A 288,358-nucleotide genomic window follows, 5' to 3' on the forward strand; every position below is an offset into this window, starting at 1 on the left:
TTCCCGGGAACGCAACTACGCGTCCGAGATCGAAGGCCTGATGAGAGAGCGAACTGGTTGGGGACCAAAAATCCGAACAGTTCGCTCATCTGTGATCTCTCCCTGCACCTCATATCGGTGGCATTTGAGCAGGTTAGAGATTTGCTGTAAAAATAATTTTTTGTTAAATTTCTAATAAAATTTTTATTTAACTACATAGAACCTAGAAATAAATCTGCATAAATCAATCATCGCTCTGCAGATCGACACTTGTATACAGTATTGATCGGGCAGCTATCGTCCGTGTAATAGGACCCTTAGGTATGAGTGCAGCGCCCCCTCCTGTCCGTGTCTGGAGATGTTTTGGTGACCTCTGCCCTGTGTGATGTTCCATAGAGACAATGTACTGAAGGGAACTCCAGCAAAGTCCCCGGTGTCTGATGTGGGGAGTGGCGGCCTGTACCCATCCCTTGCTGGGGGTTATTGCTGATGGTATTAGATGGATCCTGCATGCCCAGAGTATAGGCCTATGAGCCAAGGAGAGGTCAGCGTATAATGTACCATGGTGGGATGGCTCACACTATTTGCAAATGGATTGCAGGTTAGGTTTGGTTCACACTACGTTTTTGCAGTCTTTTTTTTTTTTAGTGTGGCCCTAGCCTAAGCAGTGACCTATGTCTGACATGGTAATGTATCTCTGTATACTTGGTGCTCAGCAGACAGAACAGGTATATAAGGACTGACACATACACACTTCCCAGCATGTGGCCATAAGGGGTTAATCTATCTCCAATCACCATCCATGCTGCCTCCATCTATCCCATACAGGTAATAGGTCCCAACACGCTGCGCTCCAGCAATCCAGGGGTTACCACTATGAAAGGCGCAGAATTATTTCACACAAGGAGCAAAAGTTTTAAAGTAAAGTTTTATTTCAAATCTACGACTTCACTTCATACAGAAATTATATACAGAAAGACATGAGCTGCAGTTACATCTGTGGGCAAAATCCTGTCCTGAATAACGTGATGAAAAGCCGAGAGTTCTGCCTGCTGGGGGCAATAGGGGGCGCTGAGTGCACAGGGGACAGTCACACATGTAGGGAGCGCCCCCTAGTGGAGACGGCAAGCAAAAAGGCGACAAAACAACTGAAACATATAAAGTGTCCTGAGAGATGGCAGCGAGTACAAGAGATGATCTGTAACAGCAATGGTCGCCAACCAGCACGGATTAACCCTTTGATGACCGCCTACAGACTCACATGGTCCCTTATTTTTTGCAACACCAATTATATTTTACAATGACAGACAGACATGCAGCAAAACCGGGAGAAAATGTGGTGAAATTAACAAAAACAAAAAATTCTAATTTCAAGGGGTTTTGTGTTTACTCCGTTCGCCCTATAGTAAAACGGACATGTTATCTATGTCCCAATGATAGGCAACTTGTAGAACTTATTTTATTTGATGGCTTTTAACAAATTAAAACCTTTTTTTTTTTAAAAAAACTAAATGTTCTTAAAATTGCTGTATTCCCATCCTTATAACGCTTTTATCCTTTGGTTTATGGGACCATAAACGCCATGATCTGTACTTTCTGCACTACGGCATTTTTTTGTACTTACACTATCAGAAATGTGATACTTTAATAGTTCGAGTCATTACTAGAGATGAGCGGGCCGTAGGACTTTTGGTCCGAAAGCAGTTCGCTCTCTCATCATGCCTTTGATCCCGGCCCCATAGTTGCGATCCCGCGAATATGCGGCCAGGATATTCCAGGGAATTCAACAGCCATTCCCTGGAATATCCTGGCCGCATATTCGCGGGATCGCAACTATGGGGCCGGGATCAAAGGCATGATGAGAGAGCGAACTGCTTTCGGACCACAAGTCCGAGCAGTTCGTTCACCTCTAGTGATTACGCATGAGGCGATACCAAATATATATGTTTATAAAATGGGAAAAGGGGAGATTTAAACTTTTATTAGGTGAGGTCAATCACTCTGGGCTGCTGGAGCCTACAGCAATGGATTGCCAAGTCAGGATCAGCCGCAGATATTTCCTGAGGACGGTGCACTAGGGATATACTAGATGAAGAGCAAATGTTTCCTGAGGACGGTGTACTAGGTATATACTAGCTGAGCCGCAGATATTTCCTGAGGACGGTGTACTAGTGATATACTAGATGAGGAGCAGATATTTCCTGAGGACAGTGCACTAGTGATATACTAGATGAGGAGCAGATATTTCCTGAGGACGGTGTACTAGGTATATACTAGCTGAGCCGCAGATATTTCCTGAGGACGGTGTACTAGTGATATACTAGATGAGCCGCAGATATTTCCTGAGGACGGTGCACTAGGGATATACTAGATGAGCCGCAGATATTTCCTGAGGACGGTGTACTAGGTATATACTAGATGAGCCACAGATATTTCCTGAGGACGGTGCACTAGGGATATAGCAGATTGTAGGAAGATCTGCAGCTTATATAGCATATGTTAATGTGATCCATTAGTGCTGAACTGTGCAGTTATTGTGAGTTTTTGGTGCAGAATCTGTACTGAACATCCACAATGTAGATGACACTGATCATTCCACAGCTGTGCAGCTACAGGGAAGAACACTGGATTTCTATATGCAGCATATTACACATCTGAGTGCATGAGACCTTATCAGTGGCGGATTAAATGTACTCTGGGCCCCGGGGTGTCCACCCAACTTGGGTTCTTCTCCCCCCTCCCTTATAGATATGGCCCCCTCTCTCTTCTCCCCCTTCCCTTATAGATGGCCCCCTCTCTCTACTCCCCCCTCCCTTATAGATGGCCCCCTCTCTCTACTCCCCCCTCCCTTATAGATGGCCCCCTCTCTCTACTCCCCCTTCCCTTATAGATGGCCCCCTCTCTCTACTCCCCCTTCCCTTATAGATGGCCCCCTCTCTCTACTCCCCCCTCCCTTATAGATGGCCCCCTCTCTCTACTCCCCCCTCCCTTATAGATGGCCCCCTCTCTCTACTCCCCCCTCCCTTATAGATGGCCCCCTCTCTCTACTCCCCCCTCCCTTATAGATGGCCCCCTCTCTCTACTCCCCCTTCCCTTATAGATGGCCCCCTCTCTCTACTCCCCCCTCCCTTAGAGATGGCCCCCTCTCTCTTCTCCCCCCTTCCCTTATAGATGGCCCCCTCTCTTCTCCCCCCCCCCCCCCATGCAAAGCAGATGAAAAAAAAAAACAACTCACCCAACAACCCGCTCCCCCGCCGATCCTCCTCTTCTCTAGCCTCAGTCTGTCCCCGTCTGATGTGCGGCTGCCGGGGGTGTCCCGTCCTATCCCCAGCAGCGCACGCATCATAGAGATCCCTGTACGCTGGGGCTGGGACTTCCGGCACAGAGAGCGTTGCTAACGTGCGCTCTCTGTACCGGAAGTCTCTGCTACAGGGTGCTCTATGATGCGCGCGCTGCCGGGGATAGGATGCGACACCCCCGGCAGCCGCACATCAGATGGGTGACTGGAGCGTTGTGGGCAGGCCGATCCAGTCTTCCTCCTGGCCCAGTGACTCCTCTTCTCTACGGTAGGGGAAAGGAGTCGCCGGGTCAGGAAGAGCACGGGACCGGCACAGGTGCCGCTTGGGACAGACGGGGAGTTCCCACAGCCACCAGGCAGGGAAACGGAGAGAGAGGGCCCACTGGGCCCCGAAAGTGATGTGCTGCTGCTAGGTAACATCCTAATGTGGGCGGCGCGGCATGGGCCCCCCGGGGCCTCGGGCGGCCGCCCAAACCGCCCACATTATACTCCGCCACTGGACCTTATACACACTCTGCCGGATTATGGGAATGTCACTCTGTAGAAGTTGTCCCTTACCTCGTGTACAGTTATAAGTGAAGCGGACAGTGGTCTTTATCCAGCTGAGGAGCGTTTCCTTCACAGCACAATCCCTCATAGTCCTGGCCTTCCAGCTGATGCAGCCGGTGTCCCGATCCAGAGAAACGTTGCGGCCAAGGACATTGCCCTCCTGCACCAAGTCCACATACAGGTTTGTGCATTGGATGTTATAGCGATGATAATCCTTGTTGTAGTCGGTCAGACAGATCTCCTGCCGGCATGGCGGAGGGAAGGCAGCTGGAAGAAAAGAGAAGCACATCAGTTCTCTACTCACCCCAGCAGCCTGATACTCTCATCTGCTCTAAAGGGAATTTAAAGATGGCGCCTGTCATCAAAAATAATCCTGGTAGCTAGGATATAAGTGTCAGTGGTTTCTCCTACTCACCACATAAACCGTGTATGATATAGCGAAGAAACTGCAACAAAAATATAGATGGAAAAAGTGCAAATTTATTGCAAAACATCCAAATCATGTGCTACGTTTCAGTCTTTTTCAAGCGTAGAGGAAAGTGACAAATACATATTATGTATACCCCCCCCCCCCCATATCTAAATGTAATACTATTATGTCCTATCTCAGCTTTTAATACATAGCCCTGTTTTGATATGAAGTGCTATACTGACGATGATAGAAGGGGCACTAGTCCAATGACGGTGTATAACTGTGATAGTATTGACAACTGTCTACACCTTTTTTGGTTGAGAGTAGCCGAAAGTGCTATAACACAATAAGCCAGACTGGCTAGATTGTATCAGACGGTATACTGTATTGATTCTACTGTAGAGGCACACTGCCATCTAGTGGTCAGCAAGTAATCAGCATAGCTCCCTCATTTAGAGAGCTGACCATACCCCCTGCACTGTCATATACTGGTACTAGTTATAACAATATAGAAATAAAAAAAAAGTATACTAGTCTTCCCAATATTAATCACAAATCACTTTTACTGCATATCGCTCCTATACAAGAATATAACTACTATAATACTGTCTCCTATATACAAGAATATAACTACTATAATACTGCTCCTATATACAGGAATATAACTACTATAATACTGCCCCCTATATACAGGAATATAACTACTATAATACTGCTCCTATATACAAGAATATAACTACTATAATACTGCTCCTATATACAGGAATATAACTACTATAATACTGTCTCCTATATACAGGAATATAACTACTATAATACTGCTCCTATATACAGGGATATAACTACTATAATACTGCTCCTATATACAGGAATATAACTACTATAATACTGCTATATACAGGAATATAACTACTATAATACTGCGCCTATATACAGGGATATACTACTATAATACTGCTCCTATATACAGGAATATAACTACTATAATACTGCTCCTATATACAGGAATATAACTACTATAATACTGCTCCTCCTATATACAGGAATATAACTACTATAATACTGTCTCCTATATACAGGAATATAACTACTATAATACTGCCCCTATATACAGGAATATAACTACTATAATACTGCTCCTATATACAAGAATATAACTACTATAATACTGTCTCCTATATACAAGAATATAACTACTATAATACTGCCCCCTATATACAGGAATATAACTACTATAATACTGCTCCTATATACAGGAATATAACTACTATAATACTGCTCCTATATACAGGAATATAACTACTATAATACTGCCCCTATATACAGGAATATAACTACTATAATACTGCTCCTATATACAAGGAATATAACTACTATAATACTGCTCCTATATACAGGAATATAACTACTATAATACTGCTCCTATATACAGGAATATAACTACTCTAATAGTGCTCCCTATTATACAGGAATATAACTACTATAATTACTGCTCCTATATACAGGATAAACTACTATAATACTTGCTCCTATAATACAGGAATATAACTACTATAATACTGCCCCCTATATACAGGAATATACCTACTATAATACTGCTCCTATATACAATTTTTCCCCAATGACAGTGGCGTAGCCACCGTGGTCGCGGGGGTCGCCGCCGCGATCAGGGCCCGCCACAAGGGGGGCCCGCGGGGCCCCCCGATCAATCACTCTTGTGACCGCAAGCATTGTTTTGCTTGCGGTCACAAGAGACTGGCTCCGTCTTTCCCACGGCTGCTGCGCGGCTGCCGGGGGTGATCGCGTCTTACCCCCGGCAGCGCGCGCATCCCAGAACTCCCTGCGCGCCTTGGGCCCTGACTTCCGGTTTCCGGCGCGCAGGGAGTTCTGGGATGCGCGCCCTGCCGGGGATAAGACGTGACACCCCCGGCAGCCGCGCAGCAGCCGGGGACAGACCGAAGGCGAAGGAGTGAGGATCAACGTGGGAGCGCGATGTCAGGTGAGTTAAGTTTTGTTTTTTTATCAGCCTGTACGGGTGGGGGGAAAGGAGGGGGGCATCTATGAGGGTGGGGCGAAAGAGGGGGCCATCTATGAGGGTGGGGGGAAAGAGGGGGACATCTATGAGGGTGGGGGGAAAGGAGGGGGGCCATCTATGAGGGTGGGGGGAAAGGAGGGGGGCCATCTATGAGGGTGGGGGGAAAGGAGGGGGGCCATCTATGAGGGTGGGGGGAAAGGAGGGGGCCATCTATGAGGGTGGGGGGGAAAGGGGGACCATCTTTGAGGGTGAGGGGAAAGGAGGGGGCCATCTATGAGGGTGGGGGGAAAGGAGGGGGCCATCTATGAGGGTGGGGGGAAAGGAGGGGGCCATCTATGAGGGTGGGGGGAAAGGAGGGGGGCATCTATGAGGGTGGGGGGAAAGAGGGGGCCATCTATGAGGGTGGGGGGAAAGGAGGGGGGCATCTATGAGGGTGGGGGGAAAGGAGGGGGCCATCTATGAGGGTGGGGGGAAAGGAGGGGGCCATCTATGAGGGTGGGGGGAAAGGAGGGGGCCATCTATGAGGGTGGGGGGAAAGGAGGGGGCCATCTATGAGGGTGGGGGGGAAGGAGGGGGCCATCTATGAGGGTGGGGGGAAAGAGGGACCATCTATGAGGGTGAGGGGAAAGGAGGGGGGCCATCTATGAGGGTGGGGGGAAAGGAGGGGGCCATCTATGAGGGTGGGGGGGAAGGAGGGGGGCATTTATGAGGGTGGGGGGGAAGGAGGGGGCCATCTATGAGGGTGGGGGGAAAGGAGGGGGCCATCTATGAGGGTGGGGGGGGGAAAGAGGGGACCATCTATAAGGGAGGGAGGGAGGAAGGGGACCATCTATAAGGGAGGGGGGAGGAAGGGGACCATCTATAAAGGGAGGGAGGAAGGGGACCATCTATAAAGGGGGGGAAAGGGGACCATCTATAAGGGAGGGGGGGAAAGGGGACCATCTATAAGGGAGGGGGGGGGGGAAGGGGACCATCTATAAGGGAGGGGGGGGGGGAAGGGGACCATCTATAAGGGAGGGGGGGGGAAGGGGACCATCTATAAGGGAGGGTGGGGGGAGAGGGGGCCATTCATAAGGGAGGGTGGGGGGAGAGGGGACCATCCATAAGGGAGGATGAGGAGAGAGGGGGCCATCTATAAGGGAGGGGGTAGAGGGGGCCATCTATAAGGGAGGGGGTAGAGGGGGCCATCTATAAGGGAGGGGGTAGAGGGGGCCATCTATTTGGGGGGGCAACATAGGGGGAGAGGGAATACACAGAGGGGGGCATATATTAGGAGGTCACATAGAGTCAGGGCTACCCACTAAATGAGGGTGTAAAGGGGACAGTACAGATGTGCATTGTGTAGAGAGATGAGGATGGTGTCAGAGTGTGGAGCCTAATATATCTGTCTGGCAGATTCTGTGGATTCGTGGCTCGGAGAAGTTCTCATAACGGCCCAGGGCAGATGGAGAAGATAATGAAAAGGAAAGAACTCCGATCAGAGAAGACGTCCCCCTGTGAGTCACCTGATATAACTGCACAGTAATGTATATGGTGTATAGAGCCTGTGTAGAGCTGGGGCCACCTCTATATGACTGGATGAGGTGATTTAGTGTACTGGATTTGGTCAGTAACAATATGGTGGTGATGGTAGTGGTTGTGGTGTGGCGGTAATGTTTCCTCCCTATATACTGGTATTACTGGTAATATTGGTCTCAGTATACAGGATTTGGTCGGTAACAGTATGGCGGTAATAGGTAATATCTGTCTTGGTGTGTGTGTGTGTGTGTGTGTGTGTATGTATATATATATATATATATATATATATATATATATACAGTGGTACCTTGGTTTAAGAGTAACTTCGTTTAAGAGCGTTTTGGTTGAAGAGCTCACAGTTTTTCAAAATTGTGACTTGGTTTAAGAGCATTGCTTTGGTTTAAGAACTTCCTGTATTAGGTGGGAGCGCGAGTGGAGAAGGGGCATGGCCTGCATAGCGGGGTCTACAGCACTGTACTCTAAACACCTTCCAAATCATAGCAGATCCACTTCAGGCTGGGGCTTACCTCAGGGGACAGGACTGTGGAGGTAATCTCTCCATAGCTGTAACCCCTCTCTCCCCAGACAGAGAGTGCTGCATGTATGTGCCCACATCTGCCCTGCTCATTCCTTCATGCTCCCTGCAGTCTCTGTCAGCCCTTGTGTTTCCCATCCTCTCCATTACTGTACAGTACAGAATAATAAATATATTTGGGGTGTGGAACCAATTGTCTGCATTTACATGATTTCTTATGGGAAAATTTGCTTTGGTTTAAGAGTGGATTTGGATTACAAGCACGGTCCTGGAACGAATTATGCTCATAATCCAAGGCACCACTGTGTATATATATATATATATATATATATATATATATATATATATACACACACACACACAACAATAGCATCACTTGGTCGTGAAAGGAGGGGGGGGGGGACGGGGGGGTCGTGAAAGGGGGGGGGGGGGGGGCCCAAGTTGGCCTCTCGCACCAGGGCCCAGGAGACATTAGCTACGCCCCTGCCCAATGAGGACATTAATATGGTTTAGAGTCATCAGGACAGTAATCTATTCCGTGTTGTAATACTTAGTGAGATTTTTTCCTATACTATGAGGAGGATGATGATGATGTCACCCGTTATTCTTGCTGTCCTTGTTGTGTATTACAGGTCAGGTGACCACGCAGCAGACCGTTATCTTCTCAGTCCGCACGGCTTTGTGCTTCCTCCTCATCATCACTTTGGTGTATATAGTCCAGCGCTGACCGGGTGAGGCATCACATGGAATCTCTGGAGCTTGTTGTATTAGTTTATGGATTATTACATGAAGAAAGCTACACGTAGGATCTCTCCTCCTTATACAGCTGCTTTGGCATTGATTTGTATTACTACATCTTGTATGAAGATGCTGCCTCCTACTGGTGGCGATTAGAGATGAGTGGACCGTAGGACTTTTGGTCCGACGGCATCGGCACTCTCTCGGCATGCCTTTGATATGCGGCCAGGATATTCCAGGGAATTCAACATCGATTCCCTGGAATATCCTGGCCGCATATTCCCGGGAACGCAACTACGCGTCCGAGATCGAAGGCCTGATGAGAGAGCGAACTGGTTGGGGACCAAAAATCCGAACAGTTCGCTCATCTGTGATCTCTCCCTGCACCTCATATCGGTGGCATTTGAGCAGGTTAGAGATTTGCTGTAAAAAAAAATTTTTTGTTAAATTTCTAATAAAATGTTTATTTAACTACATAGAACCTAGAAATAAATCTGCATAAATCAATAATCGCTCTGCAGATCGTCACTTGTATACAGTATTGATCGGGCAGCTATCGTCCGTGTAATAGGACCCTTAGGTATGAGTGCAGCGCCCCCTCCTGTCCGTGTCTGGAGATGTTTTGGTGACCTCTGCCCTGTGTGATGTTCCATAGAGACAATGTACTGAAGGGAACTCCAGCAAAGTCCCCGGTGTCTGATGTGGGGAGTGGCGGCCTGTACCCATCCCTTGCTGGGGGTTATTGCTGATGGTATTAGATGGATCCTGCATGCCCAGAGTATAGGCCTATGAGCCAAGGAGAGGTCAGCGTATAATGTACCATGGTGGGATGGCTCACACTATTTGCAAATGGATTGCAGGTTAGGTTTGGTTCACACTACGTTTTTGCAGTCTTTTTTTTTTTTTAGTGTGGCCCTAGCCTAAGCAGTGACCTATGTCTGACATGGTAATGTATCTCTGTATACTTGGTGCTCAGCAGACAGAACAGGTATATAAGGACTGACACATACACACTTCCCAGCATGTGGCCATAAGGGGTTAATCTATCTCCAATCACCATCCACGCTGCCTCCATCTATCCCATACAGGTAATAGGTCCCAACACGCTGCGCTCCAGCAATCCAGGGGTTACCACTATGAAAGGCGCAGAATTATTTCACACAAGGAGCAAAAGTTTTAAAGTAAAGTTTTATTTCAAATCTACGACTTCACTTCATACAGAAATTATATACAGAAAGACATGAGCTGCAGTTACATCTGTGGGCAAAATCCTGTCCTGAATAACGTGATGAAAAGCCGAGAGTTCTGCCTGGGGGCAATAGGGGGCACTGAGTGCACAGGGGACAGTCACACATGTAGGGAGCGCCCCCTAGTGGAGACGGCAAGCAAAAAGGCGACAAAACAACTGAAACATATAAAGTGTCCTGAGAGATGGCAGCGAGTACAAGAGATGATCTGTAACAGCAATGGTCGCCAACCAGCACGGATTAACCCTTTGATGACCGCCTACAGACTCACATGGTCCCTTATTTTTTGCAACACCAATTATATTTTACAATGACAGACATGCAGCAAAACCGGGAGAAAATGTGGTGAAATTAACAAAAACAAAAAATTCTAATTTCAAGGGGTTTTGTGTTTACTCCGTTCGCCCTATAGTAAAACGGACATGTTATCTATGTCCCAATGATAGGCAACTTGTAGAACTTATTTTATTTGATGGCTTTTAACAAATTAAAACCTTTTTTTTTAAAAAAACTAAATGTTCTTAAAATTGCTGTATTCCCATCCTTATAACGCTTTTATCCTTTGGTTTATGGGACCATAAACGCCATGATCTGTACTTTCTGCACTACGGCATTTTTTTGTACTTACACTATTTACCATGCGAGATCAGAAATGTGATACTTTAATAGTTGGAGTCATTACTAGAGATGAGCGGGCCGTAGGACTTTTGGTCCGAAAGCAGTTCGCTCTCTCATCATGCCTTTGATCCCGGCCCCATAGTTGCGATCCCGCGAATATGCGGCCAGGATATTCCAGGGAATTCAACAGCCATTCCCTGGAATATCCTGGCCGCATATTCCCGTGAGCGCAACTATGCGTCCGGGATCAAAGGCATGATGAGAGAGCGAACTGCTTTCGGACCACAAGTCCGAGCAGTTCGTTCACCTCTAGTGATTACGCATGAGGCAATACCAAATATATATGTTTATAAAATGGGAAAAGGGGAGATTTAAACTTTTATTAGGTGAGGTCAATCACTCTGGGCTGCTGGAGCCTACAGCAATGGATTGCCAAGTCAGGATCAGCCGCAGATATTTCCTGAGGACGGTGCACTAGGGATATACTAGATGAAGAGCAAATGTTTCCTGAGGACGGTGCACTAGGTATATACTAGCTGAGCCGCAGATATTTCCTGAGGACGGTGTACTAGTGATATACTAGATGAGGAGCAGATATTTCCTGAGGACGGTGCACTAGTGATATACTAGATGAGGAGCAGATATTTCCTGAGGACTGTGTACTAGGTATATACTAGCTGAGCCGCAGATATTTCCTGAGGACGGTGTACTAGGTATATACTAGATGAGCCGCAGATATTTCCTGAGGACGGTGCACTAGGGATATACTAGATGAGCCGCAGATATTTCCTGAGGACGGTGCACTAGGGATATACTAGATGAGCCACAGATATTTCCTGAGGACGGTGTACTAGGGATATAGCAGATTGTAGGAAGATCTGCAGCTTATATAGCATATGTTAATGTGATCCATTAGTGCTGAACTGTGCAGTTATTGTAAGTTTTTGGTGCAGAATCTGTACTGAACATCCACAATGTAGATGACACTGATCATTGCACAGCTGTGCAGCTACAGGGAAGAACACTGGATTTCTATATGCAGCATATTACACATCTGGGTGCATGAGACCTTATCAGTGGCGGATTAAATGTACTCTGGGCCCCGGGGTGTCCACCCAACTTGGGTTCTTCTCCCCCCTCCCTTATAGATGGCCCCCTCTCTCTACTCCCCCCTCCCTTATAGATGGCCCCCTCTCTCTACTCCCCCTTCCCTTATAGATGGCCCCCTCTCTCTACTCCCCCTCCCTTATAGATGGCCCCCTCTCTCTTCTCCCCCCTCCCTTATAGATGGTCCCCTCTCTCTTCTCCCCCCTCCCTTATAGATGGCCCCCTCTCTCTACTCCCCCCTCCCTTATAGATGGCCCCCTCTCTCTACTCCCCCCTCCCTTATAGATGGCCCCCTCTCTCTACTCCCCCCTCCCTTATAGATGGTCCCCTCTCTCTTCTCCCCCCTCCCTTATAGATGGCCCCCTCTCTCTACTCCCCCCTCCCTTATAGATGGCCCCCTCTCTCTACTCCCCCCTCCCTTATAGATGGCCCCCCTCTCTTGTCCCCCCCCCACCCATGCAAAGTAGATTAAAAAAAAAAAAAAACTCACCCAACAACCCGCTCCCCCGCCGATCCTCCTCTTCTCTAGCCTCAGTCTGTCCCCGTCTGATGTGCGGCTGCCGGGGGTGTCCCGTCCTATCCCCAGCAGCGCACGCATCATAGAGATCCCTGTACGCTGGGGCTGGGAATTCCGGCACAGAGAGCGTTGCTAACGTGCGCTCTCTGTACCGGAAGTCTCTGCTACAGGGTGCTCTATGATGCGCGCGCTGCCGGGGATAGGATGCGACACCCCCGGCAGCCGCACATCAGATGGGTGACTGGAGCGTTGTGGGCCGGCTGATCCAGTCTTGCTCCTGGCCCAGTGACTCATCTTCTCTACGGTAGGGGAAAGGAGTCGCCGGGTCAGGAAGAGCACGGGACCGGCACAGGTGCCGTTTGGGACAGACGGGGAGTTCCCACAGCCACCAGGCAGGGAAACGGAGAGAGAGGGCCCACTGGGCCCCGAAAGTGATGTGCTGCTGCTAGGTAACATCCTAATGTGGGCGGCGCGGCATGGGCCCCCCCGGGGCCTCGGGCGGCCGCCCAAACCGCCCACATTATACTCCGCCACTGGACCTTATACACACTCTGCCGGATTATGGAATGTCACTCTGTAGAAGTTGTCCCTTACCTCGTGTACAGTTATAAGTGAAGCGGACAGTGGTCTTTATCCAGCTGAGGAGCGTTTCCTTCACAGCACAATCCCTCATAGTCCTGGCCTTCCAGCTGATGCAGCCGGTGTCCCGATCCAGAGAAACGTTGCGGCCAAGGACATTGCCCTCCTGCACCAAGTCCACATACAGGTTTGTGCATTGGATGTTATAGCGATGATAATCCTTGTTGTAGTCGGTCAGACAGATCTCCTGCCGGCATGGCGGAGGGAAGGCAGCTGGAAGAAAAGAGAAGCACATCAGTTCTCTACTCACCCCAGCAGCCTGATACTCTCATCTGCTCTAAAGGGAATTTAAAGATGGCGCCTGTCATCAAAAATAATCCTGGTAGCTAGGATATAAGTGTCAGTGGTTTCTCCTACTCACCACATAAACCGTGTATGATATAGCGAAGAAACTGCAACAAAAATATAGATGGAAAAAGTGCAAATTTATTGCAAAACATCCAAATCATGTGCTACGTTTCAGTCTTTTTCAAGCGTAGAGGAAAGTGACAAATACATATTATGTATACCCCCCCCCCCCATATCTAAATGTAATACTATTATGTCCTATCTCAGCTTTTAATACATAGCCCTGTTTTGATATGAAGTGCTATACTGACGATGATAGAAGGGGCACTAGTCCAATGACGGTGTATAACTGTGATAGTATTGACAACTGTCTACACCTTTTTTGGTTGAGAGTAGCCAAAAGTGCTATAACACAATAAGCCAGACTGGCTAGATTGTATCAGACGGTATACTGTATTGATTCTACTGTAGAGGCACACTGCCATCTAGTGGTCAGCAAGTAATCAGCATAGCTCCCTCATTTAGAGAGCTGACCATACCCCCTGCACTGTCATATACTGGTACTAGTTATAACAATATAGAAATAAAAAAAAAAGTATACTAGTCTTCCCAATAATAATCACAAATCACTTTTACTGCATATCATTAAAAGCTAAAGTTTTATTTAAAATTTTGGTCCCTCCCAATTATTGGAAAAGTGAGAGGAAAACAAATGCAGATCAGGACACATCCAGCAATATGCCCAAATTCACATGAGGCGGCTGCAACACCCCGAGCAAGAGAAATGCAAACCCCTATACAGCTCACCACATAAAACATTAGAATATATATATATATATATATATATATATATATATATATATATATTCAGTTTATTGTACGAGTGACCATAGCTTCAAGTTCCCAATGTAATTTTTTTCCAGATATATAAAGATTAAAAAGGTATTGGAATTATCCAATTATCAAAGGGGAGAAGAGAACTCTCCGTTTATACTCCCCCTGGTGGTCAGCAGCAGTATAGCATGTTCTGCCTGTATTCACCTCCCCATACCATGAGCCCTCTCTGCTTCCTCTTAACAGCTGCAGGATGAGTATACTTGTCCTACATCATTAATGGCTTAATAAGGATAAAGAAGTTGGATTTTACCTCGCAATCGCTGGCTCTTCTTCTCTACAACCCTTGGTGAAAGCTGCCTTGCACCAGGAAGGTGAATGGATGCAGGATGCGAGTTGCCGCCCCTTTCTCTGCCTCCCGCCGGGGAATAAATCTTATTTTTCTGCTTCCTGAAGCTACTGCGGCAGACATGGCTGGTGTGCCCCTGCACAGGAGCTCTAGGAGGTGCTGGAGGGAACATATCAGCAGAATCGTGATTCCCTTTAGGGTGTATTCACACATACAGGCCCCTGGACGTCCCGCTCAGCCAATCAGTGCCCTGCATCGGGGAAGCACACTGATCGGCTGAGCGGAACGTCTAGCCAGGAACCTCCGAAGAAAGCTGGATCCTGGAGCAGATACAGTATATACTCCGTCTAGCGGCGGTTAACAGGGCGGTCTCCTTACATACTCGCAGCAGCATGTCCATCCCGCTGCAAGTATGGCTTCCCGTACAAACTACAGGCTAGGGATCCGCCCTGTGTGTTTGTAACCTTAGGGTGCCTTTACACAGATTTATCTGACAGATTATTGAAGCCAAAGCCAGGAATGGATCTGAAAAAAGGAGAAATTTCAGTCTTTCCTTGTCTGTGTAAATGCACCATTAAAGGAGAAGTCCAGTAAAAAATTTTATTAAAGTATTGTATTGCCCCCAAAAAGTTATACAAATCACCAATATACACTTATTACAGGAAATGCTTATAAAGTGTTTTCCCCCTGCACTTACTACTGCATCAAGGCCTCACTTCCTGGATAACATGGTGATGTCACTTCCTGGATAACATGGTGATGTCACTTCCTGGATAACATGGTGATGTCACTTCCTGGATAACATGGTGATGTCACTTCCTGGATAACATGGTGATGTCACTTCCTGGACACCATGGTGATGTCACTTCCTGAATAACATGGTGATGTCACTTCCTGAAAAACATGGTGATGTCACTTCCTGAAAAACATGGTGATGTCACTTCCTGAAAAACATGGTGATGTCCCTTCCTGGATAACATGGTGATGTCACTTCCTGAATAACATGGTGATGTCACTTCCTGGATAACATGGTGATGTCACTTCCTGGATAACATGGTGATGTCACTTCCTGAATAACATGGTGATGTCACTTCCTGAATAACATGGTGATGTCACGACCCGACTCCCAGAGCTGTGCAGGCTGTGGCTGCTGGAGGATGATGGCAGAGGGATGCTCAGTGTCCCTCCAGTGCCCTGTGTCCCTCAGTGTCCCCCTGCCATCATCCTCTCCTCAGCCACAGCCTGCACAGCTCTGGGAGTCGGGTCGTGACATCAGCATTTTATCCAGGAAGTGACACCACCATGTTATCTAGGAAGTGACATCACCACGTTATTCAGGAAGTGACATCACCATGTTATCCAGGAAGTGAAGCCTTGATGCAGTAGTAAGTGCAGGGAAAAAAAACACTTTATAAGCATTTCCCGTAATAAGTATATATTGGTGATTTGTATAACTTTTGGGGGGCAATACAACACTTTAATAAAAATTTTCACCGGACTTCTCCTTTAAAGGGGTTATCCAGCGCTGCAAAAACATGGCCACTTTCCCCCTACTGTTGTCTCCAGATTGGGTGGGGTTTTGAAACTCCGTTCCATTGAAGTAAATGGAGCTTAATCGCAAACTGCACCTGAACTGTAGACAACAATACGGGGAAAAGTGACCATGTTTTTGTAGCGCTGGATAACCCCTTTAGGGTCTGTTCACACGGAGTAAAACTGGTGGAATGCTGCCAGCCTGTGTGTCATAATGGCAGTCTATGGGAGGCTCGTGTGCTGAAGAATGGACATGTTCATTCTTCAGTGCGGAGAGAGGAGGCGCACAAGCCTCCCATAGACTGCCAGTATGACACGGAGGCTTGCGGCATTCCACCAGTTTTACTCCGTGTGAACGGAGCCTTCAGGGAAATGATCAACAGGTCCAGAAGAGTCATAATAAGAGATCCTAATGATGTTACAGATTATTCTTGCTGTCCTTGTTGTGTATTACAGGTCAGGTGACCACGCAGCAGACCGTTCTCTTCTCAGTCCGGACGGCTTTGTGCCTCCTCATCACTTTGGTGTATACAGTTCAGCGCTGACATCGCCGCTGTCCGGTTTCCCGGATACCCTGTGAGGCAGGTGACATTCATCACATGGACTCTCTGGAGCTGGTTACATTAGTTTATGGATTACCAGAGATGAGTGAACTGGGCTGAGGTTTGGGTTTGTACAACCTTTAAGGGTCTGTTCACACGTACAGACTCGCTGTGAGTCTGGCAGGTCCTGGCGGTTCCCGTCACTACATACTCGCTGCTGTCTGAACGACCACTGCGAGTATATAAACCACTGCGAGTCTGAACGACCACTGCGAGTAAAGGGGTTAAGGGGGCAGCAGAATTACATACTCGCAGTGGTCGTTCAGACAGCAGCAAGTGTGTAGTGACAGGGAACTGCCAGGACCTGCCAGACTCACAGCAAGATTTACGCTGCGAGTCTATACGTGTGATCCAGCGCTACAAAAACATGGCCACTTTTCCCCCTTTTTTGTCTCCAGTTGAGGTGCTGTTTGCAATTAAGCTCCATTTACTTCAATGGAACTGAGTTTGAAACCCCACCCAATCTGGAGACAACAGTAGGGGGAAAGTGGCCATGTTTTTGTAGCGCTGGATAACCCCTTTAACTATCGGCATTTGAATTCCTCAGTCTTCTTGTTCTGTGAGGAAGGTGGAGATAGCACGAGTCCCACCTGGCGGAATTCAAATCCCGATGGTTCAAGTTCATACGAACAAAACCTCGGCCCGATTCACTCATCTCTAATTATTATACATTTATGGGCAGGGACAAAGGGGTGATCCAAGATTACAAGAAGCAGAGACAACCCCAACCACAGCCTGAGCCGCCACATCACCTGATCAGGGAAGACAGAGACCAGGGTGATATATAAGGGACACTTACCTGGAAGGGATCAGCTCAGACAATGCAGTCTTGTTACAGTGTATCGGTGCAGTGGAAGTTCTGCTCCCAGAGTGCAGCGCCCCCTCCTGTCCATGTCTGGAGATGTTCTGGTGACATCAGCCCTGTGTGAGCAGATTGTGTGATGTTCCATAGAGACAATGTACCGAACGGAACTCCAGCAAAGTCACCGGTGTCTGACATGGTGAGTATCTCCAATATACTTGGTGCTCAGTGTGAGACAGAACAGGTATATAATGAAGATAGTAATAAGGACTGACACCTACACACATCCCAGCATGTGACCACAAGGGGTTAATCCATCTCTACTCAACCAATCCAGCACCATCCATGCACCCCAGATACACGCTGCCTCCATCTATCCCATATCAGAGATGGCTCTATGGCCTAGAACTGTATCCATGTTTTCCATGCAGCCCTGGGAGTCAAATTCTGAGCGTTCATCGATTCATTCTCATCTCTATGGGTAATCCAGTCCCATCACACACTATGCTAATACTATGGGAGGCCGGGAATTATTTAACACATATTTATTTAAATAAAGCGTCACATATATATAAAGTTACAAAAGACATAAGAAACAATTACATCTGTGTGCGAAGTCCTGGAGAGAACCAAATGTATAAAGACACAAGTGTGAGATATATATATATATATCTGAGTCAGGAGATACGGCAGTGTGTACAGGAGATGATCCGCCAGCCAGCATTAACCCTTTAGTGACCGCCCATATACCATCGCATGGCAGCTGGGTGATCACAGCATATGGAGCGCTCAATAGTGCCTGCCAGGAATGGACTGGAAGTTTAACCCCTTAAATGGCTATCTATTTAAAAAAATAAAATTAAGCCCTTAAGGACCAAGTGTGTACATATACCCCCTTGCCTCCTGGGACTTATAGCATCAGGGCATACATGTACGCCCTGCTATAAATCGGGCTCAGGAGCTGAGCTGGGTGAGAACCAGCTGCTATCAGCAGCCAGGCCAACACCCTCAATGACAGGCTGCTGGGACCACACAGCCACCCGCCATTAATCCCTTAAACGCAGCGATAACGGCGTTTAAGTGTAAGTGACAGGAGCAGCTCCTGTCACTTACCGATCGGAACTCCCGCAGTGTGTGCAGGTATGCAGTCTGATCTTCTGATAGTCTGCCACAGACCAGAAGATCGCAGAGAACACTGATCCCTGCGAGGCTACGGCATGGCGGTCATCAGTGTATACAATCTATTATATGTATGTAATAGTCCCCTGGGGGGAGGGGGGGGGGGACTAAAAAAGTGTGAAAAAATAAATGTTTTCGAAAATGCCCCAAAGCCCCTCCCCCAATAAAAGTCTAAATTATCCTCCCTTCCCATTTTATAAGTAAAACACATAAAAATAATGAAAGAAACATATAATATACCGTAACGTGCGTAATCGTCCGATCTTTATAAATAAAACATTACCGAACGGTGAACGGCGTGAACAAAAGGTGGTTAAAAACACCAAGACTGCTGATTTTTTCATTACATTTTATATAGAAATTTTTTTTTACAGTGATCAATACGAATGTGATACTAATAAAAACTAGAGATTATGGCGCAAAAAAATGACGCTCCATACAGCCCCGTAGGTAAAAAATAAATAAAAGCGCTATAAGAGTCACAATGCGGCCGTTTAAATACACCTACTTGCAAAAAAAGTTTTACTGATGATAAAAATAGTAAAACATCAGAAAAGCTTTAACCTTCATATCGCCGTGTTCAGACCGACCTATAGAAGAAAAATTGCCAGTTTTACCGTAACGTGCATAATGTAAACGCTGAACCCCCAAACTTGCGGAATTGCATTTCTTGTCCCAAATTCACCCCATAAATTATATTTTGGGGGTTATGGTGGCTTGAAGGGCGCCATTACAAAGCGCACCTGTTCCTGAAAAAACAAGCGCTCACACGGCCCTGTAGATGGAAAAATGGCTCTTAGAAGGCGAGGAGGAAAAAAAAGCAAAACTGAAAATTGTCCAGGTCCTTAAGGCCATTTTGGGCTCTGTCCTTAAGGGGTTAAAAAAGTTTAAGACAATTGTTTTTTTTTGGCACTAATGGGTTAAAATTCCCAGTCTGAGACTGAAGGCGGCTGGAGGTGAGGGTGATCGGCTGGAGAACACTGCGTCACAACAAATACAGAGGGTAAAGGTCAAAGCAAAGCCGCCATTGTAATATAAGCAGCATTACTGAAAGTGCATTGAGAGACTGAGACGCGGCTGATCAGGGACTACAACTCCCAGCATGTCCCCGCAGCTGGAGAATGCTGTGCTAACATAATACATCAGATCTGATGGTACAGATCACTGAAATCGCCTCATTGAGGTCACTAAGGCCTTGTTCACATGTGGATTATCATTGCAGTAATCATTTCATTGCCGTCCTTCATTGTGTTATTGCAATGAAACTCCAACGTGTGTGAACAGACGCCTATACCCCCGATGGCTTTTATAGGTCACCCAGGCAAAACTAATTGTAACGAGAAGGAAAAAGCCAAGCGTGCTGGAAGTGTTACTGCGACATGTGAGCGACATGTGAGCGACAATCTGCCATGTAGCTGGAAGACAAGATTAAGGCACATAAGGCTGAAAGGGCAACTAGAAAACTATATATAAAAGCTCTCCCTTCTAGAATATATATGTATATATCTGCATATTGCTGTGACTGTAGAGATGTTGTTCCTGAGCAGCGTCTGATTGTTCCTCTTCATAGATCCGGGGGGAATAAGCCTCATCCTCTGCTCTCATCCTTGTCTGCCTGATTGGTGATAGCGTCCGTCCTACGTGTCCACCAGAATCTCTGAAATACAAAAGTTATTATATATATCACTCAGTGCTCTCTGCTGCCACCTCTGTCCATGTCAGGAACTGTCCAGAGCAGGAGAGGTTTTCTATGGGGATTTGCTGCTGCTCTGGACAGTTCCTAACATGGACAGAGGTGGCAGCAGAGAGCACTGTGTCAGACTGGAGATAATACACCACTTCCTGCAGGACATACAGCAGCTGATAAATACTGGAAGACTGGAGATTTTTAAATATAAGTAAATTACAAATCTGTGTAACTTTCTGACACCAGTTGATTTACGAGAAAAAAAAAATTCACCAGAGAACCCCTTTAAGATTTTAATTTTTTCCAGTTTGCAAATTCAGGCTTCGATACTGAATAACCCCCCCCCCCCTCCCCCTCCCAGGACTGTATTATCGGGACTAAACACATAAGGAGCCAAAGCATCAGTAGTGGAAAGAGCCAATGTTGCATGTAGCATGAAGATGCCGCAATACAATTACCTGGGGACTCCTCAGGCAGAAGATCAAGGCGATCGGGGACAAAAAAAGGACAACAGCAAAAGCAGCACCAGTGTATGTACGATGTCCTAAACAAAAACAAAAATACAAACTTATCACATACAGGAGATAATAAATCCATATTGTATTAACAAGACCAGTAATCCCTACAGCTTGTAAAAGTGCTGGAGCGTTATAGCACTCCAGTACTGATATAAGAGGAGCAGCTGATATCAGTCACATGATGTAATAGGAGGTTATATCAGTACTGGAGCGTTATAAGAGGAGCGGCTGATATCAGTCACATATGATGTAATAGGAGGTTATATCAGTACTGGAGCGTTATAAGAGGAGCGGCTGATATCAGTCACATATGATGTAATAGGAGGTTATATCAGTACTGGAGCGTTATAAGAGGAGCGGCTGATATCAGTCACATATGATGTAATAGGAGGTTATATCAGTACTGGAGTCTCTGGAGACCCCCATACCCCCCCCCCACCACAGTAAATATACTTACTTGTCCTATCAGCCTCGGGTACAGAGATGGACGGCGTGGCCGGTGTTGGGCTGCTGGGGATCGGGGTTGGAGCGGTCAATGTGGTGACGTCTGGAAAACAAGTTATATAATGTTATACATCTATGTAATGTAGGACGGTGTACTAGGGATATAGTAGATGAGCTGCAGTTATTGTAAGTTTTTGGTGCAGAATCTGTACTGAACATCCACATTGTAAGTGACACTGATCATTGCACAGCTGTGCAGCTACAGGGAAGAACACTGGAATTCTATATGCAGCATATTACACATCTGGGTGCATGAGACCTTATACACACTCTGCCGGATTATGGGAATGTCACTCTGTAGAAGTTGTCCCTTACCTCGTGTACAGTTATAAGTGAAGGGCACAGTGGTCTTTATCCCGCTGAGGAGCGTTTCCCTCACAGCACAATCCCTCATAGTCCTGGCCTTCCAGCTGATGCAGCCGGTGTCCCGATCCAGAGAAACGTTGCAGCCAAGGACATCGCCCTCCTGCACCAAGTCCACATACAGGTTTGTGCATTGGATGTTATAGCGATGATAATCCTTGTTGTAGTCGGTCAGACAGATCTCCTGCCGGCATGGCGGAGGGAAGGCAGCTGGAAGAAAGGAGAAGCACATCAGTTCTCTACTCACCCCAGCAGCCTGATACTCAGGGGCTCTTTAAAGAGACTCTGCAACCACAATCTGCCCCCCCAAACCACTTGTACCTTCAGATAGCTGCTTTTAATCCAAGATCTGTCCTGGGGTCCGTTCGGCAGGTGATGCAGTTATTGTCCTAAAAAAACAACTTTTAAACTTGCAGCCCTGTGTCTAACGGGAATATCTGTGCCCTAACTTTGCACCACCCTTCCGTGCCTCCTCCTCCTCATTAAGAATGCCACTGGAACATTTTCTCCATGATGAACATTGCACAGGTGCCTTACCGATCCAGCCCATGTGCCGTGCTGACACAGGTGAGGAATTGGAGACAATCTGCTTGGAGCATTCCTAATGATGAGGAGGGCGGGGAGGAGGGACAGAGAGGTTGTGCCAGCCTAATGCATAGACACTCTAGGCCACGGCCGTTGGGCACGGGGCTGCCAGCTTAAAAGTTGTTTTTTAGGACAATAACTGCATCACCTGCCGAACGGACCCCAGGACAGATCTTGGATTAAAAGCAACTATCTGAAGGTACAAGCTGTTTGGGGGGGGGGGGGCAGATTGTGGGTACAGAGTCGCTTAAAATTTACTTTAGAGCAGATCAGGCATCAAAAATGACTCTTGACTTATCAGACATAAAATAGGGCGTTCATCAGCACATAATCCTACCAGCTGGGATGCAAGTGTCAGGGGATTCTCCTACTCACCACATAGTCCTCCATGATATAGCAAAGAAACAATAACCAAAAGTGTAGTGAAAAAAGTGAACATTTACTGTAGCACAACAACATGCTATATTTCAGCCTTTTTCAAGCCTAGAGAAAAGTGTCAAATACATATTATTACCTATACCCCTCCCCCATCTACATCTGATCTCTGATCCAAACATCATAGTGATCAGAGCAGGGATGAAGCAGCGGTTGTGGCATCATATAATCACATTGTATGGCAGCTCCGGGGCTGATACATCATGTCCATGTCAGCACCATATGCACTGCAAGTCTGGAGATGTCTATACTAGAGGCGTATCAGTCCTGTCCTCCAGCCAATCATGTGACTAGGTCATGTAGATGTACGTATATGTCATGTGTATGGGGACGTGCATAATATGCAATAATACTCCAGGCTCATGAGAAACACTGCAAAAGTACCCAGAGATCCCTTCTATATACAGAGGGGAATCCCCAGTTCACATGCAGTTTGGCTCACTGTAGAGAACCCCCATCTGGAGTACACACACACACACACACACCTATGCCTGCATTTACTTCTGTTTACTACTGGCTTTGGTCTCATCTAGGACATAAGTCCAGTTTTAATAGTTGAACTAGGTGCTAGTCATATAGTATCCACTAGAGGTCAGTATGGAACCACCCAAGTTTATTAGTCTGTTATCATTGTGTGCAATGAGCACAATACCCACTAGATGTCAGTATGAGGCTGCAGGTGCATTACGGTCGTTTTATCAGCCCATGTAGAAGGGGCAGCGATCAGCTGCAGGCCGGGCAAACACTCGATTATCGGCTGATCGCATCTTTTGTGCTGGTAAAAACTTCATCTCTATGGAAGGCCCATTAAGATAAAGAGAAACTGGCAGCACAGATGTGTATATAGGATATACTGTGTATATAGGATATGTATATATCTGTGTACCGTATATACTTACCATCCGTTCTCCGGACTCCTGGCCGCTGCTGTAACTTCAGGACCCAGAAGAACCAGATGCCGGATCACAAGCGTCACAGCACAGATATATACACATCCTATATACACGGTATATCCTATATACCTATCTGTGCTGCCAGTTTCCAGGCCTGTACAAACGATACAAGAACGGCTCTCGCAGCCCATCTGCTCAATTTCTTGGGCCGTGTAGTCATCACACTGATCAGAACTCATTTGTGGCCAAGAAATCTGTGTGTGTAAAAGGACCCTTAGGGCCCTACAACACTGAGCAATAATCGTCTAAATCAGGCCGATATCACCGTGCAGTAACCGCAGACAGAAAAGCCTTTACTCCAACCAGGGTAAGTAAGTAGTTACAAAGACATAAGACCAAAATGGGTACAACGTTTCAGTCCTAACCAGGACCCTTCTCAGGCATAGGGGTCTCTGTGTAAAAAAATGGACATGTCAGCTGCTCATGGCACATAAGGATAAGTAACATCACCCAATGAAAGAGGCTACGAAATACAGAATGGTAGATGAGCGGGTCACCATCTCCCGAGGAAGCCGGAAGGTGAAACGTACACTGGGGTCTGAGGTGGGGTCCCGGCCATTGACTACTCTGCACTGCTGTATCATGGGTCAGTATGAGGATTGCTGTGGTGAGCTATAGAACCATACAATGTGGGTGTAAGAACTTTTACCCTTGTACCGACCACTGATACATCTATGGCACCATTCTACATTGTGCATCCTTACAGTCTGACACCGTGCTCTCTGCTGCTACTTCTGTCCATGTCAGGAACTGTCCAGAGCAGGAGAGGTTTTCTATGGGGATTTGCTGCTGCTCTGGACAGTTCCTGACATGGACAGAGGTGGCAGCAGAGAGCACTGTGTCACACTGGAGAGAATACACCACTTCCTGCAGGACATACAGCAGCTGATGTAAAACCTATAGTTTTTCCAGAGTACTCCTTTAATAATGTTATACACCTGTATTCTCTATTACAGAATTTTTATTTATTCATAATTTTTTTAGTGGTGACGCCTCTCTGCTGCCCCCAGTGGCTGTGTCAGGTACTGTAGGCTCCAGGCAGTCCCAACACTGTCACATGTCAGACAGTTAGTAGTGACTAATCCTCACTGGCTCTGCTACACTGTGCTATACATGTAACAGTTCCCAGCACTGCCAGCAGGGGCAGCAGAGACTGTTAACCCTTTTCTGTAAATGGACGTCACTTTGTAGACCGGTGCACATGGTGTATATAGCACCGTGTATATGATGTATATGTGGCGGATGACCGGGGACACTGAACCTTTCATGTTACTTGATAGAAGATTCTGTAAGACGAAATAAAAGCCTTTCCCGTCATCCTGTCAGGAAGAAACTTCTGCGATCAGGACCTTGGGTGACAGGGGGCGGGGCCTTTTATTTTGGAGTGAAAGTACCATCAGACCCCGCCTGAGGCGCAGGAGGCAGGACGACCCACCCCGGCATCCCCGCCCCATCTCAGGCCCCGGCATCCCCGCCCCATCTTCAGCCCCGGCATCCCCGCCCCATCTTCAGCCCCGGCATCCCCGCCCCATCTCAGGCCCCGGCATCCCCGCCCCATCTCAGGCCCCGGCATCCCCGCCCCATCTCAGCCCCGGCATCCCCGCCCCATCTCAGGCCCCGGCATCCCCGCCCCATCAGCCCCGGCATCCCCGCCCCATCAGCCCCGGCATCCCCGCCCCATCAGCCCCGGCATCTCCGCCCCATCTCAGGCCCCGGCATCTCCGCCCCATCTCAGGCCCCGGCATCCCCGCCCCATCAGCCCCGGCATCTCCGCCCCTGTCACCGGGGACGCGGGCACAGAGCCCGCCCGACCCCCCGGTGCAGCTCCCGGATACTTACCCTTTGCGATGAGTCCCGTTCCTGGAGCCGGTCCCGGGACGAAGATATGAGCACCTGAAGCCGACGCCCATAGTGATGACAACTCCGTCATTCTCTATGGGCGTGACTTATCTCAGCGGCAGCCAATGCGGTGACACAGAACGTGCTGCAACCCCGGCGCCGTTACCGTCCGTGCTGCTCACTTACACTTACCCGAACCGGCGGCTCTGAATACAACGAGGAAGGCGGCGAGTAGGAGCGGAGCGGCACCGATCATCACTGCAGCCGCAGACTCAGAGACACAGAGTACGGTAGACGCTGTTTCCAATGCAACAAGCGGACCACGACTCCGGATTCACCACAGCCAGCCCATACACACAGACCACGTGCGTCAACACAGCCAGCCCATACACACAGACCACGCCCCCTTTCCAGGATAGTGTCTAAATCCCATACCGCAAAGGGACCTCACTGGGTGCGCGCACACAGCTCCCAGGCAAGCCCCGCCCCGGCCAGATTTCATTGGCTGCTCCACTCCGGGCTTCCTATCAGTCAAAATCAGCCCCTGCCGGACCCCCGACCCTAATCCGAGCGTTTAGTGTTAGGGTTGGGGGTCGGATTCGGGTTACTCCAAGCATCTAACTATCCCCTTCCCACACAACAACCCTCACCCTAACCCTCAGAGATGGTGCTAATCGGGAGGGTTATATGGGAGGGGGAGCACACAGGGGTCTGTTTAACTGGGGGAGAGCACAGCGGGGGAATATATAAATAGGGGGAGCACACAGGGGGGCTATATAACAGGGGGAGCACACAGGGGGGCTATATATAACTGGGGGAGCACACAGGGGGGCTATAGACTACTGGGGCTTCACAGAGGGGTCTATATACTACTGGGGGCAGCACACAGGGGGTCTATATACTACTTGGGGCAGCAGAATGGGGTCTATATACAACTGGGGGAGCACACAGGAGGTCTATATTCAAGTGGGGAGCACAAAGGGGGTCTATATACTACTGGGGGAGCACACAGGGGGTCTATATACTACTGGGGGAGCACAGAGGGGTCTATATACTACTGGTGGGGCACACAGGGGGTCTATATACAGGGGGTCTATATACTACTGGTGAGGCACACAGGGGGTCTATATACTGCTGGGGGCAGCACACAGGGGGTATATATAACTGGGGGAGCACACAGGGGTCTGTATACTACTGGGGCAGCACACAAGGGGTCTATATACTGCTGGAGGAGTACACAGGAGTCTATATACTACTGGGAGAGCACACAGGAGTCTATATAATACTGGTGGGGCACACAGGGGGTCTATATACTACTGGGGGAACCACACAGGGGGTTTATATACTACTGGAGGAGCACACAGGGGTCTATATCCAAGTGGGGGAGCACACAGGAGGTCTATATACAAGTGGGGGAGCACACAGGGGGGCTAAATACCACTGAGGGAGCACACAGGGGGGCTATGTACTAGTGGGGGAGCACACAGGGGGTATATACAACTGGGGGCAGCACACAGTGGGTATATATACAACTGGGGCAGCACACAGGAGGTCTATATACTTCTGGGGGAGCACATGGGGGGCTATATATAACTGGGGGAACACACAGGGATCTATATACTACACAAGGGGTATCTACTATTGGGGGCCGCACACAAGGGGTATATACTACTGGCGGTAGCGCACAAGGGGTATATACTACTGGGGCAGCACACATCGGTCTATTGTTGTGGAGCACATGTTGAGGGGGGGGGGGGGCCCAGACAAAACTTCGCTTGGGGCCCCAGAAATGCCAAGACCGCCCCTGACTAAACTATCGGATTAGGGTCGGGGGTCCGGCAGGGGCTGATTTTGACTGATAGGAAGCCCGGAGTGAAGCAGCCAATGAAATCTGGCCGGGGCGGGGCTTGCCTGGGAGATGTGTGCGCGCACCCAGTGAGGTCCCTTTGCGGTATGGGTTTTAGTCACTACCCCTTTACAAAGAAACACAATCAGGCAGGCTGCTGACGTTGGATTCTTATTCTGCAGTTTCTATTTATAAGATTTTACTTTTTTATTTCTTAAGTAATTTATAATAATAATAATGTACCCATAAGAGAAGTGCCTGGAGGGGGATGCATTAAAAAAAAGACAAAAGTGCCCAATGGTTGGCATCAAAGTGAGATCCATCCATCAGGGATCCCCCATCTATAAGGGAGGGGGGGGAAGGGGACCATCTATAAGGGAGGGTGGGGGGAGAGGGGGCCATTCATAAGGGAGGGTGGGGGGGAGAGGGGACCATCCATAAGGGAGGATGAGGAGAGAGGGGGCCATCTATAAGGGAGGGGGTAGAGGGGGCCATCTATAAGGGAGGGGGTAGAGGGGGCCATCTATAAGGGAGGGGGTAGAGGGGGCCATCTATTTGGGGGGGCAACATAGGGGGAGAGGGAATACACAGAGGGGGGCATATATTAGGAGGTCACATAGAGTCAGGGCTACCCACTAAATGAGGGTGTAAAGGGGACAGTACAGATGTGCATTGTGTAGAGAGATGAGGATGGTGTCAGAGTGTGGAGCCTAATATATCTGTCTGGCAGATTCTGTGGATTCGTGGCTCGGAGAAGTTCTCATAACGGCCCAGGGCAGATGGAGAAGATAATGAAAAGGAAAGAACTCCGATCAGAGAAGACGTCCCCCTGTGAGTCACCTGATATAACTGCACAGTAATGTATATGGTGTATAGAGCCTGTGTAGAGCTGGGGCCACCTCTATATGACTGGATGAGGTGATTTAGTGTACTGGATTTGGTCAGTAACAATATGGTGGTGATGGTAGTGGTTGTGGTGTGGCGGTAATGTTTCCTCCCTATATACTGGTATTACTGGTAATATTGGTCTCAGTATACAGGATTTGGTCGGTAACAGTATGGCGGTAATAGGTAATATCTGTCTTGGTGTGTGTGTGTGTGTGTGTGTGTGTATGTATATATATATATATATATATATATATATATATATACAGTGGTACCTTGGTTTAAGAGTAACTTCGTTTAAGAGCGTTTTGGTTGAAGAGCTCACAGTTTTTCAAAAATTGTGACTTGGTTTAAGAGCATTGCTTTGGTTTAAGAACTTCCTGTATTAGGTGGGAGCGCGAGTGGAGAAGGGGCATGGCCTGCATAGCGGGGTCTACAGCACTGTACTCTAAACACCTTCCAAATCATAGCAGATCCCCTTCAGGCTGGGCTTACCTCAGAGGACAGGACTGTGGAGGTAATCTCTCCATAGCTGTAACCCCTCTCTCCCCAGACAGAGAGTGCTGCATGTATGTGCCCACATCTGCCCTGCTCATTCCTTCATGCTCCCTGCAGTCTCTGTCAGCCCTTGTGTTTCCCATCCTCTCCATTACTGTACAGTACAGAATAATAAATATATTTGGGGTGTGGAACCAATTGTCTGCATTTACATGATTTCATATGGGAAAATTTGCTTTGGTTTAAGAGTGGATTTGGATTACAAGCACGGTCCTGGAACGAATTATGCTCATAATCCAAGGCACCACTGTGTATATATATATATATATATATATATATATATATATATATATATATATATACACACACACACACAACAATAGCATCACTTGGTCGTGAAAGGAGGGGGTGGGGGAGACGGGGGGTCGTGAAAGGAGGGGGGGGGGGGGCCCAAGTTGGCCTCTCGCACCAGGGCCCAGGAGACATTAGCTACGCCCCTGCCCAATGAGGACATTAATATGGTTTAGAGTCATCAGGACAGTAATCTATTCCGTGTTGTAATACTTAGTGAGATTTTTTCCTATACTATGAGGAGGATGATGATGATGTCACCCGTTATTCTTGCTGTCCTTGTTGTGTATTACAGGTCAGGTGACCACGCAGCAGACCGTTATCTTCTCAGTCCGCACGGCTTTGTGCTTCCTCCTCATCATCACTTTGGTGTATATAGTCCAGCGCTGACCGGGTGAGGCATCACATGGAATCTCTGGAGCTTGTTGTATTAGTTTATGGATTATTACATGAAGAAAGCTACACGTAGGATCTCTCCTCCTTATACAGCTGCTTTGGCATTGATTTGTATTACTACATCTTGTATGAAGATGCTGCCTCCTACTGGTGGCGATTAGAGATGAGTGGACCGTAGGACTTTTGGTCCGACGGCATCGGCACTCTCTCGGCATGCCTTTGATATGCGGCCAGGATATTCCAGGGAATTCAACATCGATTCCCTGGAATATCCTGGCCGCATATTCCCGGGAACGCAACTACGCGTCCGAGATCGAAGGCCTGATGAGAGAGCGAACTGGTTGGGGACCAAAAATCCGAACAGTTCGCTCATCTGTGATCTCTCCCTGCACCTCATATCGGTGGCATTTGAGCAGGTTAGAGATTTGCTGTAAAAAAAATTTTTTGTTAAATTTCTAATAAAATTTTTATTTAACTACATAGAACCTAGAAATAAATCTGCATAAATCAATAATCGCTCTGCAGATCGTCACTTGTATACAGTATTGATCGGGCAGCTATCGTCCGTGTAATAGGACCCTTAGGTATGAGTGCAGCGCCCCCTCCTGTCCGTGTCTGGAGATGTTTTGGTGACCTCTGCCCTGTGTGATGTTCCATAGAGACAATGTACTGAAGGGAACTCCAGCAAAGTCCCCGGTGTCTGATGTGGGGAGTGGCGGCCTGTACCCATCCCTTGCTGGGGGTTATTGCTGCCAGTATTAGATGGATCCTGTATGCCCAGAGTATAGGCCCATGAGCCAAGGAGAGGTCAGAGTATAATGTACCATGGTGGGATGGCTCACACTATTTGCAAATGGATTGCAGGTTAGGTTTGGTTCACACTACGTTTTTGCAGTCTTTTTTTTTTTTTAGTGTGGCCCTAGCCTAAGCAGTGACCTATGTCTGACATGGTAATGTATCTCTGTATACTTGGTGCTCAGCAGACAGAACAGGTATATAAGGACTGACACATACACACTTCCCAGCATGTGGCCATAAGGGGTTAATCTATCTCCAATCACCATCCACGCTGCCTCCATCTATCCCATACAGGTAATAGGTCCCAACACGCTGCGCTCCAGCAATCCAGGGGTTACCACTATGAAAGGAGCAGAATTATTTCACACAAGGAGCAAAAGTTTTAAAGTAAAGTTTTATTTCAAATCTACGACTTCACTTCATACAGAAATTATATACAGAAAGACATGAGCTGCAGTTACATCTGTGGGCAAAATCCTGTCCTGAATAACGTGATGAAAAGCCGAGAGTTCTGCCTGCTGGGGGCAATAGGGGGCGCTGAGTGCACAGGGGACAGTCACACATGTAGGGAGCGCCCTCTAGTGGAGACGGCAAGCAAAAAGGCGACAAAACAACTGAAACATATAAAGTGTCCTGAGAGATGGCAGCGAGTATAAGAGATGATCTGTAACAGCAATGGTCGCCAACCAGCACGGATTAACCCTTTGATGACCGGGCCAATTTTCATTTTTGCACTTTTGTTTTTTCCTCCACGTGTTTATTAGGCCATAGCGCTTGCATTTTTTCGCCTACAGACTCACATGGTCCCTTATTTTTTGCGACACCAATTATATTTTACAATGACAGACAGACATGCAGCAAAACCGGGAGAAAATGTGGTGAAATTAACAAAAACAAAAAATTCTAATTTCAAGGGGTTTTGTGTTTACTCCGTTCGCCCTATAGTAAAACGGACATGTTATCTATGTCCCAATGATAGGCAACTTGTAGAACTTATTTTATTTGATGGCTTTTAACAAATTAAAACCTTTTTTTTAAAAAAAAAACTAAATGTTCTTAAAATTGCTGTATTCCCATCCTTATAACGCTTTTATCCTTTGGTTTATGGGACCATAAACGCCATGATCTGTACTTTCTGCACTACGGCATTTTTTTGTACTTACACTATCAGAAATGTGATACTTTAATAGTTCGAGTCATTACTAGAGATGAGCGGGCCGTAGGACTTTTGGTCCGAAAGCAGTTCGCTCTCTCATCATGCCTTTGATCCCGGCCCCATAGTTGCGATCCCGCGAATATGCGGCCAGGATATTCCAGGGAATTCAACAGCCATTCCCTGGAATATCCTGGCCGCATATTCCCGTGAGCCCAACTATGCGTCCGGGATCAAAGGCATGATGAGAGAGCGAACTGCTTTCGGACCACAAGTCCGAGCAGTTCGTTCACCTCTAGTGATTACGCATGAGGCGATACCAAATATATATGTTTATAAAATGGGAAAAGGGGAGATTTAAACTTTTATTAGGTGAGGTCAATCACTCTGGGCTGCTGGAGCCTACAGCAATGGATTGCCAAGTCAGGATCAGCCGCAGATATTTCCTGAGGACGGTGCACTAGGGATATACTAGATGAGGAGCAGATATTTCCTGAGGACGGTGTACTAGGGATATACTAGATGAGCCGCAGATATTTCCTGAGGACGGTGTACTAGGTATATACTAGATGAGCCGCAGATATTTCCTGAGGACGGTGTACTAGTGATATACTAGCTGAGCCACAGATATTTCCTGAGGACGGTGTACTAGGTATATACTAGATGAGCCGCCGATATTTCCTGAGGACAGTGCACTAGGTATATACTAGATGAGCCGCAGATATTTCCTGAGGACGGTGCACTAGGTATATACTAGATGAGGAGCAGATATTTCCTGAGGACGGTGTACTAGGGATATACTAGATGAGCCGCAGATATTTCCTGAGGACGGTGCACTAGGGATATACTAGATGAGCCGCAGATATTTCCTGAGGACGGTGTACTAGGGATATACTAGATGAGCCGCAGATATTTCCTGAGGACGGTGTACTAGTGATATACTAGCTGAGCCACAGATATTTCCTGAGGACGGTGTACTAGGTATATACTAGATGAGCCGCCGATATTTCCTGAGGACGGTGCACTAGGTATATACTAGATGAGCCGCAGATATTTCCTGAGGACGGTGTACTAGGGATATACTAGATGAGCCGCAGATATTTCCTGAGGACGGTGTACTAGGTATATACTAGCTGAGCCGCAGATATTTCCTGAGGACGGTGTACTAGGGATATACTAGATGAGCCGCAGATATTTCCTGAGGACGGTATACTAGGTATATACTAGATGAGCCGCAGATATTTCCTGAGGACGGTGTACTAGGTATATACTAGATGAGCCGCAGATATTTCCTGAGGACGGTATACTAGTGATATACTAGATGAGCCGCAGATATTTCCTGAGGACGGTGTACTAGGTATATACTAGATGAGCCGCAGATATTTCCTGAGGACGGTGCACTAGTGATATACTAGATGAGCCGCAGATATTTCCTGAGGACGGTGCACTAGGGATATACTAGCTGAGCCGCAGATATTTCCTGAGGACGGTGTACTAGGTATATACTAGATGAGCCACAGATATTTCCTGAGGACGGTGTACTAGGTATATACTAGATGAGGAGCAGATATTTCCTGAGGACGGTGTACTAGGTATATACTAGATGAGGAGCAGATATTTCCTGAGGATGGTGTACTAGGGATATACTAGATGAGCCGCAGATATTTCCTGAGGACGGTGCACTAGTGATATACTAGATGAGGAGCAGATATTTCCTGAGGACGGTGTACTAGGTATATACTAGATGAGCCGCAGATATTTCCTGAGGACGGTGCACTAGGGATATACTAGATGAGGAGCAGATATTTCCTGAGGACGGTGTACTAGGTATATACTAGATGAGCCGCAGATATTTCCTGAGGACGGTGTACTAGGTATATACTAGATGAGGAGCAGATATTTCCTGAGGACGGTGCACTAGGGATATAGCAGATTGTAGGAAGATCTGCAGCTTATATAGCATATGTTAATGTGATCCATTAGTGCTGAACTGTGCAGTTATTGTGAGTTTTTGGTGCAGAATCTGTACTGAACATCCACATTGTAAGTGACACTGATCATTGCACAGCTGTGCAGCTACAGGGAAGAACACTGGATTTCTATATGCAGCATATTACACATCTGAGTGCATGAGACCTTATCAGTGGCGGATTAAATGTACTCTGGGCCCCGGGGTGTCCACCCAACTTGGGTTCTTCTCCCCCCTCCCTTATAGATGGCCCCCTCTCTCTACTCCCCCCTCCCTTATAGATGGCCCCCTCTCTCTACTCCCCCCTCCCTTATAGATGGCCCCCTCTCTCTACTCCCCCCTCCCTTATAGATGGTCCCCTCTCTCTTCTCCCCCCTCCCTTATAGATGGCCCCCTCTCTCTACTCCCCCCTCCCTTATAGATGGCCCCCTCTCTTGTCCCCCCCCCCCCACCCATGCAAAGTAGATAAAAAAAAAAAAAAACTCACCCAACAACCCGCTCCCCCGCCGATCCTCCTCTTCTCTAGCCTCAGTCTGTCCCCGTCTGATGTGCGGCTGCCGGGGGTGTCCCGTCCTATCCCCAGCAGCGCACGCATCATAGAGATCCCTGTACGCTGGGGCTGGGAATTCCGGCACAGAGAGCGTTGCTAACGTGCGCTCTCTGTACCGGAAGTCTCTGCTACAGGGTGCTCTATGATGCACGCGCTGCCGGGGATAGGATGCGACACCCCCGGCAGCCGCACATCAGATGGGTGACTGGAGCGTTGTGGGCCGGCTGATCCAGTCTTGCTCCTGGCCCAGTGACTCCTCTTCTCTACGGTAGGGGAAAGGAGTCGCCGGGTCAGGAAGAGCACGGGACCGGCACAGGTGCTGTTTGGGACAGACGGGGAGTTCCCACAGCCACCAGGCAGGGAAACGGAGAGAGAGGGCCCACTGGGCCCCGAAAGTGATGTGCTGCTGCTAGGTAACATCCTAATGTGGGCGGCACGGCATGGGCCCCCCGGGGCCTCGGGCGGCCGCCCAAACCGCCCACATTATACTCCGCCACTGGACCTTATACACACTCTGCCGGATTATGGGAATGTCACTCTGTAGAGGTTGTCCCTTACCTCGTGTACAGTTATAAGTGAAGGGCACAGTGGTCTTTATCCCGCTGAGGAGCGTTTCCCTCACAGCACAATCCCTCATAGTCCTGGCCTTCCAGCTGATGCAGCCGGTGTCCCGATCCAGAGAAACGTTGCGGCCAAGGACATCGCCCTCCTGCACCAAGTCCACATACAGGTTTGTGCATTGGATGTTATAGCGATGATAATCCTTGTTGTAGTCGGTCAGACAGATCTCCTGCCGGCATGGCGGAGGGAAGGCAGCTGGAAGAAAAGAGAAGCACATCAGTTCTCTACTCACCCCAGCAGCCTGATACTCTCATCTGCTCTAAAGGGAATTTAAAGATGGCGCCTGTCATCAAAAATAATCCTGGTAGCTAGTATGTAAGTGTCAGTGGTTTCTCCTACTCACCACATAAACCGTGTATGATATAGCGAAGAAACTGCAACAAAAATATAGATGGAAAAAGTGCAAATTTATTGCAAAACATCCAAATCATGTGCTACGTTTCAGTCTTTTTCAAGCGTAGAGGAAAGTGACAAATACATATTATGTATACCCCCCCCCCCCCCATATATCTAAATGTAATACTATTATGTCCTATCTCAGCTTTTAATACATAGCCCTGTTTTGATATGAAGTGCTATACTGACGATTATAGAAGGGGCACTAGTCCAATGACGGTGTATAACTGTGATAGTATTGACAACTGTCTACACCTTTTTTGGTTGAGAGTAGCCGAAAGTGCTATAACACAATAAGCCAGACTGGCTAGATTGTATCAGACGGTATACTGTATTGATTCTACTGTAGATTCCACTGCCATCTAGTGGTCAGCAAGTAATCAGCATAGCTCCCTCATTTAGAGAGCTGACCATACCCCCTGCACTGTCATATACTGGTACTAGTTATAACAATATAGAAATAAAAAAAAAAGTATACTAGTCTTCCCAATAATAATCACAAATCACTTTTACTGCATATCATTAAAAGCTAAGTTTTATTTAAAATTTTGGTCCCTCCCAATTATTGGAAAAGTGAGAGGAAAACAAATGCAGATCAGGACACATCCAGCAATATGCCCAAATTCACATGAGACGGCTGCAACACCCCGAGCAAGAGAAATGCAAACCCCTATACAGCTCACCACATAAAACATTAGAATATATATATATATATATATATATATATATTCAGTTTATTGTACGAGTGACCATAGCTTCAAGTTCCCAATGTAATTTTTTTTCCAGATATATAAAGATTAAAAAGGTATTGGAATTATCCAATTATCAAAGGGGAGAAGAGAACTCTCCGTTTATACTCCCCCTGGTGGTCAGCAGCAGTATAGCATGTTCTGCCTGTATTCACCTCCCCATACCATGAGCCCTCTCTGCTTCCTCTTAACAGCTGCAGGATGAGTATACTCGTCCTACATCATTAATGGCTTAATAAGGAAAAAGAAGTTGGATTTTACCTCGCAATCGCTGGCTCTTCTTCTCTACAACCCTTGGTGAAAGCTGCCTTGCACCAGGAAGGTGAATGGATGCAGGATGCGAGTTGCCGCCCCTCTCTCTGCCTCCCGCCGGGGAATAAATCTTATTTTTCTGCTTCCTGAAGCTACTGCGGCAGACATGGCTGGTGTGCCCCTGCACAGGAGCTCTAGGAGGTGCTGGAGGGAACATATCAGCAGAATCGTGATTCCCTTTAGGGTGTATTCACACATACAGGCCCCTGGACGTCCCGCTCAGCCAATCAGTGCCCTGCATCGGGGAAGCACACTGATCGGCTGAGCGGAACGTCTAGCCGGGAACCTCCGAAGAAAGCTGGATCCTGGAGCAGATACAGTATATACTCAGTCTAGCGGCGGTTAACAGGGCGGTCTCCTTACATACTCGCAGCAGCATGTCCATCCCGCTGCAAGTATGGCTTCCCGTACAAACTACAGGCTAGGGATCCGCCCTGTGTGTTTGTAACCTTAGGGTGCCTTTACACAGATTTATCTGACAGATTATTGAAGCCAAAGCCAGGAATGGATCTGAAAAAAAGGAGAAATTTCAGTCTTTCCTTGTCTGTGTAAATGCACCATTAAAGGAGAAGTCCAGTGAAAATTTTTATTAAAGTATTGTATTGCCCCCAAAAAGTTATACAAATCACCAATATACACTTATTACGGGAGATGCTTATAAAGTGTTTTTTTCCCTGCACTTACTACTGCATCAAGGCCTCACTTCCTGGATAACATGGTGATGTCACTTCCTGGATAGCATGATGAGTTCACTTCCTGGATAACATGGTGAGGTCACTTCCTGGATAACATGGTGATGTCACTTCCTGAATAACATGGTGATGTCCCTTCCTGGATAACATGGTGATGTCACTTCCTGGATAACATGGTGATGTCACTTCCTGAATAACATGGTGATGACACTTCCTGGATAAAATGGTGATGTCACGACCAGACTCCCAGAGCTGTGCGGGCTGTGGCTGCTGGAGAGGATGATGGCAGAGGGATGCTCAGTGTCCCTCCAGTGCCCTGTGTCCCTCAGTGTCCCCCTGCCATCATCCTCTCCTCAGCCACAGCCCGCACAGCTCTGGGAGTCGGGTCGTGACATCAGCATTTTATCCAGGAAGGGACATCACCATGTTATCCAGGAAGTGACATCGCCATGTTATCCAGGAAGTGACATCACCCTGTTATCCAGGAAGTGACCTCACCATGTTATCCAGGAAGTGACCTCACCATGTTATCCAGGAAGTGACATCACCACGTTATCCAGGAAGTGACATCACCACGTTATCCAGGAAGTGAAGCCTTGATGCAGTAGTAAGTGCAGGGAAAAAAACACTTTATAAGCATCTCCCGTAATAAGTGTATATTGGTGATTTGTATAACTTTTGGGGGGCAATACAACACTTTAATAAAAATTTTTACCGGACTTCTTTAAAGGGGTTCTCCAGCGCTACAAAAACATGGCCACTTTCCCCCTACTGTTGTCTCCAGTTTGGGTGGGGTTTTGAAACTCCGTTCCATTGAAGTAAATGGAGCTTAATCGCAAACTGCACCTGAACTGTAGACAACAATACGGGGAAAAGTGACCATGTTTTTGTAGCGCTGGATAACCCCTTTAGGGTCTGTTCACACGGAGTAAAACTGGTGGAATGCCGCCAGCCTCCGTGTCATAATGGCAGTCTATGGGAGGCTCGTGTGCTGAAGAATGGACATGTTCATTCTTCAGTGCGGAGAGAGGAGGCGCACAAGCCTCCCATAGACTGCCAGTATGACATGGAGGCTTGCGGCATTCCACCAGTTTTACTCCGTGTGAACAGAGCCTTCAGGGAAATCATCAACAGGTCCAGAAGAGTCATAATAAGAGATCCTAATGATGTTACACATTATTCTTGCTGTCCTTGTTGTGTAATACAGGTCAGGTGACCACGCAGCAGACCGTTCTCTTCTCAGTCCGGACGGCTTTGTGCCTCCTCATCACTTTGGTGTATACAGTTCAGCGCTGACATCGCCGCTGTTCGGTTTCCCGGATACCCTGTGAGGCAGGTGACATTCATCACATGGACTCTCTGGAGCTGGTTACATTAGTTTATGGATTACCAGAGATGAGTGAACTGGGCTGAGGTTTGGGTTTGTACAACCTTTAAGGGTCTGTTCACACGTACAGACTCGCTGTGAGTCTGGCAGGTCCTGGCGGTTCCCTGTCACTACATACTCGCTGCTGTCTGAACGACCACTGCGAGTATATAATTCTGCCGCCCCCCTTAATGTATACAGACACAGCGGAGCAGGAGCCAAAGGGGTTAAGGGGGCAGAATTACATACTCGCAGTGGTCGTTCAGACAGCAGCGAGTATGTAGTGACAGGGAACTGCTAGGACCTGCCAGACTCACAGCAAGATTTACGCTGCGAGTCTGTACGTGTGATCCAGCGCTACAAAAACATGGCCACTTTTCCCCCTTTTTTGTCTCCAGTTGAGGTGCTGTTTGCAATTAAGCTCCATTTACTTCAATGGAACTGAGTTTGAAACCCCACCCAATCTGGAGACAACAGTAGGGGGAAAGTGGCCATGTTTTTGTAGCGCTGGATAACCCCTTTAACTATCGGCATTTGAATTCCTCAGTCTTCTTGTTCTGTGAGGAAGGTGGAGATAGCACGAGTCCCACCTGGCGGAATTCAAATCCTGATGGTTCAAGTTCATACGAACAAAACCTCGGCCCGGTTCACTCCTCTCTAATTATTATACATTTATGGGCAGGGACAAAGGGGTGATCCAAGATTACAAGAAGCACAGACAACCCCAACCACAGCCTGAGCCGCCACATCACCTGATCAGGGAAGACAGAGACCAGGGTGATATATAAGGGACACTTACCTGGAAGGGATCAGCTCAGACAATGCAGTCTTGTTACAGTGTATCGGTGCAGTGGAAGTTCTGCTCCCAATTGTGAGTGCAGCGCCCCCTCCTGTCCATGTCTGGAGATGTTCTGGTGACCTCAGCCCTGTGTGAGCAGATTGTGTGATGTTCCATAGAGACAATGTACCGAACGGAACTCCAGCAAAGTCACCGGTGTCTGACATGGTGAGTATCTCCAATATACTTGGTGCTCAGTGTGAGACAGAACAGGTATATAATGAAGATAGTAATAAGGACTGACACCTACACACATCCCAGCATGTGACCACAAGGGGTTAATCCATCTCTACTCAACCAATCCAGCACCATCCATGCACCCCAGATACACGCTACCTCCATCTATCCCATATCAGAGATGGCTCTATGGCCTAGGACTGTATCCATGAGTCAAATTCTGAGCGTTCATCGATTCATTCTCATCTCTATGGGTAATCCAGTCCCATCACACACTATGCTAATACTATGGGAGGCCGGGAATTATTTAACACATTTATTTAAATAAAGCGTCACATATATATAAAGTTACAAAAGACATAAGAAACAATTACATCTGTGTGCGAAGACCTGGAGAGAACCAAATGTATAAAGACACAAGTGTGATACATAATTATATATATATATATATATATATATATATAGCGTCAGGAGATACGGCAGTGTGTACAGGAGATGATCCGCCAGCCAGCATTAACCCTTTAGTGACCGCCCATATACCATTGCATGGCAGCTGGGTGATCACAGCATATGGAGCGCTCAATGGCGACTGCCAGGAATGGACTGGAAGTTTAACCCCTTAAATGGGTATCTATTTAAAAAAAAAAAAATCAAGCCCTTAAGGACCAAGTGTGTACATATACCCCCTTGCCTCCTGGGGGGGTATGAGGTCACAGGACACATGGTGGGTGGGGGGGTATGAGGTCACAGGATACTCATATACACAATCACAAAGTGTATGGAAAATATAAGGGGTTTCTCACCATTAAGTAGACACCATCGGTCCAGCAGGAACCTTCACGCTCCAAGGATCCAGAGCAGAAAATACTCACATTGGGGGAGATTTATCAAAGGGTGTAAAATTTAGACTGGTGCAAACTTCCCCCAGCAACCAATCACAGCTCAGCTTTCCTTTCACCAGAGCTTGAAGCTGAGCTGTGATTGGTTGCTGTGGGTAGTCTGCACCAGTCTAAATTTTACACCCTTTGATAAATGTCCCCAATTGTCTTCATGACTGTGGTCAGCAGGCGGCCATCAGAGCCATAATACAGGAGATAAAGGACAGAACTGCAAAGCTGCAACCTTTATTATAGAACAATGCAAACATAACATAACTGTATATAACATTCTATGTAAGATATAGAAGAATAACTGTATATAACATTCTATGTAACATACAGAAGGAATAACTGTATATAACATCATATGTAACATATAGAGGGAATAACTGTATATAACATCATATGTAACATATAGAAGGAATACACGTATATAACATCATATGTAACATATAGAAGGAATATCTGTATATAACATCATATGTAACATATAGAAGAATAACTGTATATAACATCCTATGTAACATATAGAAGGAATAACTATATATAACATCATATGTAACATATAGAAGGAATACCTGTTGTGGACATGTCACTGGTAAAGTGCTCGAGGGGATGTACATCTCACCCAGGTTAATACGGAGTGTGAGATGGTGAGTCCAGGAGGCATCTGTGCTCAGCAGTGTTATGCTGCTGAGCTATTATTTATTATTGCCGGGCCTGGACTTACATGGAATGGCAGGTAGGTTTTGGTAGTGGGACTTGCCATTCCCTTCCCCCCGATCCAGGTCAGGTTTTGGGGTCAGGTGTTTCTGACCCTAATCAGCCTGAGAAGGTAAAAGCCCTGCAGAGGATCCAGTGTTTGCTCTCAGCCAGGAGTGATCAGCCTGGGCGTCTGTTTGGGAGAAACCTGTGAACATAGCCTCTGCTGGAGCTAATACACACCTTGCGGTATCCAGGTGAAAGACGTCCTGTTTGCAAGTGTTAGATAGGTGAAGAAACCTGTCAGTAAGGGTGGTATTACACGGAACGATAATCGGCCGAATCGGCCCGATTCGGCCGATTATCGCTCCGTGTAATAAATGCAACGATCAGCCGATGACAACGATCATCGGCTGATCGTTGATATAGTTTAGAACCTATTTTCGTCGGGCGCCGACCGCGCACCGCTGCGTGTAATAGCGGTGCGTGGCCGGCGACTAACGATATACATTACCCATCCACGTTCCAGGGCTGCTCCTGCCGTCCGCTTCTCCCTGCGTCCCGCGCGCGCTCTAGCGTCACAGAGGCCTGTCAGCTGATAGGCCGCTCAGCCAATCACAGGCCGCGGCGGTCCCGGCCTGTGATTGGCTGACAGGCTGCTGTGACGCTAGAGAGCGCGCGGGACCCCCGGGAGAAGCGGACGCAGGAGCAGCCCTGGAACGTGGATGGGTAATGTATGCCAGTTTAGCAAGGGCTGCAAGGACATCGGTAACGATGTCCTTGCAGCTCTTGTCAAACGATTATCGGGCCGTGTAATAGGTCCAGTAAACGAGCAACGATCTAGCAGATCGCTGCTCGTTTACAGGTATTATCGGGCCCTGCTCGGCCCGTGTAATACCACCCTAAGTGCCTAGACGGGCAAGACCTTTTTGTTTATTTTGTTCTTAAAAGCGCGGTGCTGCTGTATTTATGTTTGCTGGACGGTTTATGCTGCAAATAAACGCCAAGCTCCTGTTTTATAAAGCCAAGTCTGTTGTGAACTGTGTCCAATCACACCATCCCCCCGGGAAGATCCCTACAATGTATATAACATCATATGTAACATATAGAGGGAATACCTGCATATAACATCATATGTAACATATAGAGGGAATAACTATATATAACATCATATGTAACATATAGAGGGAATACCTGTATATAACATTACATTAAGGTTGTATAATATATATAGTATTTCACAGATTATTTTTGTATAATATATTATACTGGTGTACAGGATGGTATAAGGGTCTATTCACTTGATAGACGACTTCCAGCAGATGATGATGCTTTGGCCTTCCATCCATACTATGTGTTGGGAGGATGTATACTCTAACAAAAGGCTGCAGCATATCCTACTTACAGGGGAACACATTGCCCAGAGGGAACCCCTAGGGAAGCTCCAATGATGTAATTGTCCATATATGGACGGCCACGTCATGGAGCTTCCCCTCCTCCTCAGCTCTCTCCACAGCCATGGAGGGGGCTCAGGGGAGAAGAGGAAGAGTGGACCCTTAATGTATGTATATGGATGGGCATCACTGTATAGGGATAAGGCAAGTGACGGCCTCACCGAGAATACATCATGGTTGGGGCAACAGCACTAACATCCCCCTGACTATAGGCTTTTGATGGCCCTTGTGGCCCCTGAAACCCAGTCTGGTCCCCATGAGTCTCTTGTTCTGGTATATCCATGTATTCATAAGCCTCCAGTTAATTTCCATGCAGAGTAAATCAGAGGGGTCCCAGCAGCAGTGCCCCCCTAATCCTGTAAATATTGTGGGGTACCAAGGCAGAATAACCCCTGTAAGTACAGCCGGTCAGTCTTGTATAAGAAGCGTCCAGCGATGAATGGCCTGGGAGCCGTCATCCCCACACATATAGGACGATGAGGGCAGCGAGCGGCAGGAAGCACAGAACTGTCCGGAAAGTGGCCATCCAGGGTTTCCATGTGCTGGCTGCAGCCGAACCTAGAGGAGAAACAAGACGTCCCTTTAGTGTCTGTCTCTCCATAAAGAAGTACAAAAACCACTGGAGCCTAAAGTCCAATGTCACATTTACAGGGTCCCTGGAAGCTGAGATACAGGCTGCTGTATGCAGTATGCACTGTACATAGACCCCCCCCCCCCCTCCATATAGTGCCCCTATAGGGGTGATCCCAGCTCTACCCAGGTTCTGCAGACAGTATAAGAGATTACAGTGCAGTTACATCCAGTGACTCACAAGGGGCATCTTCTTGTTCTCTTTCCTTTTCTTCACTTTCAGGCTCAGACCACCATGACGTATCTTCACAGAATCTACCAGACAAACATTTAAGGTTCTGGCCTTTTCCAGCTCATTTTTACCATACCCAGACCCACGGTGCCCTAAATAATGCCTCCCTTAGTGCCCTGCATAGAATGTGTGAGTTGTGGGGGAGGTGCAAGGGGATTGAGTAGGAGTGGTTAGGCAATTATTCCCCATTAGGTAGAAGCCCCCAGGTGGCAGGTAATATCCCCATTAGGTAGATGCCCCCTGTAGGTAGATAATCCCCCTCCACAATTAGGTAGATACCCCCTGTAAGTAGGTAATCCCCTACCCAATTAGGTAGATGCCCCAGTAGGTAGATAATCCCCCTCCTCCACAATTAGGTAGATGCCCCAGTAGGTAGATAATCCCCCTCCCCAATTAGGTAGATGCTCCCGTTAGGCAGGTAATATCCCCAATTAGGTAGATGCCCCCGGTAGGTAATCCCCTTATTAGGTAGGTAACCCCCCTCCATTAAATAATTTCCCCAGTAGGTTGCTTCTGTCCCCTCCCCAGGATGCCCCTAGTTGGTACCCACCAAATGAGAAAATAACATAAACCCTCTCACCTTCCCTCCGCTCCAGCGCAGAGGCCGGGCCTTCTTTATACTCCGCTCAAAAGCAGCACTGTTTACCGCCAGACTCCCTGCTCCTGACCAATAGTGAGTGGTGATACCATCAACCCTAATTTTTTCGGGGGGCAAAATTTTGCACCCCTAGGAATTGTGAGCCCCGTAAAGAAAAGTATCATCCAGAAATGTAGCGGACAAGTAAAATATAAAGTTATTTATCCTGCTCGGCAACTGCCATAAAACAGCATAAATGCCCAATGTCAGAACTGATGGTTTTGTTTTTTTTTTTACCACTGGACACTAAAAGTTTTTAAAAAGTAGGAAAATATTTTTAAAATAACTTACAAATGTGATATCACTACAACTGTACAGACCCGCAGAAAGAAAAGCACAGGACGTTTTTTTTTTAGCTCCAGGTAGATCCGGATAATGTACTATTATCCAGCTTAAAGACACTAGAACCCAATGGGCTTAAAGGGGTTATCCAGCGCTACATGGCCACTTTCCCCCCTCTCTCGTCTCCAGATTGGGTGGTTTTGAAACTCAGTTCCATTGAAGTAAATGGAGCTTAATTGCAAACTGCACCTGAACTGGAGACAACAGTAGGGGGAAAAGTGGCCATGTTTTTGTAGCGCTGGATAACCCCTTTAATGACCAACTCCTCTTCACCAGCTTTATATAACCAACTTTTGTCACTAATGCAGTGCTAAACAGACTATTCCTCATTTTCACCACTAGATGCCGCCATAATACCAGCCTCTCAGAGCTAATATAATGTTTTTATTAATAATGTTTTTATTTGTATAGCGCACACAGATTCCGCAGCGCTTCACCTATCTGTATGTTTTTGAATGTGGGAGGAAACCGGACTACCCGGAGGAATTTCTGTAATTTCTCTACCCTTGTATGAAATATTCAGTGATTCTTTGCTTACTGGTATTGTGCCGAGGGACTGGCGTAAGGCAAATGTAGTGCCGATCTTCAAAAAGGGCTCTCGAACTTCCCCAGGTAACTATAGACCCGTAAGCTTAACGTCCATTGTGGGGAAACTATTTGAGGGGCTTATAAGGGACTACATCCAGGAATATGTAGTGGCTAATAGTATTATAAGTGATAACCAGCATGGTTTTACTAAGGACAGAAGCTGTCAAACCAACCTAATATGTTTCTATGAAGAGGTAAGTAGAAGCCTGGATGGCGGCGCGGCTGTGGATATCGTGTACCTGGATTTTGCTAAAGCGTTTGACATATAGACGTCTGATGGGTAAGTTAAAGTCTATCGGTTTGGAAAGTTTATTGTCTAACTGGATTGAAAACTGGCTTAATAATCGTACCCAGAGAGTGGTGGTCAATGATTCCTACTCCGAATGGTCCCCGGTAATAAGTGGTGTACCCCAAGGGTCAGTACTGGGCCCTCTTCTGTTTAACTTGTTTATTAATGATATTGAGAATGGAAATAACAGCAATGTTTCTATCTTTGCAGATGTTACAGGCTTTGTAGTACAGTACAGTCTATGGAGGATGTGCAGATGTTACAGGCTTTGTAGTACAGTACAGTCTATGGGGGATGTGCAGATGTTACAGGCTTTGTAGTACAGTACAGTCTATGGGGGATGTGCAGATGTTACAGGCTTTGTAGTACAGTACAGTCTATGGGGGATGTGCAGATGTTACAGGCTTTGTAGTACAGTGCAGTCTATGGGGGATGTGCAGATGTTACAGGATGACTTAGACACACTGAGTGTTTGGGCGTCCACTTGGCAAATGAGGTTCAATGTGGATAAATGTAAAGTTATGCACCTGGGTACTAATAACCCGCATGCATCATATGTCCTGGGGGGAGTTACTCTGTGAGAGTCACTGATAGAGAAGGATCTGGGTGTACTTGTAGATAATAGACTACAGAACAGTACACAATGTCAGTCAGTGGCTTCTAAGGCCAGCAGGATATTGTCATGCACTAAAACAGGCATGGACTCTCGGGACAGGGATATAATATTACCGCTTTATAAAGCTTTGGTGCGGCCCCATCTGGAGTATGCCGTCCAGTTCTGGAACCCGATTCATAGAAAGGATGTTCTAGAGCTGGAGAGGGTACAAAGACGGGCAACTAAACTAATAAGGGGAATGAAGCATCTTAGTTATGAGGAGAGATTAAAAGAATTACATTTGTTTAGTCTGGAGAAGAGACGTTTAAGGGGAGATATGATTAATTTATTTAAATATATAAATGGCCCCTACAAGAGATATGGGGAAAAGATGTTCCAGGTAAAACCCCCTCAAAGGACAAGAGGGCGCTGCCTCCGCCTGGAGAGACAAGAGGGCGCTGCCTCCGCCTGGAGAGACAATAGGGCACTGCCTCCGCCTGGAGAAACAAGAGGGCGCTGCCTCCGACTGGAGAGACAATAGGGCACTGCCTCCGACTGGAGAAACAAAAGGGCGCTGCCTCCGTCTGGAGAGACAAGAGGGCACTGCCTCCGCCTGGAGAAACAAGGGGGCGCTGCCTCCGCCTGGAGAAACAAGAGGGCGCTGCCTCCGCCTGGAGGAACAAGGGGGCACTGCCTCCGCCTGGAGAGACAAGGGGGCGCTGCCTCCGCCTGGAGAGACAAGGGGGCGCTGCCTCCGCCTGGAGAGACAATAGGGCACTGCCTCCGACTGGAGAAACAAGAGGGCGCCGCCTCCGCCTGGAGAAACAAGAGGGCGCTGCCTCTGTCTGGAGAAACAAGAGGGCACTGCCTCCGACTGGAGAAACAAGAGGGCGCTGCCTCCACCTGGAGAGACAAGGGGGCACTGCCTCCGCCTGGAGAAAAAAAGGTTCAATATCCGGAGGCGACAAGAGAACTGTGAATCTGTGGAACAGTCACCACAGGATCTGGTCACAGCAAAAACAGTAGAGGCTTCACAACAGGCCTAGACAAGTTCTTAGACCAAATAATATAAATGCATATGTATAGAACCTATCACCCCTCCTCCTTCCCTGTATCCATCCCCTCCTTGGTTGAACTTGATGGACATGTGTCTTTTTTCAACCGTATTAACTATGTAAACCCACGCCAACACGAAGAGAACATACAAACTCTTTGCAGATGTTGCCCTTGGTGGGATTTGAATCCAGGACTCCAGCGCTGCAAGGCTACAGTGCTAACCACTAGACTTAAAGGAGAAGTTCGGTGAAAATTTTTATCAAAGCGACTCTGTACCCACAATCTGACAGCCCCCCCCCCTTCCCAAACCACATGTACCATCAGATAGCTGCTTTTAATCCAAGATCTGTCCTGAGGTCCGTTCGGCAGGTGATGCAGTTGTTGTCCTAAAAAACAACTTTTAAACTTGCAGCCCCGTGCCCTACAGCCGGGTGTAGAATATCTGTGCCCTAACTTTGCACCCCCTCCGTTCCTCCTCCCCACCCTCTTTAGTGACTTTTTGCTAGGCAAGAACAAGATTCCCTTTACCTTTAAAGAAAACTGAAAATTTTGCTTTCCTCTGCTTTCGGACTTCTTACTGTGACTTGATGGCTCTGAAGTGGAAGTGTAGTGTCCCAGGTGTGCCACTAAGTTTTATTGCACCTGGGCAAAGTAACTCACTCTGGTTCTCACAGTGGGTTAACTGCTATTTGTCACATGTTTGTTTTCTCTCCTATTACAGGTGCAGGTGTTTTCCCTTCTTTTTCTATCTTATCATCTCTTTTCTGCACACACAGCCCCACCAATCACTAGGAGGTTTAGTTTGCCCCTGTAAAAGAGAGGTCTTTAGGTCAGTCAGTAGAAGGAGCCACACTAAAGATACAGTTCCTGATGCAGTAAAGTCAGGGCCTGGCTCCGGCCAAGACCCTTGGGGTAACATTTCTTAAAGAGTCACTGTCGTTAAATATATATATTTTTTTTTTTGCAGAAATCAATAGTCCAGGCGATTTTAAGACCCTTTGTAATTGGGTTTATTAGGCAAATCTGCTATTATCTGCATTCAAAAAGACTTTTCCCATGCCCCCCCCCCCTCCTCTCTCTCATCCACTGCTCATTGTCAGGAAATCTCGACTTTTTCATCAGTCAGGCCCTGTCTGTGCTATGGAGAGGGGAGGAGGAAGGAGCGAGATTAGTCAGCAGCAGAGAGCAGAGAACAAAGTATTACACAGCGGGGGATCTATTCAGAGTGCTATTCAGAGGTCAGAGAGGTCAGTGGTGACTTCAGAGGAGATAGCCCAGTGATGTAGCTGTAAATTAACTCTTTGTTGTCCTGTTTTGGTGCTTCATCTCCTTCTCTCTATAGGAAAACCATAAAGACAGGGGGGAGAGCTTCAAACTGCTTTTTAATTATAAAAATTCATTTTTCCGCTAATAAATAGAGATAAGCGAACCGGGTTCGGGTTCGAGTCGATCCAAACCCCAACGTTCGGCATGTGATTAGCTGGGGCTGCTGAACTTGGATAAAGCCCTAAGGCTATGTGGAAAACATGGATACAGCCAATGACTATATCCATGATTTCCACATAGCCTTAGGGCTTTATCCAAGTTCAGCAGCCACCGCTAATCGAATGCCGAAAGTTCAGGTTCGGATCGACTCGAGCATGCTCCAGGTTTGCTCATCTCTACTAATAAACCCAATTACAAATGTACTATTGATTTCTGCAAAAAAAAAAAAAAACATTTATGACACTGACACTTTAATGGACAACTCCGGCCAAAAGTATTATTTAATATGTTATTACTTATGAAAAGTTAGGCAAATTTCAAATGTACATTAATTATGGGAAATGCACATGTAGGGCTATTTCCCTTAATTTAGTAGATCAGGGAGACTTCAGATTCTCTAAAAAAAAGTGACGTCACGAATCGGGGGTGTAATTACAATGGAGTGTCCAGCAGGGGCGCACTATATATAGAAGTTAATGAGTACCATTGACTTCTATATATAGTGCGCCCCTGCTGGACACTCCATTGTAATTACAATGGATGTGTATGTAAATGTTATACAGTATACAGTGTTTTTGATTAAATGCATTTATGAAATACTTTGGGGAGCAAGTGTCCTTGCTCCCCAAAGTATTCCATAAATGTAATCAATCAGTACACCGTTCCGCCGCCGACCGCCGAACCGCCGCCGCTCTGGACTACACTGAACTACTACTCCCATCACTTGCTCATAGAATGAGCAGGTGATGGGAGGTGTAGTAGCTGGGTTATCGCTATGCGATCGCCGCCGCTGATGCTGCCGGGTGCCGCTCATCACTGCAGCCATCGCCCCCCTCTGCTTCCCCCTCCTGCTTCTTCCGGGATTACAGTATCTGATGGCTGACTCCCCACCCGGCCGCCGATCACACATACCGGCTCCCGGTGCTTCCTGGTGTCCCCGGCCGGCTCGTATGATCGGAGAGCGGCGGCCGGGCGGGGAGTCAGCCATCAGATCCCGGATCCCATCAGGCGCCGGATCCCGGAAGAAGCAGGAGGGGGGAGTGGAGGGGGAGGATGGCTGCAGTGATGAGCGGCGCCCGGCAGCATCAGCGGTGGCGGCAATCACATAGCGATAACCCAGCTACTACACCTCCCATCACCTGCTCATGCTATGAGCAGGTGATGGGAGTAGTAGTTCAGTGTAGTACAGAGCGGTGGCAGTTTAGCGGGCTTACTGTGATGGATAGACAAATGTACTGATTGATTACATTTATGGAATACTTACTTGATTACATTTAAGGACACTTGCTCCCCAAAGTATTTCATAAATGTATTTAATCAAAAACACTGTATATTACATTTACATTCACATCCATTGTAATTCCAATGGAGTGTCCAGCAGGGGCACACTATATATAGAAGTCAATGGTACTCATTATATATATATATATAGTGCGCCCCTGCTGGACACTCCATTGTAATTACACCCCCGATTCGTGACATCACTTTTTTTTTAGAGAATCTGAAGTCTCCCTGATCTACTAAATTAAGGGAAATAGCCCTATATGTGCATTTCCCATAATTAATGTACATTTGAAATTTGCCTAACTTTCCATAAGTAATAACATATTAAAAAATAGTTTTGGCCGGACTTCTCCTTTAAGAAGACACAGCTGTTAAAGGGGTGCTCCAGCGTGGGGGCACTTTTTTTGGGGGGACGCTACGTCTCAGGGCCGCTCAGCCACTCAGTGAAGGAGGCGGGATCCGAGCGGACTTCAAACTGATCCCGCCTCCTTCACTGAGTGGCTAAGCGGACCTGAGACGTCACATCTCGGGCCCGCGTCAGACACCTGAAAGCGGCCTGGAACCGGGCACCGGAGCGCCGTGATGCGGGACCCGCCGCTGGAACCGGGGAGGTAAGTGGACGTCTTTTATTTCAGCCCCCTCCTCCCCCCCCCCCCAAAAAAATGCCCCCCCCCGCCGGAGCACCCCTTTAACCACTGCTAGCATGCAGTGCTAGACCCCCCAGTAGGAGAGGACGTCCACTGAGGATTACCTTGTCCACGCCAGGGACACAGGGCAGCATACCTGAGGTAGATATTGACCCCAGTAGGATAAAGCTACAGTTCGCCTACGTATCTTACTGTAACACATGGCTATTCTGGGAAATCCTGGGAAGTCTGCCCAACCCAGTGCAGAGACCTGGGACCTCGTACTACCCTAGCAGGACAGGTATCTCGACACTGTAAGGCAGTCAGATCAAGTAAGGGATCTATACGTGAGTATCCTCTTCTTCTTCTTTCATTATTCACCAAGCTATCCCGGCAGAGTACACAGCTACCTCAAGACGCTCCGCTACTCAGTTACTACTACTTCTACCTCTTACCTGCACCTGCAGTTAGTAAAGCTTTATTTTTTTGTATTGCACTGAAGATTTTAAGTAAATGGATGTTATTCGGGTAAGCTACTGGACTCTATCATTCTGCACCTACACACCAGGTTACACTTGGGTTATCCAAACCTGTGGAAGCAGTGCCTGTCTGACCGGGGGTGGGTGCCAACACCACTCCAGGCTACTGTGACAAGTGCCCAAGTGACCCTACACCCACCGGCTACCACAACATTGCCAAAGCTACCCCGACATACATCCCGCAGGACTCCTGGCTTTACAACAGAAGGGACATCTTGCCTAGTATAGGAGACACCCGACCCAGCCCTCCTTTTAGTCAGGTAGGGCATAATAGGGTTACAACCCCGGACTATGTAGAACCCTCCGGACTACAAACTATCTTCATTTCAAATGGAAAGATGAGAATGTTGTAAATAATAACTTCTTTCACCAATAAATTCTCTTTGTATTCTGCACCTCACCTGATTGTGTCGGCCACGTTTGTTGTGTTCTTTAGTTTTCCTTGCTCATGGTACAAATAAAAAACACATTTTACTCCCCAATTTTTTGCTAGTAAAAACTGACGGCTGCTGATGGTTGATTTAGATTTAGAACGTTATAACGACACCGTAACAAAAAAAAGTAGAGAATATGTATGTACATCCCTCCTCACCATTGGGATGTAGCAGAGCTGACTTTGTTATACGCCCTATAACACATACCGGGTAGGAGGACCCATAGGGTGATGTTCTGGGTTGTTGAATAGCTGGCGGTGGAGAAGCTGATTCTGTAGATGCCGCTGTCATTCACCTGGACGTTATACAGACGCAGTGAGGAGTTTACTCTGTAGAATTCCACATGTTCTTTGAATGGGGAGTATACAACAAAGGTTTCATCCTTATACCAGGTGGGGGACCCCCGAGAGTCCACAGTACAGTTCAGGGCGGTGTAATACAGGACGGACTTGTTCCCCATCTCCCATTCCACCGTGTACCTGGTGAACTGACTGGTCAAGGTGAAGACGGTGGGCAGGAGGACAGTGCGGCCAATGGTGGTGTTAATGGCGTTTTTGTACACCGTCAGCTGGTCCCCGGCTGTGACACCTGTCCAGGAAAAAATATCTGCAGGTAAAAGAGAGAAACAGAGCCGATACGTCTCACAGCTGAGGGGTTGTTACAGTTGTATCAAATCCAGACCGTCCTCTGTGAGCTACACCCAGCAGCGATACTCACCAAGCATCAGCACCTGAGCACAGAGCATCAGCCAAACAGCCCCCCCGGCTTCACTCATTATAGGGGTGTGGGGGGGGGGATACTCTCATTAGTCCCTGGTCCTTTGCCCGGTGTGGATGGTTTTGTGCTTCTGCTATAGTAAGTGATACGTGAGCTCAGAAACCTGGACAGGAAGCAAGACCTGAGGCAGCGCCCACATCTGAAAGTGCAAGAAGATTTTCTTACTTTTAAAGGTGCAAATGACTTATCTGCTATGTGGGTCATAAATGTTTTTGGCCTTAATACCACTTTAAGATTTGTAACTTGCCCTTGTGTGTGTGTGTGTGTGTGGGGGGGGGGTATTGGCAGGGCGCCATTCATTGTTCCATTCTCTATATATTGGACTGTTCGCATGTGTTGGGTGGTGGATTCTGCAGGTTGTTGGAGACAGGAGCAGATGACATCATTACCCAAGGAGACGCATTGGTGACATCACTGTCCTACAGGATTGGTGTCATTGCTGGTGCCCAGGTGAATGGGATTGATGACATCACTGCTCAGTAGTAGACTGACCCCACTTTCTTACAAGAGGTAGGGATTGGTGACATCATTGCGCCATAGTAGACTGGTATTACTGAGGTCACTTCCTTACAGGAGGTTGGGATTAGTGATATTGCTGCTTTACATGTCTTGAACTGGTGATATCCATGTCCTACAACAGGGATGGGGACCTGAGGCTGGTACTGGTGACATCACTGCTCCACAGGAGGCTGGTACTGGTGACATCACTGCCCCACAGGAGCCTGGTACTGGTGACATCACTGCTCCACAGGAGCCTGGTACTGGTGACATCACTGCTCCACAGGAGGCTGGTACTGGTGACATCACTGCTCCACAGGAGGCTGGTACTGGTGACATCACTGCCCCACAGGAGGCTGGTACTGGTGACATCACTGCTCCACAGGAGCCTGGTACTGGTGACATCACTGCTCCACAGGAGCCTGGTACTGGTGACATCACTGCTCCACAGGAGCCTGGTACTGGTGACATCACTGCTCCTCAGGAGACTGGTACTGGTGACATCACTGCTCCACAGGAGGCTGGTACTGATGACATCACTGCTCCACAGGAGGCTGGTACTGATGACATCACTGCTCCACAGGAAGCTGGCACTGATGACTTCACTGCTCCCTAGGAGGCTGGTACTGATGACATCACTGCTCCCTAGAAGGCTGGTACTGGTGACATCACTGCTCCACAGGAGGCTGGTACTGATGACATCACTGCTCCACAGGAAGCTGGTACTGATGACATCACTGCTCCACAGGAGGCTGGTACTGATGACATCACTGCTCCACAGGAGGCTGGTACTGATGACATCACTGCTCCACAGGAGGCTGGTACTGATGACATCACTGCTCCACAGGAGGCTGGTACTGAGGCTGGTACTGAGGCTGGTACTGACATCACTGCTCCACAAGAGGCTGGTACTGATGACATCACTGCTCCATGTGACTGGCTCTGTGTTGTTGTGGCTCTCTGGTCTATATTTCATTAGTAACATGTGGTCAGTCATGTGATTTATTATTTGTATGATATCTGCAGTAATTCGGGAGCCGTCCGCCTGGACTTACTGACATCATTTCCACATCACCTTCAGCCGCAGCTCAGCACAGTGGTCAGCGACCAGCCATTCAGCACAGAACCACATCCTGCACATACAGGGCCGAGCCCTTCGCTTTACCATAAGTAAGTTTCCCTTTTAGAGTTATTATAAGACTGTGGGCTGTCATGTGGAGAGCAGAAGAATCACCATCAAAGCGAGCGTGCAGCCACAGCTTAGTAGGTGGAGAGCTACAAGAATGTCAATTGTTTCACAGTCAGAAGTTCTCGAATGGGTAAAATCCCTTTAACCTGGCATTAACCTGGGTATACTGGGAATTCACATGGTCTTGTATGGTGACACTGGTTCAGGGTGACGCTGTGGGATCACTAGTGTTGTCTCTACACTATACAGCTGCCATGCTTCTTCTCATAGGTGTAAGAGTCCTAGAGAAAACTTCTGCAAATCTCTAATATACTCTGTTTCATTTTCAGAATCACTGCTTATTAACAGGAACCTCCTCCTGTGCATCCCGGAGGCTGAAACACCCGTGTGGTTACTGGCTTAGTTATTCCTACACAGCTGAGGCTTTGGTACAGTGTACGGGCCCATATTAGGGCTGTGTATAACTGCAGACTTGTACAGATGTGTAACACACCACCCATAGATGTCTATGTAGTGGCCTGGCTTCTCTTCTACTTGAGGAGAGCCTAGCCACTCTGCTGTCTGAGGATAACCTAGCCTCTCTGCTGTCTGAGGAGAACCTAGCCTCTCTGCTGTCTGAGATGAGCCTAGCCTCTCTGCTGTCTGAGATGAGCCTAGCCGCTCTGCTGTCTGAGGAGAACCTAGCCTCTCTGCTGTCTGAGATGAGCCTAGCCTCTCTGCTGTCTGAGGAGAACCTAGCCTCTCTGCTGCCTGAGATGAGCCTAGATGAGCCTAGCCTCTCTGCTGCCTGAGATGAGCCTAGCCTCTCTGCTGCCTGAGATGAGCCTAGCCTCTCTGCTGCCTGAGATGAGCCTAGCCTCTCTGCTGCCTGAGATGAGCCTAGCCTCTCTGCTGCCTGAGATGAGCCTAGCCTCTCTGCTGCCTGAGATGAGCCTAGCCTCTCTGCTGCCTGAGATGAGCCTAGCCTCTCTGCTGCCTGAGATGAGCCTAGCCTCTCTGCTGCCTGAGATGAGCCTAGCCTCTCTGCTGTCTGAGGTGAGGCTAGCCTCTCTGCTGTCTGAGGTGAGCCTAGCCTCTCTGCTGTCTGAGGTGAGCCTAGCCTCCCTGCTACTTGAGGTGAGCCTAGCCTCCCTGCTGACTGAGGTGAGCCTAGCCATTCTGCTGTCTGAGATGAGCCTAGCTTCTCTGCTGCCTGAGATGAGTTTAGTTTCCTGCTGTCTGAGGTGAGCCTAACCTCTCTGCCGCCTGAAGAGAACTTATGCTCTTTGCTGTCTGGGGCAAGCCTAGCTTCGCAGCAGCCTGAGTGCCTCCACGTGCCTGTATGGCCTCCCTACAACACCCGGGCATGCTCCTGATGAGGTGTCTGTATGACCTCCCTACAACACCCGGGCATGCTCCTGATGAGGTGGCTGTATGACCTCCTTACAACACCCGGGCATGATCCTGATGAGGTGGCTGTATGACCTCCTTACAACACCCGGGCATGCTCCTGATGAGGTGGCTGTATGACCTCCCTACAAGGCCCGGGCATGCTCCTGATGAGGTGTCTGTATGACCTCCCTACAACACCCGGGCATGCTCCTGATGAGGTGGCTGTGTGACCTCCCCACAAGGCCCGGGCATGCTCCTGATGAGGTGTCTGTATGACCCCCCTTACAAGGCCCGGGCATGCTCCTGATGAGGTGCCTGTATGACCCCCCTACAAGGCCCGGGCATGCTCCTGATGAGGTGTCTGTATGACCCTCCTACAAGGCCCAGGCATGCTCCTGATGAGGTGGCTGTATAACCTCCCTACAAGGCCCGGGCATGCTCCTGATGAGGTGTCTGTATGACCTCCCTACAAGGCTCAGGCATGCTCCTGATGAGGTGTCTGTATGACCTCCCTACAAGGCTCAGGCATGCTCCTGATGAGGTGTCTGTATGACCTCCCTACAACACCCGGGCATGCTCCTGATGAGGTGGCTGTGTGACCTCCCCACAAGGCCCGGGCATGCTCCTGATGAGGTGTCTGTATGACCCCCCTTACAAGGCCCGGGCATGCTCCTGATGAGGTGCCTGTATGACCCCCCTACAAGGCCCGGGCATGCTCCTGATGAGGTGCCTGTATGACCCCCCTACAAGGCCCGGGAATGCTCCTGATGAGGTGCCTGTATGACCCTCCTACAAGGCCCAGGCATGCTCCTGATGAGGTGGCTGTATGACCTACCTAGAAGGCTCAGGCATGCTCCTGATGAGGTGTCTGTATGACCTACCTAGAAGGCTCAGGCATGCTCCTGATGAGGTGTCTGTATGACCTACCTAGAAGGCTCAGGCATGCTCCTGATGAGGTGGCTGTATGACCTCCCTACAAGGCTCAGGCATGCTCCTGATGAGGTGGCTGTATGACCTCCCTACAAGGCTCGGGCATGCTCCTGATGAGGTGTCTGTATGACCTCCTTACAACAAGGCCCGGGCATGCTCCTGATAAGGTGTCTGTATGACCTCCCTACAAGGCCCGGGCATGCTCCTGATGAGGTGGCTGTATAACCTCCCTACAAGGCCAGGGCATGCTCCTGATGAGGTGGCTGTATAACCTCCCTACAACACCCGGGCATGCTCCTGATGAGGTGTCTGTATGACCTACCTACAAGGCTCAGGCATGCTCCTGATGAGGTGGCTGTATGACCTCCCTACAAGGCTCAGGCATGCTCCTGATGAGGTGTATGACCTCCCTACAACACCCGGGCATGCTCCTGATGAGGTGTCTGTATGATCTACCTACAAGGCTCAGGCATGCTCCTGATGAGGTGTCTGTATGATCTCCCTACAAGGCTCAGGCATGCTCCTGATGAGGTGGCTGTATGACCTCCTTACAACAAGGCCCGGGCATGCTCCTGATAAGGTGTCTGTATGACCTCCCTACAAGGCCCGGGCATGCTCCTGATGAGGTGGCTGTATAACCTCCCTACAACACCCGGGCATGCTCCTGATGAGGTGTCTGTATGACCTCCCTACAAGGCCCGGGCATGCTCCTGATGAGGAGTATGACCTCCCTACAAGGCCCGAGCATGCTCCTGATGAGGTGTCTGTATGACCTCCCTACAAGGCCCGGGCATGCTCCTGATGAGGTGTCTGTATGACCTCCCTACAAGGCCCGAGCATGCTCCTGATGAGGTGGCTGTATGACCTCCATACAACATCCGGGCATGCTCCTGATGAGGTGGCCGATGGTCTCCTGAGGGATCTCCTCCCAGACCTGGACTAAAGCAGCTGCCAACTCCTGGACAGTCTGTGCTGCAACGTGACGTTGGTGGATGGAGGAGACATGATGTCCCAGATGTGCTCAATAGGATTCAAGTCTGGGGAACGGGAGGCCAGTCCACAGCTTCACTGCATCCATCTTGCAGGAACTGCTGACACTCCAGACACATGAGGTCTAGCATTGTCCAGCATTAGGAGGAACCCAACTGGATCAGCATATGGTCTCACACGGGCTCTGAGGATCTATTCTCGGTACCCAATGGCAGTCAGGCTACCTCTGGCAGCACATGGAGGGCTGTGCGGCCCCCCGAAAGACATGCCACCCCACACCATTAGTGACCCACTGCCAGACCGCTCATGCTGAAGGACGTTGCAGGCAGCAGATCTCTCTCCACAGCGTCTCCAGGCTCTGTCCCGTCTGTCACATGTGCTCAGTGTGAACCTGCTCTCATCTGTAAGGAGCACAGGGGGCGCCAGTGGTGAATCTGCTAATCCTGGTGTTCTCCGGTAAATGCCAAGCGTCCTGCACAGTGTTGGGCTGTGAGCACAACCCCCATCTGTGGACGTCGGGCCCTCATACCATCCTCATGGAGTCTGTTTATAACCGTTTCTGCAGACACCTGCACATTAGTGGCTGCTGGAGGTCATTGTGCAGGGCTCTGGCTGTGCTCCTCCTGGTCCTCCTTGCACAAAGGTGGCGGCAGTGGTCCTGCTGCTGGGTTGTTGCCCTCCTACGGCCTCCTCCACATCTCCTGGTGTACTGGCCTGTCTCCTGGTAGCACCTCCAGCCTCTGGACACTACGGCCTCCTCCACATCTCCTGGTGTACTGGCCTGTCTCCTGGTAGCACCTCCAGCCTCTGGACACTACGGCCTCCTCCACGTCTCCTAGTGTACTGGCCTGTCTCCTGGTAGCACCTCCAGCCTCTGGACACTACGGCCTCATCTCCTGGTGTACTGGCCTGTCTCCTGGTAGCACCTCCAGCCTCTGGACACTACGGCCTCCTCCACGTCTCCTAGTGTACTGGCCTGTCTCCTGGTAGCACCTCCAGCCTCTGGACACTACGGCCTCCTCCACGTCTCCTAGTGTACTGGCCTGTCTCCTGGTAGCACCTCCAGCCTCTGGACACTACGGCCTCATCTCCTGGTGTACTGGCCTGTCTCCTGGTAGCACCTCCAGCCTCTGGACACTACGGCCTCCTCCACGTCTCCTAGTGTACTGGCCTGTCTCCTGGTAGCACCTCCAGCCTCTGGACACTACGGCCTCCTCCACGTCTCCTAGTGTACTGGCCTGTCTCCTGGTAGAACCTCCAGCCTCTGGACACGACGCTGACAGACACAGAAGACCTTGTTGCCACAGCTCTCGTACCATCCTGGATGAGCTGCACTACCTGAGCCACTTGTGTGGGTTGTAGAGTCCATCTCATGCTAGCACGAGTGTGAAAGCACCACCAACATTCAAGAGTGACCAAAACATCAGCCAGAAGGCATAAGCACTGAGAAGTGGTCTGTGGTCCCCACCAGCAGGACCCTCCTTTATTGAGTGTCTCTTGCTAATTGCCAATAATTTCCAGCTGCTGTCTATTCCATTTGCACAACAGCATGTGACAGTGATTGTCAGGATTTGAAAAGAGGAGAAATCTCAGTCTTTCCTTTATGACCTGTTCTCTGTTTATAGTCTGTTCCTGGCTTTGGCTTCAAAAACCTGTCAGATAAATTTCTCAGTGTTAAGTCAATTAGAACATCGAGTTAAACGCATCATTGTGATCAAGTGTCAGGGGCAGGTGTGTGTGGTGATGTCTCAGAGAGTGCCGGGGCAGGTGTGTGTGGTGATGTCTCAGGAAGTGCCGGGGGCAGGTGTGTGTGGTGATCTCTCAGAGAGTGCCGGGGGCAGGTGTGTGTGGTAATGTCTCAGAGAGTGCCGGGGCAAGTGTGTGTGGTGATGTCTTAGGGAGTGCCGGGGGCAGCTGTGTGTGTGGTAATGTCTCAAAGAGTGCCGTGTGCAGGCGTGTGCGGTGATGTCTCAGAGAGTGCCGGGGGCAGGTGTGTGTGTGGGAATGTCTCAGAGAGTTCAGGGGGGCAGATGTGTGTGGTAATGTCTCAGAGAGTGCCGTGTGCAGGTGTGTGTGGTGATGTCTCAGAGAGTGCCGGGGCCTGGGCAGATGTGTATGTAGTAATGCCTCAGAGAGTGCCGGGGGCAGGTGTGCGTGGTGATGTCTCAGAGAGTGCTGGGGAAGGTGTGTGTGGTAATGTCTCAGAGAGTGCCGGGGGCAGGTGTGAGTGGTGATGTCTCAGAGAGTGGCGGGGGCAGGTGTGTGGTAATGTCTCAGAGTGGCGGGGGCAGGTGTGTGGTAATGTCTCAGAGTGGCGGGGGCAGGTGTGTGTGGTAATGTCTCAGAGAGTGCAGGGGGCAGGTGTGTGTGGTGATGTCTCAGAGAGTGCCGTGTGAAGGTGTGTGTGGTGATGTCTCAGAGAGTGTCGGGGGGCTGGGCAGATGTGTGTGTGGTAATGTCTCAGAGAGTGCCGGGGGCAGGTGTGCGTGGTAATGTCTCAGAGATTGCCGGGGGCAGATGTGTGTGGTGATGTCTCAGAGTTCAGGGGGGCAGATGTGTGTGGTAATGTCTCAGAGAGTGCAGGGGGCAGGTGTGTGTGGTGATGTCTCAGAGAGTGGCAGGGGCAGGTGTGTGTGGTGATGTCTCAGAGAGTGCCGGGGCAGCTGTGTGTGGTAATGTCTCAGAGAGTGCCGGGGGCAGGTGTGCGTGGTGATGTCTCAGAGAGTGCCGGGTGCTGGTGTGTGTGGTAATGTCTCAGAGAGTGCCGTGTGCAGGTGTGTGTGGTGATGTCTCAGAGAGTGCCGGGGCCTGGGCAGATGTGTATGTAGTAATGCCTCAGAGAGTGCCGGGGGCAGGTGTGCGTGGTGATGTCTCAGAGAGTGCTGGGGAAGGTGTGTGTGGTAATGTCTCAGAGAGTGCCGGGGGCAGGTGTGAGTGGTGATGTCTCAGAGAGTGGCGGGGGCAGGTGTGTGGTAATGTCTCAGAGTGGCGGGGGCAGGTGTGTGGTAATGTCTCAGAGTGGCGGGGGCAGGTGTGTGTGGTAATGTCTCAGAGAGTGCAGGGGGCAGGTGTGTGTGGTGATGTCTCAGAGAGTGGCGGAGGCAGGTGTGTGTGGTAATGTCTCAGAGAGTGCCGGGTCAGGTGTGCGTGGTGATGTGTCAGAGAGATGTCTCAGAGAGTGGCGGAGGCAGGTGTGTGTGGTAATGTCTCAGAGAGTGCCGGGGGCAGGTGTGCGTGGTGATGTGTCAGAGAGTGCCGGGTGCTGGTGTGTGTGGTAATGTCTCAGAGAGTGCCGTGTGCAGGTGTGTGTGGTGATGTCTCAGAGAGTGCCGGGGGCCTGGGCAGATGTGTGTGTAGTAATGCCTCAGAGAGTGCCGGGGGCAGGTGTGCGTGGTAATGTCTCAGAGAGTGCCGGGGAAGGTGTGTGTGGTAATTTCTCAGAGAGTGCCGGGGGCAGGTGTGTGTTGTAATGTCTCAGAGAGTGCCGGGAGCAGGTGTGTGTTGTAATGTCTCAGAGAGTGCCGGGGACAGGTGAGTGTGGTAATGTCTCAGAGAGTGCCGTGTGCAGGTGTGTGGTAATGTCTCATAGAGTGCCGGGGGCTGGTGTGTGTGGTGATGTCTCAGAGAGTGCCGGGGGCAGGTGTATGTGGTGATGTCTCAGAGAGTGCTGGGGAAGGTGTGAATGGTAATGTCTCAGAGAGTGCTGGGGGCAGATGTGTGTGGTAATGTCTAAGAGAGTGCTGGGGCAAGTGTGAGTGGTGATGTCTAAGAGAGTGCCGGGGGCAGGTGTGTGGTAATGTCTCATAGAGTGGCGGGGGCAGGTGTGTGTGGTGATCTCTCAGAGAGTGGCAGGGGTAGGTGTGTGTGGTGATGTCTCAGAGAGTGCCGGGGGCAGATGTGTGTGGTGATGTCTCAGAGATTGCCAGGGGCAGGTGTGTGTGTGGTAATGTCTCAGAGAGTGCCGGGGGCAGGTGAGTGTGGTAATGTCTCAGAGAGTGCAGTGTGCAGGTGTGTGGTAATGTCTCATAGAGTGCCAGGGGCTGGTATGTGTGGTAATGTCTCAGAGAGTGCTGGGGCAGGTGTGTGTGGTAATGGCTCAGAGATTGCCGGGGGCAGGTGTGTGAGTGGTAATGTCTCAGAGAGTGCAAGGGGCAGGTGTGTGTGGTAATGGCTCAGAGATTGCCGGGGGCAGGTGTGTGAGTGGTAATGTCTCAGAGAGTGCAAGGGGCAGATGTGTGTGGTAATGTCTCAGAGAGTGCAAGGGGCAGATGTGTGTGGTAATGTCTCAGAGAGTGCCGGGGGCCGGTGTGTGTGGTAATGTCTCAGGGAGTGCCGGGGGCAGCTGTGTGTGGTGATGTCTCAGGGAGTGCCGGGGCCAGCTGTGTGTGGTGATGTCTCAGAGAGTGCCGGGGTCAGGTGTGTGTGGTGATGTCTCAGAGAGTGCCGGAGGCAGCTGTGTGTGGTGATGTCTCAGAGAGTGCCGGGGGCAGGTGTGTGTGGTGATGTCTCAGGGAGTGCCGGGGGCAGCTGTGTGTGGTGATGTCTCAGAGAGTGGCGGAGGCAGGTGTAAGTGGTGATGTCTCAGAGAGTGCTGGGGAAGGTGTGTGTGGTAATGTCTCAGAGAGTGCCGGGGGCAGGTAAGTGTGGTAATGTCTCAGAGAGTGCAGTGTGCAGGTGTGTGGTAATGTCTCATAGAGTGCCAGGGGCTGGTATGTGTGGTAATGTCTCAGAGAGTGCTGGGGGCAGATGTGTGTGGTAATGTCTCAGAGAGTGCTGGGGCAGGTTTGTGTGGTAATGTCTCAGAGTGGCGGGGGCAGGTGTGTGTGGTGATGTCAGAGAGTGGCGGGGGCAGGTGTGTGTGGTGATCTCTCAGAGAGTGGCGGGGGCAGGTGTGTGTTGTAATGTCTCAGAGAGTGGCGGGGGCAGGTGTGTGTGGTGATGTCTCAGAGAGTGGCGGGGGCAGCTGTGTGTGTGGTGATGTCTCAGAGAGTGGTGTGAACAGGTGTGTGTGGTGATCTCTCAGAGAGTGGCGGGGGCAGGTGTGTGTGGTGATCTCTCAGAGAGTGCCGGGGGCAGCTGTGTGTGTGGTGATGTCTCAGAGAGTGCCAGGGGCAGCTGTGTGTGGTGATGTCTCAGAGAGTGGCGTGAACAGGTGTGTGTGGTGATGTCTCAGAGAGTGCAGGGGGCAGGTGTGTGTGGTGATGTCTCAGAGAGTGGCGGGGGCAGCTGTGTGTGTGGTGATGTCTCAGAGAGTGCGGGGGCAGCTGTGTGTGTGGTGATCTCTCAGAGAGTGGTGGGGGCAGGTGTGTGTGGTGATGTCTCAGAGAGTGCAGGGGGCAGGTGTGTGTGGTGATCTCTCAGAGAGTGGTGGGGGCAGGTGTGTGTGGTAATGTCTCAGAGAGTGCCGGGGGCAGGTGTGTGTGGTGATCTCTCAGAGAGTGGCGGGGGCAGGTGTGTGTGTGGTGATCTCTCAGAGAGTGCAGGGGGCAGGTGTGTGTGGTGATCTCTCAGAGAGTGGCGGGGGCAGGTGTGTGTGTGGTGATCTCTCAGAGAGTGGCGGGGGCAGGTGTGTGTGGTGATCTCTCAGAGAGTGCAGGGGGCAGGTGTGTGTGGTGATCTCTCAGAGAGTGGCGGGGGCAGGTGTGTGTGGTGATCTCTCAGAGAGTGGCAGGGGCAGGTGTGTGTGGTGATCTCTCAGAGAGTGGCGGGGGCAGGTGTGTGTGGTGATCTCTCAGAGAGTGGCAGGGGCAGGTGTGTGTGCTGATCTCTCAGAGAGTGGCAGGGGCAGGTGTGTGTGGTGATCTCTCAGAGAGTGGCAGGGGCAGGTGTGTGTGGTGATCTCTCAGAGAGTGCCGGAGCAGGTGTGTGTGGTGATGTCTCAGAGAGTGCCGGAGGCAGGTGTGTGTGGTGATCTCTCAGAGAGTGGCGGGGGCAGGTGTGTGTGTGGTGATCTCTCAGAGAGTGGCAGGGGCAGGTGTGTGTGCTGATCTCTCAGAGAGTGGCAGGGGCAGGTGTGTGTGGTGATCTCTCAGAGAGTGGCAGGGGCAGGTGTGTGTGGTGATCTCTCAGAGAGTGGCGGGGGCAGGTGTGTGTGGTGATCTCTCAGAGAGTGGCAGGTGTGTGTGGTGATCTCTCAGAGAGTGCCGGAGCAGGTGTGTGTGGTGATGTCTCAGAGTGCCGTGTGTGGTAATGTCTCATAGAGTGCCGGAGCAGGTGTGTGTGGTGATGTCTCAGAGAGTGCCGCGCGCAGCTGTGTGTGTGGTAATGTCTTGTTTTCTGTTCCACTTTAAACTCAGAAGGTCGAAACAGGCGGCGACCCCGTGATCAGACTCAGGCAATCAGGAGAGGGGAGCAGCGATTGGCTGAGGCTCCTGTCAATCCTCCCTCTGTGGAGGCGGAGCTCCTGCAGCTGAAGGCCCGGAAGTAGTAACCGAGGTTGTGAGTCTCTACATGCTGGTGAGTGTGACCTCATCCCTGTACATTATATACAGTATATCTGCTGCATGCTGGTGAGTGTGACCTCATCCCTGTACATTATATACAGTATTATAGCTGCTGCATGCTGGTGAGTGTGACCTCATCCCTGTACATTATATACAGTATTATAGCTGCTGCATGCTGGTGACCTCATCCCTGTACATTATATACAGTATTATAGCTGGTGCATGCTGGTGAGTGTGACCTCATCCCTGTACATTATATGCAGTATTATAGCTGCTGCATGCTGGTGACCTCATCCCTGTACATTATATACAGTATTATAGCTGCTGCATGCTGGTGACCTCATCTCTGTACATTGTATACAGTATTATAGCTGCTGCATGCTGGTGACCTCATCCCTGTACATTGTATACAGTATTATAGCTGCTGCATGCTGGTGACCTCATCCCTGTACATTATATAGTGTATTATAGCTGCTGCATGCTGGTGAGTGTGACCTCATCCCTGTACATTATATAGTGTATTATAGCTGCTGCATGCTGGTGAGTGTGACCTCATCCCCGTACATTATATGCAGTATTATAGCTGCTGCATGCTGGTGAGTGTGACCTCATCCCTGTACATTATATAGTGTATTATAGCTGCTGCATGCTGGTGAGTGTGACCTCATCCCTGTACATTATATACAGTATTATAGATGCTGCATGCTGGTGAGTGTGACCTCATCCCCGTACATTATATACAGTATTATAGCTGCTGCATGCTGGTGACCTCATCCCTGTACATTATATACAGTATTATAGCTGCTGCATGCTGGTGAGTGTGACCTTATCCCTGTACATTATATGCAGTATTATAGCTGCTGCATGCTGGTGAGTGTGACCTCATCCCCATACATTATATGCAGTATTATAGCTGCTGCATGCTGGTGAGTGTGACCTCATCCCAGTACATTATATATACAGTATTATAGCTGCTGCATGCTGGTGAGTGTGACCTCATCCCTGTACATTATATACAGTATTATAGCTGCTGCATGCTGGTGAGTGTGACCTCATCCCTGTACATTATATACAGTATTATAGTTGCTGCATGCTGGTGAGTGTGACCTCATCCCTGTACATTATATGCAGTATTATAGCTGCTGCATGCTGGTGAATGTGACCTCATCCCTGTACATTATATACAGTATTATAGCTGCTGCATGCTGGTGAGTGTGACCTCATCCCTGTACATTATATACAGTATTATAGCTGCTGCATGCTGGTGAGTGTGACCTCATCCCTGTACATTATATGCAGTATTATAGCTGCTGCATGCTGGTGACCTAATCCCTGTACATTGTATACAGTATTATAGCTGCTGCATGCTGGTGAGTGTGACCTCATCCCTGTACATTTTATGCAGTATTATAGATGCTGCATGCTGGTGACCTCATCCCTGTACATTATATACAGTATTATAGCTGCTGCATGCTGGTGACCTAATCCCTGTACATTGTATACAGTATTATAGCTGCTGCATGCTGGTGAGTGTGACCTCATCCCTGTACATTTTATGCAGTATTATAGATGCTGCATGCTGGTGACCTCATCCCTGTACATTATATACAGTATTATAACTGCTGCCTGCTGGTGACCTCATCCCTGTACATTATATACAGTATTATAGCTGCTGCATGCTGGTGACCTCATCCCTGTACATTATATACAGTATTATAGCTGCTGCATGCTGGTGAGTGTGACCTCATCCCTGTACATTATATGCAGTATTATAGCTGCTGCATGCTGGTGAGTGTGACCTCATCCCTGTACATTATATAGTGTATTATAGCTGCTGCATGCTGGTGAGTGTGACCTCATCCCTGTACATTGTATACAGTATTATAGCTGCTGCATGCTGGTGAGTGTGACCTCATCCCCGTACATTATATACAGTATTATATCTGCTGCATGCTGGTGAGTGTGACCTCATCCCCGTACATTATATACAGTATTATAGCTGCTGCATGCTGGTGACTTCATCCCTGTACATTGTATTTACAGTATTATAGCTGCTGCATGCTGGTGAGTGTGACCTCATCCCTGTACATTATATACAGTATTATAGCTGCTGCATGCTGGTGAGTGTGACCTCATCCCTGTACATTATATACAGTATTATATCTGCTGCATGCTGGTGAGTGTGACCTCATCCCCGTACATTATATACAGTATTATAGCTGCTGCATGCTGGTGACCTCATCCCTGTACATTGTATTTACAGTATTATAGCTGCTGCATGCTGGTGAGTGTGACCTCATCCCTGTACATTATATATACAGTATTATAGCTGCTGCATGCTGGTGAGTGTGACCTCATCCCTGTACATTATATATACAGTATTATAGCTGCTGCATGCTGGTGAGTGTGACCTCATCCCTGTACATTATATACAGTATTATAGCTGCTGCATGCTGGTGAGTGTGACCTCATCCCTGTACATTATATACCGTATTATAGCTGCTGCATGCTGGTGAGTGTGACCTCATCCCTCTACATTATATACAGTATTAAAGCTGCTGCATGCTGGTGATTATGACCTCATCCCTGTACATTATATACAGTATTATATACATTATATTTAGCACTGAAGCAGCTGACTGTTGCCATCTTTTCTGGATGATTGGATGCCGGATTAGAGGACTGTTACTGTAGTGTATACCGTCCTCTGTTGTTGATAGGTGATGCAGAGACCCGGAGATGTCTGTACGCTGCAAGACCCAGACCCTTCAGGTGATCGATACGGAGTACAGCGCGGACTCTGCGGAGTGGTGCCCGCTGGATGACTGGGGGACGGTGCTGGCCTGTGGGACGTATCAGCTGAAGAGACCCGAGAGTGAGGTGAGTGCGGTGTATGGTGTGAGATGAAGGTGGTGTATGCTCTGAGGTGAGTATGCTGTGAGGGTGTACAGTGTGAGGTGAGGGTGGTGTATGCTGTGAGGGTGTATAGTGTGAGATAAGTGCGGAGTATGCTGTGAGGGTGTATAGTGTGAGATAAGTGCGGAGTATGCTGTGAGGGTGTACAGTGTGAGGGCAAGGTGAGGGTGGTGTTGGGGTTCAGTACGGTGTATGGTGTGTGGGGATTCAGTATGGTGTGAGGTTCAGTACGGTGTATGGTGTGGGGTTCAGTATGGTGTAGGGTTCAGTACAGTGTATGGTGTGGGGTTCAGTATGCTGTGAGGGTGTAGGGTTTTAGTATGGTGTATGGTGTGAGGGTTTGGGGTTCAGTACTGTGTATGGTGTGGGGGTTCAGTACGGTGTGAGGGTGCAGGGTTTCAGTATGGTGTATGGTGTGAGGGTTCAGTATGGTGTGAGGGTTCAGTATGGTGTGGGGGTTCAGTATGGTGTGAGGGTTTGGGGTTCAGTACGGTGTGAGGGTGCAGGGTTTCAGTATGGTGTATGGTGTGAGGGTTCAGTATGGTGTGAGGGTTCAGTATGGTGTGGGGGTTCAGTATGGTGTGAGGGTTTGGGGTTCAGTATGGTGTGAGGGTTTGGGGTTCAGTACAGTGTATGGTGTGAGGGTGCAGGGTTTCAGTATGGTGTATGGTGTGAGGGTGCAAGGTTTCAGTATGGTGTATGGTGTGAGGGTTTGGGTTTTAGTACAGTGTATGGTGTGGGGATTCAGTATGGTGTATGGTGTGAGGGTTTGGGGTTCAGTACAGTGTATGGTGTGAGGGTGCAGGGTTTTAGTACAGTGTATGGTGTGGGGATTCAGTATGGTGTGAGGGTGTAAGGTTAGTATGGCCATTCTCCACACCCCAAATTTCCTCACCAGCCCGGCAGAGAGGACAGTGATGATCCACACTTGCGGCTCGGTCGGCTCTACCTCTATCACTACGACCCCCACCAGATATTTTCCCCAGTGTCAGAGGTCCAGAGGATTGAGACGGCCGCCATACTGGACATGAAATGGTGAGCGGCACATTGCTTTTTGAATATCGCGTCACACTAGGGATACTATGTGTTGTTCTCTGGCGCACTATGGCGTATCACAGGTCACATGGCCCCAGCTTATCACCTTAAAACACGTAACTTTTGTTATTATTAGTCACCCTGGAGCAGTGTTCCTGGTTTCCCACCAGAGTCCGGAGCGCTGCTCTCACCCTATAGTATATATGACCAGTCTGTATTCTGTGTTGTAGGTGTCATGTCCCCCTCTCGGGGAGCCCCATACTGGGTGTAGCCGATGCTAAGGGCTCCCTGGAGCTGTATAGACTACAAGGCCACAGGGTAAGTGTCAGACATCAGAGATTTTTCAGCCCTGGACAATCCCTTTAAGCCCGGCTGTGCAGTGACTCTGTGTTCCTCCAGTAGGAAGGCTCCCGCGTGCAGCCGGCGTGCAGCCTGGATCTGGGGGATGAGTGTCTGGCTCTGTCTCTGGACTGGTCCACTGGGAAGAGAGAGAGGTGAGCCCTGAGGCCTAAACACCCTGCAGGTATCTCTGGTGACTGGTGTTGGTCTCAATGTGTCTGGTTTTCGCCCCCCACAGCTCTTCTCTGGTCAGGACCATCTGCAGCGACTCTCTGGGCCGGCTCAGTCTGGTGCAGGTGGAGGAGGCGGCTACGGGCCTGGATATGGTGTGTCAGTGGAAGGCCCACGACTTCGAGGCCTGGATCGCCGCCTTCAACTACTGGAACTGTGACGTCATCTACTCTGGTAGGATTCTAACCCTAATATTAGACTGAAGGGTAATGTGTCTTCCTGGTGAGACCACCAAGATGGCGTCCTGAGTCCTATAGACAATATGCAGTGCTTCAAGGGGAAACAAAGTATTTAGAAGAAACCAACCTCAATGTCCGTGTGTTACAGGGGGAGACGACTGCCTGCTGAAAGGATGGGACACACGATCCACCCCCGACAGCCCAGTGTTCACCAGCAAACGGTACGAGTCCCCATAGTGGCTGTATAAGAGCTGTATGTCCATGTAACAACAACTCCCAGCATGCCCTGACAGCTACATGCCAGGAGTTGTAGTATGGATAAGAGGAGCTGATAGGGTGTAATGAAGAGTGGGCGGCCATCTTTCCAGTGAAAACATTCAATGCAGTCTAAATGTTTTTGGGATCCATAGTGATCTCTTAAAGGGTTTTCCATACTTAGTAAAACATGGCTGCTTTCTTACAGAAATAGCACCACTCCTGTCCTCCGTTTGGGTATGGTATTGCAGCTCAGTTCCATTGAAGTGAATGGAGGTGAATTGTAATACCACACACAACCTGAGGACAGGGGTGGCGCTGTTTTTGCATGTTTTTTTCTAATCCTGGATGTAAGATCCTGAGTTACTGAGTTGTAATTTTCTCCCTCACAGACATTCAATGGGAGTGTGCAGCATCCAGAGTCACCCTCTCCGGGAGCACGTCCTGGCCACAGGAAGGTGAGCTCTAGTTGTGTAGTATGGTGGCACACCTCCATGGCTGACACTAAAGGTTGTGTCCTACATTACATCATAGCTGATTTTCTCCATAAACAGCGCCACCCCCGGCCTCAGGCTGTGTACAGTATTGCAGCTTAGTTCTATTGTAATGAATGGGGCTCAGCTGTAATACCACATGCAGCCAGTAGACAGGTGTGGCGCTGCTATAGACAAACCAGCGGCTATAGACAAACCAGTTTACACCCCCGTCCCACTTTTCTCCCCCCAGTTACGACGAGCACGTTCTTGTGTGGGATTTACGGCAGATGAAGCAGCCGACATCGGATACACATGTACAGGGAGGAGTGTGGAGGCTGAAGTGGCACCCCACAGACAGCGCTCTCCTGCTGGCCGCCTGTATGCACAGCGGCTTCCACATCCTGGACTCTGCCTCAGGTAAGGCTGATGACTAGAGGCTGGACTCCTGTATCCCGCTATCAGTATACTGTATGGTCACACTTTGTCTCCCGTAGATGGTTGCCCCATCGTGTCCTCCTACGTCCTCCATAACTCTTTGGCGTACGGAGCTGATTGGTCCAGGGTATCTCCGCCTAATAACTCCACCGCCGGTCCAGAAGCTTCATCAATGGTGGAGGAGGAAGAACCCGTTCCTGTTGGTACTGACACTGACACCCAGAAGCCGGAACAATCGGCCCAGAACCTGAAGATCTTCTACGAGTCGCCCACCGCCAGCTTCGACATTGTCCTGGAGGATGACTCCGGGGGGTACATCCCTGAGCCCAGCAGAGGGACTGATGAGCGGCCCGTCTCTGGGGTCTCCAGCCCCCCTGACTCTGGACACCCGCACACTCACCTGCTGGCCACCTGCTCCTTTTACGACCACGTCTTACATGTCTGGCGGTGGCGGTCCCAGAGACTCGGCCCTGCGGAGTGACCGCCCCCTCGTTTACTCACTGGTTATTACAATAGTCTACCTCCAGGGGGGGTTCTTCTAGGTTTAGGCCATGTTCAGACAGCTCTCCACTATTCTTGTATACTTGGATTATTATGGCGTCCTGTAGTGATCTAAAGAACTTTATGTAACTTTATTACAGAAAATGTTTTGTTTTTTTCCCATTGAGTGACAGCAGTAAAGGGTGACATGGCCTCTCTGCTGCCACCAGTCGCTGTGTTGGGAACTGCAGGGCTGCACAAGCTCTGGCCCTTGCAGTAACAGCATGATATGTAACTGTCGGAGCCAGTACAGCAGCCTTGTAGTTCCCAACACACCCACTGGTGGCAGCAGAGAGGCTCTGTCACTCTTTAAAGGGGTAGTTCACTCCATTATTTATTTATTTTTTAACCAACTGGTGCCATAGATTTGTAATTTACTTCTATTAGAAAATCTCCAGCCTTCTAGTACTTATCAGCTGCCGTATGTCCTGCAGGAAGTGGTGTATTCTTTCCAGTCTGGAGAGCAGGAGAGGTTTTCTATGGGGATTTGCTGCTGCTCTGGACAGTTCCTGACATGGACAGAGGTAGCAGCAGAGAGCACTGCAGGACATACAGCAGCTGATAAGCACTGGAGGTTCGGAAATTTTTAATAGACGTAATTAGCAAATTTCTGGCACCATTTGAAAAATATAGTTTTTGCTTTTTGCTGGAATGTCCCTTTAACAGTGGGTTGGGGAAAGGGGATCTGGGTCAAGTGGTCATAATACATACACTAAAATAAGATGGCATCATAAGGCCTAAGTTTAGGGGGCTCCGTTTACAGTCAGGGTGTGTGTGAGCTGGGTCTATAGAAGGGACCATGGTTTTTATACTCATTTTACAGTGCAGGTTTTATGAAGCGAAGCATTCGTGTACATGTCCTCTTTAAAGGGAACCTGTCACCCCCCGTGCCGGGGTGACAGGCTCCTGACCCCCCGCTACAGCCCCCTATACTCACCTGATCCCGCCGGGTCCCGCTTCTGGATCCGGTCAGGTCACAGAGATATCAGCCGCTGCAGCCCGGCGCGCACGCTGAGAGATGAGTCCAACACCCATAGAAAATGACAGGAGAGTCCAGCGCTCCGTCATTCTCTATGAGCATTGGACAGCTCTCTCAGCGCGCGCCGGGCTGCAGCAGCTGATATCTCTGTGACCCGACTGGATCCAGAAGCGGGACCTGGCGGGATCAGGTGAGTATAGGGGGCTGTAGTGGGGGGTCGGGAGCCTGTCACCCGGGGGGTGACAGGTTCACTTTAAGGTGGTCACAGTGTTCTTGAAAGGGTTGTCCAGGCTTAAGGTCCTTTCACACGGGACAATATAAGACATGGGAGTGCCAATCAGTGATTGTTTGCAGTGCCTTTTGAATGCACAACTAATGGTTCGACTGGGCCGCACGAGCAATCACTGCATTGTTCATGTGGCCCTTTAACTTTATTGCTATCGGCGCCACATGCCAGTTACACTGCCGATAGCGATATCTTTTAGCGTGGTCCATAACCGGCCCCTGCTAAAGGACCCCTACAAAAACATGGCTGCTTTCTTCAAAAACAAGTGCCCCATCGGCCCGTAGGTCATGCATGGTATTGCAGCTCAGCCTTTTTCACTACATATCACCTATGGCCAGGTGTGTGACTCTAGAAGAAAGCAGCCAGTTTACTCTAATCTTGTAGGACTCCTTTAAAGGGGCAGTTCAGCAAAAAAATTCTTTTAAATCAACTGGTACCAGAGATTTGTAATTTACTTGTAATAAAAAATCTCCCGTCTTCCAGGACTTATGAGCTGCTGTATGTCCTGCAGGAAGTGGTATGTTCTCTCCAGTCTGACACAGTGCTCTCTGCTGCCACCTCTGTCCATGTCAGGAACTGTCCAGAGCAGCAGCAAATCCCCATAGAAAACCTCTCCTGCTCTGGACAGTTCCTGACATGGACAGAGGTGGTGGCAGAGAGCTGTGTCAGACTTGAAAGAATACTACTTCCTGCAGGACATACAGTGGCTGATAAGTACTGGAAGACTGGAGATTCTTTAATAGTTAATTACAAATCTCTGGAACTTGTTTTGAACTAAATGTTATTATTTTTTGGCTGAACTACCCCTTTAAGTTTGTGTAGTGATCTGATTCCTACAGAATAAATAGGAAACCTGCAGCTGTTGCAAAACTACAATCCCCATCATGACTGGACAGCTAAAGCTTGTTGGGAATTGTAGTTTTGCAACAGCTGGGGGGGCGGCAGGTTCCCCATCCCTGCCCTACAGGGTCTCGGTTCAGAAGGAAACATGTCTCAGTAGTGCAGCCTCAGGCTTTAGGGCATCTACATTTAAGCAACAAGATATGAAAAAAAAATAAGGTTTAACATTTTTCATTGGAAATTTATCAGAATTTTTTACTTGTAATATTGAAGTATTTAGTCATTGCACTAGTAGTCTGTCTTATCCGGACACTGCGGAGAAACCAGCAATAATGCCGCTAACACTGAACGAAGGGATCAGGGGCAGATTGTGCGATCAGGGTCTGAGCAGCCATTCCTGGCTATATGTGATTGTGAGCATCTTCACTATCTGCAGATAAAAATATGAAGACAATGTTTTTTCTCATCACATCAAAGAAATAAATGTTCACCTGATCAGAAAATACTAATGTGTGCCTGCTTCATGTGTGACACTGGGAGTAAGATGGTTTGTTAAAGGGGAACCATCAGCAGGTTAGATTCGACTAAGCTGATAGCCCACTATAGTGCACGGGATGCTGAGGAGAAAAAAAAAGTCTGTGTCTTACCCTCCTCCCTGGTGCCGTTAGCAGTGTAATCCTTGGTCTGGGAGCACCGTTAGGAGCACTGCCCCCAGAGCGCCGATCTGGCCCGCCCTCTCCATTGATTATCGTTAGAAAAAGCAGGCTGTCCGGAGGCAGATAAATGCTCTGGGGGTGGCAGTGCTCCTAACTGTCTCATCGACCATGGAGTAAATGACTAAATGCATGGGAACTGCGGGAGGAGGGAGGTAAGACACATACTATAAGAAACATACCATCATCCTCAGCATCTCGTGTCCCTTTAAAGAAGCACCGGATGTGTTCACATGTGCAGTGATTCTGCACCCAAACTAACCAGTGTATATATAATCAGCTGTAGAAGATCTGCATGTGTGAACATACTGTTAACGGCCGTTCTTGTCTTAAAAAATACACTGTGTGAACATGGCCTAAAGGTGAGATGCAGATTTTCTACTGGTGAATGATGATATCCCTCCCATATTAAGTACTCTAAGGGCCCTATTCCACGGGACGATTATCGTTCAGATTATCATTAAATTTAAACGATAATCGCTTGTTTGAATCACAGTTAACGATTAACAACCGAACGAGAAATCGTTGATCGTTTATTAAGACCTGGACCTATTTTTATTATTGGTCGTTCGCATTGAATAAGAGGTCATTCGGTCGCTCGCAGTAGTGATGAACGCAATAGCGAAGACAAGACAACCGCAAGAACGCTCATAAGTAACGATTATCGTTTCATGTAAATGGGTGAACGATTTCAGGTCTTTCGCAATATCGGTCGTTTGGATTGTTTATCGTTAACGATTATGCGAGCGATAATCGTCCCGTGGAATAGGACCCTAAGGGTGCCTTCATGTGTACCGGACTCGCAGCCAATTTGACGCTGCGGGTTTGCAGAATTTTCATTCCACTGTGGATATGTAACCCGGCCCCTTTGACCCCCACAGCCCTGGAGCATACATCACCTGCTCCAGGCTCCTGCTTGCTTCGGAACCCCCTGGCATCTCCAGGCGGTCAGCCAATCAGTGCGCTGCCCCACCGCTGCTGTTATGTGACCCCATAGGCCTTCATTATACCAGGACCTGAAGCGGATTTCAATGCGGATTTAACAGCAACCGATTTGAAAATGCTCCACAGCATCGGATTCTAGAGAACAGCGCCAACAGGATGGTATGCATATGTCTATATTACTGTTGTGATGGTAGATCCTCTTCAATGTTCAGCATAAAGTGACACCCGCAGGGCCCATATCTTCTACACAGGTCGGTTTCTGCACAGATATTATACAGAGTGTTTCCTGTAATGTGTAAATGACATTTTTAGACAATTCTCCATTTTGCTGTTACTGGAGCGATTTCTCACTAATCAGCTGATCATCGATTTTCAGCTAAACGGGCAATTCTAGGAGCGCTCGATAGCAATTATCATCCCTTGTAAAAGAATCAAAAGACTCATCCCCTTCAATGAATCATAATCCTGCTCTATACAGAACACTGTTGTGTGCATGAGCCCTAAATCAGGTATTCCCATGTGGACTATGCACCACATGATTTTGAGTCCCACCTCTATCGCGCACCGAAAGGCCGGCATGATAATCCGGGAGAAGCTAGCGTGACCTATCAGCTCTTGTGCCTGTACTATTACACACGCTAGAGCAGGGAGCAGAGGAAAGGGCAGCCCAAATGATCCATAGATCGTTTGTGCTGCCTAATGAAGTCAATGGCGGGCTGCTGCTGCCCCTCCTATTACACGTTGCTGACATGAACGTGATCTTTCAGCACGTGATCATTGTCCACGCTGATTGTGGCCTTTTATGGGTCCATTTACACAGACAGATTATCTGCCAAAGATTTGAAGTCAAAGCCTGGAATGGATTTGAAAAGAGGAGAAATCTCAGGCTTTCCTTTATGACCTGATCTCTGTCCATAGTCTGTTCCTGGCTTTGGCTTCAAATCTTTGGCAGATAATCTGTCAGATAGTCTTTCTTTGTAAATGGACCCTATCATGTTCTAATACACTAATAGTTCTGTGTAATAGGGCATTAAAAGGGTATGCCAGGGACTTGTTTACATCAGCCGTCTCAGAAGGAAGGGGGAAGACAGAAAAGCTCACACAGATTTTTGTGTCTTCAGCAGAAAGCAGCAGCTCAGAACTGGGGGTAGGAGACTGAATAGATAATAACAAGTATGGAAGGAATTGTTAGTCTCACCATGGGCAGCAAAAGTTATGTTTGAGCGGAATACCCCTTAACAACCAAGGGAGGCCTGTACTATAGCCAGGTGTGGGTGGCAGAGGCATATTCTGTGGAGATGGTAACTTAGATAGAGACCGGGAATAGATAAAGGAAGAAGCAGGAGCCATGTTTGTTATACTCCATATAATTACAGTTCTATATCCGGGATATATGACAGTCCATCACAGTCTCAGCTACTGGACGTAATTCCTCGGATACAGCTGGAATAATTTGCCTTCCTGGGTCGGCTCGAATCCGTACTTTTCCAGGTTATTGGGATCGAAGGTTCCGTTCTCAATGTCCTTCTCTATGGCCGGAGCGGCCGTCTCCATAAACAGTCTCTTGGCCGTCATCATTTCCTCCGTCCCCGCCGGAGCCTTGTAGGTGACGTACGGCTTGAGCTTGAAGCCGCTCAGATCGGGGACAATGAACTCTGGCACCATCTCCTTCACTTTGACAAACTTCCAGTTGGAGGTCACGAAGCCGGCTTTCTTGGCTCCTCGCCCCCTGTTAAAGGAATTGGGGCCCATTTTGCTGGTGATTTCCGCCATTCTGTCAGAGCCTCGAATGAAGCCGCGGGTCAGATGCTGGAGTAGCCCCATGGTGGATTCCTGCAAGAGGGAGAAGAGCCAGAGAGGGGCTGAGTTACTGGATGGTGGGAGACAGGTGTATACCACTGGGGTCAAACTCAGGCTCTCCAGCTGTTGCAAAACTACAAGTCCCATCTTTCCCAGCTTTAGCTGTGGCTGTCCAAGCATGATGGGAATTGTAGTTTTGCAACAGCTGGAGGACCCCAGATTGACACCCCAGCAATAAAAAACTACGACTCCCATCATGCACCGACACGTGCAAAACTACGACTCCCATCACTCATTGACGCAAGCAAAACTATAACTCCCGTCATGCATTGACGCAAGCAAAACTACAACTCCCATCATGCACTGGCACATACAGAACTACAACTCCCATCATGCACTGGCACACACAGAACTACAACTCCCATCAGGCACCGGCACATGCAAAACTACAACTCCCATCATGCACTGGCACATACAGAACTACAACTCCCATCATGCACCGACACGCGCAAAACAACGACTCCCTCACGCATTGAAGCAAGCAAAATTACAACTCCCATCATTCATTGATACAAGCAAAACTACAACCCCCATCATGCACTGGCACATACAGAACTACAACTCCCATCATGGACCGTCACATGCAAAACTGCAACTCCCATCATGCACTGGCACATACAGAACTACGACTCCCATCATGACAGTCCTTGCAAAAGAACACTTGGGATGCTACTATAATACTAATAACATCACTGGAGGGTCTGGGGAGTAAATTAAAGCACCCCAGCAATGGCTGCCTAGCATCGTGCCCCCCATATGATGATTTAAAGGGTGACCCTGCAACGAACGCTAAGGGTTAACATCTCACCTTCAGACAGCGCGGTCCTCGCCGCAGAAAAAGTCGGCGTCCTAAACGTGCCGTAAAGCAACCTCGTGCGGGTCAAGCCTCGTTCTCGGCGCAGCCTCCAGCCAATCACAGAGTTGAAATCAGGGGCGCGCTAGTGTTCAGTCGGTCGTGATGGTTGAGAAGCGCATGCGCGTGTTTGATTGACTGGCGCTTGAGGTAGGAGGCGGGAAAAGGCTGCAGGAATTGTCGACGGCAAAGGGTTTGTGAGGTAAAAAAAAAAATCACAGAAGGAGGTAGGGAAAGGGTTAATGACAGGAATAACGAGAGTATATTGTGAATACAACATATAAGAAAAGGTGTGAACATGGACATGAGGCAGGGCAGGAAAATCCTGGATTTTTTAATGAAAATTTTCAGGCCCATGTTGTCGCCTGTATGAGGGAGAGGTCACATGGTCAAAGCAACACATCATTTTACCACAAAAATCTACATGTAACACATAACATGGACCCCGTCTGCATCTGTATTACAGAGACACCAGCCGCGCCCTGACCGCCGGTCTAATGGCCTGGAATACATCCATCATGGGTGCCCTGACCGCCGGTCTAATGGCCTGGAATACATCCATCATGGGTGCTTGTGGTGCTCTGGACCCGCGGTCAGGCTGAGACGTGGGCTCGTAGTAAGAAGCCAAACACATGGATGTGGCTTTAGGTGCAGCACCATCTCCTGACGCCCCCAGTAGGACTTCTTACCATTATTCATCGGGGCTTTCCAGCTTGGCTGCACGTTTTGCTACTCAGTTCCATTGAAGTGAATGGAGCCTAATTGCAGATCGTACCTGACGTGGAGACAAGAGTCTGCTGTCTCTGGAAAAAAGTGGCCATGTTTTTCTAACGCTGGATAACCCCTTTAAATTGCCAATATTAAGTTGAGTGTTCAGATCAAAACTTTTGACATGTCAAAAGTTATTCAAACGACAGGTACACTTTAAGTTCCTACTTTTGGGTCTGGTTTGTGGCACTAAATCTAGATATGGAGACATGGACGTCGGACGGGGACAAGTCGGACGGGGACAAGTAAGTCTTAATCGGAACAAACTGTTAATACGGGTTTCCCTGCAGTACACAGCGGTGCTCGTAGTCCTGTGGACAGGGCCGCTTTAACCAGAGGGCACATGGTGCACGTGCATCGGGCCCACTGGTTAAAGGGGCCCCCCCGAGCAGGCCGGCCGTTGCTATGTGCGACCAGTGCGGTCGCACAGGGCTCCGGCCACCAGCCTGTCAGGGGGGAGCACCATGGATGGGTAATCTACTAACCCCTCCATGGCATCCCCTGCAGGCCCCCCCCCCATCCGCCGCTGCCCCCGCCGCCTGCTGCCGCTGCGGCGCTTCAGCGGCAGCGTTACTGACAGAGAGAGAGCCATTTGCTCCCTCCCTGTCAGTCACTCTTGTGGCCGCACTTCCTGCGGTCACAAGAGGCCGCACTCTCCCTCTAGTGCCCGACGTCACTGGAGCGTCGGCGCGAGGGTAAGGGGAGTGCAGCCTCTTGTGACTGCAGGAAGTGCGGCCACAAGAGGGAAGAGAAGAGGAACGCATGGACCTAGGTGAGTAAAAGTGTTTTTTTTTTTCAATGTTATATGGGAGGGGGAGCGCATATACTATTGGGGAGCACAGGGGAGCTATATACTATGGGGGTGCACAGGGGAGCTATATACTATGGGGAAGCACAGGGGGCTATATACTATGGGGGAGCACAGGGGGCTATATACTATGGGGGAGCACAGGGGGCTATATACTATGGGGGAGCACAGGGGAGCTATATACTATGGGGGAGCACAGGGGAGCTATATACTATGGGGGAGCACAGGGGGCTATATACTATGGGGGAGCACAGGGGGCTATATACTATGGGGGAGCACAGGGGAGCTATATACTATGGGGGAGCACAGGGGGCTATATACTATGGGGGAGCACAGGGGAGCTATATACTATGGGGGAGCACAGGGGAGCTATATACTACTGGGGAGCACAGGGGAGCTATATACTATGGGGGAGCACAGGGGGCTATATACTATGGGGGAGCTATATACTATTGGGGGAGCACAGGGGGCTATATACTATGGGGGAGCACAGGGGGCTATATACTATGGGGGAGCACAGGGGGCTATATACTATGGGGGAGCACAGGGGGCTATATACTATGGGGGAGTACAGGGGGCTATATACTATGGGGGAGCACAGGGGGCTATATACTATTGGGGGGAGAGCACAGGGGGGCTATATAATATTGGGGGGAGAGCACAGGGGGGCTATATAATATTGGGGGGAGAGCACAGGGGGGCTATATACTATTGGGGAGCACAGGGGGCTATATACTATGGGGGAGCACAGGGGGCTATATACTATTGTGGGAGATTACGGGGGGCTATATATTATTGGAGAGCACAGGAGGGCTATATACTAATGGGAGAGCGCACAGGGGGGCTATATATTATTGGGGAGCACAGGGGTCTATATACTATGGGTGAGAGCACAGGGGGGCTATATATTGGGGAGAGCACAGGGGGGCTATATACTATTGGGGAGAGCACAGGGGGGCTATATACTATTGGGGGGAGAGCACAGGCGGGCTATATACTATTGTGGGAGAGCACAGGGGGGCTATATACTATTGTGGGAGAGCACAGGGGGGCTATATACTATTGTGGGAGAGCACAGGGGGGCTATATACTACTGGGGAGAGTGCACAGGGGGGCTATATACTAATGGGGGAGCGCACAGGAGGGCTGTATATAACTGGAGGAGCACATGAGGGTCTATATACTACAGGGACACCTTAAAACTATGGAGGCACAGAGGGGTGTAACTATGTAGGGGTACAGAGGGGTGTAACTACTGTATAGGGGTACAAGGGACCTAACTACTGTATGTGTTGGAGCCTAAAATATTTGTCTGGCAGATTCTGGAGAGAAGATTCACAGCCAGGAGAAGACTTCAAGGTGGCCCAGGCTGGATGGAGAGAAAAAGAAAAGGTGACAGACTCTGATCGGAGAAGACGCCCCCGGTGAGTCACTGGATGTAACTGCACTCTGTTATAGGGTTGTAGTGTTAGGGCGGTATTATGTAATGGTATCATTGATGATAGCTTTCTGTTTTGTTTAGTGCAGTTTTTATGTAATATGTAATCACTGTATGGTGGAAATAGTGTTATAAGGTAACTACTGTATGTATTGGGGCTCTTGATACAGTGTGGGGGCAAATTCAGTACATTATACAATGTGCCAAAAGGGAAGGGGGGGCCCACTCTTGAGGGCTGTGCACTGGGCCCACCAATGTATTAAAACGGCCCTGCCTGTGGACCCTACACTCGCAGTATCCAGTTGTATGTGAAAATGCACATACACCTGAAACGAGCACTTGCTCACCAGGGGATCTAGGAAAGCTGTCCAGGATTCTCTGTTAGCAATCAGTCCCTGTGAGCTCACAGAGAGGGCACACATGCCATGGGTTTGCCACCATGGATTTATGCCCTAAAGCAGTGAGTGAGCATTTAGAGACGCTTGGACATGAAGGTCGGACTAATGTATTTAAATGGGTGGGACAGATCTTCCATATGTGTGCACAACCTAATACAGATTTGGTGGCATGTTTTTTTCCTAAAGTTCATCCTTGCCATGGTAGCTACTATTAGGAGATCACAGCATATTGTATGTATTTATAGTGCTCTAAATGACTTTAGTAGCAGTTGACATGCAGTGAGCTCCCCCTAGTGGTGGCTGCAGGCAGGCAGATATATAGGGTTGTCTGAAGGGAAGCACTGTACTGGAATTGTTTATTGGGGTACTCTGCTAGCCCTCTGGAGGGTGCACCATGCTAGTAGTGTTTAAGAGGGGAATCTTCTAATTTTGTTGATGACGAGATATTCTAAGGGTAAAATCTGCACTCTGGCCTGTTTCGGGAGTCCCGGCCGGACGTCCCGCTTAGTCAATCAGTGCGCTGCCCCGCCACAGCCACTAATTGGCTGAGCGGGACGTCCAGATGCCGGGAGCCCCCGTAGCAAGCCAGAGCGTGGAGCAGGTAATATATGCTCCGGCCAGCGGGTGGTTACTCACCACGAGATGCTCTGCGAGAATGTCTTCTCATTCAAAATGACCGGCAAGGCATCCGGTGTGTGTGTTTGTACCCTAATTGTATATGGGGGGCAGTCTTTGGCACTGTATATAGGGGTCATCCTTCTGGCACTGTATATGGGGGTCATCCTGCTGGCACTGTATATGGGGGTCAGTCTTCTGGCACTGTATATGGGGGTCAGTCTGCTGGCACTGTATATGGAGGTCAGTCTGCTGGCACTGTATATGGGGGGCAATCTGCTGGCACTGTATATGGGGGGCAGTCTATGGCACTGTATATGGGGGGCAGTCTCTGGCACTGTATATGGGGGGCAGTCTGCTGACACTGTATATGGGGGCAGTGTATTGGCTCTGTATATAGGGGTCAGTCTGCTGGCACTGTATATGGAGGGCAGTGAATTGGCACTATATATGGGGGCGGTCTCTAGCACTGTATATGGGGGGCAGTCTGCTGGCACTGTATATGGGGGTCAGTCTGCTGGCACTGTATATGGGGGGCAGTCTCTGGCACTGTATATGAGGGGCAGTCTCTGGCACTGTATATGGGGGGCAGTATCTGGCACTGTATATGGGGGGTCAGTCTGCTGGCACTGTATATGGGGGGCAGTTTCTGGCACTGTATATGGGGGGCAGTCTTCTGGCACTGTATATGGGGGGCAGTCTCTGGCACTGTATATGGGGGGCAGACTGCTGGCACTGTATATGGGGGCAGTGAATTGGCAATTGTATATGGGGGCAGTCTGCTGGCACTGAATATGGGGGGCAGTGAATTGGCACTGTATATAGGGGGTAGTCTGCTGGCACTGTATATGGGGGCATTCTGCTGGCACTGTATATGGGGGTCAGTTTGCTGGCACTGTATATGGGGGGCAGTTTCTAGCACTGTATATGGGGGCAGTCTCTGGCACTGTATATGGGGGGCAGACTGCTGGCACTGTATATCGGGGCCGGTCTCTGGCACTGAATATGGGGGGGCAGTGAATTGGCACTGTATATGGGGGGAAGTCTGCTGACACTGTGTATTTGGGGGGGGGGCAGTCTCTGGCACTGAATATGGGGTGCAGTCTGCTGGCACTGTATATGGGGGTCAGTCTGCTGGCACTGTATATGGGGGGCAGTCTGCTGGCACTGTATATGGGGGTCAGCCTTCTGGCACTGTATATGGGGGTCAGTCTGCTGGCACTGTATATGGGGGTCGGTCTCTGGCACTGTATATGGGGGGGGAATCTCTGGCACTGTATATGGGGGGGGGAAGTCTCTGGCACTGTATATGGGGGTCAGTCTGCTGGCACTGTATATGGGGGTCAGTCTGCTGGAACTGTATATGGGGGGCAATCTGCTGGCACTGTATATGGGGGGCAGTCTATGGCACTGTATATGGGGGGGGCAGTCTGCTGACACTGTATATGGGGGGCAGTCTGCTGACACTGTATATGGGGGGGCAGTGTATTGGCTCTGTATATAGGGGTCAGTCTGCTGGCACTGTATATGGGGGGCAGTGAATTGGCACTGTATATGGGGGCGGTCTCTAGCACTGTATATGGGGGGCAATCTGCTGGCACTGTATATGGGGGGCAGTCTATGGCACTGTATATGGGGGGGCAGTCTGCTGACACTGTATATGGGGGGCAGTCTGCTGACACTGTATATGGGGGGGCAGTGTATTGGCTCTGTATATAGGGGTCAGTCTGCTGGCACTGTATATGGGGGGCAGTGAATTGGCACTGTATATGGGGGCGGTCTCTAGCACTGTATATGGGGGGCAGTCTTCTGGCACTGTATATGGGGGGCAGTCTGCTGGCACTGTATATGGGGGGCAGTCTCTGGCATTGTATATGCGGGGCAGTTTCTGGCACTGTATATGGGGGGCAGTCTCTGGCACTGTATATCGGGGCAGTCTCCTGGCACTGTATATGGGGGGCAGTCTGCTGGCACTGTATATGGGGGGCAGTTTCTGGCACTGTATATGGGGGGCAGTCTGCTGGCACTGTATATGGGGGGCAGTCTCTGGCACTGTATATGGGGGGCAGACTGCTGGCACTGTATATGGGGGCAGTGAATTGGCAAATGTATATGGGGGGCAGTCTGCTGGCACTGAATATGGGGGGCAGTGAATTGGCACTGTATACGGGGGGCAGTCTGCTGGCACTGTATATGGGGGCAGTCTCTGGCACTGTATATGGGGGGCAGACTGCTGGCACTGTATATCAGGGGCGGTCTCTGGCACTGAATATGGGGGGCAGTGAATTGGCACTGTATATAGGGGGCAGTCTGCTGACTGTGTATTTGGGGGGCAGTCTCTGGCACTGAATATGGGGGGCAGTCTGCTGGCACTGTATATGGGGGTCAGTCTTCTGGCACTGTATATGGGGGGCAGTCTGCTGGCACTGTATATAGGGGGCAGTCTGCTGGCACTGTATATGGGGGTCGGTCTCTGGCACTGTATATGGGGGCAGTCTCTGGCACTGTATATGGGGGACAGTCTGCTGGCACTGTATATGGGGGGCAGACTGCTGACACTGTATATGGGGGGCATACTGCTGACACTGTATATGGGGGGCAGTGTATTGGCTCTGTATATGGGGGTCAGTCTGCTGGCACTGTATATGGGGGGCAGTGAATTGGCACTGTATATGGGAGCGGTCTCTAGCACTGTATATGGGGGGCAGTCTGCTGGCACTGTATATGGGGGTCAATCTGCTGGCACTGTAAATGGGGGGCAGTCTCTGGCATTGTATATAGGGGGGCAGTCTCTGGCACTGTGTATGGGGGCAGTCTGCTGGCACTGTATATGGGGGTCAGTCTGCTGGCTATGTATATGGGGGGGCAGTTTCTGAGACTGTATATGGGGGGGGCAGTCTGCTGGCACTGTATATGGGGGGCAGTCTCTGTCACTGTATATGGGGGACAGACTGCTGGCACTGTATATAGGGGCAGTGAATTGGCAATTGTATATGGGGGGCAGTCTCTGGCACTGTATATGGGGGGCAGTCTCTGGCACTGTATATGGGGGGCAGTCTCTGGCACTGTATATGGGGGGCAGTCTCTGGCACTGTATATGGGGGGGAGTCTCTGACACTGTATATGGGGGGCAGTGTCTGGCACTGTATATGGGGGGCAGTGTCTGGCACTGTATATGGGGGGGGAGTCTCTGACACTGTATATGGGGGGCAGTCTCTGGCACTGTATATGGGGGGCAGTGTCTGGCACTGTATATGGGGGGCAGTCTCTGGCACTGTATATGGGGGGGGAGTCTCTGACACTGTATATGGGGGGGCAGTCTCTGGCACTGTATATGGGGGGCAGTGTCTGGCACTGTATATGGGGGGCAGTCTCTGACACTGTATATGGGGGGCAGTCTCTGGCACTGTATATGGGGGGCAGTGTCTGACACTGTATATGGGGGGCAGTCTCTGGCACTGTATATGGGGGGGGAGTCTCTGACACTGTATATGGGGGGCAGTGTCTGGCACTGTATATGGGGGGGGAATCTCTGACACTGATCTCACAATACATGCACACAGATAGGCATGCCCCGCATCACATCCAAGAGAGTCCAGCCTGGCCCAAAGTGGTTCTGGGTATAAAAACTGGCATCAAAGTGGGCACATAGCAATTTTTCATGATTTGAATAAGTAACAGCTATTTTCAAAGGGTTAAATGAGTTTGGGCCACTGATCTCACACTGATAATACACAGAGAGGGATGCCCTGCATCATACCCAAGAGAGTCCAGCCTGGCCCAAAGTGGTTCTGGGTATAAAAACTGGCATCAAAGTGGGCACATAGCCATTTTTCATGATTTGAATAAGTAACAGCTATTTTCAAAGGGTTAAATGAGATTGGGCCACTGATCTCACACTGATAATACACAGAGAGGGATGCCCCGCATCACAACCAAGAGAGTCCAGCCTGGCCCAAAGTGGTTCTGGGTATAAAAACTGGCATCAAAGTGGGCACATAGCAATTTTTCATGATTTGAATAAGTAACAGCTATTTTCAAAGGGTTAAATGAGTTTGGGCCACTGATCTCACAATACATGCACACAGATAGGCATGCCCCGCATCACATCCAAGAGAGTCCAGCCTGGCCCAAAGTGGTTCTGGGTATAAAAACTGGCATCAAAGTGGGCACATAGCAATTTTTCATGATTTGAATAAGTAACAGCTATTTTCAAAGGGTTAAATGAGTTTGGGCCACTGATCTCACACTGATAATACACAGAGAGGGACGCCCCGCATCACACCCAAGAGAGTCCAGCCTGGCCCAAAGTGGTTCTGGGTATAAAAACTGGCATCAAAGTGGGCAGATTGGCATTTTTTCCTAATTTGAATAAGTAACAGCTGTTTTCAAAGGGTTAAATGAGTTTGGGCCACTGATCTCACACTACGTACACACAGATAGGCATGCCGCGCATCACATCCAAGAGAGTCCAGCCTGGCCCAAAGTGGTTCTGGGTATAAAAACTGGCATCAAAGTTGGCAGATTGGCATTTTTCCCAATTTGAATAAGTAACAGGTATTTTCAAAGGGTTAAATGAGTTTGGGCCACTGATCTCACACTGATAATACACAGAGAGGGATCCCCCGCATCACATCCAACAGAGTCCAGCCTGGCCCAAAGTGGTTCTGGGTGTAAAAACTGGCATCAAAGTGGGCACATAGCCATTTTTCATGATTTGAATAAGTAACAGCTATTTTCAAAGGGTTAAATGAGTTTGGGCCACTGATCTCACACTGATAATACACAGAGAGGGATGCCCCGCATCACAACCAAGAGAGTCCAGCCTGGCCCAAAGTGGTTCTGGGTATAAAAACTGGCATCAAAGTGGGCACATAGCCATTTTTCATGATTTGAATAAGTAACAGCTATTTTCAAAGGGTTAAATGACTTTGGGCCACTGATCTCACACTGATAATGCACAGAGAGGGATGCCCTGCATCATACCCAAGAGAGTCCAGCCTGGCCCAAAGTGGTTCTTGGTATAAAAACTGGCATCAAAGTGGGCAGATTGGCATTTTTTCCTAATTTGAATAAGTAACAGCTGTTTTCAAAGGGTTAAATGAGTTTGGGCCACTGATCTCACACTGATAATACACAGAGAGGGATGCCCCGCATCACATCCAAGAGAGTCCAGCCTGGCCCAAAGTGGTTCTGGGTATTTTGTGAATAAATGTTTAGCGCCGCACTACCCCTTTAAGCAAACAGGGCTAAAGTACTCAGGAGGCATTTGTCAGCATAACAGGATCCCAGAATTCGCTGTCCCATCTCTTCTTATTAAACATTTCTCGGCTAACCCTGAGTACATTTCTATAATAACAATACCTGCAGCAATGTTTTCTGCTGACAGCTCTGCTTTAGGCTATGTTAGGCCTCATTCACACATCCATAGTTCAGCCAGTGAATACGGACCTGTAATGGTGGACCGCACTATGAATGTGCAGTAACAGTGCTACGCAGTTTACGGAGCACTATGTAGAAGACAATGATTTGTGCCGCAAATGCAAGTCCGCACTATAATCTATCCTTTATTTTTTTGTAGCGCGGGACGTGGACCTGAACACTTGTACAGATGTGTGAACAGGGCCATTGAAATATATTTGTCCTATGTGTTGCCTGCAATGTCAGGGTCCCCTTGTAGCCAGCAGAACCTGATTACGGGAGCATTGATGTCCCTGTACCCAGTGGGATTAGCAGATGCATGCTGCAATACTAATGATCACACTGCACACGTGTAGGAAGGCCATTCTGGGTACGAGAGATGGCTTTGCCCCCAAGTGCTGACGTCACCATACCCAAGAAGATGAAAGGAAGTAGGACATCACTGTAAGGGTACTATTACAGCAACAGATCTGATGACAGATTATCTGCCAAAGATTTGAAGCCAAACCCAGGAGTGGATTTGAAAAGAGGAGAAATCCAGCCTTTCCTTTATGACCTGTTCTCTGTTTATAGTCTGCTCCTGGGTTTGGCTTCAAATCTTTGGCAGATAATCTGTCGTCAGATCTGTTGGTGTAATAGTACCCTAAGAAAGGTTGCATCATGTGACTGGACCAGCAATCTCCGAGTAAAGCCAACAAGGAATATATAAGTTCTTTAGTTAAGGGTTAATTTTGGTTCTTTTTTTTTCAATTTTTCCAGGATAACCCTTTAGGCTATGTTTAAACAAAGTAAAAATAAGGGCAAATAATGACCATTATTACAGGGGAACTGTCAGCCAGTTAGATTAATCTAAACTGCTGATAGCCCCCTATTGCACCAAAAACACCATGGATAAAGGCGTGTTTTACCTTAATCCTCATTACCGTTTCAGTAAAGTTTGGCATTTGCTCCAAAGTCTGGTAAGGACCCACAGGGCATCCCTCTCTGTGTATTATCAGTGTGAGATCAGTGGCCCAAACTCATTTAACCCTTTGAAAACAGCTGTTACTTATTCAAAATAGGACAAAAATGCCAATCTGCCCACTTTGATGCCAGTTTTTATACCCAAAACCACTTTGGGCCAGGCTGGACTCTGTTGGATGTAATGCGGGGCATGCCTATCTGTGTATTATCAGTGTGAGATCAGTGGCCCAAACTCATTTAACCCTTTGAAAACACCTGTTATTCAAAATAGGACAAAAATGCCCATCTGCCCACTTTGATGCCAGTTTTTATACCCAGAACCACTTTGGGCCAGGCTGGACTCTCTTGGATGTGATGCGGGGCATCCCTCTCTGTGTATTATCAGTGTGAGATCAGTGGCCCAAACTCATTTAACCCTTTGAAAACACCTGTTACTTATTCAAATCATGAAAAATTGCTATGTGCCCACTTTGATGGCAGTTTTTATACCCAGAACCACTTTGGGCCAGGCTGGACTCTCTTGGATGTGATGCGGGGCATCCCTCTCTGTGTATTATCAGTGTGAGATCAGTGGCCCAAACTCATTTAACCCTTTGAAAACACCTGTTACTTATTCAAATCATGAAAAATTGCTATGTGCCCACTTTGATGGCAGTTTTTATACCCAGAACCACTTTGGGCCAGGCTGGACTCTCTTGGATGTGATGCGGGGCATCCCTCTCTGTGTATTATCAGTGTGAGATCAGTGGCCCAAAGTCAATTTTATTTTTAAATAATAATTTTGTGGTTTTACTTTCATGCCCATTTTTATGCCAACCGTGGGGTCTTTTTTGCCATTTTTATCACCAGTCCTCTCAGGGCCCCTCACTTACGGTAGGGTATGAATATTATACATTTTCTGTAAAAATAATAGCTAAAACAGGAAAAAGAAAAATCCTCTGAATAAGAAACTGCCGAATAAGAAACCAACTTCAGCCTCGTTCATTTAAACGGGCCCGTACACGCGTTCTGTACGTGTACCGGAGCCGTGTGTGAATAGGTGTGTACATTGCGGATGTATATAGTAGTATATAGATGTCTGTGCTGCTGATCCCGCCCCCTGCTATCGCTGCTCCAGTGTGTACACAGGGGGGCGATACCGGAAGTGCCCGTTCTGGCAGCAGCGCTGTGATTGGTCAGAGCTTTATCTGCCCGCAGCCAATCCGTGGGAGAATACAGCAGTCATGTGACTAGTCTGTCAGGTGGGGGAGAGAGAGAGAGGAGGCCGGGACGGCCGGTGTGTACGGGATCGCCGGTAAGTGCTGGGGGAGCAGGGGCTGATGTCACCGTGTCCTCTGCGGGGCGCTGTGCTGTGTGCGGGTGATGTTACCGGGGCGGGCCGGTCTGTGACTGCACAGCAGCTATAATAGTGACACCGACCAAGGGGGCCACAATAACAACTTCCATAGATGTCCAGAAAGTTCCTAGTGACGGGGATATAGATGCCTGGCCTGTACAGCTGTGTGTGATATACTGTAATGTCTCTATATACCCTGCATGGTTGTATGTCTGTATACAGTGATTCCTGACTATACAGTATATAGATGCCTGGCCTGTACAGCTGTGTGTGATATACTGCATGTCTCTATATACCCTGCATGGTTGTATGTCTGTATACAGTGATTCCTGACTATACAGTATATAGATGCCTGGCCCGTACAGCTGTGTGTATGATATACTGTGATGTCTCTATATACCCTGCATGGTTATATGTCTGTATACAGTGATTCCTGACTATACAGTATATAGATGCCTGGCCTGTACAGCTGTGTGTATGATATACTGTAATGTCTCTATATACCCTGCATGGTTGTATGTCTGTATACAGTGATTCCTGACTATACAGTATATAGATGCCTGGCCTGTACAGCTGTGTGTGATATACTGTATGTCTCTATATACCCTGCATGGTTATATGTCTGTATACAGTGATTCCTGACTATACAGTATATAGATGCCTGGCCTGTACAGCTGTGTGTATGATATACTGTAATGTCTCTATATACCCTGCATGGTTGTATGTCTGTATACAGTGATTCCTGACTATACAGTATATAGATGCCTGGCCTGTACAGCTGTGTGTATGATATACTGTGATGTCTCTATATACACTGCATGGTGACGTATCTGTATACAGTGATTCCTGACTGTACAGTATATAGATGCCTGGCCTGTACAGCTGTGTGTATGATATACTGTGATGTCTCTATATACACTGCATGGTGACGTATCTGTATACAGTGATTCCTGACTGTACAGTATATAGATGCCTGCCCTGTACAGCTGTGTGTATGATATACTGCATGTCTCTATATACCCTGCATGGTTATATGTCTGTATACAGTGATTCCTGACTGTACAGTATATAGATGCCTGCCCTGTACAGCTGTGTGTATGATATACTGTGATGTCTCTATATACCCTGCATGGTTATATGTCTGTATACAGTGATTCCTGACTATACAGTATATAGATGCCTGGCCCGTAAAGCTGTGTGTATGATATACTGTAATGTCTCTATATACCCTGCATGGTGATGTATCTGTATACAGTGATTCCTGAATATACATTATATAGATGCATGGCCTGTACAGCTGTCTGTATTATATATAGTAATAATGTAACACATAAACATCCCGTATTAACCTTCTACTGTCTCGTTATTTTCATTGTTTTCCAAGAGACCTATCTAAAAAGAGAGTATAAAGTTAGCTAAAGACAAGAAGTTAAGGATAATCATGGTACAAAATACTACAACTACATTGTATATATAAATACATTAATATTATTAATTATTATTATAAATATTATATTATAAATGATTAATGTATTTATATATACAATGTAGTTGTAGTATTTTGTACCATGATTATCCTTAACTTCTTGTCTTTAGCTAACTTTATACTCTCTTTTTAGATAGGTCTCTTGGAAAACAATGAAAATAACGAGACAGTAGAAGGTTAATACGGGATGTTTATGTGTTACATTATTACTACTTAGTTTTCACTCATTATACGTTTGGGATAATTGCTAGCTGTTTTTAGCTTTGGGTTCACATGTTTCTATTTCACATGGTCACTATTTATATGTATGATTTATATGATGTATCGATATAGTCTCACGATTAACTTACATCTTCCGTGGTAACCGATCGCCGATCCACGCCTCTTATCCACGCCTCCTGTCCTGCTGACTTAGCAGTTACGCCTACAAGATGACGCAGCGATCAGCTGATTCCAGAGTTCCGTTGTTTACACTGTGAGGTCACGTGGATTATCAGCTGTTCATCGGCCCGGACCTACATTGATGACGTTCAAAGAATTTGATTGATTCCAGCTGCTTTGACGCCATATTGGAGCGCCCATCATATGTATAAAGTTGTGACATGTATAGTTCGGGATAGGCTTGTTGAGAAAGGCTCTACGCCGAAACGCGTCCTTATCCGCCTGTCTGTATATGCACGTGTAAATAAATCACTTTGCAGAAGTTGGCGAGTGCCGGGATTCTTCTTTTTGATATACAGTATATAGATGCCTGGCCTGTACAGCTGTGTGTATGATATACTGTGATGTCTCTATATACCCTGCATGGTTATATGTCGGTATACAGTGATTCCTGACTATACAGTATATAGATGCCTGGCCTGTACAGCTGTGTGTATGATATACTGTGATGTCTCTATATACCCTGCATGGTTATATGTCTGTATACAGTGATTCCTGACTATACAGTATATAGATGCCTGGCCTGTACAGCTGTCTGTATTATATACTGTAATGTCTCTATATACCTTGCATGGTGATGTATCTGTATATACTGCACGGTGATGTATCTGTATACAGTGATTCCTGCCTATACTGTATATAGATGTCACTGTATACTGTGCGTGGTGATATCTATATGCTCTGGATGGTTATATGTCTGTATACATTGCATGGTAATGTAGCTATATACAGTGATTCCTGGCAGCATTGTGTATTGATGGGGCTGTATACTCTACATGGTAATGTCTATATACCCTGGATACATTGTATGGTGATTTCTGCCTGTAGTGTATATTAATGTCACTGTATACAGTGTGTGATAATGTAACTATATGTAGTGAATCCTGCCTATGTTGGGGTTATTCTAGTCTATGCAGAATGCGGTTTTGTCCGATTAACTATACCCTGGATGGTAATATGTCTGTATACATTGCATAGTAATATATACAGTGATTTCTGACTATATTGTACACTGATGGATGTCCCTGTATACTGTGCATGGTATGGTCTCTATGCCCTGGATGGTAATATGTCTGTATACATTATGTAGTAATATATACAGTGAGTTTTGACTATATTGTATACTGATGTCCCTGTATACTGTGCATGGTATGGTCTCTATACCCTGGATGGTAATATGTCTGTATACACTGCATAGTAATGTAACTATATACAGTTATTTCGGACTATATTATACACTGTGGCGTGGTGTCATATTATACGATATACTGTAATGGCTTTGTATACCTTGCTGTATATGTCACTGTATAAATTACACTGTAAGGTGACATCACTATGCAAGGACAAGTCCATAATCATCCAGGACCAAAGGCTATATAGCAGGATTCCATCTGTAAGAGCATGCTGGGATTTGTAGTTCTGCAACAGCAGCCTGGTTGGGGATTAATCTTGTTGGGCATGATAGGAGTTGTAGTCTTGCTGCAGGTTGGGGCTCCTGTTGGCCTGGTGTAGGGTATTGTATGTAAGCGTAGCTCCATACATATCACAGTGTCAGTATAAGCTTACTTTGCGGGTTTAGTGCTCAGGAAATAAGAGTGGAGAATGGCTGACAATGTCAGGCATCAGTGTTAGGTTTCGGAGCATATAAGATACGTGACTGACTATTTTTATCCAGAATATCTGTTTATGATGTACAATGCGGCGTCATGGCTGTCATCTATACACGGCCTGTGTCATGTGACCAATATTTGGGGAGGGAAGTGGAATACATGGTGCAGGCCCTTGGTTAGAGGACAGACCATCTGCATGTCTAGTAATGTAATAGTATATATCCCATAATGGTGCCCAGGTAAGAGGCTGGTACTGACTAGCAATGCTCCAGAAGGAAGTGTTCTTACTGTTCTGTATTACTGCCATGATGGTTAATGGTGGGACTGGTTGAGCTCTGGTAGTTAATGGTGTGACTGGTTGAGCACTGCTGGTTAAGGGTGTGATTGGTTCAGCTGAGCTCTGCTGGTAGTTAATGGTGTGACAGGTTGAATTCTGGTGGTTAATGGTGTGACTGGTTGAATTCTGGGGGTTAATGGTGTGACTGGTTGAATTCTGGGGGTTAATGGTGTGACTGGTTGAGTGCTGGTGGTTAATGGTGTAACTAGTTACGCTGAGTGTTGGTGGTGGTGATGCAGTGAGCTATAAATTCCTTTGTGGCTTCATTACAGAGCAGGGATTGGCTGGTGGCAGATGCTACAGAGCCGGGTAATGGGATAATGGGTCTTGTCTACAGCTCCTGCTAAATACTGGATGTCATTTCCTCTCTTCTGCTTTCTGTAACAACCAGACGTGATGTCATTGAATGTGATGCAGTAGTTGTGTAATCTGGCCCAATAGTTTTGTTGTTCTTGCAGAAATTGTCAGTATCTGTACATGAAAGTTTTTGTATTCTCCAAGATCGAATCAGAGGGACGCAGTGTTACTGGAAAGTACAGTCCCCATGTACCTCTATGGCCGCCCTGTTGTGGGAGTCATAATAAGACCATGTGCCTAAGCCCTTAGAATAGATCCCTTGTCTATAGGCTGACCATGTGTGGCAGCATTGGTCCACTTTCTTTTCAGCGCCCCCCATAGATAAAATGAAGCATTACACGCTGCCCATTGATACCAATGAACCCTTGTACTTGTGACGGCTAATCATCTATCCTGTGCATAGGTGATATCTGTTTATATTGGTGACATAATTTAGAGGGTTTTTCCTACAAAAGCATTGTGGGACTTATCTGGTATGTGTTGTTGGTTGGAGTCACAACAAGAGGGGGGGGGGGGGGGGTCAGCGTCTACTGAGACGGCCATACACCTTAGGCTGTGTCCACACTATAGACAGTTTCATTTGATGGGAGGAAGAAGCAAAGCAAGCAGTGTTATTCTTCCTGTCACAATGATGGAGATCATGACTGAACCTATTATAAGTCAGCAGGGCACAGTAGTTATCCATCATTCGATGAGTCCAGCACGGCTGTCATTGCTTCTTGTGTAACCAAAGCCATGATGGCGGTGTAAGCAGAGCGTTAGATAAGTGTTAGCTAAACCTGCTGAATTCAGCAGGACCAGCCGACCATGTAATGTATCTGGGGGCCTTGTGACTCTTCATTGACCACACATGTTGGGAGAGATAAGGATTTGGTATGATGGGTTTCAGTAGCCTTATGGTTTTTTTTCTGGGGTAATAAGCCGTCACCAGAGAAGTCTGGAAGCGTCTTTCTCTCCTCTCGAGGGCATGCATGTATATGGGGAGGAGATCAGGAGACATAGCTATGTATGGTTAGTGACCGAGGTACATTCATCTTATGTATGAAACCGGATAGAGCACCTAATAGTATTATATCCTGCATGTACCCCTACTGTAATACACGTTAAAGCCATTGATATCGCTTGGACTTTGTCACTTTGATGCCGTCACTTCCTGATACAACCACCCGGGTCATCACGTAGTATTGCAGCCTTTGTGTGTGATGTATTCTAACACCACTCCACCGCAACCTAATAACAAGAAATACCTAGCACCCCGCCGCTGTGCAATTTGCACACAAATCCTGCTATAGCTTTATGTGAGGCCCAGGACTATGCGGTGAGGCCCTGTAGCAGGGATGGGGAACCTTAAACCCTCCAGCTGTTGCAGAACTACAATTCCCATCATGCCTGCGCAACCAAAGGTTGGATGGGAATTGTAGTTTTGCAGCAGCTGGTGTGCCATAGGTTCCTTATCCTTTCCTTACATCAATGTTTTGTACATTATCTCCAGAATGTATTCAGGAACTGTCCAGCGAGCATTGTGTGTAGAGGAGTGTGAAGGACTGTGCAATGAATAACCCAAAGAGAGAGAGAACAAACATTGTGGGACAGCGCCTTCTCTCAATACGAAGTAACTATGAGGCCTAACAAAAACACCAGGGAAGGGGAAGTATGATGGGACCCCGCTGTGCTGGCTGCAGCAGCCATAGACTTTTACAGAGGCAGCTGTCAGACTATATCCATATACTGAACTATACCACTATACCATCTCTAGAGCCCTATGATGTTTGTGGTCTGGACTTGTGCTTGTGATACTGACACTCTCTCTGAGTTGGTATTGCTGTTATCCACAGGACCGTCCCTTTTCTTGTGACCTTCTTCACTATGATCAATGTCATTGAAAAGAGCATCTACTGTTAGTACAGATCTAGTTATTACAGACATCTGCTTCCTTTTCCTGAATACTGAGATTGACTGTGATAGTAAATAAAAAAAGAGTAAAGATGTACATTGCCACTTATGGTCCTTCTAACCATTGCCAAAAAAGTAAATGTAACCTTTTATCCCCATAAGGGAACCATGATCTTTCATCTTGGTAACAATTCAATAGCAAAAGTCTGTAAACATTACCCATATTAAAGGGATACTCTGGCAAAAATTCTTTTAACTCAGCTGGTGTCAGATTTGTAATTTACTTCTATTAAAAAAATCTCCAGTCTTTCAGTATGTGTCAGCTGCTGTATGTCCTGCAGGAAGTGGTTTATTTCCTCCAGTCTGACACAGTGCTCTCTGCTGCCACCTCTGTCCATGTCAGGAACTGTCCAGGGCAGGAGAGGTTTTCTATGGGGATTTGCTGCTGCTCTGGACAGTTCCTGACATGGACAGAGGTGGCAGCAGAGAGCACTGTATCAGACTGGTGAGAATACACCACTTCCTGCAGGACATACAGCAGCTAATAAGTACTGGAAGATTTTTTAATAGAAGGAAATTACAAATCTATATAACTTTCTGACACTATTTGATTTATGTGACATTTCTTTTGCTGGAGTACCCCTTTAACTAAAATAAGCAATACATATGTTATTCGTGGCAGACAGTATTTCCCTATAGTCAAAGACAAAGTAAGAATTGTCTTCAGACATCTGATCTTATTTACAGAGAGCAGAGGGGCGAGTAACGTCGGCGCAGTAGGATGCTCTGAAGGTCACGCTTTCTTTTATGATCATCCAGAGATGCGTTGGGTTTAGTGATTAAAGTCCGGCATCTGTCACCAAAAAAGTCCCCGGCATCTAAGTCCTTGAGGCTTCCTCCTGTGTCACAGTTCTGCTAAGCCGCTTCTTGGGAAACTGGTTGCTAACCAGTATGGTGACCATCACGGCTTCTGTATGAGGTCATGCAGCTTCTCAGACCTGCCTAGACTTGGGAGTAGGGGCTGTGTGACTGTACAACCAGATGGGGCGGCCATTCTGGTCTCCACAAAAGCCAGGGGATTGACCTCCATATAAAGTATATTCTCTGTAGGAGGGCTTATAGAAGAAGCCATGGTTTCCAGTCATTTCTCCTGTAGTGACATTATGTTCCGTCCATTTACATGAATGGCCACCCGTGGTACATGTTATACATGGATCTGCCATGTCAGCTTTCAGGGTGGGTGCTAAGCCAACAGGTATATGGGTGAGGCAAGATGAGGTTGTATCTCTGTCATAGATTACATTTGTACTTAAGGTGACTAATATGCAGAGTAACTCGAGCCTCTATCTATTACACTGTAATAAGGTGATTCAGTTGTGACGCATTTTAACCCCGGGTCACCAGGTGCTCTACCTGCTAGTGAGAGTGACAGGCGCCGATGATTCTCTAATGGACCATTAACACTAATTGTAAGTCAGGTTACAAGGGAGGTGACTGTCCTCGGGTAAGTGTATCTGTACCTCCTTACTAACACGTGTGGCCGAGCCTTAACCACTGTCCCTGCTCTTGTTTCTGTCTCCTGTCTTCAATGCTGACCCTTTCCCTAGTCGTGGACTTTCCTTCCCATAATGCCTGCGCTACAGTCTGCACCCATGCAGCCCTTACGGGAGGTAGGTCCCATTTTCTCCACTCTGTCCGTAGGAATATCTGTTTTTTTTTACCTCTTCGGCTCACCATCAGATAGTACCCCAACCCCCACATTACCTCGTTGGTATGCTCTGGGAGGGTATGCTGGGGGTTGTAGTATGGCAACAGCAGGGAAACAATGCTGTAGAGCTCATAGTCCTCCAGCTGTTGCAAAACTACAACTCCCATCATGCCTGGACAGCCAAAGCTTAAGCTTTGGCTGTCCAGACATGGTGGGAAATGCTATGCCCCTTTGCTATAGAGCATAATGGTAACTTTGCTTTGCCGTTACTGGGTGGTCTTAGCGTCCAGATCTCACCAATACCGAGGACAGATGTGGAAAGTTTTCTATGTGTGGATGTAAACTTTCTTCCCTTTTTCCCTCTTGCTGTGTTTGTGTGATTGCCGTGTTGTTTTGTTGGTTACGTTGTGACATTGCGCAATGGTTTTCATTTTTTTTTTATTTTCATAGTTCAAAGTTCCTTATTTTTTATTTTGCCTGCAGCCTTTTGTTCTAGCATGGGCTCCCAGAGATTCTTTGTACTTTTCCATTTTGTCAGACGTTGTCGGAATCAATCTGAGACATGGGTCATAACAATTTACATTTCTGCTCTGTCTGCCTTGTGAGGTTTGCACATATTGTGGTGTTATGCTGTGTCGTCAATCACTATTTGTATCCCAGATGTCATTTTTCAGGTAAATGTTGTAAAATAAACCAAGTGTCTGATCATTTTCTATGTCTTCTCCTGTTCTGCATTTCTATTTAAAGTGGGTACTTCTGAGGAAAAAAAAAATCTTTTAAAATCAACCGTCGTCAGAAAGTTATATAGATTTGTAAAATACTTCTATGTAATAATCTCCAGTTTTCCAGTACTTATCAGCTGCTGTATGTCCTGCAGGAAGTGGTGTATTCTCTCCAGTCTGACACAGTGCTCTCTGCTGCCACCTCTGTCCATGTCAGAAACTGTCCAGAGCAGGAGAGGGTTTTCTATGGGGATTTGCTGCTGCTCTGGACAGTTCCTGACATGGACAGAGGAGGCAGCAGAGAGCACTGTGTCAGACTGGAGAGAATACACCACTTCCCACAGGACATACAGCAGCTGATAAATACTGGAAGACTGGAGATTTTTAACCCGTTAACCCATACGCATTATGATGTGCTGGTATGTCACCAGCTTCCCCGTGACGGCGCTGTTCTATCTGTGGGTCATATTGGAGAAGATGTACCTTATGGTACATCCTCTTTAAAGATCCCACTTTTTCAATTTTAGAAATAAAATAAAGTAAAAAAACAACAACCATGTTTGCTATCACCACGTGATAAATGATTACATTCTCGATCTCGCATGGTAAACAGTTGCTGCAAAGAATAAGAGCTCTAGGTGAAAATATGCATGCGCTATGGCCTTTTAAACACGAGGAGGAGAAAACGAAAGTGCAAAAACTTAAATTATGCTGGCCATTAAGGGGTTAAACAAATAATTAACAAACCTGCACACGTTTCTGACGCCTGTTGATTTGAATAAATAAATCCATTTTTTTGGAGTACCCCTTTAAGGCTACAAACCCAGTTGGCGGGTCTGCAGCGAGACTCGCTGCAGATCCCGGCCCTATACTTTTAATGGCAGACAAACACGCAGCAGGGATGTACATTCCTGCTGCGAGTTTGTCTGCAGTCCACCCCATTAACCCCGCCGGAGCTGATACTTCACCTGATCCCGGCTACAGCGGTTCCCGATGTCTTCAGCAAGCCGGAGCGGGGACCAGGTGAAGTATATGCTCCAGCCGATCGAACAGCCGGGGCTGGGGGGGGGGCGTGCAATCGATCGGTGCTGCGGGGGGGGGGGGGGGGGGGCGGGGGGGGGCGGGGCGTGCGATCAGTGCTGCAGGGGGGCGATTGGGCGGCCGGGGCTGCGGGCGGCTGCCTGGAGCATATACTTCACCTGGTCCCCGCTCCGGCTTGCTGAAGACATCGGGAACCGCCGGAGCCAGGATCAAGTGAAGTATCAGCTCCGGCGGCCGGGGGGTTAATGGGGTGGGCTGCAGACAAACTTGCAGCAGGGGTGTACATCCCTGCTGCGTGTTTGTCTGCCATTAAAAGTATAGGGCCGGGATCTGCAGCGAGTCTCGCTGCAAATACCCAGCAAGGGGACTCGCTGCAGACCCGCCAAGTGGGTTTGTAGCCTAAGGGTGTAGCTGAGGCTTTATTTACACTTTCAGGCATTTTGATGCATAAATGGCAGATCGGTACATTGAAAAGACTGAGACGTCTGTCACTGGTTATACATTATACATGACTATACAAGCTCTTTAGAGGGTATCTTTTTCTACATTATCTGTATTTCTGTAGTTTAATACTTTTGTATTTCTTTTCTTTGCAGATATGGCGGAGGACGACAACAACAGCTGCGTGGAGGTAGTGTATGCTGAGTATTATAATGTACATAATGTTCTCCATAATGCTGAATGCCTTCAGGTGATATCATAGGAAGGAGGCGACTCTGGACGGCAGGGATAAGGCAGCGAGCGTGGCACTGCTAGATCTCTACTTGTGATTTTCCCTTGCGCCACTGTTTGTCCTTTCTTCGGCCTCTGGGCCCGGGGGACGTTGTTTCTTGCTGCAGTAATTGTTCGTAGTGTCACTACTCTGAAAGCTGATCCACTGACCTTCCACCCAATAGCAGCGGCTCCTGGCAGCTGTCTGATGCATGACATGAGGCTTGGCAACTGGAAAACTGGACATTGTGCCAGCATCCTGAATAGAAGTAGCGTAGGTTTATTATTCTGTGCCGTTCCAGTTCTCCTACCTGATATCAGCCATTGATGACCCCTGAGAGGAGGTGATGGGGCTCCTGACACTAGTAGGAGACATAGTACTTATTGGGAACACCACCTGCCCAGCAGGAGGAAGACGACTTGGCAGGTTTTTCACCATGTTGACTGAGAAAAGTACAGATTCCCAGTCATTGATGTCTGAGGTCATTCCCTTCATGTGTTTGTTTTATTTTAACTCTTATTTTATTAAGTTTTTGGTTTTGCAGAAATAAGGGTTACAGACATATCAGCAGAAACATTATGAGAGCACTCAAAGCATACAATGAATTAAAGGGACCACCAGTCCAATGGAGAGCCCTGAGCTGTGGGAACCAGATAGCGTCCATAGGGCCCTGCTGCCGTGTATGCATAACTCAGGAGTTCCAAATGAAATGCTCAAACTACTGCAAAAACATATATACATATATTCTCAGCATAATACCAGAAAACCAGAAAATAATACATGGCAACCATATAGAAACTGAGGTAGAAAGAAAAGGGTGGACAAACTAGACTAACACAGACAACAAACACAGGGGGTAATACAAAAGGGAACAGACAGAGTCAAGTGATGTACACAGAAAAGGACAGGCACTTCAGGAATGAGAGGCCTCTATCGTCATTAAACATACAAGGTGTGACCACAGAGCCCTCATTGCAGGAGAGAAAGAAAGTCGGGTGAGCTCTCAAAGAGGATCCATGGGGTCCATAGCTTAGATGCGTGTTCCATGCGATCCTGCACCTCGGCTACCAATTCCTCCGCCCTCTGTATGGCCCGTAACTCTTTATGCCACTCAGACAGCGAAGGAACCACTACCGTTTTCCAGTGGCGTGGAATGACAGACTTAGCTGCAGCTAGTATGTGTCGGAGCATGCTCTTTTTCTGTGAGGCAAGGGTGCCAGGTAGTAGGGAGAGGAGAGCAATCTGTGGGGTGTGTGGAATCGTTTTGCCTGCGTACTTTTCATAGATGGTAAAGACTCCTTCCCAAAAGCGTTGAAGCAGGGGACACTCCCACCAAATATGGAGAAGGGAGCCCTCCCCACTATGACATCTCCAGCACCTATCGGACACCTCTGGATACATGCGATGCAACAAAGTCGGACACCGATACCAACGAGATAGAATTTTATAATTCTTTTCCTTGGAGTGTGAGTCGAGGGACAGCCCATGTGAGAAGGAGCATATTTTTAGTTCGTCCTCCGGAGTAAAGGTGACACATAGGTCCCTCTCCCAGGCGGAGAAAAAGGGCGGTCTATCAGTGTTGCTCAGGGCAAGAAGAAGAGCATACAATCTGGACAGTGTGCCCGACTCACCCCCCGAGGACAGAATCCAATCATCCAGTTCCGTGAGTTCCGGGCTCGTAGGAAGACCCACTGAGGAAGCATGGAGAAAGGAACAGAGCTGATTGTAAGCAAACCAGGACAAGGTTCTATCGGGACATTGTGCCTGCAAGTCAGGTAGAGTTGGAATCTTAGAGGCTATCAGGAGTTGATGTAACCTAGGAGAGTCGCCTACCCGCCAAACCAGAAATGCAGAATGTGTCATACCGGGCCCGAAAGCCGGATTAGCAAACAAGGGGGTCATCGGTCCTGGGCGATAAGAAATTGCATGCCGAGCCACCCACAGGTCCCACACACAAAATACATGCTTAGCCAGGTATGGCCAACCCTGAACACAGTCCCGATCCGTCTGTATGAGCCAGGGCGAAGTGGCCAAAGTCAGAGGTGCTAAGGTCTCCTCGAGAGTCACCCATCGTTTTGTGGTCGAGTTATGGGACCAGTCAATTATCCTGGACATAACGGCCGCAGCATGATACAGGCGGAGGTCCGGTAGTCCCGTCCCCCCCCGCGATTTATGCTTAGTAAGGAGCTTGGCACTCAACCGTGCCCTAGTATTGCCCCACACGTATCTGGCAAAAGCACGTTGAAGCTGCCTAAAGTAAGAAACCGGGACATGAATTGGTACTGTCTGAAAGACATAGAGAAAGCGCGGTAATACATCCATTTTAATGACGTTCATCCGACCAAACCAAGAAAGGAAGGTACGGTGGTATGATTGGAGCATGTGTAATGTCTTACTCTGCAGTGGGAGATAGTTCAGCGGAAACAGCAACTCCAAGCGTGAGGGGATCTGAATTCCCAAGTAGGTAATACTCTCCTTCTGCCACTTGAAGGAAAAATTCTCCTGCAGCAGCGAAAGCTCATGAGGGGTCAGTGAGATGTTGAGACCCTCGGTTTTGGAAAGGTTCACCCTAAAGTTGCTGAGTCCGCCAAACCGCTCAAACTCCTTGAGGACTGCCGGGAGAGTTATGTGTGGGCGAGTAACATACAAGAGCAGGTCATCGGCATAGAGCGCCAGTTTATGATGATCACCCCTTACCTCTATGCCTGTCACGTCGGGATTATTGCGTAGCGCTACAGCAAGGTGTTCCATCGTGATGATGTAGAGCAACGGTGATAAAGGGCACCCCTGTCTCGTGCCATTTTTAATTAGGAAGGCCTCCGACAGGGATCCATTAGTCCTGACCCTGGCCGAAGGGGAAGAGTACAGGGCCATAACTCTGGTGATGAAGTCGGACCCCAGACCCATCTGGGTCAGGGATGCAACCAAGAACTGCCAACGGACCCTGTCGAAGGCCTTCTCTGCATCAACCGAGAGAAGACAAGACCCGGTGGAGGTAGCGGCAGCATGAGCTATCAGCGTGATAGTGCGCAATGTGTTATCCCGCCCCTCCCTCCCCGGGACAAAACCGACTTGATCATAATTTATGGTCTGGGGGATAATCGTATTCAGTCTAGTAGCCAGGACCTTTGAGTACAACTTAATATCACAATTGATGAGCGAAATCGGTCTGTAGCTACTACACTGAGACGGATCCTTCCCTGCCTTAGGTAAAACCACAATGTGCGCCTCCAGGGCTTGCTTCGGGAACCCATTAACCGCCGAGATGGAGTTGAATACCCGTGTCATAAAGGGGAGCAGCCGCTCCTTAAACATTTTAAAAAACCCCGCCGTATACCCATCCGGGCCCGGGCTCTTTCCATTTTTCAGCGCCGTGATAGCTGCCCCTAATTCCCCCTCACCAAAGGGAGAATCCAAATCGTCCTTAGCCTCCTGATTCACCCTCGGCAAAGCCGTGGCCTCAACGTAGTCCCGTATCCTCCCTTCCAGAGTGCGCGCGGGGAGATCAGAATAACGCCCAACCAGGGCATAGAGGGAGCTGTAATAGTTTCTAAATTCAGCGGCAATCAGCCGGGGATCATGAACTTGTGCTCCCGCGCGGTCTCTAAGGAAAGGGACATACGTAGGACCCGTGCGAGGATGTAGATATCGGGCCAAGGCCCTACCACATTTGTTAGCGTTGGCATAAAGATAGCCCTGGTACCTACTCTTCTGATTATTATCAATAGTGGTGATGCAGGTTTTAAGTTGTGTCCTAACCTCTGCCAGCTGTTGCAACAATAGTGGATCTGATGTTCGCTTATGGTGTTTTGACAGGTTGTCTAGAGTACTAAGCAACGCCCTAATCTTAGCTGTGCGTTCCCTTTTCAGCCGGGAGCCCTGCTGAATACAGATTCCCCTTACCACACATTTTAGTGCCTCCCACTGCAGAGGGAGGGGGGTCAGATCATGCTCATGAACTCTTAGAAATTCCGCTATAGCTTTCTCTATCTCTGACTTACAAACCAGGTCCTTCAGCAGCGACTCATTGAGTCGCCATGTCCATTCAGTAGGAACGCCGCCCGGCACAGCCACAGAAAGAAACACAGGACAGTGATCCGACCAGAGTGCTGTGCCTATGGATGCGCTCGGAGAATGAACCAGAGCATTATGAGAGAGGAACAGCATGTCTATCCAACTGTGGGAAGCATGGGCGGGGGAATAGTAGGAATAGTCTCTGTCCGTCGGGTGCAGAATCCTCCATACATCCACTAATCTATAAGTACGGAGGGTATTTGCCACCGAGGTCACAACCGATTTAGGGACGACCGACCTCCCCGTCGAAGTGTCCAAGAGTGGGTCTAGGGTCAAGTTACAGTCGCCCCCCAGGATCAATATACCCTCTAGGAACGTGTCAACCTCTAAAAGTATGTCACTGAGAACCCTGCCCTGGCCCGAATTGGGGAGGTAAATAGAACCCACCGTGTATAAGGTGGAAGCTATACGTATTTTAGCAAAAGCGTACCGACCATTTTTGTCCACGAATGTATCCAGAAGGTCGTGCGGAAGTGATCTGTGGATGGCTATAGATACCCCCTTAGACTTTGCCTCCGGGTTGGTGCTATGTAGCCAGTAGGTGTAATGTCGATTCTGCAGCCGAGGTACATGGTCCGCACGGAAATGAGTCTCCTGTAGTAAAAGAATTTGAACATGTTGTTTATGCATAGAATATGTTATGTGAGACCGCTTCGCAGGCTCATTAAGGCCACGTACATTGAATGAGGCCACTTTGAGTGACACCGGAGCCATACTGGCATGAGGTCCAAAGACCAGGGGGGAGGACAGGAACACAGGGGAAAGGAGGGGGACACACAGACAGACAAGGACACCGAGAAACAAATACGAACAAAACACCATAGAAACAAGGGCTTCACAGAAGAAACCCTGTAACTGTAGAGATCTAGACTCTACAGAAAGAAAGAGGTAATTACCAACCAGCGCTCAACGCGCTAACCTATAAATGGAACCTGACTAGCACTGACAAGAGCGGCTCCCGCCGCGAGGTAAACATTAGTGAGTAAACTGATTACCATATCCATCCCCCCAATGAACAAGAAAATAAGTACAGATAGTGACCACAAAAGACAGAACAAACGGGTCATATAAAGACTATGTAACGGGCACCCAGCACTAAGATTCTACAGCCAGGGGCCGCAAAAGAGAGAGGAAAAAAAAAAAAAAAAATGTATATCACATATGCATCATATTGAGAACAAGAGAATACAACAAACTCAAGCTGTAATCGTATAACGTGACAGCGAGGTAAAGTAGTGGCCACACATCCTTCTCAACCTTCAGCCCCCAAATTATTGGTCGGTGGCAGGTTAGCATATCCTGCATCAGGCATGGCCGGGACCAGAGACCACTCTGGTAGTCGCACTTCAGGTAATCCCAGGGCCTGTAGGAAATGAGGAACATCTGCAGGATCTTTGAGGATGTGGCGCTTGCCACCTTGCCTGACCACCAGCTGGAACGGGAACCCCCACATGTAGGGTATCTCTCGGTCACGCAGCATCTCCAGCACAGGACGCAGTGCACGGCGCTGAGACAAAGTATGCCGGGAAAGATCCTGTAGCAGGGTTAAAGAGGCACCATCAAAGTCAATGGATCCTTCCCCCCTAGCTGCCCGCATGATCTCCTCTTTTATGGAATAATAGTGGAGTCGACATATGACATCACGTGGTCTGTTAGGATCAGAGCTGACCGGGCCCAAGGCTCTATGGGCTCTGTCGATTTCCAATTCCTTAGATACCGGGCGTTTGAGGATAGAGCTGAACACCCCTTGCAGGGTAGGGATTAAGTCCACTGTTTTAGTCGCCTCGGGCAGACCCCGTATCCTAATATTGTTGCGCCTGCTCCTATTTTCGTTGTCATCGTGCAGGCGATACAGCTGAGCAATGTGATAATCATGCGCATCCACACGGGTCACAGCCTCCTCTAATTGCACAGAAACAGCAGCATGGTCTGCAGCTAACTCCTCCACCTTAGCATCAGTGGTTTGGATGGCTGTTCTAATAGATGTGAGCTCTTGTTTATTGGAGTTTTCAAGCCGCTGCACAAAATGTTCCAGCTCCTGCCGTGTGGGCAGTGATTTCATGTACTCCTGCCAGTCCCATGGCGGGGATGTCTGTGAGGGAGACTGGGTGAGGGCTGGGGTAGACCCTGGTGCTGTGAGGCCACCATGAGCAGGGAGGGAAGGAGACGCCATGTGCTCTGGGGAAAATGGCGCCGCCGCCACAGACAGCGTGCTGCTGCTGACTGCCTCCACCACAGGGGAAGCTCTTGGAGGAGTCTCCCCGCCACTCACCCTCGCCGGATCAATCCCGGAGTTCGCCGCTGCCACCGCACTGCCCGTAGCTGACCTTGGGCCCTTTTGCTTGCCCCGGGGCGCTTCCTGCACGTCCGCCCGACCGCCCCTCACTTCCGGCGGGGGAGCCCACGGCCGCGCTCCGGCCTGAATAAAGGTGTCCAGGCTGCTCTGTCGGGGCGCCGAACGGAGACACCGGGTGCCTGCTTGTGTCTGCCGCCCGTTCCTGCTCATGTGGCCACCAGAAGAGCGAGTTGCAGGAGGGATGGAGCGGTGTAACGGAGCCTCGCGGCGGGAGCACTGCAGCTCTGCGTCCTCACTCCTCCATCGCTAGGCCACGCCCCATGTGTTTGTTTTATATCTGGTCTTGTAGTTTTCTTTCTATTATATGTGTTTTAAAACCTGCTCTTTTTTCCCTTCTCAGCCATTTTCTATGGGCATAGACCTTCCCAACAGAGTTCTCCAGTTTGTGGAAGATCGTCTCCAGACCACCATGGTAAGACTGCAGGATACTATTCCTCTTTGTATTCCATACTGTGAAGTGGCAGGTCTGTGACTTACTATACTTTACATTAATTATTATTAAAAGAAACCTCTACTCTTGACGGCCACTTTATGTGATTTCAATGGTAGGGTCCACATTAACTGTATAGTAACTTTTTGGATGTTTTAACTTTATTTTACACTGATTGAAGTTATGTGATGTCTTATTTGTTAATGTACCAGACATTTGAGTTATGTCAGTGTTAAAGGAGAACTCCTGGCTGGGTCTGAGTGGTGGACCTGGTCAGGCTCGCTCAGCCAGTCAGCAGCCATACTTATATGAAATTTAAGTATATTATAGAGGTTGTCAGGGCATAGTCTCCTTTCTTATCTGTCATTGCCTGTGTAGAGCTGTAACTGTACACGGTCAATATGATGCGTGTATTTTACCCATGTCAGTAGCTGTCCTACCCAGCATGCAATTGCATCTCAGTTTTCGATTGGTTGGGACAGTATTCTTGGATAACCTCTCTAACAAACATGTAAAAGTCAGCCGAACTTGCAGAATTCAGCAAGTCTGGTACAGATTTTGCCAATAGAAGATGTTAGAGCAATGACAAGTCTGTCATGTGTTTCTACAAAGGTGTCTGGCAGTGGCTAAAGCCCCTATTCCATGGGTCGTTAAGAGGAACAAACAAGCACTCTCAGCGCTCGTTTGCTGCTCGTTCCCCGCTCGCTGCCGCCGCTATTCGGGAGGAGCGGCAGGGAGCTGCGGGGGGGGGGGGGGGGTTGATCGTCCGGGCAGCCCATAGGATATAGCAGCGACGGCAGCAGATTGCTGCTATATCGGTCGCTTGATTTTCAACATGTTTAAAAACAAGCGACTGCAACGATCAGCCGACATGAATGATGTCGGCTGATCGTTGCACTCTATTCCATGGGACGATTATCGGCCGTAACGGCCGAATACGGACGATAATCGTTCCGTGGAATAGGGCCTTTACTCTCCACACACACACTCTGCCATATGGGGAATCATCAGTAACAGCAGTCAGTCATACAATTGTACAGCCAGCAGCTATTGTAAGAGTCTGAGAATCCTAATCCATGGAGAAGTCTTGTTTCTTACGTCTCTTTTTCCCCTCTCCTCCATCATACAGCTGACTGGAATCCTGATCGGAGCCGCTGTTGCTCTTTCCCTTATTGGGATTGTTGTATTTATTGTCTACAAGAAATTTCGACAGTCCAGTAAGTATTTAGTGCATGGTGCACGGTACTTGTATTATGTCTTGATAATGCTACACATATATAATGTGCTTTACTATTACTGTATTAGCATTGCAGAGGGGCACAGTTTGGAAAAGCACAGAAAACTGAAGGTGCCACAGTGACCGTATTCTGGGCACCCCTGGGACCTTGGTGCCCCCCAGTAATCAGACTATGGTGGCATCTCTGTTTGATAGGTAGTTATGCTTGGGAAAGGAAGTATTTTCAAGTGTCACTGTCAAAAAATCTTTTAACATGTTGTTAACACAAATTATGATTAGTCTGGGTGTGTGTGTTCAGTACCCCCACTGATTACTAGAACGAACAAGAGAAGTGCCTCTCTCCCTGTCTTACTGCTTACGTAAGATGCTCTCCATGGACTTACTATAGAGTCTGTCTTAAAGCCCTATTTCACGGGTCGTTTAGAGGAGCAAACGAGCGCTCTCAACACTCGTTTGCTCCTCGTTCCCCGCTCGCTGCCGCTGCTATTCAACGCAGCAGCAGCGAGCAGGTGAGTGCGGGAGGGGCGGCGGGGAGCTGCGGAGGGGCTGCCCGGGTGATCGCTGATCGTCCGGGCAGCCCATAGGATGTAGCAGCGTCTGTTGCCGATGCTCCTATTCAACGGAGCGCCGGCAGCAAATCGTTGCTATATCAGTGGCTTGTTTTTCAACATGTTGAAAAACAAGCCACTGCAACGATCAGCCGACATGAAGGATGACTGCTGATCGCTGCACTCTATTCCACCGGACGATTATCGTCCATAGCGGCCGATATCAGCCGAATACGGACGATAATTGTTCCGTGGAATAGGGCCTTTATACAGTGAGAGAGGAAACAAATGCTTAGCTTCAGCACTTCTCACACTCATTCTAGAGATTAGTGGTCTGCTGAACATCCAGACCGCGAAAGAGTAAAACTTTTGACATACCTGTATGATATGTCAAAAGTTTTTGTGGGTGTGACCCTTCAGTTTCTGTAACTTTATAGGAGTGTTTATCGTACAGGTAAATTTCCAACATATCAGGTCCTGTTTTCCATTGTCAGCCTTGTATGGTAAAACCTTTTGATGATCGATAATACACTAGTCACACAAACGTGTAAATCACTTTACTATCCCACTTTCCCTTTTCTTATAGAAAACTGGGAAATTTTCCAGGGGCCATACAGTATGTGATGACAAGAGATCTCAATGTCATTGAGTTACTTTATTTGCAACTTAATCAGCAAGTAAAGTGACAAAATAGCTGACCGAAAGTAGTATAAGCAGATATAAGTTGTCATGTGACCAGGGTGTTTGTGCAACTAGGAGCGTAAGATGTGTGATTATGTTGTCATGAAAATAACATATCTGTGACCCTTCCAAGCTGAAACGCTCTCTAATCTCATGGGAACAGGAATTACTTGGAAAATGCAAGTACATTTTGTGAGTGATACAGACGGCACAGATTCTGTCCTGTGACTCACCCTGTTATCACGCAGCGCTCTGTGTGCTGCTATGTGTGCTTCTGTATCTGCAGTTATTGCAATCATGCCATTGATTCTTTGTCAGCTGTTTGTAACAAGTGAACGACCTTTTTTTGGTCAGATATATAAACTTGCCCCATGGAAATTGTGTCATCTTGACATTTGACCGGTGACCATTGGTGTCAGGATGTCACCATCACAGCCATTGGCCGCATCGTTCACTTTTTGACATGTCACATAATTGATAAAGCCTGGAGAATAGACACAAGTAGGGAAGCATCAGCAGAAGTGAATATTACTCGTTTTGTTATGTTATACTATTGTAAACTATTTGCAGAAGATTTGCTTTGATCTTCTGCACTCCCAATGCCCGCATGTGCTACTTTAAAGGGGAACTCCGATTAAAAAAATTAAAATCAGCTAGTGTAAGAAAGTTTTATATGTGATTTATTTCTTTTTAAAAATCCTCAGTCTTCCAGTACTTATTAGCTCCTGTATGTCCTGCAGGAAGTGGTGTCTTCTCTCCAGTCTGACACAGTGCTCTCTGCTGCCACCTCTGTCCATGTCAGAAACTGTCCAGAGTAGCAGCAAATAGAAAACTTCTCCTGCTCTGGACAGTTCCTGACATGGACAGAGGTAGCAGCAGAGAGCACTGTGTCACACTGGAGAGAAGACACCACTTCCTGCAGGACATACAGCAGCTGATAAGTACTGGAAGACTGGAGATTATTAGAAGAAGTTAATTGCAAATTAATATAACTTTCTTGCACCAGTTGATTTTAAAGAAACATTTTCACCTGAGAACCCCTATAAAGAGCCTATGTATTAACTATTATGCTGCCTTATGAGATGAGCGAATTTACAGTAATAACGAAAAAAAGTGCTTTGTTATCTCTGCCATCCTCACATCACCCGGCTGCCGCTCTGTGCCTCTCCTCCCTGGGTTCTGCAAAAAGCTGGATCCAGTCCTGGGAAGCTTCTCCCAGTTTCTCAGGACTGGATCCAGCTTCTAGTCAGGACATTTAAAATTAATCTTGCACTTGCAGGGACCATGACCCCATTCTGTTGGCCACAAAAGAGAACCTCCACTCTGTAGGACATCCTTGCAATCCATGGACATCTTTTGGTTTTAATGGGATACAATCTATATGCTTTATCATATACTCCGGCTTCTATCGTTACCTTGTGAATATTTCAATTTAGTTCTGGAAATAAATGGAATCACATAAACAATAAACAGTAAATTCTTGAGGATGAGTTAACACATAGATGGTAAAAGCTACACCAACTTACGACTGTTCATGCTCATATTGATTGTTAGCGGCCTCCTGGTTTTATGAGAAAAACGTCAATGTTAAAAGTACAATTAAAACCATCAATTTTCCTTGCACGGATTTGCACGTATAGCCATGGGCAGTTCACAACCTTTCCTTTTGCTTCGTTCCTGTAGAACAGCAGCAGCCGGAGGTTCCACGTTATCGGTTCCGCAAGAGGGACAAAGTTATGTTTTATGGGCGGAAGATCATGCGTAAGGTATGGATTTAATATGTTTTTACGCCTTTGCGAAAATGGTAGGAGTCCACAGTTTTGTGTACAAGGAGTAAAGGCCCTAATACACGGAACGATTATCGGCCGATAATTGTCCCGTGTAATAGAAGGCAACGATCAGTCGACATGAATGATGTCGGCTGATCATTGCTGTCGTTTGTCTTTCAACATGTTGAAAGACAAGTGTTACAGCAGCGATCTGCTGCCTTTGCTCTGTGGAATAGGAGCGGTGGCAGCAGACCGCTGCTATCCTCTATGGGCTTCCCTGACAATTTAGCAATCACCCGGGAAGCCCTGCCTCAACACGGCTTCCTCTGCTCTCACCCGCTCGCTGCCAAGTGAGCTATACTGTCATTTTACCCCCTGTAGTGTAATGTTCCCTTCACACGTCCGTGGACGTTTTTACGGTCAGGAAACATTGATCAGGAAGCCTTTTAGGAGGCTTGAGAAAACTATCCGTGTTTCCTCACCATAAAAATAGAGGAGAAAAAAAACCCAGCTGGCTGCAGCTGTGTTGTCCTCTGGCTTCTCCTTTCTTCAGGCTGTGCGAGTGACATCACTTGTGCGCAGCAATGCTGTGGGGGAGAGAGAGCGGCCTCTTGTGGCCGAAGGGCCAATGCTGCCTCTGCCCACATGTATGTGGGCAGAGGCATGGACAGGGGGCCCTTACTGTGTATGCTCCTGAGTGGCCCGGGCTGTCAGTCAGGAATTACTGACATGTCCTATAATTTCTGGGCCCATTTTCTGGCATGGACATCCTGCAGGAAAAATCCTGAAGGGTATCCGTGCCCAAAAGAACCCTATGGGTCAGGAAATCTATTCGATTTCCTGATAAGAAACCCGGATAGATTGTCCTGACGTGTACAGGGGGCTTAAGTAGGTTGTTTTGAATATGATACAAGGGGTACACTCTTGGTGCTTGCTGTTCTTTTTGTGACTTCATCTACCTGATCGATGCCACTGTTTGTTGCTTTCTTTTATGATCATGTTCTAAAAGGAGAATTTTCAAGCGTTTGTTCAGACAACCAGCAGGTGTCAGACTGCAGCATTTTTTACTTTTAAAGAGTTGGTTATTTACTGAAGTTGTCACATTTAGAAAGCTCTTTTTTCACTAAGATGATGGCCAAGTATTGTACTCTATCCTCAGCAGTCCCATAAAGATTATATGCTGCGCAATTATGGAGCTGTCTTAAAGGCTCTGCAAGCAAGCACTGATCTAGCAGATTGGCGCTAGCTTACCCATGGGTTGGGCCATCTAATATGGCTTTAAGACAATGCCTGTGGATGCAGGTGCTCTTACTGAATAGCCCCACTGTTTATGGGTGGGCACTGTAAGCATAATTGGAAATGAAACATTAGAAAACATTTTCTATCTCTTAAAATCCACACGTGTCAGTTTCTGTTATCTGTGGTCACTAGATAGCGTACATAGCCACTTCTCAATTGTAGATGTGTGAGCGGCCAAACAACAATGTTCTTAAGTTGATTTTAATCTGTGAACTTTTCTATTTCTGTTTTTATATTAGAAGTTTACTGTATTATTTATGTTGGCTCAGGCCATTCTAATTTACTGTGTGCAGCACAATAGTGACAGCTCTTTGGCGTTTACAGGTCACCACTCTGCCGAACACCCTGGTGGGTGGTAACACTGTTTCCAGACCTCGAATGAGAAAAAGAGTGAGGGTCCTGACGCTGGCTAAAAGGTGAGCAAGAATAAAGTCCTAGCAGGACATGGAGGGACCAATATTTGTTTCTCAGCCTCCACCTTCACCTGCTCCAAAGAGGTTGTGTTTTCAGCATATAGGGATTAATCTGAGATTAAATGTTACCCTCTATCCATAAGATGGGGGAGGAGGGGGAACTAAACTGATTAATGGTGGTCTATCCACTGGGTCCATCTTTTTGAAAAGGTAGGCTCCACGCTGAGCAATGAACATGGCTTTCTTTGGGTGTTTTGATCTTTGGTAACCACTGATACACAAGTTCCTTGAATATATATAACTCCGTTATTTGCAAGTTATCAGAAATGTTAAAGCGACTCTGTACCTACAATCTGCCCCCTCCCCCCAACCACTTGTACCTTCAAGATCTGTCCTGTGGTCCGTTCAGCAGGTGATGCAGTTATTGTCCTAAAAAAAACACTTTTAAACTTGCAGCCCTGAGCCAAACGGCCGTGGCCTAGAGTATCCATGCCCTAACCTTGCACCACCCCTCCGTCCCTCCTCCCCACCCTCTTCATCATTAGGAATGCCACTGGCAATATTTTTCCTATTCCTCTGCAGTGAACACTGCACAGGTGCCTTAACGATCCAGCCCATGTGCCGTGTTCACACAGCTGATGAATAGGAGAATACCTGCCTGGGGCATTCCTAATGATGGAGAGGGCGGGGAGGAGGGACAGAGAGGTTGTGCCAGCCTAATGCACTGATACTCTAGGCCATGCCAGTTTGAAACAGGGCTGCAAGTTTAAAAGTTGTTTTTTAGGACAACAACTGCATCACCTGTCGAATGGACCCCAGGACAGATCTTTGGTTAAAGGGAACCAATCACACACAAATTGGCCATAAAGATAAGGAAACGTGCTGGTACATCAGCCAGCACGCTTCCTAACCATCCCCCTGTCCCCTCCGTCCCATGAACATTCAGCCCGCAAAGTTAGTTTAATAGTGTCCCGCGCTGTATGCAAATTACCATGTAAGTAGTCAAGGTGGGCGGGCGGCTGGTCAAGTAGTCCCGGTGGGCGGGGGCTTCGTCATGTAGTCACAGGCTCCTGGGCCGCCTCCGGTGCTGTAATCACGCCCCTCCGGGCGTGTTGTAAAGCGGCTCCTGGTGACGTCACTCGGGGGGGCCGGCATTGCACGTCGGCCACGCCGACGTCTTTACTAAGCTGCGCATGCGCAGTGCAGCCTGAGAAGACGCTGCTGTACTGCACTTGCGCGGCAAAGTACAGCAGCGGCTTCACCCACTGTACTGCGCACGCGCAGCTTAGTAAAGACGTCGGCGTGGCCGACGTGCAATGCCGGCCCCCCCCGAGTGACGTCACCAGGAGCCGCTTTACAACACGCCCGGAGGGGCGTGATTACAGCACCGGAGGCGGCCCAGGAGCCTGTGACTACATGACGAAGCCCCCGCCCACCGGGACTACTTGACCAGCCGCCCGCCCACCTTGACTACTTACATGGTAATTTGCATACAGCGCGGGACACTATTAAACTAACTTTGCGGGCTGAATGTTCATGGGACGGAGGGGACAGGGGTATGGTTAGGAAGCGTGCTGGCTGATGTACCAGCACGTTTCCTTATCTTTATGGCCAATTTGTGTGTGATTGGTTCCCTTTAAAAGCAGCTATCTAAAGGTACAAGTGGTTTGGAGGGGTCAGATTGTGGGTACAGAGTTACTTTAATGTGTATCCAATCTATTAGATATCTTAAAATCATGACTTGCTGGAAGGACCTGTACAATGGACATTAAGCCGCCAATCTGTTTATTTCCCGGCTAGTAATAATTCAATTAAGGGATATAATATATATATATATATATTTAATTTTTTTTTTTTGTGCAGAATACTTCGTTTTAAGAAGGAATATCCTACGTTACAGAAGAAAGAGCCTCCTCCTTCTCTTTTGGAAGCCGATCTTACAGAGTTTGATGTTAAAAATTCACACTTACCCTCAGAGGTTCTGTACATGCTGAAGAATGTGCGGTGAGTTTTGCTTGATGACCTCTCACTTATTTTGTGCTTATAAGGCTGCCCAGTACATTAAACTGTGGTCACATGGTTCCTACTCCTTTTAAGATCAGGAACATTACGTAATATTATTACACTTTTATTAGCAAGCTCCGACCCTATTAGTGACTAAATTAGCGCGTTTCACTTATACTCGTGTATCAGGAGACCGATAACTGCCCTTTTCTAAGAACATTGACCTTTTTAACATTTTAGTCTTTCTCTATTTTAAGGAAAATTGTTAATGTCAGATCTTCTGGCTCCTATTTTGCAGGGCCAATCTTACACACGTGGGTGTAGTCCTGTCCCTCTTCACAGGGTATGTGCACACTGAGTAATTTTGACGGAAATTCTGTCGCAGAATTCTCAGCTCGTGCCCGCTCGCGTCTCCGCCCGTGTCATAGACTCCATTCTATGCAGGGGCAGATTCTATCATCCATCCAAAGAATGATCAAGTTCATTCTTTGGGTGGAGGGCGGATTTCCGTGATGGAGTTTCCGTCAAAATTACTCAGTGTGCACATACCCTAAGGTCTCAAATACCGCCTCAACCTCCTCACAGAATGAACAGCTTTCTAGGTCCTTTGACCTTTGTGCTTGTGTGAAACTGGCCTTAAAGTGTTCTGATGCTTTCCCTGGCTCATTGGTAGTAAAGAAAGATATGTTTTAAATAAATATTTAGCAGTAAAACATAACTTTTATTCAGTCGTTTTTTGTGTCCTTAGGGTAGGCTGCAGCCTTAGGTAACGGTATGCTTTTTATATTATATATTTTAACACTTTGTCCTTCATTGCAGGGTCCTGGGTCATTTTGAGAAACCTTTGTTCCTTGAACTCTGTAAGCATATGGTGTTCGTACAGCTTCATGAAGGAGAATACATATTCCGCCCAGGCCAGTTAGATAACAGTATTTATGTGGTCCAGGACGGGATGCTGGAGGTCTGCATTCAGGAAAATGTGCGTACCGTTCTCATTGCTCATTGTTCAGTCTATGTTAATTACATAACTTTGAATTACATAATATTAATGTTATATTTTCTGGACCATAAAGAAATTGGAGCTTTATATAAATGTCACATAGTCTAATGAATGAAAGTGCCTGCAAATGTTATAAAATGGAAAGACAGCCATTAGATTCAGTGCCCCAGTGGTCCTGCTTGGACTTGCTGCAGTCAGTAGTAAGGATAGCATGTACAGCACATGACTGCAGAGAGGAATGGTTACATTTACCCTTCATTGTCATATCCAGCACTGGTGTGTAGCATGTATTATCTGTTTGTGGGACATTGAGGTTTAATGTTTTGCATTTTACATTGTTTTTCAGGATGGTAATGAGATGGTAGTAAAGGAAGTCCTGGCCGGAGACAGCGTACACAGTCTGCTCAGCATTCTGGATGTCATTACCGTGAGTTTACTTATCCTGTACTTTATATGGAAGATCAGATGCAATGACCTCCTAGTAGAGTTGAGCAAACTTAGAGCATGGTCTCATCCGAACCAGAATGTGCAGTATTTGATTAGCGGTGGGTGCAGAAGTTGGAGGCAGCCCTAGGGAGTCCTGGAAAACATGGATACAGCCTATGGTTGCATCCATGTTTTCCAGGACTCCCTAGGGCTGCTAATCAAATGCTGCACACTCTGGTTCATATAAACCCATGCTCTAAGTTTTGCTCAACTTGCTCCGCAAGTAGGCACATTTTCTGTGTGCCGCCATGTCTGCAGGAAGCAGTGGGCTTGGGCACTGCCAGGAGGGCAGGGGAGAGGCAGGTATGGGCCTTTTAATAAATGTTTCCTTTTCCATTAAAAAATCCCTTCAAAGTTCAATCAGCCAATCGTTATTTTGTGCCAATTACACCAAAACATTGGCTGAGCATTCATGTTTATGTGGAGAGGGGAATATTCTGCTGCCAGACATTTTTGGCAGCAGCTTATCTTCTCTGGCAACAAAAGTACTAGGCATGTTGAAATCTAATGCCTTATCCCTCTGTTAATGGATATTACTTCATACTAAGGCTAGGTTCACACTGTGTTTTTGCAATCCGTTTTTTGAAAAAAACGGATGCATTTGTGTGCATCCGTTTTGATGCGTTTTTCCATTGACTTTCATTATAAAAAAAACGCATCAAAACAGATCCGTTTTTTTTTACACTACTGGCACTACTTTTTGTCCGTTAAAAAAAACGGATCCGTTTTGATCCGTGTTTTTTTTTTTTTTTTTTTATACAATGGAAGTCAAGGGAAAAACGGATCAAAATGGATGCACACAAATGCATCCGTTTTTTATCCTTTTTTTGCAAAAAAAACTGATGAAAAAAATGGATAGCAAAAACGCAGTGTGAACCTAGCCTAATACTGTTGGGCAGTAACCAAAATTGGTCAGCTTTAAAAATGTTCCAATTAGAAATGCTCCCTCTAGCTGCAGACAAGAAGATTACGACTGTGCCCAGGTTAGTATTGTATGATATTCGGCGGAGCTCTAGTGACAGTGATATCATGTGCAACGTCTAAACTGGCTCCAAACAAAAGCTTTAATTTAGCAGCCAGTCTCTTCCACCATCATAACCTCGAGTAGGTACAGTATATCACATAATATCCACTCACTCACAGGAAACCTAATATTATGCAACTGCATACACTCATATACTTCTGATATTGCTTCATCTCCTTGCTGCTTCATTTGGTAGCAATTGCATTTTAATCTAGAATGAGTGATTGGCTGTCATACTGCAAGTTGCAATACCCGGCTGCACGTTCTGCAGAGTTTATAAGTGTATTTATTCTCTCTGTAATCTCTTTCATTATTCCTGCCCTAGGGATATTTGTCAGCAGTGTTTCTCTCCCAGAAATAATAAATTAAATTGGGGAGGGAGAGCCGGATGATTACTATTCCTTGCTGTATTAGAAGAGAATATTCCATAGGGATCGAAGCCCTCTGCTTATAAAGCGCCTTCTAAATTATCAATGTAATTGCCCAGAGAAAAATAATATTTTTCAATTTCCAAGTAGCCTGTCTTTTATTGTAGTTTTATATCACATGAAGATAGAGAGGGGACTGTTTAAGCTTCTATTTTGCCTTTTAATTTTAGAACTACAGTAGCTAATGACTGGTTTGTATTATCTTTATTATAACTTATACCATGGTTCCAGAGGATGGCTCTCCAAAACGTGTTAGAATTTACATCCTATATGACACCGTTCTAAGACTGTTTCTTTGAGATTTACACACAATAAGAATACATGTTATTTTAAGTTTTAGGTATAGTCAATGGCTCCCCTTTATATTGTCAAAAATAATATGTGGAATTTTATCCTCATTCCAAGCATTTACTTGTAGGTTAGCTAGTTGTTCCCATACAGGTAGATTGGTAGTATAGGTTATTTTAACTCTCCCCGGGTAGTGCCGTATTATGAAGAAGAAAGAAGGTTCTTGTAGGTTAAGCTACACGCAGAGTCCAGCAGCATGTCGACCCCTCATGCTCAGTCCCGCTGTTGAAGCCGCTCTACTAAGGGTTTAGTTGACATGATGTTATTTAAAGTTTTGATGATTTACTGGTAAATGGATGCTAAGAGCTATCGGCATTGCTGTCAGCATTTTTGAAGCAGTGACTTGTGTATTTTAGTTACCTAGTATTCCAGCTATTGCTTTGTTAGTTGACTTTTTTTTTTGCTCTTATTACAGGGTCATCCAGCTCCTTACAAGACCGTGTCTGCCAGGGCTGCCACAGCATCCACCATCCTGCGACTTCCCGCAAATGCCTTCCAAGACGTCTTTGCCAAATACCCGGAGACCCTTGTCAGAGTGGTGCAGGTAATTCTTATACTGTGGATTCTGTGCTGAATCCCGTCTGCTATCTTTTTCAATGGAAGGCCTCATGCACCTCCGCTCTCCGTATATCTCCACTCAAAGAATTGACATGTCTTTGAGCAGAGAAGTACGTAGAGTGGAGGCGCGCAAGGCCTGGGGGTTCCAAACGGAATTTCGGCACTGATTCTGTAGTGTAAATGGGCCCTAAGCATACATTACAAAGCATGATGTGAATAGAGCCTTACTGTTGTGAAGATTCTTACACAATTTATTCAGTGTCTCTTAATACTTAAGTATGTCGCAGTCTTGTAAAACAGTGACTATTTTCCTTTTTTTCTCTCTTCCCGTCTGCAGATCATCATGGTCAGGCTGCAAAGAGTGACTTTTCTGGCTCTTCATAATTACCTCGGTCTGACTACAGAGCTGTTCAACTCGGTACGTAGTCCTTTTGAGACATCAGGGCAGTGGCTTGGTCTGATCTTGTTCAGTTAAGGCAAGGAAGTAACACAGATACATGTGGGAATAGTAGACATTATTCTGTGTATAATTTATAAGCCATGTTTCTACAACTAGAACATGTAATACATTCTGACTGGCATCTGAAGTGTTGTTCTACAGCCCTATTGTGTGTTTCTTCTTTTTTTTTTTTTTCCTCACCCATTAATGTAGGAATATTGCAGTTGAGTTTTAATGGCAGCGTTTTGGCATTAAAAAGTTTGAACTTTTTTTTTTTTTCAGAATCCCCCAGTTCACACAAAAATTAGCAATTATTTGCCATTTACATTAGCCATGCCAGTTTTAAAAAGTGGGCATGGCGTTACCCCAGCACCCACCAGATTTATTACAACTTAGGGCCTTTTTACACAAGCGACTATCGGCAAAGAGCGTGGCTAGAAACACTCATGCGACTGATAAGTGTCAGTCATCAATATTTTGTAAACAGGCCTATGAATTATTGTTTACCAGCCGCGTATCTCCCTGTGTATTTAAAGTGACTCTGTACCCACAATCTGACCCCCCCAAGCTGCTTTTAATCCAAGATCTGTCCTGGGGTCCGTTCGGCAGGTGATGCAGTTATTGTCCTAAAAAAAACAACTTTTAAACTTGCAGCCCTGTGTCAAATGGCCGTGGCTTAGAATATCTGTGCCCTAACTTTGCACCACCTCTCCGTCCCTCTTCCCCTCCCTCTTCATCATTAGGAATGCCCCTAGAACATTTTCTCCTGTCTGAACAGTGCACAGGTGCCTTAAAGATCCAGCCCATGTGCCTTGCTGACACAGGTGGGGAATAGGAGATAATCTGCCTGGAGCATTTGTAATGATGAGGAGGGTGGGGAGGAGGGACAGAAAGGTTGTGCCAGCCTAATGCATACATAATCTAGGCCACGCCCGTTGGGCACGGGGCTGCAAGTTTAAAAGTTGTTTTTTTAGGACAATAACTGCATCACCTGCCGAACTGACCCCACGGCAGACCTTGGATTAAAAGCAGCTATCTGAAGGTACAAGCGGTTTGGGGGGGTCAGATTGTGGGTACAGAGTTGCTTTAAGTAGCTGCATGGATCGTACATTTATCGTGTAATGGCAGTGCAAATGAGCACCAGTCTCATTGATCGGCACTTCTGCTTTCAGAGATGGTCGCAAATTGTCCCGTCTATAAGGACCTTTAAGCTAGAGACCCGCTTTAAGTTGTGACTGAAATCCACAGTTCAGAGCTTGCATAGACTTTAAAGTGCGGGAGAAAGACAGCCACCAAAGAGCTAGATTTATTAAAAGATGCGCATCTCTTAATAAACCTGACTACCTCAACATCACCAGGATTTTATTTACAGTGTACCTGTCACTAAAAATAAAGGGGTGCTATGGGGAAAATGTTCTTCTTTCAGATAAACTGGTTTCAGAAAGTTGTATAGATTTGTAATTTATTTCTATTTAACAATCTCTGGTCTTCCAGTACTTATCAGCTGCTGTATGTCTTGCAGGAAATGGGGTACTCTTTCCAGTGTTTTCTGCTGCCACCTCTGTCCACATGTCAGGAACTGTCCAGAGCAGCAGTAAATCCTTATAGAAAACCTCTCCTGCTCTGGACAGTTCCTGACATGGACAGAGGTGGCAGCAGGGAGCACTGTGTCAGACTGGAGAGGTTACACCACTTCCTGCAGGACATACAGCAGATGATAAGTACTGGAAGACTGGAGATTTTAAAATAACAATAACAAATTACAAATCTATATAACAATCTATTCTCAAACCACTTGATTTGAAAGAAAGATTTTCGACGGAGTACCCCTACCCCAAGTCCTCAGACATGTCAAAAGTTATCGCTCTGATTAGAAGATATAACCGCGTGATCTTTCCCTGGCTATTTCCTGTGATCAGAGCGGGTGTCAGCAGTGAGAGCTGCTCTGATCAATAACTTTTGACATGTCTGATGACTTGTCAAAAGTTAATTTTAGCTACTGTGCCCATGTAAGACTGGTGTATGAAATGCTGGTCTTGTTAAATCCCCCCCTCCCCATGTCTTTAGATAGAGCCCTATTCTGTGAAATCATTGCAAGTAATCACAGTAAAACTGGCACGTGTGAATGAGACCCAAGTGGTTCAGTGCTTTAATGTCTTTCTGTGAACAGGGCTTTGTGTCCTTGATTGATCCAGTCTGTGCGTCGCCGTGTGATTTTTCACCACTATTCTTACAGGGTTGAAATAAATGTAGCATAGCGAGTCAACGTATCTCTGTTCTATCGCACTTTTCTTCAAATCCGTCCCTTGCTGGCTCTAAAAATGAGCAAACAGCCAATTAGAGCTCCACAAATAGACGTGGTGTCTGGCCGAGCATATGTTCTCAATTCCTCCAAATCTCCATCCTGCAGTTCTAATTTCCACCAACAACGGTGTTACGGCTAATGAGCGAGTTTAGATGATTTCTATAGATCAATTGCATTTCCGTTCTTCAGCCTCGTACCTTGCATGTAGATCAGTTTTTTCTTCCCCACGTTTGTATTTGTGCCTGACAGCTTTGTTTTTCACGCTGCCAGATGTGTCGGATGGTTTTGTCGCCTGCAATCCTTCATATGCCGTCTAATATTAGAGAACGGTGACAGGTCTTAATTGTTTTCAGGAGTAATGGCATCTTAAATCTAAATTGTGGCAGTGATGTGGGGAGAATATCAAATGTTCCTTTTACCCGTGCAAACGGTTATGACATCACTCCCACTCAGAAACAATCCCCATAATTACCTGGTTTTTGTAAAATAGTTAAACATTTGCAAAAAAAAGGGCTTGATGGGATGCATGCAAGTTTTACATTGACAGTACATTGCAGAATAGTGTGTATATGGTAAAAGTGATCAAATTATCATATGTGATCAAATTATCATATGTGATCAACAGGAGAGCCAGGCCATTCCTTTACTGTCAGTAGCCAGCTTGACCACAGGCACTGGAAGCAGTAAGGGTGTCAGGAGACAGATGTCCAATGTGTCTGCTGAGGACGACCATTCAGATCGAACAGAGAAACCTGCTGAGTTTCTGCCAGATCAGGATCCAGGGCTCTTAGGTGAGTGCCGGTATCTTCATCGATACAGACATGTATTACCATTATTTTTATTATGTCCAGCCACACCATGCCATGCAGACACATGCTATTATCACCACATCATACAAATCTGCAGCTGATAGGGCCGGCTGTCATCTCAGCAACATTATGTGAATAGGTTTTTACAACATTGATAAATACGGCCTCTATGGTATATTTCCACAGGACAAACACTTGGCTGAGTCACAGCCTCTTGGGGTCAGTGGGTCATCTTACCAGGGACTTTGTGTACCTTTTGTGCCAGGATCTAAAAATGATTGAATCCATACAAATAAAGGAACACAGCACCAAAGCCTCATGTTGTTTATAATTTATTTGTTTTTAGTGCAGTTTAGAAAATTACAAAGTTGAGTCATTGTTCCCTTCTGTTCTGATACATTATTGGTAGACCCACGGTGTGCTGGACACATAGTAACGGTATCAGCCTGTAGTAACTGTACCTTGTCACAAAGTGGAGCTGCAGTTCTTTATTCTATTATATGAGACAAAGCTATAAAACATAAGCCGTCTACGGGCGCTAAACCGTATTTACATGTCTACAATTGGTTTGTTGTATTTCAGTATTTTGCAGCTTTGTACAGTATTTGTATATAGTGCAGTTCTGCACACTTCCATCCTGACAAATCTCAACCCCAGTAAGGCTCACAATCCAGTTCCCCTGTTGTATGGACCGTTATACTATAAGCGTGCAGTCACATGTATCATGTGTTGCTGCAGATATATCGATGAGGATTTGGTGCTGTGTTCAGTCATTTCGTTTAATTTACACAGCATCAAATCTGCAGCAAACATGGTGGATGTGAATGTACCCTTGAACTAGTCTATCTAACTTATTAGTGGTGGTTTTGAGTATTTAAAGATCTTGAGTGAACATAAGAGGTTCCACCCTGATTACTGACTTGCAGCACTAAGCTACAATAATGTTAAAGGGGTACTCTGGCAAAAAAAAAAAGTTATACAGATCTGTAATTCACTTCTATTTAAAAATCTCCAGTCTTCCAGTACTTATCAGCTACTGTATGTCCTGCAGAAAGATTTAATAGAACAAGGTGTCATGGTGCTCTCTGCTGCCACCTCTGTCCATGTCAGGAACTGTCAAGAGCAGGAGAGGTTTTCTCTATGCCACTAATCTGGACAGTTCCTGACATGGACAAAGGTGGCAGCAGAGAGCACTGTGTCAGACAGGAAAGAATACAGGACTTCCTGTAGGACATACAGCAGCTGATGAGTACTGAAAGCCTGAATATTATTAAATAGATGTAAATACAAGTCTGTATAACTTTCTGACACCAGTTGATCTGAAAAACCTTTTCACCAGAGTTACCGTTTATCCAGTGAGACATCACATCTGACATTTTTGGTCAATGCAAAACTAGTCATTGGACCCTTGTAATACACCCTGGAATACTTGAGAGTCCAGCATGTTCTTTTTCATTATTTATGAGCAGCTTTTTACCCTTACAGTCAGGATTCTTGCTTCCTTTCTGTGGAGTTTGTCTCCTGAGCGTCTCTCTTGCAGCAGTTTTCACAGCTTGTTAAATTGTATTAGTGTGATATAATGTGCTGTGGTGATGGTGTAAGTGTGACACGACGAGATATTAATAGAACCACAATGAACATGTGTAACACTGCTTAATCAGCAGATTTATAGCAAGTGGTGCGGCCGGGGTTTTGTTTTGGTCCTGTGTTGTTTTTTTTTCCTTAACCCATTCACGTCAGTCATGCGGCTATATAAGTTCCTAGTGCCGATACCCTGTGAAATAGGAATATATATATATATATATATATATAATATATATATCAGTGTGTTAATTAGATTTATTCTATGGTGCCCAGGAGGCCAATCTATGTCCTTGTTTTTTTGTTTAAGGAGAAATCGCCAGGAGCCCTATATATCCCTTTATACGCTATATACCCCGACAGTTCTGCACTGTTTATGTAAATTGTAGGTTAGAAATAAATTAAAACATCTAAACCTAATAGCCAAACTGAGATATCATTATGTGATCAGACTGTATACTGAGCCTGGTTATATGCAACATTGGCGGTGTAATATACAGCCTGGTTATATACAACATTGGCAGTGTTATACAGAGCCTGGTTATATGCAACATTGGCAATGTTATATTGCCATATATAACATATTATATACATATAATATGCCTGGGGCAGGGAGAAGCCACCGGGAAGGGGGGGGGGGCTGCCTGGGGTAGGGAGAAGCCACACAGGGGGGGGGGCGCTGCCTTGGGGCAGGGAGAAGCCACCAGGGGGGTCTGCCTGGGGCAGGGAGAAGCCACCGGGGGGGGGGGGCTGCCTGGGGCAGGGAGAAGCCACACGGGGGGGGTGGGGGGGGGGGCTGCCTGGGGCAGGGAGAAGCCACAGGGGGGGGGGGGGCTGCCTGGGGCAGGGAGAAGCCTGAAGCAGGGAGTTGCCTGATGTTAGTGATGTCGCTGTATCCAGACTTTGCATTCTGTGGTGGCAAGCTGGGATCTCCAATTAGTATGGAATTTCTGCTGCAAATGCTATTGAAGTTTGACATTTTTATTTACCAACGACTTTTTTTTTTTTTTATACATAAAATACTAGAATCCTTTTATTTCAGCAGAAATAAAGTCCATCACATTTTATTCATCCAGTTACATCACTTACATTATATCACTTTCTCAGTATCTTAAAGGGGGACTCCAGAGAGTAATGTTTTTATATGTTGCTTTAATAACATTATAGGACTTTGTAATATAACGTTGTCAAAATAATTGTGCAATTTTCCCCCTAATTTATACATCATTTTATGTTCATTTATACATCACCAACGTGTGTGTCTGCTTCTGTGCAAAGGCTTCTGTACCCAGCGCTACTGACAGACAGCTTCCTCACACGTATGATATATAGGATAGTATATGTAGAGCTTAACGGCAGCACTGGATCAGAGCGGAGATGCTGGGATCAGGGCTTAGGCAGCCCTACAGTTCTCAACACAAACTGAGAGATCAGTGTCGGGGCGACATAAAATGATGTATAAATAAAAAATAAAAGGATGCATTTATGTTAATGACGTTATATTATAAAGTAATACAACCTTATAAAGTAATGTATTAAGGAGAAAAAAAAAGAAAAAAATTACTCTCTGGAGTACCCCTTTAATTTATTTATTTTATTTTATTTTTTTTGTTATTCAGATCCTAGCAAATTTTCGGCATCTGATGGTTCAAACACAGGTCATCGTAGGAGCCGCTCTTCCTCCAGCCTTGCTGAAATCCCAGGTAAAGGATTAGCTGATTATTTGCTGTAAAAGCAGGTTCTCTCAGCTTGAAATCTTGTTTTATTATCATTTTATTATGAACTCTGGCACAAGACCTTCTTAAAGGAAATCTGTCAGCAGTTCTGAGCCTACCGAACCGCTGACAGCGCTGCGGCGGTCCCGTGCAGTCGAGTGTAAACATACTTGTGTCAGCAATCATACCGCACAGACAAAAGAGGGGAAATAAAGTTTTAACTCGCTCCCCATGTAAATGAGTGGCAAAGTGTCTGCTGGGCATTCCCATAGTGTCTGCTGGGCATTCCCGTAGTGTCTGCTGGGCATTCCCATAGTGTCTGCTGGGCATTCCCGTAGTGTCTGCTGGGCATTCCCGTAGTGTCTGCTGGGCATTCCCGTAGTGTCTGCTGGGCATTCCCATAGTGTCTGCTGGGCATTCCCATAGTGTCTGCTGGGCATTCCCATAGTGTCTGCTGGGCATTCCCATAGTGTCTGCTGGGCATTCCCATAGTGTCTGCTGGGCATTCCCGTAGTGTCTGCTGGGCATTCCCGTAGTGTCTGCTGGGCATTCCCGTAGTGTCTGCTGGGCATTCCCGTAGTGTCTGCTGGGCATTCCCGTAGTGTCCTGACTATACTCTCCTAACCACTCCCCTATACTGCTGGATGACATGACTAGGGGAGTGCCTCTCCCTGCTGCAGGCAGAAGCTTCACAGAATGTGCCTGATCTCCTATCAGAGCAGTGTTTTATTGCTCTTACACATAAGACCACATAAGGTATTTTATTAGTCATACACGTAAGATTGTCTGAAATAGACAATTTGGGGCAACCGTCATCTATCAGACATATGCAAACTTTTCCTCTGTGCTCAGTTTTGTTTTAGCTGGAAAATACAACACTTGATGGACCAAATCCTTTTCTTACTGTTGTTTTTTGTGTTTGTACAGGTGAAGTCCGCAGAAAATTTTTATTGAAGTATTGTATTGCCCCCCAAACGTTATACAAATTCCCAATACACACTTATTACCGGAAATGCTTATAAAGTGCTTTTTCCCTGCACTTACTACTGCATCAAGGCTTCACTACCTGGATAACATGGTGATGTCACCTCCTGGATAAAATGGTGATGTCACGCCCCGACTCCCAGAGCTGTGCGGGCTGTGGCTGCTGGAGAGGATAATGGCAGAGGACACAGAGGGACACAGGGCACTGGAGGGACACTGAGCATCCCTCTGCCATCATCCATAGCCACAGCCCGCACAGCTCTGGGAGTCGGGGCGTGACATCACCATGTTATCCAGGAAGTGACATCACCATGTTATCCAGGAAGTGACATCACCATGTTATCCAGGAAGTGACATCACCATGTTATCCAGGAAGTGACATCACCATGTTATCCAGGAAGTGAAGCCTTGATGCAGTAGTAAGTGCAGGGTAAAAACCACTTTATAAGCATTTCCTGTAATAGGCGTATATTGGGGATTTGTATAACGTTTGGGGGGGCAATACAACACTTTAATAAACATTTTCATTGGGCTTCTCCTTTAAACCAACATCTGCAGGTTATTCTGGCACATTTTTAGTGCGTGGGACTTTGGCCCATCAGACATGACCAATCAGATTCCAATGGATATAGCCAGCTTTAGTCTGGGGTGTAGAGAGCGGCACCCGTTTATTACATCTTCAAACCTTTTTCCCATAAAGGGGATATGTCCAATGTTGAAAAATATTTTGAGGTCTTTAAAGAGAACCGGTCATTAAAAAAACTTTGCTATGTCTGATCGGTCAGTAGTGTTTAGACCAGGACTGATCAGGAGACAAGCGGAAAGATGGTGCCTGCAACTTAGACGGACCCCATAGACATGCATTGAAAGTCTAAGTGACATGACACGCAGCCAGGAGTGAATTTCCTGCGTGCGGACTTCTCCCGACTCATTCTCCTGATCGGTTTCGGTCTAGAGCCTGACTGATCAATACTGACATTTTGTGTGTGTTTTTGCAATTAAATTATTGTCCGTGAGGTGCTTACTAACAAAACTGTAAAAAAAAAAAATTGTTTGTGCACTAGCCTCATGTGAACCTAGGCTGGCTATAGGTACAACCTCTGTGACTTGTGAGTTAGTGGGGCTTACAAATTAAAGGAATTCTCCAGGAACAAGCAGATCATTGCAACCCTTAGCTGCCATTGGCAAGTAAGCTGCTTATAGCTGAAGATATATTATGGCGGTCACTACATGTGAACAGGGCCATAGCCATTAGTAACCAGAAGCGGCTGCAGTCTCCTCTCACTTACCAGCTGGCAGCCATCTTGCACCATCCATGTTTCACCCTGACTGTGTTACCCTCCCCCGCCACCTGATGAGGGATGTTGGTGATGCTTTACTCCCCCCCCCCCCCCCAAAAAAAAAACCATTAATTAGAAAGCAGCTGATTTTTTTTTTTTCCCCCTTCCATCTACCGTTCCTCCTCCTGAGATTTTCCTATTTATATCTCCTCGTGTTACATTCATTAGCACTTCTATGGCATTCAGCATGTGAGCGGAGGGCTCTGCCACGACTTGCAGTGATAACAGCTTCGCTCTAAAACCATGAATGACATTTTCTTTGGTGGCGCTGTGTGTGTTATAAGCAGTATGTCTCTAGCACTTAGTTTAGATCCTGTTTACTATAGCAGAGCTGCGGGTCTATGTAGCATTTTTTTAATTCATTTTGCTGCTTTGACCAATGGCATGAGGGCAGAGCGGCTGCTAAAGAACATTTCACCAATGCTTTCTACTGTGATGATACAAAAGCTGTAGATAGACATTGACTTGTCATAAATAACCTCTGCTCACTGCTCACAAAGAAAACCCAGATGCTTATGGAATTACTTTTGTTCTCATTGTGTAGTTTGCAAAGTTGGAACTTTAAATGGGCAATTTTGCCAAAGATAACTGTTGGCCCGTCAAAGGGTATCGGCCAGAGCGTGTCTCACTGCTGACAACCACTGATCGGAAGATACAACCTGGGAAAGATGGTGGCAGCAAGATCTACTTCTGGCCAGCAGCTCACAACATCTACATTTCCCCTAGACTCCTTTTAACGGACTGCGCTGCTGGCATCCCGATCTCTCCCTGGTTGTATCTTCTGATCAGAGGGGGTGTCAGCAGTGAGAGCCGCTCTGATCAATAACTTTTGACGTCTGTAAGAAGTTATTTTTCGTGACCGGTAAGGTTACAGTGGAAATGTAAAAAAAGCCTGCCTCTGGTTTTGTCAGATTAACAGGGGATTTCACTGCAGTTATTGGCTCCTCTCCATGGTTCCCAGCTGTTTCTTATTCTGTTCATTTCAGGGGGACAGGACCACAGCTGGGCTATCACACACAGGACTTCCTGCCTTACATCTCGAGCCAGTCACTGTCTATGGCTATGTTCACATCGGCAACAGCGGCCGTACTTTGTACGGGTGAACAATGCCTATTGTTCTATGGGATCCCGGCCGGAGCGTATACACATTGTGCACATCCTGCACGGGACCGCAAATAACTGACATGTCAGTTTTCTGCGGCCGCAATTCGTTGAATTGCGCCGGAGGAAACCCTGTCAGTTCACACAGTGAAGCGAGCGGCTCCGGCCCGGATGATCTGGGCAGAGACCGGCAGTTCCGTGACCCGGCCGGTCTCTATACGTAGTGAGAACATAGCCTATCACTTACTCCTCTCTACTATGCCATGACACAGTGCTGGTCAAGGTTCACTAAACAGGCTGCACTGTGCAGGTGAAGGGAATTTCGATACACTGAGTGTAGAAGCAGCATAATGGCAAGCACTGAACAGGCTGCACTCAGCACAGCCAGTACCTGCCATCTAGTGTATGAATCATCCAACTATGTGAGCAAAAATGAAAGAAAAAGCAGTAGGACAGTGAGCAAAGAGTTTAGTAAACCCTGCGGAGATGAGAGGGAAGCATTTACTTGTATACCCCAGGCTTTCTTATATAGCTTAGGCTTCTACACATGGTGTTGCCCCACTCCCTATGTTTTATTGTGCTGTCTGTGTTACTAGAGACAGTTTTCCCTTAACAACAGTGAGTGAAAACACCTAGTGACCAAGATTTTTTGGTAAATGAAAACATGGGAAAAGTGTTAAAAATTATGTTATGAATCACATAGGCGATCATGTGTGTGGAGGGAAGTTGTTTGAAGTAACAGCGACCATTTAAGCAGAAGTTTGGAAAACAAAACAGGTTACTAAGATGTCTAGCTTTTATTACTTATCCAGAACTAGAAATTACTCCTCCTCCTCCTCCTAGGAAATTGCTGGGGAAAATGGTACATTGAAGCTATTGGGCCATCTAAAGCATGCATGGAATAAATACTTCTGTAATAGTATATTATACTATTAAACAATAATAGTTTCAGTGTATCTTGTTATGTATCTGATTTTGTATTTTTCATTCCTAGGAAGCCCAAAAGCTGCTAAATCTGACATGGACATGGCGTATGAGAGGGCCCGGGTGAGCCTGACTCCTGATGACTTCCCTCCAAGCCCTGTCATGAACAAGGTGAGCGAGCGCTGCCATCTGTATTATAGATGTCATACAGACCAGTCCCAGCCCCCCCCCCCCCCTCCTTGTATTCTCACATTTATACCTCAGCACCTGTGACTGTCTGTAGGTGCATGGAATGTGTTACAGGAACCTGTCACCACGTGCCATTGATTCATGTACAGTATGTATCTGTGTTAATACATTGTTCTAGCAGAAACTTATGGCACAAATATCATCTTTAAGACCCCATTCACATCTCTCTTATGACTGTATTTTTATGGTATTTATTTTTGAGCTATGTCTCAGGTATACATTGGGATAGTAGTACAAAAGATAATCTAGAACATACTGCAGCGGGCCCATTGATTTTAAATGACCCAACATAGTCGGCTAGTGACCATGCGTGGTCTGTTTCCCTAACATATATCACATTGGGTGGCCACTGGCGGTTTATCATGGTGCCATATGAAAGGACATTTATTATATTCATTATTAGTAATCATTATGTTTGTATATTGAATATACTTATTATACATACTGTAATAAATTACTGCCACATTGTTATTTCTATATGTATATCTTTGAGTAGTTGAATCATTCGTGATGTAGTCAGGTTCTGGGTAAAGTTGCCGCACCATTATTTACATGCAGTGTTGTATTTAACAGTCTATCCAGAAAAAATCAGTGACTGTCACAGAAACCCCATCTGCCGTCTATCATTACACTGCAGAAGATTTATTGATCCCAGAGTTCAGTGTTAACAGACACCTGAATGCTGTGTTTGAGGCCGCAAAGAAAGATCTGTCAACTCTTATTAAACTTCAGGTAAGTTTATTTCCCAATAAACATTAAAGGGGTATTCCCTCCAAAAAGATTTTTGCTTTAATAAATTGCCCACCCCTAGCTTTTCATCTTTCCAATATACATTTATTACGGATTATGCACAGTTTTCTGGGTGCACTCACTCCCTCTGTTTGCATAAAATCATCAAATCTTAGTCCTGCCCGACACCGCTCCCTGTTCCTGGCCCCCACCTTCGGTGACGGGGTCACGTCAATGGGCAGGGTGAGCGATAATAACCCTGCCCATTGAAGAGAGGGATGACAGTCTCCCCCTGAAGAGAGGCACACAGCTGGCCCATATCCCTCTGTTTGCCACCCCCCTCCATCCGACAGTACCGTCAACGCACCCCTAACCCCGGGACATACATATGGTACACTATAACCCGTCCAGCACCTGCTACACTCCGCCGCTACAACCCGCCCCCTTCCGCCTGCCGCCGCTGCTCTCCCTTGCTCAGCACAATCATCCCCATCCTCCCTTTCCACCTGCCGCCGCTGCTCTCCCACTCCGGTCCCCCAGCCCGACACCGATATCGCATAATCATCCCCATCCTACACCACCCACCCCTCCACCTGCTGCCGCGGCTGCTCACCAATACCGGCCCCCAGCCCGGCACCGCCGCTGATGATTATGTGATGTTGGGCCGGGGGACCGGAGCGGGAGAGCAGCGGCAGCAGGCGGAAAGGGAGGATAGGTATGGTTGTGCTGTCGGTACCGGGCCGGGGGACCGATGCAGGAAAGCAGCAGCAACGCAGGCGGTATGATTGCAGACCGAATGCCCACATTAGTTCCCCCCACACTGCACCGAGACCACCCCCAACCCCCAGGTCAGCCTCTTCCCGTATCCTGCTATCCATCCACATCTGTGACCTGATCTATTGTGATGTGGATGGATTGCAGCTTGCTGGTACCGGTGGTTCTACACAATATATCAGGTCACAGAACTTCTGTAGAACAACAGGTCCCAGCAAGCTGCTATCAGTCCACATCACAATATATCAGGTGACACAGTTTCTGATTTGGATGGATAGCAGCTTTTTCTGTTGAAAAAGCAGGTCCCAGCAAGCAGCGAGAAGCACTGCATGCTGGGTAATTTAGTTTCCTGGCCAGCGCCATATTGGATTTAGACGGCTTTTAGAAAAAACTTTTTCTCAGGAATGGCAGCAGCTAGAAAGACAGGAGATGGATCCAAATACTCAGGGGGACTTGGTGAGTAAGACCAGCTAGGTTTGGGAGCATTTCATTTTTTTTAGCTCTTGGAGGGAATACCCCTTTAAACCTACACCATTAGGAGGTGCTGGTCTGTGTACTGACCAGCAGATGGCGCTGTGCAGCTATTTCTTTCAGCCATAGATGGAACACTTTGCCTTCTCTGACCTGAGTTCTGATACTTCCTCTTATAACATATTAAATGATATGATGCGAGTGTAATTGGGAACCACAGAGAGAATATAAAGCAGTTCATATATCGGAACCTCGTTCATATATCGTATTATTAAGGGAGACATAACCTTAATTGTTAACAATCATCTTTTACAAGTGGCACATTAAGGGGGCCGTTGTGAGCTGGTCGCCAGGGGTCTGCCTGCTAGAACCCATAGCAATTAGCTTTTATGGTATGAAGGAGCTGTCAGCACATATACACTTTGCTGCAGGGGTAATGTAGTATTACATGGTGTCTATTGTATTCCTCCAGTGCAGGAGGTCTCTCTGGGGACTGATTATCTCTATGTCAGTGTCAGGCCTCATGCGGACAAGCATTACCATTGTGGTCTGTAATATGGAGCTCCTAACTCAACCAGCAGAGTTGTTTTGCTTTCATGGATTTTTATGGAATTTAATGCTTCTTGGTCCAATATATAAAATATCATGGCAAGTGCTGCTGTTTTTTGTATTTTTGTGTTTGCTTCATTTTCTCTGTCAGATGTGGATGGGAAGACAAATTTAAATTTTGCAGTTTTGCCCCCTCAAAACAGCTCATAAGTTCTAACTAGAGATGAGTGCAACTGGAGCATGCCCAAGTCCGATCATTCAATATTTAAATACGGGTGGCTAAAGAGGTTGGATTCAGCCCAAAGGAGTCCAGGAAAGCATGGACACAGGCTATGGCCATATCCATGTTTTCCTAGACTCCCTAGGGCACCATCGAGCCTCTTTAGCCACCAATATTCAGATATTGAATGATCGGACTTGGGCATGCTCCAGTTGCACTCATCTCTAGTTAAAACTTATCAGCTGTTTTGAGGGGGCAAAACTGCTGCCCGATTCCCTTTAGTCAAATGGATGTATCGGGGCTTCATGTGACAGTAATAGTAATACATCACAGAACATTTGTACCATCATCAGCAGGTAGCATCTGTAACATTGCTCTGTCATAGCCAGGATCAGAGAGAATCCCAGCCACCTAAAGGATTAAACCTCTTGGACTGGAGACAAGCTGACACTGTTTCTCATAGATTGTCGGCAGAAAAAGCCCCCCTGGTCCATCTAGTCGACCCTTTTAGTATTTCCCTTATTATTATCTCAGGACAGATATACAGTATGTATATACCAGGCAGGTTACATTCAGTTATTGTAGATTTACCAACCACACGTGCTGGAAGTTTGTTCCAAGCATCTACTACTCTTTCAGTAAAGTAATATGTTCTCACATCTGTTCTTTCCCCCAGTAACCTCTCACTGTGTCCTCTTGTTCTTGAGTTTATTTACTTTCTAAAACACTTCCCTCCTGAACCTTATTTAGTCCTGTAATATACTTAAAGGTTTCCATCATGTCCTCCCCTTTCTCTTGTCATATGATACTCTATACCAGTGGTAGGGAACCTTGGCTCTCTAGTGTAAGTTAGAACAAGTAGACAATAGCAACTAAAACTGGGTATACACAAGGCACGCACAAAAACCTCCATTTTATAAAAAAAAAAATTAGAAAAAGCTAATCAATAAGTTATTTGTACTAAAAAAAAAACAAAACCATAAAATAAGCCTTCATACAGGTACTTTGTTCTGTGTATCGTTTGTGTTGTTGATCGTTGATTTAGATCTGACCGTAAAATAATCATTAATCGTTCGCTGTTCCACATCCGTTCACTGTAATTCCAAATCGTTCCTTCTTTTGCTGGGATCAGATGGAGTAAACGGTTGTAGTCACGTTTGTAACTAACGACCATCGTTCTGTGAAATATGGTGAACAATAAACAATCTCGTTTGTGATCATAAATATAAATCTTTAAAAATCGCTTTCACAGTCAGACTGCTACCTGATGGGAGTGCTCATCTACTTGACCAGTGCTTGTTTACATAGGCTATTACAGGCCGTAGGAGCGATCGCTGGATCATTAGCAAAAAGATAGGATCACTTGATGAACGAGTGTTTGTCCATTCGCCTAATAACCTCTGATCCATTTCACATGTTGGGCAGTAGTGTAAGCAGTGTGAACGCAGCCTGAGAGATTTCCCTCTTAGAAAATCATCTAGAGATTCTCATTACCATAACACAATTATAATGTTCATTTGCAGAATTGTTGAAACGTTTCGTTTGTATTCCCAGCACAGTGCTCCATCTGTAAGTGTTTAGCCATGGGTCAGCTGATGTATAGCACTGCACAGATTATTACTGCTCACTGGAGCGTGTCATGTTCTGGAGTGTGCTGAAGAGCCATGGTCCCCAATGATCTTTACTGCACACCCCCTCCCAGCCTAAAAAGTACAGTCATACACCTAGTGAGGCCGTATGAGCCAATAAAAACTTACAAAGTAGTTTTACTTTCTTATTCAGATTTAGAGCAAGGCGTTTGTTTGTGCTTGGTTGCAGTATTGTGGATGGGAATTGTCATCCTGCTGTATGGTGCTCCGTCTTCTCCAACAAGGTTGTATAGTCAGATGAGGGCAGGTAATAGGCTGGTGAGGAAGTAAGAAGCCATGCTAGTGTTTAAAGTGATAGTGTCCCCCCCCCCTTCCATACCAGGAGTTCTCAGCACCATTCTTAAGCTTATATTCTGGACATTTAATATCTTACTGTATAAAAGGTGATCTCTCCCCTCAAAAATGTATGTTATTGCTGGTGGACAGTGCCGTATGGGCGGAGCTTCACAGGCATGGTGCCCCATATTCCCGCCTACATCGGCACCTTGCCTTCAAGACGTCATTGGCACATAAGCCCCGCCCCCTCTGTGACGTCATTAGAATGGGCCAACTTAGAGGCATAGCTCCGGCCTTCTCTGTGACGCCCAGATCAGAGGTGGCAGAGCCTAGGCCTCTAAGACTGCCCACTCCCATGATGCAGCGGCGAGGCTTAGGCGCTGATTATGTAATGCATGGGCAATTGTAGATGGTGATATGGGGCATCACGCCTGTGAAGAACCGCCCATAAGGAACTATCCACCAGCAATAACGTGCATTTTAGAGGAGAGACCACCAAGAAATCCTTTTATACGGTAAGATATGAAATGTCCAGAATATAAGCCTAAGAAGGTGCTGAGAACTGATATGGAAAGGGGGGGAACAATATCACTATAAAGCATAACTGACAGCTCATATATGCATCTATCCATGCTGTCAGTCCCCCATTGCTGATCACACCAGTTGTGCAGACATGACTTCAGGGCTGCTGTGTGATCTGGCCACACTATTACACTCTGTTTGCTGCTGTAGTATGATTGACAGCTGCCTAAAGATACAGCAAGGGGCGGGAGCTGATAGTGAGACCCACCTCTGTGACACTGTCTGTCCAGGATGAAGAACATGTTTTAGCAATATGCATATCCAGCATCCATCTTTCTAATCTTGATGGTTTTGTATTATAAATGTTGCTTTTTATAACCTGACTGGTCCCCAGTCCCCCCCCCCTGTGACTGCGCAGAAGGATTCAGGTAGTTTTATTTTCTTGGTTTACATTTCGCTTTATCTCCATTACAACTTCTGTCATCTACCGTAATAGCGGAACGGGATCACACTGAGTTTGCACCATAGATAAAGAAGGGACATGGCACCTTAGAATAAATGTGAGAATGTGTTCAATGTTCCTGACTCCATATCTGTGGAGTATTAAGGCCAGGGCTGCGCTGAGACTTTTTGTAGCTACTGATTGATTTTTATCGAGTGACATCCACAGTTGGAAGGATCACAAGCAACTTGGTGTGTTCCTCTGGACAGACGTAGCTCAATAGTTAAAATCAATGAGTGGCGCCACAATGAGTCTGCAGCCTTGGTGTGCGAGGTCTAAGACACCTCCTTGTGACCTTTAAGTGCTGTGGAACTACAAGTCACAGCTCATCCACAGTGATGAACCTCTTGAAGGATGTGCTGGCATTTGAAGTTATATATTGTAAAGCTGTGGGTGGCTTTCCCATTATATGAAGCAAGGGCGTCGTGCCCGGATAGCCAAAGCTTTACTTGTCCAGGCATGATGGGTATTGTAGTTTTGCAACAGCTGTGAGTGTTTTATAAATTGATGGCATCCCAATCTGTATAGCCTGTGGTCTGCAGTGATCATGTGGGTAAAGAGGACACAGTTCTGGGGTAGCCCTGTGTCCTCTTCACTATTCTACCCATGCACAGTGTCCCCTCCCCTTCATACTTATGATTGATGGTTCTCCCTGCCAATCACAAAGTTATGGCATGTCCTAGTGATATGCACCCCTAAAGGGTGCTGTGTAATAGGGCTAGCGACCAGCTGACCAGCTAGCAAACACTTGTTCATTGGCTAATTAGACTGAAAAACCATGGTCTGCCAGCTGCACATCTCCCCGTGTAAGAGACGTGCGGAAAGGGCCGCACCACTGATCGCGCCTTATTAAAGGGGTTATCCAGCGCTGCAAAAACATGGCCACTTTTCCTCCTACTGTTGTCTCCAGTTCGGGTGCAGTTTGCAATTAAGCTCCATGTACTTCACTGGAACTGAGTTTCAAAACCCCACCCAAACTGGAGACAACAGTAGGGGGAAAGTAGCCATGTTTTTGTAGCGCTGGATAACCCCTTTAAGGCTCCGTAAGCAAGAGATGATCACAGAGATTGGTGTTTGTGTACAGATCCGGGCCGTGAGTATTGACATCTCGGTATATGTGTGTTTGTGTGATATATATATATATATATATATATATATATATATATATATATATATATATATATATATATATACACACACACCCAGCCTTGTAGGATGTTCGCACACTGCATCATTGCCGCACGCCATATTGACTGTGGTCTCGGGTCCCTGTAGTTTATCCAGGTGCCGCATTGTGTTACATTTATTCCTATAGTCTATATCCATACGGCTGTAGTGAGCGCAGACCATCTGCAGTCAATCACTGGAAGCCGTCTGCCCGTTCCCCGGTCTTATTATAAGTGGCGCAGGCATCTGTAGTGTTGTTTAACCCTTCGGGATGATGCAGCTTCTTGTAATTAGCTTGTCGGGCATTGTACTTATTAAACTAATTTATCCAATTTTGAAGTTGTGTGAATAGAAAGAGGCGGCAAATGAAGATGATCTCCGATGAATTCCTTAGACATAAGATGATGTACCTTGTAATAATCTCGGATTACGTATTTGGCTTTGCCGTACAGGAGAACTATTGTTTTTTAATGTCTTTGTTTTTCGGCCTGGGCAGCTCTGCTCATGCCGTACTTTCATTGGGGATTAGAGCGGGTATTTGGCTCCGTCTTACGTGAGTCAGTTGTAACCTTGTAATTCTGTGGAGCAAGCTGCTCATTACATGCGTCTGGGATACGGGGCTACCGGGGTGACAGACGCTGCGCACTTGTGCGATGTTAGGGAAATGAGTGGTTCTGTTCGTAACGGAGAACTATAATCAGCATAATGCTACATGGCAAATAATGGAAATCCGCAAATTGACTACATGATGGGGTCCGGCTATTATAATTTATTGTGTGGTAGAGTGGAGTATGAATTTCCTTCTGCTATAGTGTGTGATGTGTGTATTCAGCTCTGCCCGGATTTATCCTGAATAAGGTTACCGTTTTTGGGTTTTTTTTTTGCCATCCATGAGTAAAGCTGTACATAGCTCTGGCCAAACCTTTGTTCATGTGACCCATCCTTCCTATATACATGCATTCCTGGCTGGGAGTATATGTGTTCTGAATAGGAAGAGTTGGGTAAGCCGCTGCACTGTCCCACCACCCACCAGAACCCCACAACCAGAATCCTCTGAACCTTCCCTCAAAACTCTCCTATACCCCTTTTTATAACGCACAACTTGTTACTTTGTATTGGAGCGCTCTCTATTGATGTCCATACAGAGACATACATGTGCTCATCGTCTGTGTGTGTGTGTGTTCTTAATGATAAAAGGCAGCCAAGCCTCTGCCCCCTCCTCCTTCTCAGGGCTCCTCTGTCTGCTCCTCCTCCTCCAGGCTCCTCTGTCCCCTCCTCCAGGCTCCTCTGTCTGCTCCTCCTCCTCCAGGCTCCTCTGTCCCCTCCTCCTCCTCCAGCCTCCTCTGTCCCCTCCTCCTCCTCCAGGCTCCTCTGTCCCCTCCTCCTCCTCCTCCTCCTCCAGGCTCCTCTGTCCCCTCCTCCTCCTCCTCCAGGCTCCTCTGTCCCCTCCTCCTCCTCCTCCTTCAGGCTCCTCTGTCCCCTCCCCCAGGCTCCTCTGTCCCCTCCCCCAGGCTCCTCTGTCCCCTCCTCCTCCCCCAGGCTCCTCTGTCCCCTCCTCCTCCCCCAGGCTCCTCTGTCCCCTCCTCCTCCCCCAGGCTCCTCTGTCCCCTCCTCCTCCCCCAGGCTCCTCTGTCCCCTCCTCCTCCTCCAGGCTCCTCTGTCCCCTCCTCCTCCTCCAGGCTCCTCTGTCCCCTCCTCCTCCTCCAGGCTCCTCTGTCCCCTCCTCCTCCTCCAGGCTCCTCTGTCCCCTCCTCCTCCTCCAGGCTCCTCTGTCCCCTCCTCCTCCTCCAGGCTCCTCTGTCCCCTCCTCCTCCAGGCTCCTCTGTCCCCTCCTCCTCCTCCTCCAGGCTCCTCTGTCCCCTCCTCCTCCTCCTCCAGGCTCCTCTGTCCCCTCCTCCTCCTCCTCCTCCTCCAGGCTCCTCTGTCCCCTCCTCCTCCTCCTCCAGGCTCCTCTGTCCCCTCCTCCTCCTCCAGGCTCCTCTGTCCCCTCCTCCTCCTCCTCCTCCTCCTCCAGGCTCCTCTGTCCCCTCCTCCTCCTCCAGGCTCCTCTGTCCCCTCCTCCTCCTCCTCCTCCTCCTTCTCCTCCAGGCTCCTCTGTCCCCTCCTCCTCCTCCTCCAGGCTCCTCTGTCCCCTCCTCCTCCAGGCTCCTCTGTCCCCTCCTTCTCCTCCAGGCTCCTTTTGTCCCCTCCTTCTCCTCCAGGCTCCTTTTGTCCCCTCCTTCTCCTCCAGGCTCCTCTGTCCCCTCCTCCTCCTCCTCCTCCTCCAGGCTCCTCTGTCCCCTCCTCCTCCTCCTCCAGGCTCCTCTGTCCCCTCCTCCTCCTCCAGGCTCCTCTGTCCCCTCCTCCTCCTCCTCCTCCTCCTCCAGGCTCCTCTGTCCCCTCCTCCTCCTCCTCCTCCTCCTTCTCCTCCAGGCTCCTCTGTCCCCTCCTCCTCCTCCTCCAGGCTCCTCTGTCCCCTCCTCCTCCAGGCTCCTCTGTCCCCTCCTTCTCCTCCAGGCTCCTTTTGTCCCCTCCTTCTCCTCCAGGCTCCTTTTGTCCCCTCCTCCTCCTTCTCCAGGCTCCTTTTGTCTCCTCCTTCTCCAGGCTCCTTTTGTCTCCTCCTCCTCCAGGCTCCTTTGTCTCCTCCTTCTCCTCCAGGCTCCTTTTGTCCCCTCCTTCTCCTCCAGGCTCCTTTTGTCCCCTCCTTCTCCTCCAGGCTCCTTTTGTCCCCTCCTCCTCCTCCTCCTCCTCCAGGCTCCTCGGTCCCCTCCTCCTCCTCCTCCAGGCTCCTCGGTCCCCTCCTCCTCCTTCTCCAGGCTCCTTTTGTCTCCTCCTCCTCCTCCAGGCTCCTCTGTCCCCTCCTCCTCCTCCAGGCTCCTCTGTCCCCTCCTCCTCCTTCTCCAGGCTCCTTTTGTCTCCTCCTCCTCCTCCAGGCTCCTCTGTCCCCTCCTCCTCCTCCAGGCTCCTCTGTCCCCTCCTCCTCCTTCTCCAGGCTCCTTTTGTCTCCTCCTTCTCCTTTAGGCTCCTTTTGTCCCCTCCTTCTCCTCCAGGCTCCTCTGTCCCCTCCTTCTCCTCCAGGCTCCTTTTGTCCCCTCCTTCTCCTCCAGGCTCCTTTTGTCCCCTCCTTCTCCTCCAGGCTCCTTTTGTCCCCTCCTTCTCCTCCAGGCTCCTTTTGTCCCCTCCTTCTCCTCCAGGCTCCTTTTGTCCCCTCCTTCTCCTCCAGGCTCCTTTTGTCCCCTCCTTCTCCTCCAGGCTCCTTTTGTCCCCTCCTTCTCCTCCAGGCTCCTTTTGTCCCCTCCTTCTCCTCCAGGCTCCTTTTGTCCCCTCCTTCTCCTCCAGGCTCCTTTTGTCCCCTCCTTCTCCTCCAGGCTCCTTTTGTCCCCTCCTTCTCCTCCAGGCTCCTTTTGTCCCCTCCCCAAAGACTTTTCTCTCCTGCTCCTCGTCCCGCTCCAGTGTCCTCTGTCTTCCCTACAGACTCCTCTTTTCCTCCAGGTTCTCGGTCAGCAGCTTGTCTTCCCTGAGAACAAAAAAAAAAATTCCATGTTCCGGACCCTTCTCCCCCGACATCTGCCATTAGGAGACCCCATAAACAGATAGGGGCTGCTCTTGTCCTTCTCTTCCAGCAGCCATAGATGTGATGGATGTTCCGTCACTCCGATATAATAGAGAGCTGCAGGATAGGAGATTGTGGGAGGAGAAATAAATGGAATTTAATTGCTTAAATTACTTCTGATTAAAAGAAAAGAAACACTGAACATGAATAAGTAATTCTTCCTCTATAAGTGCAGTGTCTTTGATTAGCTTCTCAGTACATCAGTATTGCGGTAATACTCATTATTGTTATTGGCAAAAACTGGCATTGTTGTAAGTGCATCTGTTGTACAGTATGTGCCGCTCCAGGAGGACTCGTCCTGACCCTGTACTATTCAGCTGCCAGGGCATGATGGGAGTTATGGTTATGGGGATTGGTTGCACTATGATTATGTGCCTTACTTTTAGCTGCAGGTGTTGGAATTTGCACGAAGAAAGCGATGACCCCGATACATCTGAAGTCTGTGGATGTAGGGAGACCGGCCTGCACTAATGTCACCTGTGTGGCTCCATAGGCCGCCTTGTTAATATTGTTTTATAGTGTTCTAGTGTTAATATCATCTACATAACAAGCTAACGACACAGGATCAGTAATGTGTGTACACAGTGACCCCAGCAGCAGAATAGTGAGTGCAGCTCTGGAGTATAATGCAAGCTGTAACTCAGGATCAGTAATGTAATGTGTGTACACAGTGACCCCAGCAGCAGAATAGTGAGTGCAGCTCTGGAGTATAATGCAAGCTGTAACTCAGGATCAGTAATGTATGTACACAGTGACCTCACCAGCAGAATAGTGAGTGCAGCTCTGGGGTATAATACAGGATGTAACTCAGGATCAGTAATGTAATGTATGTACACAGTGACCCCACCAGCAGCAGAATAGTGAGTGCTGCTCTGGGGTATAATACAGGATGTAGCTCAGGATCAGTAATGTAATGTATATACACAGTGACCCCACCAGCAGAATAGTGAGTGCAGCTCTGGAATATAATACAGGATGTAGCTCAGGATCAGTAATATAATGTATGTACACAGTGACGCTACCAACAGAATAGTGAGTGCAGCCCTGGGGTATAATACAGGATGTAGCTCAGGATCAGTAATGTATGTACAAAGTGACCCTGCCAGCAGAACAGTGAGTGCAGCTCTGGAATATAATACAGGATGTAACTCAGGATCAGTAATATAATGTATGTACACAGTGACCCCACCAGCAGAATAGTGAGTGCAGCTCTGGAATATAATACAGGATGTAACTCAGAATAAGTACAGCAATGTATATACACACAGGATAAATAATGTAGTTATAACCTGGCTTAGCTATGTACAATAGTTTTGTAAGGAAGGTAACCATACACAATCCATGCCCTTTTGTAGTGTCCCCATCACACGCACCGCCTGTTGTGGACTCCATTAATAAAAACCATTTCCTGATCTGACGCATCTGCAGATGTACAGTGTGGGGTCTACTGGAAAGGGGTTGGCACTGGTTGGTGGATGATGTGCAGTCCTGAGGGGGTACCAACAAACCATTCTGCCGATCAGCAGAGCCCCCGCCGGCTGCCAGGGGAGCGGGCTGTCTTCTGTTCTGCTGAGAGCTTTTGACTTTCGAATTATGCAATGGCTGAGTATCTGGTGATCCTCTAACCTGTATAGTGGGGAGATATAGCTTAGTAGTGTTCTTCCTTTCTTTCGCTCCTCTATATATCTAACACCTGTATATTTTATTTAGGAGTTATATAATTTATGTGTTGAATATTTGTATACGTCCTAACCTGTTGTGAATGTCGGGCATCCTTGTGTAATGCTGACTGACCTTTCATCGTTGCCACTTACATGATGGGAGTGATGATAGATGTGGCGGTAAGAACTGTGCCTGTGGGTGACGTACATTGTAATCGGCTACAATTGGATTGAGAAAAGTGATAAAACTGGTGCCAACACCTTTCTGACCTCTGTACAGAAGACTTATTATTGTTCTAGACAAGTCTTTATGGGATTTCACGCAGGTTTTTTTTCTTTAGGTTTTTCCATTCTTACAGTGTGATAGGTGGTGGAGCAGTGTAACCCACTGCTGTGTCCTACACAAAACCATTGCGGAAGATTAACTACCTGACTGTTTTGCAGCCACAAGCCGTGTTTAGTGATAACTGAGAGAAGTAGCCTGTCTGCTGTCCGCACTGCAAATATACTATCTACATATCTATATAATATATAATATCATGTGATGTCCTGATATGATACTGCATTGTAGTGCTACTAATGGCAGCCTTTTAGCTCTCCGAGGTCTGCAAAAGGACCATTGTAAAATTGCAGGGTCATTTAGGGTGTGCCTTAATAGTATTTAGTGAAAGAAGACGAGCACACCTTAAAGGGAAATTCACATCTCTGCTAATACAGTAATACAGGTAAGAGTTGTCAAGGTAAATATTTTTTCGAATATACTCATTTAGCAAACTTGTCTCCTGATTATTTTTCTCCCACTGTTGACAGCTTGTTGTCTAGATTACCAACCACCGCTTTACTCTACAAGCAGTGGTCTGGAGTGTGTATATATCCAGGGGGGAATTCTGCCTCTCACAGAGCTGTTATTTCTCTATAAGAAGCTCCTCCCCCTCTGCCCTCATTACCTGGATTACCTGCACCTGTTTCATCACATTACCTGTATAATAATCACCTGTCCACACACTCATCACACTCCAACCTCTCCACCCTGGCCAAGACCAGAGAGCTGTATGAGGTCACCAGGGACAAAACTGGAGACCTGCACAAGGCTGGGATGGGCCTCAATGTAAGATCTCGCCTCCTGGCGTAAGGATGATTGTGAAAGAGGTCAGGAATCAGCCCAGAACTACACAGGAGGGCTGGTGAATAACCTGAAGAGAGCTGGGACCACATGCAATGTCCCCCTGTTCACACCAGCACATATCCAGGCCCATGTTACGTCGCCAGTGACCATGTGGATGATACAGTGGAGGCATGGGAGAAGAACATGTGGTCAGATGAGACAGAAATACAACTTTTAGGTATCAACTCCACTCACTGTGTTTGGAGGAAGAAGGATGAGTACAACCCCAAGAGCACAGTCCCAACCGTGAAGCATGGGGGGAAACCTCATAATTTGGGGCCTATCTGCAAAGGGGACAGGACGACTACACCATATAAAAGGGAGGATGTATGGAGCCATGTATCAAGTAAGAGGAGTGAAGATGGGTGGTGGCCGGGTCTTCCAGCATGGCAATGACCCAAAACACACAGCCAGGACAGCTAAGGAGTGACTCCATAAGAAGCATTTAAAGGTCCCGGAGGGTCCTAGCCCGTCTCCATACTTGAACCCCAATCCTTATTCAGTGGAATAAAATGCAAAATTATTCTTTATAAATCCTACAATGGGATTATCTAGAAGGTTCTATAGATTCTGTCCCTCACAGGTGAAGTTACTGACCAGAAATGTCCCCCCCCCCCCCCTCCATTCTGTGTAGGTGGGAAAAATTGACCTATTATCCCCACTGTATATATGCCATCTAGACCACTGCTTATAGAGCAGAGTGGTGATCAGTAACAATGGGAGGAGAAGAGCATCCTATCAGGAGAAGGAGACAAGTTTGCTAAACAAATGTATCTGCAACATTATTTAACTTGACAAGTCCTCCTGGTTTGGCTATGTCAGGTGAGATGAGAATAGTCCTGTAATGTGACCATACCCATTAGATTGAATTGTCCGGTCGCCAATTATTTCTTACTTGGCTGTACACATTTTAGTCCTGTTCTCCACACCTGCCATACATGACCAATGGCGTCAGACAAAGGGGGAAAGTTCTTTCTCCTGGTTATCACCTGAGGATTGCAGACAGGGCTGATGTCTTCCCAGACAATGACACTCTATCATTTATGTAGAACAGTTGTTTATTGGTAAATTTCACCCGATAAATGATAGTTTTCTTTTGGTTAAAATCATCTGCTTTGATTAAGTTTAATGTGTATGGGAACCTTACTGCTTTGTCTTATGGGAACCCCAACACAACAGCTTAATACCGCCATTTCTTCCACATTTTCAAGTAATGTAAGTGGGATTTCTTAGATTTTTTTTCCGCTAATATTTCCTTACATATTTTTAATTTTCTATTATTCCTTTTATCCCAATAAGGATGTAAAAGTGAAACTATTCTTGAAATTACATTTATTTATTTATTTATTTATTTATTTAAAATAGATTTTCAAATTTTATACTCTGGCCCGCCTCAGATTTTTTTTTTAATATCAAACTATTTTAATTTAAACCCATATGATACCTAATAACTGTGGAGGTCGTCCACCTCACCAGGGTCTGAGCTCCTTTCGCTAAAAAAATAGAGCGCGAACTCCGGCAAGGAAAGGAAAGCGCCCCCCCCCCCCCCCCCCCCCCCCCCAATCATATCTACTTCAGACCTCTTTCTGTCCCCACACCATCCTATTCATCATTACAGGGATTTTCTTAAACCAAATCTCTGGTATCCACATTGGCGCGGCGTTAAGATAATACAATATTTGAGGTATTATAACCATTTTAATTATGGATGTTCTCTCTGTTATTGATAAGGGAAGAACAGTCGTTCATTGGTAAATTTCACCCGATAAATGACGGTTTTGTTTTGGTTGGTATCATCTGATTTGATTGTTTAATGTTTGGGAACCTTACTGTTTTGTCTTCGGTTTGATAGCGTGACCCATGAGATGCCTCCTCCTCGTCCGTCCGTCCTTGGCCTTTCGGCTGTGTTCCTTCCGTTCTCAGTAACCCGGGGGTTAACGTCTTCTGACAGCAGCGAAGGATTTGCTGCCGATTCTTTCCCCAAGAACTCCATAATTATGTCGCTTATGAAATGAATCATGAAACAGATCCCTGATCTAAACTGAAATTGCCTCCAATAATTACAGCTCCTCGCCGGATAATTATGTTAAAACAACACATCCCTTCAGCTATATCCCCGCAGCAGCCTCCCACATATACATCGCTGGGACGGCTCCGTTGTCAGCGGCAGGCAGCAGTGCTTATTATCTCCTAAATATACTCCCAATCTGAGCCCCAGCGTGCGCCTCTCCTCTCCGTCCCATCCTAATTTAAGTGTCTCATGTGTTTTACACGTCGCAGGATTTTCTGTAGGTTGAAAAAGCTCAGGGTAAAACCAGCCGTAGATATATGAACGATATCTGCAGCTACAAGACGTAGCATCGTAGAGGAAGTCACACATCAGGATTGTCAGATTCTGATTTGTGTAAGGCGAGGCAGTGGATTTGTACACTTCTTGCAAAACTACAACTCCCAGCATGCCCTTACAACTTGGTGAAAAAAGTGGGAACATTCTTTTTTTATGTGGTTGTTCACTAAAACATTTTTTTTCTTTCAACTCAACTGGTGCCAGAGATTTGTACTTTACTTCTCCAGTCTTCCAGTACTTATCAGCTGCTGTATGTCCTGTGGGAAGTGGTGTATTCTCTCGACTCTGACACAGTGCTCTCTGCTGCCACCTCTGTCCATGTCAGGAACTGTCCAGAGCAGCAGCAAATTCCCATAGAAAACCCCTCCTGCTCTCCAGAATGGAAAAATACCTCTTCCTGTAGGACATACAGCAGCTGATAAGTACTGGAAGACTGGAGAGAATACACCACTTCCTGGCTATTTTGTTTTAATAGAAGTAAATTACAACTCTCTGGCACCAGTTAATTTGAATGATAAAGGCATTGTCGTCCAGCTTGTTGCAAAGCTACAACTCCCAGAAATCCCATGATAGCCTGCCATGTCCAAACTGTGCCAACAAAGTTGACGAAGCAATTGGAAAGCAACAGCTTGGACACCGCTGCAATTTTTTTTTTACAGTGCTGGCTTAGTCATTGTTCACCCAATGTAAGTGATCAGTGGGAGACCCTAACCCACAATTGTCAAACATGCATCCCTCCAGCTGTTGCAAAACTACAACTCCCAGCACACCTGGACAGCCAAAGCTTTAGCCACCAAATCCCCAGACTTTGTCTACACTGGTGACTGTTATTGCTAACAGATTTCTCTCTATTTTTCTAGGATCCATTGCTGTTGAATGGGCGAGTGACCCTCCACCAAGTCAAGGGTGGCACAGTCCTGTCCAGACAAGGGGACCAGGTGAGTGACATGTGCCCGTACATTTCCTATTACACAGTGACGTGCAGCTGACTGCAGAATGTTTTTTTAATCAGGTCAAAAGTGAGCAAATCATCAACTGATGGCTGGGGGGTAATATCTTCCTGATTGAATAGCCTGTGTAATAGGACCCTTATACTATACACAGCAGCCAATATAAAGCAGAGCTGCAGTGTATGGCATAGGGGTTACAACCTGACACAGAAGATGAATTTCATACAAGGCCATACTTCATTAGACAATACAGTGAATCTGGAGTCATGGCTGTAAGTAATGGAGCAAAGGCAGGAAAGTAACCAGAATACAAGCAGGGGTAGCGACCTCTATGATACAGACCATGCAGGTGGGAGATTTCATTAGGCAGGCGATATTGGATATCCTTATTGTTCTATGTTTCTGACTGACTTTCCCACGTCTCCGGAAGCTCATGTCTCCGAGCAGCTAATCCTAGCCCATAGCCCACATCTTACATAAGATCCTCAGTCCCAGGAGACGGCGGAGTTTTTCTTTACTGTCGTATCTGTCTGGTCCCAGAAGAATGAGCAGCAAGGCTCCGAGTCTGATTCAGGCCTTCTCTCAACTTCACAAAGATCTGATGTTTCGTCCGATTTCTTTTATTATTATAATTGTAGATATTGGAGCCTCATTCCAAATATCTCCTTCTAATAGGGTCAGACCCGGTAGATTCAGGAACCATATAAGCGTTTAGACTTGAGGTAATGGACTCGCACTCCTAGGGAGAACGTTGCACTATTACACTGAACGATTATCAGCCTGAACAGTCGGTTATGGGCCAAGTAAGGCCGATAATCGTTTAGTGTAGTCATACCAGTCATTACTGACAGATGGGGTATAAACAGTGTCTGGTGACCAGAGAAAACTCTATGAAGATACTTTTCAAGCAGGGAATGCTGGGTGTTTTCTGAACCTACAGAGTTGTGGATGCAGCTCTGGAGTATAATATCGGTAACAGCTCTACATCAGACAATGCAATATGTATAGGCAAAGTGATTCAGCTCTTTTCAGTGTGTAAAGTAAGAGGGAGGCAGAGACTTGTGACCAGCTATAGTAGAGGTGGCGGCAGCTCATGCATTTTAAAGCTCATTGTTGCTATGTGATTTATTATACTTTCTTGGCATTAGGATATCTTTTTCCCATCTGTGTGTATTGATCGCTGTGAATTATTATGCTGTGTCTAACACCAGGAATATGCAAATAGAAGCACATAGCAGAGCTGTATGTGGATGTTATATAACCGTCTGCTCCTCCTTAGGATGTCAATATCCGCTTTGTGATCTCTGGACTCCTCCATGTGTACCAGAGGAAGATTGACCGGGAGGAAGAGACCTGCCTGTTCATGACCCACCCGGGGGAGCTGGTTGGGCAGCTGGCCGTCCTGACAGGAGAACCTCTTATCTTCACCATCAAAGCCAACCGTGACTGCACCTTCCTGTCAATATCCAAGTGCCATTTCTATGAGTAGGTGACCCCTTTAGCTTTGTTACACCAAGAAGTGAGAAGTAGACCCTGTTCACACTACCATCATGGCTTCTGTTCTTCACGGAGCCAAGACCAGTATCTGCATTCCAGCAGATCCTCATGTATCAGCTAATGTTGGGGTCCATCAGGTTTTAATCTTCTGGTCACTGGACAGTTACTAGGTAAACGCTAATGGTTATCGACCCGTGTGAAATTGCCTTAAAGCAGTTCAGTCCTGCGACTGATTCACCCATAAAAAAGCAGTGAGTTGTGCATCTTGTAACGCGACTGTCGCTTCTGTGTCTGTCTGTGTAACATGGCGAGTGCAACCAATACTTTACCATAAAAACAAAAATGGCAGAGAGGGGAAGTGGCAGAGCATTCAAAAGTTTTACCGCATGACCAGAGTTGTCATGTAGCCTCAGCTCAGTGGAAGTTTTAAGCAGTCTCTGCATTAGGAATTTTTTATGTGATGTTGTTGCTGGAGAACATAATAAACATCTTATACTTAGCTCTTCTCCCCGGATGTCCTGTTGTTGCATCTCTAGCTGTATGTCTCCTTATGACGGGTCTGCACTTCTCACTTCCTCTCATCAGTTAGGTCCAGGCCTCTATGATCTGCCTGTCTTGTCCTCACACACTGTATAGAGGATGAGCCCAGGTCCGTCAGGTCTTTACATGTGACATAATGAGAGCAGAGCTTGTTAGCCGTCTCCAGGCGTAATGCTCACTAATGTGGTGCCTCCTCAGGGCTGCCCTACATTTTGGTCTCTGAACTTAGTCAGGAGTTATGCTTCTCTGCCTGCGGTTTACCATCACGTAACATACTTCCAGCAGTTCCATCCTGATAGTCCTTGGTAGAAGTAGAGGGTAATCGAGGAAAAGTGACACTACGTCCTGACTGATGGGCTGAATATCTGCAGTGAGTGTTGGTAGAAACGCTCCTTCGGCCAGTAATCATTCCACGTAACAGCCATCTGTTGAGGAGCAGGAAAACGTCCAATCCTCGGCTGATCGCATCTTTCATGCTGCTTTAAAATATATCGGCCGCACATCTCCCTGTGTGACCAAGGGATATGTGTCCGACAGTAATATATTTAAATGGTCGCATGAAAGATACAGCTAATGTTCCTGCAGCTCGGCCGCTCCATTCATTGTGTGTTTTGATGGCAATGTAAACTAGTGCCGACTGCGCTGCCTAGCCGATGTCAGGCCGTGTAAAAGGACCCGTAGTAAAGGGGAGCTGTTTACTCAGGGCTGAAACAAAAGTGGCCGATAGATTTTCCTTTAGAGCCAGACATTGCAGTGGATGAAACCCGTACACAGTGTCCAATATTCGCATGATTCGTCCTCTAATTGTGTGACCAGCAGGCATCACATCATCTGAGGTGACTGCTGCAAACATATCCATATCCGCAAACATATCCACAAAAATGACTTTAAAAAAACTTTATAGTAATAATCGCTTTATTTACATAGCGCCAATGTATTCCGAAGCACTTTTTATAGCTTGTCATTATTCAAACTGGTCCCTGCGCCCGTTAAAGGGGCTATCCACCAAAAAAAAAAAAAAAAATGTTTCAAATCAACTGGTGCCAGAGATTTGTAATTTACTTTTATTAAAAAAAAATCTCCAGTCTTCCAGTACTTCTCAGCTGCTGAATGTCCTGCAGGAAGTGGCGTATTCTTTCCAGTCTGGAGAGCAGGAGAGTTTTTCTGTGGGGATTTGCTGCTACTTTAGACAATGCCTTACATGGACAGAGGTGGCAGCAGAGAGCACTGTGTCAGACTGGAAAGAATACACCACTTTCTGCAAAACACACAGCAGCTGATAAGTACTGGAAGACTGTAGAATTTTTAATAGAAGTAGGGAGAAAAATTAAGTAAACCTACGCAAACATGGGGAGAACATACAAGCTCCTGCAGGGTAACAATGCTCACCTCTCAGCCACCATGCGGCCTGTAGGAGGCAGCAGACACATCACCATTTTTTTGTGTATATATTTATTTTCCTACGCTGTATGAAAAATACATAATGGTGCCACCGATTCTGCCACAATCTCATCTCTATTTGTCATCCTCTGTTCTGACACTACACCTAACATGCCCCTGTTATCAGAATGACACAAATGACCCATTTTTTTTCCCCCCGTCACCCCTTAGCGCCATTGTTCACCGGTGAAATAACAGGAAGGTGTACGGCCGGTGTACTAACTAATCAACATAGACAGGGCCTGCATTATTCATACCAGGAGCGCAATGAGAATCTAGGCCATGTTAATACAAGGATGGTGTATATTTACAACAGGCGCCCGCCAGGTGCTCTCGCAATCAGCCACTAGCAGGATTATATTATCGCACCGCTGCAATTACCACAAACTAATAAAACTTCAGGAGAAGAGGAGTCGGGGAGGTGGAGAGGTGCGGACTGGGAAGGGGAAGTAACAGATCGTACGATTCCTAAAGCGGTCTAATGCTCCCTGTTATCAGCCGTTTATACCTGTAATGTTTGTATCCTGCCCCATACTGGGAGTAGTAGTCATGTGAAAGCCAGAAAGTTATACATTGCTGTATCTTGTATCTTCATCCATTAAATTGAAGCGTTTTATTGGAGGCGTCATTTTGTCACAACTCCTTAAGTGAGCGAGACCTTGTTACCCCCAGTTGCCAGTTTCCATCTTTCACCTCCTGCCCTTTTCGGTTCACATTGCTGTCCGATGGCCGTGATTAGATCAGAAGACTGAGGGCGACTAATTCCAGCGATCATTGACGCTCCACTCCGTGATCGCTCTGACAGCTTGGTGTCGTGGGCGGCAATACAGTATCCAGGAGGATGAATACTGATGGTTGGGTATAGCTGTATGATGTACACCAGGGGTAGGGAACCTTTGCTCTCCAGCTGTTGCAAAACTACAACTCCCATCATGCCTGGACAGCCTAAGCTTTAGCAGCTGGAGAGCCATGGTTTCCTACCCCTGATGTACACTATGATGAGAGTTATAATTCTAATAAAGCATCTGTATCATCTGCTTCATACAAGATAAGAAATGTACCGAGGTCTTCATCCACACCTGGTGATTGGTTATTAAGCACTAGTGAACCAGAGACAATTCCAGAAAAATGCTTTCATGTATTCTGTGTCTTTCCAGGATAATGAGGGAGCAGCCCAGCGTCGTATTGGGGGTCGCTCACACAGTTGTGAAGAGAATGTCGCCTTTCGTAAGGCAGATTGATTTCGCTTTGGACTGGATGGAGGTGGAGGCTGGACGTGCCGTCTACAGGTGAGGACATCAGTGCCACATTACATCCTTATACATACAGAACCACATTAAAGCTGTCGTGCATCTCTGAGCAAAACAGCTTCCCACTAAAGTACTATAAAGGAAGTAAGTCTGCTTATAGACATTCAATAGCTGTCAGCGGAATGTTGGTTTGTTTGTTTGGCTGACAGCTATCCTCTCTTAAGGCCCTATTCCACCAACAGATCTCAACTCTTTTCAAATCCACTCCTGGGTTTGGCTTCAAATCTTTGGCAGATAATCTGTCGTCAGATCTGTTGGTGGAATAGGGCCTTTAGGGTGCCTTTACACAGAGAGATTTATCTGACAGATCTTTGAAGCCAAAGCCAGGAGCAAACAATAAACAGAACAGGTCATAAAGGAAAGACTGAGATTTCTCCTCTTTTTAAATCCACTCCTGGCTTTGGCTTCAAAAATCTGTCAGATAAATCTCTCTGTGTAAAGGCACTCTTAGACATTTCTTCGCCCCCTTTCTACCGGGTAGGGGACACGCATGAGATTGTGGGTATGACCTCCATGCCCCCTGGGGATCTCTAGTTAGGCGCCCCAGCTCCTTTGTTATGAATGGAGCTGTGGGTCGATACATGACCCATAGATCTATTCATTCTCTATAGAGCCGCCGGAAAGAGCTGAGTGCTGTACTCCTTGGCAGCTCCATAGAGAATAAATAAGCATGTAGTTTAGCATGGGTATGCAAGACCCATCAGGAGTTTTCTCATTTTGGGGATAGAGAAGCCCTATGTAATGAAATAAAATTACTTTCCTAGATATCCATGCTCCAGGGCTGAGGGGTAATGCATGCGGATTTCTATGTAAACTCCACATCCAGCAATGTCACCTGTTGGTATTGGGGTCTTATTGGACATCATTAACAAAGCATATGGACATCATAGAGGAGGCTCTCCTGCCGTCATCTAATAGCATAAGTCTTGTCTGCTAGTAAGAGAGACCACTCAGGGATTAGTCCAGTAACTTGTGGTAGCCATTGGTTATTAGTTATGTCATTCAACTTCAATTTTTCTTTTATTTCCAGACAAGGCGATAAATCCGATTGCACCTATATTGTTCTCAATGGACGGCTCCGATCTGTTATCAGGAAGGATGATGGAAAGAAGCAGCTAGCTGGAGAATATGGTCGAGGAGACTTGATCGGAGTGGTAAGAATAGTCTGCGTTCCTCTTATTATCTTGCAGATGCTTTCTTCTATATGCACATACAAAGGCTAGATGCATTAAGTCATGCATACATTTCTACAAGCTCTCCAGATCCTCTCAGCATGTTGCCTTTTACAGAACCAGAAAATCAAGCTTTGTATCCAGCACTTGGGAAAGGAAATGTATATTGTGTGTAATAGTTTTGCCATTGACATGTAGCTTTTACTTGCCCCCATATCCATCCATCCGTGTCTGTCGTAGACTGCAGAATGTATGGTAACTTTTAATTCCTGACTGGCACTTCTGGCACATTACTATCCATTTAATGGCACTATCCTAGATTTGCCGTCCTTCTAGTGAGCATTAAAATTCTGCTCCTCGTAATTGCTCGGCTCATAAATCTCCAAACTCTAGAAATGTCTTCACGCCGGGAGGAATAGAGGTCGACGCTGCCATTCACATCACGTGCTGCTCATCTGATTTATCGCCAGCCGGATTTTAACCTGTAGTCAGCAAAATCCCACTCTGCAGATGTATTCAGGGCGAAGCGTTCATCACGCTCTCCTTGACTGTATGATGCTCAGCGGTGTACTTATGTCCCATATAGGCCTTATGCCTTGTCACACCTATATCTTCATCTAGCCCTATAGGGTGGACATGGCTGAGATTTCCAGTATTCAGAAGTGATTAATATAATTCGTTAGCGTGATAAACAGGAATTTTAATTTGCTTATTGGAAAAGATGCAGATATATAAGATTACGGCAGAAACAGAGGCGCTCTGGCTTCATATGCATAGTCCTTTCATTAAATTCTGTGCTTTGTATAATTTATAGAGGCCTCCGAGCAAAAAGCTTGCTAAAACATTAGTTTTTACAGAATTTTGCTGATTGCAATAAAAACCGACTGCAGTAAAGTAAGTGAGTAACATGCAATGTGGACAGCAGCATTGACCTCTATTCCTCCTGGCAAGACTACACTTGTGGAATGAGGTGATTTATGGGATGTGGTGCGAGTGAACTTATAGCAATACCTAGAGATTTACTTTAGCTGGATAGATCAGCACGATTACTTATCCATGTCAGTGACGTCACTGGAGGACCACAGCAAACCATGTAGTGTTAAATGCTGGTGAGAAAGCTGACCTGTTATGGGGGCGCGTCTCCATATCTGGTTTAAGGGAGATGAAAAATATTCTTTAATTAACTAGTGTCAGAAACTTATATAGATTTGTTAATTCTATTAAAAATCTCCAGTCTTCCAGTACTTATCAGCTACTGTATGTCCTGCAGTAGGTGGTGTGTTTTTTACAGTCTGACACAGTGCTCTCTGCTGCCACCTCTGTCCATGTCAGGAACTGTCCAGAGCAGCAGCAAATCCCCATAGAAAACCTCTCCTGCTCTGGACAGTTCATAAAATGGACAGAGGTGGCAGCAGAGAGCACTTTATCAGACTGGAGAGAATACACCACTTCCTGCAGGACATACAGCAGCTGATAAGTACTGGATGACTGGAGTTTTTTTTGTAGAAGTAGGTTACACATCTGTATAACTTCACCGGTTGATTAGTATTATGTTTTTTCTCTGGTGTACCTTATTATTAGTAGAAGGCCCCGATAGATGGTCCATGCACATTTGCTTTACAGCTCATAGATTTTTGTAGCGGGCAGTGCAAGGCTGCCTTTGCTTTAGGTTATGTTCACAAGTGGCAGATTAGTTGCACAATCCATACATATGAATGGGGCTGTTTTCTACAGCGTGTGCATGTATTTCTGCACGCTCCATTTAGTTGACTGCGGCTGCCACATAAACATTTAACACTAAAAAGGGAGAATAGCACAAACCGCTATAGGAAAAGTAACTAAATCCTGCAACGTTGTGGCAAGACGCAACTCAGCCTGGCCTGCAGTGACCGTGTGCCCATAGAGCTCCGCAGCGTCTCTGAGGACCGGGCCCGTGTGTCTGGATATAGTCCTGACCTTGTTATCTGTTTCTTTTTCTGTCTCCTGAACCAAAATAGAGTGTGACGCATTAGCGCAGCATGTCGTGTAGTTGCTAGGTAAGCTGTTTCTTCATTTTTTTCTCCTGTATTCTCCACTAATTGGCCTTGCTGTCAGAAACACTTGTCTGGGATTTTAGGCCCCATAGGTGAATGCAGCGTTTCCTAGGAGCAGAGTGTCAGGGGGTCAGTGGTGACGTGATGTACAGATGGCTGCGGTACGTCACTAGGCACCTACCATTCATTATGCTAAGATAGATAGAGATAGGTTACTCATTTATTTATACAGTTTTTAGGCTATATCCACACACCATCATTTGTATGAAAAGAACGGCCGTTGTTCATACTGCAATGATATGCATTAAAGAGCCATTTTCACACAATATATTGAACAACGGCCATTGTTTGCACTGTACATCATTGCAGTATAAAAAGAATGGCCATTGTCTTCATACAAAGGATGGTGTGTGATCATAGCCCAAAGTTTGCTAACTTCTAAGGCTTAGGGTGTTAGTGTATAACGGGAGTTGCACTTTTGTAGCTGAAAAGCCATTTGGCCACGAAGACCGTTCTAAAGGATCCTTCACTTTTTAGTGTTCATGTCAGATCTCCATAAAATGACCCAATGACTCAGGTTCAACCATTGTCCAACAAAGAGAACTGCAGAAATAATTATGGCAGCACCATGGACAGCGGCGCTGTGAGGAGGCCATGCATTGTCTGTAGCTATATTAGGGTATATCCCTCCCTCCTCACTACTAGGCAGACCACAAGGCCGCTCTCTCATCCATTCATCGCAGTATATGCTGCTGTCCCGTCAGGGGAAATTCACACATCTCTGTTTCTGGGTTGTTTCTTTCCTCCACACCTATATGGTTTTCTCTAAGTTTGCCAACATTTTTTCAGAGAAAGTCTGCCCCATGTAAAGGTGTGAATTCATTCTTAGTCATTTCAATGGATTTCCGAGGCGTTTCAGTAATCACACACCGGCTGCAGTCTAGCTGGGACCGGACCCATCTCATTGTTGTCAGTGGTCCTGTGGGTTTGGTGTGGACCCAGGAGCATACAGCTATCTCCCATTGATGGAAGGAAAGATCTAGCAGGATGAATGAGCCATTCCTGACCCTTTGTTAGGCTAGGAATTGTCAGTCGCTTATCTCTCACTTCATATTTTACTTATTCAAGTGAAATTGTGTTATTCAAGTGAAATTGTGTTATCGCTCTCTATTACTGCTGCACAGGGTACATTCACACATAGCAAATCCAATGAGCAAGACAACATAAGTACAGTGAATGTTTATGTGGCTGCACATGAGGATTATCCCTATTGAAGTGCAGATAATCTGCAGCTTTTTGTGTGTGAGTGAGTCTCAATATCAGGTTTTGAGGGTTTTTTGTGTGTTTTTTATTTTTTTTTTGGCGGTGCTGATCCATGTGCTTTTATCTTTACCTGATGCACAGCTAAAAAAGATCGCTTTACAGCAGGGGTGGAGAACCTTGGCTCTCCAGCCGCTGTAAAACTACAACTCTCATCATGCCTGAGTAGCTTTAGCTCTCCAGGCATGATGGGAGTTGTTGTTGTTTTCAACAGCTGGAGAGGCAAGGTTCCCTACCCCTGCTTTACAGTAAACGGCATGTAATTTTGCAAAGTATTCAGACACCCTCGCAGTTAACCCCGGAAGAAGCTATTGTAGCAGAACGTGCGTCAGGTTGTGGACCCCAGACCCTTCATTGGTTTGTGGCAGGGGATGTGTGATAGGCGTACTGGTGCCTTACTGTCAGCCCCCCTGTTCTTGTGATGCTGCATACCTTATGTGTATTTTTTCCCCTCATGGTACTGCCTATTGGTTGTATTAACCATTTGAGCTCTGTTACATGGTTTGAGCACTTGCACTTTAACTGTATATATACTTATTGACTTTTATTCCACGTGACATCTTCCGGACCCCGGAGTGTGTGTGATTTTTATATCTTTTTAAACAACAAACTTTTGTTTGTATATATTGAATTGTGCATTGGGATTTTTTTTATTGTGTTGGGGATTTTTTTTTCTTTAATTAACCCTTGCAGTTATTCCAACTTGTTGGGGTTGGCAGCCATTGGGGAGAGTTGGTTTATCACTTGATTTATTCACAGTTTCACAGTATTCACCACACTGGAAGGCTTGTCCCTTCAGCAGCTTTAAGTGTGATAAATCACCTCTCTACAACAGCTGGATGGCCCCTTGTCCCAGGAGGGTTATAACCTATTCACTCAATCACCTGCTGAATGCATGGCTGCAGATACATTATTTTAGCCACCAGGCTGGGGTCTCCACTGTCTATGGCAGTAAATGGTAAAGAAAGCCCTGTCAAGCCTCCTTGTCCCTTTGCTTCAGGTCAATGCTAGTCTTCTGGACCTTTATCTAGGACAGACTGGTTGCTATGTATACGATGCCTGGCGACTTCATTGAATATCTAGCAACAAGCCCATGAAACACAACTACATGTACATAGCTGGACACTTTGCTTATCACGCGCAGCAGGACACCCTTTCAAAACGGCGGCAGGTTTGTAGCCTATGTACCATGGCAGACTACGACCCTGCCTGAGTATTTAAAGGGTATCCTGCTGCACAAGCAAAATTACACTTACCCTGTTAGGCTTTTTTTTTTTCTTTGCTATAAAAGTTGTCGTTATGAAGCTTTTATATCTTTCGTTCTAGGAAATTAAATTCAGCATGCTTCTGTACTACGCCTTGTACCCGTATCAGTGATCTCGATGGGTTTGCCGTAATCATCAAGCAGCAGTCTTAAAAATTCTGATTATAAATTACAACACAAAGCAGATTAGAAAGTTGTAGAAATTTTTTATTATTTTGCAGTTTTTGCATTGAACTCCTGTTGATTAGTGACACACATACACGCACACACGCACACACACACACTTTCACTTGCACTTCTAATACTTGTTTTTATTTAATACCAAACCAGGCATTGGTCTTACTGCACTTTCTCCTTGCAGGTTGAAGCCTTAACGCACCAGCCCAGAGCCACCACTGTCCATGCCGTACGCGACTCTGAGCTTGCCAAACTACCTGAGGGTGCGCTGACATCCATCAAACGCAAGTATCCCCAGGTAAGCAACACGTCTTATTCACATATCTAACATTGACATATTCCGCAGCATAAAGACTCTATCTAGATCACTGTATTCCCTGTAACCATTGGGTTCCCAGTATATTCGAGAAAAATCAAAGGAAACCCTCCACAACCACATGATGAATGTACGAGCTCCGTGCAGATGTTGCTCATAGTCTGATTTTGGACTCATGACCTCAGCGTGGTAATTTCCATGTGTTTTTTTTTTCCCCACAATTACTAGTGAAAGTCTTCATACTCCAACTGGGTTTTCTGTATATATATCCTGATCCTACTTTCTACAGAAACTGTACCCCTATGGTTAATGTAGATCAGGAATATGGACTTTGTCCCTCCAGCTGTTTAAAAACTACATCATGCATAGACAGCCATAGCATGATGGGAATTGTAGTTGTGCAACAGCTGGAGGGCGGCAGGTCCCCCATCTTGGATAATGCCAGGGCTATAAATTTTACATATGAATACAAGGTCTATGGAAGGACCTACCTTATTGGCCCTGTACTGGTTATCACATTTGGAAGCTGTACATATCTTAAAACAGAAGTCCAGCCATTTTTAAAAACTGGCAGCCAGCAAGGGCAAGGGGCAATGTATTAACCAGCCCTAACTTACCTCTCCCATTGCCTGCGATAAATGGGGGAACCGGCCTCAGGACCCCTGCCAGAATGGATTTCCCCCGAGTTATGACGCCACGACTCGGGGGGGGGGGGAGGATGCTGGTCCCGGCTGATGGACCTGCCGCTCATCCATTAGTGACTGGAGCGGTGTCCCTCCCCAGTCAGTGACTGGCTGAGCGGCCAGTCCCCTGCCCCCCAAATAAACAGGGAGACCGGACTTCTCCTTTATGACTTTTCCCAGTAAAAGACAGGTACGTTCACAGGTACACAGGGGATCCACACTGTGGATTTGGTGCAGATTTTCCCAGTTGATCCACAGTAATACCTGCAACAAATTTGCCCCAAAATATACACAATTTGGTGCAGATTTTCTGATGCCAATCTTCTTGTAGGATAGACATCTCTGCCCCTAATAGGTTCAACACTATTGTTACCTGCTGAATTGTGTACTAAGGTCCTCAAAGCTACAGTATCCATGTTATGTGTTATTTATTTAGGCCGTGTCTCACTGTGAATCCTCATCTGTGACTACATGTCAGTACTTGTTATTCTCCTCTGTTGTAATTTTAGCATCTTATACTTATGTGATAAGAATTGTCTCTGTATTAGCAGTGATATTGGGGGGGGGGGGGGGGGGGGGGGTGGTGAGGGAAGGTGAAGGCTGAAGCAGGGCCCCCCCCCCCCCTGCAGGGGGGGGGGGGGGGGGCCTGCAGGGGGGGGCCCTGCTTCAGCCTTCACCTTCCCTCACCACCCAGACATCTCACATCCGCACTGTGGTGTCACATCTAGTACATTGCTGAGGACCGGAGGCTCAATGAATAATTAGCGGCCAAGCTGAGAGATTTTCGCCACACTGACTGTCCGCAGAGATTAATGCATTACACCCTTTTTATCCCTAAGGTCAAGAATAAGTATAGAGGTAAATCAGATATATACAGGGATTATATACAGTATACAAGGTTGGAGAACAGGAGTGGTCGGCACATGTTGCATCTGTGCTCTGCAAGTAATGCACATCCGAAAGGGCAGATAGACAACCAGAACTGCAGGGAGATGGTAAAATGTTGGACACCATAATGGAGATCTGACGAATCCTATTAAAGTTAGTAGGGTATGTTGAACGCCATTGGTGTCCTTTGCTGAGCGGGACCGGAGACGGGAGCCTCACTGCAGCCGCGCCGTCGAGCAGGTAATGTATGCTCTCGGCGGCAGGCTGCAGGATGCGGCCGGGGATGGGGGGATGCGGGATGTGGACTGCTGCGGCCGGGGATGTGGCTGCGGACAGCGAGGGGTTAAAGCACATATTCACAGCGGGATCTCAATCCCGCTGTGAGTATGTGCTATCATAGGAGTGAATGGTACCGGATCCGCATCGGTTCTCGCTTCGAATCCGCAGAAGTGAGATCCGCTGCGGATCTGGTAGGTGTGAAGGCACCCTTAGGGTAAGTTTACATAGTATCGTTTTTCATCTGAATAATATACTGCTAAGTACTTGCCATAAATCTGAAGGGTGCAATATATTTCTTGTGCCACAGTTTTGGCTGCAGATGTTCTCGCCATGCCTACATGTATATCCAAATACTTTTTATGAAATCCACCGTGAGCCTGCTCTAGTATCAGACATTGTATGTTACACCTCCTTTAAGCTCTCATCCTAATATATAAACTCTTAATAGGTGTCACCGGGGTTAATGTGACACATACAGTATAGCGTCCTCTCAGAGAGGACAGTGAGAGATAGTTCAGATGAAACCCAATTACCCAAATGCATACAAAATCAATATTCGCCCGTTTTACACCCGGCTCCCGGGCCATTACCAGCTGATTGATAGTGAATAAGGAATTGGCCAAGTCTCGCGGAAATTAATTCAGATTTTTTTTTTTTCCTCCTTTATTCAGGTGGTGACCCGACTTATTCATCTACTTGGAGAGAAGATCCTTGGCAGCTTACAGCAGGTCAATGGGCCCCTTGCAGGTAAGAAGCAGCAATTGTCCGCCTTTACTCTCTCCGGTTGGCAAATCGCTGAATTGTGGTCTTTAGGAAGGTGGCGGAGAGCCAGCTCCTCATACATCATTGACTCATTATCAGCGCACATACAGACTGCAGAGAAAGTGGGACATGTGAGATAGGAGCGGAGCGCTGGAAGCAATGGCCGTGCTGGGCTGGATCCTGTGCTGTGATCTGCCCATATCTAATGATAGCGGCTGTCAGAACGTGCTGGTTATCATCCCTTACAGGTCCCAGTCTTCATTCAACTAACATTGTGGAAAAAAGCCAGTGTATGGTCAAGGCCAGAGGGAGAGGTAAAGGTATGGGGAACAGTGAATATTTATCTAATTGAAGCCTAAAGCTTTCCATACCTTCCGAAACATGCAGCCAATATCCATGTGTTCAGAACACCACATGCAGAGCCATGTATGCTGAGTGATGCTTTTCCTTCCCATTAATCTGCTGGATAAATCATATGAGTTTCCCAACCATTGCAAAGCTGCAACTCCCAGCATGCCCTGGGATATCCCCCATACTCATTAAATGTGTTTCCTCAACTTGTGTCATCCAGCTGTTGCAAAACTACAACTCCCAGCATGCCCTGGGATATCCCCCATACTCATTAAATGTGTTTCCTCAACTTGTGTCATCCAGCTGTTGCAAAACTACAACTCCCAGCATGTCCTGGGATATCCCCCATACTCATTAAATGTGTTCCCTCAACTTGTGTCATCCAGCTGTTGAAGAACTACAACTCCCAGCATGCCCTGACATTTAAAGACCCATCAAAGGCTTGTCAGAGCATAATGAGAGTTGTAGTTTTTGAAACAGCTGGGGAGCCACAGCTTGGGGATCACTCCATAAGATGGTCAACCAGTTCCACCAAAATTGTTGTGTTTGGCCCACTTTGATCTAGTTGTTATGGAAAGCTTTAAATTGGTTGTTAACCAAAAATATTGTCATTTTCTTTTTAATCAGCTCTTGACAGAAAGTGCCAGAGTTTTGTAATTTACTTCTATTACAACATCCCCAGTCTTCCAGTACTTATCAGCTGCTGTATGTCCTGCAGGAAGTGGTGTATTCTCTCCAGTCTGACACAGTGCTCTCTGCTGCCACCTCTGTCCGTGTCAGGAACTGTCCAGAGCAGGAGAGGTTTTCTATGGGGATTTGCTACTGCTCTGGACAGTTCCAGACATGGACAGAGATGGCAGCAGAGAGCACTGTGTCAGACTGGAGAGAATACACCACTTCCAGTAGGACATACAGCAGCTGAGAAGTACTGGAAGACTGGAGATTTTTTTTTTTTAATAAAAGTAAATTGCAAATCTCTGGCACCAGTTTATTGGAAAGAAATATTTTTGGAGTGAACTTCCCCTTTAAGCTTAGTAATTTCTTTACACATGAACAGATGCACTAGAATCGACATCCTTCCTAATAGTAGGAGAAGACTTGTGATTGACTTCTGGGCAAAGGTCACATAACTCGCCATTAATATTCTTCATGGTTAAATTACTCCTCGTTTACAGCCATCATTCCTGCCAGCTAATGTCTGTGACAGATTACATGAAATTACATCAGGATGGCACAGGCAGGGTGTGGGCATCTGTCATGCATCCCAGTGACATGTGCCAGTGGTGGAGGCTGCTCCTGGCACAACATCTGTCTGCAGTCACAATACAGTCCTGTCATTATGTAGTTAGGCTTGTAGTTCCCCTTTACCAGGCTCCACTGTCTATACATTGTCAGCGGCCATTCATCTACAGCAGGGATGGGGAACCTACCGCTCTTCAGCTGTTGCAAAACTACAATTCCCATCATGGCTGGACAGCAGCAGCTTGGCATGCTGGGACTTGTAGTTCTGCAAGAAGTGACTGCAGGCACCTTACACACCACTGATCAGTATAATATACACAACTGCCGATTATGATGCCTCCTTTCTATAGGGACTCTCTGCTCATGCCATGCAGCAATTCTTATAAAGCTTATACCATGGCGTCTTGTTATTAATTCACCCTGAGGGGTCAGTACATGGAATGGTAAATGGAGGGTCTGGCAGTAACCCAACCCCTGCAGCGGCCTAGGACCTTACACGGCATCTCTGGAGCCCTGTTACAATGTGCTTAATGCTGTTTTCTCTGCCGGATGAAGCATTTCCACATAACCTGCTCCCGCTGCTAGGTCAGTGAGTATAATTCGCCTGCTCGGGATGTTTCCTTGGTTACAATACGGTGACTCATCTGTCCCAGTAGAGTGTAAACAGGCACGTGGCGGCGTAGAAGAACCACTTACCTGCACAGTATGGCGTGGGGGGGGGGGGGGAGGGCTGCATAGCGCCATCTTCTGGCCGTTTGTGTTACTAGCCCTTGCACCCCAGGAATAAGCCTGCTTAGAGTTGGGCTTCAGACAGGCACATGCATATGTGTGATCTATAGGTTATATCACTTGTAGTACCTAAATATAGGAATTTACATTATATTATAAAGGAATTAAGGAATTTTAATCTGTTGATTCAGACCTTTTAAAGAATTTCATTTTTTTTTGTGCCCATGAAGGCTTTTTACCAGTCAGGTTATCTGTGCCTCTTTAGGTTGTTCAATTTAGACAGCCCCTTCTCTTCCCTGATATGAGGAGCCCTCGCAGCCCCCATGTGCATGTCCTGACATTAGGGACCCCCCCCCCCCCCCCGGGGTTGCAGATTTCACCTTTATATTGTTTTTAGTAAATATAGTGTAGTCCTGGGTAGTACACATGACTACTTGGAATACAGATATTGACTATTGGGCTGCTCAGCAGGTATAAGGTTACCTCCTTTCCATTAACATACCCTAAAATGCCCCAAAATGCCCATTTTTGAGTAGGATTAACCCAGGGGTGTCAAACTTGTAGCCCTTCGGCTGTTGCAAAACCATGCCTGGACAGCTAAAGCTTTTAGTTTTGCAACAGCCGGAGGGCGCATGTTTGATGCCAACAGCCGGAGGGCCAGTTTAATTGTCTTAGCAATATCAGGACCATAGGCACGTATGCATTACTCTACTGGGGGACTACTCAGTGTTTGGTAACTTACTCTGGAAAACAATACAAAATATATAAAAAATATGACTAAATTCATAAAAGTTTCTGTGAATAAAAGTCCCAGTTCTTTTCATCTGAATGTGCATGTTTCTGCAGCAGGCACATGGATTTCTGCATGCATCATTCAGATGAATGGGATAATCCTAGAAATTGCTGCAACATATCTACTGTGTGTGGATTCACCCTTACTAGAAGTATACAGTATGTTTCTGCTTTTATATGTGATACACAACAAATATAAACCTCTTCAGTTCATGGTCCCTGATCTGGCAGACTCGCGTGCATTAGGATGACAGTATAATGGTTTCCGCTCTCATGTTCTGATAATCCACTGCCTGCAGCCCTGTAATCCTAACCTGATTGTCGGCCCCTATTGAGCAGAGTGTTTCCTAATGCACAAGATGACTGTCAGCGCTTAAGTGGCTGCTTATGTATTATTATGAGTGTGAAAAGATCGGGTCCTGTGAACTCCTCAGCCTGGAAGATTGTCCCTGTCTGCTGCAGATATGTGACCTAGTCAGGGGTGTCATGGTATTACCAGTATTATCCATTATCGTAGCTCCCGCCCGGCGCTCCTGTGATCACACGGCTCCAGATTCTGCCTATTACCCTGTGTATTCACAGCCTGTTAATAAGACTACTCGTCTCTGCTGTGCGGTGTACAGCACGCCTCTATTGTGAATCAGCGCATCGCCATCTCATCAATCATAGTCACGTAAATCCCGTCTGTCTTTTCACGTTGACCCGTGAGGGGGCAGATTCCATTTCGCTGGAAAATTCTATGCGTCAGGACTCAATTGTTTTTTTTTTTCGTTTTTTTTTCTTTCTCTAATCTTTTCAATTTTTACCCCTTCGCTTTAACGAAAGTGTCGCGGTATCTCATTGAAAGTATTCCCAGCAGGCGCCAAGCAGAGGCAGCGAGGTATAAAGAGCGAGCCCCGCGGCACAGACCGGACCCCCAGCTGTCACCGAGTCTTTTCAAGACTGAAGACTTGCTGCTTTCCACAATAAACATGTTGCATAACTATAGAGCGTTTTGTAAAGGATTCAGCCGCCGGTATCTGCCGCTTCACAACCCAGATTTAATTCTCCGATTCTGGGGTTAACCCTGTCAGTACCTGACTGTATCTACAGCTCCTCTGCGTATACTGTGCACTGTAAGCTCTCCTCATCCATAGAGCAGGCTGCACTTATTACTGACAGGTACCGCTCCTTCCCGCAAGGGCCTGCACATAATAGACCAGTGTAATGTGAGTTTCCCCTTCACATGTCTTGTATGCTTCCTACTGCACCAAGACATTTCCCCTTCATAGCTTCCTCTTCTATAAGGGTTTACTCTTTCATCCTCCCATTTTCTCTTATCGGAAATTACATATAAATGCTTTGTACGGGACAGTGACATACACTTCTGCAGGGATGAGACCTGGGGCAGTAATCCTCTGTACTCCTATATATTCTAGGCTGGGAGGCTAGGGACACCATGAGGCACACAACACATTCAAAGGGAAACTATTAGCAGATTAAAAGCATCTAACCTGCTGATACCGCCCTATAGTGCACTGTTTCTTACCTTCATGCTCTGCACCGTTTCCATCTTATTCGGAGTTTAATCCCTATAATAATAAAATATATTTTGGTGCACAGGGGGTGCGCCGATCTTCTCTTGTCCCCCTGGCCGGCACTGGAGGCAAATCGGTGTCCAGTTGTAGTCTCGCCCCCAGTGCACCAATACTACTTATTAGCATAGGGATTAAACTCCTAATATCACGGAAACTGCGCTAAGGAAGGTAAGAAAATGTGCACTATAGGGAGGTATCAGCAGGTTAGATGCTTCCAACCCCCTGATACCGGTAGGTTCCCTTAAAATCAGTGACCTGTAACCAGGGGCGGATTAACCATAGGCCCCGGGCTGTTCACCAAGCCTGGGCCCCCCACCCCACTGTAAATATGGCGGCACCAGCCTGGCGTTCATAGTACAGGACAGACAATGTCATCATGTCCTGATTTGTGCAAAATTGCCATAAAAAAACTGTGATTTTTTTGCCAATCATGGCGGAAGTGTAGCCAGGAGACAGTACACCACTGAAATTATAAATCTTTTGGGGTGGTCATGGGCCCCCCAGGAGCTCAGGGCCCTGGGCTGCAGCCCGAAACGCCCCTATTATAATCCACTACTACCTGTGACCAGAAACCACAACTCCCATCAAGCCCCAACAGCTAAAGGCAGTAATGGCAATAGGAGAACTCCCGTCAGTCGCTAATACCTGTTGACCAGCCATAGCTATCCCCGAAATTGTAACTTTTCACCTGTCCACAGGTTAGGAGATAAGTATCTGGCCTCCACCAGTCATGAGAACAGAAGTCCCTTATCCCCATAGGTGAGCTGTGTACTTGGGAGTCCCATAGCAAGTGGAGTGTCAGTCAGTGACTCTCTGTGAGCCTGTGCATTTCCTGCTCACTTTGGGGACAAGGAACCTTTGCTTTGGTGATCGGTTGGGATCTCGGTGTGTGCGGCCCATTGCTGCAGACACTTTTCACCTATCCTGCGGCCCTCCAGCTGTTGAAAAATACAATTCCCATCATGCCTGGACAGCCAAAGTGAAAGCCTTGGCCATCCAGACATGATGGGAATTGTTGTCTTCAGCAGCTGGAGAGCAACAGGTCTGACACCTGTGGGATAGGGGATGAGTTATATTCTTGGAATACCCTCAGACTGGGCAGAATTACATGGACATCTGGTAAAACCACAGATCCTAATGGAAGGATTAATCTTCTTTGCCCCCCATGTTTCTAGCCTGTTCAGGCAGCTCTCATCTGCTGCACATGGCATCCACCTCCTCACTATTTAATATATGTTGACCCCCATTGTGTTTTTCTTTTCATGTCTGCAGGTCACGGTCTTGGCCTTCACACCACTGGCAGCAAATGGGACTCTGGGAACCCATCCAGTAACCTCTCCACAGTAGCCATCTTGCCAGTATCGGAGGACGTTCCGCTTACAGCCTTCACCCTGGAACTGAAGCACGCGCTCAGCGCTGTAGGTGAGCCATTTCTGTGCATCGATCCATGCCCCTAGTGGGTCTTGCAGTCCAATTTCCCAGCCAATCCTGCTGTGGATGGATTTACACCCATAGCCGGAGCTGCTGCACACATTAGTCATCTAGTGGCCTTGGCTCTGGAGTGGGGATAGACACAAGTGGAGATTTAATTACATTTAATCCTTTAATTAAGTTAGAAAATCAGCGACGCTGTGACAGTAATGAGATGTGTTGTTGTCTGAGTTCAGTCCCTGCTTCAGGAGCGCTGTAATTTTACCACAGTGTCCTGGATGAATGCATATATCCCCAGTATGGTCAGGTATTACACGCCGTATACTGTCTGCAACCACAGGATGCTGTCAGTCATTTTACCACAGTGTCCTGGATGAATGCATATATCCCCAGTATGGGCAGGTATCACACGTCGTATACTGTCAGCCACCATTGGATGCCGTCAGTCATTTTACCACAGTGTCCTGGATGAATGCATATATCCCCAGTATGGGCAGGTATCACACGCCGTATACTGTCTGCCACCATTGGATGCCGTCAGTCATTTTACCACACCACAGTGTCCTGGATGAATGCATATATCCCCAGTATGGTCAGGTATTACACGCCGTATACTGTCTGCAACCACAGGATGCTGTCAGTCATTTTACCACAGTGTCCTGGATGAATGCATATATCCCCAGTATGGGCAGGTATCACACGTCGTATACTGTCTGCCACCAGCCGTCAGTCATTTCTAACCCGGTGTAAGAAATATTTCTCCCTATGAGATCATCTGGCTCCTCTCCATCTGCACTGCAGCCTCTTCTCATATCTGTGATACGGGTGACTAGTCATAAGCAAACTTGCCAAAAGTTCACCTGAACACTCTCCATTTCACCTAGCACTCTATGCAGTTTTGTATTTCTGGAAATAATTGGTGGCTTTCAATCATACATCACCAGTCTCATCTGATCACAAGTATCTGTGACCTTTTTAAAGGGGTAAGTCACCAAAAAAAAAAAATTGGTGTAATTTACTTGTATTAAAAAAATCTCCACTCTTCCAGTACTTATCAGCTGCTGTATGTCCTGACAGGGGTAGTGCGGTGTAAAGCATTTATTCACTAAATAACACACATTACAAAGTTATACTTACGGAATCGCTGTTGACCCCGGACGCCATCTTGGGACAATGACGTCATCTTCAGGAGGCCGGCCGGACCGCTCCGGCCCTCCCTCATACTGCCCCCTTATCAGCTGCTCAGCCGCCATTGGCTAAACATAACTATGCTGGAGTGGGGCCGACATGAGGGAGGGCTGGAGCGGTCCGGCCGGCCTCCTGAAGATGACGTCATTGTCCCAAGATGGTGGCTGGGGTCAACAGCGATTCCGTAAGTATAATGAACCACACTGCCGGGTCTAGCGTGGGTGGGGGGAAACATGGGGAAGAGGGCCATTCACTTAAATAACACACATTACAAAGTTATATAACTTTGTAATGTGTGTTATTTAGTGAATAAATTCTTTACACTGCACTACCCCTTGAAGAAAGTGGTGTATTCTCTCCAGTCTGAAACAGTGCTCTCTGCTGCCACCTCTGTCCATGTCAGGAACTGTCCAGAGCAGTAGAAAATCCGCATAGAAAACCTCTCCTGCTCTCCAGACTGGAAAGAATACAAAACTTCCTGCAGAACATGCGGCAGCTGATAAGTACTGGAAGATCTATGCGTTTTTTTTCTCATAAAAGTAAATTAAAAATATCTGACACTTTCCGGCACCAGCTGATTTGAAAGAAAACATTTTTGGTGAACAATCCCTTTAAGGCTACGGATTTGATGATGCATCACTAATATTGCAAAGTCTCATTGCAGTCGCACTACTAAACCTGGTTGCCTTGTGGTCACAGATCTCGAATCCCAAGTGACTTTTCCAGTATACATTTCAATGCACGTTCCATGCGAATGATTTACTTGTGACATGTAGCACTCGCTGTATGCAGCTACATCAGCCTAACCTTAGTCCCTCAGTAGTAGATCAGAGTCCAATGCAGTCTGGAGACATTTATATGGCAGTCAGAGGTGCGGGGCGTCTCTGTAATATAAATATGCTTGGTTCCTGTCTCCATCCTTTTTAGTGCGTTACATATTGGCACGGCTGGTATCTCTTCAGTTGGCAGCTACACCACATAGCTTAAGATCTTCCTGGAAAGAAATGATACGGAGCAGAAATATGTCTGTAGGAAAGGGTGTTTTTTTTTCACGATTTGGTGCCAAGCTCAAGGAATATTAGAGCAGGTTTAATTAAATTCTATAAATTCATTCTGCATCGTGTGTATAGAAGGGACGTCTTAACATGAAGGACGTTACTGGAGTGCACCAATACACTTAAGGGACATTAATAGAGCGAGCATAACATACAGGGATGTTACTGGAGGGCGCTGTGTTACATACAGGGATGTTACTGGAGGACGCTGTGTTACATACGGGATGTTACTGGAGGGCGCTGTGTTACATACAGGGATGTTACTGGAGGGCGCTGAGTTACATACAGGGATGTTACTGGAGGGCGCTGTGTTACATACAGGGATGTTACTGGAGGGCGCTGTGTTACATACAGGGATGTTACTGGAGGGCGCTGTGTTACATACAGGGATGTTACTGGAGGGCGCTGTGTTACATACAGGGATGTTACTGGAGGGCGCTGTGTTACATACAGGGATGTTACTGGAGAGCGCTGTGTTACATACAGGGATGTTACTGGAGGGCGCTGTGTTACATACAGGGATGTTACTGGAGGGCGCTGTGTTACATACAGGGATGTTACTGGAGGGCGCTGTGTTACATTCAGGGATGTTACTGGAGGGCGCTGTGTTACATACAGGGATGTTACTGGAGAGCGCTGTGTTACATACAGGGATGTTACTGGAGGGCGCTGTGTTACATACAGGGATGTTACTGGAGGGCGCTATGTTACATACAGGGATGTTACTGGAGGGCGCTGTCTTACATACAGGGATGTTACTGGAGGGCGCTGTCTTACATACAGGGATGTTACTGGAGGGCGCTGTGTTACATACAGGGATGTTACTGGAGGGCGCTGTGTTACATACAGGGATGTTACTGGAGGGCGCTGTGTTACATACAGGGATGTTACTGGAGAGCGCTGTGTTACATACAGGGATGTTACTGGAGGGCGCTGTGTTACATACAGGGATGTTACTGGAGGGCGCTGTCTTACATACAGGGATGTTACTGGAGGGCGCTGTGTTACATACAGGGATGTTACTGGAGGGCGCTGTGTTACATTCAGGGATGTTACTGGAGGGCGCTGTGTTACATACAGGGATGTTACTGGAGGGCGCTGTGTTACATACAGGGATGTTACTGGAGGGCGCTGTGTTACATGTTAGATTTCCTGTTGCTCTTTGCTTCTTAATGCTCGGTGAATCAGTACTTGTAGTCAGTTTCTTTGTCATCCTCCTCCATATCGGTGATTCGGCCCCCGGCCCACTTGCATTTTGCCTCCGTGTAAGTGTTATAAAATGAGTGATAATAACAGATTATCAATTCTTCACAGTTTCCAAGGAGACTTGGGTCACACAGACCCGGCCCCAGTAAAAGCAGTGTACATTTACCTCCTGTAGCCCCTTCTTTATCACAATCACCGGATTCTGATGATTATCACGTCTCTGGGCATTGTGCTCCATACCTAACAATAGAGACGCCGCCGCCGCCTCTCTCATGGGCTACATGGCCGACACAGAATGACATTTCCTTATGGCTAAACATGGCGGCAGGTTATCCAGAGGAGCGTCCTGTGTGGCTATAGACCCTGCCGCAGCTGGTGCTTATATCTTATCGTGGCTGGTGGCCAATGATCCTCTTGGCGCCTGTTGTCTGCTTTGACGCAGGTGTCCATTTAGAGCTCCATGTATTATTCATCCTATCTGACTTCATGCATGTTCTTTATTTTCCTAGAATACTTATTATAGTTTTATTTTCCAGGATGTATCACATGTTGTAGATATCTTGTCTTACAGCTCAGATCACGTAGCGGGTGACGCGGGGAAGCGATGCAGCTGGCATTTGGCGACGTTTTAGGGGCATTGTGGCTGTAAATGTCATTCTCTCAGGTGTCTTGTTGTGTCACCCGCTCTTTGTTCCCAGTCCCCCGTCTCATGTTCAGAGGTCCACGGTAAATGTGGAGTCATTCTCTGGAAAGTCATTGCCGCCTAGTGTATGGCCGAGCTCTGGGCACAGCAAGCATGCTGGGGAAGGGAATAGATGTAGCAGCTCTTAGGAGAATATTCCTGACAATTGTTTCCCTTCATGGTCTGTATGACTGAAGCCATTCCTGTAGGTTTATCTGTAACAGCTGCAGTCGTTTTAGCCTCCAAACTTAAAGGGGATTTTTCTTTTTCTTTCAAATCAACTGATGTCAGAAAGTTATATAAGTTTCAAAGTTACTTAATGGTCAGAGGGATTTACTGCTGCTCTGGACAGTTACTGACATGGACAGAGGTGGCAGCAGAGAGCACTGTGTCAGATTGGAAAGAATACACCACTTACTGCAGGACATACAGCAGCTGATAAGTACTGGAAGACTTAAGATATTTAAATAGAAGTAATTTACAAATCTGTATAATTTTCTGACACCATTTCATTTGAAATATTGTTTTTCCGGAGTACCCCTATAATATGTCCAGCATTCCCGGGCACCCAAAGGCCAGCCAAGCATGCTGGGAGTTGTAGTTTCACAACAGCAGGTGAGTCGCAGGTTTTAGACCCCTGAACCCTACTATTATAATAGTCAGGTCTGACCCCCAAACCTTCACCAGAACCCAGTGCTCAGTAGATTGCTCCACCTGCAGGTGCTGTCAGGTATTGCAGTGAATGCGGCTTTGTTCTATGTCACTATCCTTATGTCTTGTGAGAAGATTACTTAGGCCGATCCTTCAGCAGAGGGGACAGATGTGTCATGCTGTGACTTCTGTGTATTATTATAGAGACTACAATGAAGGGGAAATGTAGGTCAGAGATAATCTTCAGCTAAATTCTCCGTTATCAGCAATTCTCGCTCTATTGTGCTATGGATTTAGGCGGATCAGAGACTAGTGATACTTCAGCAGCCATACGAGGGGCTGAACCCTATCTGCCACTTCTCTTAATACCTTCCTTGCACTTATCCGCTTTTTATGGGGCTGTTTACATTGCATTTACAGGGTCTGTCTGGCCTACAATATGCACCAAAAAAGCTTCCAGCATACATGTTATTTATGAGTACATGGATGCCCAAACACCCAACAGTGGTCAAACATATCCTCTTGGATGGGGGCTTGTCAGCCGTATAGAACATACTGAGCTATTCCATACAGAGACCTCTAGTCATATGTATGCTGCCAAGTGTCTTCTCACATCTTATACCGCCAAAGTACACCGCAAACACAGACTGAATAGACCCTTATATAACAAGTCTTTCTGATGTGTATATACATATATTCATGTGTGTATATAATATGTGCTTGTCTCTTCCCCTCAGGCCCCACTTTGCTGCTCACCAGTGACAATATTAAGCAGCGTCTGGGATCGGCGGCTCTCGACAGGTCAGTACTGATACAACTGGTGGATATATAGTGATAAAAGGATTCTGGCGATCTCACTATAAACCAGTAATAATTGCATGATTGTATTATATATGTGTAGTTAAAGCTGGTGAATTCGGAGGTAACTAATCCACTATGTCAGGGATGGGGAATCTTTGGCCCTCCAGCTGTTGCAAAACTACTCCTCCCATCTTGCATTAGCTGTGGCTGTCCAGGCATGATGGGAATTGTAGTTTTTGCAACAGCTGGAGGGCTGAAGGTTCCCTCTATCCCTGCGCTATGTGAAGGGACATCTACATATCCACCAGGATCCTGTGATATCCCTGACGGCCTCAGACACTTTGTGAAAACTAAATTCCACTCTTCTGCTACCTACTAAATCTCCACACTTGTTCTGATACCATTTCTTATGTAACACACGGTGTCTGATCCCACTGTTTGTCACCAGCTCTGCCAATGGTAGATAGTAACAGAGAGCGATGCTTGTGAGTGATGGCAACAACGCATAGACCCATCGTTGTTTCTGCTATTGAGATGAAGCATATCTGCATGGGATTATCTTCATGTAAACCTCTCTCCTTTTTGATTGACAGCGTCCATGAATACAGACTTTCTAGCTGGCTGGGTCAACAAGAAGACATCCACCGAATCGTCCTGTATCAGTCCGACTATTACCTCACGCCTTGGACCCAGCGCTGCATTCGACAAGCTGACTGCATCCTAATCGTGGGGGTGGGAGACCAGGAGCCCACTGTTGGGGAGGTGAGAGAAGAAATAGTTAATAGTTAAAGGGAAACTATCAGCTAGAAAAGGGTTAGGTTATGGCTTTCACAATCACTCCCTGTACACGTTTTGATCCGTTTTCCATTGACGTTTTTTTTAGCGTACACAAAACATGGTCAACTATGTTTTTGTGTATGTTAAAAATAAAAAAAAAAACTTAATTTTTATATTTTTTTTTTATAATGGAAGTCAATCAAAAACGGATTGAATGGATGTGCGCAAATACATCAGTTTTTTTCATGTGTGTTTTTTTTTTTTGCAACAAAAATGAACTGCAAAAAACACAGTGTTAACCCAGCCTAAGCCAGAGAATCCCATCCTGCAGGTTCTGTCAGTACGGTATTATGGCAGCCTGGGACACTCAGTTTCTCCTGTACATTGGGACAGCAGTAGGGGGATTATCTTCCCTTATATTGGGGAATAGCTCAGAAAGAAAGTTAGATGATGAAATGATTAAAGACTGATAATGGGGCGACATGTGGCTGTATAGTCACTGTTTATTACTGGTGGTATAAGGATCAGCCGCTGCCATTCTCAGGCACGACCAGGAGAACATAGGTTGGATAGTTTCGTATGGGAGTGTTATTAAGCCCCGGGCTGCACTGTATGAAATAAATGGCCTTGGCGTTCTCTTACTGAAATATTGGTTTGATTTCCACTTTATTAAAGATCCTGCCCAGACGTGTACAGGCCGCATGTAATCAGCAGAGAGCGCAGGAGATTGTGCGCGCGTCTGCCGGGGTTCAGCGGGAGCAGCAGCAGCGCCAGTTTTATGTTCACTCACAGGATTGTACTAGACATTAACCATTTACACTGCAGCAATATAGATGGCCAGCAGGAGGGGGACTTAGTCTCTGTTGTAGCTTACTGTATCCCCAAACCAATACAGCCAGCACCATTTCCAGTACAAAGTATTCATTAAGAAGTCCTGTCACGTGATGGATCCTAACCTAAGGACTGCCACCTATAGCGCCCCCGAGTTGTGTATTATCAGTAGATTGTGTAATGCTTTTATATTCCTGCACACCCCAGCCCTACCGTCATGGGTCTGATGACCTGAACGAACAGCCTCATATAGGTTCTTTATCATTGGTGTTTATGGAAACTCTCTGCAGTGAATAATGTTGCTGCATGAACTGCACAAGTCACAAGGCCGTGTGTTCTGTTATATATGGCTGCAGTTTCCCTTATTGATTTTCTCACAAGCAGCACCGTATAAGAAGATCCGATTCCAGTGAAGGATGTTACTTATGTCTCCTTTCTCTAATAGCTTGAAAAAATGTTGGAGAACACAGCAGTCCGTGCTCAGAAGCAGCTCATCCTCCTCCATAAAGAAGACGGGCCCCCGCCTTCCCGCACCGTTGAGTGGCTCAACATGAGAAGCTGGTGTTCAGGCCATCTGCACCTTTGTTGTCCTCACAGAGTTTTCTCTAAGAAAAGTCTGCCGAAACTGGTAAGAACCTTGTGTCCCCACACACTAGTAATGGTAATGACTGTAGGATTGTTTCTGCCGCCACATGACGTGTAAACAAAACGATCCACAGAGATGGCACAATGTTCTCTGGTCCACAGCGGTTTGTCTGACAGGAATCCCTATATAATGGTTATATAATGGTCTCCATGTGCTGTTCGCTTGTACAGAACAAACTCTTCTGCAATTACTTCCTACCTGTCAGATGTGTGCAGCACCACAAGGCGGCCTGTCCGGTGGTTACTGCTGTCACCTGACATTTCCTGTTCTCTTGTCAGCATTGAGGATTTAAAGCTGTATATATCACAATATCTATTGCAGGGGGGTCAAACTCCCGGCCCTTTAGCTGTGGCACAACTACAATTCCTATCATGCCTGGGCATCCAAAGCATTGGGTATCCAGGCGTGATGGGAGTTGTAGTTCTGCAACATCTGAAGGGCCGCGGTTTGACACCTGTGATCTATTGGATTATTTACTCAGTGCATGTGATAGAATGGATTATAGATCAGGGTGGATCTTTTGCCTAAAAAAATGATGCAAGTGATGTATTGTCGCAGTCTGTGAGCAAATCTACCCCAGAAGCCACACAATATGGTGAAGATTTGTTTTACAGAATCAGCAAATCCAAACCATGTGAACTTGTCCTTATAGCTGCTGTAAATGATTGTATCCCCACATCTATGCATTTTACACATACAGCATAAGATTTTTTTATACAGTCCCAACATGTTGCACCTAACCTGCTGATATGTCCCTATAGCGAGTGGGGCGCCGAGGAAGAATACCATTTTCCTTCCTTGATCCTCTTTGCCGTTTTCGGCGGGACTACCACCCTCAATGCACCGATCTGTCACGACTAATGAAAATGCAGTGATGAGCGCCAGAGTAAGGGCAATATTCCACGGGCCCGATCAACGATGTAAACGAGCACCGATCTGCTCGGCCTATTCCACGGCCCTATGATCGTTTAGCGAGGGCTGCAGGGACATCGTTACCGATGTCCTTGCAGCATACATTACCTAGCAGGGCTTCTCCTCCGCTCCGTCTTCCTCCTCGGGTGCCGCGGCGCAGCATCAACTCTGGAGCGGACTGACTGAGCTGTCAGACTGCTCAGCCAATCCCTGGCCGCTGCGTTTCCGGACTGTGATTGGCTAAGCGGTCTGACAGCTCAGTCAGGCTGCACCGAAGCTGATGCTGCGCCTCAGGACCCGGGGAGAAAGACGGAGCAGAAGAGAAGCCCTGCTAGAGGTAATGTATGGTGCTTCTCAAATCGTCGGTCGCCCGCCGCGCACCGCTATTCCACAAAGCAGTGCGCGGTGGGTGACTGATGATTTTAGGTTTGGGCCTAAATAAACCATCAGCCGATGACACGATCGTCGGCTGATCATTTTCTCTATTCCACCCAGCAATAATCGGCTGATTATCGCTCCGTGGAATAGGCCCCTAACAGCACTGCAGAGCTCCGTCCCAATATTCATCAGAAAAGGACGCGGCTGGGCAGATCAGATTGGAGGGTGGAAGCTGCCTCTTCCTGAAATAGCGCCACTCTTGTCCTCAGTTTGGATGGGGTAATGCAGCTTCATTTCTTTGAACTGAAAGGAGTTTAGTTGCAATACCACACACAGCCTGAGCACAGGAGTGGCACTGTTTTTGAAAAAAAGCTGCTGTTTTTCTAAACGATATTGTATTTGACCATATTGATACCCTTCATGCATGGTGGCTGTCAATTTAGTGGACACATTACATGAAACACCTGACAGAACCTCTGACATGATGTGAACACGGCCTAAGGGCCCGTTTACACAAGGAGATTTATCTGACTGATTATTGATGCCAAAGCCATGAATGGATATGAAAAGAGGAGAAATCTCAGTCTTTCCTTTATGACCTGTTCTCTGTTTATAGTCTGGTCCTGGCTTTGGCTTCAATGATCTGTCAGCTAAATCTCTCTGTGTGAAAGAGCAGTGATGTGGACATTAACCACTAGTATAAAGCCTGGTCAGTGCTGTGTAGATATGTTTATTAGGGAGACCTGGAGGCAATATATAATGTCACCTGGTTATACAGTACTGTAAGGCGCCATGTTTATTCCTCGCTCCATCCTGAACGTCTCTGTGGATTGTGCGGACACCTCCACTATAAATCACTATAATATCGTAGTTACTATAGAAACCATTTCCCTCTTCAGCCTCCGCCATACGACTGGTGAGGTATTACGGTATACCTTCCCTGTTTTTTGGATTTCATTGTTCTCAGCTTCTTAAAAGGCTTTTCACAAATCTCACCCAGGGATCTGCTGAGTAAGGAGGAGGCGGTAGGGATCGGCGGAGACTTGTTTTACTGTACCGTCACTTCTTCTCCTCAGATTTCCGGCATTTTATATTCCAATGACAGTGATGGGATCCCCAGAAATGTCTTAATTTAGGAAGGTGGATACCACTGCAGTAATAGTCACAGCTCATGCAGTCAGGGCAGGAGAGAGTGGGTGACATCCTATGTGGGAGCAACAGTAGCAGCCATATTGGTCTCCACCCAGCTTTCCACAGCTATATAAGAGCATAGACCACTTCTATCCAACTATGATGACACAATGTTATCTGGATTTGTGTGGATTTTTAGCTATTATTTACAATATATATCTTTTTTCCAGCTTGAGATGTATGAGCGGGTGTCTCAGAAGCCGCCAGACCGTCACTGTGATTTCTCCCGTCTGGCCCGGGTCCTAACAGGGAACACCATCGCTCTTGTGCTAGGAGGAGGAGGCGCCAGGTACGGACTTTATTCTGCATATTCCTTCCAGCAGGTGGTTATAACATTGGTCACTTATAATTAGAGAGCAGCATCCTCTCTGTTCTACCCTTATAGGGGTAGTTCACCAAAATATTTTTATATTATATTAAATATATTAAATATAAATATATTAAATATTTATATATTTTTTATACCAAAACATACAGCAGCTGATAAGTAGTGGAAGATTGGAGATTTTTTTTATAGAGGTATATTACAAATCTCTGGCACCAGTTGATTTGACAATAAAAAAAAAAAAAAATAGGTGAACTACTCCTTTTAAAGGGGTTTCCAGGATTAAAAAAACATGGCTGCTTTCAAGCAGATCGATTCTCCAGAAACCGCCCCGAAGAACGGTGACCTGTTGTGCATGTTTATAAATGACCTTCCTCATCCTCAGCCACGTCCACAGGACTTTATCGGCTCTTATTTTCAGAGGCCGTCATACAAAATCCCCTTTGTTCCCTGCTCTGCAGGTGACTGGAGGAGCGAGTAGTATGGCTGGGGATGAATTGGCATATTGTGTATCATTCTATTATCATTTCTTCTATAGGGCGGCATATTAACCGCTTAGAGGAATGGCAGCCTGCAGCGGGTGATCGCTCCACATTCTGCAGGGAATCTGAGGACTGACTATAGAAACAAAAAGGATGCTGCTCCCCCCAAACACAATTCCACCCCCACAAATCTACTCAGTGCGTAGGCCGGGCATCTGTTACCGTCTCTCACTTAAAGGGCAAACGTCACATTGTCGTCTTCACTGAATGTACATTAGCAATGTATGATACAGTTAGAGGAATAGTCTTTATAAGGGGATCACTGTGCAGGGGTGAGCAGGCGCGCGGGGGGGGGGGGGGGGGGGGGGGGGGGGGGGAGGGGGACTGGAACATTTTCTGGAGCTAAGGAAAAGGCATGGACGGTGGCAGTAAGAATGTGCGGGGGGATTTTTAGTTTTCAGGCACATCTCCCAGCATGCACAGTTGCATATATAATCGCTATGAGCAGGTTCTTAAAGGGCATTAGAGTGTATTGTGGTATATTGGGGGCAGTTCGTAATAAAATGTTACCCTGGAACACGGAGAAAGGTCTTGGTGGAGTTGCTGTTATCTTAAAGGGGTAATCCGGTGACATTTTCTTTTCTTTCAAATCAACTGCTTTCGGAAAGTTATATAGATTTGTAATCCAGTCTTCCAGTACTTATCAGCTGCTGTATGTCCTGCAGGAAGTGGTGTATTCTCTCCAGTCTGACAGTGCTCTCTGCCGCCACCTCTGTCCATGTCAGGAACTGTCCAGAGCAGGAGAGGTTTTCTATGGGGATTTGCTGCTGCTCTGGACAGTTCCTGACATGGACAGAGGTGGCAGCAGAGAGCACTGTGTCAGACTGGAGAGAATACACCACTTACTGCAGGACATACAGCAGCTGATAAGTACTGGGAGACTGGAGAGTTTTAAATAGAAGTAAATTACTGAAACCAGTTGATTTGGAAGAAAAAGTTTTTCACCGTATTATCCCTTTAACTATTTTACTTGTGAACATTACAGAGCAGTTGTATATAGCGCTAACGTATTCTGCAGCGCCTTACATGCCTCAGATCAGCCCCTGTCCCCTTTAGGCCTCATAATCTAAATCCACCAATCTGTATGGCTTTTTAGTTTGGATGTAGAAGTGACCCGATGTACCCGGAGGACATTTCTCATTGTTTTAGTGCAGTACCTATAGGGTGATTTCCTCTCCGGCATTGGTGACTGTAGCGGTGGTTGGCGCGGGGTGTGCACTTCTGGTGCTGATGACTCTTCTAGGGTCCTTGTTAATGCACCAGATCACATCCCATGTGTTAATTCAGGTCAGTAGAGACGGATAACGTGAGTCTCCTCAGCAATGACACAAGAAGGTCTCATCGTCTGATTGTCACTTTGCCTCGGAGGTAGCGGTCTCCAGCTCGACCCACACGCACGGGGTATATAAATGAGTAATGAGCGCAATCTCCCTGATACGCCCGCAGGCAGCACTTAAGACCTTCTGAGGCCGCAGCGAGCGCCGTGTGACGTTCTCTGTGGATTCAGACAACTGTAACCCGGCTGACTCGTCAGCGCAGAACAGCTTATCCCTGCCTCCTGAGAGGCGGAGGTCTGTGTCCCGGTCATGGAACTGAAAAGGTTAATTACAGATGATAAATTGGTAACATCTGAGCTGTAATAAGAGCCATGACTCCCATACATGTGCAGTATAGGCCATCTTAGGCCCAGCACTCCGTGTAAGGATAACCGCATGGCCGGTGGCAGAGGTGGAGACCGCATGGCCGGTGGCAGAGGTGGACACCGCATGACCGTGTCGGAGGGTCAGTCTTTTAGGCACATGTACCCACTCCTCTGAGCCTGAGAGCGCCACCTACAGACTGCCGCTGTAATGGCGTATAGTATAGACACGCCTGTAATTAGAGCTAGACGTCCTCTCATGACTACAAGCACAGGATGGCAGCTGTCAACACGTTTTTAATTTTCCACTATAATCCTATATTTACCCTGTTATGTGAGTCACTTATATTCAGGGTATCATTGCATTATACAGCATTATAAAACATGCAGGTGCGAGTAGTAGTTTATGAACATATCTTATAAGCCATATGATATGTAAAAGGAAGAAAGATGGCGGCATAAGTTACCACATAACTTTTACCTACACCCCCTCAGCCATTCACCCCCCAGTGTATATACCACATAGCATATACCTACACCCCCTCAGCCATTCACCCCCCAGTGTATATACCACATAGCATATACCTACACCCCCTCAGCCAGTAACCCCCCAGTGTATATACCACATAGCATATACCTTCACCCCCTCAGCCATTCACCCCCCCCAGTGTATATACTACATAGCCATTCACCACCAGTGTATATACCACATAGCATATACCACATAAAATATAACTACACCCTCTCAGTCATTCACCAACTATACTGTATACCACATAATCTATAACTACACCCCCTCAGCCATTTACCCACTATACCAGGGGTCCTCAACTGGCGGAAACCAGCTGTCCAGACCCCGGCTGCTGCACTGCACCCCTTTGCACAGTAACTATGAGCGATCGTAACAAGCGCTCATAGTTACTGTGCAGCAGCAGCACTGACAGTCACTCTTGTGGCAACAGCTGTCACAAGAGGCCACTCTCCATCTCTGGTGTCTGCGCTCAAATGACGTCACTGCGCCAGGACAAGGGGAGAGCGGCCTCTTATGACCGCTGCAATGCGGCCAAAAGAGTGAAGAGAAGAGGATACGCCCGGACCCAGGTGAGTATAAGTGTTTGGTTGTTTTATGTTATGTGCTATTTGGGAGGGGGAGCACAGGGGGCTGTATACTACTGGGAAGCACACAGCAGGGGTCTTTATAAACAGGAAGAGCACACAGGGGGTCTCTATACAAACGGGGGGAGCACACAGGGGGTCTCTATACAAACGGGGGGAGCACACAGGGGGTCTCTATACAAACGGGGGAGCACACAGGGGGTCTCTATACAAACGGGGGGAGCACACTGGGTCTATATACAAATTGGGGAAAACACATGGGGTCTATATACTACTGGGGAGCACAAAGCAGGCAGCTATATACTGTTCGAGAAGTGCACATGGGAGCTATATACTACTGGGGGAGCAGACGGGGGAGGCTATATACTACTGGGGTAGCGCTTTTTTTTTTCCAGTTTTCCAGTGGGCCAGTTTTCCCACTAATAAGCATCAATTCTGTATGTAAATAGTTCAACAACATTTGTGAAACGTTACCAAAACACATTTACTACTGATGTTGAGCTCAGACCTTCACCTGACAATAGACCCCAGTAAGTGGCCCTTCACTAAAAGTTGTCTAGTACTCCTGCACTATACTGTATACCACATAATCTATAACTACACCCCCTCAGCTATTCGCCCACTATACTGTATACCCATCTGTTGCTGGTTAATCGTCCACTGACATGGAATAAACATGGGGATAGAAGAGGATGTGGAGATAACCGGTGGCTGTCTGAACGTCTACATGAGATTCCTTGATGTGTTCAGGAAGAAGAACTCATGTATGTCATCTGCCATCTGCGATCTGTGTCATCTTGTGAGACTAGGGCTTTGAATCCCAGATCTTATGCCATCTATAGTACACATAGGAGATAGGAGGCCCATGTTAGTCAGCTGCAGCTTGGTATTATAGTCTTAAACACAGTCATGTCATATAATTTTCTGACCATATTAAAGATGCAAGAACCAGATCCCTGCGGTGCGGCTGAGCTGCATTGATGTGTAGATTATCGCTCACAACCCTGACCCTTTCCATAGCAACCTGTGAGCGTTGTACATGTATGTTTTGTCTCCTCTCCTAAAGGGGTGAAGAGATGGATCATGTACAAACAGAAGGAAGCTGCAGATGTTGAATTTATTATATATATATATATATATATATATATATATATATATATATATATATTACACATATACACACATACAGTGGTACCTTGGTTTAAGAATAACTTGGATTGAGAGCGTTTTGCAAGAAGAGCTCACAGTTTTTCATAATTGTGACTTGGTTTAAGAGCATTGCTTTGGTTTAAGAGCTCCCTATACTGGATGGGGGTGGGGGGGAGTGAGGGAAAGGTACAGTCTGCATAGCGGGGTCTACAGCGCTGTACTCTGATCCAGGAACTCTCCCTCACCTTCCAAATCATGGCTGGGGCTTTCATCAGGGGGCAGACCTGTGGAGGAGGTAATCTCTTCATAGCTGTAACCCCTCTCTCCCCAGACAGAGTGCTGCATGTATGTGCCAACATATACCCTACTCATTCCTTCATGCTCCCTGCTGTCTGCCAGCCATTATGCTTCCCATCCTCTCCATTCCTAATATGCCTGCACTTACACTCAGCTATACACACTGCTGCTATAATGTGCCTGCACTATGCAGTTACTATACATTATACACCACATGCTGCTATACTGTACAGTAACTTATATATCACATATCCAGCTGCTGTGTTATCAGGGTTATACAGTTACTATACATTATATACCACATGCTGCTATACTGTACAGTAACTTATATATCACATATCCAGCTGCTGTGTTATCAGGGTTATACAGTTACTATACATTATACACCACATGCAGCTATACTGTACAGTAACTTATATATCACATATCCATCTGCTGTGTTATCAGGGTTATACAGTTACTATACATTATATACCACATGCTGCTATACTGTACAGTAACTTATATATCACATATCCAGCTGCTGTGTTATCAGGGTTATACAGTTACTATACATTATATACCACATGCTGCTATACTGTACAGTAACTTTATATATCACATATCCAGCTGCTGCTGTATTATCAGGGTTATACAGTTACTATACATTATACACCACATGCTGCTATACTGTACAGTAACTTATATATCACATATCCAGCTGCTGTGTTATCAGGGTTATACAGTTACTATACATTATATTCCACATGCTGCTATACTGTACAGTAACTTATAGATCACATATCCAGCTGCTGTGTTATCATGGTTATACAGTTACTATACATTATATTCCACATGCTGCTATACTGTACAGTAACTTATATATCACATATCCAGCTGCTGTGTTATCAGGGTTATACAGTTACTATACATTATATTCCACATGCTGCTATACTGTACAGTAACTTATATATCACATATCCAGCTGCTGTGTTATCAGGGTTATACAGTTACTATACATTATACACCACATGCTGATTGCTATACTGTACAGTAACTTATATATCACATATCCAGCTGCTATGTTATCAGGGTTATACAGTTACTATACATTATACACCACATGCTGCTATACTGTACAGTAACTTATATATCAAATATCCAGCTGCAGTGTTATCAGGGTTATACAGTTACTGTACAGTATAGCAATCAGCATGTGGTGTATAATGTATAGTAACTGTATAACCCTGATAACACAGCAGCTGGATATGTGATATATAAGTTACTGTACAGTATAGCAGCATGTGGTATATAATGTATAGTAACTGTATAACCCTGATAACACAGCAGCAGCTGGATATGTGATATATAAGTTACTGTACAGTATAGCAATCAGCATGTAGTGTATAATGTATAGTAACTTATATATCACATATCCAGCTGCTGTGTTATCAGGGTTATACAGTTACTATACATTATATACCACATGCTGATTGCTATACTGTACAGTAACTTATATATCACATATCCAGCTGCTGTGTTATCAGGGTTATACAGTTACTATACATTATACACCACATGCTGCTATACTGTACAGTAACTTATATATCAAATATCCAGCTGCTGTGTTATCAGGGTTATACAGTTACTATACATTATACACCACATGCTGCTATACTGTACAGTAACTTATATATCACATATCCAGCTGCTGTGTTATCAGGGTTATACAGTTACTATACATTATATACCACATGCTGATTGCTATACTGTACAGTAACTTAGATATCACATATCCAGCTGCTGTGTTATCAGGGTTATACAGTTACTATACATTATATTCCACATGCTGCTATACTGTACAGTAACTTATATATCACATATCCAGCTGCTGTGTTATCAGGGTTATGCAGTTACTATACATTATATACCACATGCTGCTATACTGTACAGAAACTTATATATCACATATCCAGCTGCTATGTTATCAGGGTTATACAGTTACTATACATTATATACCACATGCTGCTATACTGTACAGAAACTTATATATCACATATCCAGCTGCTATGTTATCAGGGTTATACAGTTACTATACATTATATACCACATGCTGCTATACTGTACAATAACTTATAATATCACATATCCAGCTGCTGTGTTATCAGGGTTATACAGTTAGTATACATTATACACCACATGCTGCTATACTGTACAGTAACTTATATATCACATATCCAGCTGCTGTGTTATCAGGGTTATACAGTTACTATACATTATACACCACATGCTGATTGCTATACTGTACAGTAACTTATATATCACATATCCAGCTGCTGTGTTATCAGGGTTATACAGTTACTATACATTATACACCACATGATGATTGCTATACTGTACAGTAACTTAAAATATCACATATTTAGTTTCTTTATGTTTGTTTCATTTGTTTTACATGATGTTTAGAATTAAAAAAAAAATCATTATTTTGGGGTGTGTAACCAATTGTCTGCATTTCTATGATTTCTTATGGGAAAATTTGCTTTGGTATAAGAGTGGATTTGGATCACAAGCGTCGTCCCACAACGAATTATGCTCATAATCCAAGGCACCACTGTATTTCTAATCTCCAAGATGGGATAATTTGACCAGACCTCGGTAAATTGCCCCTTTGGGTCACTGTGGTTTTTGGAAGATAAATAAGATTCGTGATTCCTGTAGACGGTGCAGGATTAGCGAGGGGCACGGCGTTCTGTCTTGTACAGATGGCGAATCAAGGCAGAAAATAAAAGACAAACTTTGTGTAGAGAAGCAGAATTTAGTGTCTCGCCAGAGGATAGTATCTGCAAGATCTCTTCAAGGTCGGTAGAATTGAGATGTATGTAAATCAGCCACACATCAGGCTGACGGCACGTAATCTGCGCCTCTCTGGTGGAGAGCCAAAAATACCGATTACAATTAAGTAATGATAACCAAGTGGCATAATGATATCAGCGTGAGACGAGAGGAGGGCTTTGCTCCACGCCCGCCCGGGGCTTTAACACTTTACTCATTGCAGACGCTCACATGCTTCAAGTGGATCTTCTTTCTGTCCCTCAGGACCGTGAATACTTTCTTCTAGCTCTTTCATAGGCACCGCATCTAGTAACAGGGTTATAGAGGAATAGGAGTGACTGGTAATGTCTGCTACCTCCTGGGCCCAGTCACACAGGGGAGATAGGAAACACAGCACATAGTGATGGAATAGAATGATACAAGACCAGATCTGATGTATACCAAATACATGTAGTCATCATAGGAGCTGTAGCCTTTTATTTTTCTTGCGAGAATTGCTATTATAATAAAGTGCACAATGTGAACGTCTCCTAGATAGTTATTGTGATAAAGTATCCAGGTCATGGTGCATTCATTCTCCTCCATTTAGATGCCCCTTGCACCATATATACTTGCTGGATGTTTCGCTGACCCACCTTTTATTTCTCCCTCAGGGGCTGCTCACAAGTAGGAATCATCAAAGCCCTTATTGATGCCGGGATTCCCATCGACGTGATTGGAGGGACGTCCATTGGGTCGTTTATGGGAGCACTCTATGCAGAGGAGCGCAGCTTCAACCGCATGAAGATCAGAGCTCGGGAGTGGTGCATGGTGGGTCGCTCCTCTAGGGGGCATTTATTATTAAGATTTATACTATTCAATTAAGTGCAAGGACAAAACAAAGCACCGCCAGTCCTGCAATCACTTACACAATAATCTGCCATGGACAACAATATCTTTGGACAACGTGCAGGTCCACAATATAGAATATGTAGCAGAATCCCTTCCCTGCTGTCCTCTTATGGGAAATATTATATGGTGGAATAGGAGAGACTCCAGGCATTCTGTGTGTATGTAGCTGACTGTCACCTCTCCTAGCAGAATGGAAGACAAAGCCAACAGGTTATGGATCAGTTTATTGGAACTAAAAGTGGCACAACTAGTTCCACATAAGCCGTATATAATCCTATAATCCTGTGTGTTCTACTTCCAGACTTATTTGCTCTGATAAGCTGCAAATTTATGATAAATGGTTCATGACGTCTTCTTATGGAAGCTGTGGTACCCCCAGTGTCTGCTGTTAGCGGTAACAGAGTGTGATAGCACAGTAGAAGGTCTGGCAGCCACTCATCTCCCCTACCAAAGCAGACACAACTACATTATACAGCAGTGTTCCTCAGTCTGGTGCTCTCAGGGCATGATGGGAGTCGTAGTCTTACAACAGCGGGAGATCCATAGATTAGGGAGCACTGCTGTACAGTATAATGTATATTGGTTTATCTAGAAGAATATCCTGCCGCACCGCAGCAGGGTTCATAGGCTTCTGTATAGTCACTGATGTGCTTCCCATGCTGCAGCCATCACTTGCAGTAATTCCCCATAAGGAAGGATTTCTCGCTGAAGCCGCCGAGTAACGCTTGTCCTGTTTCTACCTGCGCAGCATAACTAATGGTGACATTACTTTCCCCGGAGCTCACAGGCAGCTATATAATAGAAAGTCATATTGTGTGTGGCGGACTGTCTTTGGATGCTCAGTGACCTGGCACTAAGTGGGTCACCGAGAACTAATTGATGTAACTGCATGCCAGGACAGGATCTCCATACCCACCTCACACCCCGGCAGATTGGGCGCACTGCACAATGCATCCCCGCTAATGTAATTTTAATGGAAGTCAGGCAGTGTGAAATGTAATACAGGATGTGAATCCACAATCCAGAGGCCGCTCCATTTTGGTTCATACAAATGTAACAGAGATGACGGCTAACTTTATGCATAATTTCTATTTCCTAAAGCTTTCAGAGAATTCTGTACAATCTCCTGCAGTCGCACCTAAAGCGCTATATACATTAGATAGGTGTCAGCTAAACGCACTCATTCTGCTGGGACTGGGCACTAGCTGCTGGGTACTAGGAGTCTGGAGGGGGACTAAGGAGTCATGTAAACCATACGCACACTTGGCTGAGCGTCCATGTGTACAGAGGATTGAGAGAGCGACTGAATGAGTGTTTGGCTAACAGTTATTTAGCGTGTATGTTTAGCTTAAAGGGGTTATGCAGGCTTAAAAAAAACATGTCCGTTTTCTTCCAAAAACAGCATCTCTCCTGTCCTCAGGTGTGGGGGGTTTGCATCTCGGTTCCATTGAATGAATGAAGCTGAATGGTAATACCACACACAACCTGAGGATAGGGGTGGTGATATTTTTTAAGAAAGTAGCCATGTTTTTCCTTATTCTCGATAATCCCTTTAAGAGCACAGAAAACAACTCTATTTCAACAAATGCAAATTCAACTTTTCACAACAGTATATGAGGCCAGGCGAAGATATGTTTGAAGACCTTTTTAGTATTTTGCTCAATTTTTAGTCACTTAAACGTTGTTTCTGCCTTCAAGAGCTTCCTTTGTGTTATCCATGATTTGGGAGAAACCAAAGTGCCCCTTTCACATCTGTGTTAGGTATCATTGCCGCCCATCGGTCCCCATCTCCGTACCTGTCGCCTCCGCTGCACTTCACCGATGATCACCGATGATCACCGATGTCCTTTTCATGTCTTTTGGACTCTTGATTAGAGAGAGACCCTCCAGATTGCAGGTCACCTCCCCCGTTGTCACACAATGACTCACAAAGCAATGAACGTCTCCAGGGATGACGGCTGGAGTGTCTGCCCACGTGGGCGAGGAGGGTTTGCAGGAAAACAACCTCCCCATCATCTGTGATGCAGCTGTCAGTGTAGATGTACCATACTGGGGGTAGTCAGTAGTCATGCAGATCTCTGGCTCCCAGTTACTATCCTCCATCACCATCTAGTTGTGTTATATCCCTTTCTGGACACAATGGGATTAGCTGTAGATTAGTGTTCCCTAACATACAGCTTACCGGCAGAACTAAAACACTCATTGTTCCCGACAGTCGGCATGATGGGGATTGTAGTTTTGCATCAGCTGGGGAGAACTGCTGTAGGTGACCATAAAAGTGTAGACTATATATGCATAGATGGGATACTATGGCTCCAACCAGATAAAGGAACAGGAGTATATACCGGTTGTGTTCAATACCAATCACTGTAATGGGGCATCGGCTATTGAGTCACTGGTGACGGCCGGAAGTTTAGACAGAATCAATGGCATTTCCATTAACAGAAGGATTATAACCCTACATATAGCCACAACATCTGCTTTTATCTTCCTCCAAGGACATGACCTCTGTCTTCAAGAAGGTCCTAGACCTGACCTACCCCATCACCTCCATGTTCTCCGGGGCGGCCTTCAATAACAGCATCAGCTGCATCTTCAAGGACAAGCAGATAGAGGTGAGCACTGTGACAGGGCAGGGAGGCCGCCTTCCTCATGACTAGCAGTCCCTCATACACTCCTGTCATTTTTCTTTTATTTTAGGATCTCTGGATTCCATATTTCAACATCACGACTGACATCACCGCTTCTGCCATGAGGGTGCACACAGACGGTATGTATCCCGAGCAGTCTGTCTAGGAAGATTTGTGTCCTGATTGGTCCCCTGATCGGCTGCCATCAGTGGGTGAATCCACTAGAGTCTGCATGAAAGAATTACATGAAGCGGATTTTCCTTCAATCACAGCGTCAGCCATGTTGCTCACTGAAATCAATAGGTCATCCATGTAATGCACTGTTGAGGCAACTCCTGTAGATTGTCATTGACACACAACCATTATCATTAGATACAATGACAGCTAATCAGTGTGTGTGTGTGTGTGTGTATATATATATATATATACACACACACCTATACCTGATCCTATAGCGTTGTGTACTGGTATACACCACTATGAGCCTTTATTTCACTGATTTGATAATCCCGTAGCCTCTGTTGCCCCTTTTGAACATGGCGTTTAATTCTGCAGTTACCAAGTAAAGCCGAAGAGGATGCGGCTACAAGCAGGTAGATTAGAGAGAGGAACTCATGTAACATCATGGCTGTAACGTCTGCCCTCATACTTAGGAGCGCTATTATCTCCGTCCTCATTATTCTGTTCACACCTTCAAAGCTCCCTCAGATTTTCTGGCAGGTGACTCACGGAGACTCCTCTCTATCCATCATTAATTCTCAGCTCTGCCGCTCAACACCCACACAGTACAGTCCTGTGGACCATCTGCAGGCTTCCTGACATTGCCTCTTATATGGGATGTGATGATGAGAGCTCTGCCCTTCCAGGAATCGCCTATGATGGTCGATCATTCCTTATTTACTGATGGCAGAATATATAGATGGTCGGAACGGCATCAAATGAAGGAACAATGCGGAATTACACTGAGCGATTAGCGAAGAAAAGCGGAATTACAGCAAACGAATACCAATGATTTTGGTGCACCAAACAAACAATGAATGATTCCTCTTTGGCCGCTTGATCGTTGCTGCATTTACACCAAAGATTATTGATTAAATACAAACAATGTAACGATAATCATCCAGTGTAATAGGGCCCTAAGAAATAAGGAAAGTACAAAGCCAATAAATAGTCAGAATTGGTGCATGGTGTTTTTTGGCTCAAGAATTATGCAGCCAAATGTTAGAGGAGAGTTAATAGAGAATTATGAAATGCAATGTCCATGGGGCATTTTAGGATTTTGCCTTTTTCAGGGCACTTTGGGGTTTTGTTTTGTTTTTTTGCTTTTTGGAAATTTTGCAGCAGACTGAATTATTTGCATTTTTTTTTAAGGGTGCGTTCACACGTACAGGATCTGCAGCAGATTTGATGGCACAGGTTTGAATCTGCAGCAGATTTGAGTTACTTTGCATTGAATCTGCAACTTTAAATCTGTGCCATCATATCTGCTGCAGATCCTGTACGTGTGAACGCACTCTAAAGAAGACTTCTATATGGGGGAAAGCACCTGGGGAGAGATTTATCAAACCGGTGTAAAGGAGAATTGGCTCAGTTGCCCCTAGCAACCAATCAGATTCCACCTTTCATTCCTCACAGATTCTTTTAAAAATGAAAGGTGGAAGCTGATTGGTTGCTAGGGGCAACTGAGCCAATTCTCCTTTACACCGGTTTGATAAATCTCCCCCGTGTCTTTATGCATATTGGCATTTCTTCTGGTGTTTTTTTTCCCCCCCAGTTCTTCAATAAAAATCCTGGACTCACGTGCTGATAAAACACCTATACTAATGTTCACTAAAATGAGAAAACGCCAGAACGCATCCTCCCAGGAACAGCACCCCTCTTGTCCTCAGTTTGGGTTTTGTAGCTTAGTTCTATTGAAGTGACTGGAGCTGAACTGTAATACCACAAGGACAGGGGTGGTGCTGTTTTTGCAAAAAAAAAGTAGCTGTGTCTCTTCTACCATTGTGTTCCTGTGAATACATGAGAACAAGCCATGTGGAGCTGCTCTTCATTGCAACTAATGGAAGTTAAAAGGAATCTGACCCGACCCAAAGTGCTGACAGTGGGATCCAGGTGACAGTGTCCTGGTAGACATAATACCTATTTGTATTTTCTTACAGTAGAGAAGAGTCATAGAGGAGTTGTGGCTCAGCATCCTCCTGCTTCCTCCTTCCTCTTCTCTTTGAATAATCCAGCCCAGCCTCCATTCCTACATCCTCATCATGCGCCATAGCTGGGAAGAGCGGTGCATGCGTGTTGAGTTTCCCCTCTTCGTTGCATATGTTGCTCTTCCCGGCAATGAGTTCAGGATGCAGGACGTGCTTGGCTATTGACATCAGCAGCGTAAGTGCAAATGTTTAATATGATGCGCTCGCAGGAGGCCGGGCTGGACGGATTATTTATAGAGAAATGGGAGGAGGAAGCATTGGTGAGGGGTGCCAGAGAGCACCCAAAACGCTAAGCCAAAACTTCTCTGTGACTCTTCTATACTATAAGAAAGTAAAGATTTTGCTAAATCTCCTTCACAGACATCTCTACAAAAGGTGCCATGCCAGCTAGGGCACTGTTATCTGTATCCCACGGTCAGTACCTGGGGTCGGTCCCTTAAAGGGGAACTATCAGCAAGTTAGACAAATCTAACCTGCTAATGTGTCCCTATTGCACAGGAAACCCAGAGGAGAAAGGTATGTGTCTTACCCTCCCTCCTCAGCGCCGTTCCGATGCAGTTACTCATGTACTTCATGGTCCAGTGAGAATGTTAGGAGCACTGCCGCCCCCATAGCACCGATCTGGCCCACCCCCGACTGGCCCGCTCCATTCATTATCTGAACGACCGCTGCGTGTATGTAATTCTGCCAGCCGCTTAACCCCTATATCCCGTCAGATATAGAGAGGGGGAACAACAGAAGGGGGAACAAGTTTAGGGAATGTTATAAGCGTCAGAGCCTAAAGAGACGCCAGCGTTCATTAGTGGATAATGACAGAGAATGGACCAGATCTCTGCACGGTGCAAACACTCCAGATCTCCATTAAGATGGAGTCGTCTAACCCTGGTGCAGCGCCAAACTGGAGAGCGAATTAATAGGCTGATAATGGCTTCTTCTCCAGACAACCCGCATCTTCTTATTGTTAACTTGTCTTTGCAGGCTGCCTGTGGCGATATGTCCGTGCCAGCATGTCTCTCTCAGGGTACATGCCCCCTCTCTGTGACCCCAAGGATGGACATTTGTTAATGGATGGAGGTTACATCAACAATCTCCCAGGTACGCAGCATTTACGTAAGGACAGACACAACTTTTATACATAACCTGTAATCTGCAGCGCTATACAAGGAGCGGACGGTATCCATTATACAGGCGTATGCAAACATTACTATAAAAATACATTATAGAAGTCATGGTGGTTGTCAGCCTTGGACTTGCTGTTTGCCCATTAAAGAGGGATTTTTGTAATAATCTGGTGTCAAAAAGTTATATAGATTTGTAATTTACTTCTGTTTAAAAATTACCAGCCTTCCAGTACTTATCAGCTGCTGTATGTCCTGCAGGAAGTGGTGTATTCTTTTCAGATTTGCTACTGCTCTGGACAGTTTCTGATATGGATTACACCTACATAAGAACATCATAATACTTAAATCGTCCAAATTGAGATTTTGCCTTAAACATATAACCTACAAATAAAAACCTCAAAAAAATTTCTGAACCAAAATTGTTTACTGAATGATTCCAATCCCCCCCATAAAAAAACATATACACTATAGACAAATTAAAACACCATAGGAGGAGATTAGGAACATCAAATTCACAAATGAGGTAGAACTAAATGATGTGAGGATAACAATTAGTACATGATCATACAAAAAATAAATCAATACACTACAATGTACAATATACTAGCAGCAGGCCATATATCAAAGGAGCAGCATAACCAGGATTGTATGTAGCTATAGTGCACAATGCTACCGCTGACTTACTGGAAGTGAGCAAAATATATAATAATTAATAATAATAATTATAATATAGTTGTAAACAAGTAGATCAAAACCACATTTGGCTATCAATCCAAACCCCTAAATGTCCATGTAAGACTCAAAAAGACTGTCAGTGCATATTGCCCCTGGATACTTAACAGGTAAACCCAAAGTATATGTGCAGCTAGACCAACCCCACAGGATCACAAGTCTTACCTCTCATCTACCAAAACTGACCCAGTAGCCATGCGTCCTGGCTCCCCCAGCGTTTGTGAATTTGATGTTCCTAATCTCCTCCTGTGGTGTTTTTCATTTGTCTATAGTGTATATGTTTTTTTGTCTAAATAAAACCTATGAATTATTCAATAAACAATTTTGGTTTGGACAATTTTTTGAGGTTTTGTATGTAGGTTAGATGTTCCTGATATGGACAGAGGTGGCAGCAGAGAGCACTGTGTCAGACTGCAGAGAATACACCACTTCCTGCAGGACATACAGCAGCTGATAAGTACTGGAAGACTGGAGATTTTTTAAATAGTTAAAAAGTTAATTACAAATCAATATTACTTTCTGACACCAGAATAAAATTCTCTGGAGTACCCCTTTAAGACTGGAGCTACAGGAAGACATTTGGTGGCATGTAAGTGAACTTACCGTATAATAATCCGACCTCTGCTTCCCACAGAAAAAGCCCCAAGAGGACAGTATTGCATTATGGGTAATACCGTGACCAACTGCAACTAATTGTCCCATGACAAAGTATTATCTGGGCCATACGATTCCCAGCCCAGCAGCAATGCATTGCAGATAGGAGTGATGTAGCTTATTTCCTCCATATGTAAAGCTTCATACTGTCTTCACTCAATGAAAGGATTAACTAATCTCTTCCTTTTGTCTGACAGCCGATGTTGCACGCTCTCTAGGCGCTAAAGTGGTCATAGCCATCGATGTGGGCAGCAGGGACGAGACCGATCTAACAAACTATGGCGATTCCCTTTCCGGCTGGTGGTTACTGTGGAAGAGGTGGAATCCGCTTGCTGAGAGAGTGAAGGTGAGACTTCCCAGGTACTAGAAGGTACCAAGCGTCCATCTCCTGCGGGGCACCCGCAGCAAACTGTGACCGTCACATCAAGTGATGCAGAAACCTCAGAGCAGCCGAGCGTTCAAGTGGAGTAAACAGGAATAGATTCTGCATCGGACTCTAACCAGTGTAAATGAAATTACTGCCCATTAACCACTTGTGCGCCACATAAAGTGAAGGCAATTCCCAGGCAGTTCAGTGTATGTTCAGCTTTCAAGACAAATCTGTATTACTGTTTCAGTGCATTGAAAGGTTGAGAAACTGTAAAATATAGTGGTATTTACAGCTCTCCTCAGTGAGTATACAGCACCTGTGCAGACCAATGCATCTCCCGGGCTGCAGATGTATCCTGCCTGCCAGAGTTTATTATTACAAATAGAGATGAGCAAAGCAAATCTGACGAATTCCGATTCGCAGCGAATTGGGCGTTTAATTTGCCTTATTGTGATCCACCAGATTCGCTAAACATGGCGGCGGCAATAGCGACCGCACATGTTGGCTTATACTTACGCAGTTGCGTACATCACAGGATAAACATTTGCATGTTCGAAAATGATTGATCAAACCATTCCAGTCAGTGAACAAAATGTTCGTATTGGCGAACAAGAACAATTAGCTGCATTTTCATACAAATATACGAACATGTTCGCTCGCCGCTATTTTTAATTAAATTCATTTTTATGCAATTTGCCAATATTTGCGAAACAAATTTCCGATTGATTCGCTCATCTCTAATTACAAACATCTCAGTTCTGTTACTAGCTGGTACTTGTAGTCCCATTGCTGCTTGTTTGAACAATTTTATTGGCTTTTTATCCCCTAACAATATTTGTCCCCTTAGGTGCTGAACATGGCAGAGATCCAGACGCGCCTGGCGTACGTGTGCTGTGTGCGTCAGCTGGAGATGGTGATGAATAATGAGTATTGCGAGTACATCCGACCTCCGATCGACAGATATGGGACACTAGAATTTGGAAAGTTTGACGAGATCTGTGTACGTAACCCCCTCTATTGTATGACCCTGGGGTTTTATTGTGGGCTGGGCAATCTATCATAAGACAAGACACTAGCAATGGTCAATCCGCTCTAGTAATGTATTTACATCAAACCTGAGTTATAAGGACAAATGATGCATCGCTCTGCAGAACTTTGCCACAGACCAGGCTCAGGATCCATCTCCTGCGAGCACTCAGTAACCCCTCCGGTATAGCATTGGGGTTGTATAGTGGTGCAGGAGCCTGGGGTTAGTGTTCTGTCTCTGCATTGTGTCCTGCTAAGAATGATTCCCATGGCTCCGGATTAGCATAGAGTACAGCACGTCCTTGCTGAGCGACCCCCTTATCTCCCACAGCTCCGGTAGCATTCCCAGCCCTTCATAACTCATAGGTGACAGGAGAAAGTCTCCATTAATTACAGTGCTGAGGCTTTCTGCCGTCTCTCTATGAATCAGACACCGTCTCTGCTCAAGGGATTGAGAGAATATTACCATGAAATTACTACACAGTGTGGGGTATGTGTGTAGTATCGCTGTGTAATTCTTCTGTACAGCTCCTATAGGGTGTCTGATCATAATCTGTGTTGATGTTCTTACAATGTGACACTATTGTCGCTGCAAAACAAGTGGGGTGCCTGGTAACAATGGGAAGAATGGAGGATCCCCCCCCCCCCCCAAACCACACTGTATGGCGGCCTGCTGCCAGACCCTTGTGACACTTCATATTGGGCAGATTCATATAGGTGTGGTTCACATTTATTACTAGGAGAGTGGGTAAATGTGTGATCACTGTGATCATGGGAATAGAGGTGACAGGTCCCCCATTTATATAGAGAGGCAGTGAAGCTTGCACAGTATCTCTCCATTCACCATCTATGGGACTGACTGACCCATAGACAGTGAGCGATATTGCTAATGATATTCAAGAGGATGATTTTTGGGGATCCCAGCTGTCATAACCCCTATACATCACACCGTATTATTACCACATTATTCTGGGGTTATATATGAACTAAATGTCTGTGTCCATGTGCATGCATTGATATTCAGCAGAATTGTGACTGATGAAGCTATAAGTAGTTCCTGACTGCTCCATTCTGGTGCAGCACTCACCCCCTTTGGACATTAACCCTTGTGTGTACGCAGGATGTTGGATACCAGCATGGAAACACTGTATTCAATGTGTGGGGCCGCAGCGGTGTCATTGAGAAGATGTTAAAGGATCGTCAGGACACTTGTAAATCCAAAACCTCAGATGTAAGTTCTCCTGTTATCACGTCTGTCTATTGTTACTGATCCTGCCGGATGCTGAGACATCAGCCTGTTCTGGAAGCCACAGAATTCTCATTAAAAGGATTAATTTAAAGGATATTTAAAGGATTTCTCCTTGTGGTGCTCCCTGTCCATCCATGTCATTGTGCATACTGTCCCCATTAGAGATGAATGAACATTCAGTAAGTTTGACTGAACCGGATCACTCGGCTGCTGAATCCTACTGCCTGAAAGATACGGATACAGCCCTAGGTCTCCTTGGACTGCATCCATCTTATTCAGGCTGTGGGATTCCCTAGCAGAGTGATCGGGTTCAGACAAAGTTTCATTCCTAGCTGTACTCCCCCATGCTGCCACATTGATGCCTGTACCCCCAAAATGGTGGCATGTACAGAGCAAACGTCTGCTGAGAGCCACACTGAGCAGTAGGAGCTGTAGTGACCTCTACATGGCGGATTTAGGACACAGCACGGCACTGCCACACAGGGAGAGTTATTGGAATAGCTAGATAGGATCATGAGACCCCTGGCTGGGGCCACAGGCGTCATCCCTCCCATGGGAGGGTCTTCGGGATATGAGAGGTAGATGGGCTCTTCTTGTCATTGTGAGCGATGAGAGGTTAATGAACCTATGAGATTGTCTTGTACTGTGTAAATGGTGAAGCATATTAGATAGAACGTAACCCTGTGTAACCGGGAATGGATGTATCCTTCTCATGTCCTTCATTATGTTCTTCATTCATAAATAATAGAAGGTTGGGGGGCAGTGAACTTCAGTCAGAAACGGCAATTCTAATCTCTGTTCACCATAGGAGCAGTATTATAGTAGTTATATTCATGTATATAGGGGGCAGTATTATAGTAGTTATATTCCTGTATATAGGAGCAGTATTATAGTAGTTATATCCCTGTATATAGGGGGCAGTATTATAGTAGTTATATTCCTGTATATAGAAGCAGTATTATAGTAGTATATATTCCTGTATATAGGAGGCAGTATTATAGTAGTTATATTCCTGTATATAGGAGCAGTATTATAGTAGTTATATCCCTGTATATAGGGGCAGTATTATAGTAGTTATATTCCTGTATATAGGAGCAGTATTATAGTAGTTATATCCCTGTATATAGGAGCAGTATTATAGTAGTTATATTCCTGTATATAGGAGCAGTATTATAGTAGTTATATTCCTGTATATAGGAGCAGTATTATAGTAGTTATATCCCTGTATATAGGAGCAGTATTATAGTAGTTATATTCCTGTATATAGGAGCAGTATTATAGTAGTTATATTCTTGTATATAGGGGGCAGTATTATAGTAGTTATATTCTTGTATATAGGAGCAGTATTATAGTAGTTATATCTCTGTATATAGGAGCAGTATTATAGTAGTTATATTCCTGTATATAGGAGCAGTATTATAGTAGTTATATCCCTGTATATAGAGGGCAGTATTATAGTAGTTATATTCCTGTATATAGGAGCAGTATTATAGTAGTTATATTCCTGTATATAGGGGGCAGTATTATATTGGTTGTATTCTTGTATATAGGGGCAGTATTATAGTATTTATTGCAAATACAGGGCAATATTATAGCAATACCTGATGTGTCGGTAAGCTGGGATATTGTGATTTTTCGCTTAGTGAGGTCGGCTAGAAACTGTTATCAGAAATAAGGAAACTTTAATTACAGAGTTTGGAGCAGATCAATATTCCATCCACAGGAGAGCAGGATGTGGTTGTATTTTCACCCCATTGACCGGATTTCATTAAACCGATGACATTTCTCAGCTTTTCGCACTTGAATATTTTGCAAGGTAAAAGGAAAGTTAGAGCTTTTCCAGCTTGTCTCATCGATGTCGTAGCTGTGAACTGCAGGGGAGCGACTGGTACAAAGAAACCTCAGCGTAAAGCCAAAATGTCATGGCTGCAGCCACCCGCTGTCTCTCCACCGATCCCTCAGCCGTACACAGATCGTCTAGTGCAGGGCTGAGCGAGGATTTACAGCGTTCTGTGTGAACCACAATCAGCATTTTTCACAGGGGCCAAATCCTTATTGCACATGTCTTTAAAATAGGCCTAGAGGACGCAGTGGCCGTGATCTCACAGCAGGCCGTGCACTGAGGGGTCAGAAGTTCTCGGCCTTTAACATTGTCCATTACTTCTATTCTCACTGCCGAACAGACCCCCCACGCCAGGGATGTGTGACAAGTTCTATTACTCTGCTTTTAAGCTGATATTTAAAGGGGATGTGCCCCCCTCCCCCCTAAAATACCCCCCCCCCCCCTTCCTAATATCTCATTGGCTCTTGTGTGGTGGCTCTTGCTGCAGACTGTAACTATAACGTATAATCTTATACAGAAGTGTCTGCAGCTCTCAGTCTCATTCACTTCAATAGTTACCAGGTCCCAGAATCCATCCAGGCTTGTTTATTCCTCCATTCTATGTGAAGGCCATCTATGTAGTCAGGATGGATGCTGAAACTAATACCTAACTACAAAGACTTGTTGTAATACCACTATAACATGGCAGTGAGGGGCTGGCGACACATCTCTAATATCCTCAAGTGTTCAGGAGTGAATTACCTGGCCGCCATCGCATGCTGCATGTCCAACTATGAGCAGACTGCGTCTAGTAACCAGGGAGACAATGAAAGTCACATCCACCATTGTGACCAAGAATTAATTTGCTAAAAGTATGATATTACATAGGAAACAGACACATAACCTAGCCCAGGTGAAAGGAACCTGCAGTCCTCCAGCTGTTTCAAAACTACAATTCCTATCATGCCTGGAGCTAAAGCTTTGGCTGTTCAGCAATGATGGGAATTGTAGTTTTGCAACAGCTGGAGGGCTGAAGGTTCCCCATCCCTGATCTAGAAGTATAAAGAACTGAAAACAGAGTCCCATCACCCAATGTTATGTAAGGAGCATAGACTGTGACTACAAGAAAGTAAAAAAAAAACCTAATAACACTTGATTTGTCATGTTCTATCATGTGGTGATATCACCCATCGCTGCTCGCTTTACGGCTCACGCTGACACCTGTTCTCTCTTCCTCTCCACAGCTGAACACTTGCCCTAATGCCTCATTCACAGATCTGGCGGAAATAGTGTCCAGGATTGAACCTGTCAAGACAGCTGTCGTGGATGGTAAGAGAAAGACATCAAGTATTATTATAAATATTGGGGAAGAGGAGGGCAGAGGGTATAGAACGGCGCATGATATGGGCAGGGGCTTCATTGTATGTGGTATCAAGCCTAATATAGTGTGAATTATGTCCCTGACCTGGACGCCACATGAAGCATTCTCCGCTCTGTAAGCTGCAGGTTATAGAGCAGGAGGAGCTGTGCAGGTTGTGGTGGATTCAGTATAACTTGTGGTTTATTTCATCCCTGTGCTTCGGTATGAGTTGTCAATCACCAGGTAGCCCCCACCCTCAGACCGAGACTCATAAAACCCAGAGCGAGCAGGAATATAGATCATTACATTACACTGAAGCTATGCTATCTGCCATTGATCTGCTCTGTGTAACAACCTGCCAGCAGATAGGAGCCTGTGCAATGTGATGGGCTCCATGACCTAAACCAGTGGCCCTCCAGCTGTTGGCTGTGAGAACATTCTAAAGAGCGGTAGGTTAAAGATCTAGGCCTTCAGTGCACAGACCTAGACCCTGAATCGGAAAACGTCCTACCGTAAGACCGTTACATCTGCCGGCTGCTCACACAGGGCAGTCACAACACAAAGATCTAGGGCTTAAATTTAACAGGCTGTCACAGTAAGCGACTAGTCCAGTGTATTGTGTCCTTAACAATAGAGCTGCTGCTCCTTGAAAAAAAATCCTTGAAAATTTGAAGCTTATTTACCATATTGTTCAGCCTCAATCCACTGTGTGAACATGGAGTGAAGCCGTATGAGTAGGGTATCGGCTGTATTCTCTATATAAGATATCTATTACCTGACCTGCTATAAGTCCCCAGGGGGAATGTTCATATGTTTTTATATAACCTGAGAGGTGAGATTGCAGCTTTACATCGGGGGCTGTGGGGTGGGGGCTTAGTGGTAACATTATTGCCCACACACACCAGTGACTGTATTACACAGCGCCGTCTTCTATGCTTCTGTTCCGGCTGCAGAGATAAAGTGAATGTTATATAGAAGGTGAGATTCGGTCAGACCCCAGTCTCCTGCCGCTGCTTCCCATCAATATGGCTCAATTCCTGTAAATCTCTGCACAGTTCTCACCAGTGACGGCTCCGCTCTCAGTTTTCAGCCTTTCCATCCTGCAGCAGTTCTTATTGAGTCATGCTGAGGGTCCCGAGGGTCCCAGTCACTGTCTCGCCCCTTGTATGACCTTATTAACCTCATACATCAGCAGACAGAGGAAACCATTCATTTATTCTGTTCTGCACAAGACGCTGGCCGTGGATCAGCTCTGATCTCCATCGCTTATAGCTCTTTACATTATTAGGTAGCGGGTGGTAATGTGCTGTAATAGTTATGGCCGGGGGGGCAGCGCTCTGATCTCCCAGCATTCTATAATAAACATTTGTCTTGCAGATGAATCTGATTATCAAACGGAATATGAAGAGGAAGATATCTCAGACTCCAAGAGAGAAGATTATCTCAATTTCCTGAGCGCCCAAAACAATGAGGAGGTTTCTGATAGTGTAAGTAGAAGACTGATTCCCCTTCCCTGAGGGAAGCGAAGCTGCAGCATTACTAACCGATTGTAGGCTGTTCCCGCCATGTTTACCATCAGTGATAAATATATCTAGGTTGGGACCCTCACTAAATAATGAATACAGTCGTCCATGGGTCCCCTGTGTGTGTGTAAGCAGCAGGACCGTGTGTGACTCCCAATAAATTTACTGTCTATAGAACCGATAGCGAAGTACAGGGCTCACTCATTCCCATAGACAGTAAATGGAGGAGCCGCACCACTGCTCCATTCAAACAGTAGATGCCAGGACCACCGCTCGTGTGAGCACTATGACCCTGTGATCATACATATATCCGCTGACAGTCACATTAAGGGGCCTACTAGACGAAGTGATCACCAACCTGTCGGCTCAGTGCTCGCTTCCTGGTTCCCCTCTGTCTGAGCTATTATACACACACACAGAAATTGAGTGGGGAGCTGCTTGGGGGCTGCCCGGATATATTTAGAAGGCCCAGAGGAGAGAGCACTGGTCTGCTGCCGCCGCCGCTCCTCTTGCTCTGAGCTACAGACCATCGCTATCGGAATAATAGAACATGCTGAAAGACAACTATCAGCCGCCATTGTGCATATCTGCTGATCGTTGCCTTTCAGCATTAGCTATTACACAAAACGATAATTGTTTAGTGCTAAAGGACCCTAAGGAACTCCTTTTATTTTCCTTCTTGCATGGCAGACAGGTTCCATTGTCATCAGATTTGGGGCACTTGCATATAACAGCGCCTATAGAAAATTGGCTGAATCCACCTTGGGTGTGGATTGTGTATGTGGCCTCCTGACTCCCCCGACAGATGATGTCAGGGAGCAAAGGGATCAGGCACAGTGGATTTTTTTTGTTCTGGTGGTGCCATACCCCTCTTTTTATACAGAACACAGCTGTTATGTGTATGGTGGGGTCAGGAGAGCTGTAGGCCTGTAGACACTAGTATTTGGCTGGTGAGCCTTTCTGTGGGATAAGTTTTTTTTTTTTTTTACTCATCTGCAGAAGTTCTGCTTCTGTTTTTGGTAAGAAATCTGTGAACCTGACAAAATCTCTTAATGCAGGGTCCCAAATAATGACTCCTGCCAGTAGGTGTGACAGGGAGACGTCCAAACTGAACAGAAGTAACCTGACCCTGTTCTCATCTATACAGGATGAGGAGGCGGACATGGAAGTACGACAGCGCCCAGTCAGACGGCACATGGCAGACAAGACATCAGAAAACAGTTGAACAATTAAAGTTGGATGGATGATCCATCTCCGCCCTCTGCCCTCGGGGTTCCTCTGCTTTGTACGGTTCTAGCTGTAGTCATTCCTGTGGACCCCATATTCCTCCCTAGCATGTGGGGACTGGTGGAGCTGGTAACAGATGCAATACCTTTCCTAGCAATTGATGATCACATGATCACATGATCTACTCACCTGCTAGACAGAATATTTCAAGCCTTAAGGAGTCCATACATCTCATGTTTTGTATCCGACAGTGGGGGGGGGCAGCACCTTAACTCTCCAGGGACAATACAAGGTGCGAGCAGTCGCCATATACAACACTGTGGATACCATACATCTAGGATAATACTGGTATTGGTTCATTACTGGAGAACCCTGAACAAAGGGCCGTAACATAGAGCCTGCCCAGGCCAGGGGAGCAGATACACCAGCTTTGTGGTTTATGTGGCAGGACGGCCCAGGGACACCACCAGGTCGGCAGGGTCTTCCTGCATCAGCCTTGCTATATCCATTATTATATCCGAAAACTCCTTCAGTAAAAGGGACTGAATAAGAAAAGCAGATTATTACTTTAGATTATAGTTTGTGTGGGGAGGGGATGATATATATATGCAGGTTGTGCAGAGCTGATGTAGTTTTGTTATTTATCCATAGCCCCTGTGTCTAAGTGCCTAGATTGCCAGCTCCAGGGGTTGTGATTTTTATAGGTTGGTTATAATGTGCACACCCTGGGCCTTAATAGATCAGATGGTTGCGTTATGCTGCTGAGCTCCGCTGTCCGCATTACAACGTGTCTGCACCTGAAGACAGCCAGAAAGTCTTGATGCCAAACGGTTGGACAGCGAGGAGAAGAACGCTGCACATCTGAGAGCTGCTGACAGGTTCCTGTAGTTATCGAGTTAACATCTCTGTACAGCAGCGGTCTTCAACCTGTGTCTCTCCAGCTGCTGTGAAACTACAACTCCCATCATGCCCTGACAACCACAGACTGAGGGGAGTTGTAGTTTTGCAGCAGCTGTGGAGGCCCAGGCTGCGGACGCTGCTGTAGAGGAGACATAAGAGCTGCGGCTCGGCCTCATACATTCGCTGATTTGCACATGTTAAAGATAGACTAATATTTATTGCAGATGTAAGTACATACGTGCCTGCCCCTCACACTGGGCCCATATCAGACTCTCTTAAAGGGGTTCTCTGGATCCTTCCAAGTCAGAAGACACGTACTAATGTACGGTCCGTTCACCCTTTCTGTGTGTGACCTCTGCTGCCACGTGTTGTCCATTATTCTTCATCTAAAGTGTCCACTCACCTCCACTACCAGTCTTCTTGTATTGTTACTAAAATGAATCAACTGTGCAATTAATCTAATAAAAAGATATAGGAGCTACAGTTGTTTTACAAATCACTAGATCTCCTTGGTAACAGACTACAGGCAATCCCTGTGTAGTCTGATCCTGCAGCCATTTATTTACTGCTTCTTACTCACCTTCCAGTGTATTGGTAGAACAGAGGTCAGATCGATGACAGCTCCATCAGACTACACAGGGTTCACATGTAGTCTGTTACCTTGGCGACACATAGAAGTCTGTGGATACACCTGCCATGTGTATTAGGAGACCCATACATCCAAAGCACGTTTTTTTTCCCCATTGTCCACCTGTGAATGCTGCTTCATACGTCACTGCTGCTAACTCTTAGGTTCGCCAAGTGAGCAATTCCTCTTCACCGCCCTTCACTTCCTGCTCCAGCACTGAGGCTGATATAAACAGTAGCACACAATAGAGGATATGTAATAAATTAGGCCCCAGTCAGCGCACACCTCTTAGTAAACCTGGCCGGCCCTGCTCCCAGCAGGTATAGATTTGTATCCCGATAAATGAGGTGCGGGAGGGGTCAGATCAGTGCCTTCTCCCCGGTGTGCGCCAGGGGCCTAATAATGATAAATGTCCCCCTATGTGTGGTAGTCAGAGGCCCAGCTTCTAATGGTTTAAAGAAAAAAAAAACAAACAAACAAAAAAAAAAACAGAGAACCCCTTTAAGCAAAGAGAGAAAAGAAATTACTCTGGATACTAATCTTTTACCTGCATTTGATAGATAGGGAACCTTTGGCAAAACTACAATTCCCATCATGCCTGGACAGCCAAAGCTTTGAGAACTGTAGTTTTGCAACAGCTGGAGGGCCGAGGGTTCCCCACCCTTGTGGTGGGGAGTCTAGTGATCAATAGAACAAGGCTTCAGCAATCGTAGTCCAGCAACAACTTAGCCCAATGGCCGCTGCGGTTTATGAACACATCTCACCTCCAGCCCTTGCTGAGCCTGTATTACAGCGCCGTCACACCTTCTGCTGTTTGCTCATACATACATTATATATATATATATATATATATATATATATATATTTTTTTTTTTTTTTTTTTATTTTTTTTCCCCGATTGCCAAATTCTGAGACTTAACCACTTCTAGCCAAAGATGAACCGCAGTCTCCAGGTTGTGGGGGGGGGGAGCTCGTCCAGCCGATATACAACAGCAAAGGAAGAAAATGTAGGTAATAAGTTTTATAAAATTAAAGGTCTTCGAAGATTGATCGGGGGTTTTGTTCTGTGTGATTATTCCATCTCATAGATCTCACGCAGGGGCATAGGAAACCCCACAGATCTGAAATAGAGCCACTTTGTACTGTCCAAGTAGATGTGTGACCCCCAGAGAACCAAGGACCCTAATGATAATCTAATAGTCATAGTAGAAAATACTAAACTACAACCTGTTCAGCTGCTGCAAAACTACAACTCCCAGCATGCCCTAACAGCCTTCGGCTGTCAGGGCATGCTGGGAGTTTAAGTTCTATGGCAGCGCTCTTCAGCTGCTGCAAAACTACGTTACGAGTAACTTTCTTGCATTAAGCAGCGGCTGAGATTGGTCTCATTGTGCGGGTGAGTTTCTCATCTTTCTCATTTGCCGGCAGCACCTCATTCCAAAAATAAACCAGAAATGGATTGTGCGACAATCAGAGCGGCGGATTTATTTGCATACATCCCATATCTGAGATTACACCACAATCACCATCTAATTGCCAATATCCCTCAAGATGGAAGCGTCTGGCATTTAATTACAGGATCAAAGAGCCGCATGATGAGAAGCACAATGTACCCGAGCGCCGGCGTCCTGAAGGAACTGTACCCCATGTTCTCTCCTGACGGATGCGGTTTCATCTCTCAGAGAACGTCATCCAGCTTTCCCTGACTCCTGTAAGGCAAGTCTGTCTGGATTATGGGCAGACTGCAACAGTCCAGGTATAAGATTCAAACTGGTCACGTACCAATATTTGCACCTCAACTTCATCCTGACACGTGTACAATGTCAGCTATGGCCAGGTTCACATCACGATTCTGCACATATACGCCACAAGTAACCAATGCATAACTACAAACTAGCACAGGCCAATCAAAGGGGTATTCCACTCATACATAACTTCTGATATGTTGCTGCCCATGGTGAGACTAACAATTCCTTCTATACTTGTTATTATCTATTCAGTCTCCTTCCCCCAGTTCTCAGCTGCTGATTTCTGCTGAAGACACAAAAAATTGTGTGAGCTTTTCTCTCTGTGTCCCCCTCCTCTCCCCTCCTTTCTGAGACAGCTGATGTAAACAAGTCCCTGGCAGGCTTTATCTGCAACTCTGTAGCTTCTTTGTAATGCTGGGAGTGATAATCACAGTGAGTTCATCAGCAACTTGACCTCAGAATAATCCTCCCAGTAGCAAAGAAGCTACAATGTTGCAGATACAGCCGGCCAGGGACTTTCCATCAGCTGTCTCAGAAAGGAAGGGGGAGGAGACGAAGAGAAAAGCTCACACACATTTTTGTGTCTTCAGCAGAAAGCAGCAGCTGAGAACTGGGGGAAGGAGACTGAATAGATAATAACAAGTATGGAGGGAATTGTTAGTCTCATCATGGGCAGCAACATATCAAAAGTTATGTTTGAGTGGAATACTCCATTAACTTTAACCCTTAGGGGACACAGCCAGTTTTGGCGTTTATGACACGGCCTAAATGTGTCACTTTAAGCATCAATAACTTTGGAATGCTTTAACCAATCCTTGTAATTCCAAGATTGTTTTTTTTCGTGACATATTCTACTTTATGTTAGTGGTAAATTTGGGTTTATAACTTTAGAATTTTTTTGTGAAAAAAATCCAAAATGTGAAAAATTGAAAAAAAAAAGCATTTCTCTACATTTGAAAGTCTCTGCCAATAAGGAAAATAGTAATACTACATAAATTATTTATTAATTCATATTTAGAACATGTCTACTTTATAATAACAGCATTTGGTGAACATGCTTTTACTTGTTTAGGATGATAGAGGCCGTTAATGTTTAGTAGCAATTTTTTTTATTTTTCATGAAAATTTTAATCTGAGAAATTCTTTAGGCACCAGTTCAGTTTTGGAGTACATTTTGGTGGCCTGTATACTAGAAACCCCCATAATTTACCCCATTTTGAAATCTTTACCCTTTCAAGTATTCAAATCTACAGTCACACAGTTTTTTAACCCTTTGGGCATTTCACAGGAATAACTGCAAAGTACGAGTGAAAAGTTAAAATTTGCATTTTCATTGCAGAGATTCCAATGTAATCCTATGTATTTTTTACCACACCAAATACCGTTACCGATCCACCAATGCCGGCAATTGCCGATGCTGGAACTCCTTTGGGGGTCCAGTGGCAGTTACACTAGACTGTCAGCTATCAGCTGACAGTTTAGTTGCTGCTCCCTGTCACTGTTTGTGTAAAGAGCGAGCATCTGAAGCTGCGCAGTTATAATGCGTCATCGTGCTGAAAGTAGCCTTTTACCATGACGTATTATAACTGCATGGTGCGGCTAGGGGTTAATGGCTCAAAAGTAGACAACTAGTAACTGTGTTCAGGTCACAAGAAAAGAAAAGGCACCAGTAATATAAAACCATAACGCCAAAGTAGGCATCCAAAATATACAGCAAAGAGAGACACATAATTGGTAATGTGCATGTTTAGCTTACGGTCTACTGCATTGTGAACAGAGATATAAGACAGGTGTCTCTCACATCGCTCCTATGTAATCGCCCTCCCCCGCTGCCATTGCACAGACATGCAGGACATGTAGACCTGCCCGCAGCTACATAAACCCTGCCACATCTGAGGCTGTCCATGTGCCCTCAGAGTTATATGGCAGCCGAACACTGGCACAGATTACAGCTACAATTCAATCCTGTTTGCTTCTCTGCTCAAAGCTCCGCCCACTTGACAAGCTTGATGCAAGTTGATAATTTTTTTTGAGCAAGGTATTTGCACAAAAAAATATTCATGTTTTTGATAAATATGCCAGGAGCAGGGGTATAGATGTTACCCCACAGACAGTCTACGTTTTATCTGCCTAAGAATTATACCGCATTGGTAAATTTGGACTTCCAGATAAGAGAGTGGTCGCTGACTAACACCAATTTTCTGCAGAACTCGATACCATAGGATCCAGGACCACTGTTTTCCTGCAAAAACAGCGCCCCCTTGTCCGATTAAACAACGAACGAATAATGGTTGATCGCTTAATGAGACCTGAACCTGCTTTTATCATTGCTCGTTCATGCATCACAAGTCATTCAGTGTATATAACATCATTCGGGCGTTCCTTGGTCGTTAGTGGGGGCATTCAATAGCTTAATAGTGCAAATCCTATTGGTTAAACACATTGATTGGCAGGGACCATACTTCCATTGAAAACTTTTTTTAGCATTTCCTGTTCATTAATAAAACAGTTGTGGATTGACGGACACCACTAAATGGCTTAAATATACGAAATATAAATTCTCTTCTTGCAAATAAATTGCGTTCGAAAAAGGGGAAGAAAATCCCGGCGCGTGGGTTTTATTTTTTTTTTTAATTTGGGTGCCAACCAAAAGTGTCGGCAGTCTAGCTAGAAAAAACCTATTCTCCTCCCCCTCCCCCCCCCCCCCCCCCCGGAATTTAAAGAGGCCAACGCACAAACTTTTTATTTTTTTTTTTTTTTTTATGTATGTTGAGCGATGGGATACATTGCGTACAAAAAAGAAGTCCCGATGTTCTTTTTGTAAGTTCAAATTAATTAATTAACATTTTTTTTTAAAGAATAATAATTAATAAAGAAAGCTTTGAAAACTATAGCTTATAATAGAATATATTGCGTGTGAACATTTGTTATAATCCTACATTGCGTATGAATATAAAAGGAACAATACGCCCACCGGAGGCAGAGCGAATGAGAAAAAAATGACTCGCCCCACCTACTTGAACGATAATCCGTTGTTGATTGTTCCGTGGAATCACTCTAAAGTGAAGCAAACGATCAACGAGCTCAGGACGACCAGAAGAACGATTAGAATTAAAGACCATCATTCTGTTGGATTGTGTGAATGATCTGAAGATGCTCGCTAAAGTGGTCGTTTGAGACCAGTTATCGTTAACGATGATCTGAATGATAATCGGCCCGTGGAATAGGGCCCTTAGACTTTATTCACACATCACAGTTTTTCTGCGATTTAGGAAACGGCCCTGTCTTTTGCAGTAACATTGGGGGAAAAATCACAGAACAAATCAGATCTCAGATCATCGCTGCAATGTGTGAACAGATCCATAAAGATCAGATCAATGGAAAACATCTTTAGCCGGAAAAGCAGCACAGCATGGCTCAGTATTCTTCCTGTATTTACTGTCAGCGGTGTAAGGCGTTCGTAAAGCAGATCAATGCCTCTTGGCCACCGTCCAGCTCCTCTCACCAGCCTCAGATAATGTGCATGTTTATCCTCACAAAGACTTATTTATCTCATCCGCCGGCTCCATAACCTTCACAGGAAAACCATAAATGACAGAATATGGAGCCCCGGGGAACCAGTATAGTAGCGCCCCAATGTTTGCCATTTATAGACAATGTACCTAGTAATGTACCTATATTACCACCATATAGTTCAGCATCAACAACACTGCCATATACTTCCCATAGAATACTTCAGTTCTCCTATCAAAGTCACAAAGATTCTGCTGCTATATTGTATACTGTAGCATCTACACAATACTGCCATACAGTTCACATCATATCACTATATAGTGCAGTATAAACACAATACTGCCATACAGTTCCCATACAATACACATAAATAATGCCATTGTGCCAAATATACTGCTACTATATATAGTTCACATGGTATCACTATATAGTGCAGTATAAACACAATACTGGCATACAGTTCCCATACAATATACATTAATAATGCCATTGTGTAACCAAGATACTGCTGCTATATAAAGGTCATACCACAATACAGTGTGGCATCAGTATAATACTGCCATATAGTTCCCAAAGAATACTGCAATTCACAGCTCAAATAATGCCAACATATGACGAATATACTGCTACTATACATAGTTCACATAGTATCACTATATAGTGCAGTATAAACATAATACTGCCATATAGTTCCCATACAATACACATAAATAATGCCACCATATGGCAAATACACTGTGGCTACATACAGGTCACACTTACTATTTTATAGTGAAGCATCAATAGAATACTGTCCTATAGTTCCCATAGACAATTCCAATCCTAAAGCCAATACCACTACGCTTACTCAAAAAAATATTTCTTTTAGACTACCTGGACGGCAGCGGCATGTACTTTACTGTGGTGCGGTCCACTTTTTATTTTATTTTTAAACACCGCCCGCTTTTTCGGCCCACTCTATGCACTGGAGGCAGGTCCCGTGCCCCAATTGTACCAATACAATCGGACATCGGAAAATCTTAGGTCCGATCGAACTCAAACCTTCTTCATTTAAATCCATGGGGAATGGGAAAGCATCAGGAATCAAATGAAGAAGGTTCGAGTTTGATTGAACCTAAGATTTTCCGATGTTCGATGATTTCTAGTGCTGATTAGGTAGTCTGAAAAAATTTTGAGTAAGCAGAAGTGGTACATTCGCTTTAAAGTCCGGCCAAAACTATTTTTTAATATGTTATTACTTACATTAATTATGGAAAATGCACATATAGGGCTAGTTCCCTTAATTTAGTAGATCATGGAGACTTAAGATTCTCTAAACGTGACGTCACGAACCGGGGTTGTAATTACAATGGAGTGTCCAGCAGGGGGCGCACTATATATATAGAAGTCAATGAGTACCATTGACTTCTATATATATAGTGCGCCCCTGCTGGACACTCCATTGGAATTACAATGGATGTGTATGTAATGTAATATACAGTGTATGTAAATATTACAGACAGTATGTTTTTTGATTGAATACATTTATGGAATAATTTGGGGAGCAAGTGTCCTTGCTCCCCAAAGTAATCCATAAATGTATTTAACCAGTACGTTTGGAGGGCACCGAGCAGGGAGGAAGAGAAGTGCATCTACCTCCCCCTCCCTCCCTGCTCGGTGCTGCTGCTGCTGCCACATATACACAGTACTACTACTCCCATTATCTGCTCATATTATGAGCAGATAATGGGGGAGTAGTACCTGTGCTATCCCCACAACGAACGCCGCCGCACAGCTGCTTGTACCAAGAGCTTCAGGATGCCCCCTCCGCCGCTCCCCCTCCTCCTCCCAGCTAACAGGTTCTTACTATCGCGCCGATCATCGCCTCCCTCTGCCGCTGCTCTCTGCACCCACATACCGCTTCCCGGTCCGCACTGCATGCCGGCCGGGAGAGGGAGCACCGAACTCCCTGCGGGGTGGGGGTGCTTCCTGTCCCCGGCCGGCATGCAGTGCGGACCGGGAAGCAGTATGTGGGCGCAGAGAGTAGTGGTGGTGAGCGGCGGCGATGATTGGTGCGATAGTAAGAACTTGTTAGCTGGGAGGAGGAGGGGGAGCGGCGGAGGGGGCATCCTGAAGCTCTTGGTACAAGCAGCTGTGCGGCGACGTTCGTTGTGGGGATAGCAAAGGTACTACTCCCCCATTATCTGCTCATAATATGAGCAGATAATGGGAGTAGTGGTACTGTGTATATGTGGCAGCAGCACCGAGCAGGGAGGGAGGGGGAGGTAGATGCACTTCTCTTCCTCCCTGCACGGTGCCCTCCAAACGTACTGGTTAAATACATTTATGGATTACTTTGGGGAGCAAGGACACTTGCTCCCCAAATTATTCCATAAATGTATTCAATCAAAAACATACTGTCTATTACATTTACATACACTGTGTATTACATTACATACACATCCATTGTAATTCCAATGGAGTGTCCAGCAGGGGTGCACTATATATAGAAGTCAATGACACTCCATTGTAATTACACTCCCGATTCGTGACGTCACGTTTTTTTAGAGAATCTGAAGTCTCCATGATCTACTAAATTAAGGGAAATAGCCCTATATGTGCATTTCCCATAATTAATGTACATTAGAAATTTGTCTAACTTTCCATAAGTAATAACATATAAAAAAATTGTTTTGGCCGGAGTTGTCCTTTAAATAATAACACCACTGCTGGTCTAAACAGCCTAAATATTACCGCCATCTACTTATTGCTGCCATATAGTTCTCATATAATACCACCATAAGCTGCTGATTTATACTAAATGCTTTTACAAAGATTTGTGTCCAATCACACAGGAGATGATTAAGACCCTGGCAATATATCTAATATAGTAGAGGAATGGCCGGAGCTGTGATCACCCCTACCCTAATATTCCACCCACCCCCATGAAATGTTTATAAATGGCGGCATTGGACTCGTAGTATAATGCTGATTTCTTGGCGCGGTAATAAACCCTTCCTGCCGCTGAGATGATGCTAAACGGCTTGTGAACAGCCTGTTCCCTAAATGTTGCAAGCAGCCGGGCGGGTGCTGCCAACCTCTCGTCATGCCAGATTAGCAGCCGCCTTACTCTACAATCAGCAGTGGGATGACTTGGTTTTCTCTAACACGATATTAAGGTGTTTACCCCATTACCGCCTTGGCCCAGATCCAGCGCGTCGCTCAGGGGGTTCTCTAAACAAGGCTTCTCCCATCCAGAAATAAAGCCACAGCACATAGTCCACAATACCAAATGGCTACAAATATGGCGGCCGCCGTTCCCCGATTTGTAGACCTTTAAGGTCCTTACTCTAAAGCCTCGTTCACACTGGACATTTGGAAGGTTTAATAAAAAAAAAAAAAAAAAAAATACAGTTCCATAGATGTGAATCAGAATCTGCACCTTTTAGACCGGAATTTACACAACAAATCCAACATACCCTTATCTCAAAGCTGCAAGGAGTCAGAAGATACACAACTAATGGGCCTCTAGTGTACCGTGGTATGTCCAGTCTCATCTGGCGGTATGCTACATCAGACACAGAGAAGCCACACAAAACCTGCAGCAGCACAGAGGCCCTGGGGTCCACATTACCCAGCACCAGGCCTGAAGCCACCATCAACATAAGGAACATGTCAGCTGATCATCTAATGTGTATGAGGCTTCTTCCCCCAATGGCTGATGTCAGGGGAGAGAAGGGACGGCATGTTGGATTTCACACGGTTTCTGTTTTTGATGGGTCAATAGGCTCTACTAGAAGTGTCTGGAGGAAGATGACAACGGGGTCTGGAGGGAGGAGAAGGGCCTAAAAGGAGGGGACAGAGGGATCTGGAGGGAGGGGAGAAGTGCCTGGAGGGAGGGGAAAGAGGGTTAGGAGAGAAGGGCCTCCATGGAGGGGACAAAGGGATCTGGAGGGAGGAGGGAAACGCCACAAGGGAAGGAACAGGGCTGTCTGGAGAGAGGGGGCTAATCTAATGCAGAAAAAGCCATGTATCATACTCAGTGATGTTCTGCATATGGTATCACACATGATCCCAGTATGTATTGTGTGTTTATACTTAGACAAATCATTGAGAGTGATAGTGATACCCTAGAGGAGCCGCACCAGTCTCCGCCCCCTAGAGAAGTCACACCAGTCCCGCCCCCTGAAGAAGTCGAACCAATCTCTGCCCCCTGCAGGAGCCACACCAGTCTCCGCCCCCTAGAGAAGTCACACCAGTCCCCGCCCCCTGAAGAAGTCGAACCAATCTCTGCCCCCTGCAGGAGCCACTCCAGTCCCCACCCTCATGGAGGAGCCGCACCAGCCTCCTATGATAACATAGCAGCCAGCAGACCACTAACCCCATGTGAATGACAGTATGATGAGGAATACAGTAAACCCGAGGTCAGGATCAGGTGTCAGTGGAACAATCCCAGTTGTCGGGTGTAATGGGTTTTCCATCTTCGCTGGAGTAACATACATCATAAAACTATTTATATCCACAAAGCCTGAAGATTATCCCTCCCCTCATCTTCCATCTTCTCTACAGAAATACAGAAGCAGTGAGGAGATTGTGAGCTCTTGGGGGTAAACCTGCCCTCTAGCTGTAAAACTACAACTCCCAGAAAGCTCTGGGCAGATAAATACAGGCAGATAATTCTTCTTGTGTTATAAATCCCCCCCCCAATCCCAGGGACCCGGCAGTAATCTTCATGGAGCAGACAGTCACATCGCATATTCCTATGACCAGGCTGTGAACTGGACAACAAGGGATTTAATATATTTGTAGCCTCGGATTTATAAAAGTGCGGGAACCAGAGCTGAATATTACGGCTAGTGCTCCCTGGGCCGGCAGTGATACATTCATCTTATGTGACAGCTTATATAACCTGCTGGGACAGGGCCTGAGAACGGCTCAATATATAGACCTGGATGAGCTGCAGGAGATACAAGCCCTGGTTGCTGCTATACATTAACCCTTCAGAGTGGTGACAGATGATGATGTCACTGCTGGTACTGAGCCCCTGACAGCCCCCTCCATGGGGCACAGAGATTTCTCATTCTCTCCATGTCAGCGGTACTCTCACACGTATTTCCTATACCTAACTTCTCTGGCCAATCACAGGACAACACTTAGGCTCTGTGCACATAGAGCAAAAGTGGCAGAATTCCACGGGGGAGAATTTATTCTTCAGCGCGGGGAGAGAAGGCGCATGAGCCTCCCATAGACTGTCATTATGACACAGAGGTTAGCGGAATCCTGGAGGAGGGGACAGAGGAGTCTGGAGGGAGGGAAGAGAAGGCCTTGGAGTCAGAGGACAGAGGGGTCTGAAAGGAGAGAAGGGAAGGGCCTGGAAGGAGGGGACAGAGAGCTATGGAGGGAGGGAACAGAGGGATCTGAAGGGAGGGAACAGAGGGATCTGGAGGAATTTCCGCCGCGGATCAGATTACACTATTAATTCTTTAAAGATTCCTTGGAAAATGAAAGGTGGAATCTGATTGGTTGCTAGGGGCAACTGGGCCAATTCTACTTCACACCAGTTTGATAAATCTCCCCCTAAGTTGCTCTTTTTGTGTTCTGTCCTAATCTGTCTTTTATAAAGACAGACTGAGCCTAGCAACAGGCAGTGGGCAGAAGACTGCAAGAAAGGGAGACACCTAGAGGCCAAGACTTCAGAGCTTTTTTTTTCTATGGTAAGGAGACATTTCTGGTGAATAAAGTGATTTACAAATATGTTGCTGATCCCATTGAATCTGTTCTAAATGACACTGACCATTTTAAATCTCCCAGCATTCCCTGCACCTTCAGTATCTGCATTCTGGAAAGTGTCATTATTCTCCCTGCACTAAGGAATCAGCTAAACCAGTGAGGATTATTCTCATCTCTGGATCAGTAAAAGATCTGATGTAGATTCTTAAAAGATCTGATGTAGATTCTGGGACAGTTGTAAAGGGATTTCAGATGGACATACCTTTTAAGCCCCACCCACATCTTTTAACACTGGGCAGTAATGGGCTGGCATAGGCAGCCGGGGTAGATGATGGGCCCAACTGGTTTGGGGGCTTATGGTGATGTTGTGCACTTGTCCTGGATGGGAATGGGGCACAGGGGTAGATCGAGGGTTGGCGCTGTGTGGCATCTACTCCCCAGATCACAGTATTTTGGGGGAGGACAGGCAGGCAGCAGAGGTGCTGGCGCAGGGATTGCTTGGATAGTCATACAGAAGAGAACAGATTGGATCCCTTGTGGCAGGAGGAGGCTGCGATCTACGTACAGAGCAGGTCTGTTATTTTTATCTGCTGTGTGATATCACTGTGAGTGAGCGGGGACATGTGCCAGCCCTGAGCCCCGGCTAAGAGTCAGGCGGCTGAGAGGGATTTAATATGACAGAGCAAAATCAGGAGAAGCTCATGGCAGCTGCACAAATATGTCAGGCTCGCATGAGACACAGAAACGACACAGCAGCTGTGCAAACACGCAGCACCTCTTCCTAGAGATCTTCACTGTCCTGTCATATGCAGATCAGACGACGAAGAATTCACTCAAGGCAACTCGTAAAGTTCTCCAAGAGGATGGAGGCGACACAAGTCATTTCTGGTAAAGGCCTCCAGACTGAGATACAACTGAGGCCCAGCATTGTCTATGAGACCTATGCATGGGGGCGCTGCTATAAAACCAATAGAAACCTGTAGTGTTTAAAATGGAAATCGGTATTAACCATGGCACATGGGGTGAGCTGCTACAGATTCTGCATTGGGGTCTAACAGTTTCAAATTACAGGAGGGAAACTGGGTATCAACTAACGTGGAAGCTTTCCAAGAACAGACTGCTCTCTTTCCCCCCTAGACACCTCTAAGCCCCTCTAGACATCTGGGAGGCCCCCATGCACCTGCAAGGATTTGGACAAAATGTGCACGAGTCCGGCTGGGTTCACACTGCGTTTTTGCAATCCGTTTTTTTCATCCGTTTTTTGCAAAAAAAAAAAAAAAACAGATGAAAAAAATGGATGCATTTGTGTGCATCCGTTTTGATCCGCTTTTCCACTGACTTCCATTGTAAAAAAAAAACGTATCTGCTTTTTTTGACTGACGCAAAAACGTAGCTGACACTATTTTTGTGTCCGTTAAAAAAAACGGATCCATTTTGATCCGTTTTTTTTTACAAAGGAAGTCAATGGAAAAACGGATCAAAACGGATGCACACAAATGCATCCGTTTTTGTCATCCGTTTTTCATCCATTTTTTGCAAAAAACGGATTGCAAAAACGCAGTGTGAACCCAGCCTCCGTTACACTTTTGTTCTTCTCTGACTCACTGATGGATCACGTTACAGATGCCCATATAAGTTTATGGGGAGGAGAGGAAAGGGGAAGAAAAGGGAGAAAGAGAGAGGAGGGACAGAGAAGCTGAGAGCTCTAGTAAGTGTTATATCTGCCTTAGTGCTGGATTTACAGCTTATACTGCTCAGTACTGCTCTATAATGGCCTCTATGCTGCTGCAGGTAATAAGGCTGTGTTAGAGAGATATAGGGGGGCAGAATCCCCTCCTCTGTGAGTCCAGACTATGGAGACATCATACCACCTAGTCCACACCCACTAGAGATCGATCCTGCAAAGGGGAAAACTGGTGGACAATCCTATATACAGGATCTAATGAGAAGAAGTAGTTCTGGTAGTTAGGGTGCGATTACACGGGGCCAATTTTTCAGCGATTAACAATAAACGATCTTAAACGGCTGCTTTGGCGAACTTATCTTTCACCCTGTTGCACGGGACGATGATCGTTACTTACGGTCGTTCTTGTCCTCGTCCTTTCCTGGCTGATAGACCTGGGAACGAGCAAACGACACGTTAGTACACAAAACAGTGTTTGAACAATTTGTGAATAAACATTAATGAAAATAGGCCCAGATTCTATCAAACGATCAATGATTTCTCGTTGATCGTTTAACTGTTGCCTGCTATTACACAAAACAATCACTCAAATCCGAACAAAATAACGATTTTTCGAACGATAATCGTGCCGTGGAAAGGGCCCTTAGTGATCATTTGCTTTAGAATAAAGGGGCTACACGGCTGCCTAGCCTATTATCAGATTGTTACAGCACATCCTAGTGATATACTATGGACTCCAACCTGTGGCTCTCCAGCTGTTGCAAAACTACAACTCCCAGCATGCCCAGACAGCCTAAGGCTAATCGTGGTTGTAAATAATGGCCGCTAGTCTATATTCAGGTGTTCCGTATCACATAATGGAGCCTTTATGTGGATCTGTCACACATGACCTTTCCGTACGGTGCGTCTGTACAGTAAAGCCATTCCTGATATCTATTTTGCTCCTCGCTTTCTTCTGTTCGGGAAGCTTCACCATTACATCCCCTGATGCGTCAGTGTGTATGGGGATTAATACCGCGTTTTATGGCTGTAAGCCGCAGAACAAGAGATCTTTATAAGATTACATCACAGGTGGAGATAGAGAGATGTACTGAGCAGAGCAGGTCATCAGCAGGACGTTATTTGCTAGATACACTCTATCATACATTTTTAGGCTGGGTTCACACTACGTATATTTCAGTCAGTATTATGGTCCTCATATTTCAACCAAAACCAGGAGTGGATTATAAACACAGAAAGGATCTGTTCACACAATGATGAAATTGAGTGGATGGCCGCCATATAACAGTAAGTAACTGCCATTCTTTCAATACAACGGCTGTTGTTTTAAAATAACAGCAAATATTTGCCATTATATGGCGGCCATCCACTCAATTTCACCATTATGTGAACAGATCCTTTCTGTGTTTTCAATCCACTCCTGGTTTTGGTTGCAATATGAGGACCACAATACTGACTGAAATATACGTAGTGTAAACCCAGACTTAAGGGGTACTCCAGAGAAAAGCTTTTTTTCTCAGATCAACGGGTTTCAGAAAGTTATTTAGATTTGTAATTTACTTCTATTTAAAAAATCTCCAGTCTTCCAGTACTTATCAGTTGCAGTATGTCTGGCAGGAAGTGGTGTATTCTCTCCAGTCTGACACAGTGCTCTCTGCTGCCACCTCTGTGCATGTCAGGAACTGTCCAGAGCAGCAGCAAATCTCCATAGAAAACCTACAGTGGTATTATACCCCCTCAAAACTTTACAAAATGTTTCCCTCGACATCACAAATGTGTTGGAGGAACTGTGGTAATGAAGGATCCTTAATGCATATTCTGTGGAGCTGCCCCCTTGTAGCTAAGTACTGGTCAGAAATCTCGGACATAATCCTTGAAATCTTTAGAATCCCAATAGCCATTACACCCCAACTAGCGTTGCTGTTCCTAGGAATACAAAATATAGTGCCACAACATAGGAGCTTATTCTGCTTACTGATGACAATAGCGAAATTATTACTCACTAGACGTTGGAAAACTCCTAATATTCCATCTAAAGAAGATCTGGTTCAGGAAATAAACGTAATGTACAAATACGAGGAGGCTATAGCTTATGGCAACAATACTGTTAAAACATTTAGAGAGATGTGGTCAAACTGGACATCTAGTTCACTCTTTCACCATAACCGCTTTTTTTTTTTTGATTGTTTTATTATCTGTTTATTACGTATTTAAAAATCTGCTAAAACTGCATATATAAAGATAATATCTGCACACTGGTTCTTCATTTATAATTTAAAAAACATCTTATTAGAAATCTTGTTGTTTAAGGCTTATAGTTTAAGTTACTTGTTTTCTTTACATTATGTCCATGTATCGCGTTATATATGTCATACCTTTTGTTTGTAAATTTGCTTTATTTGCAAAATTTTCATTGAAAAAAACTATTAAAATATATTGAAACAGAAAACCTCTCCTGCTCTGGACAGTTCCTGACATGGACAGAGGTGGCAGCAGAGAGCACTGTGTCAGACTGGAGAGAATACACCACTTCCTGCAGGACATACAGCATGTGATAAGTACTGGAAAACTGGAGATTTTTAAATAGAAGCCAATTAAAAATATGTATAATTTTCTGAAACCAGTTGATTTAAAAGAAAAAGATTTTTGCTGGAGTATCCCTTGAAGGACCACATTGCCATCTATCTTTTTGACCAGCCGCTGTAGCCCCCGGTGAATGACGTCATGTTATACCGCAGTAATAAATCACATCTAGTCTGCATGGAGCGGTGTAATTGGCCTACTTTTTGTCTTTGGAGATATCAGTGTAACCTGGATATGTATCTAGGATAGAGGCCACCTGCACAGCAGTAAAGCAGTCATCGCTAACCTGCTGCTTTCCAGGTGCTACAGAACTACAACTCCCATTATGCTGGACTGCAATAGCCACAGGTTGGGGATGACAGTCCTAAGCGGATCAGGCCAGCTCCAGGCCCAGGGAGTCATTACCCTATAGCAGGGATGGGGAACCTTCGCCCTTCAGCTGTTGCAAAACTACAATTCCCATTGTGCCTGTAGAGCTAAAGCTTTGGCCGTCCAGCCATGATGGGAATTGTAGTTTTGCAACAACTGGAGGGCAGAAGGTTCCCCATCCCTGCCCTATAGCAATACATTAGTATATATCATCAGCTACAAATATCTACATGGCAGGGACTAGCCGTGATGTTCACTTCATAAGAAACATAGGGGCGCCACAGAAAAACACTCCCACAAGGTGCCCGTGGGTAAGGCCTGAGCCTGGGAGACAAACACGATGCCAGCTGTCAGTCTGATCGCTCATGAATCTGCCACCTCCTGTGACTGTAACGTCTATGATGCCACCATGTCCCCCCCACAGACACTTATACACAATGCAGGAGCCAGACATCAGGAGTAAACATGAGACGGTAAGAAAGTGAAGGTGAATCACACATGAGGATCGGCTTCCATGAATTATTCAAGGCCTCGCAGGACGAGGGGGGGGAATTGTTGTTTTTGGCACAGGGAAATGTAACAGACGGATAATTATTCCATGACTGGTGACGGCGCACGGCTGACGGGAAAGTGAACAGTTCTATAGGCGAGGGCTTCAGAGCTGCGCTCCATACAGCTTACATCCTTGTGAGGATTGGGGGATGACACAGAAAGAGGTTGGCTATGGGGTGATAATCACTTCCATAATGGGGATAGGTGAAGTGGACACAGTATACAGGGTTTGGGTGATGCCACCTGATTGGTCCACAGGAAAGTTCTGCCAAAGGTTTCCAGGGTATTACAGCAGTTATAGAAGCAGACAGAAGAAATCAATCACTGATAGAGATGAGCGCACCTGGAACATGCTCGCCTCCAATCGCTCAGCATTTGATTACCAGTGACTGAAGAAGTTAGATGCCGCCCTAGGGAATCCTGGTGCATACAGCTTATGGCCTATAGCTGTATCCATGTTTCCCAGGACTCTTTAGGCCGCATCCAGCTTCTCTAGCCACTGAGAATCAAATGTTGAATGATCGCATGCGATAATCGAGATTCCTCCTGTATATTCGCTCATCTCTAATCACGATAATCGAGATTCATCCTGTATGTTCGCTCATCTCTAACGATAATCGAGATTCCTCATGTATATTTGCTCATCTCTAATCATGATAATCGAGATTCTTCCTGTATATTCGCTCATCTCTAACGATAATCGAGATTCATCCTGTATAGTCGCTCATCTCTAATCACGATAATCAAGATTCCTCCTGTATATGCGCTCATTTCTAACGATAATCCAGATTCATCCTGTATATTGGCTCATCTCTAATCACGATAATCGAGATTCCTCCTGTATATTCGCTCATCTCTAATCACGATAATCGAGATTCCTCCTGTATATTCGCTCATCTCTAACGATAATCGAGATTCCTCCTGTATATTCGCTCATCTCTAATCACGATAATCGAGATTCATCATGTATATTCGCTCATCTCTAATCACGATAATCGAGATTCCTCCTGTATATTCGCTCATCTCTAATCACAATAATCGAGATTCCTCCTGTATATTCGCTCATCTCTAATCACGATAATCGAGATTCCTCCTGTATATTTGCTCATTTCTAACGATAATCGAGATTCCTCCTGTATATTCGCTCATCTCTAATCACGATAATAGAGATTCCTCCTGTATATTCGCTCATTTCTAACGATAATCGAGATTCCTCCTGTATATTCGCTCATCTCTAACGATAATCAAGATTCCATCTGTATATTCGCTCATCTCTAATCACGATAATCAAGATTCCTCCTGTATATGCGCTCATTTCTAACGATAATCCAGATTCATCCTGTATATTGGCTCATCTCTAATCACGATAATCGAGATTCCTCCTGTATATTCGCTCATCTCTAACGATAATCGAGATTCCTCATGTATATTTGCTCATCTCTAATCATGATAATCGAGATTCTTCCTGTATATTCGCTCATCTCTAACGATAATCGAGATTCATCCTGTATAGTCGCTCATCTCTAATCACGATAATCAAGATTCCTCCTGTATATGCGCTCATTTCTAACGATAATCCAGATTCATCCTGTATATTGGCTCATCTCTAATCACGATAATCGAGATTCCTCCTGTATATTCGCTCATCTCTAATCACGATAATCGAGATTCCTCCTGTATATTCGCTCATCTCTAACGATAATCGAGATTCCTCCTGTATATTCGCTCATCTCTAATCACGATAATCGAGATTCATCATGTATATTCGCTCATCTCTAATCACGATAATCGAGATTCCTCCTGTATATTCGCTCATCTCTAATCACAATAATCGAGATTCCTCCTGTATATTCGCTCATCTCTAATCACGATAATCGAGATTCCTCCTGTATATTTGCTCATTTCTAACGATAATCGAGATTCCTCCTGTATATTCGCTCATCTCTAATCACGATAATAGAGATTCCTCCTGTATATTCGCTCATTTCTAACGATAATCGAGATTCCTCCTGTATATTCGCTCATCTCTAATCACGATAATCGAGATTCCTCCTGTATATTCGCTCATCTCTAATCACGATAATCGAGATTCCTCCTGTATATTCGCTCATCTCTAACGATAATCGAGATTCCTCCTGTATATTCGCTCATCTCTAATCACGATAATCGAGATTCATCATGTATATTCGCTCATCTCTAATCACGATAATCGAGATTCCTCCTGTATATTCGCTCATCTCTAATCACAATAATCGAGATTCCTCCTGTATATTCGCTCATCTCTAATCACGATAATCGAGATTCCTCCTGTATATTTGCTCATTTCTAACGATAATCGAGATTCCTCCTGTATATTCGCTCATCTCTAATCATGATAATCGAGATTCTTCCTGTATATTCGCTCATCTCTAACGATAATCGAGATTCCTCCTGTATAGTCGCTCATCTCTAATCACGATAATCAAGATTCCTCCTGTATATGCGCTCATTTCTAACGATAATCCAGATTCATCCTGTATATTGGCTCATCTCTAATCACGATAATCGAGATTCCTCCTGTATATTCGCTCATCTCTAATCACGATAATCGAGATTCCTCCTGTATATTCGCTCATCTCTAACGATAATCGAGATTCCTCCTGTATATTCGCTCATCTCTAATCACGATAATCGAGATTCATCATGTATATTCGCTCATCTCTAATCACGATAATCGAGATTCCTCCTGTATATTCGCTCATCTCTAATCACAATAATCGAGATTCCTCCTGTATATTTGCTCATTTCTAACGATAATCGAGATTCCTCCTGTATATTCGCTCATCTCTAATCACGATAATAGAGATTCCTCCTGTATATTCGCTCATTTCTAACGATAATCGAGATTCCTCCTGTATATTCGCTCATCTCTAATCACGATAATCGAGATTCCTCCTGTATATTCGCTCATCTCTAACAATAATCGAGATTCCTCCTGTATATTCGCTCATCTCTAATCACGATAATCGAGATTCCTCCTGTATATTCGCTCATCTCTAATCACGATATTTGAGATTCCTCCTGTATATTTGCTCATTTCTAACGATAATCGAGATTCCTCCTGTATATTCGCTCATCTCCAACGATAATCGAGATTCCTCCTGTATATTCGCTCATCTCTAATCATCATAATCGAGATTCCTCCTGTATATTCGCTCATCTCTAATCACGATAATCGAGATTCCTCCTGTATGTTCGCTCATCTCTAACGATAATCGAGATTCCTCATGTATATTCGCTCATCTCTAATCACGATAATCGAGATTCATCCTGTATGTTCGCTCATCTCTAACGATAATCGAGATTCCTCATGTATATTTGCTCATCTCTAATCATGATAATCGAGATTCTTCCTGTATATTCGCTCATCTCTAACGATAATCGAGATTCATCCTGTATAGTCGCTCATCTCTAATCACGATAATCAAGATTCCTCCTGTATATTCGCTCATCTCTAATCACGATATTTGAGATTCCTCCTGTATATTCGCTCATTTCTAACGATAATCGAGATTCCTCCTGTATATTCGCTCATCTCCAACGATAATCGAGATTCCTCCTGTATATTCGCTCATCTCTAATCATCATAATCGAGATTCCTCCTGTATATTCGCTCATCTCTAATGATAATCGAGATTCCTCCTGTATATTCGCTCATCTCTGACGATAATCGAGATTCCTCCTGTATATTCGCTCATCTCTAACGATAATCGAGATTCCTCCTGTATATTCGCTCATCTCTAATCACGATAATCGAGATTCCTCCTGTATATTCGCTCATCTCTAACAATAATCGAGATTCCTCCTGTATATTCGCTCATCTCTAATCACGATAATCGAGATTCCTCCTGTATATTCGCTCATCTCTAACAATAATCGAGATTCCTCCTGTATATTCGCTCATCTCTAATCACGATAATCGATATTCCTCCTGTATATTCGCTCATCTCTAATCACGATAATCGATATTCCTCCTGTATATTCGCTCATCCCTAGTCTCCAGTGAATTGTAATGTAATTGTCCTGCGCTATTTGGGTGTAACAATAATTGTTCCTGCAGGAATCGTTGAGTAACTGATACAATCGCACTGCCAGCAGCTCTATCATTGTGTCCATTGTAGATATATGTTGCAGGTTATGTCCCAGCTCTATCCATTATATCAGGGATTGATTCTAAAGTCCTGAAGCGGCTCTGATCCCGCAATAACACATGCAGCTGATCATCTGTCACTCGCTCCCGGAGGAGTCTCCTCAGTCAGTGTCGATCCTGATCCGGCCGCCTGACATTATCGCACATAATCCTATATTCCCCATCACATTGGAGAACACAGAAGTGTGCCGCATGGAGGATTTATCTCTCCGCTTGTGTCGTCCTTTAGTGGACGTGTTATAAATGACTATTGTGGCCCCGCAGCTAGAGATTGTATTTTCTCCCATTATCAATCATCAATGTCACAGCAGAACAATATCCCAGCTCCATATCATGTACAGCCAGCACCATAGCTACACAGGGCTGGGCCCCAGAGTGCCCCCATTACCTGCTATACTTACAGGATATACAGTCATATACTATATACAATAGTATTTCAGCAGTCATAGACTATACACAATACAGTTACTCCTCTATAACAGAACAATTCCTCATGTTCTTGGCCTCTAGGGCTGAAGAAGAATGAACAAACCCCATGGAGAATGAGGGTTAATGGTGATTCAGCTCAACTAAGGGATTTGGAAGCAAAGGCACAGAAAGCCAAGGGCAAGGCTGCTGTGACTAGGGCTCCCTGATGATCCAGAGCCAGAAGACACAGACAGCATGAACTTGCCTGTAGAGATGAGACTCGGGAGGTGAATCTGCTCTCACGCTATGTGGGGAGATGAATAAGACGGCGCACACAATCCATGAAACAAATGAACCAGACAAGTGATGAGCAGGAATAAGGACACTAGAATAATCCAAGGACAACACAAGTAGCTGCACCGAAAAGACATGTGTATGCATAGTGACTGTACATCAAAGCATCGCTACTGAAGAAATGAGCTTTGAAGTGTTATCTGTACAAGAGTATTCTAATAATGTGGCATCCTATAGTCCAGAATCCCTGCTGGTCCTCAATGTAGCCACTTCCTATGAGACAAAATGCTAATACTTCAATGTACAAGAATATAACTACTATAATACTGCTCCTATATACAGGAATATAACTACTATAATACTGCTCCCTATATACAGGAATATAACTACTATAATACTGCTCCTATATACGGGAATATAACTACTATAATACTGCTCCTATATACAGGAATATAACTACTATAATACTGCTCCTATATACAGGAATATAACTACTATAATACTGCTAGTATATACAGGAATATACTACTATAATACTGCTCCTATATACAAGAATATAACTACTATAATACTGCTCCTATATACAAGAATATAACTACTATAATACTGCTCCTATATACAGGGATATACTACTATAATACTGCTCCTATATACAGGAATAGAACTACTATAATACTGCTCCTATATACAGGGATATAACTACTATAATACTGTTCCTATATACAGGGATATAACTACTATAATACTGCTCCTATATACAAGAATATAACTACTATAATACTGCTCCTATATACAAGAATATAACTACTATAATACTGCTCCTATATACAGGAATATAACTACTATAATACTGCTCCTATATACAGGGATATAACTACTAACTACTATAGTACTGCTCCTATATACAAGAATATAACTACTATAATACTGCTCCTATATACAAGAATATAACTACTATAATACTGCTATATAAAGGGATATAACTACTATAACACTGCTCCTATATACAAGAATATAACTACTATAATACTGCCTCCTATATCCAGGAATATAACTACTATAACACTGCTCCTATATACAAGAATATAACTACTATAATACTGCTCCTATATACAGGAATATAACTACTATAATACTGCTCCTATATACAGGAATATAACTACTATAATACTGCTCCTATATACAGGGATATAACTACTATAATACTGCTCCTATATACAAGAATATAACTACTATAATACTGCTCCTATATACAGGGATATAACTACTATAATACTGCTCCTATATACAAGGATATAACTACTATAATACTGCCTCCTATATACAGGAATATAACTACTATAATACTGCTCCTATATACAAGAATATAACTACTATAATACTGCTCCTATATACAAGAATATAACTACTATAATACTGCTCCTATATACAAGAATATAACTACTATAATACTGCTCCTATATACAGGAATATAACTACTATAATACTGCCCCTATATACAAGAATATAACTACTATAATACTGCTCCTATATAAAGAAATATAACGTACTAGAAAATAAATAGTATGTGCATGTATTTGGGGGTTCTATATCAGGCTGCACCCCAGTAGTACTGTACGTGGAGGTCTTGGGTGTAATAGAGAAGCTCACACATCGATAGGATCCTTTCTCTCCACAGATAGAGACGACATTGTTACACACGACATTTTCTGCCGATATATTATTAAAGCCAAGAACATTTCGGAGGGACGGCCGCATACTTAGTGTCCTGGCTGGATCCAGCGTCATACAACAATACCCACCATTGTGCCCACAGCCCCACATATGCCAATGTCAGCGGGCGCCCTTATTGAGGGATTTGTAATCTGCATGATACAAGATGATTCCGGAACACACCGGCGTTCCCTTGGACCGGGATCACTGCTCCTTATTGTATAGGTAACCATAGACGTTCTATAATAATCTACAACAAGAGACGTGTCATACAATAAACTATTCTCAGTATTACTGCTCGTTCCCAGTTAACTATAGTGGTGCCAGTGAGGACACACCATATGGGAAGAGCAGCCAGCTATGGAGAGAGCCTCTCCTATCATCACTGATCACCTAGTTACAGGACAAGGTGACATAGCAGTGGGTGTGCATTAAAGGGGTACTCCAAAATGTTTAAATATCTTTTTGAAACCAGCTGGTTTCAGAAAGTTCTGGAGATTTATAATTTACTTCTATTTTAAAATCTACACTCTTCCAGTACTTATCAGCTTCTGTATGTCCTGCAGGAAGTGGTGTATTCTCTCCAGTGTGACAGTGCTCTCTGCTGCCACCTCTGTCCATATCAGGAACTGTCCAGAGCAGGAGAGGTTTTCTAGGAGGATTTGCTGCTGCTCTGGACAGTTCCTGATATGGACAGAGGTGGCAGCAGAGAGAACTGTGTCAGACTGGAAAGAATACACCACTTCCTGCAGGACATACAGCAGCTAATAAGTACCAGAAGACTGGGGATTTTTGAATAATAGTAATTTACTTTTATCTTCAGAGTACCCCTTTAAAGTGTACCTGTCGTTATAACTTTCATATGTATAGAACCTGTCACCCCTCCCCCTTCCCTGTATCCATCCCCTCCTTGGTGAAACTTGATGGACATGTGTCTTTTTTCAACCATATTAACTATGTAACTTTCAAAAGGAATCAACAGTAGATTTAAAATAAAGCAAGTTTGCAATTTACATTCTTTTTTTATTATGATGCAATAAAACAAAGCTATACTTACCATAAATCCAGATCCAGTCTCCTGAAGGCAGCTATATAACAGCTATACCTACCATAAATCCAGATCCAGTCTCCTGAGGGCAGTTATATAACAGCTATACTCACTGTATCCAGGTCCAGTCTCCTGAAGGCAGCTATATAACAGCTATACTTACTGTATCCAGGTCCAGTCTCCTGAAGGCAGCTATATAACAGCTATACTTACTCTATCCAGGTCCAGTCTCCTGAAGGCAGCTATATAACAGCTATACTTACTGTATCCAGGTCCAGTCTCCTGAAGGCAGCTATATAACAGTTATACTTACTGTATCCAGGTCCAGCCTCCTGAAGGCAGCTATATAACAGCTATACTTACTGTATCCAGGTCCAGTCTCCTGAAGGCTGCTATATAACAGCTATACTTACTGTATCCAGGTCCAGTCTCCTGAAGGCAGCTGTATAACAGCTATACTTACTATAACCGGGTCCAGTCTCCTGAAGGCAGCTATATACCAGCTATACTTACTGTATCCAGGTCCAGTCTCCTGAAGGCAGCTGTATAACAGCTATACTTACTGTATCCAAATCCAGTCTCCTGAAGGCAGCTATATAACAGTTATACTTACTGTATCCAGGTCCAGTCTCCTGAAGGCAGCTGTATAAAAGCTATACTTACTGTATCCAGGTCCAGTTTCCTGAAGGCAGCTATATAACAGTTATACTTACTGTATCCAGGTCCAGTCTCCTGAAGGCAGCTGTATAACAGCTATACTTACTGTATCCAGGTCCAGTCTCCTGAAGGCTGCTATATAACAGCTATACTTACTGTATTCAGGTCCAGTCTCCTGAAGGCAGCTATATAACAGCTATACTTACTATAACCGGGTCCAGTCTCCTGAAGGCCGCTATATAACAGCTATACTTACTGTATCTAGGTCCAGTCTCCTGAAGGCAGCTATATAACAGCTATACTTACTGTATCTAGGTCCAGTCTCCTGAAGGCAGCTATATAACAGCTATACTTATCTGTATCCAGGTCCAGTCTCCTGAAGGCAGCTATATAACAGCTATACTTACTGTATCCAGGTCCAGTCTCCTGAAGGCTGCTATATAACAGCTATACTTACTGTATCCAGGTCCAGTCTCCTGAAGGCAGCAATATAACAGCTATACTTACTGTATCCAGGTCCAGTCTCCTGAAGGCTGCTATATAACAGCTATACTTACTATATCCAGGTCCAGTCTCCTGAAGGCTGCTATATAACAGCTATACTTACTATATCCAGGTCCAGTCTCCTGAAGGCTGCTATATAACAGCTATACTTACTATATCCAGGTCCAGTCTCCTGAAGGCTGCTATATAACAGCTATACTTACTGTATCCAGGTCCAGTCTCCTGAAGCTTTTTAGTCCTGTGCTGGTTTAAAAAAGGGACCAAACACAGGAATTCCGTCCAGTACCGAGAGTCACGGCTCACTGTGTCCGACAATCACATGACTGCCTTCTCTGTGAGCGCAAATGACCTGGGAAACGCTGGACTTCCTGTTTTAGGACTCTTAGGGTGGTATTACACGTGCCGATGGGGGCCCGATAATACCTGTAAACGAGCAGCGATCTGCTAGATCGTTGCTCGTTTACTGGACCTATTACACGGCCCGATAATCGTTAAACAAGGGCTGCAGGGACATCGTTACCGATGTCCTTGCAGCCCTTGCTTAACTATATACATTACCTATCCACGCTCCAGGGCTGCTGCTGCGGTCTTCTTCTCCCCAGGTCCCACGTGCTCTAACTTCAGAGTGGCCTGTCAGCTGACAGGCCGCTCAGCCAATCACAGGCCGGGACCGCCGCAGGGACCTGGGGAGAAGAAGACCGCAGGAGCAGCCCTGGAACGTGGATAGGTAATGTATATCGTCAGTTGCTGGCCGCGCACCGCTATTACACGTAGCCGTGCGTGGTCGGCGCCGAACAAAAATAGGTCCAAACCTATATCAACAAACAGCCGATGATCGTTGTCATCGGCTGATCGTTGTATCTATTACATGGAGCGATAATCGGCCGAATCGGCCGAATCGGCCCGATTATCGTTCCGTGTAATAGTACCCTTAGAGAAAAAAAAAAGGTGTCAGAAAACAGGAAGTGCCGTGTTTTCCATGATAGCTAAAAAAGAATTAATGAATGTAAATTGCTAAGTTGCTTCATATAAAATCTACTGTTGGTTTAGACTTTTTAAAGTTCTAACGACAGAGACACTTTAAGGTGACTGACACTTGGTGGTACTTCGAGGTGACATAAGAGTAGTAGGATCTTGAGGTGCCGTACATAGGAGGAGGAGTACAGGGAGCGGAGTGACATAGGAGCAGTGGTACAGGGCAGGAACTACTACCAACATAGACAGCAAACCAGCCTCCCCTGCAGCCACTGTCCTCCTACAGCTTTTCCCCAATTTACTAATATGGACCCAAATCTAATGGGGGAGGGGCGGTGCTGTTCTCATCCCATAGAGTGGATGGACGGGCAGCATACATTGATGGGAGCACTGTTGTTGTGACCTATGGACTCTGTAATGCAGTGGTCTCCAAACTGCTGCTCACCAGCTCCTGCAAATCTACAGCTCCCAGCATGTGCTGACAGCCCTGGAGATCACTGCTGCTCCCTATATCCCATCTGGCCAGTCATAGGTATACAGATAGGAACATCCCGAAGTGCATCTTCTTATTCGCCTTCTGCAGCGGCTGCCTGGCATTGGGTGATAAAGTTCACTTTCTGTGGATCCAGCAGGTGCAAATTATCATCGGACTCCTATAGTGTCAGGACAGGAGCCTCCATCCTCACTCAGTACTATGGAGATGGAGGGCAGCAGCAGCAGGCAGTGCCAGGAGCCTCCATCCTCACTCAGTACTATGGAGATGGAGGGCAGCAGCAGCAGGCAGTGCCAGGAGCCTCCATCCTCACTCAGTACTATGGAGATGGAGGGCAGCAGCAGGCAGTGCCAGGAGCCTCCATCCTCACTCAGTACTATGGAGATGGAGGGCAGCAGCAGCAGGCAGTGCCAGGAGCCTCCATCCTCACTCAGTACTATGGAGATGGAGGGCAGCAGCAGCAGGCAGTGCCAGGAGCCTCCATCCTCACTCAGTACTATGGAGATGGAGGGCAGCAGCAGCAGGCAGTGCCAGGAGCCTCCATCCTCACTCACTCAGTACTATGGAGATGGTGGGCAGCAGCAGGCAGGCAGTGCCAGGAGCCTCCATCCTCACTCAGTACTATGGAGATGGAGGGCAGCAGCAGCAGGCAGTGCCAGGAGCCTCCATCCTCACTCAGTACTATGGAGATGGAGGGCAGCAGCAGCAGGCAGTGCCAGGAGCCTCCATCCTCACTCACTCAGTACTATGGAGATGGAGGGCAGCAGCAGCAGGCAGTGCCAGGAGCCTCCATCCTCACTCACTCAGTACTATGGAGATGGAGGGCAGCAGCAGCAGGCAGTGCCAGGAGCCTCCATCCTCACTCAGTACTATGGAGATGGAGGGCAGCAGCAGCAGGCAGTGCCAGGAGCCTCCATCCTCACTACCTCAGTACTATGGAGATGGAGGGCAGCAGCAGCAGGCAGTGCCAGGAGCCTCCATCCTCACTCAGTACTATGGAGATGGAGGGCAGCAGCAGGCAGTGCCAGGAGCCTCCATCCTCACTCAGTACTATGGAGATGGAGGGCAGCAGCAGCAGGCAGTGCCAGGAGCCTCCATCCTCACTCAGTACTATGGAGATGGAGGGCAGCAGCAGCAGGCAGTGACAGGAGCCTCCATCCTCACTCACTCAGTACTATGGAGATGGAGGGCAGCAGCAGCAGGCAGTGCCAGGAGCCTCCATCCTCACTCAGTACTATATAGTTGGAGGGCAGCAGCAGCAGGCAGTGCCAGGAGCCTCCATCCTCACTCACTCAGTACTATGGAGATGGAGGGCAGCAGCAGGCAGTGCCAGGAGCCTCCATCCTCACTACCTCAGTACTATGGAGATGGAGGGCAGCAGCAGCAGGCAGTGCCAGGAGCCTCCATCCTCACTCACTCAGTACTATGGAGATGGAGGGCAGCAGCAGCAGGCAGTGCCAGGAGCCTCCATCCTCACTCAGTACTATGGAGATGGAGGGCAGCAGCAGCAGGCAGTGCCAGGAGCCTCCATCCTCACTCAGTACTATGGAGATGGAGGGCAGCAGCAGCAGGCAGTGCCAGGAGCCTCCATCCTCACTCAGTACTATATAGTTGGAGGGCAGCAGCAGCAGGCAGTGCCAGGAGCCTCCATCCTCACTCAGTACTATGGAGATGGAGGGCAGCAGCAGCAGGCAGTGCCAGGAGCCTCCATCCTCACTCAGTACTATGGAGATGGAGGGCAGCAGCAGCAGGCAGTGCCAGGAGCCTCCATCCTCACTCACTCAGTACTATACAGATGGAGGGCAGCAGCAGCAGGCAGTGCCAGGAGCCTCCATCCTCACTCAGTACTATGGAGATGGACGGCAGCAGCAGCAGGCAGTGCCAGGAGCCTCCATCCTCACTCAGTACTATGGAGATGGAGGGCAGCAGCAGCAGGCAGTGCCAGGAGCCTCCATCCTCACTCAGTACTATGGAGATGGAGGGCAGCAGCAGCAGGCAGTGCCAGGAGCCTCCATCCTCACTCAGTACTATGGAGATGGAGGGCAGCAGCAGCAGGCAGTGCCAGGAGCCTCCATCCTCACTCAGTACTATGGAGATGGAGGGCAGCAGCAGCAGGCAGTGCCAGGAGCCTCCATCCTCACTCAGTACTATGGAGATGGAGGGCAGCAGCAGCAGGCAGTGCCAGGAGCCTCCATCCTCACTCAGTACTATGGAGATGGAGGGCAGCAGCAGCAGCAGTGAACAGTGTCTCCAGTCTCTCCCTGGCCCCGCCCATGCCGGCAGTGGGAGGACCGGGTAACGCATCCTCTGCCCATATATGGAGTCCGCTTCCTGCCTGCACTGCCCCCTCCCTCCTGCAGCGATCAATGAGGGGCAGCACAGTCTGCAGGCTCAGCCACAACCTGGGCAGAGATCCTCCTGGTCACCGGGGCTGATGGTGGAGTCACCTGCTGCAGCCAGCACATCTCCAGCTTCATCATAGTGGCTGCTCCCCCTGGGCTGGTCGGATGTGGCCCCCAATTTCTTCTTTCATCAAGGATGGGCACAGCTGTCTCCAAGAAGAAGGCACTGAGGAATGACACCATCTCACATGTAGCAGCCAAAGTTAGGTAAGTGCTGCACATTGACAGCTGGGGGGCTTTTAGATTGCAAGCTGTGTGACAAGTGCCTAGGGTGCAATACTAGTGCATGTGCTATATACTGGGTATTAGATTGCAAGCTCTGTGACAGGTGTCTAAGATGCATCATTGGTGCATGTGCTATATACTGGGTATTAGATTGCAAGCTCTGTGACAAGTGTCTAAGATGCATCATTGGTGCATGTGTTATATACTTAGTATTAGATTGTAAACTGTGTGACAAGTGTCTAGGATGCATTATTGGTGCATGTGCTATATACTGATTATTAGAGAGCTGCATACTGGGTATTAGATTGCGAGCTGTGTGACAAGTGTCTAAGATGCATCATTGGTGCATGTGTTATATACTTAGTATTAGATTGTAAGCTGTGTGACAAGTGCCTAGGATGCATTATTGGTGCATGTGCTATATACTGATTATTAGAGAGCTGCATACTGGGTATTAGATTGCGAGCTGTGTGACAAGTGCCTAGGATGCATTATTGGTGCATGGTCTATATACTGAGTATTAGATTGCGAGCTGTGTGACAAGTGCCTAGGATGCATTATTGGTGCATGGTCTATATACTGGGTATTAGATTGCGAGCTGTGTGACAAGTGCCTAGGATGCATTATTGGTGCATGGTCTATATACTGGGTATTAGATTGTAAGCCTTTAGAAATGCAGGTGAGGATAGCTGTAGTGTTAGCTGCACTGCTGCCCTTTCCTCTGTATCACTTGCTCATCCACCTGACTGGTCCTGGTGATATTACATAACTTAGTGGGTGACTGCTGTACAGCGCTTTACCTGAGACCACCAGCCTACCCCTTGTCCTGGTAAAAGCCACCAGCACCCCTATTCCTGGCTATACCCCTGGATGCTGAGTGCCCTTCTATCCTATTAATCATCTGCCCTCCAGCTTCCTTGCATCCTTAGATGATCCCCGCTCCCTGGTAGTTGGAGCAGAGTCTACAGTGTTATCATAGGAATAGTGAGAACCCAGAGCAACCAGTGCCTAATGCTAGTGTGACCCAGTGCACCCAGGGGAGCCGGCTCTATGGAGACACCAGCAAACACATCAGCACACTTCTACCTGCTTACACCTGCACAGTATATGCCGGCTGTAAGTATATGTGTATATATATATATATATAGATGGAATGTATGGCATATGTTACCATGCGGATTCTTCACCTTCTCACAACTATATAGATCAGATTAGTAGATTTCTTGGACATAAAAAAAAGGGAGAAAGAAGCCCCCATGAAAAATGTGTATATATATATATATATATATATATATATATATATATATATATATATATATATATATATATATATATATACACACACATACATACATACACACACACACACACACACACACACACCAAGGTCAAGATGAAGGGCTCAGTCCCCAGCCATAGGGACACATGGACAGGTTCACTATCAGGAGAGAGAGGTGCAGTCAGGGAGACAGGTGAGGAGCTGGTCCTGGTTATTAATGGAAAGGAGCTGGGCAGCTGTCATGGGCCGGGATAAGGCTGGGGCTCTGCAGTATACAGGGGGATTACATGGCAGCCCATACAGGACACGTCTACTACAGAGCTGTGTGAGGGGGGATGGAGAACTGTATTGGGATTATTTGGGGAATGTGATAAGATTCTGCTGCATCAGTGACCTATATACAAATGTAACCCATCAGGCGGAAAGTGCTCTGCACAAAACATGGGACACTTACAGAACACAGGCCACTTGTATGTGCTATTTCCATCAGACTGGCTGTGCCCATAAGATGTAGAACCATCAGGGCGAATAACATACTCATCTCTGCTGCATCTCTATAGAGACAGGGAGAGAGAGAGAGATTGGTAGACATAGATAGACAGAGGGATATGAGCTACAGATAGATAGATAGATAGATAGATAGATAGAGTGATATGAGATACAGAGAGAGAGAGAGAGAGAGAGAGAGAGAGAGAGAGATTATAGAGCACTACTAATAAAAGTATAGCATCTCTATATTCTAGGATATATATATATATATATATATATATATATATATATATATATATATATATATATATATATATATATATTACATAATGGCCAGTAAACATATGACTAATGTCCTTCCATATGTTTAGTTACAATTTATCATACACATACTGTATACAGACAGATATATATATACACACACATACACATATACACACTATTGTTTGGTTTACACCAGTGTTTACTGACCTGTGGCTCTCCACTTGTAAAACTACAACTCCCATCATGCCCTGGTCTGCACAGCCTGTGACATTTGCTCTTCACCATAGTGACCAGTTGCTGGATAGAGGAGCTGACAATAGACCGGACATTATATTAGTAGATCCTGGGCTCCATATTCCCCCTATGAGCGGTGGCGGCACCAGTAATGCGGCTCTCCTCCCTGCTCCATACACAGTAATGATAGGGGTGGCTGCATAGGAAATATAGATACCAAAAAAAAATAAATTAATCACCTGTAACCTTTTACTCTACACCTCAGTTTTCTAAATTGTTGTTCTCCAATTGTTGCAAAACTACAACTCCCAGCATGCCTAGATGGCTGAAGGGTGTCTGAGCATGCTGGGAGATGTAGTCTTGCACCACTTGCCGTAGATTAGAGACTACTGTGCTGGCTGCTGTGGAATGACAACTCCCATCATGCCCTAGTACATCTGACAGTCTTACAAGGTAGAACTACTCCTCCCAGCAGTCCGGCAGCAGCTGGAGAGCCACAGGTCTTCCACCATTGCTCCCGCTATTGTCTGACTTCCTCTACTATATAATGTATTGTAATTGAATCAGACTGAGAGAATGAAGCTATAACCTAATGAGCGGCTGGTCAGCCATATGCATCAGGGACATATGTATATAATATATATATTTCTTTGACTGCTAGCTTACAATGACAGGATGCCACACGGTGTAATAACTCAGAGCATTAGTAAATCAGATGCATCCTGGGTCGATACTATTATCCTGAATAGGAAACTCCTGCAGAGTGTACAGGATGCAGACATCCAGACAGTATATATATATATATATATATATATATATATATATATATATATATATATATATATACACACACATACACTATGTATGACCTTGACACAGGAGACACTCACGTGAAGTAGTGGTCTGTATGGGGATGGGCCATGTGTATATGATGCTGCCATTATGGCCTGGAGACCAGTAGCACCAGTTAGCACTTGCACCAGGGACCACTTTGCATGTAGTCTGTCTGTCCTTCCTGTATGATCTGTCCCCAGTCCTTCTGCTTTGTGCAGCGCTATGTTATATGTTAGCACTATAACGCCATAATTTGCTGATTGTTCCTGTACTCATCCTGCTCCTGCCTTAGAGTGTATTGATCCGAAGTCTGGTCCATGATGTATAGACTCAGGACTGACTCCATTGCTGGGGTCCTGTAGGCAGCGTGGTGCTCTGGGATTACAGGACCATGCAGCGAGCTGGTGCCAGTAACCGGGCTGCGTCACTGCGTGTTACGTGACTGAGCTCAGCTTCTGTGGGACAGAGTCCAAGGAAGAGACTTAGAAGGTCTGGTGCAGACGCTTTACAGGGTGTAAGATCCATGAGCCCCAGTGTACTGGGGGGCCACGGTCTATGGATGTGCCCCCCTATACCTAAATACATGGAAGAGAAAAGAAATGGTTGATGGTGCCAGGTGCCAGGGCATTGTGTTAACCGTGTGACTGCTGGAGCAGAGTTATTTAGGTATTAATACGCCATTGGTATATTAGACCACCGGATGAGACTGGAATATTGAGCTTATAATTGGGTTTATTATGGAGGGTCGGATAAAACCTACCAGGAAGGAAGGACGGGCTTCATTTATTGGGAGGGCAGGAGGACTTATGGTTCTGAAGTGGGGGCACTGTGACATTCAGACTGGCACTAAACCTAAGAAGACGTTCTGCCTCTGCTAATCCTGACATATGGCTGATAACAGGGAGCAATAGAGGGAATTTACATGTTGTCATTGTGTGTTTGATATCATAGGGATCAGATCATTTATACTCAGGATCAGGAACCTTCCAGCCCGAAGGTGCTGTCCAGGCATGATGGGAATTGTAGTTTAGCAACAGCTGGAGGGCCGAAGCTTTTGCGTACCTGGTTTATACACTTTGAATTGGTAAAGCTGGGAGGACACATGGTATAAAATAACCCGTCACCCCACACCTCACACCTTCCCATCTTTCCTTTGTGAGTGACCTTTAAAAGTGGGAAACCTATTGGGTGCAGTCGCCCAAATTTTGTCTGTTGAGGACGATGTCTTCTCCTCTTCCCTGACTGAGCATTGCCCTCATGTATGCAGCCACTCAGCTGTACGCCCCCCCCTGTCTCTATAGACAGTCAAGTTCTTCAGAAGCCAGGGTGACAACCTCCTGGGATAGGCTGATGTGGCGGCCATATTGGCAGAGAAGGTCTCAAGGACTTTCTGGAGATTTTAGGATTTTAGAAGAAAACACAGTTTATAGATCCAGTTGCAAAACTACAACTCCCAGCATGCCCTGACAGCCTGCAGATGGGTGGAGATCGGTGGCCTAACGTAACTTCCACTTTAGTGTATCCAGATCACTAACAGATCATATTTCTTGAGAAACTCCTGGCTGATCCATATATCACTACAGATACATTTATACATTGGGTGTAACGTCCCTCTGTCCCAGCTGCTACATGAGATGCCCCATCCTGGTGGAGACTCCAGATACTAGAGAAGTCTCAGCCCTCATGGACATTATTAGAGTGGACTACAAGGCCCAGAAGAGTCATTTCATTTACACAAATGGAGCCGTGACAATAAATGTCCCTCTAAGGCAAGTGCCTGATATACCAGGAGTTATCCAGCCTGGATGTACAATGGAAAGAATCTCAGAAATGTTTGTATTGTAGTAAAAGTTCAGCCAGGATTCAACTACATCTGCTGGGGGAGTGATTATGTATTACTTATCCAAAGTTACATCCTTCAGAGCTGCACTCACTATTCTGCTGGTGGGGTCACTGTGTACATACATTACTGATCCTGAGTTACATCCTGTATTATACTCCAGAGCTGCAGTCACTATTCTGCTGGTGGGGTCAGTGTGGACATACATGTAAGTCTTCACCACCTGTAGACACCAAAAAGAGAGCAATGCTATAATGCTACAATTCCTAGTTTCCATCGGCCGCCATGACCCCCCTATGACAGACATAGTTGTTACTGGCACACACCTTGCATACAGTTTTTGTGGAGTCCTGGTTTGTATTATGTACTCTGCAGTAGAGGATAATACTCTTCTGCTACTGTGTGGAGTATCTTATAGACGGGATCACGACACTGTGAAAAGACTATAAATCTAATGTTTTTTAGTGTTTTGCTAATATAAGAATCATCAAGCGATCCACTCACTCTGCATCAGGGGTGTATATATATATATATATATATATATATACACACACTCCTGTATACACAGTAGGAAGATGCAGCCCTTTATTTACACTGTGCTTCCCCACATAGTACATTAGTGTTCTTATTGCCGGCTCTTATAGCCATACAATGTACAGTATAGGTTCTGATGTGTCTTCAAGGAAATCAATGGCTCCTCCGCCTCTAATCTACTTACAGTAATACACTACACTACACTTTCTGTAAATGAGGCAGGAAGAGGCAGTATAGCGCCATCTAGTGCCCAGACTGAAGACTGCTGATAGGAGAGGATTACACAGCTTCTACAGGATCAGGCGCTGTTCACATGATGGTTTCTGCACACGTTTGCTGTGAGCTCTGGGACGTGTTATCAGAGGCTTCCATCATGGGTGCACATAGGAATGGTTACCTTATACTCCCCCTGATAGACATCTTTATTTACAGTGGGAGTCATTTAGCCATGTATGCACCTATACCATGGCGTACATTAAAGGATTACAATAGAGTTATACATCTACTCCTGGCATATACCTACAATGAGAGGCCAAAAGAGCCTTAGCATAACATGGCTGCTTTCTTCCAGAAACAGCACCACCCTGTCCGTTGGTAGAAATTGAGCATTTTTTATGAAGGATTTCTAATCGTGGACAAGCCCTTTAAATTTATTTTTATTAGATGGAGTGAGAAGATAAGAATTATCTATCTATATAATATACACCATTGATTGTCCCCCCGGCCATGCGTACACTTATAGAGGGGAAGGACACAGGTAAAGCTGACATCACCTCCTTGTGAGTGTCACCATTAGTGCACCATGGAGGTTAGACATGCTGCCCCCTACAGTATGAGACCCCTGCCTCATGGATGGGACAACCATTCTCTATTGCTTAGCATCATTGGTGCTGAAGAAATGAGATTGCAAGTTCCATAGAACAAGGAGAGCGCCACCATCAGGCAGGCTGGACAGGTATTCTTTTAGGATGAATGGACCCGGCCTGTAACACACAGGCTCTGTCTCCCATGTTATAGCGGCTCGGAGAGAGTGACATATCACAGGGGCCTCTAACAGGAGGCTGCGGCTGTGGGTGGAAGCGACCGGGATTATTTTTATAGATGCGGCGTGGGCTGCAAACAAGATGATTACGGGTGTTAGGAAAGGAGAGGACATGGCAGAGACAAGCCAAGAAGCTAATGTGAGCCTCGCAGCCGCGATCGGACGTATTCACTAAACAGGGGATTTGGCTGAAGGTTACCGCCTGGGTAATCAGCATCCAGCCTCTCCATTATAATCTTCATTAGAACAATCGGCCTCCTGCAGCCTTCAGTGTGTTATTCTCATTACCAGCCTGGAAGGAGAAGCAGAGACATGGTCAGTGTATGTTATCCAATGCACAGAGGCCGGTGCCCAGAGACATCCTCCAGAGAGGCTATTGCACCCTCCAGAGAGGCCGGTGCACAGAGGCATCCTCCAGAGAGGCCGGAGCTCGGAGGCATCCTCCAGAGAGGCCGGAGCTCGGAGGCATCCTCCAGAGAGGCCGGGTCTCGGAGGCATCCTCCAGAGAGGCCGGGGCTCGGAGGCATCCTCCAGAGAGGCCGGGGCTCGGAGGCATCCTCCAGAGAGGCCGGGGCTCGGAGGCATCCTCCAGAGAGGCCGGGGCTCGGAGGCATCCTCCAGAGAGGCCGGGGCTCGGAGGCATCCTCCAGAGAGGCCGGGGCTCGGAGGCATCCTCCAGAGAGGCCGGGGCTCGGAGGCATCCTCCAGAGAGGCCGGGGCTCGGAGGCATCCTCCAGAGAGGCCGGGGCTCGGAGGCATCCTCCAGAGAGGCCGGGGCTCGGAGGCATCCTCCAGAGAGGCCGGGGCTCGGAGGCATCCTCCAGAGAGGCCGGGGCTCGGAGGCATCCTCCAGAGAGGCCGGGGCTCGGAGGCATCCTCCAGAGAGGCCGGGGCTCGGAGGCATCCTCCAGAGAGGCCGGTGCTCGGAGGCATCCTCCAGAGAGGCCGGAGCTCGGAGGCATCCTCCAGAGAGGCCGGAGCTCGGAGGCATCCTCCAGAGAGGCCGGAGCTCGGAGGCATCCATATCTTTACAGTAGCTGTCTTCTACAACCAGCTGCTATGTGATGGCTGAGGGACTCATGAAAGACGTCTGTCTATCATTGCCCCAAAATGTTGAAAAATGGTCATTTCTTGCAAGACACTGCATGAAGTCTCCTCCTTGCTTACAGAAACGCCACTGACCCAGCTGAACACCATTTTATAATGGTTGTCACCTGCCTGGTACAGTGACCTTCAGGCTGCATGGACTCATGTGATGTATAGTTATATAAATCAGGTGCAGTGGCTCTATCCCATCCACCGTGGGGGAACATATAACAGGAAGATAGAAGAAGATTGCCTCCAAAAGACAACAGCTCAGAGCAATTGAATCCCAGTAACAATATTACCGAGACAGACAATGCATTACCCTTCAGCAAGCCGCTCATTGTTACATCGCCCATCACTCACTGCAATAGTACGCTTCACTGTACTGACATCTAAGCTGGTAAATGTATATAGAGTGGTCTGTGGACCTCACTGCCCATACAGAGCAATTACATGGAAAGTAATATTAGCATTAGCGGTATATTTGTATGTAAAAGAATATAACTACTATAATACTGCTCCTATATACAGGAATATAACTACTATAATACTGCTCCTATATACAGGAATATCACTACTATAATACTACTCCTATATACAGGAATATAACTACTATAATCAGCACAAGCCATTGAGGAAGTAAAGACCAGCGGCACTCACCGGGTTAATGCAGTTGTGATGATTTATTGATACGATGTCATCTTGCAGATAAGCTCAGGACAGGGGGAGACAGGTCCAGAGGTGCTGTGCACGGTGCACAGCACCTCTGGACCTGTCTCCCCCTGCCCTGAGCTTATCTGCAAGATGACATCGTATCAATAAATCATCACAACTGCATTAACCCGGTGAGTGCCGCTGGTCTTTACTTCCTCAATGGCTTGTGCTGATTAAATGAACTGCTTTCTCATTTACGCTGAGCACCACTGTAATGCATGAATGTCACTGAGATTACTCAGCCAACAAAGACTACAACGCTCCTCATCTCACAAAGACACTTAATCTGAAAACATAAACAGCTCCACACAAATCACGGGTCACTGATAGTGCCAACACATCTATTTGCTTGTGCATATAACTACTATAATACTGCTCCCTATATACAGGGATATAACTACTATAATACTACTCCTATATACAGGAATATAACTACTATAATACTGCTCCTATATACAGGAATATAACTACTATAATACTGCCCCTACATACAGGAGTATAACTACTATAATACTGTCTCCTATATACAGGAATATAACTACTATAATACTGCTCCTATATACAGGAATATAACTACTATAATACTGCTCCTATATACAGGAATATAACTACTATAATACTGCTCCTATATACAGGAATATAACTACTATAATACTGCCCCTACATACAGGAGTATAACTACTATAATACTGTCTCCTATATACAGGAATATAACTACTATAATACTGCTCCTATATACAGGAATATAACTACTATAATACTGCTCCTATATACAGGGATATAACTACTATTATACTGCTCCTATATACAGGAATATAACTACTATAATACTGCTCCCTATATACAGGAATATAACTACTATAATACTGCCCCTACATACAGGAGTATAACTACTATAATACTGTCTCCTATATACAGGAATATAACTACTATAATACTGCTCCTATATACAGGAATATAACTACTATAATACTGCTCCTATATACAGGAATATAACTACTATAATACTGCTCCTATATACAGGAATATAACTACTATAATACTGCCCCTACATACAGGAGTATAACTACTATAATACTGTCTCCTATATACAGGAATATAACTACTATAATACTGCTCCTATATACAGGAATATAACTACTATAATACTGCTCCTATATACAGGGATATAACTACTATTATACTGCTCCTATATACAGGAATATAACTACTATAATACTGCTCCTATATACAGGAATATAACTACTATAATACTGCTCCCTATATACAGGAATATAACTACTATAATACTGCTCCTATATACAAGAATATAACTACTATAATACTGCCTCCTATATACAGGAATATAACTACTATAATACTGCTACTATATACAGGAATATAACTACTATAATACTGCTCCCTATATACAGGAATATAACTACTATAATACTGCTCCTATATACAGGAATATAACTACTATAATACTGCTACTATATACAGGAATATAACTACTATAATACACGGAAACTGGAGAGAATGGAACGGCTGCACATCCCATCTATGGCTGATACTAATGCCGCCAGGCCTATATTAAAAATCAACACCAGAGTGTCTGTATATGAATTGATCAAGCCATATTGCCCCGTGTACCACCGCGCAGGTCCTCTGGTCCACACAGGTCCCTACGCTAACTCCACACCGTGTCGGTCAGCGACCGCCAACCCCGCAAAGCGTGCACGTGCAGGGAAGGGAGGCCATGGAATGGCCCTGCAACCCCAATGTCACAGGACCAGACCCAAAAAGCCCCACCAAAACCCAGCCAGCACCACCGGCGGGGAAGGCTGCCCCCAAACGACACAAGTATGGATATGGTATTACACTTACCATTGCTGCTCTCACAGAATGGGGAAGACATAGGGTCCAGACATGTGAGCACAGGCATATCCTGCTAATTTTGGTCATGTGGGTCTTATAAAGGAGTGCTAGCTGGTGAGACCCACATGACCGCAATTAGCAGGAGACACCTGAGTGCACATGGTTTTAATCCCTCCTGTTTTTTCCCATTCTGTTTGCTGCAGCTATGGTGAGTGTAATTCCTTATCCAGACTTGTGCTGCTTGGGGGCGACCTTCTCCGCCGGCGGTGCTGGCCGGGTTCTGGTGTGGTGTTTTTGGGTCTGGTCCTGCGGCATGGGGGTCGCAGGGCCGTCCCATGGCCCCCGTTCCCTGGCTGTGCGTGCCTGCGGGGTTGGTGGCCACTGACTGGCACGGTGTGGACTTAGTGTAGGGACCCATGTGTATCAGATACCGGCACGAGGTACATGGGGCAGTATGGCTTGATCAATTCATACACAAAATTCTGATGTGTTTTTTATTTAAGCCTAGCGGCACTAGTATCAGCCATAGGTGTGAGGTGCAGCACTCTGTTTCTTCCCTGAACCGCATAACTACTATAATACTGCTCCTATATACAGGAATACAACTACTATAATACTGCCCCCTATATACAAGACTATAACTACTATAATACTGCCCCTATATACAGGGATATAACTACTATAATACTGCTCCTATATACAGGAATATAACTGCTATAATACTGCCTCCTATATACAAGAATATAACTACTATAATACTGCTCCTATATACAGGAATACAACTACTATAATGCGGTTCAGGGAAGAAACAGAGTGCTGCACCTCACACCTATGGCTGATACTAGTGCCGCTAGGCTAAATAAAAAACACATCAGAATTTTGTGTATGAATTGATCAAGCCATACTGCCCCATGTACCATCGTGCAGGTATCTGATACACATGGGTCCCTACACTAAGTCCACACCGTGCCAGTCAGCGACCACCACCCCTGCAGGCGTGCACAGTCAGGGAAGGGGGGCCATGGGACGGCCCTGCGACCCCCATGCCACAGGACCAGACCCAAAAACACCACACCAGAACCCGGCCAGCACCGCCGGCGGAGAAGGTCGCCCCCAAACAGCACAAGTCTGGGTTGCAGGGCCGTTCCATGGCCTCCCTTCCCTGACTGTGCACGCCTGCGGGGGTGGTGGTCGCTGACCGGCACAGTGTGGACTTAGTGTAGGGACCCATGTGTATCAGATACCTGCACGCGGTACATGGGGCAGTATGGCTTGATCAATTCACATACAGAATTCTGATGTTTTTTATGCAGCCGAGAGGTACTAGTATCAGCCATAGGTGTGAGGTGCAGCACTCTTTTTCTTCCCTGAACCATAACTACTATAATACTGTTCCCTATATACAAGAATATAACTACTATAATACTGCCCCCTATATACAGGAATATAACTACTATAATACTGCTCCTATATACAAGAATATAACTGCTATAATACTGCCCCATATATACAGGAATATAACTGCTATAATACTGCCCCATATATACAGGAATATAACTACTATAATACTGCTCCTATATACAGAAATATAACTACTATAATACTGCTCCTATATACAAGAATATAACTACTATAATACTGATCCTATATACAAGAATATAACTACTATAATACTGCTCCTATATACAGAAATATAACTACTATAATACTGCTCCTATATACAGGAATATAACTACTATAATACTGCTCCTATATACAGGGATATAACTACTATAATACTGCTCCTATATACAGGAATATAACTACTATAATACTGCTCCTATATACAGGGATATAACTACTATAATACTGCTCCTGTATACAGGAATATTACTACTATAATACTGCGTCTCATAGGTTATGTAGATGGAGTGTTTGCAGATTCCCACAGGGCAGATTTGTGACACAGCAAGGACCTTGTATTAGTGGCAGAATTCAGTAATGATACATTATATATTATCTTGTTACATTATTCAGTAATTCATGGTGTGGCGGTGGAAATGTGAGGTGATTAATTTTCTGTCCCTGCTGCTTCATATCATTCAATTACTTAGTCACAGAGGTAACATTTATAACACTCAGCAGTTTTTCATGCATAAAGTGCACCTGCCGTATACACACTCCTACACTCTCTGTATACAGGTACTGTATGCTTAGGGAGCACTGTATAGCCATGTACATGTGTGCCTGCTGATCTGGAAGGCTGCTTCATCTCTTTCTTACATTTGTGTCGCCATTGCTTTCACTCCATTTAAAGGGGTACTCCAGTGAAAATCTTTTTTACATTCAAATCCACGGGTTTCAGAAAGTTCTATATATTTGTAATTTGCATCTGTTTTAGAATCTCCAGTCTTCCAGTACTTATCAGCTGCTGCATGTCATGCAGGAAGTTGTGTATTCTTTCCAGTCTGACACAGTGCTCTCTGCTGCCACCTCTGTCTATGGCAGGGACTCTCCAGAGCAGGAGGGGTTTTCTATGGGGATTTGCTGCTGCTCTGGACAGTTCCTGACATGGACAGAGGTGGCAGCAGGGAGCACTGTGTCAGACTGGAGAGAATACACCACTTTCTGCAGGACATACAGCAGCTGATAAGTAATGGAAAAGTGGAGATTTTATAACTAGAATAAATTACAAATCTATGTACCTTTCTGACACCAGGCTATTTAAAAGAAGAAAAAAACATTCGCTGGAGTACCCCTTTAAACTTTGAGAAGAGACAACTAAAGAGCGCCACATAATTTCAGTGGCCGTGTCTGGTATTGCAGCTCCTCCCCATTGATTTGAATAGACAGCAGAGGAGTGCTGCTGCTTCCCCAGTCTCGGAGAGCTCCTTTATACACGATTGCTCGTTCTCATGCTGTGGCTGTCAGTGTGGATATGATGCAGATGATTGTGACATATCACTTCTCTCTTTTTAAGAGCAGCGAGGGCCTTTGGAGAATACTTGTCGCAGACTCATCCGGACAGCCAAAACGGCTCAGGTAAGACCACATCCCGCCTGTTACGTAAGACGCCTCCCATTCTCTTGTATCCTTCAGAAGTATCACTAATAATTGATGATTCAGGGACATGAAGTGATCAGATAGAGAGGACGTCCTGCCCTATCCTGCTGTATCAAATCTTACATGAAACAACCTGCCATATAGTGACATAGAAAAAACGACCCTGTGTCTTCATTCCACACTATAGTAGTATTATACAGGGCTATTCTCATACACGTGCAATGGATGAGGTAACCTGTGCCTCCTGCCCCACTATGTATAAGAAACATATCTACACATAGTATCATCTACCGTCATTACATGCTACAATATCAGAGTATAATTATATATTCTAGAAGTCCTACAATCTCAGATGCATTACCTGACAGCTCAGCCCACATAGTAGTTACACTCTGATCCATAGGGGCAGTATTATAGTAGTTATATTCCTGTATATAGGGGGGCAGTATTATAGTAGTTATATTCTTGTATATAGGAGCAGTATTATAGTAGTTATATTCCTGTATATAGGAGCAGTATAATAGTAGTTATATTCTTGTATATAGGAGCAGTATTATAGTTATATCCCTGTATATAGGGAGCAGTATTATAGTAGTTATATTCCTGTATATAGGGAGCAGTATTATAGTAGTTATATTTTTGTATATAGGAGCAGTATTATAGTTATATCCCTGTATATAGGAGCAGTATTATAGTAGTTATATTCTTGTATATAAGAGCAGTATTATAGTAGATATATTCTTGTATATAGGAGTAGTATTATAGTAGGTATATTCCTGTATATAGGAGCAGTATTATAGTAGTTATATTCTTGTATATAGGAGCAGTATGATAGTAGTTATATTCTTGTATATAGGAGCAGTATTATAGTATTTATATTCATGTATATAGGGGGCAGTATTATAGTAGTTATATCCTTGTATATACTGTAGGAGCAGTATTATAGTAGTTATATCCTTGTATATAGGAGCAGTATTATAGTAGTTATATCCTTGTATATAGGAGCAGTATTATAGTAGTTATATTCTTGTATATAGGAGCAGTATTATAGTAGTTATATTCATGTATATAGGGGGCAGTATTATAGTAGTTATATCCTTGTATATACTGTAGGAGCAGTATTATAGTAGTTATATCCTTGTATATAGGAGCAGTATGATAGTAGTTATATCCTTGTATATAGGAGCAGTATTATAGTAGTTATATTCCTGTATATAGGGGGCAGTATTATAGTAGTTATATTCCTGTATATAGGAGCAGCATTATAGTAGTTATATTCTTGTATATAGGAGGCAGTATTATAGTTAGTGTATTCCTCTCTATAGAGTGCACTGTTGCAGTAGTTTTATTGTTGTCTACATTGCCGGTATTAAAGTAGTTCTACTCTTTGATTGAATTAAACATCTAGCTCAGTGATGGTGAAGTTGTTGCCATTCTGTTCAGCACCACTTTAAATAAATGAGCAACAAGACCAGAATGTTCAAGGTGACTCTGCAGATCTTGACATCAGTCTATAAGATCTCTATAAGAGAGCGCCAGCTGCCTGGTTGTACTTCTCTATAGCCATAGCCAGGCAGGCACTTTATACTACTGCATGTGGCGCTTGATACTCCAACAGGGAGCATCTGTATGTAAAAAAACATTCATTGAAACTAATTACATTGATCTGCTATCTCATTATGGCGGGGCCGGCGGGGGACCGGCCCAGAACATGCGTACGCCGTGATGGAAACAAGTAATTAGCTCTAAGAAAAGTTAATCTGCTGCTGCCCGGTGCGCGGTGTGTACGGAGCACAAAAGGCTGCGTTCTCTCAGGATGGAGACGCGTGGAGCACTTTGTACACAATGACGGCTCCCTGTATCCGGCTGGGGGGGGGGGACACATACTTGTTCTCAGGTTATAGAGCAGTGTTCAAACCATTTCCATCCTGTTTTGGAAGTTCTATGAAGATAGCGCCTTATAAGTTCATCACTTCTCAGATTCTTAGTTAATAGTTTATTGTGGCGGGGACCTTGAGGGACGGCTATCACTTTAGAGTAATGTCTATTGCTGGAAGTTTAGGCTTGTATGGCGCTCAGTTATCTTGGCACCGACATAGATGATCCGTCATGGCAGGAAAACGGCATTTATCTGAAGAAAGTGGGGGGGAGGGGGGGAGCAGCGGCTCAGGGGCCAAATCCACACAAAGGCAGGATATCATCTGTAATCATCTTGTTGGAGCCAAACTTGGATGAGTTACTGTAAGAAACCAAATATCATGTCTTTTATATGGAACTTGGGGGAGAAGCCAGAGAAGGTGGAATGTATCATGCAGAGAAATTACACTGGGGGATGACACTGCGTAGTTACATGCAAGCATTGTACCCCGAGTGTAAGGGCCCTATTCCACCGGACGATTATCGTTCAGATTATCGTTAAATCGTTCGAATCTAAACGATAATCGTTCGGTTGAAATGCAGTAACGATTAACGACCGAACGAGAAATCGTTGATCGCTTTATAAGACCTGGACCTATTTTTATCGTTGCTCGTTCGCAAAACGTTCGCAAATCGTTCGCATTGAATAAGACATTGTTCGGTCGTTCGCAATAGATACGAACGCAATAGCGGAGAAATACGGAAGAAGAAACGATCGCAATTACGATCATAAGTAACGATTATCGTTCCATGGAAATGAGTGAACGTTTTCAGGTCTTTCGCAATAGCGGTCGTTTGAGATCGTTAATCGTTAACGATTATGCTAACGATAATCGTCCAGTGGAATAGGGCCCTAAGGGCCCTATTCCACCGGACGATTATCGTTCAGATTATCGTTAAATCGTTCGAATCTAAACGATAATCGTTCGGTTGAAATGCAGTAACGATTAACGACCGAACGAGAAATCGTTGATCGCTTTATAAGACCTGGACCTATTTTTATCGTTGCTCGTTCGCAAAACGTTCGCAAATCGTTCGTATTGAATAAGACATCGTTCGGTCGTTCGCAATAGATACGAACGCAATAGCGAATAAATACGGAAGAAGAAACGATCGCAATTACGATCATAAGTAACGATTATCGTTCCATGGAAATGAGTGAACGTTTTCAGGTCTTTCGCAATAGCGGTTGTTTGAGATCGTTAATCGTTAACGATTATGCAAACGATAATCGTCCGGTGGAATAGGGCCCTAAGTGTCATTATCCTGTACCCCTAGTGTCACTATCCTGTACCCCTAGTGTCACTATCCTGTACCCCGAGTGTCACTATCCTGTACCCCTAGTGTAAGTGTCATTATCCTGTACCCCTAGTGTCACTATCCTGTACCCCTAGTGTCACTATCCTGTACCCCGAGTGTCACTATCCTGTACCCCTAGTGTAAGTGTCACTATCCTGTACCCCTAGTGTCACTATCCTGTACCCCAAGTGTCACTATCCTGTACCCCATGTGTCACTATCCTGTACCCCATGTGTCACTATCCTGTACCCCAAGTGTCACTATCCTGTACCCCATGTGTCACTATCCTGTACCCCATGTGTCACTATCCTGTACCCCTAGTGTCACTATCCTGTACCCCTAGTGTCATTATCCTGTACCCCATGTGTCACTATCCTGTACCCCTAGTGTAAGTGTCATTATCCTGTACCCCATGTGTCACTATCCTGTACCCCTAGTGTAAGTGTCATTATCCTGTACCCCTAGTGTCACTATCCTGTACCCCTAGTGTAAGTGTCATTATCCTGTACCCCTAGTGTCACTATCCTGTACCCCAAGTATCATTATCCTGTACCCAAACTGTCAGCATGTCACTATCCTGTACCCCTAGTGTCAGCGTGTCACTATCCTGTACCCCTAGTGTCACTATCCTGTACCCCTAGTGTCACTATCCTGTACCCCAAGTGTCAGCATGTCACTATCCTGTACCCCAAGTGTCACTATCCTGTACCCCTAGTGTCACTATCCTGTACCCCTAGTGTCACTATCCTGTACCCCAAGTGTCACTATCCTGTACCCCAAGTGTCACTATCCTGTACCCCAAGTGTCACTATCCTGTACCCCTAGTGTCACTATCCTGTCCCCCAAGTATCACTATCCTGTACCCAAACTGTCAGCATGTCACTATCCTGTACCCCTAGTGTCACTATCCTGTACCCCTAGTGTCACTATCCTGTACCCCAAGTGTCAGCATGTCACTATCCTGTACCCCAAGTGTCACTATCTTGTACCCCTAGTGTCACTATCCTGTACCCCTAGTGTCACTATCCTGTACCCCAAGTGTCAGCATGTCACTATCCTGTACCCCAAGTGTCACTATCCTGTACCCCAAGTGTCACTATCCTGTACCCCTAGTGTCACTATCCTGTACCACAAGTGTCACTATCCTGTACCACAAGTGTCACTATCCTGTACCCCTAGTGTCACTATCCTGTACCCCAAGTGTCAGCGTGTCGCTATCCAGTACCCCAAGTGTCACTATCCTGTACCCCTAGTGTCACTATCCTGTACCACAAGTGTCACTATCCAGTACCCCAAGTGTCACTATCCTGTACCCCAAGTGTCACTATCCTGTACCCCAAGTGTCACTATCCTGTACCCCTAGTGTCACTATCCTGTACCCCTAGTGTCACTATCCTGTACCCCAAGTGTCAGTGTCTTATAGCCCAGGATAACGCGCAGTGTCCTCCTATTATCTGTACGTTCCCCCATACACTTATTACACAGGCCCCTGTATCGCCCTCTGATATATTTATACCCTGCTCTTCTGCCGCCTCGTCCTAATAAAGTAAATTCCTCCAACCTTTCTGGGCCACGCTTCCCAATCATGTTCTACTTAATAAGATTTGTGGCCTCTGAACCTTCCCTTGAACACTCGGCGTGTACGCCATACCCGGCCCAGGCAGTAGTGAGGAGTTAATATTACCTCCGTCATGTAGCATTAGACCAATCTGTCTCTCCTGCTGAATTCCCAATAAGAAGCACATGGCGGCTTTTAGCAGCTTCTCCCTTCTCATATAATAGAGATTGTGTCAGTCTCAGGAGGCCGGGTGCTACATGTGGCGCAGTGCGAGCTGGGAGCAGAACATTGGGCCGCAGCCGGATTTAATTATTGGGAGGCAGGTTTTAATTAGCGGTGTTCCAGTCTTAAATACAGCGACACGGCTTTTTCGTATTCAGCCTTTTCAGCATTGTCTACTCCGGGGATCGGTATTGTATTGCCCGCAGCAGCTGACCCCGGCGTGGCACAGATTAGGAAATTCAGGCATTGGATGAGACAATAGGACAGGAATAGAAGCAGCACGTATGTGGCATGTTTACCGAGACACCGAGCCAACTTATTCCCACCTGTGCTCATGCAGGGTATACATTTATACAGGAGCCAGCTTTTCTAATGTTAAAGGGGTACTCCGGTAAAAAAAAAAAGATTTCAAATCAACTGGATTAAAATTGTATAGATTTGTAATTTACTTCTATTAAAAAAAACTGTCTTCCAGTACTTATCAGCTGCTGTATGTCCTGCAGGAAGTGGTGTATTCTCTCCAGTCTGACACAGTGCTCTCTGTGCATGTGAGGAACTGTCCAGAGCAGCAGCAAATCCCTATAGAAAACCTCTCCTTCTCTGGACAGTTCCTGACATGGACAGAGGTGGCAGCAGAGAGCACTGTTTCATACTGGAAAGAATACACCACTTCCTGCAGGACATACAGCAGCTGATAAGTACTGGAAGTTTGAAGATTTTTAAATAGAAATAACTTACAATCTGTATAACTTTTTGACACAGTTCATGTGAGTGTACCTCTTTAATGTAGTTAATTTTCATTCATCCATAGTTTGATTGTTTACCGTTCACCGGGACTTCTCATTGTCTTCTTGGCTCCCACAGATCATCTCCTCGTCCAAGAAGATTCCCCAGAAATGCTCCAGGCTTCTCAGAACAAGCGCCGTCTCTCTGCCATCTCGGACAGCAAGCTGGAGAGAAGTTTTTCTGAGGAACGCGGAGAGCAGCTGACCAGCGAAGGACCAAAGCCTCGAGTGTACACCATCTCCGGAGAGAGGCCCATGTTATCCGACCACGAGAGCGACAGCATGGAGCTGGTGGTGATGAAGACCGAGCAGGACGATAGGCAGCATCACCATCACTCCCATCATCATCATCATCCCCTGCAAAACTCAGGCAGCGCACACAATATCACAAGGCCTTGTAAAAGTTGGTCAGGAAGCCGACAGAACTCCAAAGAGTGCCCAAACTGTGCCAGACTCGCCGTGCCGACACAGCGCTCATTCGATCTAGAACAACACCAATCTAATGAGTCTGGTTGGCGCAAGAAGAAGCTGGAACGCATGTACAGCATCGATAGAGTATCTGGTGAGTGACCACTGACCACTCAACAGGTTCCTGCCCCAGGCCCAACTCCTTCAAGGGGTTTTCCATAGAGATGAGCGCAACTCCTCTTGAGCACAACTTGAGCATGCTGTAGTTCAATGGTTCTGCATTTTAATACCGGTGGCTGAAGAAGTTGGATGCAGCCCCAGGGAGTCTGGGAAAACATAGATACCACATAGGGCGGCATCCAACTTCTTCAGCCACCGGTATTCAAATGTCGAACAATGCTCATCTCTAGTTTTCCACTTTTATTATCAAGAGACCCAAAGTGTCCTGAGCAGTAAAGTGTACAGTATTTCCCTGCAGTGCCCCCACAGGAGAAAACTAGTAGTACACCGTGCCCACTAGAATCAATGGACTGTCTGCGTAATACAGGACAGAATGGGTCCTCCACAACAAGAGACACTCTTGGTAACCACTCCCCAGTCCAGCCAAGAGATGAAGACTCATGAAAGTAGACAAGCCCTTTAAGTTTTTGTATAGGAAAGAAAAAGCATAGTTCCATCTCTTACAGAGTTCCATCTTAGTAAAGAAAGTTTTACACGGGCCGATTGCTGACCAAGAACGATGCAAGAAACGTTCCTGCGGCCAATAATTGGCCCCTGTAAAAGTGAAAGCGATCAGCAGGAAAAACGCCTGCTCCTCACATACCTAAAAATTTCAAAATTGCCAGCGGCCACACATCTTCCTGTGTAAACAGCGCATGTGGCGCCAATAACAATAAAGGCAAACGGAAAGCACGTATTCTATCGATCGGCTGGGTTGTACAAACAATCCTTGTATCATTTGTGCAGCCATGGAAGCTGACAGCACAGATATATGTATATAGGATACTGTACATATAGGAAATACATAGAGCTGTGCTGTACGTTTGGAGGCCTCACAGCAGTACATACCTACCTAATACGCTGCTGCTGTGATCTGACATGCTATTCTCTGGCTCCTGTCCAGCCACTGTATCTGCAGACTGTCTCCTCTAGAATGGTTGACAGCCGGAGGAGGTGGCCAGAAGACACAGCGGCTGGACAGGAGAGCCGATAACAGAATGCTGGATCACAGCTGCAGCGTACTAGGTAAGTACTGCTCTGTGGTCTGCATACTGACAGCACAGACAGATGTATCCGAGCTGTTAGTTTTCATGGCTTCACAAGGATTGTTTGTGCAGCCCAACCGCTTGATTTATCGTGCTGTGTAAAGGTGTGTCACTTGCGGATGCCTGCGGCCGACAAATCATGTAGTGTAGTACCGAAACTTTGATTGTGGATTCTCCTCTTTACCTGTGCACCCCTACATCTACACCATTAGTTATGATAGTAGAATACTGCATAGCCTTTCATGAGATATACTATATAATTTTATACTTCCGTTTCTTTCTTTCCCCTTTTGGGCAGATGATGTCCCTATTCGGACCTGGTTCCCCAAGGAAAATCTTTTTACCTTTCAGACGGCCACCACAACTATGCAAGCGTGAGTACCATCCTGTCGATTCACCAGGTCATTAAATCATCGCCATCTCCATCTATTCTACTTGTTCTGTTGCAAAGGTTTTTAATATGGGGGAGGGGGTCTAAAGTTTATTCAGACTTTATGTAGACTAATGCGAGCACAGAACCATGACGTAAATGGCTTTGACTCGGCGAGGTTTGCCGTTGGCCGCTGTCAGGTGCTGCAGGCGTCTCGAGATACACCTGTGTCTGGACCAGTGAGCTGACACAGAGATTCAGCTCATGCAGTGATCTATGGATGCTGACAGAATGAGACTAACCTGGTACCATAGATAAGCCTGCCCCTGTCAGCAGCTGCCGCGTGCTGCCGCCTCCCCCCCTGCGCCACCTGACAAGGATTAATATCCCGAGGCTTCGCTGGATCTTTCAGGGCAGTCAGCAAACTGCAGGCTTCTCTTATTAGGCCAATAAACTGCAAACAGTACGAGAGGAATAGAATATTACAGCCACCGCGGGGAGGAAAAAGTTCTACTGCAAGCAGAACAAAAATAGTACAATAGTATCCTCCCAGGCATACAGCCTAAGGGTGGTATTACACGAAGCGATTATCGTTCGAATAATCGTTCAATCGGTCGTATTTGAACGATTATCTTTAAGTGTAATAGTAGACAACGATTAAACGACGAACGATTGGTCGCTGGTCGTTTAATAGGTTTTGAATCTATTTTTATCGTTTGTCTTTTACACATCGTTCGCACATCGTTCGTTTGAATAAGATGTCGTTAGCCGTTCCCTGTTCATTCGCAAATTGAAAGGGGAGTGTTCTTGAATTTTGTTGCTCCAATATAACCGATAATCTTTCCGTGTAGTAAAACGAACGATTATTAGGCAACCGCTATTGCGATCGTTGGAGATCGTTTATCGTTAATCGAAAAAAATCGCTTCGTGTAATACCACCCTAAGACTGACTATATATATAATATAATATATATATATATATATATATATATATATATATATATATATATGTGTATGTATGTTACAGGCGCTGTTCATGAGGTGATCACACATACCGCACCATGGTCATACACATTGTACTCCACCTATTAATGACATTACTTACTGTGACTTTCTCTCTCCCCTCCTCCGCTCTGTGTGATCAGTATCTCGTAAGTATTCTGCACCGCACCATGTGTGTCTTGTAGATATATACGGGTAGCCATTGCCCTGCATCTGTGTAGCCGCTCTGTGCATGCACCTGTGGTTTATCATGGAACTGCATGCTGTGTTTGTATTGACCTGTGTGTCCTGTTATTAGACATTGATGTTACATTCACTAAAAAGTGGGATTTACTGATAAAGACTACTGCAAGGAAATATGGGTGGTACCCATATTATCCAGTTCGTATTATACTAGTTATATTCCTGTATATAGGGGGCAGTATTATAGTAGTTATATTCTTGTATATAGGAGCAGTATTATAGCAGTTATATCCCTGTATATAGGGGGCAGTATTATAGTAGTTGTATTCCTGTATATAGGAGCAGTATTATAATAGTTATATTCCTGTATATAGGGAGCAGTATTATAGTAGTTGTATTCCTGTATATAGGAGCAGTATTATAGTAGTTATATCCTTGTATACAGAGGGCAGTATTATAGTAGTTATATTCATGTATATAAGAGCAGTATTATAGTAGTTATATTCCTGTATATAGGGGGCAGTATTGTAGTAGTTATATTCTTGTATATAGGAGCAGTATTATAGTAGTTATATTCTTGTATATAGGGGGCAGTATTATAGTAGTTATATTCCTGTATATAGGAGCAGTATTATAGTAGTTATATCCCTGTATATAGGAGCAGTATTATAGTAGTTATATTCCTGTATATAGGGGGCAGTATTATAGTAGTTATATTCTTGTATATAGGGAGCAGTATTATAGCAGTTATATTCCTGTATATAGGAGCAGTATTATAGTAGTTATATTCTTGTATATAGGAACAGTATTATAGTAGTTATATCCCTTTATATAGCAGTATTATAGTAGTATATTCCTGTATATAGGGGGCAGTATTTTAGTAGTTATATTCTTGTATATAGGAGGCAGTATTATAGTAGTTATATTCTTGTATATAGGGGGGGGCAGTAATATACTATTTATCGTATGGAAGAGTAAAGAATCTGGACCAGAGGGTAGTGTCTAGACTAAGAGGATATACAGACCAGCTAAATAGCTTAATAATGTAATCACAATAGAGCTAAGAGCCACCACTCATCCCATTGCTGCAAAATCAGTCCTTAGCCGGAAGAAGTACACTCACTATGCGAAACAGCCTGTCACCGGGACGCACTTGCATTCATCTCCCTATCCCTCCATGTGTCATATTTGAATATAGGACTGAATTTTCAGCAACCTGGTGAGTGCTGGCTCTTGTCTCTATTGTGATTATATTACAGTAGATGCACTCTTGTACATAGCGTGAAGGATCATGGTATTTCTTATCTAAATGCGGCTAGCATTTTGGTAGCTAGAACTACCCGGAAGCAGAACACTTTGTAATACTTTACAATAATAGGGACCCATGTGTGGTCAGGACTAGGGAATGTTAGCACATAGCACATACCACCCCCCCACCTCCACCCCCCCTGCACACGGAGCAGCAATTTATAGAATGTAATTTTACTGTTTCTATTAATTTACAAAACACAACTGCATACAGTAAAGCTATGTTACTATAGTGGGATTCTTATGATCTACATCATTGATGCGGTGGTCTGTCCTCTTGGATTTTGGTCTGGCTGTGATCCCGGGTCTGTGTTGTCTCCATCTTTGCCTGTGTGTGGTCAGAAGCATTGCTTTTGCCTCTGTCCTGTCTCTTCTTGTGGTGTGTCACCTCACCCGGACATGGTGTGCTACTGTCTTGGCTTGTTCGTGTTTTGATGGGTTTAGTTATTGATATAAACCGGTTTCTCAGGGCATTCCGGGGCTATGCCGAGAGGAAAAGACGGAAGCGAGAAAATGACTCTGCAGCTCTTATCCAGAGGTAGGGTGAGCTCCTAGTGTGCATGCCTACACCTTCCAGGTCTCTGCATACCCCTATTGCCCTGGTTTGTGCTTTGATACAATTGGTTAGGAAGGGGATAGAATTCTTGTATCTGAGATCTAAGTGCCATCAATCCCATTAATTCCCATGGTATAACCACACTCCATTATCTTCCACTGAAAATTTACCGATCTGCATGTAGAAACCCATGCCACATATTGGTGTGGATTTGGTGCAGAAATTGCATAGTGTATCCGCAATGCAGACTAGTTGCAGGAGTAGTTGTTAGCTAGCTTTCTTAGCTTGTGGCTGACAGGGCATGCTGGGAGCTGTAGTTGTGCAGCTGCTGGGGAGCCGTAAATTAGAGAATATTGAATTAATGTAGATTCTGTGCTGCATCAGTGACCCCTACTGGCTGCTTAGCAATATGACACTCATCATCATCCCCACAGAAAGTAGGGATTTTTTTTAAAAAAAATATGAATAATAACCAGATTCAATTTATACAAGATAAAATAAAAGTCATAAATTTTCCTCTTCCCCCTTTAATTCTAATTACCAACTTCAGAATAATTTTCTCCATTAAAGTGATTTTGTCGAGTGGCTTCAGGTTAGAGAATCTGTTCATCTTCCTGTCATCCCTCTCAGTGTTCTCAAAGGGGGTGATCAAGTGGAAAATCTCCCTGCCGTCTCCTCTGGGATAATAAAATCTAAACGAATCCATTTATGACACCCACAGAGCGAAGCCCTAATCATAGAGCTGCCATGTGTCAGTGTAGGAGAGCCCACAAGATGGCAGCTGCTTAATGCGCCGTCCTCTGTGACAAGTCGCTGCTCAGCGTACAGAGAAACAATTGGATACTTTGTCTCTTTTTGTGGAGTAAAAGTAACATAGTGAGCTGGATTTGTTACCGACATGACAGCAGCGTGTCACTCCATGCCGGGATGTCTCGTTTCATAGACATAGGTTTGGTTCCTTTATTTTAAAGGAGAACTCCACATATAAAAATGTATTCTGCTTTACTGCAATGAATAATGGGGAGAATATATACCCCCTCCCAAAACACAATTGGCTTTTCCAGTGGAGTACCCCTTTAACAATAGAGACCCAATATATGATGTTGTTCCCTTCTGGACTCAATGGTACACAGTGGTTTTCTGTCTATATACACTAGTTAGATGATTGGCAGACGTATTATACAGGACCCACTGGACACCGCCAGACCAAAATGTACCGCTCCGTGGTATACAGACTCCTGTACTCCGCCGTATACAGACCCCCTACCCCCTCCACGGTATACAGACTCATCTGATTTCTCGCTTACTTTCTGTTCTCTTCTTTTCCCCCCAGGAATTTCCGCAAACACTTACGGATGGTGGGAAGCCGGAGGATGAAAGCTCAAAGTAAGAACCTGGCGTGAATGTGAAGTGAGATGGCCCCCAGATGGGTCTTTTAGGTGTATTTATGGCTTTTCATATAGGAATTCCCGCTGGTGCAGACAGGTCAGGGCTCGGCTTATTTATAGGCAGGCATTGGCGTCGCTGACACAGGATTCAGCTTATATGGAGCTTGAAATAATGGCTGCAGTTTTTCCTCCATGGGGAAGCATTGAGGTCACGTCAGGGCAGTCTCCACGTCACGGTCACCCCGCTCTTTATTGGAGGAGCCGCTGCCGCCATCAGGGGTCATGTAATGTCTAGCATCTCCTACCTGCTAATGATGATAGAAAGTTCTCTATCCGAGAAAGTTTAAGGGGTACTCTGGTGAAAATCTTTTTCTTTCAAATCAACTGATTTCAGAAAGTTCTATAGATTTGTAATTTACTTATATTTAAAAATCTCCAGTCTTCCACTACTTATCAGCTGCTGTAGGTCCTGCAGGAAGTGGTGTGTTCTCTCCAGTCTGACATAGTGCTCTCTCCTGCCACCTCTGTCCATGTCAGGAACTGTCCAGAGCAGGAGAGGTTTTCTATGGGGATTTGCTGCTGCTCTGGCCAGTTCCTGACATGGACAGAGGTGGCAGCAGAGAGCACTGTGTCAGGCTGGAAAGAATACACCACTTCCTGCAGGACATACAGCAGCTGATAAGTAGTGGAAGACTGGAGATTTTTAAATAGAAGTAAATTACAAATCTATATAACTTTCTTAAAGTTGAAAGTAGAGAAAAATTTTCGCCGGAGTACCCCTTTAAGCTACACAGTCAGTATAGAGAGGGGGGGGGGGGTGAGCTGCTGTCAGACATGATGAAACGGCTAGCCTAGAATACACTCATCCTTAATAGACCATTTAGTATTTTCCGCTTGAGTTTGGACTTTCAGCTGTTTTGCCCCTGGTGGTTCATTAGAAGTTGGCAACAAGCAATAAGGATCTATATGGGTAATCCCGTCTCATTTCTGGCCATTAGTAAAGCAGCCGCCTCTGTTGTGTTTGGTATTTTTAGCCTTCGCTGACCGCAGAGAAAGAAGCTTCAGCCGGTCCTGGAGCGACCCCACTCCAGTGAAAGCCGATTCCATTCACGATTCCAGAGAAAGTAAGTACAGAAAACATATGTCCAACACAAATCATAAAAAGTATAGTAAGTGGATGTAGTCGTAGTCAGGTTACTGCCAGTCCCACCTGGCTCAATATATAGAGAATAGATTCCTGGCATCAGTAATGTAGAATAAATGGACTTATTGATGCCGGCACCACATACTGTAGAGTATAAATGTGCTGGAAGAGTCAATACAGATGTGAATCCTTTTATCTACATGATTGGTGTTAGGAATGTTCTTCTCCAGAGAACGTGAGTATCATACCAAGGGCACTGAGGGTCTCCTTCAGAAGGAGTCTTATATGCTAGGCAACAGTTTAGTGTTATCTCCAACAGTGGGGCTAGAGAGCAAGCTGTTATGAGAACATTGGAAGTGACAGAGCGTCAGTGACAAGCCAGAGCATGCATGCTACCCCCCTCCCCCACCCCTCCTTACCCTGACTGACATACAGGGTAAGGAGGGGAGGAGGTGAACATAATGCAGCACAGAGAGCACTATGTCAAACTGGAAAGAATACACCACTTCCTGCAGGACATACAGCAGCTGATAAGTACTGAAGGACTGGAGATTTTTAAATAGAAGTAATTTACAAATCTATATAACTTTCTGACACCCTCTCCTTAATGGCTTTCTAGAAATTCACTAGTAAGGCAATTTATTAGCTTAGCTTTCAAGTAACTTAATAGTAGAATGCCATAAGATGCTTTTAAGTTAGCAGCTGCCCACATAGCTTACTGGGCACATCTGGCACCTGTATCAGATGAATGGGAGAAGACCAGGACATAATAACTTGGGTAGTGTTGACGGACACAAACAGTTCGGCCGAACCGCTCAACACTAATCTTGGGGTGATCTTACATTTGGCCCAGGACCAGCACAGCACCCCCTGCTGACAACTGCTGCCCCCTTTGCTTCTCCCGTTAGGCCATGATTTGCAGAATTCCTGCACCGCTCTGGATGAAGAATGTGAAGACCTGAACTGGGAGGTGGAAAGGGAAGTGGAGGTCCTGTCCTGTGAGGGAGAAGACTTCCTCCCACCCAAGATCATGGTAAGAATTATCTGTATATATATATATATGCCTATTATCCTAATCTTGGCAATGTCCTCTTCCCTGTTCTTGGACATTGGACCTGTCTGCCGCTCCATGAACATAATACAGGGGCTTATATTCTGCTGATGTACGGATATAACGCAACTGCAGGGAACAGGAATTTTATAACCTGCTCACCATTGGTCAGTAACTATGTATTAGGGGATTGCTGGTCATGCAATTCTCCAATCCAGATCACAAGAAGAAGCAATGCTCAGCTGTGGGCTTATGAAAATAAAGCAGGGGTAGGGAGCCTTGGCTCTCCAGCTGCTGCAAAACTAAAGCTTTGGCTGTCCGGGCATGATGGGAGTTGTAGTTTTGCAGCAGCTGGAGGGCCAAGGTTCCCTACCCCTGAGCTAAAGGTGTTCATGCTGGCCCCTGGTGTCATCTCCGCCCCAGCTTTGACAGATAGATCTCTTCCTGTTTGGGTTTAATCATGGCAGCTGGGGGTGGAGGAGACACTGGAGACCACCCGATGACAGCTTCCCTTTAACTCATTTGCATCTGTTACAATCTATCTCATGACTTGGACAGGATTTGTGTGTATTCTATCTACCTGCATTTTGTATTGTTCTGTTGGCTTTACCATCCGTCTGTTTTTTCTGCAGCTAATATCATCCAAAGTTCCTAAAGCAGAATACATCCCGACCATAATCCGGAGAGATGATCCCTCCATCATCCCCATTCTCTATGTAAGATCTGCTTCTATCATACTGTGTATATATAAGGTGTATATGTGGGAATATAAAGGGCTGTGGGCTGCTTCTTTAACACAGAGAGACAACGCTTGTTGTGGAGACCCAGAAACTACAGGGAATGATGGGAGTTGTAGTTTTGTAACTGGGCACCCCAGGTTGGGGATCACTGGTGTAGAACAAGTAGATGCCGGGATGAGGAACCTGCCGCCCTCCAGAGGTTGCAGAACTACAATTCCCATCATGCTTTGGCTGTCCGGGGATGATGGGAGTTGTAGTTTTGCAGGTTCCCCTTTCTTCATGCAATGTGCGTCCTATAAACCTAATCCTGTCCTTAATCTCTTCTGCTCCTAGGATCATGAACACGCTACATTTGATGACATCCTAGGTAGGTTTTCTGGCTCCTTCACTATATAATCACACATGTATTCCGTACTGTTTGGCTATGTGTGAGGCTGGGTGTGCGCTCCGCTACCCGCTGCTTGTTGCTGTACTTCCATGTGATGAGAAGTGGATGTGACATGTAATCTGCTGCGGGTTATTCTAGAAGCGGCCTGTGTCCGTGCTGACAGATACCATGTAGACATCTTCTTATACTATGTATCTCTGGCCATTCATGTGTACAATGTTTATTTCCCCTCCAGAGGAGATTGAGAAGAAGCTGAATGTATATAGGAAGGGCTGCAAGATCTGGGAAATGCTTATATTCTGCCAGGTGAGTGACAGCCATAGTGAAGCTGCCGCAGTACTGCATGATGTATACGGCTGAGTGTGAACATAGCTGAAGGATTCAGTGCTGTACGACCCGCTGTGCATATCACTGCTATGTAAGGAAGTGGTGAAATCCACCCATAGAAGAATTAACATACTGTGTACATGCCATTGGTGCACAAGCTGCCGCCCAACAGCTGCTGCAGTACTGCATGATGTATACGGCTGAGTGTGGGTATATAGCTGAAGGATTCAGTGCTGTACAACCTGCTGTAGATATAACTGCTATGTATGGAAGTGTTGACATCCACCTATAGCCTTCCATAGAAAAATGAGCATGCAGTGTATATGGTGCACAAGCTGCCGCCCAACAGCTGCTGCAGTACTGCATGATGTATACGGCTGAGTGTGGGTATATAGCTGAAGGATTCAGTGCTGTACAACCTGCTGTAGATATAACTGTTATGTTATGAAGTGGTGAAATCCACCTATAGCGTTACCATAGATGAATGAGCATGCTGTGTATATGCCATTGGTGCACAAGCTGCTGCCCAACAGCTGCTGCAGTACTACAATCCCAATCATGCCTTGACAGCCATACACGATTTTCTTCCTGACTTTCTGCACGTGACCAAGCCTCTCGATATAACTTTTTGGGGCACCCCTCCTCACGGCTCTGCCATATCACCCCTTTTGTTGTGTTTCTAGGGAGGGCCCGGCTACCTCTACCTTTTGAAGAATAAAGTTGCTACCTTTGCCAAAGTGGAGAAGGAGGAGGATCTCATTATGTAAGTTACACAAAACTATATCTATGTATATAAAATGGTAGTTTGCCATATAAACATGAGTGGCCAATAGCCGGACTCCTATAGGGCACATGATCCTATGTCATACAGGAGTGGAGCACTAACAGGCCCAGGTGCTTAGGAGCGCTGCTCTTGGGGGAATATGATTGTAAATGAAAGAAAATCATTAATAATTGATCCTTGCATCTCTTTTAATCTGTGACCTGACGTCTCCCAGGAATACAAGTTACTGACGTAGGAGAGATGTGGGTGGTATCAATAATAGATGTGTACACTGTGCCGACCATCAAACCTGTCAGTAATGTTATATATTCCATGATGGAGAAGAGATTGCTGACAAGCACAGAATACATTGTGGAAGCTGAATACAATATATATATATATATATATATATATATATATATATATATATATATATATATATATATATATATATTACACACAGGAGATACCCAGGTTATACCAGCTTTACATATATAATTATATACAGGATATACCAGCTGTACATATATAATTATATACAGGATATACCAGCTGTACATATATTACTATATACAGGCTATACCCAGGTTATACCAGCTGTACATATATAATTATATACAGGATATACCAGCTGTACATATATAATTATATACAGGATATACCAGCTGTACATATATTACTATATACAGGCTATACCCAGGTTATACCAGCTGTACATATATAATTATATACAGGATATACCAGCTGTACATATATAATTATATACAGGATATACCAGCTGTACATATATTACTATATACAGGCTATACCCAGGTTATACCAGCTGTACATATATAATTATATACAGGATATACCAGCTGTACATATATTACTATATACAGGATATACCCAGGTTATACCAGCTGAACATATATAATTATATACAGGATATACCAGCTGTACATATATTACTATATACAGGAGACACCCAGGTTATACCAGCTGTACATATATAATTATATATGACATACTTTTAACCATGATCCTTTTTCTGCTTTTTTAGGTTTTGGAAAAGACTGAGCAAGCTGATGAGCAAGATGAATCCTGAACCCAACATAATACACATCATGGGGTGCTATGTGCTGGGGAACCCCAATGGTGAAAAGGTACGGCGGGTCGAGAGGCAGAATAAGTGGGATGTCGCCTATATGGATTACAAGCTGGGGGGCATGGTTATATAAGGAGGGATCCTACTATGGCCCCATCCACCTATAGGGAATACAAGCTAGGAGGCATGGCTATAAAGGAGGGGTCAAACTATGACCCTATCCAGCTATATGGAATACAAGCTGGGAGGCATGGTTCTATAAGGAGGGATCCTACTATGGCCCCATCCACCTATATGGAATACAAGCTGGGAGGCATGGTTATATAAGGAGGGGTCATACAATACGTCCGTCTCCTTATGCACATTATACATAGCAGCTTCTTCCTGTAGACGTCTTAGTAGCCGGATTGCTTACAACAAATATAGGAGGGCTCGAGTCCTTGTATAAAGCCCGTATTCCACGGGTCGTTGGAGGAGGAAACGAGCGCTGTTAGCGCTCGTTTGCTCCTCGTTCGCCGCTCGCTGCCGCCGCTATTCAACGCGGCAGCAGCGAGTGGGTGAGTGCGGGAGGGGGCGGCGGGGAGCTGCGGGGGGGCAGCCCATAGGATATAGCAGCATCTGCTGCCGACGCTCCTATTCAACGGAGCGACGGCAGCAGATCGCTGCTATATCAGTCGCTTGTTTTTCAACATGTTGAAAAACAAGCGACTGCAACGATCAGCCGACATGAACGATGTCGGCTGATCGTTGCACTCTATTCCACGGAACGATTATCGTCCGTAGCGGTCGATATCGTCCGAAAACGAACGATAATCGTTCCGTGGAATAGGGCCATAACTTTTGAGCAGCCATTGTGGCTCCTGTAGTCTGTTCTCTATACTGGGGTATTCTGTCTTTGGTTTCTATACTCATCTTGCCCTTTGTCTTCCTCAGCTTTTCCAGAACTTGAAGAACCTTATGAGTCCACTTCGAATTGAGTTCAAGTCTCCCCTGGAATTATCTGCACAAGGTAAGAGCAGCGGTGCTTATATGCCCCATACCTCACTAAGCATGCCCCTCGTACACCACCCACCCTAGTGACGGGGGATGCAGACAGCATCTGCTCAATGCTTTAATTTTCCACTCAGAAAATAAGAGGGCCCTGATCTCCGCAGAGTCATTGGGATCAGTCACGCCAGCCACTCTTGTCACCGTCTGTGTGACGCAGTTTGTAAATCCGGAAAAATGTTGGTCTTTGGCTATTTATATATAAGTAGATAATTATCGAAAATCCACACCGAGGCTTATCGCGGGCGCGTCGTCACCGAGCGGAAACAATGGGGAGAGGAAGGGAAACTGCAGGCGGCAAGTCTTCTTGGAAATGATTCTTCTGAGTCATTGCTTTAGACGGCACGCGTCTCCTCTCACATAGAGGTGGTAACGTAGGCCGCTAATGACATCTACCTAATGGTATTATTGTAATTAGGCTTCTACCAGCCATACAGCTTTATACAGGGCGGATATTATCCTGCATTTACATAGAACGTAATGGTAATTAGAGGAAACTGTATTCCTGCAGCATAAGCCATGACTTCCCGATAATGAGCACAACACCATTGTAGGCTTTGTATCAGGAAAACCGGGATACTGCCAACACCAACCACAGTAGACTGGGAAATGGTTTGGATGTGAAGAGGCAGAAGAAACTCTGTGAATTCCCAGAGAACAAGTCTTTTGAGTTGGTGCAAACCCAGTAGGATTGGGATATATACACATTTCCGTACCAAAGATCCTCATCAAGCAGTCATCCTACTGATAGTGTTGAGCAAACTTGCCGAAAATTTGGGTTTGGTAATGTTCATCTGAACCCCAATGCTAAGTATTTGACTTCAAGCGGCTGGGGATGTTGGATGCCGCCCTACGGAGTCCTGGAAAACATGCATTAGGTCATAGGCTGTAGCCATGTTTTCCTGGCATGCAACTTCTCCAGACGCCAGGAGTCAAATACCGAGCATTCAGGTTTGGCTGAATGTTGCCGAACCCAAAGTTTCGGCAAGTTTGCTCAACACTATCAGTTGGATGACTGTTTGATGAGGATATATGGTTCGGCAATGTGTGTATATATCCCAATCCTATTGGGTTTGCACCACCTCAAGACAGTTGTTCTCTGGGAAATTCAGAGTTTCTTCTGCCTCTTCACATCCAAACTTTTTCCCAGTCTACTGTGGTTGGTGTTGGCAGTATCCCGTTTTCCTAATACAAAGCCTACAATGGTGTTGTGCTCATTATCGGGAAGTCAATTTAGAGTCATGATCTCTAAATTTTACTGTCCTCAAATGGGTTGTGAGTTCTAAAAATTGTTGGCATTTATTATGGTGTTGGGGGTCAGACCAGCTGTCTGAATGAGGCAGAAAGCTTGTGCCAGTACTGCAGGTTCTCCAATGTGCACCTTACGCGGCACAAGGTACCGCAGCATTGTCCTTTTCGCTTGAATAGAACAACACTACAGTACCGTGCACCACCATTACTAATAGTACAGTGATTGTACAAGCAGAATTAAACATTGAGGAGGCCACAGCACTCACACAATCTTAAGAAGACTAGTGTTAAGCGGAGTTGCTGAACTGTTGGGGTTCGGCAACGTTCTCCAAACCCAAACGATCAGCATTTGACTCCCGGCAGCTGGAGAAGTTTGATGCCATCCTAGGTCTGCACCTAACTTCTCCAGACGCCGGGTGTCAAATGCGGAGTGTTGGGGTTCAGAGAACATTGCTGAACCCGAACAGTTCTGCAACTCTTCTCAACACTAAAGAAGACCTTAGGATCGCTAATAGCACCATGTAGTTTGCTTGTAGACATATACTGTACATACAGCTAAACCTATAGCCACTTCTCATAAGTCTTTGTAATTTGCAGGAAAGCAACTGATCGAGAAGTATTTTGATTTCCGACTCTATCGTCTCTGGAAGACGCGCCAACACTCCAAGCTTCTGGACTACGACGACATCTTATGAGCCTACCACAATGCTGCCATGTTAGGAGTACTTTTATTGCTGATTTCACGGGGGCTGAAAGAGTCTACTGGGAACTTCTTCCTGCTGCTACAAAGAGCGGAGGATGGGAGAGAAAAGTAAAAAAGAGACTGTAAGAGTCCACCGAGGGGTGGCGAATCTTACCAGAGGAGTGGAGAAGTTTTAGCATGTAGGAGAATCAAGAATGAGAAGATGTCTTCATTCTGAGCTTCATCAATTCAGGGCAAACCCCAACCAAGAAACGCCGGGTCCTCTTTTCCAAGGCCCCTTCAAGACTTAAGCTCAGGTTTTTACTAAGACAATAATACTAACACTTCTTGCACTAGAGAGCAAGGATCCCGTCGAGCCTTCAAAACCCACAGTGAACTTTTTGTAGCAAAACCCAGGTGACTTTTATACTTCACAGCAGGAAGGAAAGCGAGGAGGCGAAGGATGGCCAGATGGAAGGTGTACAAGAGAGGCTGCGCAGGAAGTATTATCCACAGATATATCTATATATAGCATATATGTATATCTTATGAAGGGGGGGTTAGATTATCCTTGTGGGGGAACTTTAGAATTTAAGTGCAATTTCTTTATAACAAGCAAATAGCATATTTAATTGTTAACCAAGTGCAATGGTCCTTGAGCCGTCTTGCACGGTGTGTGAGTGGTAGTGACAGCGCGGGACACTTTAGTGAGACATCTTTTTGTAGACATATAGATCACCAGCAAATATGTGTTGTTACTCACGATAGACCCGCCTATCCACGTACATTGTCTGGTGTTCCAAGGTTCCGCCAATATACTCACATATACTCTCATGACGTCTTCTAGGTAGCCGCGTCGTTATCTTAGACTCCTCGGCTCGGACACAAGACGTTCAGTTAGCACTTTGTTGCAATATATCGATAGTATTGTTACGTGAACATAGTAGACTTCAGTAGAAATCTATGTACAGTATACAGAACTGTAATTGATATACATTTACATATAATATATATTGACTTTTGGGGGAGACGAGCCATTGGAATGAGCGGCAGGTTCGGAGAGCTCAGGTCACCTCCAATCACGCAGGTTGTGGCGCCCACTGGTGGCCTGGTGTGTGCCAGCATCTGTAGCCCATTTGATGCCCTAGTGCTTGTCTTTTTGGGTGGGTGAAACTACCGATTGATAGATATTTTGCTGCATTTTATACTTGATATATAAATACATATAGTATAGTGTCATTGAAATGGCTTTAGCCCTCTAGACCCAGGTTTTTGCTTGATTTTGGGTCTTGAGTCGGCGGAAGTTACATATCGTAGTCATATCCATCTATTTGTGGGAGGAGGTCAGACATTATAGATCACAAATAGAATTAACGCCAAGTAGTCCTTTCTAAATGTGAAGAATTCAGGAATCTTTCTGGATGCATTGTGCTTGTATGACCCATGTAACCAGAGTCCTTTCTTCTAGCCATGTACAACTGTGTGAGAATAACTACCGGCCCTATATACAGACATTATATAGGATGCCAAATTCTGCATTACAATGTACAGTATAGATGAGAGATTACAGGGAAACCACTGGGCCACATAGTACTATATATGATCTGGCCTGAATATGAGGGCACACTGTATATTTCTTATGCCCATTGCAGTGCCACTGTTTCTCCACTGGGAGCAGCAAAGACCTGAAGTTATAGGCTAAATTTGGATTAGGGTTAACCATTAAGGCCCTGGAGAGTTTTTATATCAATACTTTAATGTATCTTTTTTTTTCTTAAAGCAGTACGCCGGCAAAAAAATATTTTACTCAAATCAACTAGTACCAGAGAGCTATATAGATTTTTAATTTACTTCTATTTAAAAATCTCTAGTTTTCCGGCTGCGGTATGTCCTGCAGGAAGTGGTGTATTCTCTCCAGCATGACACAGTGCTCTCTGCTGCCACCTCTGTCCATGTCAGGAACTGTCCAGAGCAGGAGAGGATTTTTATAGGAATTTGCCACTGCTCTAGACAGTTCCTGACATGGACAGAGGTGGCAGCAGAGAGCAGTGTGTCAGACTGGAGAGAATACACCATTTCCTGCAGGACATACAGAAGCTGGTAAGTACTGGAGAAGTGGAGATTTTTTAATAAAAGTAATTTACAAATCTATATAACTTTCTGGTACCAGTTGATTTTTTTGATGGAGTACCCCTTTATGTTAAAATGTACAGATCATCCAAAGTAAGGCTGGGGTGAAATATATTACTAAGCATTGCATGCTGCCCCTGGTGGCTTCTCTACGCCACATCAGCCTTCATTGATAGATCTCTCCTTGTTTAAGTATAGAGAAACACCTATCCATCAGGGCAGAGAGAAGCCAGTGACCGCCCCATTGACTCGTGGTTGAGGTAGAATGAAATTGGTGACAGGATCCCTTTAAAATTATAAACTTTTTCCAATCTGGAATGGTCCCTTTACGGTCTGTTCACACAACGCAGCAAGAAATGCGATTCGTCTGCGTTGCTATCTAGGTACGGCAGCTATGGCAATAATTACAGTGTCAGCTCTACATATAACATTGTCACAGATAGTGAACTTCCATCCCCTGCTGCACTGGATCTGCTTCAATGCTGGGGAAACCCGTCGGAGCTCATTGATTTACTGACTGCTCCATCACTGCAGGGGATCCATAGATCATTGAAGCACTGTTTAGTTTACTGTATTACAGCTTTGTGTGTGTAATCTGGCCATACGTGTGTGTATACTGTGGTCAGGGCGATGTGATAACACGGCCTCCGTCTTATCGTGCAGGATGTTGTGTAGATCATCATGGAGCAATATATGAAAGTTAGAATAGAGCTTTATAAGGAGACAGCCGCTGTTTAAACGGTTTATAGTCTAGATTAAAATATTTTATACCATAAATACAGGTTTCATTCTCATTTGTCTATATCACGGATGGGGAACCTTTAGCCCTCCAGATGTTGCAAAACTACAATTCCCATCATGCCTGGTCAGCCGTTGGCTGTCCAGGCATGATGGGGATTGTAGTTTTGCAACAGCTGGAGGGCCAAAGGTTCCCTATTCCTGGTCTATGGCCATCAGAACCCACATCTCACATGTATATCCCTTGTCCTTTACTATTGGGCATAGAGGGCCGGTCCGCTTATATACATAGTTGGTACTTTATATAGGATTCCTAGGCATTATATAGCATCACATCTATTTGTATTGAGGTACTTGTATCCCATTTTAGTACCTGGTAATGTTAGGTATGGAATGACTGTGTGAAGCATAGGAGTAAATGTACAGTAATGTGTGCGGATATACTTTAATGTGTGTATATAAGGATATACACATAGGAATACATTTATTCTGAAGTTATAAAGCAATGAAAACTTAGAGCAAAGGAAAAGCATCCTGTTCTCTAATAAAATGTGTATAGGAATATATAACTACATATCAAAGGGTTCTTATTGTACAGTGAGGACGTATAGAGGCGCTATGTACTGAGGATACTGATAGTATTTTTTCATTTTAATAAGTAACATAAGTAAGTAATGTCAGTGCTGACTGTAAGGAGAGAACGCTGATCTATAGTGTATATATACACTCACCGGCCACTTTATTAGGTACACCTGTCCAACTGCACGTTACCACTTAATTTCTAATCAGCCAATCACATGGCGGCAACTCAGTGCATTTAGGCATGTAGACATGGTCAAGACAATCTCCTCCAGTTCAAACCGAGCATCAGTATGGGGAAGAAAGGTGATTTGAGGCCTTTGAACGTGGCATGGTTGTTGGTGCCAGAAGGGCTGGTCTGAGTATTTCAGAAACTGCTGATCTACTGGGATTTTCACGCACAACCATCTCTAGGGTTTACAGAGAATGGTCCGAAAAAGAAAAAAAACATCCAGTGAGCGGCAGTTCTGTGGGCGGAAATGCCTTGTTGATGCCAGAGGTCAGAGGAGAATGGGCAGACTGGTTCCAGCTGATAGAAAGGCAACAGTGACTCAAATAGCCAACCGTTACACCCAAGGTAGGCAGAAGAGCATCTCTGAACGCACAGAACCTCCAACTTTAGGCAGATGGGCTACAGCAGGAGAAGACCACACCGGGTGCCACTCCGCTCAGCTAAGAACAGGAAACTGAGGCTACAATTTGCACAAGCTCATCGAAATTGGACAGTCGAAGATTGGAAAAACGTTGCCTGGTCTGATGAGTCTCGATTTCTGCTGCGACATTCGGATGGTAGGGTCAGAATTTGGCGTCAACAACATGAAAGCATGGATCCATCCTGCCTTGTATCAACGGTTCAGGCTGGTGGTGGTGGTGTCATGGTGAGGGGAATATTTTCTTGGCACTCTTTGGGCCCCTTGGTACCAATTGAGCATCGTTGCAACGCCACAGCCTACCTGAGTATTGTTGCTGACCATGTCCATCCCTTTATGACCACAATGTACCCAACATCTGATGGCGACTTTCAGCAGGATAATGCGCCATGTCATAAAGCTAGAATCATCTCAGACTGGTTTCTTGAACATGACAATGAGGTCACTGTACTCCAATGGCCTCCACAGTCACCAGATCTCAATCCAATAGAGCATCTTTGGGATGTGGTGGAACGGGAGATTGGCATCATGGATGTGCAGCCGACAAATCTGCGGCAACTGTGTGATGTCATCATGTTAATATGGACCAAAATCTCTGAGGAAGCTTCCAGCACCTTGTTGTATCTATGCCACCAAGAATTGGGGCAGTTCTGAAGGCAAAAGGGGGTCCAACCCGTTACTAGCATGGTGTACCTAATAAAGTGGCCGGTGAGTGTATATAACCAATGGTGGGGACCTATATAGAGCACAACAGCGATTATAGCATAGGGTCACCCTTGTGTATTGTTATACCCTTAACATGCATTGTATTTACATTAATGATCCTGTACTGATCCTGAGTTACATCCTGTATTATACTGCAGAGCTGCCCTCACTATTCTGCTGGTAGGGTCACTGTGTACATATATTACTTATCCTCTACTGATCCTGAATTACATCCTGTATTATACTCCAGAGCTGCACTCACTATTCTGCTGGTGGGGGTCACTGTGTACATACATAACATTACTGATCCTGAGTTACATCCTGTATTATACTCCAGAGCTGCAGTCACTATTCTGCTGGTGAGGTCACTGTGTACATACAATATATTATGGTGCAAGCTCTCTGCAGACACTGCATCCACATCTCCCAAGATATCCTGCTAGTTCAGAGTCTTGAGGCTATCGGAATACTCTGGATCAGACTGGATACAATAAGAATCCTTTCCTATCTATATGTAACATGTGAAATGTTATTGCACGGTGAGGCTGCACTGTGTATACTCATTGTAGAATATGGATGCAGTAACATCAGAGTTTCTCAACTTTTGCCATTCCAACAGGGGGGCGCTACCGAGAACCTAATCCGTAGTAAATATTAATCGATCTTCAGCAGTTTCCGATCACCATACACAGGGATGAGCCAGACATATTACAGCAGTCCATATAATAGGGCACAGGCAGTATCTGGATGGTAATAAAAGCACAAAATGATGTTTCTGTATTTTGATAATATTAAAGTAATCCCGCCTGTGACCCTGGCAGCTATGTGGGCAGCGCACAGGTGACAGCACGACATCAAAGTGAAGAGTTGGCCTGGTTCCTTCCATTACAGTTATTAAAGATGAAGAAGCTAATGTTCCTAATAAAATCCGCTGAGATTACTTACCATACGGGGCGAGCGGAGGAGCGCAGGGGCCCTGACCCGTCTGTTCAGCTCATAGTCAGCATAGTCAAAGGAATTATACAGAAATTATTCCATCTGGTATTTTATACCCTAGAACAGTGGTAGGGAACCCTGGCTAAAGCTTTGGCTGTCCAGGCATGATGGGAGTTGTAGTTTTGCAGCAGCTGGAGAGCCAAGGTTCCCTATCCCTGCCCTAGAAACTCCCACTGGACATATGTGGACCCTCCAATTATCCACATTACTGCAGTTTTTTATATAACTTTTGCTAGTAATAAGGTTTATTGCGTATAGAAGTGGCCTCTGTGGCTTATACTGGGTCCATATAGAACAGTGACCTTCCCATTGTTTAATACACAGGTGGCTGTCACCTCGCCCTGTTAGTATTTGCCTTGTGTATGTCCCTGCTGTACAAACAAAGGAAGAATACGATCTCTCTGGTGCCACCTATAGGCAGCTAAATAAGAAGTCAATGTGCGACCCCAAATAATACCTTTCAACATGACTTCAGAAAGTAGCCAACCATTGGGGTTCCTGCTCCGCATCAGTACAGGGTGATCATGATTAAAGGTAGACTTACCTATAGGTGGCACTAGAGAGACAGTAGAGATGAGCTCTTATTTGCATATTTTTCCCATGAAGCATTGCCTGAAAGTCTCCATATACCAACCAGGTCTCTTCGATGGAAACCAGCATCGTTCCCCAACACTATGACTGCAGGGCCTATTGGCACGAATATATGATGTTATAGATCAGACTTGCGACCATAATACAGATGCAAGAGAACGTGCCCATATTATACTCATGTGTATCATATATTTGGCATTAAAGGTTGAGAAACTCTGTGTCCATGAGAGGATCAGACTAAATACTAGGTGGTTCACATACTTACTGCCATGCAAACAGTGATCTTTTTCCCATTGGCAAAATTAACAAAAAGTTGTGCGTCCTAAACAATACCGTTCGTACATGGGTCACTGATACAGAGCTGGATTGTTGGCCGCCCGTGAATTGTCAGTATATCGCCATATACAGCTGACCCCGTGTATTCCCTTAGGTCTCCACCGGCCATGTGACCACACTGCCATCCGTCATCCATCAAATGTTTTTGGAACTCATTTATTCTCGGTGACCCAATGAGGACAATGACGGTTGGTCAGTCGGTCGGTGACCCTAGCACTGGGAGCGGCTGTAGCTCCATCCTGTATGATCAGTAACTTCTCTCCTGTCAGCCGTCACGGCATCCCACATTGCCCCACGTGATAAATCTGCTTCCTTTTGATATAGTCGCCGAACATAACCCTGTAGGTTTATAACGGACTCAGATTTTCTGTAGGGTGTGAAAAGCCTTTTAAAAAAAATTGTATTTTTTATTCTAAAGTGCGAAATAGCCATGTGACTTTTTTCCTGGACGACAGTGCAGTGATGTGTATTCCCACTGTCATTTTATTAATAAAAAAAGATGGAAAATCTTCTGATTTCTGGTCTCATTTATTTCTGCGTATAGTTATTTCATGATGAGAGGGTTATTATACAGAACACAAACACTGTACGGTCTCATACAATGATGGTAAACACTAGAATATGGTTGGTGGGTGCTGGACCTCTGGGAGACACATTAAAGGGGTGCTCTGGAGAAAAAAAATACTTTTCAACTGGTGTCAAAAAGTAATACAGACTTGTAATTTACTTCTATTAAATATTTTCATGTTTTCCAGTTCTTATCAGCGGCTGTATGTTGTGCAGGAAGTGGTGTATTCTCTCCAGTCTGACACAGTGCTCTCTGCTGCCACCTCTGTCCATATAGGGAACTGTTCAGAGTAGCAGCAAATCCCCATAGAAAACCTCTCCTGCTCTGGACAGTTCCTGACATGGACATAGGTGGCAGCAGAGAGCACTGTGTCAGACCGGAGAGAATATACCACTTCCTGCAGGACATACAACAGCTTATAAGTACTGGAAAACGTGGAAATTTTTAAATAAAAGTAACTTGCAAATCTGTACAACTTTTTGACACCAGTTAATTTACAAAAAAAAAACACTTTTTTCCTCCAGAGTACCCCCAGTCTGGTGGCTGGGGTGCTTCTGTGTTAGAAGACTGGAAATTTTAAATTTATGCAAATTACAAATGTTTTAAAGATAACAAAAGTCACTGGAGTACCCCTTTAAATGGCTCATTCCAGCGCACACTCATTCCCTGTGGTCTTAATAGTACAACCACCTTATAACCAAAGCCTAGCAATGCCATTATCACCAGATATAGAGGACGTAAAGTACTGACCACGACAGGCTGGACAGATGCACAGCAAGATAAAGCTTTGTTACAAGGGCACGAGTCACACAAAGGTAGTAGATTTACCCTTGGTGAAGGAGCATGCATATATTACAGAATAGCCTATAGGCAATCCCCAGCATATTATCACTGAAACTACTATCAGGTAGTAGTACATGTGAATGGTTGGGGGGGGGGTCAGGCATTGTCATCTATGGGAATAGAATAATCGGAGGGCTCATAAGACTGCCTGTCGCAGTCCTGTAGACTCATAGAAAGTGTCTGTGGGCTGTCAGTGGCTGTACTAAGCAAGAGATACACTGCTAACATACATACAGCATCTCATCTGGTCCACCTATCCTACCAACACCACCATTTTAAAGGGGTACGAGCAAAAATGTTTTCCTTTTAAATCAACTGGTTTCAGAAAGTTACATTGATTTGTAAATTACTTTGAATTAAAAATCTACAGTCCTCCCATACTTTTCAGCTGCTGTATGTACTACAGGAAGCAGTGTATTCTCTCCAGTCTCACAGTGATCTCTGCTGCCACCTCTGTCCATGTCAGGAACTGTCCAGAACAGTAACAAGTCCCTATAGAAAACCTTTCCTGCTCTGGACAGTTCCTGACATGGACAGAGGTGGCAGCAGAGAGTCACACTGGAGAGAATATGCCACTTCCTTCAGGACACACAGCAGCTGATAAGTATGGGAAAATCTAAATAACTTTCTGAAACCAGTTGATTTGAAAGAAAAAGATTTTCACTGGAGTACCCCTTTAAGAAGGCAATATCATTTGTCATTGCTGCAGACAACATGAAACCCAGTGTGGGGTTGTAGATTGTTTTTGTGCTCATATTACACAGCAATATGTAACTCATTTCCCGGTGTAGCCTGCTAATCCGAGATCTGTGGTGTTAGAGCAGTACTATTGTTCATCCAGAAATCCCATCCCTTTTATTACACAGATGTGGTTGTCTGCAGTCTGCTCCAGAACCTGTTTGCTGTTCCTATTGTACGATGTGTTCACTGGGCTGACGCAACACATCAATAGTTATGGAGCATCATGAGATCCAGTGGTTACAAGGCAGAGGTATGATACGTATGTCCTATATGTTATAGGTATACACAGAGTGCCACCATAACAGCTAAGATTCCACAACAGTATCTGACATCAGCAGAAGATCCCGTGTGGTGTGAGGTGGATCCATGGATCCCACAGATGATCGCTCGGATTGAGATCTGGGGAATCTGGAGGATGAGCCACCATATGGATCTCTTTGTCCTGTTCCTCAGTCCTGCACAATGTCTGCAGTGTGGCCCCCGGGGCATTATCCTGCTGACCGCTGCCATTAGGGGGTCCTGCTGCCATGAGGGGGGGACTTGGCCTGTACAATGGTCTGGTAGGTGGTCGGTGTCACAGTAACATCCACATGATGCCAGGACACAAGGTCTCCAGCAGAACATAGCCAAACACACTGCCCCCGCCATCTTATCTTCTCTCCATCCTGGTGCCATCTCTTCCTCAGGTAACGCACCCGGCCGTCCACATCACACTGCCCCCGCCATCTTATCTGCAACCTCTTTTTATATGTAACTTCTGTAGGTTTTCTTTCCAATTAAATCCGGATAAAAGCATCAAAGCATATCAGCAATGGATCAGAGACACTCGGCAGATGAGATCCTGACCTGTGCAGTCAGTGCTATAGGGACACGTCACAATCCCATCAGCCGCGTGTCCCCACTCTGTCACTGATATGCTTTCATGTTGTTATCCCGATTTAAGAAGGGAGAAAAGGTTTAGAAGTTCCATGGTGCCCGTCTGCCTTGGCGTTTTGGGATTGCTGTAGCTACCGGAGTTTACACGTGTGCACATTACAGAGGTGGGGTGACCCCAGCGGGCACACATCAGCGAGCCTTGGGCCCCCCTCGGTTGTCCTTGGACATTATTGGTTGGTACTGACCACTACATATCGAGGACCTCACAGGGCCGGCTGCTCTGGAGATTATCTGACCTCGGGGTCTACACATCACTAGCAATGAGTGAACATCAGAAAAGTGTCCAAACCCGAACCCTCGGCATCTGGAGAAGTCGGATGCTGCCTTAGGGGTTCCTGGAAAACATGAACACAGCCGTGTGGCCAAACCTGGACACTTTTCTAATGTGTGCTCATCACTGTACATCACTATTCCTCCCTGGTCACAGTCACTCAGATCCTTATGGTGTGTTTACATAGACAGATTTATCTGACAGATTTTTGAAGCCAAAGCCAGGAACAGACTATGAACGGGGAATGGGATTTCTCTTCTTTTCAAATCCATTCCTGGCTTTGGCTAAATAATCTGATAGATAAATCTGCCTGTGTAAACGCACCATAAGGGTATGTTCACACTGAGGAATCCACAAGGAGAAGTCCCTGCACATTCCCCAGCTCGCCACCGCGCACATCTCCGCCCATGCCATAGTCTCTATTCTATGGTTGGGCGTATTCTCCCGTCGGTCCACAGTATTAACCTGTTCGTTCTTTGGACAGACGGCGGAATCCGCCCGACCATAGAATGGAGTCTATGGCACGGACGGTGATGCGCATGCCACCGGCGAGCGGTGGCAAGCTGTGGAATTCGCAGGAACTTCTCCAGGCGGATTACGATTACGCTCACCCATGCTTCAAACAACAACTTTAAGAAGTGATTGGTCCAGAGGATTCCCTGACTCTCCGGAGGGACAGTCTGACACTGCTGGTCACTTGCTCCAGATATCCCCCCAACACACGCAATTGTGATCAATGTTATTCCTGTCACCTGTCAGTAGTCGCCATGTTGTATCTGATCAGTAGATAGGTGAATGTCAATCAATGCTCTCACCTTGTACTACTTAAGTTATGTGTGATTTGCAAATACTTCATGAAATACATTGGTGCACATACCGCAGAACATATATAGATTATCTCCTTTCTAAATCATTCAGGAGATCAATACCTTCAATGATCAATTTGGTATATTACATAGATCAGCCGCCATCTTACCTCATAGCGATGCTGGTGACCTCTGCGCGGGGCAAACAGCGAAGAGAGGCCCGGAGTAAATTATAGATCCAAGCTGAAAGACCCAAACATATTAATATCAGGCTGAATATTCAATGGTAATGAAGTTAATGTAATATTACTGAGGTAAATCGATGCAGCCGAGGATGCCGTGATTATTATGTATGCAGAATTGGATTATGGGATAAATTCATTTATCCGTCCTTTATAAGTTTGCTCACAGATATGCATATATTACGCCTCAATAGACTTTTTCCATTGACGTGGAGGTAAATACGTCAGAGATGATGGGTGCTGCTCATGTCTGCCGGTACAAGTCATCTGAGTTCTCATATTAGGTCTAAGGAGCAGGAATGGAGAATTAAAGGGACTGTCTAGTTCACGGGTGTCAAACTCGGGCTCTCCAGCTGTTACAAAACTACAATTCCCATCATGCCTGGACAGCCAAAGCTTTAGCATGATGGGAATTGTAGTTTTGCAACAGCTGGAGGGCCTGAGTTTGACACCCCATGTCTAGTTAGTGTTGGGGATTTCTGGGCTTATAGAGGGAGGTGCTCTGTTCAGGATCCTCATCTCTTGGTCAGAATGGAGAGAAGCCATGGCGTCTGTCTACGTCTGATGTCAGATTAGGCGCTATAGCATGGGTCTCCAAACTGCGGCCCTCCAGCTGTTGTGAAACTACAACTCCCTTCATGCCTGGACAGCTAAAGCTTTGGATTTGGCTGTCCAGGCATGATGGGAAATGTAGTTTAGCAACAGCTGGAGGGCCGCAGTTTGGAGACCCATGCGCTATAGTATGCTTGGACAAACCCTCTAATAAAGAAATTTGCATTGGGGGAACATCAGCTGGCACCTCACTAGAGGCCATGCTTGCATTAATAGCAGTACACATTACTGGCATGCTGCGATTTCTGGCAAAAGAGGTTCTGCAGCAGCCCACTTTATGTAATGTGCATATAAGAAGCAAACCCTGTGTACCTGTAACCCAGAGGTGTCACACTTGCAGCAAACTACAATTCCCATCATGCCCGCACAGCTGTGCTGTAACCTATACGAATGCACAGGCCATAGTGACTAGAACCATATATTGTAGCGTAATGGTTTCCCCATTTAGTTGTGATAAGTGATACTGTAACTGCTGCAAAATCTTGAGTTAGCACTGAGTGTTCCTGCTGCTTTTTATTGTTCTGGTGGTTGAGCGCTTATGTCCCTCTATGAGACAGTATCCACCGAACAATAATCCATGGTAAAAACGCAAAATAAAAAAATGTACAGTGTGAACTCAGCCTAAAACGTGCAATGTCTGATACATACCGGGTTTCCTGAGGAAAGGAGAACACTGAATTATTCACTCTACAGTGGAGGGGTAATAGGTGTCCAGTTGCTGTGGAACTACAACTCCCAGCATGATTTGACAGGACAATTTGCCCTTGATATACATGAGCAGCGACTGTCCACCCCACACTGCAATGCAGCAGCCTCACCTGAGCAGCACCTGACAAGAGATTTGGTCATGTGAGCGGACTGATCCAACTCAGGAATGGGGGAGGACAGAAATCCAAATAATCAAGAAACTCCACACACAAGTTGATAGGACAGTTTCAGTGCACTGATGTCCAAAATGTTTTGGGTTTGTTTTTGCTTTTTTGCCATATTTACTGATGAACTAACCCAAATTCTCCTCATTCCTCACATAACATTACTGTGTCATAAGACGCAGCGTTGTTTCCCATAGCAACCAATCACAGCTCAGCTTTTACTTCACATATTGCTGTGGTAAAATGAAAGCTGAGCTGTGATTGGTTGCTATGGGCAACAGAGACTGACTATAGCGGCAGCTGGCCTGGCCTATGTGAAAGCACCCTAAGGCTATGCTCACACGCTGTACAAACAACGGCCATTCCACCATGAATAGCCATTGTTTAACGCTACCTACGGCCGGAATGAATGATTATGATCATAGGTAGCGTGAACATCGTGTGAACAAGGCCTCAGGGTAAGTTTATGCGTTGGGGCCTCCCGCTGAGGGTAGTAGTAGGTGGTAGTACTGGGTAGGACCCAGGTAGCCAGTTGCTAGATGTTAGGTCACGGTATTGGCACAAGGGGAGCTGACTAACCCACGGGAACCTGACCATGCGGGGCCCGGGCAATTCTTCATTGTCCCTAGTCAAGGCACCAATAACTAGACCAATGCCAGGGTTCAGAAACAACGGTAGTTGTGCGTTTATCGTAACAGTGGTAACCAATAGCAACACTCTATCTGGATGCAGCCAGAATTAAGGCAGACTTGGATATAACTGAGAAATGGGTGATGCTGCAATAGGCTGTGATGAAAGCGTTACTTGAAGCAATAGGAATCTGAATGATGAGAGTAGTAGTGCTGGAGATATGATACTGGGCGGAATGAACTGAACTGAATACTTGCTGTTGATGAGAATAGGTGATGAGAGGAATAGTGACTGAAGAACGACACCCAGATCTTGCTGAATATGAGAATCTTGAGAATGAGGAAACCAGGTCCCGACTGGACCGGAGCACTTCTGGACAGCACTGGGACTGGTACCGCGGAGTTGCGGCCTTGTACTACAGGAGCAGCAGAGAAAACACTCCCTTCCCCCTTGAAGGTAGAGGGAAGAGTGAAGTGGACAGGAAGTGACATAGCATCCCCAGCCGAAGCTCTTTGGCTATTGGGGTTACCATGGCAGCCGGGGAACAGTCACGTGACACCAAGCCTATTGCATAATCACACAATTGGACCATAGGTATATGCATATACATGAGAAGTACCATACTTGAACACTGGGGGCGACATAATACCAAAGTTTGCAGTGGCCATTATAGTTTCCAGAACAGGGACAATGGTAAAGTGGTAGGGGATAGCGCTCATCCAATATACAAATTCTAACAATCACGATAGCACTCACCCGGTGTATGTGGGCATGGAAAATTCCTTACCCACTCCACCAAATATCCAAGATAGTGCGTAAAGAAGTGTCACTCTCCGTCCCAGCCGGAACATCCAGATATGGAGGGCGCTAAGTTTAAATCCCGGGGTGTTACCACTCCGGTAGTAACAAAATGGAGTGAAATAGAAAAAACAAACAGAAGCGCTCAGAGACAGACACTAGTCGATATAGTGAGATTCTTGCAAAAAATGATAAAGTCCACTTACTTCACTATGGGGGAAAGATCCTGAGTAATGATCTGACCCCCTCCAGGACGCTTGTCAGTATATATGCACCAATGAACCGTAAGCCGTCATGAGTACCAAAGCGGTTTTATTTCCAGAATAGGATGGCAACGCGTTTCGGTGGGTATTAGATCCACCTTTTTCAAGCCAACAGTACTTATCGCAAACCTATTATTTATAACAATAATAATTACTTACATAATCAGGAAAGAGCTGTGTGGATCTCGCGCCGGACCGGAAGTGACGCGACGCACGACAAAACCGGAAACGCCATGCGTTCCACGATGCGTTCCACGTCGAATGACAAGACCGGAAATGTCCTGCGTTCCAGCGTGCGTTCCACCTCCGACGCGTATCTCCATCAGCTAACAGGGAGGGTATAATACATATAGATTAAATGTCTACATAATTGTAAAAAAACAGGGACAATGGAATATAGACAAATCCAGATATATACACTTTTGAGAGAAATTAGAGAAAACCTCTGTTCTGGGACACTGCATACCTCCCCACTAAAAATGAGCCGACCTCGGTGAATCTGAAGTTGAGGTATACGTGAATGAGACATGGTGGACCGAAACAACAAGACAAGGGGAAGGAATGTGGGTGTGAGTTTATGTGTGTTTCCCACGCTCAAGGCACAGGTGAGAGGAGAAATGTGAAGAGACAGAAAAGCCCTAGTGGCAGGACTTCACCTAGGGGTGCCTAACGTACTCTGGCGACCAGGTAGCTAGTGCGTGAACCATCTGACATGGAAGTCAGGACTACTTAACTGCTGGCGGGCGACCCTCCAGTTCCAGACAGTTTGGACAGTAGGTTTTAAGTGAAATAGGTTACCCTACTAGAAAAAGACACGTGACGACCTGTGATACACCTTGGGTGTTTGGACAATTGTGTGTATGGAGTGATTTGGACACCTGGAACAGAGAAAGAAGAAAATAACAAACACAAGCATACATTTGGCGTGCCATACATACCAGTCAGTCGTACAACTCAATTATTCAATAGGCCATGCGCACGAAAAGGTGCCAAAGGTGCAGTATGTGTGAACAAATGTGGGTGTTGAGTGACACTATGCGTAGCAACTACTGTGTTGGTACAAGACAGGGGTGGACACACAATGAAACACGAGGAAGGGAAACATAAAAAACAAAAATACTGTGAGGTCCTGAAGGAAGAACTGGCTCAAGGAATCTTTCCAGTTGGAAATACCATGACATAATATATGATGAAGAATACAATATACTTTGTTAGAAAACACACTTTACTCTGAGACTATCTATATAGAATTGCTTCTTACTCAGAGGAGGAAAATATATGACTCTGATATGAAAATAAACTCTGACTATTGAAGTGCAACAATAGAATGCAATAATAGACCCTTTAATGACCACATACTCTTGAAAGTGCTCTAGGAAGAACTGAATAAGTGTCTCTGTTTAGAATGAGTCTCTTTTAGCAATGGAAACCATCGTCCATGAAAAGGCTCTGGGACAGGCACTGAAGAACTGGGTAACAACTTAGGGGGACATTTATTAAGTCCGGCGTTTTTTACCCCGGACTTATAAATGTCCCCGCATCTCTGGCGCTACGGGGATTTATGTAGAGATGGACTGCCTCTACATAAATCCCGTGCGCTCTGGTGCGCACCGCCGAAAACCTACGCCAGCTGAGGACTGGAGTAGGTTTTCGGCATATCTTTTGGGGGAACGGATGATGAATCGCACGGACTCTGAATCCGCGCCCTCCGTTCCGCCCCCTCGGCAGAAAGTGCTGATTTGCGAATATTTTATTCGCAAATCGGCCATTTGCAAATAAAATAATGCACAAATTGCCACTTTCCTCCGAAAATCATCCGTACGCCGGATGATACATGTCCCCCTTAGTGTCCCTTCAGCACATGGCTGGGTAATAAACAAGAGAGCTTGGTCAGGAGGACCAGGTACACAGCTTAAACGTTACATAACTCTTTAAATAAAACAATATCCATGTATACAACAGCATAGAAACAAAATAGAAATAAAACAGTTAGAATGGCCACCTTGGCCTAGCTTCTTAGTGAAAACACCTATAAAACTAGGACCAAAAAAACTATGTAAAGGACCATATCATTTGTCCCCACATGTCAAACCTAAATCAGACTACACCGAAAACTCATATGGGACACCCCAAATAATCAAAAGAATAATAAAAAAATAAAATCAGACCTTAATTATCAAAATAGTTTTATTAAGTCAATCACAGAAAAATCAACACTAAAAACAAGAACTGGGGAGGTGGGAGACCAAGTTGCTGGGACAAGTTATTTAAAGTGCCAGTGCATCCATATACATATATTGTAAACTACATGTTATAATTCATCCAGCATAACGTGCATAATAAAGTGCCAGTGCCAATTGCTACAGTACGCTGATAAGAATCACATATAAATAGACAAATTCATATGGATGACAAGGTAGTTACCAATCTATAACACAGGTCCCACTCCACTAGTCCCCCACCTCACACTCCAACGCCGTTTCGCTCTCCTAGCTTCGTCCCTGACGAAGCTAGGAGAGCGAAACAGCGTTGGAGTGTGAGAGTGGAGAAGTTTTGGCAGCACGCATATCCGTCGGCTCCATAGACACCTTTCTATAAGTGGACCAATTCTGTGTTCTGCCGAAAGAACTGACATGTCAATTCTTTTGGTGTAAGGGCCAGTTCACATTGAGGAAACACGGAGCTCTCCGCTGTGGAATCCCGCCACGCTCAGTGTCCTGCTTTGAGCGAATGGGAGAGCACGCGCTCGTCCGCTTCCTCTCCTCTCCGCTCAAAGGATGAACATGTTAGTTCCCTGAGCGGAGAGCGGCGGCAGCGGACGAGCGTGTGCCGTCTCCATTCACTTCAATGAGCGCGGCGGGAATTCCGACGATCTTGCTCAGTGTGAACTGGCCCTAATTCAGAATCGGCCCGGCCATAAAATAGTGTCTATGGCACAGGCGGACATGCGCGCCGCCGTGAACAGGTATAAGCGACGGAATCTGCCGGAACTTATCCAGGCGGATTCCGTAGTGTGAACCTACCCTAAGGGTACGTTTACACAGACAGATGGGGCCATAGTTTTGCCAGTATTCAGTGACTTCAGGGCCAGATTTGGAAAAATTTCCACTGCAGATTTTTCCGCTACAGCACCTGATCTGAACAGCCCGATCTCTAATTGATGACGTCGCCATGGAGGGCAGCAGGTTTTATGTTTATTCCACAGACCGCCTGGCTGATTGACATTCTCCATTGTATTGTTTTGTATCTTGTATTGTGCATTTCTGGAAAGACGAAGGAAATTAATGAGGAGAACATAAATGCAGATAGAAGCCAATAATGAAAATGACAAAACCATTATTTACCTTGATTCATCTGTCAATACAGAAACCAATAACCACAGTGTCAGGACGCCGCTACTTATTGCTGATGTCGGCATTGGTCAGGATCAATACAGAGGAGTAAGAGTTTATAGAGGAGGATGAAGAGTCTTCTATTCTTCTTCTTTCTCCCTCTAATCTAAGGCATTGATATCCATTCTGTGGTTCTCCAATTGTTGCAAAACTACAACTCCCATCATGCTCTGGCGACTTTTTCCATCAATAGCTGCACAATGTTGCGGTTATTGGGGGAGAAATGGAGGCCATGGTGCTTGGAAGCCATTCCTGCACATACAGTATGGGGAACGCGGCCTGGGGAGCACTGACATGTCCGCAGCATATGGTCCGTGTACAGACTGTATACTGCGGACCGGACCTCAGAGCTCCCGGCATCATCATTCCAAAACTATTTAAATATTCTCGCTACTGTACTGACAAGATCTGCCTCTGCATTCTGACTTTCTAGTTGAAGTCAATGAGGGAATTGTGAAACAGGTCGGCGCTCTTTTCAGGAAACAGTCATGGACGTAAAATCAATTCTGCAGCGGGTGAAAGTGATTTTTTCACTGCAGATTTCCCATGTGCACGTTTACTTGGAACATCAGCAACATTTTGATCCTGTGGAAAGAAATGCACTTAACTGGGATTTTTGCCTTACCTGATGTTGGCCATAGAGAGAGTAGTCTTTGCGGTGCACGTACAGAACATCCTGTTTCTCCCACCCCCATAACACTACCACTCATGCTCCGCCCCCCGTTGCGTCTGCATCCTCAGTCTGTGCTCAGCAAACAAACTGAATGTGGGACGGTGGTCACATGATCTTTGTCTCCTGGGGGAGACAAAGCTTTTTTAGGACACCGAGCTGCATAAGAAAGGTGGCAGGGACTGCGGGGCGTTTAGTGGAGCGGCAGGGGTTAATGGAGAATCAAAGGGGGCCTCTGTGACGTCAGTTGGGGCAGTGAACGGCTCATTATTGGTGCTCGGGGGGTCACATGATGCAGCACGGCACCGCCTCCGGGACGTGCTGCTGGCCTATAGGATGTGGCCAAAACCTATAAGGGGGCGGGGGCTTCCGGGAGCAGCCCTCTTTACCAGCAGCCAGGAGTTCAAGCAGTATGGCTTCCTCAGGTATGGCTGACGAAGAGACCCTCATCGCGTCCCTGCGTGCTCGCATGCAGGGAAGCGATGGATTTCTACAGCGCCTTCTTACAGGCTTAGCTTCCCCTGCAGCCGGCCAGGCCGTATCTCGGTCTGAGGCTGGGAGCGTTCCCAGCGCTGGTGGCCGGCGGACCGCACGGCGGACCCGCCCTCCGGACCGGCTTAGTCCCAGTCCCCCTAGAAGTGTCCCCCGGAGCCAGAGTAAGGGAACCGCAGGGTTAATGGCCAGGCCGCGGTCTGTCCCTCCTCTGCTTGCTGCTCCGAGTGCCGTTAGACAAGCCCCGCCCACTTCCGGTTTTCGCGCGCCTTCTCCTGAGCCCGCCGGTACCTCGCAATCAGCAGTCAGTGCCATTATTGTCAGCATGGGGGGTCACCATAGTGCCAGCTCCTCGTCCCAGGAAGCGCCTGCCCCAATAGCTGAGGAGGTGCAGCTGCAGCCACCACAGGCTGCAGAGCGTGCTGCGGCAGCTTTAGATTGTGCTGCTGTGGTTTGTCCCCCTGCACAGGCATCTCAGGCACCCCTTCATGCCCAGCTCCCAGTTCCCTCTGTTCCCATTGCAGGGCCTGCATGTCAGCCGGCTAGTGTGGCCCAGCAGACTCCTGTGCGTGAGGGATCCGTGGCTTCACTTACCACCAGCCGTGGCCGTCGGCGAGCTCGCTCTTCATCCTCATCTTCTACCCGGGGCTCTTCGAGGCGTAGCCGCCGCAGATCCGCTGGTAGTAGCCGCTACCATTCCCGCCACCGCTATAGGGAGTCACGTAGGAGGAGCCGGGGTAGGCGCTCCCGATCCTCCCGATGGCGTTCCCCTTCATCTTCTGCCTCGTCTACCCGAAGCTCTGGTTCGGACAGGGAGCGGCGCAGACGCAGACGTAGGCGGGAGCCTAGCACTTCGGCCAGAGAGTCGCATCGCGGGGTCGGTAGGACCAGCGCGGAAGGTGTTTCTTCGGTCCCAGCTTCTGTTCCAGCTTCTCCTGCACCCGTGGGGCTGGAGCCCCCGATGACGAATCCGTGTCCCATCGTAGATGTCCGGTCCGTGACTCCGGCGGCTGCTTCAGGAGTCGGTGAGTTTGATTTTTCAAAAGCCTGGTGTTCGGGGGGGGAGGGGGGAGAGATACTCCCTGCCATTAAGGCACTTTTGGCCAAGCTGGAATCTGCTCCTGCTCCTTCTAGTAGTCAGAAGGCGGAGCCACCAAAGGCCAGCATACACAAGGACGCCCTGTTTTGTGGCTTAAGTCCACTTGGCACACATGTTGATGCGGACACTAAGCAGAAGATATGGGACAACCAGTACATAGACATATGGTCCTTAGTTACGGTGGACCAGCACACAGTCGATAAGGAAAGGCGATTAATGGGGGACAGGCCGGTGGAGAGGCGTCCTAGGATAGCCAAGACCATAAATAACTGGCTTCAGGCGTTTGCAGTTTTGGGCTGTGTGATGGGCGAGCGACACCCTCAGCGCTGTTCGGAGCTTTTTATTTATCAAGACATGGTATACAATGCTTACAAATCTCACGGGGGCAGTGCCTGGTGGAGGTACGACGAGGAGTTTCGTCGCCGCCTCGCGTTGCAGCCTGAGATTGGATGGGGGGTTAAGGCTACGGACGTGTGGTTGCGGTTAATGATGGCTCAGAAGACGTCTCCCTTTCAGCATGGGCCCCCCGCTCCCTCGTCCCTTCCGGGAGGGGTGGCCGTACGCCGTCCAGGGACATGTTGGCTGTTCAATGAGGGTCACTGCCGGTTCTACGGTCTATGTAAGTTCCGGCACGAGTGTTCCTCCTGCGGCGGTCAGCACCCCGCCGCAAAATGCACTAGACTTCCCAGGTCTGCTGCGCGGACGGGGCTGTTCGCTGAAGGGAAGGACACCGGTGAGCGTGTCCGAGATGGCACCGTGGCTAAGTCTTTACCCCAATAGAGAGGCTGCGGAACAGCTGAGGGAGGGTTTTACCTATGGTTTCTTCATACCGTTTGTTCGCAGCAATTATCCTGTTTTTTCTGTCAATTTGAAATCCGCTCAGGAGCACATCAGGGTATTAAGGCATAAAATTGAGCAGGAGGTGGCGTTGGGCAGAATCGAAGGCCCGTTCACCTCGCCACCTTTCACCAACTTGCGGGTATCGCCCCTAGGCATTGTACCGAAGAAGGAGGTAGGTAAATTTCGGCTTATACATCACTTGTCCCACCCTAAGGGTTGCTCAGTGAATGATGCCATTTCAAAGGAAGACGCCTCAGTATCTTACGTTTCCTTTGACAGGGCAGTTCACTTGCTCAGGGCTGCCGGCCAGGGGGCTTTGATGGCGAAATCCGACATTCAGTCGGCTTTCCGGCTATTGCCAGTCCACCCTGAGTGCTACCACCTCCTGGGCATGTGCTTGGATGACATGTATTATTACGATACTTGCCTGCCGATGGGCTGCTCCATCTCCTGTCATTTCTTTGAGTTGTTCAGTACTTTTTTGGAGTGGGTTGTCAGGTACGTCACAGGCAGTAACGCTATAATACATTATCTGGATGATTTCCTGTTCGTGGCTCCGGGGTCTGGTAGCATCTGCCAGTTTTTGCTGAACACTTTCAGGTACTATATGTCCAAATTTGGGGTGCCTATAGCTGAGGACAAGACAGAGGGCCCGGTCACCACGCTCTCTTTCCTTGGCATAGAGCTGGATTCTGTTTCAATGGTTTTCCGTCTCCCGGCGGACAAGCTGTCGAAACTTTTGGATCAGGTGAAAGGTTTTGCCGCAGTCAAAAAGGTCACATTGTCACAGATGCAGTCCCTCCTGGGCCTTCTGGTATTTGCATGCCGTATAATGCCCATGGGTCGTGTTTTTAACAGGCGCTTGTCACTGGCGACTAGAGGAGTGCGTAATCCCCATCATTATATCCGCATCACCAGGCCTCTAAAGGCTGACCTCACGGTTTGGCAACACTTCCTAGAATCATACAACGGTCGCACGTGCTGGCAATCGGACGTGGTCTCCAACCAAGACCTCGAGCTTTATACCGACGCGTCCGGATCCTGCGGCTTCGGGGGCCATTTTCGGCACACTATGGTGCGCTGAGCCGTGGCCCTCGGAGTGGCAGGAATCGGGCCTATGCCGCAACCTGACCCTGTTGGAACTGTTCCCCATCGCGGTTGCCATAGAGCTGTGGGGTCCGGCTATGAAAAATCGCAGAGTTTGTTTCTGGACGGATAATCTGAGTGTGGTGTTCTGCATCAATAACTTGTCTTCTTCTTGCCTTCCAGTTCTAGCGTTGCTGCGTCATATAGTGCTGCGTTGCCTACAGAATAACATATGTTTTCGTTCTCGACATGTTCCAGGGGTGAGTAATGTGGTCGCTGACTCTTTGTCCCGTTTCCGTTGGCAGGAGTTTCGCAAGTTGTGCCCTTTGGCGGATCCCCAGGGGCAAGCGTGCCCGCCTCTCATATGGGACCTGGTGTCGTCCGCCTCATGCCATTGATCCAGTCCTCGGTGTCTCAGGCCACGTGGAATAACCATGGTAAGGCGTGGGAGGAGTGGTGTGCAGTGGCGGGGGACCTAGCGGTCGCTGTGGATGATTCGGCCAGGTTGGGTGTATCTGTCTCTTATTTGTTGCAGCTAAAGGAGAGGGGCTTGTCTAGCATAGTGGCGCAGCGTAGGCTGTCCGGTGTCAGTTTTCACTTCAAGCTTAGGGGTTGGAGGGATGTCAATAAGCACTTTGCCATTAGTCAAGCGCTGCGTGGGTGGAGGAAGGAGCATGTCCGCAGAGAATGCAGGCGCCCGATATCGTTTAACTTGTTGTCCTCTATGATATCGGCATTGCCTACCATCTGTACCGGGGCATACGAAGCCCTGTTAATGTCGGTCGCCTTCTCTTTTGCTTTCTTTGGGGCGTTAAGGGTAGGGGAGCTGGTTGCCCCGTCAGCTGCGCGCAGTGGGGGCCTGCTTAAGGATGACGTACTGGTGGCAAATGGAGCAGTGCGCATTAGAGTGCGGCGCTCCAAGACGGATGTTTTTGGCAGAGGCACGTGGATCCCTTTGTCCGCAGTCTCCGGGGTAGCTTGCCCGGTGATGTTGGCGACGAGTTTCTTAGGCGCGCGGCCCGCAGCGGAGTGCTTTCTGACGCATGCTAGTGGTCTCCCACTCACCAGATATCAGTTTCAGTGCCAGCTTAGGAGGGCGCTGCTGGCGGCCGGGGCTGACCCCAAGGAATATGGCACCCACTCATTTAGGATAGGCGCGGCCACGGAGGCGGCTCGCGCTGGGCTTCCCAATGACCAGGTTCAGAGGATAGGGAGGTGGAGGTCCGAATGCTATGCGACTTACATTCGGCCGGAGCTGTTGGACTAACATGTTTTCTCTTTCAGAGGCTCATCGGCCGGCGGTTTGGCTGTTAGGACATTCCTACATACATCGGGCGGCCCAGCGGGCGGAGGGTAGACCTGGCGGACGCTCATTGGGGTTTCGTCAAGCGGATGTGCACTGGAAGGGGATCCCAGGCCTGAGATGGTCGGAGGTGCTTTCTGAGGCTATCGAAATTGGTCGTCTGGCTGCGGGTCCGGTGGTCCTGTTGATCCATGCCGGCGGTAACGATTTATGTTTTATACGCTTAGCTGATCTCCTTACCATTATAAGGGCGGATTTGGACCGCCTCCCGGGATACTTCCCGGAGCTCCTCCTCGTGTGGTCCGAGATTGTTCCCAGAGTGACCTGGCAGGGGGCTCGCAATGCGGAGGCGGTGGAGAGGGCCAGGCGCACGGTTAATGCGCGAACATCCAGGCATGTGCGATCCCAAGGTGGGGTGGTAGTACGACATCGCCAATTGGAGGGAGATAATCGCCGCCTCATGCGGCCGGACGGTGTTCACCTTAACGAAATTGGTATGGACATTTTCCTGTCAGGCCTTCAGGACGGGGTGGAGCAGGCATTGTTCTTGTTGGGTGGGGGTCGGGGCTCGGTTTAGGTATAACTAGCCCCTCCTTGGAGGTGTGGTATCTGGTGGATCCGGTGGCCATGCCCGCCAGTGTTCAGCGGCCGGCATACCCGTTGGAAAAATGTTCGCCTGGAGGCGTTTACGAGTCAGTGAAGTTGGCAATTTGCCCGGTTAAGACAAAATAAATAAATAATAAATAGCTGTGGCCGACCACCATCCAACAAAATATGCCTGTGTGTTGAGTCTTATTGGGGAGGCCCCGAGGTCATGAGTACCAGGTGCGGGGGGTATGTGTAGCCCAGCCCCCATAACACTACCACTCATGCTCCGCCCCCCGTTGCGTCTGCATCCTCAGTCTGTGCTCAGCAAACAAACTGAATGTGGGACGGTGGTCACATGATCTTTGTCTCCTGGGG

General features: G+C 46.1%; 4 protein-coding genes across 17 annotated transcripts; 3 read left to right on the forward strand and 1 right to left on the reverse strand.

Moving 5' to 3' along the window:
- The first annotated feature begins 63,113 nt into the window (after positions 1 to 63,113).
- Positions 63,114 to 71,523, forward strand: DPH7 (diphthamide biosynthesis 7). Of its 5 annotated transcripts, none has more exons than XR_011364770.1 (11): positions 63,114 to 63,242; positions 65,950 to 66,109; positions 67,044 to 67,180; positions 67,411 to 67,498; positions 67,583 to 67,674; positions 67,758 to 67,924; positions 68,078 to 68,150; positions 68,577 to 68,642; positions 68,911 to 69,077; positions 69,155 to 70,492; positions 70,861 to 71,523. XR_011364770.1 is itself a non-coding variant. In XM_069985824.1 (11 exons), exons 3-11 carry the CDS (start codon positions 65,969 to 65,971, stop codon positions 69,574 to 69,576), a joined length of 1,353 nt encoding a protein of 450 aa, XP_069841925.1. In that variant the 5' UTR covers positions 63,114 to 63,242; positions 64,361 to 64,381; positions 65,950 to 65,968; the 3' UTR covers positions 69,577 to 70,558. The 5 variants fall into 5 exon arrangements, 4 of the variants coding, with proteins under 4 accessions (XP_069841925.1, XP_069841924.1, XP_069841927.1 ...); XM_069985824.1 differs by lacking the exon at positions 70,861 to 71,523 and adding an exon at positions 64,361 to 64,381 and having other exon boundaries at positions 69,155 to 70,558; XM_069985823.1 differs by lacking the exon at positions 70,861 to 71,523 and having other exon boundaries at positions 69,155 to 70,558.
- Positions 71,524 to 74,749: 3,226 nt separating this feature from the next.
- Positions 74,750 to 76,167, reverse strand: MRPL41 (mitochondrial ribosomal protein L41). Its single transcript, XM_069942799.1, has 2 exons — positions 76,067 to 76,167; positions 74,750 to 75,231 (listed from the first exon to the last, which is right to left on the reverse strand). Exon 2 carries the CDS (start codon positions 75,220 to 75,222, stop codon positions 74,815 to 74,817), a length of 408 nt encoding a protein of 135 aa, XP_069798900.1. The 5' UTR covers positions 75,223 to 75,231; positions 76,067 to 76,167; the 3' UTR covers positions 74,750 to 74,814.
- A 127-nt stretch (positions 76,168 to 76,294) lies between these two features.
- On the forward strand, positions 76,295 to 202,235 carry PNPLA7 (patatin like phospholipase domain containing 7). Of its 8 annotated transcripts, none has more exons than XM_069942788.1 (36): positions 76,295 to 76,313; positions 98,050 to 98,084; positions 104,936 to 105,007; positions 106,155 to 106,242; positions 109,175 to 109,257; positions 110,884 to 110,975; positions 112,836 to 112,976; positions 113,796 to 113,955; positions 114,323 to 114,403; positions 116,678 to 116,806; positions 117,158 to 117,238; positions 120,190 to 120,355; positions 123,574 to 123,657; positions 128,089 to 128,189; positions 128,841 to 128,999; positions 144,752 to 144,829; positions 146,121 to 146,326; positions 149,476 to 149,607; positions 150,659 to 150,782; positions 155,779 to 155,892; positions 158,432 to 158,507; positions 164,486 to 164,635; positions 170,164 to 170,227; positions 170,821 to 170,989; positions 172,281 to 172,463; positions 175,133 to 175,251; positions 183,498 to 183,654; positions 186,234 to 186,350; positions 186,436 to 186,505; positions 189,551 to 189,667; positions 191,277 to 191,425; positions 192,297 to 192,449; positions 193,596 to 193,706; positions 196,791 to 196,875; positions 198,284 to 198,393; positions 199,577 to 202,235. In XM_069942788.1, the coding sequence occupies exons 2-36, from the start codon at positions 98,052 to 98,054 to the stop codon at positions 199,652 to 199,654; spliced, it is 4,032 nt and encodes a 1,343-aa protein (XP_069798889.1). In that variant the 5' UTR covers positions 76,295 to 76,313; positions 98,050 to 98,051; the 3' UTR covers positions 199,655 to 202,235. The 8 variants fall into 8 exon arrangements, with proteins under 8 accessions (XP_069798889.1, XP_069798887.1, XP_069798886.1 ...); XM_069942786.1 differs by lacking the exon at positions 76,295 to 76,313 and adding an exon at positions 87,735 to 87,816; XM_069942785.1 differs by lacking the exon at positions 76,295 to 76,313 and adding an exon at positions 87,989 to 88,022.
- A 27,804-nt stretch (positions 202,236 to 230,039) lies between these two features.
- Positions 230,040 to 266,037, forward strand: NSMF (NMDA receptor synaptonuclear signaling and neuronal migration factor). 3 transcript variants are annotated; one of them, XM_069942796.1, is made up of 16 exons: positions 230,040 to 230,232; positions 243,383 to 243,444; positions 249,326 to 249,808; positions 251,218 to 251,293; positions 252,435 to 252,440; positions 254,252 to 254,320; positions 255,672 to 255,724; positions 256,761 to 256,850; positions 257,779 to 257,903; positions 258,554 to 258,637; positions 258,995 to 259,028; positions 259,285 to 259,355; positions 260,060 to 260,139; positions 261,182 to 261,284; positions 262,160 to 262,235; positions 264,122 to 266,037. In XM_069942796.1, the coding sequence occupies exons 1-16, from the start codon at positions 230,162 to 230,164 to the stop codon at positions 264,217 to 264,219; spliced, it is 1,581 nt and encodes a 526-aa protein (XP_069798897.1). In that variant the 5' UTR covers positions 230,040 to 230,161; the 3' UTR covers positions 264,220 to 266,037. The 3 variants fall into 3 exon arrangements, with proteins under 3 accessions (XP_069798897.1, XP_069798895.1, XP_069798896.1); XM_069942794.1 differs by lacking the exons at positions 252,435 to 252,440; positions 254,252 to 254,320; XM_069942795.1 differs by lacking the exons at positions 243,383 to 243,444; positions 252,435 to 252,440; positions 254,252 to 254,320 and having other exon boundaries at positions 230,159 to 230,232.
- The last annotated feature ends 22,321 nt before the right edge of the window (positions 266,038 to 288,358 follow it).

The sequence above is a fragment of the Dendropsophus ebraccatus genome, chromosome 10 (assembly GCF_027789765.1).
Source record: "Dendropsophus ebraccatus isolate aDenEbr1 chromosome 10, aDenEbr1.pat, whole genome shotgun sequence".
Taxonomy (NCBI): Eukaryota; Metazoa; Chordata; class Amphibia; order Anura; family Hylidae; genus Dendropsophus; species Dendropsophus ebraccatus.

What these genes read in the sequence shown, in the direction of transcription:
- DPH7 (XM_069985824.1), top strand. Translation starts at nt 65,969, where the DNA reads ATGTCTGTACGCTGCAAGACCCAGACCCTTCAGGTGATCGATACGGAG. An exon ending in GCCATACTGGACATGAAATG is followed by an intron (nt 67,181 to 67,410) that starts GTGAGCGGCACA and finishes TCTGTGTTGTAG; the next exon opens with GTGTCATGTCCCCCTCTCGG. An exon ending in CCAGTGTTCACCAGCAAACG is followed by an intron (nt 68,151 to 68,576) that starts GTACGAGTCCCC and finishes TCTCCCTCACAG; the next exon opens with ACATTCAATGGGAGTGTGCA.
- MRPL41 (XM_069942799.1), bottom strand. Translation starts at nt 75,222, where the DNA reads ATGGGGCTACTCCAGCATCTGACCCGCGGCTTCATTCGAGGCTCTGAC.
- PNPLA7 (XM_069942781.1), top strand. Translation starts at nt 96,253, where the DNA reads ATGGGTCATAACAATTTACATTTCTGCTCTGTCTGCCTTGTGAGGTTT. An exon ending in AGAAAAGTCTGCCGAAACTG is followed by an intron (nt 172,464 to 175,132) that starts GTAAGAACCTTG and finishes TCTTTTTTCCAG; the next exon opens with CTTGAGATGTATGAGCGGGT. An exon ending in GAGCTCGGGAGTGGTGCATG is followed by an intron (nt 183,655 to 186,233) that starts GTGGGTCGCTCC and finishes TCTTCCTCCAAG; the next exon opens with GACATGACCTCTGTCTTCAA.
- NSMF (XM_069942796.1), top strand. Translation starts at nt 230,162, where the DNA reads ATGGGCACAGCTGTCTCCAAGAAGAAGGCACTGAGGAATGACACCATC. An exon ending in CCATCATCCCCATTCTCTAT is followed by an intron (nt 258,638 to 258,994) that starts GTAAGATCTGCT and finishes TTCTGCTCCTAG; the next exon opens with GATCATGAACACGCTACATT. An exon ending in GGAACCCCAATGGTGAAAAG is followed by an intron (nt 261,285 to 262,159) that starts GTACGGCGGGTC and finishes TGTCTTCCTCAG; the next exon opens with CTTTTCCAGAACTTGAAGAA.